The 288358-nt window shown below is 39.8% G+C and overlaps 3 protein-coding genes across 6 annotated transcripts; 1 reads left to right on the top strand and 2 right to left on the bottom strand.

Annotated features, from left to right (window-relative positions):
* Positions 1–94057: 94057 nt before the first annotated feature.
* On the top strand, positions 94058–117392 carry OPRM1 (opioid receptor mu 1). The gene is made up of 4 exons (XM_051801692.1): positions 94058–94524; positions 108912–109264; positions 110179–110699; positions 116014–117392. Exons 1-4 carry the CDS (start codon positions 94187–94189, stop codon positions 116050–116052), a joined length of 1251 nt encoding a protein of 416 aa, XP_051657652.1. The 5' UTR covers positions 94058–94186; the 3' UTR covers positions 116053–117392.
* A 13276-nt stretch (positions 117393–130668) lies between these two features.
* Positions 130669–194437, bottom strand: IPCEF1 (interaction protein for cytohesin exchange factors 1). Of its 3 annotated transcripts, XM_051801690.1 has the most exons (10): positions 194389–194437; positions 173409–173445; positions 172581–172750; positions 165241–165314; positions 163514–163585; positions 160574–160635; positions 156533–156621; positions 150407–150773; positions 139551–139741; positions 130669–136108 (listed from the first exon to the last, which is right to left on the bottom strand). In XM_051801690.1, the coding sequence occupies exons 3-10, from the start codon at positions 172737–172739 to the stop codon at positions 135908–135910; spliced, it is 1215 nt and encodes a 404-aa protein (XP_051657650.1). In that variant the 5' UTR covers positions 172740–172750; positions 173409–173445; positions 194389–194437; the 3' UTR covers positions 130669–135907. The 3 variants fall into 3 exon arrangements, with proteins under 3 accessions (XP_051657650.1, XP_051657649.1, XP_051657651.1); XM_051801689.1 differs by lacking the exons at positions 173409–173445; positions 194389–194437 and adding an exon at positions 173218–173388; XM_051801691.1 differs by lacking the exons at positions 173409–173445; positions 194389–194437 and adding an exon at positions 173334–173388.
* Positions 194438–221345: 26908 nt separating this feature from the next.
* On the bottom strand, positions 221346–283743 carry CNKSR3 (CNKSR family member 3). Of its 2 annotated transcripts, none has more exons than XM_051801680.1 (13): positions 283594–283743; positions 252654–252817; positions 245035–245237; positions 243625–243712; positions 240456–240497; positions 238508–238627; positions 236736–236795; positions 234010–234078; positions 233023–233256; positions 231317–231441; positions 228740–228948; positions 228176–228265; positions 221346–226676 (listed from the first exon to the last, which is right to left on the bottom strand). In XM_051801680.1, the coding sequence occupies exons 1-13, from the start codon at positions 283733–283735 to the stop codon at positions 226378–226380; spliced, it is 1845 nt and encodes a 614-aa protein (XP_051657640.1). In that variant the 5' UTR covers positions 283736–283743; the 3' UTR covers positions 221346–226377. The 2 variants fall into 2 exon arrangements, with proteins under 2 accessions (XP_051657640.1, XP_051657641.1); XM_051801681.1 differs by having other exon boundaries at positions 233110–233256; positions 283594–283740.
* Between the last annotated feature and the right edge of the window lie 4615 nt (positions 283744–288358).

Genomic DNA, 288358 nt, shown 5'->3' with positions numbered 1-288358 from the left:
CCACATTAAAAAAGTCATAGGAGCTACTTTTTGTGTTCCTAAAATGATGTCAGTACAAGTACTGCGGTCAGCAAATAAGTCCTATGGATGTTGTAGATTAAGGTCTCTGTTATTTCTGGGACTGATTATTTCAACTATTTATTTTGAAGTTTCATTCATTGCACTATTCAAACACTGCAGTCTATGACAGATGCTACAAGTCAGATCACATGCAGAATTTTGAGCAATGTGAAAAAACAACCCTATATATTTAACTCATTATACATTTCCTCAGCACTTTTAAATGATTGTTTCATGTTTGAAGGATCCTAAGTAGTAGTAAGTTATATGATTGAGCTGAAAGTAGCTGGAAACAAGAACTGAACTTCTCAGTAGCCAGTCCTGCAAAAAACACTTCAGGATTTTCTTTGCTTATTACTTATCTGTGTGTTCATAAATGTTAGTGGAGTAGGAACAAAAGTATTTATTAACAGTAGAGAAATTACTCCCCCAAACTACAGTCTTGTGCACAAAACCACCCATAATTTAAGCTGTGTCTCTTCTGCAGTACATTTTCTCCTCACTTTGGTTCATCACTGTTGATGAAACCCTTCAAACTGTTGTGTTTGGCCCACCAACATGAAGCAAGATTAAAGACTGGGAAATCTCTTCTACAAAGACTAAAGAGACAGAGAGACTTTGTAAAGTCACCCTGACTTTTCATCTCATGAAGAAAGACTCCCAAATAACCCAGAAAAGGCATAAGTCTATTTTTATATAAAGCCTTCCCTTGGCACAAATTGATACTAGGGAAGAGAAACCAAATAATCTTTGTTTATAAAAAGCTATCTTCAAGTTGCTTTGGGGTTTGCTTGATAGATCTTGCCCACAATTCACCTCTGACAGTCCTTTCTCTCCTAATTATGAACAAAAATTCATTGAAAGTGACCTTAAATTCTGGCAAGAAGAAAGAAGAATTCTGGAGATTTACTGTGAGGGAGTAGGGGGAGAGAAACCACAGGTTGTAGGGGTAAAACACAGAATATATCTGGAGATTTAATTGCTTTACTTTCATTATTAAAATTCTTGCCAAAATATCCCTCTGAGCTAACACTCTGCTTTGGTCCTGGCTCACATTAAGTTCCCATCAACAATAATATTACAACCATAATGACAGAAACATCTACATTCTGTGGCACACAGAGCCTGTGAGGCTCCAGTGGAAGCTGTGAACTTCACTGCCTTTTTTCAGGCACAGAAAACATGAGAGCTGACTGTGTTTTGCATCTGTTACAAATGTACCATATATTTCAAGACACTTCAGATTTTTTGTCTTACATTTTCAAAATAAACTTAAGACAAAGGTAGCATATTACAATGGAAAAAGGAATAATTCCTATATACTGCAATTGCACTTTTTCTCTGCAAAATATTCAGAAGGATTTTGGAGGAACTGAACCAGCAAACAGCTTCTAACATACCATATTACTTTGTCTTAATTTTCATTTAATTTTCCTACCCTATTCTCAAAAAACCATTATAATTTAAACCTTAGTATTACGCAAGAGTCCATATGCATAGCATGTGGACCTGCAACATTGTTTCAAAAAAGGGGGGGATTATTAGGCAGACAATTCAAAATGACAAAAGTAATAGAAACAGAATTTTGTAAAAATAAATGCTGAGCTTCTTCTAATTCAACTAGTGCAGGACCACAAGAAAGACTGCAGATTGTTTCAGCTAGGTCCTACCTAGTATAACAGAAGTATCAATAAATAAGCAGAACAGCTATATAAAGAGCTTTAAAATTGAAATAAAAAATGTTTGAGAGTATTGGGGTTTCGGTTTTTTGTTTGGTGGTTTTTTGTTTGGTTGGTTGTTTTTTTGTTTTTGTTTTTTGTTGGTTTGGTTTGGGTTGGGTTTCGGTTTCTTTGTGTTCACCTCCCATGAACATTTACAGACTTCACTTGTCAAAAGACCAGTGTTTAAGACTCTGGGACTGCCAATGAGAGAGATGGAAAGGGAAGATATTCTGACATGTCTGTGTTCGACGAAGAAAAAAGCCTCTTGCACAATACAAGCGTAACAGCTAACACCCACTCACAAGAGCATGTACTTTGACAATGAATATACCACAGTGCTAGTGAAGGTGAGCTTTGAGCAAAACTGCCATTTGCAGGGTGGTGTGCTGTGGGGAATCACAGAATCGACCAGGTTGGAAAGGACTTAACGAGATCATAAAGTCCAACCCTTCATCCAACACTGCCGTGGTTATTAGGCCATGGCACTAAGTGCCACATCCAGTCTCATCCTAAAATCCTCCAGGGATGGTGAATCTGCCACCTGGGCAGCCCATTCCAATATCTGATTACTCTCTCTGTAAAAAATTTCTTCCCAATATCCAACCTAAACCTCCCTTGGCACAGCTCAAGACCATGTCCTCTTGTCTTACTGGTGGTTGCCTTGGAGAAGAGACCGATGCCCACCTGATTACAACCTCCTTTCAGGTAGTTATAGAGAGTGATGAGGTCTCCCCTGAGCCTCCTCTTCTCCAGGCTCAACAACCCAAACTCCCTCAGCCTCTCCTCACAGGACTCATGCTCAAGTCCCTTCACCAGCCTTGTTGTCCTTCTCTGGACCTGCTCCAGCACCTCAATATCTTTCCTGAACTGAGGGGCCCAGAACTGGACACAGTACTCCAGGTGTGGCCTCACCAGCCCTGAGTACAGGGAAGAATCACTTCCCTGGTCCTGCTGGCCACACTGTTCCTGATCCAGGCCAGGATGCCATTGGCCTTCTTGGCCACCTGGGCACACTGCTGGCTCATGTTCAGCTTCCTGTCAATCCAAACTCCCAGGTCCCTTTCTGCCTGGCTGCTCTCCAGCCACTCTGTCCCCAGCCTGTAGCACTGCATGGGGTTGTTGTGGCCAAAGTGCAGGACGCAGCACTTGGCCTTGTTGAACCTCATCCCATTGGAATCAGACCATCTCTCCAGCTTGTTCAGGTCCCTCTGAAGAGCTGTTCTGCCTTCCAGCAGGAGAAGATCCAGCCCATGGGGTCACCTGGACCAGAATGTTGGGGACAGCATTCCGTCAAGCTAGAGACCTAATGCTACTACTCCTTATGTCTGCTTGTTCTACAAAGGAGGCAGTTATGGAAAATAGACACAGCCTTTTCACTGCCCCAGCCACTTCTACTGCCTCAGAAATACAGAAATATGAGGTAGGTTTTTTTCTCATAGAAAAGTAATATTATGAACACAGGACTGCCACACAGAGATGCCAATAACATTTAATCAGTTGGAAATGGATGTGAGTAACTGTATTTACATGTTGATGTCTTTCAATATCTAAAACACCTATTAGGTATTAGATTTATGTACTTAATTTTTGAATTTGAAATATTTCTTCCTGGGCCTTGTTCAGCTCCCAAGTAAGGAAAGATCATTAAAATAAAGCATTAGGTAATTTTTCATTGACTTGAAAGCAGAAAACTGAATTTTTATTAATCAGTAGTAGCACACATTCTATAAACATCACACAGTAATACCCAGGTGGTACCATACCTACAGATACTACTACTACTACTATGGTAAACCAAATCTTTCCCATTGAGTGTTTTCAAGCCCATTTCCAGCAGTGCTAGAATAAAGACCTGGTGTAAACTAATACTTGTACCCACTCAAATTGGTAAAATCCTCAGTGAGCTACTGTCTCCTTAGTAGTCCTGTCCCCGGAAAGTGTGATGAATGTTCAGGAAGATGTTAGAAATTATGATAAACATAGCAACCAAACCATTTTGCTAGGATCTTCTGATGTTAGCTCACGAGAAACTGATGGCTGATCCTTTGGGAAGGTTGGTCACTGCACTGGCTCAGTAGAGATGTCCTGAATCTGTCAGCCTTTTCTCTGGCTTGTGTGGAGGGAACCAAGCATGGTTCAGCTCAGGTAATCTCAGAACCCATAATGCAGGTCATTATGGAGCTAGCTGACCGGAAAAATAAAAAAAGAAAACCAAATAATCAAGGGATAGCAATACTTACGGTTTCTGGTAAAATTGCACTCCATGTTAATCAGAAGCATCTTTAAAATGCCAGTTCTTCTAGTAGTTGATATAATTGAGATCTTCCCCCATATTACAATCCTTAGAGATCTTTATCTTTAGAAGTCACACAGAGAAAGACATGTTGCCTTCTAGATATTAAAAACCTGAGACAGTAAAAGACTGAGAGGACAGCATGACCAAGCACTATGAGTACGATTAATCCCTTTTAAAGAACGATAAACACCACTGTGATCAAGTTTCCTACATGCTTGCCCATGCCTTTAAAGTTCCAGAGAAATCAATAGTTTTTCACTGAATGAGCTACTAAAAGGGCCAACTGCAGTGTTATGCTAGATCTAATCAGGAGCAAAAAGAGGAAGACAAAGACAAAAGGCACAGTGCTCTACAGCAGGAAGCTGCAAATATTGGAAAGAGACTGATGTTCTAAGGAGTTCACCCAACAAAGCTTCAGACGGCCCATGTTAAACACATATGTTAGCTTACTATAAGAAAACCAGAAATGTTCAGGCAGCACTAAAGTACAAGCACTATTGCAGCTTCTGTCAAGGATTCACAAGATATATTCAACAGTTTATAAGGACATAAATAGCCTGGACATAGATATGCAAAGCAAATTAATCAAATTAATAAAATAAATTTATTCTACAAGAGCAATAAAGTGTTTGAAGCAGCCATGAAAGACAGAAAAGTAGGACTCTTAATCCAAAGGAAAAAAAAAATAAAAATCAAAACACTCTGGATTTGACACATATAAAAAATTTGGATATTTGTTCCTATCTTTCATCATAAACCCATGCCTCAACAAAGAACTGTTAAATTTAAAATCCCTCTGCATTTGTATCCAGAAAGAGCTAGGTGCATTATTTGCTAATATGAATCATGTAACTGGTGATACAGTTATGAGATCAGATAGTTTGCTGATTATATATAATATGTAGATCTCCAAACAATAACAAAAACCACAAACAAATGCATAAAAATTAAATGTGAAGAAGAGTGGAGAAATTGTTAGTTTGGACAAGAAGAATGAGAAATATCCTGAAGGAATACCCCTGGAGGTATCCTGGGGTGCAGAACAAAGAGCTCAATTTATTGGGAAAATAATCACAGAAGTCACACATCTTTAACTTTCAAAGATAAAAGTCTTCCAGGGGAAGAGACACTAATGGCATAGACTGAACAGATGATCCCAGTCACTCACCCTAAGCTCTGTTTAAAGAGAAGGGAGATTCAGAGAGAAGCAGGCAGATTCAGAAGGGAATCCCAGAGGTTGTATTTATGAATGAAGCATGAACTGATGGCTCATTTACCATTTGTACACTTGTCTGTATACTCATGTACATATAACCACTTCAGATTCACTACCTTGGAAATTAATAACATAAAAGCACTAGAACTGTTATACTATTTTCTCTCTTTATGAAAATAAACAGTATATGCATGAGCATTTGTTAATGTAAACAATTTTAAACAATTCTGAACTGTATTGTCAATTATAGTTTCAATAACTGCTTCACTGTGACATTTGTTGCAATAAATATGAAATATTATCTTGAATTTCAGAATACCGGTAATAACGTATAGTGAAAATGTGTGGAATGCTTTCCTTCTATCTGCAGACTTCAAAAACCAATTTTTAAACAACTTTGTGATGAGCCAAAACCAGTTTATGATTTAACTATACTACCTCAGTGCCTAATTAAAACAGGATGAATCAGTTGGTTTGACAGGAATTGAACAAATACTTAGTTGGTGACTAAATTTGTGCTTTTACTGTCCCTTTGGCTTCCCAGCGTGAATTTTATACTCTGGGATTTTTTATAGTAAAAATGAGTTATTAACTCACAGCAAGCTATATATTAACATCACCTAACCTCTGTTCTGACACACTACTTGGATACATAACATTTTCTTCCAAGAAATTTTTGTTTCTTGAAGTAGTACAGGGCTCTTCTGTGATTTTAATACCTGGCTGAAAAGCTGAATCCAGCATCTCTGCAGCCATTTGCATTTCGCAAATGGGTTTACCCTTCCGCAGAAAAGTATCTCATAAATATTTTAGGATAGATAGCCATAATTTGATATTTGAATTCAAGCTGTGCTGGTTAATTAGGATTGATTGCATAAGTTGCAGAATATTGAAAGACTGAAAAAAAACTTGGCAAAAGAAGAGGTTCAAAGAAGCTGTAAGACTGATTTTTGAGGGAAAGTTAACAAATGAGAAACAAAGTCGCACTGCAGAACCTTACCAGCACTTTCTTTCCTGGGGAAGAGTATACCTTAACTGAGGCAGAGTTGTTGAAAAGATGAGGTTATGAAGATTACTTTTTACCTTGGTGTGCCCTTCAAGTGTTATTGTTTTACTCAATCAGCAGACTGCTGTATGAAGCTAGGAATAAATGAGCATATTTGCATTCCATTTTTCAGTAGGAGGTGGTGTAACCACAGATAATCTGTGATGTACTAATCTGGATGTATGCAAGTTGGCTGGGTTTTTTGTTATCCCAACTTTGGTGCTGTTATCACGAGTGAAAGCTGAAATCAAAATTGCCACACTCACAAAAAAAACTTTCTGCAATTCAAAGCAGTGAATGAAGCCCATTTTAGTGAAGTAAATTCTTATCACTTCTAATCAGGCCAATTTTAGCCATATCAAATAAACTAAAAGTTCAAAAGCACATTTTCTGGAGAATGACCCTGTACCTACCAAAGCATGCATTCAATCCATTATTTTCAAAAGTGCATGCACACAGTCATAGTGCTATTTAAGTAATATTTTTTTATGCAAACATTCAAGATATTTGTGCTGGTTTAAAGGTAAACTGGCAGGAGAAACGAACTCAACTCCAAAGAGATTATAAATCAGAGTTACAATTTAATAAAAATAATGCCATAAATACAATTATATGGACAAACAATTGGTTTAACCCACAAAACCCAGACGTATAACCCTGGGGCACGAACAGAGTGGTGTTCATTGGCTCCCATGCTGAGCCCCACATGGTCCCCTGAGTTCAGAGTAAAAGGAGAGGAGTCTGGTTGAAAGTGGTGGTCACAGTACAGTCAAGAGTGGTGGTTGCAGTCCAGTCGAGATTCTGGTCCTCCTCTGGATCTAACAAATGGTACCAGAAGCCCCAAGACCCCAAAATTATGTACTCAGGTTCAGGTGGGAATGCCCAGTACCTCCCCCAGGGTGGGGAGTTCCACAATGGGTGGTTGTGAATCCTGAGATTTTTTTGGAGTCCTTGGTGGCTGGTTAGCAGACATGACCCTTCAGGTTGGGTGTGGAGGTGCTAATGACTCCCTGGAGGGGAGTTAACATCACCCATAACTATAGCCTGAGGGGTCAGGTGTGCTCTGGGCAGCTGCTGCAAATGGTCTATTGTTAACAGTTCTGGGAAATGGCTTGGAGGGTGTAGAATACACAGTTTGGGTTACACCCACACAGTGATGAACTGGTCCCAGCTGTTCTAACTAGGACAATATTTAAAAATTTCTGTAAAGCTTCAAAAGAAATTCCAGAAGACATCTCAGAAATTACTGAACGTTGTTTCTTGGAAATGTTTATCTAATGACAAAAGTAACTTGATAATAGTGCTCATTGACATAAAGATTACAAAGGCAATGTCCACTGTGCTATTTCTCACAGCCCACCACAGATCCAGAGGTCAGCAAGACTGTAAATAACAGAATGTAGCTCATTGTTTGAATTGATTTGACTGTTATGATACTGTAAGGTACACATTACATCTGAAGTCTGTCACTGCTCTGCATCCTTCCAATGTAAATGATTAAGTTTTTTCCATTAAAGACTATGAACTCAAAGAAGGTCTGAGTCATTGAAAACAGAAGGGAAAGAAATATGTGACAGGAGCTCATGAAATCACAGCTTGAAGTAAATAGAAAATGACTGTTCACTATCAAAGGAAAGAAATTAGGGCTAATTCAATGATCAAGAAAGAGATGAAAAGAATCAAAAGAAAAGAGAGTTTTTCACACCATGGGATGAAAACTTCTATAACACGTTGCCATAAGCTGCATAGATGCCAAAAGTGCACAGTTTAAAAGTGATGAGGGTATCACAGAAAAATGTATAGTCAAATAAAGGTACAGATACCAGCTCTAGCTAAAACCCACTGAAACAAAGTAAACCAATAGTTATAGAATGGTTTCAAGACCATCTATTTCTAACACCCCTGCCATGGGCAGCGACACCACCTACTAGATCAGGTTGCCCAGCATCCCAAAAACACACCTTTAAACTGCAGATCTCTTCAAGCTAGGAGTTCATGTCTGGAAAACTTAGTGAAATGTTTGTCCTGCTCTTTTACTCCTTCCTGAAAACATGTTGTGGGCCACTAACACAGCATATGGAGCTAGAAAAGCCTTGATCTGGAGAAATCTAACTATTCCAATATTCCCATGAATGTCAGGTCAAAGTACCCAGTGACCAGGATAAAACAATAATAAAACTTTAAATGAAATAAAATAAAATAAAAAATTTAAATAAAAGAAAAAAAAAAAAGGGAAAAAAAAAGGAAAGAAAAGCCCGTGTGAATTTCAGTAAAATTTATAATCTCTGGTTCCTTGAAACTTACATTAATGGGCTATATATGTTAATGTATCCAATGTAGAAATAATAACCCCTTTCAGGAAGCAAATCTTTCTTACTGCTTCTCAGAAGCAATGATTACACCATGTGTCATCAATTTAATGGCAAGAGTACATTTGGCAGAAATATATTTAGGAGAAAAATGTGAGCAAAATTCATGTACAGGTATTAAGCAGATTTGACAGTAGGGTGCTAAAGGAGCATAAAATTAAGTTATGCTAAGGGGTGGTGTTTAAAATGACTGATTTCCACCAGAGCATTACAGTATTCATGTCAAATATTTTGTGCTCTCAAATGCATAACAAAGAGCATACAAGGCTCCAGAGGCAGCAGAAAATATTAATAAAGTGGAATTGCTGAAAATGGGGAGGCGAATACAATTCTGATTAAAAGACCAACCAGTTTGATAAGGTCAGCTCATGTAACTCCTTAATACATATAATAAAGTGACCCTTACTGCTAAGAGTAACAGATTGAAATTTGATCTTTGACTTGAGAAGCAGCCAGAGAGCTTGCAGCAACACCACAACATGATGACATTTAAAATTTCTTAGCCAAGTTAAAGATGATCTCCAAGATTTTAATTCTGAACATACTGTCTTCCACTCCCCTATACTATGGGGCTTTCTGCTACAATTGACATCGAGTTGTGTCAGCATCTCACACGAGAAAGAAGAATTTGGATTAACTGGCAAAGTTGGACAAGAGAGGTCACTTCCTAGTTTCCAGGGTCTTAGGACAATTCAGGCCGGAAGGAAGGTCACGGGCTCGGACAGAACAACCTCTGCTGAAATATTCCACAGATTCTAACACGTTCCCTCTGTTATTGTTACATTTCCCCATGCTCCTTTCCCATACCCAAACTACCATTTCCTTAATGTCTTTCCTGCAAAGTAGCCATGACCAATTGTCTCATATAATAGTGTATTTTTTAAATTATTAACCACTTGCATTTTGCCTGCATCCTCAAGTCACATCTGCTGTGCTGGCTCCTGGCATCAGCTCCAACAGCAGACTGACTTCATGCCAGTAGTGCTGCAGTGTCACACTTCTGTTGAAAGGGGTCCAAAAGCGGGCACATAAGCAGTTTCTACTCTGGAGGAAAACCAGGGGCCACGTCCCACAAGAGCTGTGTCAGCACTGGTACTATCCAACACATCCAAAAGTGATTCAGAAGAGAATAGTGAGCTGGCAAAGCTTATCAATAATATCAAAACTATTCAGAGTACTGAAAATGAAACCTGACTGCCAAGATTCATCAAAGGATCTTCTGATTGTCATTGCAATGACAATAAATTCATCATCAATAACTGAAAGAAACACAACCGTGGAAAACCAACATTCTGTAAATCTAAGAAGTGGTGAGCTCCAAATTAGCTGTTACATGCAGAAAGAAATGCTGCATAATGGGGGCTGTTCTCTGAAAGTGTTGGTGTTGTGCCACATAACACTAGGCAAATAAAAAAAGAAGCTAGAATTTAGTAGGAAAGGAAAAGAGGAAAACCGAATTTTGCTACTGTATAGATTATAACATGTATCATTTCATGCATCTCAGAAAAAACAACAACCAAACAAAAAAATAAAAAAATAATAATAATTAAAAAAAACCCACACAACCCAGAGAAACTGTTCAGATGACCAGATATTCAAAACAACCTCTACAACCTATGGAAGGGAGAAAAATTGGTGCAGCATGACAGAAGGCTATAAAATCTTGAATTACATGGGAATGAAATGGTGAAACATAAATAAGCTATAGTTATTCACTATTTTTCATGCCACGAAGCATAAAAGACATTCAATAAAATTACAGGCAGTAACTTTAAGTAATTAAAAAAAACCTTTTTTTTCATCACACATATAATTGAAATCCAGAATTGTTTACCTCAAGACTTTTGGCTGCTTTTTTTGGTATCTGCCTCTCCAAATGGCCAGTGACCATGTATTTCCATGGTATAGGAGCAATATGGACTGTCATTCTAGGTGCACTGCTCATTTAATGTAGCCATTATCTGTTTCAGCCTCTTTTTAATCCCCTCTCTCCAAAAACATATTTGGCTTTGTCCAACCACAAAACACGATTCAACAATGAATTTGTTAAATCTACCATTGTATAATTTAATTTTATATTTCTTTTACAAAAATACATCACTATTTTATACTGTTAAGATAATAGTCAATTATATTTATATGGGGTTTTGTTCATAATTTTTTTCCACTGGAATAATTTCTAGAATAAATGAACTCCACAAAACATACTTCATCTATATTCACTCAATGTTTTAATTGGTCCATAGATTTGATTTTGCGACACACCAGGCAAACACTTTCTGAACAAAGCAAATGAAGGTGTCAGTGCTCAATTATGCACAGAGTCAAGAGGATTTCACCAAAACAGGAGAGCAGCCAGAAAAAAAATGCTTTACATTACCATGTCTGTCTTTACAAGTAAGTAAAGATATACTCACTCTATTTCAGTCATTGGCAGCAGCTCTGAAGAGAAATAGGCAATGATGAAACAGATCCTGATTTTTTTTCTCCATTGTACTGTCTCAATAAATAGCTACATTATCCCTAGTACAGTGAAAATTATATAGGGAGAAAGAAGTTTCTCCTATCAATGGAAAATAAATCTAAATACAATGTATCTGAGACAAAGAATTATATTAGATATTGTAGTACTTCAGTGCCTAAATTCATTATATTGAAATAATCTTAAGCATGAATGAGTGATTTCAGTCTCCAGTACAGTTACTACACTGAACCTAGCTTATCTCAAATTCCCACTTTTCTAGGAAATATTTAATTTGTAGTTTTTATATGGTCTAAAAATAATGCCGTTTTTGTTGTTTTCCTTTTACTGCTGTTTGCAGATGGCAGAAAAATAAAATGAATGAACATAAATGTGTCACAAAGCTGGGCACGAATGTAGAACACAGAGCAAGAAATGTACTGAGCTAAAAGACCTACCACAGCACAATGCAATGCCCTGTAGCAACACCGGCACCTATCTGGAAGCACATTATCTTCATGCGCTATAAAAAGTATCACCCAAGGATGCTCCTGGTTATCTCAGTGAGGAGAGATACAGAAACCACTAACAGCCTCCTGATTTCCCTGCAGAGATTAGACATGCCTGTGAATTATTTACTCTGAAGAGGTAGGGCTGAACTAAGATGCTCTCGTTCAGTTTAGATTCTCTGCATCTTCTCTGGGTTCGAGTGAGGCCTCAGCTCAAACATGGGTAATCTATGTTGATCTTTCAGACTGTTGTAGGAAAGGAGCTGCTTTGCCTTTACAAAGACCTATTGAGCAGCAGCTGCTGAACCTCCACACACCAATCAGGAAATTTGCAGTCCTAGTGGAAGTAAATTAAAAGTTTTCTCATCTTTCCATACTATTTTCTCATTGCCATTTAATTTACCTCTCCTTTACTGCAATACCTTGTGAGTGGTACATAAATCTGCACTTGGTCTCAGAGCAGTCATGAGATGAATGCTATACTGAACCACCATGATGTAAACCCAGAGTGATTACATTTGGACATATGAATGCATAAAACCTGTAGCTCAGTCATAATAGACCCTTCCAAGCCTTTTCATGCACACTAGCATGTGTTTTCCACATAAGCCTTTTCTTTGTAATGTTGTTTCAATTCACAATACTAAAACTGACATTACAGAAAAAAGGAGAAATTTCAAAAGTTCTAGAATAGACTGCTTTATGGTATAACTGACATTTGCTTAACCATGGAGCTCTCAGTACTACATACTTAGGAGGGAAGGCAGTCCAGAAGATGCTTCAGTGCTTTCAACCATGGTAGAAATTAGTGTGGGTTTTTCTAAACAGGATTAACAACATATATTTCATCATGAGCTAGGTCCAGAACACTAAGAAGAGAATGACAGCAAGTATATGAACAAATTCTGTTACAACCACAACAAATTTTAGCCATAATTATCCCACAGAAGTAAATTTTTGTAATGTTGTATAGTCCTTTGCATTTGCAAATTCTAAGCCAATTTTTGGATAGTAATTAGTCTCACAACTCCCCTTATTTTCCACATATTGCTACCACTAGTTTAGAGAGAGACTTTTCTCATGAAACAGAGCAATTTGTGAAGGGACATACAATCCAATAATAAAATTCAAAAGCTAACCTCCTTGCCTCTGTTCAAATTAATTTATCATTTTCCACTTTCAGTCTGTAAACAAGGCTACAGACTGAACTAAATGGATTGTCCCCTGAGGGAATATTCTGCAAAATAAAAGAGTAGTAGAAGTCTTTCAAAATTATAAATGCTGTTCTTCACCAATTATGCCACATAAATGAGAAACACAAAAGCAATAAGGAAAGAAAACAAAGTAATATCAAAAGATTCTTTCAATGCAAATACAAAGACAATAAGAAGCATGTCAAACTAGCCTTCAACAAAGATAGCTTAAATAACATAGCACAGGCCCAACACAAAAAGGTGGTAACCAAACAGGAATTCATGCATTTCAATATTCAATACAGTGATAAAATTGGATATCCAACTCCATAAATCAAATTCACAAGGCTGCAATAAATGGTTAAACTCTCTGCCCATTTAAAGATAGCGAGCTGGAAGCGATTTTGATTTCCAGCCAGCTAAACTGTGAGATGCCTCTATTAGTCAATAGAAAATGATGAAGGGAAGTGCCTGAAATTCACCCCCGCAATCCCTTGTGCATTTAGCTGTCTGTATGCAAACATCTATGAGAAATCAGTATTCAAAACCATTCTTTTATACACTGATATGTTTTTTGTTCAAACAACTGGTCCTTTCTCTCTTTCGAAAAGCAGTTACTGATTCCCTTCTTCCCATGATAGCACAATAGTTGGGAAGCACTACAGATGGCCAGACAGCTTGGGTCCTAAGCCTTCTACAACCATACATATTTAAAACCATAGCTTATGCATCACAAGAAGAGGCCTATAATCAATCAATAAGCCCAGAATAATCAATAAGCTACAGAATAGCTGGAGGAGAATATTGCTCAGTCTCATAAAAAAGAAACATTTAATTACTCAGTAAACATGTCCAGGTACAAACCAGACAGGAAAAAAAGTGGTTCAAAATAGCAATCAACACCACTGCAAATGCGTATTTAGGACATCGGCATCTGAAAAACTGACCATAAATAATTTCCACCTTGCAATTAAAAGGATAACTTTTCAAACACAACATTTTGTAACAGCTTCCTAATAGAATGAATAAGAACAAGAAAACCTATCCAGGCTCTAGGATACAGCCTGAAAATTTTCTAGAGGTATTTTAGGAGGTGCTGGCAGGTGACTTGAGCTACTGACGCAGAGTTCCTTCCCATCCTCCATTTCTATGCTGCTTCTGCACAGCAGGCTACCAGCTATGTGGCCCCTGGCTTTTTAAGCGATTGGAAGAGCTATTGAGAATGTACATGTTAGAGCTGGGCGAGTAGATACCGCCTAATTCACAGTAAAGCATTTAAATAGACACTGAAAAATCATGCCTTGATCCCAACTATTTGACAGAAACTGCTGAGAACAAACAAACACACAATTATTGCCATGAATCTAGGAGAGTATCTGCAGGATGAACCTGCTAGTCCTAGGGGTCTACACTTCCAAGCTAAAAGAGAAACGAGCCTCAGCCAAGGCTTAAAGGAGTGAAGGCAAACATTTAAAAAACAGGGAGCTAAATTTAAACTCCTGCAATCATGTTTAGGCACCATATGGTCATATTTTCAAAAACACAATGGATGACCGCAGAGCAAAAGCCCTGCTAAAAGCCAGGGGGTCGTGGACACTTTAGAAACTGTTACCCAGTTGAGGGTGCATATTTTTGAGAATTGGGGTTTATATAACTTCACAAAATCATAGTTCTGCCAAATAACAAATACTCTCTAAACAGCTCTTGACATTCTCAAAAGCTATATTTTAACTCCTGCCGAATGGCACCACAAGGCAAAAGTGACTCATTGTTTTTGTTGTATGCCTGACTGGTAGCAGCTAACTTGCTAAAAATGTACCCTTCTGTGTTGAATGCAGATTGGTATATCACCTGTACTTTACTTTTAAAATATGATTGACCTGCAGGGTAGGCATAACCAACCACTGGTCCACCATCAGCTACCAGCAGGTAGTAAAGGCAGTCCTTCATTGGCTATAAAAGTTCTGCAGAAGCACATATTGAGATACTTCAAAAAAATGACAGTTCTGAGGTTTGGATTAGAAATTCCCATTATTTTGCATAAGAATTAAGCCCACACATGATTCAGGTGACTCAGGACCTCTAAGCTAAATTGTCCTCACCTGTGCTTTTCTGTTCAGTTAGTATTAACTCCAGTCTCATTGCACCTAGATCCAACCATTTCACCCAAACTTAACTGGCTTCCTGATTTCAAAATAAACAGCAAAACTAAAAAAAACCCAAACAAATACTGGGAACTACATGCCAGTTTTGTTTTTCTGAGAAATCTTCAAGGTATCTGTTAATTAGTAGCCACTATAAATTGTTTAGTCAATAAATTCAGCAACTGAAATTAAAAGGTTTTAAAATTCAACTTACAAAATGCTTTATTAGACATAAGAAAATATAATTAAGGCAATAAATAATTTCTTAAAAACATAATTATTCTGGCCTTAAGTATTTCTATAGTAATTCTTCATGAGTGATGGAAATGACACTCACAAAATTATACTCTCTCCCTGTCTAACAAATGCGTTTAATCAAACAAAAAAATTTATGAGCCTATTAAAATTCACAGTGGAAGAGAACAAGGAATACAAACAGAGCATTCTACTTAATTCAATCACCAATTAATTTGATTTTTTTATGTAATCTTATAAAATCCTCACAAAGCAGTTATATGGACTTAGAGAACTTTCCTTCGTATTGCTTTCATGCTTGTAATCAGCTGGGTAAGTAAGAATGATAAGTTACTAATGCTAGTAAAATTAAATTTGTGCAAAGCCTTTTTAAGCTGTATCAGAACCATGCTTTCCATACATTTTGCGGTATACATGAAAATCAAGGATTATCCAGAATTTGCTGATGCACCTAGTATATTATTGACTTATGCAATGAAAAGTTTTTAATTTAGATTCAGTTTTGCATCTCACTTGTAGGCAATATAGAAGCAATACAGAAGAATTTTTTAATTCTATACGATTCAGTAAACATCTCAGCCTTTATGGCAGAATTCATACTAATCATCACTGGGACTTCAATCTCAGCTCAAAAGTCCTTCCTTTTCCTTTGGGCATTTTAGACAGTACTTGCATTTTCAATGGCATAGACAATGTAGAGCATTAATATATGAGAAAATTAGAAAAAACTTATTTAAGCAAGCTGGAGTGCTGGTACAGAAAACACTACAGTAAAAAACAGGAAATTTAAACCCTCTTTTCACCTGCCATACACTTCTCCAGGGATACTTAATCTCACAGGTTTTCATTTTTTATGGTTATAGAAGATGGATACTCCCACCTGTTTAAAAGAAAAGTAATCAGAAATTTAATTTCTGTAAATATTGGAAGAACCTGAAAAATAATTCCATACAAGTCAATATAGGAGTTTCTTTTCTGCTTCTTGTTGAGAGGGATAAAATAGCAAACTGGAAAGTCCAAAATACTTTCTAGCTTTACAAGACAAAATAAGTAATTGTTGATGTTCTCTAAATGAACGCAGATGATGTATTTAACATGTTGAAATAGGTGCAGGATGATTTCCTATTTGAAACAGTAGGCAGCATGTTATATCTAGAAGTCAAACTGCTCTGTCATTATACTGAGAATGAGGGACAGTATAACCAATGCAAAATATCGAGTTCAGCAGTCAAATTGCATATGGGCATTTTGGTTAATGTAGCGTTTGGACAGTGATTACTCAAATTAAAAAAGAAAAAAAAAAGTGAAAATTCAACAGACAGAGCCAGCCAGTTTCTGCTGGCTGGGTACTGGAGTGGCCACAGGGTGAGCAACAGGCTGGTACACCTGGTGGGAGCAGCAGAGCTGTATGCCCTTCATGAGGAATGCTTGCAGGGTCCAGTGCCCCAGGAAGAGCTGGAGATCTGCACATATGCTGTTTTTCCCCAGCAAAGGCAGCTAGGCCCTGGAGCACCTCTTGCCCCACTGCCATCTCCGTGGCAAGAGAAAGCCTCACCCAGCTGCAGCCTTGTCTCTTTCCCCACTCTCCTCCCTGGGCAGCAGATGCTGCAAAAAGGTGACAGTGGGTTTCTCGTGGGGGGTAAGGACAGAAAGGTACCACAGGAGGGTAATGTCAAGGAAAAGCAGCAATTATAAGAAAACTAGCACACAACTCGTTGAAGTTTCTGTGAAAACAGCTTAGTGACTCCATATTTCCATACCCTTAGCCCTTGTCTCCTTCCTCACCTTCATAAATCACCACCAACCACCCCATCTACCTTTCAATGTGATCTCTTGGCCTCACTGTCTTCTCCAAGGTGTCTCACCTCCACTGGGATATCTTCCAATGTTTCTAGGAGGATAGACCAAATATTTTCCACTAAAAATAGAGGATGAGATATTCAATCAGAAAAAAATCTTTGGAGATTGTTATTCTAGTAAGAAGATAATTTTTTCTGACTGAAACTGGAAGTACTTTAAGATTTCTACTATGTCAACAACATAATAATTATTCTTAGAGCTGTTCTATGCACATCATTACAACTGTCTTTTCATGTGCTACAGGGTCTTCTTTCTCTAGACAAATGCCTAGGCTTTTCACTGGGACTGTACAAAACTTTTCACCTAAAATTAAATAGCATGTATCAATGGAATATTGTGTTTACTACAAATAGCACCATTATTCCACCACAGAGGGACATTTAGATATACCTTTCAGCTTTTTAAGTAATTCCAAGAGCACCACTGCTCACTGTCTTGGAGATGTATAATCAGATATTTTTAATGCCTCATGAATCATTACTAGAATGAGGTTTTGTTCTTTCTTTTCATAAGGAAAAAATATGAAGTTTGAATGTATTGAAAAGATAAAATCAAATTTTCCCTCCTTCCTTCACGGTAACTTCCTTTTTCCATTTATTTCCAATAACAAGATTTTTTGCCCCACTCTCGCTCCTTTTCTTCTTGTTGGCATTCACTCACCATCCTGAGCACCTGTGTGTCCCACCAGCAGGCTCCCATATTCATCAGCTCCCTGCTACTTCCTCCAGGATTTGGCTGTGAAATGGCAAATAGCTTCTCCTGAAAATGATGATGAGTTGGCTGTTTGAAGCTTTCCTACAGTCTTTCTTGTGAAGGTGAGTGCCTCAGGATGACAAAACAGCCTCAATAGAAAAGACACACAGTAGCTGTAGGCAGTTAATAAATTTTCAAGAACTCATATTTAAGTAGAGCAGTGCCTATCGCACTATGGCATCTTTTTCTTTTATTTCCAAGTATCCAATTTTCATCAGACTGAGTTATTCTTTCTCATGTTATTTTTATGCTTTATTCATTAAGTTAAAAGAGGCGAGGCCTAATAATTTCAAGCATATGTCTTTGACTCCAACACGATACCTCTGCAAGACATATGAATTCCCTTTATTCTTTAGAAAATATGCACATCTTTTTCTGGAAGATAATAAAATACGATATTATAGTAAATCATAGTCAGTTGCTAATGAGAAAATGAGGATGAAGACATGATATTTTTGTTTAATGCATCTGTTTTTCTGACTTGACTTGTATTTCACTGAAATAACTCAGAAGCATTCCCATCACAGATACACTGTGGAGTCCACTTCAGGAAGAATATTAAGCAGAATGTTTATCAATAAGAAGGTCTCAGTTCAGTGATTCCAACAAGTGTTTGAACATACATGCAGGCTGGGATTTACACCAAATTCAAATCATTATACTGCATTACCTACAGAGGGTGGAAGAGAACAAGTTATTAAAGTTCTGTCCTATGTTTGAATTAGTCAGGCACTTCATAGGACAATATTCTCATATTGGCTTAAGACACACATAAAAATACAGAAAAATTTGCAGTTTATAGTTTCAAGAAAAAATCAAAGGTGAACACTCAATTTGCCCTCTTCTGACTTTTCACTTTTTTCCCAGCAATGTGATTCTTAATGCTCTACCTTTTAACAAAATGATGGAAGTCAACTCCAGACTAGAAGTGACATCTGAATTTTTGTATTTTAGCATATTCAACATCTTTATATCACAGAACATGCCAAGTTTGAAGGGACCCACAAAGATCATCCAGTCCAACCCTTAGCACCGCACAGGACCATTCCCAAGAGTCACACCATGTGTCTGAGAGTATCATCTAAACACTTCTTGAAATTTGTCAGGCTTGGTGCTGTGACTACTTCCCTGGGGAGTCTGTTCCAGTACCCAACTACCCTCTGGGTGAAGACTATTTTTCTAGTATACACCCTAAACCTCCCCTAACACAACTTCAGGCCATTCCCTCAGATTCTGTCACTGGTCACCATAGAGAAGAGATCACTGTCTGTCCCTCCTCTTCCCCTCACGAGGAAGTTGTAGACTGCAGTGAGGTCTCCCCTGTCTCCTCTTTTCCAGGCTGAGCAGACCAAGTGACCTCGGCCACTCCTCACACAGCTTCCCCTCAAGGCCCTTCACCATCTTTGTTGCCTTCCTTTGGGCACTCTCTAATAGCTTAATATCTTTCTTATATTGTGGTGCCCAAAACTGCACACAATATTCAAGGTGAGGCCACACCAGAGCAACAAGGCTGGTGAAGGGACTCGAGCACAAGTCCTGAGAGGAGAGGCTGAGGAAGCTGGGGTCGTTCAGCCTGGAGAAGAGGAGGCTCAGGGGAGACCTCATCACTCTCTACAACTCCCTGAAAGGAGGTTGTAGCCAGATGGGCGTCAGTCTCTTCTCCAAGGCAACCAGCAGTAGGACAAGAGGATGTGGTCTTAAGCTGTGCCAGGGGAGGTTTCGGTTGGATATTAGGAAAAAATTTTTTACAGAGAGAGTAATCAGATATTGGAATGGGCTGCCTGGGGAGGTGGTGGATTCACCATCCCTGGAGGTTTTTAAGATGAGACCAGATGTGGCACTTAGTGCCATGGTCTAATAACCACGGTGGTGTTGGATGAAGGGTTGGACTTTATGATCTCGGAAGTCTTTTCCAACCTGGTCGATTCTGTGATTCTGTGATTCCAGTCCTGTGTCCAAGTCATTTATGAAGATGTTGAAGACAAAAGAGCTTAAGATGGAGCCCCGTGACAGGTATCCAATCTGATGTTATCCCATTCACTATTACCCTCTGTGCTCAACCGTGAGCCGATTACTCACCCACCACATGATGTGTTTATCCAGCTGTGTGCTGGACATTTTGTTCAGAAGTCTCCTGTGAGAAACAGTATTGAGAGTTGTACTGAAATGCAAAAAGATGACATCACGTGGCTTCCCTTGATCAACTAGGTGGGTTATCTTGTCATAAAAGGAAATTGGGTTTGATAAGTAGGACTTACCTCTCATGAAGCTGTGCTGGCTGTGACTGATGACAGTGTTGTCTTTCAGGTGCTTTTCAATACCTTCCAAAAATAATCTTCCCCATAACTTTACCTGGCACTGAAGTGAGACTGACAGGTGTGTCATTTCTGGGGTCCTCCTTCTTTCCCTTCTTGAAAATAGGGACAACATTCGCCAGCTTCCAGTCAGCTGGGACTTCTCCGGACTCCCAATACTGCTCAAAAATCATCGAGAGAGGTTTTGTGATGACAGCAGCTAGATCTTTGAGGATTCTGGGATGAATCCCATCAGGTCTCATAGATTTGTAAGGTTCTAGCTAGAGCAGCAGATGCTGCACAGTTTCAGGGTCTACTGGGAATTGATCATTCTCGCAGTCATGGTCCTCCAGCTCATGACAGGCCAGACCATGGTTGAGACCAAGCTGTGCCATAGCAGGTCACTGGCCAACACACATGTTTCTGAGCTAGCTTTTGTTCTGAAATAGACACCAAGACCTTGAAAAATGCCTGAAGATATTTCACCACTACTAGGGCATCAACCTCCTTTCTCCTTTCATTTTTAAAAAGTTGATCAGATAGCCTGTCAGTACCTGCCAGTACCAGCTCTTCTCTGCTAATAAAAGGAACTTGCAGGCTACTGCAAATTGCTCTGCATGCTATATTGCAGTAACATTGTAATATCCTCTGTCCTATCATGGGAATCTAGCGTTGGCCATCACTTTCTTAAAAGTTCAACTATGCTTGCATTCAGGGATCCAAAACTTTATCATGGGAAAGACAAACTGTATTGCACAAGCCTATGTGCCCAGTGATGGTCCCCATGATAGGCACATTTCTCTAGCATTTGGGACCCTGACTCACAGAACTCTACACAGCTTTTCTACACATTCTTCAAATTATAAATCACTTCTTTAATGTGGAGATTTCTGATTTATTACAGACTTCTTTCATAATTAGGATTTCTGCTGTGTTTGTACTTGATAAAACAGTTCAGAGCTTTTTTGATTGTGGAGAAATTAAAATAAAATGGAGAACAAAAGTTATTTTTCTCAGTGCATGCACAAAATCACCTTTAATAGCCATTTGTCCCTGTTAACACTGTACTACAAACATTTAAGTCATCCTAAATTCCCTCTGAGGAATCAATTGTGATTCAGTACTACACATTTCCTGTGAATTGGGAAAGGAGTACAAAGCTAGTGCCTGAGTCTGCTTGCATAGCCTTCCCTGTGAAAGGATAAACACTTGGTAAATTGTGTGCAAACCTCATAAATCAACATGGTTGGGCTGCTGTAAAAGATATCACTTCTGGATCTTTAGATATACTTTAGAGGAGACCATTACCATTTTGTCTTCGCCACTCAAGCAGAACGTTTCTAAACTGATAATGTCCTGTGTATTTTTTTTTTAATTTTGGTACTCTGAAAAAACTCCATCACACAGACATCAGCAAATTGACTCTGTCCTGGAAAATAAACAGTGACCCTGGGGACCTCACAAAATCTAAATTGTACCTGAATAAGGCCTTAAAAAATGTTCTCCCATATCAGATCAGGAGCAAGTAAATTCCACGTTGTATATTAATTACTTGCTAAAGATATTCTCTTACCTCTCCTATAATCTAAACCACCTAAGGGCTGAGTAAAGGGGATGTGCCTGGAGGAAAGGCACAGAGTGCTGCCAGAATTGGACCCCAAAGCTGGAGGAAAACCTTCACTCCTTTCAGTCACAAGACTTTCATGAAAGTAACAAGGGCAATTATTAAAGAGTTTTAAAAAGTGCTAAGTGTGAAAAATGAGGGAGACATCTATCCCTGAAAGAGCTCACAATTGAAATAGCCAGCAAAAATAGGCAGTTATCCGATGATGGCTAGAGGATGTGATACATCAAAGACTAGTGTTCAAGCCAAGATTAGCATGCACCATATTAGTTCCAAAATTTTGTATTCATCTTTCATCTGGGTTCTTCAATTTCGGAGATTAGAGCTTCATACAGGCAGCTTTAGAAACAGAGGTTGCTGGGAGAACAGCTGTTCAGAAATTTTCCAGTGAAAGAAAATTTCATTCCAGACATCACCAGCTTGGTAACCCTTTGATGAATGCAAATAGGATTTCATGAAAACCCTGCCCAGACTCTTAGTAGACAGAACAGCTGGATACCTTGAAGTCTTGAAAACACTGGTTGGAAAGAGGAGTCCAAGAACAGCTTGGCTTTGTGTGAGGAAAAGAGGGTGCGGAGCTTTGAATTTACAGGGTCTGTGTCCCTAGGAGTATTCATATGAAATGGTAGTCCAGATGGCACCTACCTTGAGAACGCAGTTACAGCTGCTAAGGATCTTATCTATCCGCTTTCCATAAAAATATTTCCTGTCAGCTGGTGTCTCGCTCTGTGGTTAGGAGTTATTTAACCAAGCAATTCAAAAATTCCCATCTCTGCAGCGATGTTAGGACCTGGCTGCAGGCTCAATCTTGCAGATAGTACTTGCTGAGAGAATTACTTCTGTGATAAAACACTGGCATCCATTCAACTGAAGAAAACTTATATCGGCAGTTGCTTTTATTTTTGCAATGTCTGTAATTCCAGCTTCAAAAATTAAGGAAGATAAAGAAATTACAATGTATTAGAGGCAATGCCAAGTCATTTCACATTTAACTGAATAGCTAGAGAAATTATATTTCCTTTGCTCTAAAGACCATCACAGTTTTTTTGCTCAATGACAAAAAAAAACCCAAACAAACAATCCAGATTTCACCATTATCTGCCAAAGGGCATGCTTTTAATCATGTGTCCAATCCTGAAAAATAAAAATCATGATCTACAGAGAAATGTACACAATTTATATGTGCTCTACTGTTACAGAATTAATTATATTTTGATTAAAGAAAAAAAACATTCAGAAACATCCTGTTCATTTCAGGAGTCATAGTGCTTCACATTTTAGCTTATTGAAGTATAAGCAGTAATACTTATCAAAAGCTGCAATGGATCACAGATTTGGCATGCCCTTTGCTTACAAAACTCATTAGTATGAGTTTTGTATAGCTAGTTGCATTCATCACACAGGGATAGAAAGAGAAAAATCTAAACTGGAGTCTCAGCCCTTAAGTAGGGCTGCTACAAAAGAACCATGTTTAGAAAAATTGTCTTTGCTGTAACAAATAAAAGAGATGGTACTAGAGTGAGGTTAAGAGATTTAAGATTTAGCTGAGATATAAACCTCACCCATTGCATGAGTAGTGGGATATACAAGTTAAGGCACAACACAGCCATAACACAGGAGGAGGAAAGGAGAGAGAGGGAAAGCTGTACCAAAAGGAGGAGAAAAAAAGGGAGAAAAGGCAGATCAAAGGAGATGGAAAGGAGACAAACATTTTGATGGAGATACTAGAAATGTTAAAAAGGTATCCTACTTGGAAGCATAAAGTAAAGCTTTGTTCACTTTTGATTTCATTTTTTTTCAAATCTATGAATTAAATTCTTACTCTGATTCCTAATTCATGATAAACAATCATTTGTTTAGTTTACAGGGAAGTCTGTTTGGTGCTGTAGAGCAAAGATCACCACTGTGAAACCAGCACATAAAGTATTCAACAGTTCCTCAGAGATGGTAGGTTGTACTAACACAGAGGAACTCTCACAGTGAAATAAGTTTAGGAGGCTCATGGGCTGGGGAATACCTCCTGCCAGGCTTCAAAAAATAAATATAAATGTATTGGAAGTTCCTGACTTCTAGGAATTCAGTCTACTCAAATCAGTCTTTTTTTTTGTGTTGAGTAGACATCAATAACACCCCACAGCTCCGGTCACCATCTTTCTCAAGACATCACACACATATAAGGATATTTGTATTTATATAAATATGGATATTTATATGAAGAATAGAACAACTTAGCCTGGAACAAAGATGGCTGATAAGCAAGATAGAACAGAGATCTGCAAAACCACACATACTGTGGGAAAGGTAAATAGTTACCCAAAGGAAAGTAGTACCAAAACTGGATGCCATTTACTGAAATTTCAGAAACTGTGTCCGAAACAGCCAAAGAGAGGTGATTATTCACATAATGTGCAATAACCCATAAATTTCTCACCCTAGGAAACTGTGAATGCTAAAGTTTTACATGAATTCAGAAAGTGACTGAACACAAGTAAGAAAAAATCTTTTAAGGCAACATTTCTGCATCAAGTGATAATACTCTTGCAGCCTCCTGCAGGCACTTGTCCTCATATTCTTGTTATTTACTACTTTCAGTATGGCAGTGCAGAGCTACACAGACATTTTGTCAGTCATTACAAAGACTCTCAGATTCTTTAACCAGAAAAACAAATGTTTTAATTACTCTTCACTGTCACAGGGAACTGTCACTGAGTCTTTTCTTACAATGAAAAGTTACACTATAATAAAATTAATGACTTGCTATTTACAAAGTAAAGCTTTAATACAATAATAAACAGGGCATTTTTCAGTTGTTATGGAATATTTAAACAAGCAGTTCCATCACTTGATTCAGGTAAATTATTGTAACTTTCTCATACTTAATTATTTCTTAGCAATTACAGAACTATGCATATTGTCAGGGAACCTCCTTTACTTATTCAACGCAATCTCCTGCTTATAGTGGGTCTAATAAAAGCAGGTTGTACAAGATATTCTACAGTTGCATTTTGGAAAGACTTGAGGATGGAGCATGTCACTCTTGGGGGTGGGGGGGAGATGAAAAATCCTATGTCCCAGGTTGTATCCACTGCCTCTTGCCCTTCGAATACAAACCTCCAAGAGTCTGGCTTTGTCTTCATTGCTGGCAACCCAGAAGATAGATATCTATTACTGAAAAAGAGAAGGCATTCCCCATAGGCCCTGTGATTGCTGCCAACTTGAATAGAAGGTGAAGTTGATCATTAAATACAGGAGAAAAGCAGTTCCTCTTGGATTGCAACTGTGATCAAAATCTTCATCTGGTTTTCAATTTTCTTTTTTTTTGAGATCCAGACCTCCTAACTGAAATCTCTTTAGAAGAGAACATATAGTACCTGAAGCCTACAGTCTTTATTTTAAGTCTGATTAATTTTTAAAGAACCCAGATGAAGCAGCTATGAAAAGTATTTATAGGAAATTAATCCATACACATTGTATTGCTTGTCAGATAGGAACCTTGTCTTCTTTATAACTGCATGAGTACCCTACTTCATCATTTCACTTAAAAGACAAGACTCCAGATATAAGTACGTGTAAATTTATGTCAGTCCTTACACTTGTTGAAGTGTCTTATTTACAGAAATCAATATCATGCGCACATTTTCTTTTTTTCTCTCCTTTATAAGTAGTTAAGAGGCACCAGAAATTCACAGTCCCAATGCTATTATTAATAAGTACTACTTAAGAGGAGGAAACATTAAAAGGATGGGTTTCGCAGTGAATCTAGATTAGATGTCTCAAAATGCCACCCTTTCTTCCTCTCTGAAAAGACCCGTGATCTTTTAAATGTCCTCTAAGTTCTGTCATCAGTATTGATATGCACCATTTCCTTGAGCTCTTTTCTCACTTGGCTCAGAAGCCAAATTATAAACACCCTTCATTCCTTCTCTTTGGTACTGCAGTACGCCTGCTTGCTTGCTTAATGCCCCTTGATATTTTAATTCTTGTTGGTGCAGAATTACACATTACAAGCATCCATCTCCCTTGGACACTTGGAGACCTTTGTGAGAATGCTCTGTTTATTTATCTTTGAGTTTGCATTTCTTTGATTTATCTTGTTTGTGGAAGCAGACTTTTCTTTTGGGTGATGCAGCATCCCCATGTACTCAGACATTTTCAGATCAATATGATGAAGTGTTATATATTGCTTGCTTGTTCATATTTCAGTTTTATTCCCATGCAATATAGAAGTGCAAAAGAGTGTTTTTCTTTCTTTCCAAATATGTGAGATTTTCATGGAATTGATTTTTAAACAGTTATTTATAATTGTGATTACAGTTGTAACTCAAGACAGGCTAGACTGCTCTTTCTCTAAGACTCAAAAAGCTTGACAGCATGAGTGGATCTTGGAAACAAACCCATTCTATGCTTCCTTTCACCTTTTTCCGATAAACTTTTGCTCATGACATAATGAAAGCAGACTTTACAGCTCAGTTTGATTTCTTTTGTTTACCAGTCATCCTTCTCCCAAACCTGTGTCCAGTGTGCAGTTTGTATGTGTATCCTTACAAATAAAGTGCAAAGTGAGGTGGTGTGAATGACAGTAAATATTCTGGGCCACTGGGGGTAACAGAGCACAAGGACTAAGCTGCAGTTGTTTCCATTTCTCACAGGAAGAGAGAGGGATGACAGCAAGTCACCAAGCACAAGCTTTACAGTGAGCAGACAAGCCTACATACGTACTAGTATTTTGTGAAAAGAGAAGTTAAAACTGAATCTATTTTGCATATCCACAAAGAAAACATGGCTTTCCAGTAACCTGGAAACATGCACAGTTCCTTTTAACAGGGTAAACAGGCTTCCAGAAGGTTTACTACTGTTATCATGAACCTGGAAATATTTGTCACTTGAAGATGACAGAAAGTGGCAAAATTCACCAGACCAATATACACCAGTCATACAAAAATATGATCAGCTGCAGGACTCTTCAGGCCTTTTATTCAACAGAACCTCAGGCTCAACTTTTGAACTTGCCACTGTGCTGTTGTAATGGGAGAGAAAAATGGGAGAGTGACAACACTACTGCCTGCGAGACAAGCATATTGAAAGTCCTAACAGAGAGGGTTTCCACTGCCTGCTCAACTTGTCTCCTTATTTACAGCACAGCTTATAAAAAGGAAATTCACAGGGAGCTTAACATCACAGGCATACACAGATTTGAACTCCTACTTGAAAGTAGAGACAGGACCACTGGGTCAGGGCAGTCCAGAACAAGTTGTATTCTCTCCGAACAACTGTCATTAATGATGAGAAGCTGAGTGCTAAAATGTGTTGGGATTTACATTCTACTAAAAACCAAGATCTCTTCAACTGAATGCAGCATGTCACAGCTGTAGCCCTCTGTTCTCCTCTTTCATTTATATCTGTGACCATTGAGTGCACCCAGCTTCAAGGGCCTGGATGCATGCCCCAAACTCCCTCTTATCCCATGCTTGGGCAAAATCCCACCACATTCTCCCTCCTGTACCCTCATTGCCACAGAAAGCGGGCCAGGAGAAAACTTGCTGTGGTCCCACAGATCTACAATCTGCATATAGAGGACTGCAGCCAAGGGTATCCTATAAAGCACATGCAAGCCTCAGGCTAACTATTGTAGCTCAAAACTGTCTTCTGCCTTTGTCGTGCACGAGCTGAATCCTGTATCTCTCCTGCCTAGTCTGCTTGCTAGGTTATGGCAACCACTGTGTCAAAAGCACTCCCTGACTGGATTCAAGTAATTGGGTCCTGTGGACAATACATTGGAGGATGATTGAATACTCCTATGTAGCTAGGCATAACAGTAAAAGGAAAAGCATAAACAAAAGTCAATGCTTTTAATCATCAAAAGCTAGGGAAAGGGAATTTCTCATCTCAGTCAATGAATAAAAAGACAGAAATTTTAGTAAGAGCGGGGACTAATACATAGAAATCTTCTCTCCAAAAGGAGTATGTAAGGCATGCAGTCTTCCTATACCCTGTTCCTTCTGTACTGAACAACAACATATTCCCAGAAGATTTTCAAAGGAAAGCAGATTCTGTCCTCATCCATGCCAACAGGCATGCTGCTTTCCTGAATAAAAAAGAAATGGGGTTTGACTTTTCCAGAGAAAGGTATTTTACCTTCACCTTCTGCTTCCTAGGAGATGACACTCTGAAGGAAATGGGCACCATTTCTCTTTTGAAAGGAAAGTTGCCTATGGAGGTTTGTACAGACTGTGGATCCCATGCAGGTGGAGACCTATGAAGACGCCACAGTCATCAAATGTACATGTAAGAGAACACTTCCATGCACACTCAAAGCAAGCAGGCACATTGTCTGTGAACACACAGCTGTTCTGTATCTTTACAATAACAAGCCTGAAGAATATGCCAGTGCACACACTTGCGATGCAGAGGCAGAAAATGGACTCAGAACATTGCCCTGTGTTATCAAGTACGAGTGCTACCTTTCTCTATACCTGAATCTTTCCCGTGCAGCTGAAACAAACAGCATCAAACAAACCCTAAGCTTAATGTTTCCTGATTCCACTGCCATGCTTCACATAACATACTGCACCATACCATATGTAACATAGTTATAAAAAGCCTTAGCTGAAGTAAGACTGAAGTCAAAGAAATACTGAGGTAAAGAAATTTGTCAGTGAGTCAAAGTTTACCTCACTGAGGTAAACCAGGAAGCTGGGAGTCATTAGTGCATTCCTTTAAAGTTATTCAAGAAATTTCAAACAAATAGAAAAATAAATATCTAGGTAGATAGTAAAAGAGGTTCTGATTGTTTGGTTATAGAACTGACCACTGAAATCATCAGCTAAAAAAGGGAAAGTAAGAGAAGTAAGGCAGAAATGCTGAAGAAACAGCACACACACAAAAAAAATCAGTCATAAAGAAAAGGAAATGGACTTTGGAGATAAATGAACAATGCAAAGCAAGAAATATCTTCTAGTCAATGACAGGATGATGAGGTAATTCATAGTAAGACAGAAGGAGCTTTGCAGAGGGAAAATAAAATTATTTTGAATAATGCCTGTGATGAGCAAAGATAAAAACCTGCTAACACCATTTAGCCCCTAAAGACTGAAAAAGATAGGTCCACAAAATGGCATTCCATAAAACAAATATTTCATATAAATAAGGAGATCAGGTCTTCTGATTACACAGTAATCTTTGTTGTCATTTAATCATATTGTCTTGTTCTTTATGGCAATCTTCTGTTGTGATACATGCTTCAACATCCCTTGTAAGGAAACAAAGTCTTCCAGGTTAAAAGCTAAGAAATGTGTATAGATCCCAGAACCCATTATGAACAGGTATTTAATGCTTATAGCTTACCTGCTTTCTAAGAGTAAAGTGGAACATCTGTCACATAATATTACACTTTTTTTTCCCATATATTTCTGTATTGCATATATTGCACAGACATTGAACATAAATTGTAACATCGGCTTTGATTAAGACTTCTCACACTAGGACAGCCCTCCAGAGTAAACACTCTGATCTGACTGTCCTCTGAACCCGTCATTTATGGATACATCATTTTTTTACCCAAAATATTTTCATACTTTCTTATTATATTTGAAGGCTGGCTTTTATTTCCCAGACAAGCAGATGGTGTTGGAATTTACAGAATAGAGACATTTTCTCCACTGTCAAACACAGAGTCTTTGAAACAGCTGATCATTACCCTTGAGTTACCAGAACTAAAAGTTAGTTATCCTTCAGGTCCTTGAGTTAAAAGAAGTATCTTAAGGCTTTGAAGTTTAGCTGAGCTGGGAACAGACTTAATCTTTTGAAACAAAAAAGATTAAGTAAAGTCTGAGTACTTGGATATAACATTAGGGTGTTATAGTCATTTGTGCATAAAAATTGAGATGCTGAATACCACAGCCCTACTGACTTCAATGAGATCTGCCCCTCATTTGTACTAACCAGCTATGACTTCTGGTATCAGATATAGAGTTACAGCCTCATGCACAAACATATTTTAGGTTAAGGGATAGTTGTCTGAAAAAAAAAAGGAGCAGAACTATAAAAATCTCACATTGTCTTCTGTGTTTTTATCAGGGACTTTAGAAAAAAAAATTAGAGAAGTGCACAATTCTGAGCCCATAGGCATTACTAATAGGCCTGTTCCTTTAGCAGCTTTGGTAAAGTACCTTCCCAGTTATCTCTTGGAGGTCACTGGGCACATGTTCATGTCTTCATCAGCACATAGCCTGTGCTTTTCTAGTACAAACCAATACTTCCAGGGCAGAGAGAAATGTTTAAGAGGAAATTCTGACCAAATAAATGGACTGTGCTTGGCAGTCCTGCCCTCCTCTCCCCTTTCGACCATGGGCCAACATGGTTCTTCAAAAGAAATAAAGACAGAGCAGAACAATGGACAAAGCCATAAACACTACAGCCTAATAGGTAAGAAAACAGTTATTTTGGGGAGATAAAGAATGGTTTTGAAATGGATTTGCAAAAAGAGAAGTCACATGCAAAAAGCAAAGTTTTGATCAGTAAGCAGAAAGAACAAGATGGCTAGTGACTGACAAAAAACCCCATGCAAAGGAAAGCAAAGGAAAGTTAATGAAAAGTATATTTGTAATAACAAGACTATATTTCAGTCCTGAGATCCCTCACTTTTTGCCCCGTGTCTCTGCTCAAAAATGCAACTTATTTTTCCTTGTGTGGAAGTCAAGAAGGTAATCATATAATAAAGCTAGAAAAGGTACTGACCCCAGAACACGTGACCCAGATTCAAAACAGTGACTGCTTAAGCAAATTACACAAACATGGAAGTAATACAGGATATGGATAATGGTCAGCTCCTGCAAAATTGTAATATTTTCAAGATGCAGAACTTAATCTTCAATTAACTACTTATCAGGAATGTTGCACTCTGGGGGCAAGAGGGCTTATTTTTAAGCATACATTTCGAAGTTTACTCAACTCCTCCATGTAATTGTGTGAACTGGGAAATGGTTGTTTCTGTACTAAATGTCAGATCTGCACAGTTTTGAATAAGTACATGCTGATTAACAGGACAGCTGCTGCTGCATTTTTGGCTTTGCTCTTTCAAGGCTGCTGTGTTTCTGATATGCTTTCAGCACAGTGTTTATTTGGGGATAGTCACAAATGCTACTCTCTTAGTGATCGAAGCTAAACTTTAATATTGCTCTAAGTGATGTTAATATGAAGAGGAATCTGAGCTAAAACAATTCAGTTTCCACAAAGGGATTTAAACTGCTGCAACCACCCTCATTTCAGGGAAACACCTCCTGTTTTCCAGCCGAAAGAGCTTATATTTATAGTCAGCTGACTGTGAGAAAGGGAGCCAAAACCAAGCACTCTTTCCAATTAAAAAGCAAATGCATGCAAATTCACAATGAAATGAAGAGATCCTTTTTGATCCTCCTTAGCTAATGAGACAAGAGACATTGTTGGGAGTTAAACCATAGAAAAGGAGTAGCTGAAATTTTTATTTTTTTAATTAGAGAAGTCAGACCTTATGGAAGTGTCTAAGTTTGCACAGGTGAGGTATTCTTCCTGCCTGAGCTCCAAATCTCTGTGATTAAGGTCCAGAATTGATACTTGGGAATCCATTGCTTGAATTGCAAGGGACTGCAGGTCCACAAGTTACCTCCTCAGAGACACGTGGGAGGTAAAGCACATCACACAAATATGTTTTGCATAGAATTTCTGAAAAGCTATTCTTTCTTTAAGAGGGACAGTAAAGAGTAAATAGTGAAACAGAAGTTAAAACACACCTCTGACTATTCTGCCTTTCTCTTTTCCACACACTCTAAAGACACTTCACAAGGTAAAAGTTAACTGCAGCCTCTACACGAGCTCTACTGCTTTTTTCTCTCACTGTTCCAGATAATGGGTTTACTAAAGGAGGAGGCTCTTCTATAACCTTGTCAGATTATTGCCTAATCAGCTTCATCTGGTGATCAAGGCCTTCTCATCAAGTGATAGATTGCTGAGCTTGTGGCAGCAAGACCTTGACTGACTGCTTTGGCCCGGCCAACAGCTATCATTGTTTAAGGATGTTCTGCTTATTTATCAAAGCTGGATGACCTACAGTGTCATCCTATGTATTCTGTCAGCATTTTAATGTCCATGAGTACTTGGTGTGGTGTACATTTATAAGTTACTTGCTGCATATCCATTCAGGGATGAAACTTGCTTACTATATTCTACCGATCTCACCTTGCAGACAAACCTGTCAAGAAACAGTAGTAAACTGGCACCACTGTTTCTGGTTATGGGACAACTGAGACCTCACTTTGTGTAGGTGAAAATTGCTTACACAGACATGAAGGCCTGCTTGGTCTATCTCAGCCTGCCACTGAACAGTTGTTCTGGAATTTGATGGAGGAGATGAAGCCTATCTCATGTCTCCTGTTGAGTGGACATTCATCTGCACATACAATTACATTCTGTAATTGCCTGTCAGATTCACTAGTGAGAACATTACTCTGTAGATAAGCAATATCAAGTGCTCTTTATCATGGTAATTGTCCTCTGCTCAGTTGTAAAACTCCCCCTGCCCTGTGGTGAAGCTCTAAAGACTGGCTCAACTGTGTTGACATGAGAGGCAGCCGTCATGTCTTAGAAGGTCTCATAAACCATCAAATAACCCCGAAGCACCCCCAGCCTGATCTCTGAGGCCTTCCACCAGAGGAATGAAAGCTCCACCCCCACAGGGAAGTACCAGGGCATTCTCATCTGAACCTAAGCACATCTTAACCCATCAGACTTTGTGTTTCATGGGCTTCTTCCCCCACAGCCAGTGGATCAAGACCATCACTTTGACCAACTGACAACAATCAAGTCTTGTCGTGAGATCTACAGGTGGTGATATGTTTTTACTCTTATCCTTTCACTCTCTTTCTTTCTTTTTCTTTATACATCTCCTTAGGTAATATTTTTATGCTTTCATATTGCTATATTACTATTGATAATAATAACCAAAATGGCTACATACCTGCTTTCCATTGCAACCAAGTTGTTCTACAATAAACCCTACATATATATATTTACAAACACAAATCATTCCGTGTTGTCTCACACTAATCTACCCCAAGGGATCTATTAATAAGAACCTGGGTTACCCTCGCCATCTGGGTGGTTAGTTACTTGCTTATGCCAGTAGGAGCATGTCTCTATCCCGCCGAGTGCAAATGAGCGCTGCGCTGCAAGTGACTTGCCTTCAACTCTTCTTGTAGCCAAAAGTAACTCACACAGTAAATTTTCCCTCCTGGAGGTGGGGAGCAATCTGGTAGTAACAAGCAGAGTGCAGCTTATCACCCTTGCCCCTACCCTTCCCTTGCTAACCTCAAAACACCCTTCTCACCGAGTCTGGTACCACACTGTTTTAAAGGGAGGGTAAATGAAAATAGCTCCTATATTCACCTGGGGACCACACATGCCCAAGACCATTGTCATGCAAGCCCAAGAACGTTTGTTCACTTCTTATGACATGGTACTTCTGTTAGTGAGGTTTCCATGCCAAAGTTCCTTATTCCTTCTTCTTATTCTGTTTTGAAAATTGCCCCATGCTTTTGCTGTGCAAAAGGATGCTTAATTCATAGTTTTGTTTTTGTGGGCATTGGGTTTTCTGCTGTTCAGCTCACAACATGGGCAATTTCGCATCCTTACTTTCCTATGAAATGCAGCTGAAAGATGACGTCTAGTTCTATAAAGGGAATACGTGACAAGGGAATTATAAAAATAATCTTGCCACCAAAAAGAATACACTTCTTTGCAGCAAAAACATAATTAAGTGAAGGATTTATTTCAGCATGAAGAAAGAGGATGGGGTGGTGATCAGGATGTGAACATATGCAGACTTTACAAGATAACAGCTTAATCTACTTAACTGGGAATTAAAATTAGAACTATTGAAGTCTCATAGCTGTAGTGAATTCACACACAGACAAAAAAGCTGAAATGACAAACTCTAAGTCAAACAAAGCTAAAGATAACAAAGAAATATTTATATTTGAGAGAAAGACATTCAGTCGATGTTAATGGCTACAGAAATAGAAATTATAAAACTGGCAGTTGAAGGAAAGACACAAGTATTTGACACAAATACTAGAAGACAAAGACAGTAATTTAATAGTAACTCAGTAGGACGCAAAAGCCGTGATGACTAAGAATGGGCAGAAGAGCCCATATAAGGAGCTTTGAAGTGGCAGCCAGTGAGCTTTCTCAGCCAGGAACAGGGACTTACAGTAGATTTTGAACCTTCTGGAGAACCCACAACACCAGAGATATGTGACAATTGAGGCCTCCATTTTAGAGGCTAGCTAGGCTGAGGGGAATAATTTTATGTCTTTCAAATTGATATTAGACAATTCTGACCAAAATAAATTGAATGGGTGAAACCGGACCAGCTGAATACATCAAAGGAAAGTTCTGGTTTAAGATTTGCAGGCGCTCATGGGAAAAAAAGAAGAAAATTATGGTCAAACTAATTTGACTAATCAATTCTAAAATGTGAAGTTTATTGACAAAGAGAATAGTGTCAATGCCGTAGAACACTTGAGTAAAAAGCCATCTAATTCAGGGATAAAATCTGGATGCCCTACAGGTAGGACAACCATTGCTACTTCAAAGTTAATATCTAGGTAAAGGACTGGGAAGGTAGCTTTGTATACAGGTACACATGGAACTGAACATGAACTGCCTCTCCCTCAACTTGCTTGTTCAAGAGCCACATTTCCCACAAGCTTATAATCCAAATCCTAGAGACCCAGTGCTGTCTTCAGCAGCATTTGGGCTACGCCTAAATCTTTTATTCAAAGATCAGTGCTGTCTTTAGGTGTGTAAGCTGGGAGATGTTTACTAAAAAACCCAAGGGACTGTCATCTGTGCCTGCTACCAGACAACTACGTCCATTTGAAGAAGGGTATTAACAAACAGGCAGGAAGAAAGCAAAGATAAGAAGGAAGTAATGAAATAGGTCTTAAAACATGCATTATAAGAAGACCCAGAAAACCTGAACCATTTGTCTTATCACAGAAATTACTTCATCTAAGCCTAAGTACCTCTTAAGGACAGAAATTTGACAGGGCTCTTTGTTCTGCTTTTCCTGGACTTTCTGATTTTATTTCATTGACTCTACTTGGACCACTTTTTCTTTCTCTCTTATTAAGGAATCTGATCTTGTTTTTCTTCACCACTTTCTTTTTTTCATCTTTAGTTTCCCTTCTCCCCTTCTTAGTTTGTGCTCCCTTCAATCCCTTCTTTGCCTTTCCTTCACATTTTCAGCCTTTGCCTTCTGTCACTTTTTTGTCCTGTTCATTTTTCCAATCAAATTATTTAATATGATCACATATGGAATAAGTCTTTCAGGGAACACAAATATAAGTTACTAACAACTCTCAAATAATACACAAAATGTATCCATTAGTCTAGGAAGAAGATAAAAAAATGGCTCACATTATTAACATCAAAGCACACAGAGTTGATTTATGAACATGCTGAATTGCAGCATCTTAGCTAATTGCTTCTGATTCTGACTTTGACAGCTTTGCTCTTGGTGAATTTTTTAAAATAAAAAGGCATAAATGTTGAAATCACTCTAAAGAGTCAGCAGAATGCACACATATACCTTTATCCACAAAGAGCAAGTCACAGCCAGGGGCAATCTTACTGTTCTGGAAATTCTGACAGGTGTGTCTGAAAGGCATTATTTTCTTAAGGACTCCTGTCATCCTTTCTGAGATAAGCTGATGCATTCAATTACATTCCTGGTGTGCTGCCCTAGAGTCTTGCAATTATTTATTCTCTCACAGATGCAGCAGGCTTTCAAGCCCTTCTGTCTGTTCCCTACAGGACACTATAGTCCAAATTGGTGAAACTAACTTTTATCTAGTCACTGAAACTAATCACTGGAGCAAAATGCTGCAATTTAGCTTCCAGGCAGAAAATAATTTATTTTTTTTTATATCTGACTGAGAGATTTACACAGAAGTCTGACATACTTTACTTAGTTCATTTGACCCCCACATCTTTCAGTGTATTCGTGGAACACTCCTACATTTCTCTGTGAATATATGGAATCTGGGTTTAATGGTCAAGCATGAAAAAAGTTCTCATCACAGGCAAGTTCCTCCTGAACACATCCAGATCACTTTTTTTTCACTTAGTCATGACTCATGTATTTTTCATTTTTATGCCATGCTATTTCTGTGAATAAGTCCATTCATCAAGGCTGAGTGTATACAGGGTTCACCTTTTTCTTAAAGGCAATAGATATTCTTGTTAGTTGTTAACTTTCCATTTCAGACATTGCTGTTCTATCAAAGGCAATCTATTTAAATTTATTTGCCATGAAATGTACACATTACTGCTCCTGGGGAGCCAGAATTTGGCTTTTGAATACCTGAGAAGGAGCCCAGCTGTTCAAAAGTTAAATATTCTACAAGACTTAAGACTTTGTTCACATTGCGGTGTTCAGTTCAAAAGTACAACAGTACCTCAAGGATACTAAGGAATTTGTATGAGAAACCGAAACAAATAAAAAAAAAGTTATAGATAATTATAATGAGATTGTTCCAGGAAAATATTGTAGATACAGAATATAGCCCAGGTGCCTCAGCAGAGGCTTGTTTCTTCTTTCTTTTTCTTAATAAATGAATTAATTTATTTGTATGTTTAATGTTAGCAGTTTTCTCCAAAATAAATGAGGAGAGGTAAGGAAGACACAACAGAGAGAAAATTAAGCAGATAACTGTTTGAAAGGTAGGATTAGAGACCTCAGTAGGGCAGCAAGAAAGTCACAGATCACTGACTCCCCTGCACAGAGTGGAAGGTAAAAGTGAGTCAGGAGTGAAGACGGACAGAAGTCAACTTAATAAGGTGGCAAGGAATCCATAAATGCTAATGGTGCTAATGAGTCTTGGCAAGAGGAAAACTTCCTCTGTGTTAGAGATAGCTGAACCTGGTGGGCAGTGGGAGCCAGGGCATCTCCTCCCATCTCGGCCCCATGTATGTGAGGCTGCTGCAGTTCCTTCTCCCTGGGTACAGGCAGAAGGGAGGCTGAGCATCCACTCCTGACAGCTGCATATGTGCACTCACACTACCCACCCAGCCTACCACACAGATCAACACAGAGAAAGCACTGCCTTACACATCAGGTGAACATGAAGAGCACAGATGGCCCAGTCCTGTTCCTTCTCTCGTGCTTGTCAAGACTGGAGTCTGTCTGCTAGTGCAATATAGCACACATGATATATGGACCACTGCTGCTGTTAGCCTTCTCAGTCTCTCCAGGAGCAGCCCTCGGTGCCCCTGCCATGCTCCAGTTGTTGGCATGAGCCCATGAGGTTCATGGCTCACTCTAGCTGCTATGCACCGATCTCTCATGTTCATCAGCTAGTGTGGGCTAAGGTTTGTTGGTGTTCACACATACTCATGTAGACCAGAGAGTACAGCCACAAGGCAGGCAGTCAAATTTAAGCAGAATAGAGGACAGACTGTGCTCATCAAACACAAGGCTCTGTCAGACCACCTGCTGATCTTTACACTTAGTTAACCCTTTCTTACCCTTTTCCTTCTTTTTTTCCATTTTTGTTCCTCCTCAGCCCACCTTGCCCTCTCTCTTTCTCCAGCTTTTGTCCTTTCCCCAGCTTTTTCCTTTCCCACCAACTCATCTTGACCAGTTTCACTCCAGGGTCAATCTTTCTCCTGCCCCTTGGATGGTCTTAGAGAGCAGCCGAGTTGTCCATTTCCATTGCTTAGATTATTGGGGTTCCTTTGCCTGTCATTGTTCCTCCAGTCTTCACTGGGTTTTTGAGTTTCATATGATTAGTCTTTAATCATTTTACTGAGGAGCCTTCTGCAAAGAATAACCATGCCATGAATAACAGAATAACAGAAAGAATAAACACCAGCAGAGTTATTCATCTGGGGCCAATGAAAGAAACACTCATAAAATAAGAATAATCAGCCTTAAATAAATAGGTATCATGACAGAATTGTCCCATAAGATCAGCTAAGACCGTAAAGAAGTATAGGAAAAGGTGAACAGTTTAAACCAGAGGCATAAAGAGGAAGCACAACATCTCAGGCTACCTCATCAATGAGGAATGACATACACTCCCAAGTCACACTGCATCCGGAAGGCCTCTGGCTGCACGTTCATTAAAGTACATACTAATTACCTCGCTGTTCTCCCCACAGATAAATCATCACTCTTTATGAAAGTTTCAAATGGAGTTGTGGAGAAATGTGTCCTATCATACATGGGCCAGTGCAGTTGGTGTTTGAGATCAGAGGTAAGAGGACATGAACATGGGTATTTCTGACGTGCTGGAGGGCCAGGTGGGCTGCATTTAAAATGATCATTTGACTGCATGTATCCTTGAGCCAGTACTTCATTTTCAGCTGTGCAAAACAGGACATACACTTTTAGTGCACATAAAATAAAGCAACATCTCTGTCATCCCTGCTGTCTGGAGTCATACAAGTGCAATTCACAAGAAGATTTGAAAAGCACTTGCATATGAATTCCCATCTAAAAGCAAAGGTACTACTATCTACCACCAGTTGTGTCAATATAATGACAAACACACCTAAGAGAGAGGAAGGCACTTGGTCATATGTGCTTTGGGGCAGATCCATGCGTCCCACACCAAAACCAGCACCTGAGTTTGTGACAGATAATACTCCAGGGTGATGGAACTGCATCCTCCCTGCTGTTCACAGAATCACAGAATATGCTAAGTTGGAAGGGACTCACAAGGATCATCGAGTCCAACCTTAGCCTTGTACAAGACCACCCCCAAGAGTCACACCATGTGCCTGAGACTATCATCGAAATGCTTCTTGAACTCTCTCAGGCTTGGTGCTGTGACCACTTCCCTGGGGAGCCTGTTCCAGTGCCCAACCACCCACAGAGTGAAGAACCTTTTTTTAATATCCAATCTAATCCTCCCCTGACACAATTTCAAGCCATTCCCTCAAGTTCTGTCACTGGTTGCCACAGAGAGACCAGTGCCTGCCCTTCTTCTTCCCCTCAGAAGAAACTTGTAGACTGCAATGAGGTCTCCCCTCAGACTCCTCTTCTCCAGCCTGAACACACCAAGTGACGTCAGCTGCTTCTCCTACGGCTTCCCCTCAAGGCCCTTCGCCATCTTCATTACCCTCCTTTGGACACTCTCTAAGAGCTTAATATCTTATATTGCAGTGCCCAAAACTGCACACAATATTCAAGGTGAGGCCATACCAGTGCAGAGTAGAGTGAGTATTAAATTGGTACTCTCTTACATGTTTTTAGCTATAGCTTAATTTCAGCTTTAGCTAAATAATACTTACCCACGTGATTCCTAGACCTGTTTGGGGCATAAACACTGGTCAAGGTCAACTTCCCAAATAACATTGATGTCTCCTCTGTGGTGACCAGTGACAGGACCTGAGGGAATGGCCTGAAGTTGTGACAGAGGAGGTTTAAGTTGGATATTAGAAAAAGGTTCATCCAGCAGGTGATTGGACACTGGAACAGGCTTCCCAGGGCAGTGGGCACCAAGCCTGAGAGAGTTCAAGAAGCATTTAGATGACACTCTCAGGTACATGGTGTGACTCTTGGGATGGTCTTGTACAAGGCTAAGGGTTGGACTTGATGACCCTTGCGGGTCTCTTCCAACTCATCATATTCTGTGATTTTGTGACTCTGTGACATTTTGATGTGATCACCCAGTTTGGGAGATAACAGTTTAGAGGACATGGACAAGGGCCATTTAGCACCATTTGCCTTCACACTGAGAACAGTCATTTAATATACTGCTTTAAATCTACACAGAGCTACTGTGGATGGCCATTGATCCAGTGTGGGATACAGGTGCTATACCAAACTGCTATTCTTGAAAATCCAACTGAGTTACTAGGAATTGTACTATTTCTGCAGCATTCCTGATGAGGTAAGGAGCTACACTGCATAAAGGAATACTTGGAGAAACTGAGACTAAAGCAAATATTTCACAACTCAGTTTTTTATTATGTTCTTTTCTGAGCATAAAGAGAGGTCAGCAAAAACTAGGATCAAGAGTAATGTACATTAAAGAAGAACACTTGTGATTCACAGCATCTTTCAGCACCTTTTCAAGGGACATGTAGCCTAAAATAATAGGTATTCAGAGTAGGATTTCCACAACACTGCTTTGGAAACAATGCACATTATCTTTTCAAGTGACTTTGAACTCATGAACATACTCACTAAACTTCCAAATATAACAAATATAGCAAAATGTTTCATCTTTTCCTCTAATTTAATCCGTTGGCATTTTAAAGTGCAGCTACAGTGGTATTTATGATTATCTCAAAGAAAGAATTGGATTTTCATGATACCTAATGCCACACAAAATAGCTGCAGAAATCATACAATTTCCACTACAGAGACTATGATTAAGGAACAAAATGTCTGGTTATAATCAAACAGCAGAAAGAGCAAAACAGATGCATTCAGTGTTTTCTTTTTTTTTTTTTTTATTTCAGTGTTTACTCTAAACATGAACATTTAAGGCTCTGGGGGCACCTTATTGTATCTCACAATATATAAATGGAAGTTAAAAGAAAGACCAAGAGAGACTTTTTGCCAGAGTATAAGACAAGGGATAACGCTTTTAAACTCAAAGAGGGTAGATTTAGATTAGATATAAGGAAGGAATTTTTTATAATGAGGGTGGTGAGGCACTGGATGTTGCCCAGAGCATCTGGCGATGCTCCATCCCTGGAATTGTGTCAGAACAGGTTGGATGGAGCTTTGAGCAACCTGGTCTAGTAGAAGGCCTCCTTGACCATGCTTAGGGGCTTGGAACTAGATGATCTTTAAGGTCCCTTCCAACACAAACCATTCTATGATTCCCTAACAAGTGGTTGCTGAAGCTGTAATGGTATCATGGGTTATCTACCATCTTATGGAAAAGCAGTAAAACATATCCAATTCTGTTTTCCCTCTAGAAGTGACTTCTTGGAATTTATAACTACATAAACACATGCTGAGGTTCACTCTGACCCTTCTGAGCATTAAAGTTTCAACATTTTCCCCTCAAACACTGCAAAATGTCAACAGCATATAGACAGCACATGATTATTTCAGCCCTCAGGTGCTGACTAAAGAAAGTAGCTGGGTGAGAGTGCTTGTATGTTACCAAAATACAATTGCAGTTTTTCACTTCAGCTCTTCACTGGGTCTGGATAAAAATAATTTCTGGATATTCAAGCTAAAACATATCCTGTCAAAATACTATCTTCAATTAATTAGATTCTTCTGGATATAATTTCAAATGTGTGTTGTAGTTTGTTACATTGGAACCCATGGTACCGCCTTGGCAGCATAGGACTTTTCTTTGGACAAAATATCTTTCCAGGTTATGTTTTAACCTAAGGGAGAAGGGGGCAGCTAGGTAATATTTTCTGCTATTGTCGGGTTTTTTTATTTCTTTCCATTTTTAACAAAATTATTATTTTTCCTTCTTCATTAAGACTCCTTGTAATTTTTACCTTGCCTATATTGAAGGGAGGATTAATCTTATTAGAGGTCTCACCTCCTGAATATATTGTCATTAAACCAAGACAATGTGACCCTGTGTTCAGCTAAATTCCACTTTAGGAACAAAATGCCGTATAAAATCATGCTTAGAGGCATCCTGTCCCTTGCAGTTTGTACAGAATTATTTTGTGGAGAGCTTTCACAGTAAAATTCTTCATTAAGTTTTCTCTGAACAGGCTCTTAGAACGAGACAGTAACCTCTTAAAAATAATCACACTTACTTGAGATATGGCACTCTTACCTGCCTGGTCTTTTTCTTTAGAACATCACCTAGACAACCTGATAGTGCATTTCTGAGACACTGGCATATGCATATGTTTAAGAGTATCACATTTCAAACTCCTGCTTGATATTACTGTACTTCCTTTTCAAGTCTTTCAGCTTTTCCTTCAACTTCTTTTGAAGTGCATTTGAAAGGCGCTATACAGTACTTATTTACATAATAATACTGTATAATGATACTTGCATTGTACTGCATTTGGTGTCTACTACTGCAGTGACCCACGGCTTCCATTAAGGTGATATAATGGTAGCCATTAGACTCCAAATAGATGAATCTTGAAAGTATCACGATGAGGCACAGTTGATAAATGCTAAGTGGTCTTCTAATGAAGTATTTTGTGAGATGGGAGAAAACCTTCTCAAAGACTGACAACTCTTAAGGAATAATATGAGTTCTCAAGCACTTTATCATCTTAAGGAGTAATTGTGCAGCTTACTTTATAAGAGTTAATTTCAAAAGCAATAATGAGAATATTCACAGATGTTTTCTACATGCTGCATAATAAATAGACACATCAGCAGTGATTAAGTGGCTTTCTTCCATTCCATAAGTTGTTGACATCAAGGACCCAAGCTCTTTGCTGCAAACTAAGAAAAGCACTGGCTAAGTCTTATTCTTTGTCATCTTGCTGAAAGAAGACCAGTTGCTATTCTACTGTGTAAGATTTGCAAGCCACTTAACAAACAGGTTGTTTTTTTTATAAATCCATAATTTGTTAATGGATGTTATATACTGATGTCTATCTGTATACTAATCAGTATTTCTGGGGAATTTTTTTCCCTATTTGAGAGAAAAAACAAAAACAAAGAACAATTTCTCTTGTTCAGAATCTAGTGAATGCATGAAACTTTATAAAATACTCTATCAATTGCTCCAGCTTATAGAATAATTGTCACAGGTCTGGCCAACAGGGCAGCAACAGGGCAGCAATGGATTGCAACAGCTTGGAGTGACATCTAACAGTATATTCTTAGTACTGTGCACTCTGTGGTGTATTTTACATGCTGCCTGCCAGAAAGCTAATTACATTTCTTAGAAAACTCAGCCCACAGTTATCCACACTTGATCTTCAGCACTAAGATTTCAGAGCGTGCTTGGAACAAAACCTGCTGTTAGTGAAGTCAGTGTCAATGGGGAGGATGGTCAGTAGTGTGCCGAGGTGCTCTCTCCTACCTTTGTCCACAGAACACGTGAGCACTTCCCCTGTAAAATCACTTTAGCCCCGGGAACTTAAAGGGTAGTTTCTTCACTTTATGAAGCCTGTACTGGAAACATTTGAGGTGCTTGCAGGACAAAAATAATGAGTAAGAGTAGCTACATCTTTTCCACTCATGAGCACCTGAACAACTTTTAATTTGGTCCAAGTTATTGCTTTGTATAAAACTACCAGAGGGGAAAGTAATAACTGATTTATTGTTAACTGCCATATAGATCTAGCTAAAACTCTGACCTGCAGCAGTTTTCCAGCTACTTAACCTTCTTTCATCATTGTTAAATGAGCTTCTGTTATTAACAAACTGACTCCCATATGAAGGAAGCATAGAAAAAGTTACTACTTAAATGATAACATTTTTTTTCTCTTCAGTTCTGTAAAGTTCATATTGATGCCCCACAAGGCAAAACCATTTTGCCCCACATTGCTCATAATGATATCTGGTTGATTAAGACTCTAGAGTGACTAAATTATAATGACCAATAAATCAGTTTGCAGCAAAGGACAATATTTCCATAAGTAGCTTGAAGTCTAAGAACTCTATATTTCAAATTTGATATGATCTAGGAAGCACATATCCTAAATTTCTCTACAGTCATTTTCCTTCTACTTATCTTAATTATTGTGCTTAAAGTTGTTGTCCAGAAGTCTATAAGCTTTCCTTAGAAAATGTGTTGTATACTAACATGTCTTTAGGGTTCCCCTTGATCATTTTCTTTACCTGCTGAAAGTTGCATAATCAAAAACGGATTTTTCATTCTGCTCAAGTTCTGCCCTGGGTTTCTCAGGTTGTAGACTCAAGACATGAGTTTACAGTGTGCCTTTATATGTCATAGTAAGTAGCCTTTAGGTCCTCATATCTTCTTTTAGTGAAAATATTTACACACCCCAAAGAAGAGTCACAGTTCACTGCCTTTAGCACACTGAGAACTCTCTACTATCAGGGCCATCAGAGGCATTTCCCCTGGATCTCAGAAATACATAGCCTTTTTTTTGGGTATTATTCTGCCTTCCCTCCAAATTTTCCAAGTCCTTTTTTAGTGATGACAGTAGAGTTATACTCAGTATTCCAGTCTCAATATTGGTCTATGCTAACATAAAAATCACCTCACTGCTCACCTATCTAGACACCCTAGGATAATGTCAACATTTTAATTACAGACTGCACTGACTGCTTATATTAAGTTGCTAATATTTTCAAGGTCCAAGTAATTTTCAGAGGTAGGATTTTCTGTATCTGAGTCCTTAAAATTAGATTATGACCTGTTTTTATTAAGGGATCCCTTCAAGATGAAGGTGAGGGAGTAAGATAGAGAAATTCTGAGGGGTTAGAGCAGGCCTCAAATTATGATTACATTGGGATGCAACATCATACCTCTCAAAACGTAACTTAATCTAGAAAAGTTTATAGCAACAGTTTTTCTCCATTCTCCTTATTTTTTCCTGCATCCTTTTTGTCCATTTAATAAGAGGCCATTCAATCCTTCTAATTAGTCACATTGCTTTCATTCTTTTTTTTAAATTCTGAAAGTCTTTCTTCTAATTTCATGTTCCAGAATTACTAAAAGGAAAATTTTAAAAGATTGCAGTATGCTACACTGCAGAGTGATATTGCAGATAAAGACATAGTAAACAATGGAATATGTGGGCTACTGTTTGCCTTTGTCTATAAACTGGACAAATGTTGAGTTTGCCTGTGCCTATGTGGCTTAAGTTGGTTTTTTTGTTAATTTTCCAGATAAACATTTGTTAGGAAAATCACTGACTTGCCAATTAGTGACTATGAAGGAAATATTACGGAGTATTAAATGAAAGCAAGCTCTGAGATGTTAACGTTAAGCTTGTCTTTGAACAAGGCAAGTAATGAAAATAAATTTTATGACTCTAATAACATAATAACTTAAGCAGCACAGCTTAGATGATGAATGTCAAGGATCAAAATAGATTCTTTGGGAATGACAAAAATTTAGAAAATAATTACTTTTTAATAGTCTGCAGAGAAGGTATTGAATTTGGGAAATAATTCACCTAATCAGACTTCTAAAAATGTTTTGGCCCTTCAGATCCATCAAAATAAGTGTTAACTTAGTTAAGCAGCTTAGCTCAAGAGGCATTATTTTAGTTGTGTGGTTCTATTTTCATTAGTGCATTAGAGGTTAGATCAAGCTTTACATATGGAGAATAGCTACGATGGTCCTTTATTTACATACTGCCTCTTGGCCCAACAGATCCATAAATGATTGGCATGCTAAGTTCTATGCCTGTCCTGTGAGCACAACTTCCAGTCAAGTCAATAAACAAAATAGCCAGTGAATCAGACTCCAAACAATCCCAAGCTCTCTTCCTTAATCAGAGAAAGACCACAAGCACAACCTTTCTACCCATACAACTTACTGATATTATACAATGGATATAGCATGCAAGGGAAAGCATAAGACTTTAGCCATGCAATCAAGAACTCTGAAATTTGGAGTGGACACTGGAAACAGCATTCTGTTCTTTCTTGTAAAAAAATCCCAGGGCTTCTGTAACTGCAAGTGGTTATGGCCTTCCTTTTAATGGCTCTAAGCCATACTTAGAGCGTAAATCTGCTCCCCAACAAGCAAATCCACTTGACATGAATAGCGATTCATATGGTGCTGTTGCATGCTTTTGTACAGCCTTGCCATTCTCTCCTAGTAACTGGGCAGCAGAGATAGAAGCTTGCCACTCCCTTCTGCTGAGCAGCAGATGCTTCAGTGTTCTAATGGTGTTTGCAGAAAGCTTTCATCAGCAGGTATGCAACATATATTTATTATATTCTACAAATTTCAGCTTATAATTTGCAGCAGACTGTCTACCTCAGAGTCACATAAAGCCAAAGAAGAAAAGTATGAAATCACAACACCTGAAAGCTTAATAAAACCAGAGTTGCCATGCTTTGGAAGCACTCATATAATAGGGTCTCTAGACATATGTTTGAGACCTGTTTATTTTCTTTAAAGAAAACCATTGATTTGCTGAGAGAAAATGGGCCTACCTGTAATCACTTTAGGGACAGAATTGCAGAAAATCTCAAAGATAATATTACTCTGAATCCTAATGTGTTCTTCTGCAACAGAATATTCTATCAACACTAGGAATTTTTGTGAAATTTTACTATTATGAGCTGACCTTCTCCTTGGTATGTTCATTTTTAAGGGTTTAAGACAAGACAACTTATACTTCCAGAAACTGAGAGCCTGTTGAAAGTTCATATGAAAGTAGATAGAGCAATCTTAATAGCCACTTGTGATTCAGAGCCCCTCTGCTCCTCCTTTTGGGGCTCTCATGCATAAATGATGATGTAGAATTACTCCCAATAATTATTTCCTAACCTGAGTGATATATTCAGATTTTCATGTTAATTAAATTCATATAACAAACCATAGTGATTCTTCTGAAACTGAAGACTTGAAAATATTTCACATAATATGAGAGTTCATTCATTTTCCTAGTAATGTAAAACTCTGATTTACTTCCATATGCAATTTCCTTCTGCCTGCAGCAACCTCTGTACTGCATGGTACAGAAAGACTCCTAGAAACTGGGCTTATACACGCAAACTGCATCAAGATGCTCTTTACATCTGATGCCTGGTAATCCCACTTCTCCTCCACCATCCCTAAGCACAGACTCACTGTAGGACAGGTTAGTCCATTAAATCATTAGGATTTCTCCTTTCATTGTGCCAAAGAAATGCATACGACCCACATGGGCAAGTCAAAAGTCTAACAAAACATGGTGGTTTAAGAATCTCCCATTCTTCCCCACTTTCAGGACATAAGAGATATCATACCACTAATCCAAGAGCCTTAATAGAACTCTGAGTTATCCCCTTTGCCATCTTCCAGACCACAGCCCTACAGTGATGAGTGTTCCAGTAAATCACTGCTTGCCCTGTCCAGCCTTCAGCACTACTTTTTTAATGTTTGCCACAGCTGTCTCCTTCCTAAACGAGCTACACCATAAGGGACACTTTAAGGAACACCACTTGGAGAAGCAATTAACTAGATATAGATACAGCTGATCCCTGAAATGTTATCCTGCACTGTGATAATGTGGCATCCATAAGTGAATCAACTATAGGCACCTACTAATGGTATTCCCTGCCTCCTCTCATTTTCTTAATTTTTTCCCTCTCTGATTTTTTTCCACTTGTTTGCAATATTACCAGGAACTCTGTCTTATACCAGCTTGACAAGCCCTCATTCCTCCCTCTACAGTTTCTCTCAGCCTTCCTTAGGCATAGGAGGACACTATCTGAATTGACACAGGCAAAATGTTTCCAAGTAGCCATAATGGATATAGAAAGTTCATCTTATCTCTCACAGCAGTGAAAAGCACCTCAAATTACCTGATACAGTTTATATAAATAACACTTGTTCTTCCATTCAAAACTGGGGTTTGGTGACTATGTTGAGCAATGCTGTAAAGGAGTAGCCTCCAGGCTGGCTATCTGATCCCACTGCCTTTTCTGGCAGCACCTTTCCCACTGCACCAAAATGCCTCACAATGGGTTTTGACTAATTCACTGCCTGCATGGGGTGTTTGGGCACCTCAATATCTGTGTGATGCTTGCTTTGTCTTTTTCAGGTCCTTCTGCTTTGGCCCTCACAGTAGATGGATCTGTTTTTGAGAGCACTTCTTAAAGCAGTTATCAAAATGTAAAATTACAAAATTCAAATATAATTGATAAGGCTACATTTCAATTTTGTCTTCTTTGTTCACCTAAATTACTAATTATTTCACTACACAGCGCACGATCAGAGCTAAAAATTACCATCTGTTTTGTCATTTGTTTCACTTGTTAAAAGAAAGGTAGAACAATACATCATATGTCAAAAAATAGTCTTTAGGTAAGTTACATTACTAAAATAGCTTTACTGAGAATATAGCAGAGATTCTTAGTGCACAGTACAAATAGATTAGTTTGGGGAAAAGCAACAAAAATCAGTGCTGAAAACTCCTCGACAGGTAACAGATTTCTGTGAAGCTGGAGAAGTGTGTTTTGTTGGATTCTTCATATGTTATTTCTTCTAAAACCAAAAAAGTTTCTTTAATTTCATCACGGTCTATTCACAGCTCTGATAGAAACTCTGGATTTGAACCTGTGAGGTGTTTGGCATGCTGCTACTTCCCTTCCTGCTATACCGCATAGGACTAATCCCTATTAGCCCAACTTTTAATTTCATTTACTCTCTTAAACTGTAACTAGCTGCATTTTGAAAATGGGAATGAAAGTTAGACAAGAAAGTGAAATATTGGTGTGTTTCCATAGAAACTGCAACTAGAGATCCTGTGCCTTTCCCAGCTACATCTTCACCTAAAGAGGCAGGAATCCATGCAGCTTGATTCACACAGGTAAGTGTGAAGTGTGAATAAGCTCCAAGCAATGGAGTCCATGGGGTGTATTTGTGCCCTGCAAATTCAGGTGCACTTGCTGGTAGGACAGCTCTAAGGGAAGTTCCCTTCTCCTGGGAGGTTTCATATGAGACAGGTTTTATAGGCAAGACATCGAATTCTCCAGGAGTGGCACCACCGCTTGCATGGGGTCCAAGTGGTTTCAAGCTCAGGTGATGTTAGAGGCACTCCAATCAGCTGAAAAGAGAATACCATAACCCAGATAAGAAATGGCTCTTGAGAAATAGAATTTAACTGGGTTTAATTACAGTGCTAACGTATGAGGCTTAAAATTTACTGTAGAGCGTAGACAATGCGTATCCTTGCTCATCTTGCCCTCCTTATTCTAAAAATCAGATTGGACCCATCACAAATCCAGGTTTTCTTTGTGAAGATTCCATCCTCAAAAAGCTGGGCATGCTAATAATCAGTGTATTTCTCCAAGTGGGAAAAGGAAAGAGTTCAGATTAATTTTGAATATTAGACCAGGAAAGAGTTGGGTCTATTATACAGAGCAACCAAGAAAGATAAATTTAATTTAAAAAAAATAAATAAAGTGAAACAAAGTTTGTGAAAAGAGATAACATCTTTTCTTCTACCAGCCGTTATTGTCGAAAAAAAAGAAACTGTCAAAAACAGAAGTTCTATTTCAGAAATGCATTAGAAGCAGAGAACTCAAAATATAAATACAAGTTAAGAACAGATTTTCCATATTTACCATGATAATTTTAAATTATGTAAAATCTTGCACCAAATGTGACTTATATTTTAAGAGTAGAAGAGGGTGCTGAGAAGGGAGAGGTGATAAAGTCACCAGCTCTAATGGAAAATAGAGAAACAGACAGTTATTATCTAGTTCATCTGTAATGACTCAGCCTTTCCTTGCATTTCCTGTTTTAATCTTTTCACTTCAGAATATAAAATAAGAGAGTTCAGTGTGTTTTCAGGGAATTGGCTTCTGGGTAGAAGATAATAATATGGTTTTTTTCTAATTTATTCCTTATTTTATAACTGCATTTTAATTCCATTCATTAACAAATTTTTTAAAAATATATAAATGCAAAATGTATTTTTTCTTTCAGCTCCTGTGTTTTGCACAAAATGTTATTATTTCCCCTCCAGACTGAAACATTGTTTTCCAAACATTTTTGTTCAAAGGGACAGCTTATGAAAAAGCTGTGAAAACAAATCTCATTGAGACAAATATCCTTCAAGGCATGCAAGGAATTATTACTGTTTTGTTTTGGAGGCAGAATATCCATCCATACCTGTGGAGGTCAATATTGCTTTAAATTCAGGTCCCAAGATTGCATAACAAAGGAGTTCAGTAATATTTTTATTATATACAGCTACCTAAACAGGTTTAAGCAAACAAAATTTAAGCAAAAGCATCAATTTAAATTATGTCTAAACTAGTTTTCATTAAAAAATAAGAACTTCATTTTTGTCCACACAACACTGAATGCATCCGTTTTCTCTGGAAATGACCAAATTCAGATCTATTACAGGTGCCCTCAGGCCCACACAGAGCAAGTGTTCTGTGGTAAACAAGAGTCTGAAATTACAGCATGACTACTCGAGGTTACCTGCTCATGTGTGTGCTCTGGCATGGGTGTTACTGTGAGTTAGCCCTCCTCTTAGCTGCAGCTGGTTAGCAAAAGCTGTGAGTGTGAACATGGGCAGTTACTCATCACAGTTGATAACACTGTGCATTGACACCCTGGGTTGCTACTTTAAACGTCTTCCCATAAACTTGCAGTTCCTTTATGGTATGTAGGTCTTAATCACCCCCTGGTAACATGAGTTGAAACTGTACTGGCTTCCACTGTCAAATAAAGGAAAAGACACAAAAACGCCTCTGAAACATTTTGTCCTGTGCACTTAAATCCTGGACACTTTTCCCAGTAATACAAAACTGGATAGCCTTGTGCATCTGCATTTCATCTGTAGTCAGCATGACAATATGATTTTATCCTCCCACATGCCTTTTACTGCCTTTTGGAAAAATCTGTGTGAATAGGACTCCTGTAGATATATAATGGGCTCGTACAATTAAGGGCATGTCAAGGTTCTGCCAGCACGCCTTAGACCACACAGAGAGAAAGAAATGCTATGGCCAATCAAAAACCCTAGTTGGTGCCTTCCAACAAATTGGTTTAATTTATCTTGCACCAAAACAGGCTAGAAGTGAGCATATAAGAAAATCCACAATCGAAATACACTTTAGTCATGAAGGAGGTCAGTGGTGCCAGCTGAGCCCAAGATTCAGTCTAGGAATCTAATTCATGTGCTTTCCCTCCCATATGCAAATTTAGTCAAGGTAAAAGGATATGTTTTCAGATGAAAAAAAAGCAGGCAAGTTAAGAAGGCTGATCACAGCTATACAGAAAGTGTCCTAAGTGTCAGAGATCATATTCTGCGCTGACAAAAGGCCAGAGACACAATCAACAGGATATGCAATGGAGAAAACACACATCAGAGAAGACTTGACAAGTGACAAGCCATCAACAAACAAGTAGAAGGTCTGCCCATCAGCTCAGCACAAAAATTTCAGTACAGAAATGAAACTTCTACAAAGCTTCAGAGAGACAGGTGATACAGTACGTGGCCTGTAGTGTGTTCCAACATCTTTGAGACATTGAAAACAGTGAATTTATAGGGGACACCTACTCCAGAATTTCTCAGAGAAGGTTTGTAATTCATACTCTAAGACAGATAGAAGGTCTTTCTAGCTATTATTTGAATGCAGTGGAGCACCAAATATATTAATTCATAATAATTTTCCCTCCATATCCTAATCTGTCTCACACATGTCAAAACAGCATGAGTGATTCATGCATTATTTATCTGGTGCCCAGTACTATGCCTGTCAAAGAATGCAGACTTGGATTTAAAAGATGTCTGGATTTATCAAGCAAAGTAGGAAATTATTTGGATTAGTTATTAGCATCAAAGAGCCTTCCATGTTGTGCCCACAAAACATGACCCTCCAGCTCATAATTACCCTCTACTAACTTGTTATTTGTGTGTTCATGGTGTGCAGGACAGAATACAGAACAGAAAGAGTGTGATCAAATCAGGCACTTCATTGTCATGTTGTTCTACTCATCTGCCCAATTACGATTCATTTTACTAGGTGGAGTAAATGGTTCAGGACTGAAAAACATACTGATCTCTGTTACCTCTGTATCTTCTAGACACTGTGAGCAGATCCAATATTTCCTCATTTAAGGTCCTCCTCATGGGGGATCTTTGACTTATAATAGGTCTTATTTTTCTTCAGTTTCTATATTTTTAAAAAGTAATGTGCATGGGAAAGGGGTTGGTGAAAGAAGTGCTCCATTTTAATGGTGCGCAAAGCTTTAAAATTGTCACTTTCCTGAAAGCAACATAAATATGGAATAGACTTTCCCTCACTCAAAATATTCATGGGTAGAAAGTGTAGGAACTAGTTTCAGTTCCACCCTATGAAACCCACCTTATTAATTAGGAAAATGATTCTCAAAGATTTTCACTGATAAACTAAGAGGTTATTAACGTTTTTTCCACTTTTGTATTGCTGATTTTTACTAACCTGGTTATGAATATTGGCCAATTCTTCACCAGAAGTTAAGAATCTAGATAATCTGAGGATATTTTTTTTCTCCATTTTCCATCTTTTCTTTTTGCTTGCTCCTGCAGTAAACTCAGGACCATGCACTAATGACAGTACCATCTGCTCACTGAGTTCATAGCATATTGTACCACTTAAGATTTCCTGAATCAATGCTTCTGTCTCCTATTCCCAAGGACACATACAAAAATATCAGGTTTCAAATATCCCCAGATACCAATATATATCCCCAACATATATCAAAACAAATACTGTTCAGTTGGAACAATCCCTAAAAAGCGTTGTTAGTATGGGAGAGAAGCCTCTGTTTGTTACTACATCAGCTGTTGACAGCTGAGGTCAACACATTTGCTACTGATAGGGCCACCATCTCTACAGTCCATGACCTCCTAAGAAATCCTACTCCCATATGCCCATCCCATTGTGCGATGGCTTCCATAAATAGCAGAAAACTGCCCACACTCTCCAAGTTAAAATATTCTGCAGGTGAGAGTGAGAAAAAATTGCCTTGATTTCTGACTGAAACAATCTCCAGTACCTCCTGACAGTCCTGGTTGACTCTGTAACTCAACAGCAGACCAGATCCTTTGGTTAGGGAAAACCGCCCTCATGGTCCAAGAGCCAAAGTATCGGATGTACCTGAACACTTGACACAGAGTATTCTTGAACAAGGCCAGCATCCCAAGCCACAGGATGGCTGGAGATGGGAAAGGATGAACTTTGATGTTATACTGGAAGAGAACAAAACAACACAAATCTGGAAAGCTCTGCCCTGACAGAGATCCTTCTCTCTGTAAGGAAAGGAAGGTAAACTTAGGAAGAAAGCATGACTCCAAACTTTTAGACATAAATCTAGAAGCATAATTAACATTTTTTAATAAAAAAAATTATTAGTCTGTAGTCTGGTAAAAAAGGTCAAAAGCAATTGATACTTTAGTAAGTGCATGACAGACATGAAAAAAGGGTGAGTTTGTGGAAAGGAATTGGGCTGCAAAAGCCTTGTAAGTTATGCTTAGGAAATATCTACGCCATGGGACCGAGCAGCAAGCCAAGGCTGTCAGGACTAAACTTAAACACACAACCTTCTCCCTGTGCACTGGTTTCCATGGTAAGTTGACTTTTGTACAGGCCAGGAGGCATCTTGGTCCACTCAGACTAATTCCTTGTCTGGACAGACAGTGGACTAGAACATAAGGTTGCTCCAGGTTTTTATGCCAGTCCCTGCAGGAAGGACACCCTGGAGCCATCCAGAGGCACCAGTGAATTCATCAGTGGGAACAAGACCTTCTTGATTGATTGGAATACCCTCCAGCTGCCCCCAGCATGCCCACATTACTAATGAATGAGATGAACATCATAGGTCCAGCACAAGAAAGGCCTGATCCAACTGCTAGCAGCAGCAAAAACAGAATAAAAACTTTGAAAAAAACAGGTTGTGAACAGGAATTTTCAACCGGTTTTGTTTGTTCTTTGTATTGACATTGTGGTGATACTTACACAAATCAGAAAAATTACTATTAGAGAAAAAAGAGCCAGAGACAAGAAAAGACCAGTATACATGGCAAAGTAGGCTCCAGTCTCGTCTCAGAAAGTCTTAGAGGTCCTTATCCAGTGAACCTTGCCACTGACTACAACAGGGTTGGTTTTGGATAAGAATTCATAACAAAGGAAATGGTTGCAGTGCTTGAACTTCACTTATGGTGCAACTCTTCATGTGCCCTAAGTGCCTCACTATTGCACATACCAGAACAAAAGACAGAGATGAAAAGAGAGAAGAATTAAGAAAAGACAGTAAGAAATTAGATGCAACCCACAGGTTCTATTAGTAAATCGAGTTTATTTGCATTTCCACCACCTGTCTGACAAGGCTAGATGAATTCACCTCCAGAAGATTACCTTTATTTCACCGAGCAATAAAATATCAGCAAATACATGCACACACACTAAATTTTCTTCCCTGTGTTACATCTTTCAAATCATTTCCTCATTTTCTACAATCATTTCATTTGCTGCTGTGTGGCTAAGTATTACAAGTGGGGTGCTTTTCTCTAATTTTAAATTCAGTCAAAGTCTTAAGTCATGGTAGCTGAGTGTAGCTATGAATAATGTCCCAAATCACTTCTGTTCAAGTTCCTACTGCATTTCACTCTGCTATACCTGAGCACTCAGCACCATCTCTGGCCAACTGTGTTAAGTACAAGCTAAAATTCAAATAAACAGAAATCCCCAGTACCAAATTCACAGGACTCAGGAGAGATTAAGTTGTCATGAAGATTTTTTAGACAAAAGGACCTTTGCTCATCTGGAACAAAAGGTGCCCCTGGAAGTGAAAAAAAAAGTACGAAATTGGATTTACTTCTTTCTAAAATACTCTAAAATTTTTATAAATTTCTCTATTATGCACTATGCTTTCCAGTTTTTGGTTTTGTTCTTCTTTATCTAAGAAGCATTTAGACCCCATGCTTCCTTTTGCAGAATGGCAATGTCTTCTGCCTTAAATTAATCTCACTAATTAATAGCTGCAGAATGATGGACGAGATATGGAGAAGCTGTGAGGAAGAAATCTCTGTTGACATGGGAATCCGTATTTCCTGCTTGGTCCCTTACCACAAAAAAACAAAAGAGAGATCAAAAGACTCATTATTACAAAAAAAAATATCAAATTTGAGCTTACATATGTGAACCAAGAAAAATGCCCTTCCCAACCTTCTTACCCTATGTTGAAGCCTGCATCTTTCCTTCATAAACTAAAGCATAAATATACTTGAAGGATAAAGATAATATGTGGAATCTAATTTGCACATCACTTTTGCTTTCAAATCTTGGGGAAAAAAACAAGTTTAATGTATTTAGTTGCATTAATCCTTTTTCAGAGTTGGAAGTTGAACAATATATGGAAAATATGAAATTACCATAGGTGAAAAAGTATTTCCCCAAGTTACATAAGCTGTAACTGACCTACACCCTCCCTTACCCAAACATAGATACATTTAGGGATGGAAAAACTACAGTTTTCAGTCCGTGTGGGTTAGATCAAGCCTTAATCTCTGCAAGTGGTTTTGTTCACATTTGGTTTTGTTCCCATGGTCTCAAATGCATACTTAGCAAAGCCCAAGAGGAAAACAAGTTCTTCAACTGCATTTGCATGCACATAGGACAAGGACAGTGACCTCCTGCTTTAACAGTCTATGTAAAGTGCAAGAGTATATTACAGCTACATGCTAAATTCTGATCCCTGACCCAAAATGACTCAGAAATTCACATTGAAGTAAACAATGCAAGTCCCCCTTTCCATTTTCATTCTGTGGTCTCACATTCTACAACATTTGAATGTTCTTCTTCCCGTTACATACTGACAACCACCTCATTAGTTTAAACTGTTTATCAAAAAGAGGATTGACACATATGAGAAATTTCAGGCTTCAATTCTACAAAAGCCTAAATGGCAACTTAAAATAAAAATATTAGGATAGCCTATCATAGAAAATGCTGCATCAGAAAATCTATTTTCCATCTATTTAAATTTAAATATATATCATTGGTATGCTAAGTAGCTAGGCATGAAATACCAGTGAATCAATCTATTGCACTTTCTCAGGTGTCTCAAAGACATTAAAAAATAAATGTGAATTTTCTCTCTATTTTTTAATTAGTCCCTGATAAGCATGGAAAAGGCTTTACTGAAGAATCACAAGCAGAATGTCTATTCACCAGGCATAAAAATGTCTACTCACTGAGCATTTGCTTGGATTTTTATGCTGATTGACCTCCTGCGTTTTCTTATTCCTTGCATGTTCTCTTCCTGTTAAGTTAAAAGCAAGTGACTTTCAACAGCATAATGTGGTTGTAGAAAAGAAATTTAGACACACATCTTTGAATACTTGAGGTAAGTGGATTTAAAACTCAGTCTTCAAAAGAACTACTTGGAAATTTGATTATAATCAGTTAGCTTTCATGCCATACTGTAACCTCAGTAGCCAGATGTCATTTAGGTCCCGGTCCTAGAAGATCATACTCTTTGCAGCTTCTGAAAGTTCAGCAAATGTTACATGAGCAGGGGCTCATTGATTTCCTTCATTTTGTTCCCTCAGCTCCCTGTGTGCCATCCGTCTCCCTTCTTCTGCTTCTATCTCATGCAAGGAGTTCCCCTCTTCACCCTGTTCCGTAACAGCTCATCTTCAACTCTGTGGTCCGATGTTTCCATTTGCCATATCGCCATGTAAAAGGTCTCCCCATTCCTCTTTAACACTGTCCTCTTTTCTGATGCCAGGACTTCTGTGTAACCATTCCTTCACATGCCCCACTCCTCTTGTATCTTCTTGCTAGGCAAAAGTTTTCTCCATATACTTGAACCTTTCTGTTGCCTCTTCCTTTCATCTTACCATTCCTCTGAAGTTGCTCACAGACCTAGCGCACTTTCCCTGGAAGAAGCCTGTATCAGAGTGAATTTACACTGATACTTTTGGTCTGTATTTGGTCCAGACACCTGTAAAAGTTTTGTTCTTTCCCTGCCAAGTTTTGAGAAAACAAGTACTGACAAATGGGTACCTCGTCCTTGGAGAGAGAGCTTCTTGTATAAACTGTTTTAATTGGTGTTCTGTGCTTGGCTAATTGTCCTCCAAGGTCGCTTGAAGGAGAAAGTGAAGACTATAATGATGAAGTAGCGCCCCCAGACTCATTTGGAAAAGACCCCCGAGTGCAGTACGCAGGCACAGGGAAAGCCACACATGAGCAGAAGAGATGCACTTACATAATGAAGGGGGTGGGACTGAGGGCCTCTGGCTGGGCAGTGCTGACCACTCCTGCCCAGGTTGAGGTCACTCAATTAATTGTATAAAAAGCAGATAGCTTTTTCTTGGAGGAGAGCTAGTTTCACAACAAGGACCATGTTGCCTTTTGGCAGGGACGCCTGCCAGTTTGTGAACTTACTGACTCTCCAAGGATGCAGCTTCTGCTATTGGTAATTATAGGGATTTTAGGTCGGTAAGATAACTTTATGGGCAACAGCTAGGTTACTGGGGAGGTCGTGCTGAGGGCTTATTTCTCTCCTCCTTCCTCCCTTTTGGGTTTGTTCATTTTGTTGGCCACCTCTTGGTAACAAATACTGGGGTTTTTTAAGCTTTTAACGGTGTCATGGTTTCAAGATTCAGTATGTTCGAACCCCTCCCTAATACAGAAGACCTACTTGGCTGCTGTGATAATACCAGGGAAAGGGGGAAAGCTAGGAAAGCCCTGTATTGCTTCATGGATGTAATTGTCACTTTTGCTCCTTGTATAAAACAAACAATAAGAAAAAAACAATGGGAAATAAAATTTTCTTCCATTTCTCCCCATACCTTTTCTTTTTCCTTCTTTTGTCTCAAGAACCTAGTCTGTAATTTTCTTTCATGAGGTGCAATTTTCAAAACTTTATGTTCCAGAGAAATAGTCCAATGCACCATGAAGTACGCTACAATCTTGGTTGACTCAATCAAGCAAGTCCTGATTTCAGTGGTGGGCCCTAACCCAAAACTAAATATTCTCCAGTTAGCACAGCTAAGAAAATTGCCCTTTTTGAAAGGGTACTCCAAAGAGAAAAAGATCCTTGTTAAAATAACCTGTCATTAACAGTTATTTTCCCAGCTTGAATAAAAAGAAAACAAACATGAAAGAGCTCAACTTGAGGGAGGGAGAAACTGTTGATAGAGTACGTTGCATGTCTTCATTCAGTTGGGGTTCTGTGCATCTTTATTGCAGATATGATCTTAAGCCCCCACAGGACTGGTGTAGCTACAGTACCTTTCTGAAGTGTGGTTTCAAATTGTATGCTAGAAAGAAGTTAGAAAAGAATTAGAAAAGAAAGCAGCAATTCAGTGGTCAACCTGAATTGCAAGCCTATATTAGGGAAAAAAGGCATGGTTATGAATGGAGAAATCTCAGAAGAATGTCTGCTTGCTTCTAAAAAGTTCAGCAGCACCTTCAAGGATGATGAACAAGCAGGATCCTGAAGTTTGTGCCTTATCTGTGCTTTGTATATGACAATTCTTCAAAGCAATACGATGTCTCCTAACAACATAATGGAGATCTGGTTCAGTAATAACTTTATGGCAAATATGACACCCAAATCATCAGCATCACTTACGGATGGTATATCATTCCCCTAGAGTATTTCTCAATTACAAGTAATGTAGCACCTCAAGAAAATGGCATGGTACGTGGTGTCCTTCTCATCAGCTTCTCAGTACAGCTTAAATAAAACAGTGCCATATATTAAGAGATCAGTTAGTAAATTCTTACAGTTGGGATTCAGTGTAAGCTACTTAGCTGTTATTTATTGTCATAAGTATCATGACAGTTTGTTCTATATCCCCTTACAGCTGGGTTCTTTTAATTAGCTTTAGATGTTTTGCAACAGTGAGCTTTCCTCTTAGAAAGACATCTTTGAACATGGAAGTGATTGTTGTCGATGGGACAAACTCTACTTTCATTAACAAATTTGTACAAGCCCAGACTAAATTTTACTTTGTATTTCAGACAGGTACAAATGCCTGCAGGTAAAATTGGTTCATGGCTGTTACACAAAAAATAACCAAAATAAACAGCAATGTTACCTCTTATATTGCAAAAATTCAGAATTACTTTTTGGCATTCCCAGGTTTTATCTCTTCTTCCCAGTTGTTTGATACACATCAGAGTAAGTTCCAGAAAAACAGAATCAAAATACTTACACTAATCCCAAAGTCATGTGTGATCCCTACTAAAGCCTCTTTACTCTGTCACAGAGGATAGAGACTCCACTGGTGTCTGACAGAGAGGACTGTGTGCCAAGAGTGAAATCTTAGTGAGACTGACCAGCTCTGCAGTTGTATAAATCATTAAAGCTCCAGTGGATTTCATACCTTTCTAACTGAACAAAGATGGTTTACAGCTTCAGAGAGGAGACAATCTGCAGTTGTTCTTCATGAAATATTTGTATAAAATCTTAACCTTAAATCATGAAACAATGGCAAGACACTAACTATAAGGCAGCAGAAGGAAGATTTGAAAGGATGGCGTGACAAAGCAGAGACACATATGAACAACAGATATAAGTGTTTCAGAGCTAAAAAGCAAATGCTACCCCCTTGACATTTCTTTTCTGTCAAAATATAATAAAAGAACAGCAAAAAATGTTTCAGTAATGCATGTAATTATGTCTCCAGCTGGAGACATATTTGCTTGAAGTGATAAAAATAAAGACATTCCCAGATGCTAATGGTGACTAATCAATCTTCCATTAACAGGCAACACACCTTCAAGTGAAAGAAAGGAAAAGGACATTTTCTCAAATCAGTCAGCGCATCAGTCAAGAAGTCATTCAAGAGAAATCAGGAGGGCAGAAGCATTAGATATGTACCACAGGCCCTGAATTACTGTGAATTATTAGAATTAAAAAATTATTTCTATCCAAAAAGTTAATATTCCCCCAGGTCCTGCAAGAAATGTAATACTGTCATCACATTTCTTGAAAAGCCTGATTTGAACTTCTGCATATCATTTTTCAGGAAAGAGAGAAAAATAATGAAATTTGACATGCAGAACTGTTTCCTGGTTCTTCTTTGGAGAGAGAGAAGCAAAATTTGCATCTGTTTCCTGTCTGCCTGCTCCTTTCCAAAAACACATATCTTTTCAAAACTGTAAAGACTCCAAATGGCTCAGTGGAGGGAAAATGTATTTTCATCTAAGCTGCCTGATGACATGCTGTCATCCAGATTCACATACACACACGTACACCTGCCCTTATTCTTGACAGGCCTTTACCATGGCCTGTAACTCTAAGAGGAATTCATCCAAGAACAGGTAATGGGAAAAAGAATTTCAAATACATGAATGAGTAAGTAAAAATCATGACAGACCCTGGTCCACCATTCACAGTGCACGTTGCTTTGCAAGCACTGAGGAAATGGCAAAGGCTCCACTACAGTTCTTTAGGGCAACCCCCACATCTACACCTTCCACCTTTCTCAAACCTGGAGCTGACATGACAGCTAGGGGCTCCAGAGAGACCATGCAAAAGTCAGTGCCAATTAAGAAGAGCCTGGCAAGTCTAGTGCCTGCTCCCAGGATTACTTCTGAATAATGGTTTACTACTGGGAAGCAAGTAGTAAGCTGATCAGAGTTCTCCACCTTGCAATTCACATAAATCCTGCTCTGGAAATGCAGCAACACCACAGAGTTGGCACTGAAGGGACCTTCAGGTCAGAACAGAAGGTATTAAGTAAGCCAAAGTGCTGTTTGCATTAGGGTGAAAATAGTGACCAAAGTAGATGATCCTAAGTCCTGCTTTAATTATCATAATCCTTTTCTAGATGATTTTTCTCTCTCTCTCTAGAAATCCTGCACCTAAGCAGCAGACGTGAAAATCTCCAGTTATATTGCTGGCATTATTGTATTCTTCCTCTCCTTTACATATTTCTAACTGCTCTTCCAATGGCTCCACAGCACTAGTTTCCCCATCTGTTGCAAACCCAGTGCAATGGTAGTATCAAAACATCAACCTGGCTTGTTGATCACTCAAGCAGTCCTTTTGTCCAAGGGAAAAAATACTGCTGAAGGAAAAACAGTGCATAAAATGTAAATTTTTTTTTGTTATCAAAAAAGATAGGTCAATAAGCAGGGTTTATAAACTCTGTAAACATCACTAATTTCTCTTGGGATATTTCATTAATTCCATTTTTAATTCATGTACAGGTAAAGGGTCACATTTGTGAAAACTAGTTTTTATTCGCTGTGGAACTACTATGATTCAGTGATTTTCTCACCATAAATGTAATGTTCAGGGAGTCCTTTAATGGATGCAGTTCAGCAAAGCTCTTAAACAAATGTTTACACTCCAGTGATGCTATTCATAAAGCAACATCATATATTTCTTGATTTTCCAAAATGGTTATTGGAATACTTACTTTGATAGAAAACTTTCCAACAACTGTACACCCACCACACACATGCAAAAAAAGAAAAAAATTAATAAAGGAATGTTGGATTTTCTTCTTAACAGTGAATAATCACATTGACAAACAAACTATTAAATCCTGCTTTACAACTGGAACTCCACAATGTTATTGTACATAATAGTCATAATAATAGTACAAACAACAGTCTCATCCTGGCTCTCAAAGATATGTCCTTTCACTCACAGTGACTGCTGTGGTACCCTGTCTTCACCAGGGTGAAGCTTCTTGTATGACTGTACATCAGGAAGATGAAGGAAATGCACTTCCTCAGCAAATGCACCCGAGTGCTGCTCTGCCCACCCTAAGAAAAGATTTTCAGTACTTCCCAGCACATGCACTCCCTGGGCATCACAAGGAATGCATACTGTACCATAACCAATTCCACCCTGCATCACACCAAGTGACATCTTAGTGATTTTAGCTGTAGCAAATGTTCTGGAAAGTACAGAGATGGACAGAAAAGAGTGATTTGACCTTCTACATGTTTTTAGTTAATCAAAAACATCTTGCTACATTTCTAAAAGAAAAAAAAAAAAACAGTTTAATGCCTTTGTGTTTCTTCACTGCCTTTTTTTTTTTTTGCCAGATAGCCAACTATAATAATTCAACTGTATCAATTTTTCTTAGCAAGTAATGTTTCAACATAAAAGCACAAGCAGATACAAAAAAATTGTTCATCAGGGATTTTTATGTTAAACCACTCAACACTCTTGGAAAAGGTAAAGAAATAGAAGGTAAAGAAATAGAAATACAGAATAGCGTGTTTTTTCAGGAAGTCAAAAGGCATCAGCTCTTGTCTTTCCATGTCATCTTGCTATCAATATGCTGTTGCTAGGATGTGAACGTTTCCATGGCAATGTGTGAACTCTTAGTTTTACTAACAACACTGTTCTCCACACACACACCCTTTCGTTTTCTGAGACTATTTATCTTTTCATATTTCAGGAACAAATATGGAAATGAAAACAGAACAAGACAGCCAAATCCTGCATCAGACTAAAACCTGCAAAGACCAGAAGACTTCTGTGTGACTCCAGGTAATGTCACTGAGACAAGGTCGTGGCTTTTGCCATAGTTTATGGGTGGTTTCTTTTACTTCAGATTTCTGACATGTAGCAGAGCACGGTAGCAGGCTCAGGAAATCATCTGACACCAAAAAGGCAGCAGCTTGTGCAGAGGAAGCTGCATTTTAAGGACCGGCTTTGCTGGGTGTGGAGAATTTCGGTCCCCTGTGCAGGTGCTCGGTGGAGGCGGGGGAGCGGAGCCGGGCAGCGATTGCCACCTGTTGGGGCTGGAATGGCAACTGCAGGGCCGGGAGCCCCCTTCCCGGGGCCAGCTCTGTCCGAGCCTCCCGAGCTCGCCACCGCAGCCCGGCTGCGCCCTGCCTCCTTCCCTGGGGAGGAACCATCGGGACCTCCACCTCCTCAGCGCTCAGAGGCACTTATGCTTCAGCTTGGTTCTCAGGTGCCTATTTTTGCTTGACAAATTGTTCAAGTAAGCAACATTAAACCGGTATTTACAAATCAGGTGAGAAAACCAAGCAGTGCCCTTACTTTCAGCCTGCTCCTCTCTGATTTTTACAGGAGGAAAAACACCTTGGAATGAAATTTGTTGGCTGAAAGTCTCCCTCCTTAGGCAAAGGAGACAACAGGGATAAGACCATACCTCTCATCACTGTTGCTCCTTTTGTGCTTTCTTCTTCTAGCAAAACAAAAGGAGCCAGGGAAATAAATGGCAAAGGAGGAAACTGAAGTGCCCCTTCTCAGCTTGCTGCTCCATGTCCAAAACACTCTGGGAGCAGCTGGCATACCCAGGAGCTGGGTCTAAACCCTGACATCACACTCCTACTGCTAAGAAACTCTTGGCTGGCTTGCCCTGCTACTCCTTTCAGGAGATTTGTTCATCCCATTACCGTGAGCCTGTCAGACTGGTCACCTTGGGTTCAGTTTGGATATTTTTTAAGCTAGAGGACAAAGCCAGAAGGAAAAAGAAGGTAGTAAGCGACAGAAAAATCATACAAAAAAGGTAGAAATCTGAAAGAAATTCTGATTCAGCATGCAGGAAGTTGTAGATGAGGCAATAAAAGAAATCCTGATCTGTGGTTGCTTCTTTGCCTTCATTCATCAGATGACTTTCTAGGAAACAATGTGTGACAGTAAATCCAAACAAGTATAGTCCTTGAAGTGGTGGAGTTCGAGGGCAACGGAGATAATTAACCATGGTAGAAATGAGACCCAGAAACTTATAAAATAAAAAGATCTTTGCTTTAGGGTGGACCAGATTAACGAAAAATGAGAGGCCCATTTATTTTGTTCTTAATTGACAGGGAAATAAAATTTCAGAGCCCAATTTATGAGCTCTTTAATCCTATCCCTTCTGTCTCACCAAATTTGTGCTAGACCCTCAAATACACTCAGTATTACTTTTTTTTTCTCCTTAGGAATAATACATAAATATCTCTGGCCTTAATTACCTTGTCTCTTTGTTTGCCAAGTGGTTTTGACAGCTCTCCTTGACCGTGGGACAACATTTTTCTTTAAACTGCTCCATTTTCTAGACAGCCACCTTAAGCATAGGCGGTTTCCTACAGCAAAAAAGCATATTTATGGAAGTTCATTATTAAACATTAATGCTCTGTTACTGCTTTTCATCATCTGGCTGCTCCCCCATTTTCTGCAGTCAGCTCCTCTGCTCAGCTCAGGCAACCCCATCCAGTCAGAGTCTTACCAGATTCACATAGTCTGAGGGGTAGTCAGGATCTTCAGTACCAATGAATTTATCTCCTGGCAACCACTGCCTTCCCTCACTTTGATAAATCTGCCTTTTCACTGAACATTTTTTCCAGTGGCACATTGAAAGTTAAAGTGTTTTTCAGTATTTTCTTTTGAGAGGCCAATTAATCAAAAGTAGATCAGCCTCTGACCCGTATACCTATTTGCAGCATTTATAACCCTAAAAATATTGTTCTTCAAGTTGCAATGTAGGGCCTGTAACCTCTAACTAGCAATACTGATCTTACTGGTTCACTTAACAAAATTAATTGACTTATTATAGCTACTACCTTAATAGTTACCAAAAAGATATCATTTGTAACATAAATTGCCTGAAGATGATGAGTTGTGACAGCTTGGGGTCTAATACTACAAACTTTGTAGCTCACAATGAAGCAGTTGTTGGGAGGAGTAAGTAATATCATGCACATGTTTGGCTTAGTCATGTTGCTAAAAAGCTGGATGGCGGTACTATTACTGGCCCAAACAACCCATGGGGACACATGATAAAAGCACAACACTTTCAAAATTGTGATCAGCTGTGCTAAATTAATTGGGAACGTTAAATGCATTCAGATTCTTTATACTAATTTAAAAAAATGTTGTTATTTTTCCACTCTCAAAAAATTTATTTTGATGGAAAAGTGGGTCAGCTTGAGACATGGCATAACTTATGCTCATATTTGACCATTTCTAGTGCAGTTTAAGGTAACTTATGTGGTAGAATATGGTCCCAAACCCATATGAACCAGTGGGAATCCTGCAATGGACTTCAGGGGGCTTTGGGATTCCCTTTACAATGGAATGAGAAGTACTGAAGGTAGAAAGAAGCATTGACAAAAGATAACACTTTTCAAAAGGCATAAAACAAAGGCCTACATTAAGTTCCTAAGCACCATTTCCACGAGAAACTCAAAAGGAAAAACACTGGCATGTCTGCCAGCAATCCTTTCTGCCACATAAATGATTTTCAAGGGGTATTAGGTATTTTTGCACTGCAAGACAACAATGAGAAATCCTCTCTGAATTCTGAGCCAACTTCAGATCCTGGTGTAGGAATGCTGCTGGGAAGATTGTTGGGAGAACCCAAAGCTGTCTTCCCAGGCCAGAAGTAACAAGGGAATAGCACAGTAGTTGCCCTGAACTGCTCCCATGGCTGAAGTGCTCCTATACCCAAGCTGGCTTGTTTAAAGCAAACATGATGGAGTCCTCTCCATTGTCACCCCACCTCAGGGCATAAACACATTTTGGCTTTCTATTGCAGCTGACAGTTCTCATCCTTTCTGCCTTGAATGCAGAGCTAAAACCTCTCTTTGCAAACCGGGAGAATGAGTTCACAAACTAACTTGTGGGTACAACTTACCCACCATCTTTACCCACCACCATCTGCCCCAGATCCTTACCAACATTTCTTGCCTTAATATTATCTTATAGAAAGATCATCAAGCAGAGATGAGATAAAACAGTATGAGATTTAAAAAATATTGTAGTGTAAATTAATGTAGATCAAAAAACATTAAAGTTACTCAAATGCAGTCTTGTAGATTTTGCACAATGTCTCTATGAGGAAAGTAAAGGTTTCTTCCAAAGGAGGTCATTTCAGTGACGAATGAAGAAAAAGTGAAGGCCATGTCTAAACTATTGAGTGAACAGAATGGTGGCCTTTAAACCAGGTGAGAATTTGGAAAGGTTCTGAAAGGGAATGTGACAGTTCCTAGCTCACCCAAACACATATTTTTACACATTATAATGTCTAGATTCACCTATCTAATAATGTATTCTCTTTTTTTTTTGGACAGATTAATTACAACAGACTGTAAATCAACTTAAACTGTTGAGATATGTTTCCAACTTGAACTCTACTTAAATTAAGTTTTTGCCTGTGTATGCATCAAAAGAGCTTGAACCTATTCAAAGTACTCTTACTTGGTGACAGAATTTGATGTAAACCGAGATAGGCATTTGTAAAAAAAATAAAATTGAATAATACAAAGTAAATCTACACAAAATACTTATTATACTACATAATTCTCAGTATTTACCAGTCTTTCTTTATTATTTTACTTTCTTCAGTCATGCTAGTTTACACACAATAAAATCAATGTTCTTAATACCAAGCAACCTGATGAGCAGTTATTTGTTTTCTCTATGCTTATCACTTATCTGTTTAATTTTCTTGATCTAGAGCTGTCATTGCATAAAAACTGTCCTTTTATCTGCATTCGCTGAGTTTTATGTCTTCCGTACACTCAAGAAAGCTTACTTTTCAATTTTGTTACTGCTAATAAAATTCACATTCTTTGACAGTTTTATTCTGAAAATATCTTTATTTCACCTCAGAGAAACGTAAGACAATATCTAATTTGGAGATGTGGCATATCAGGAAATCTGGATTGCAGTTTAAGTTGAACAAGAACCGGAATGTACTATGATTCAACATCTGCTAAAAGGAACAGATTTCAGCCCTGTCAGAGGTCTTCCTCACATTTGAAAGTCACATTATCAGGGATGATGGGGAGCAAAGCAGGGGGGATAATTTCTAGGAGATTCAATCTAATATTATTTTGGCGGCACTTGAGAGGTGGTCACATGCCATCAGGTCTTGGTATGGCCCACGGGAAAAGGAAAAAGTCATGAGAGGCTTGCTTGTGGCACCAAGCATCACAAGTTTTCCCTGGACCAGCCAGGTGGGCATATTGCTTACAAGCAGGAAGGGATAGCTCATCAGATGTGATGTAAGGAATTCCCTAAAGCAACAGGGCAGCAATGTATGGTCATAGCCTGGATACCTTTACCTGCTCCAGAGTCCTGGAAAGTCGGGCTGGCTTTTGATGAGGGAGAGGGACAGAGTTATTGGGGGTTAAGGAAGGTGGATTCACACTCATGCTTTATTCAATCCCCTATGCAAGAAGTTTGTCTGCCCCAGACAGTGCCTCCATCCCTTCCTGTCTCTCTTCTTGTCTGTGTTTCTCTGTGTTTTCCTCCCTATATCTCTGTCTAAGGGCAGGAGCAGCTAAGACTGAGCTCAGGTGTGTTCCCTGCTGATTTGCACTGTAATATCTTGCTTAAACCTACTCTGCAAACAAATTTAGTTACTTAGAGTTTTGGTCTGCATGGTGCAGAATCAAATGAAATATTACTTCTGACAGAATACTCAGCTCCTCCTAAGAATACAGAGCAGACATAGACTTTTTCTAGAGATCAGATCCAGTCTCCTATTAGCACCAGCAGTTATACCACAGATCCCTTTCACAAACTGATCGTGCTCCAATCCTAACACTAGTTAACATTTTAATCCCTTTACTGCTCTCAGAAAATGTTTCAAGAACTCTGTTGTTTGGAGCAGAAACCTCCTTCCCGTATTGAGGGAATAGACAAACATTTGCCAGAAGTGTATTTTGCATATTTAGTTCTGTCTTAGGACTTGAGAAGAACTTAATATGTTCCCAAGGTTTTTTCCAGCCTTAGGATTCCGTGAGGTAAATTTACTTCCCTATGTATTCAACTTTCACTTTTCACAGATCCTTATCAGTCTATTCTATCAGTCTATGGCTTTCAACAATCAGCAACTATTGCTCACTTTATGTTGGTATACCGTCTTAAATGTAGACCTTTATGATGTTTTTAGATCAAAAGTTAAGAGAAAGCACTTCCAACAGTATTAATGTATTTTCTGCAGTTAACATACAGTTAATCTAGAGTAAGATTAGCAAATATTTTTTTCACAGACTACAGTACAATACTGTATATAATAATATATCATTTCAGAGAGGCTGAACTTTTGATTCCTTTTGATGTATCACAGGTATCAGCTTGTCTACAGTTACTTGGATAGTAATTATTTTCCTCTCATAACACCTCAACAAAATAACTCATTGTATGGTGTAATTTCTCACTTTGAAAGTGATCTTATCTAGATAGTATTGGCAAGTCTGGGTATATTTTATTGTTTGTTCTGTTATTATTCTTGAAGGCAGCTCTTGCCTTTTTATCTGATTCGCTGTTGTTTACAGATTGCTTAGTGAATGTAACCTCTAGGAAAAGAATATTAACGATTAATTGGCAGCCAAAATAGAATATTAGCAAATATGACTTCATATTTTAGTAGTTTGAGCATTCAGATTAAAGTGATGAGTCTCAGATTCCCACCCTGGTTTACAGACCATTCGTGTATTCCAGTCAAAAGCTGCTTGATATAAGTGATTGTTGAAACAGGAGTCTCAAGCCATTTATATTCCAGGTGATCAGTCTAAACATGTACCTAAAGATCAGACCTTTTTCTTTATACTTTATTTCACAGCTATCTTCAATTCCTATGACCAATGCCACAACTGTAAAAGGAAAAAAAAAAGGCACAGTCTTTGTAGAAGGAAAATATGGATTCCTTTTTCCAGGGGAAAATGGAAAGTGATGGCTGGAGATGCAGAACTCTGCATACACGTTGTGATCAGGGAGCTCTTGCTTAGCAAGGGGACACCTTCTTGGAAAGAAAGCAATGGACCCTGCAGCGTCACCTGCACCTGGGCAGTGTGCTCTGTAATTGCTCACAAGATCAAACTCCTCAATCTAGACAGGTGGAGTAGCACCTTCAATGAGATCTCACATGGATTCCTTTATATTACAGTAAAATGGAAATGCCACACTGTCTGATATGGTGCATCAGCTGACAGAAAAGCTGCTAACAGCTCACAGATGGCAACTGGATGCTAATTGCCTCAGGTAGCTGTCAGTGAAGATAGCTGAAATGAACTTTAAGTCAGTGCCAAAATCCAACATTAAATCTGAATTCAGATGCCTACATTCCTTTCACAGATCTTGCCATGACCTAGCACTTCTATAATACATATACCTCCATACAATATTATCTCTCAGTCATGCATGGTGACTACCTATAGCAGTAGGGAAGTCTCCCTTTTCCCATTTTCAATATGTTGCAACCATGGAAGAAAATTGTACAGATGTTTAACAGAAATCAAGCATAAGAAAACATTCTCTTGTTCTTTAATTTATGGTACATTAAACAAATTGTAAATGTTGAATTTATGACACTCAGATTGTCACAAACATCATCTTTATTTGCACCTACCTAGAATTCAGCACCTCATTCTTGTCTTACAATAAGCCAAAAAATGGCAAAAATTATGTCCACGGAAAGCTGATTATATTCCTAACTAGCCCTCCAAGAATCTACTAGTGGCCAATACCTACATACAGTTCAGCTACTCTGCAGAGAGCAATTTGATCTCAAAGGGAAGTATTTGCACAGAAGAAATACATTGATACATTTTTTTATGTTTGTTTAAACAATGCCAGACATATGACATATATTGTTAGTTCATTTCATAAAGGGTGGGGCATGCTACCAGTGCTTGTCTTTCATGTATGAGTGAGCAGATTACAGTGTCACCATGTTCAGTTTAACTGAAATCTTCTCAAATTTTTTCCCATGTGGCAATTCCTTCCCCTTCCTTCAGAACCAGGTCCATCCTGTTCTGAAACAAACCTTGGCCTGAAATCTTTGGAAGGACTAAACTATCACCAGCACAAGTCTGGCTATTGAGTCTTCTTTTTCTTTTCCTTCTCATTCTTCTTTTAAATGTGTATTTCTGACTTTATATAACAAAACCTTTAGGCATCCAATGTGATAATTAAGAATTTGAGCCAAAAGCTGTCAAGAGATCCCACTTTCACCTCTGGTTTTGAAGAAAATTAAACTAGAAATTATGGAGGATACTACTCAGAATGACTGAATAGAGGAAAAAAAGATTAAACTAAAAATGACTGCAAAATTGGAAGGTTATCTGTTCTATGCCTTCCTAATCAGGATAAGTTGTTGATGAATGATGGGTGGGCCACTTTCCACGTTTTCAAAAGTGTGCAGTGCTGAAGATCCCATGATGTCTCTAGGTTAAGTGTTAGGTGTCCCCAAGGAAGACACTTCAGTGCAGGGCCAGAGAATTGTTCCAGGCAGCCCTGTCTTGCCTGTGACACAGCAGTCCCCAAAGCATCAGGCAGAGCAATGGGCCATTATATTGCCTCAGATCCTGGGTATGCCTCAAACAGCAGATTTACACTTTGATTACTAAGCTACTTATAGATTTTGTACTTTGAAAAGAGCTCAGCTATTACAATAAAAACATGTGCATCAAACACAAATAGCACCGTTGGAATTAAACAAAACTTCCTCCCTTAATCTTTCCTCCCTGTGTTTGACTCAAGCCCACAGATCAAGAAAGGTTCAAGAATTTCACCATGGTAAATGCAAAAAAAATTTAAATCAGTTACTCTAATTATTCAGCTCCTAAAATGATTGAGTGGTGGAGATGAATTCCAAAACCATTCTTTTCCTCTAAAAGTTGGAAGTCTACCTGAATAAAATTCAGGCACTGAGTAATACATAGACACAACCAGTAGTTATCAAATTTAGGAGAAAGAAGAGTTAATGTAATTACAGTCTTCAAAAGAATCTCTTTGCTACAGTTGTTTCTAGCTACTTGATGATGCATTGGATAGAATTTAAAATGCACATCATTGGTGGTTATGTGGTGGAAAAAATAAGTATTAAAAGTCAGAAGTTGGAGTCAGATTTAAAACTAACCCATTAAGGTACAATCTATATCACAGAATCATATCATAGAATGGTCTGGGTTGGAAGTGACCACAAAGATCATCTAGTTCCAATCCCCTCTGCCATGGGCAAGGACACTTCTCACTAGACCGAGTTGCTCAGAGCTCCATCCAACCTTCCAGGGATGGAGCATTCACAACTTCTCTAGACAACCTGTTTCAAAGTCTCATCACCCTTGCAGTAGAGAATTTTTTCCTAATATCTAATCTAAAACTACACTCTTTCAGTTTGAAACCATTCCCCATTGTCCTGCCACTACATGCTCTTGTAAAAAGTTCCTCTCCATCTTTCTTATAGGCTCCCTTCAGGTACTGGAAGGCCACAATTAGGTGTCCCCAAAGCCTTCTCCTTTCCAGGCTGAACAACCCCAGTTCTCTCAGCCTTTCCTCAGAGGAGAGGTGCTCCATCCCTCTAACTCACTTGGTGGCCTCCTCTGAACTCACTCCAACAGGTTGAGTTGATGTTCTTGCTCTGCTGTGGATATGAAGTTTAGTAAGTGCAAGTGCTGCATTCTGCACCTGGGTTGGGGCAACCCCAGATGCATATACAGGCTGAGGAACAAGAAGCTGGAGAGCAGTGTCACAGAAAGAGTTATGGGGTTTCTGGTCGATGGCAAGTTGAATATGAGCCAGCAGTGCCATGGCAGACAGGAGGGCCAATCATGTCCTGGGGTGCATTTGGCATAGAATTGTCAGCTGATCAAAGGAGGTGACTGTCCCACTCTACTCTGGGCTGATGTGGCCTCACCTCAAGTCCTGTGTGCAGTTTTGGGTGCCACAATATAAATAGGAGGGCTATAAAGCTATTAGAAAGAGTCCAACAGAGGGCCAAGAAGATGGTGAAAGGTGTAGAGGGGAAGCCTTACAGGGAGCAGCTGAGGTCACTTGGTCTGTTCAGCCTGGAGAAGAAGCTGAGCAGAGACCTCATCTCAGTCTACAACTTCCTTGTGAGAGGAAGCAGAGGGGCAGGTGCTGATCTCTTCTCTCTGATGTCCGGTGATAGCACCTCAGGGAATGGCCTGAAGCTGTATCAGGGAAGGTTTAGATCGGATATTAGGAAAGAGGTTCTTTGCTCAGAGAGTGGTCAGGCACAGGAACAGGTTCCCCAGGGAGGTGGTCACAGCACCAAGCCTGATAGAGTTCAAGAAGTGTTTGGACAACATTCTCAGTCACATGGTATGATTCTTGGGTTTGTCCTGTGCAGGACCAGGAGCTGGGCCTCAAAAATCCATGTGGATCCTTTCCAACTCAGGATATTCTATCATTCTATGAAAAGTTTGCTTAGGATCAGAAGAAAGTTTCAAGGTTTCTGGAGCATGGGGGAAACAGCATTTATATGAATTCAGTGCCGGAGGAGCATTACCTTGGCAAGGGACTATTCTTTTATTATCTTAATCACTAAGATAAAATGATCTGAATGTATATAAAGTAATTGGATATCATTTTAGCAAAATAAGGTACAATATATTGCATCCTTTGTGGTCAGGCTAGTTCTATTGTCTTTCTTTACAATGGAAATCCCTAGCTCACCTCTTTTTCTCATGTCAGTTTTCCAATCATCTGATTTTCAACAAAACTAAAGCTATGCTGACACAAACCACTTGAAACAGTTACTCATGAATGCTGGAGTGCTACTTACATATTATTCTGTCCCCAGTGGTTATCATGTGTTATTTCCTATATAATCTGACAGTAACTGCCACAGTTAGGCCATCTAGAAAAATTGGTTTAAATTCATGGAGAATACAGCTACAGAAGAATTGCATATTTTGGGTTTTTTTAGATCTAGCCCTGATGTAATTAACCTAAAACATATAATTTAAATAGGAAGTGAATGCATGAATACCTCTGTGGCTGAATTGCAAATCAGGAATTCGTAAACTAAGGTCACAGCTTGCTTAAAATTCATAACCATGCTCACAGATTTGATTTTTTTTTCTCCAAAGCGGGGAGCAATTCAAAGAACACCAAAAATTAATCCATCACTGGGTTTTTGCTCATGCAGTAAACAGCACTCTCTTCCTGAGGAGAAACCAAATTAGGTAAGACTAGCAGTCCTAAGCCAGTTTTCGTTAAGCTGTGAGGTAGGAACAAAGAAAAAGGAAAAGGAAAGAAATGCAGTGATTATTTTTCTTCCTAAAAAAAAAAAAATACTTCTTCCAGCCTCTGTAGGTCAATCTAAGCACTTTTAAGGTCCAAACAGTGCAAGTAAATACATAATCTTTGCATCTGCAGTACTGCTCCGGTATACACAAAGGTTCACAAATTCATAATTGGCACCAAATCAGTGAATAGGGAAAGACTCTTCCCTGTTTCATTCATTACAAGAAGAATGCCCTGTAGTGCCCTGTAGTACCGAAAAAAAGCTTTTCTCAGTTGCTAGAGACAGCAAAGCATGATGATGTTAGTCTCGTGCAAACAAGGGACAAATGTCAAATGCTGGCAAATGCTAGCATTGCTCCAACAATAACTATGTAAGTTCAGAATTGAGTGTCATGACATCAAATTAATCAGAAAACAAATTAGAGATCAACAAGTCACTGTTAAGAATGCATACTTAGTGGATGGCAAACAGTGGCCAAAAAAAGCAGACTATCATACAAGAAGAAATATGACCTGTTGTAGAAAATATCTGCATACCTAATATTATAGTACTATATCTTTGGAAATCACTGAACTCCATCCTTAACTGTATTGCCTACTGGCAGTCATGATGCATGGGTAGAGAAAGAGACACTGACATTTCAAAATATTACACTAAGTACACATGGATGTTAATGTCTTTCAGACAAGACAGGGCTAAATACAAAATTTCTACAGTTCAATTTTCTTGTTGTTTACAGCTGACAGTAGATTTTTGATGATGTGTAAGGATAAAGATAGGTGTAGGTGGTTCTCAGACAGCAGAAAATAGCATTAGCACATACCATACTTACTTGTCTATGAAAAAAGGCAAAGTTACAAATAGGAGCAAGGGAAAGCTCACTGACAGTTCCTTATGGATATAGCTCATTATTACAGTATTTATAGAAAAGTTCTTCCATGTAGGGAAATAGAAAAGGAAAAGGAGGGCAGGGCAGGGCAGGGCAGGGAAGGGAAGGGCAGGGAAGGGAAGGGCAGGGAAGGGGAAAATGATTGAGGAATTAGAAATCTAAGCACTCATAACTGACATTGCAACAGTGACTGAAGAGTGATTCGTCACAATTTCTTTTTGGAACATCTCAGTAGAAATGTAGCAAGTACCTGGTTCAAAATGAACAGAAGGACATATTTCTAACATAATGAATTGTTAAATCATGCACTAATGAATGCCATGGATTGTAAGAAGTTGCATAGGTTCAAAAGTTATTGGATGAATTCCAAGAAAAAAAGTAAATCATGTCATAGCAAATGCAAAGATATCCTCCCTGTTTTGAGAAGTCCCCAAGAGAAAACCTATGGAAACCAGAAGAAAATCTGAGGAAGCACTGCTCATGCTTGTCCTCCTACTATTCTGTTACCAACAGTACCTGCTATTGATCAGTAACAAGGTCAGGATTCAGGCTGACATCTTTATATTCTCACTCTGTATGTGGGGTTGTGAATCATAAATGGTATTTTGGCTTTTCCAAATAAACAAACACAGCCTTGGTCCTTCAGTGGTCTGAGTTCTGCAGAAACACGTCACCAGGTGGTATCTTAACTTCAGCATCTGTTAATACTGAGTTCAATAAAACTGCTGATATGATTCACTTTAAACAAACCCTAAGGACAGGATTCTTGTACTATCTAAGGACACCACATGGCTGTAATGACACAAGACTTTCTGAAGACACAACAGGAGACTGGATGAACACCTTATAGGATATCTTTAATGGCAATAGATGTCTATGTTCAAGGAACTGAACTTCACCCTATTTGGATTAGCCACTGAGAAAGCCCCCAGGATTGATCCCTCTAATTCAAGCTCAGCAGCTCACATTTCACAAAGCCTTTTTTTTTTTTCGTTAACCGTTAATGAACACTTAAATATTTTGCTGCCTTAGGACACAGAGAAGGTACTAATGTCTAAAAGCCAGAGGATAAGGTATGCTCTGGGTCCTGCACTGGAGAGCTAGAAGATCATTCGATGCACAGAATGGAAGGGAGTGATACAGACAAAAGGTCTTGGTATCTGAGCTGGAGATTCTGGGACTGCTAAAACCTTTCACAGAGTGCTGTTCCTGTGCTGAAAACTAATTTTGATTCAATATCTCATTTTAAAATTACAATTAGAGCTGATGAGACTAATAAAAATAAATCACAGATGAAAAAATAATGCATTGAAAGTAAAACTTTGTGTGAAATGGTTTTTCTGCAAATTCTTTCTTGGTAAATTTTAAAATGTCAGGTTTCACATATAGCTGAAATTAAAGTAATTTTTTAAAACTGTAAACTTCTCTGTGAGAATGAATTTCTACTCTGTGTGTCTCAGAGAGAGATTTTGTGTGAGCTTGAGAAATTTAGGCAGGAAGAAATAATTTCTGAAGGCAACAGAAAAAGATACAAGTGAAAGCAAATTATTGAATTTTTCACTATCAAGCAATTTAAAACTGAATTGCCCTTTAGCTGCCGGACTTTTAAATTACATATAGACCTTGCTTGGACATAAGGAGAAGATATTCTAAATTCAAGTAGCATTATGGTTGGTCAGACTGAAAAGGCAGCTTGTGCTCTCCATTTGTGGGGTCGTTTGAGACAAAGATTAGTTATATCAGAATGGGTCACTTCTTTTTTGATGCCTCCAATTTCAATCTGGAATATAGACTTCTGACTCCAGAGGGAGGTAAAGGTGTTGATCTTTTCTTTTATCTGCAGGACCATACAAAGGAAGACACATGCTGTATACATAATATGTCTCTCCACAGGTAGGCCACCTTCTCTTTTCCTCTCGCTTCTTTCACCTTTCTTCTACTCTTAAAGCTCAAATCAATAGTTAAAAATAAAAAGATATTTATAGTGAGAAGACACATCATCCACTAATACCTGGCAAGAGATATAGTGATTAATATACTTTGGTTTATTTGCTAGTGTTGCTTACAGAAAACCACAACAAAATAATGAGGAAAATGTAGACCAATATGTACCAAGTGAGGAATCAGCCCTGGCACTTCTTAAGTGTACCTGTCAAAAAGAGGCAGGTGCTTTAGTGGAAACCCAATGCAGTGAAGGCGCGGTTGGGATTTGAATGTATGTTGACAGATCCACAAGCAAGGAGCTGCCTGGAAAGGAACCAGACAGGGAATGTGCCCAGCCCCAGTTCAGAATTCAATACCTATGTGCATGCTGTAGTCTGGAATCAGAAGTCAGGATAGCAAACAATTCCTTTGATAAACGAGTTCCAACAGTTCAACTGATCTTTTCTTCCCCTACTCCTTTCTCAGATCCACAGAGATTATAAGACCCAAACCACTCCTGCTCAGTTGTTGCAGCTCACCTGCATCCCCTTCCCCTCTCTCTCCAGGACTGGGACCTCAACCACCAGAGTCTATCTCAAAGGAACAACTTGATACTTTATTATACCACAACCTTACAAAGAAAACTAACCAGAATTAATTCAGGAGAATACAGTATCAGCTGTCTTGGAAAAGGTACAAGTCCACAAGTCCTGCACGCCTACGTCAATTTACACCCAATAGAGCAAAAAAAGCCGTTCCTTCCTGTTACAATGCCATGGAAGAAAAGAAACAGATACAGATAAACTTAAGTCAAACTTCTTTTGCCTTAGTCTGAAAAACTCCATGGCTTTAGTCAAGAAAAATAATTTCTACTTATCCCAGGGTAATATAGGTCATGACATGTTCCCATGGACAAGTTATCTCATGGGAATTAAAGTCTAGATTCATTTTCATTATATTTGGGAACTTAACAGAGGCATCTGTGTTAGGGATTTTGAGGTCCAACATGGACACAGGAAACAGAGAGATGGAAGCTTCCTCAGGAAAGAGAAATCCCTCTTGCACATGATTCAATTCGCTTCCCACTCTGCCACTAACTATTACTTCTGCCACTATTACTTCTCCCCACTGTAGCTTTGTTCTCTGTCCCTCCTCTACATCCTACACAGCTGGGAGTCTTTTCATCAATTCCTGGTAGGAAGGAAATTTCATTATGGATGGGCTGGAATAATGGCAGGTGCCAAAAGAAAAGTGATACAGGAAGTTGCTACACTCTTGTAATACTCAAAAACAAAGGAAAATTTTCCTGACAGGACTTGGAAGGGAAGAAAAAACCCACTGGCTTGCTGAGTTATTTATTAGAGACATATTCTCAGCTGCAATTACCTGTTCTGTATTACAGCTGAAGGACTATATGCATTTGTTTACATTTTAGTTTGCGCTTATGCCCTAACCCCACATAGCATTTAATGGTACGATGCTCTCCTGGACACTTGCATTTAGACAGCTCCATCAGAAAGGCTACCTGACTGATCAAGTGGGCTATTGGAAAGCATGAATCATGGGGTGCTCTGAAACCAGCTTCACCACACTTGTATATAAAAAGGCTTTATTCATTCAAAGAGGGCAGACTGACTTCAGCCTTTCTTCTGTGCAAATGATTCATTCCAGGACTAATGAAACGTCAAGGTTTTGGCAACCCATCCTCCCACAATCTGCCATATCAAAGGGCAAACTTACAATGACAATCTGAACTCTAAACTAATGTTCTGATTACTATGCTAACTCGACCTTAGAAGTGGTGCAGGGACTGCAAAGATAATCATGTATGGCAGGTGAAATACACACAATGGCAGGACCATGGTTCCTGCCTCCTAGACTTCCTTTCCTTTGTTCTTATTTTCACATTGATTTCATAGGTTCTTACAAGATGTGGGACTGAGAATTTTATATAAATGAGGTCTTGAACAATGATTTGTCACTCTCCCCACAGTTGTGAGTGATTTCAACGAGCAGTCAAATCTCACACCTCCTAATGCTATATTTGGTCAGCACCACTGCACAAGTTCAAGTGGCCTGGCCTTCCAACCAAGAAAAGAACACTTAGGTAACTTGATGAAAGATAGATACACAGGAAAAATTATGCATTCAGTGGATAACAACCATTTTGTGTTCTTCTACTGTACATGTCATCTGAGGATTTCAGAACACTTCTCGAATGTTAATTGAACTTTGCAATACCCTTCTGAGACACATAAAAGAGGTAATGAATGCTTCAGCTCCTCAGTAAACTGTACTAACTTCCAAGAGAGAACCAAGAAATTATCTGATAGTATATAAACATTTCAGCAGGAAGTGAGAAATATCATCATATTACTTTGAAATAAAGCAAAGGGAATTCAGTAGCAGTTTATTCCACAAGCCTAAAACTTCCTTTTGCTTCAGATTCATTGGAACATTAATGAAAATACAAATCAGGAAATTATTTTCTCTCCTATTAGCACATTTATTGTTTATTGTACGTATTTAGTAATACAAGCGCCCCAAGCTCCTTCTGAAGTTCTGCTGCAGTAACAGTTCTTCCAAAAAGCGACATCCATTGCTTCTCTCCTCCACCTCTGGCATCATTTGCTATCCCCATATGGCAACTATATCAACTCTGGCTTTTGTACAATCTCCCAAACTTGTGGATCTGACATGGCTGCAGCATGAAGCGGTGTGGCCCCAGGAACCACCAGGTAGGTGAAGGGCTTCCTGTTGCTCTTTCCTTTCTCTTTGGCAAGCCAACTCTGTAAGACCAAGGTTCTAGAATCATAGAATCTAGAATGGTTAGTGTTGGAAGGCACCTTAAAGGTCATCTAGTTCCAACATCTCCAACATGGGCAGGGACACCTTTCAGTTGGCCAGGTTACTCAAAGTCCCATCCAGCCTAATCTTGAACACCTCCAGGGATGGGGCATCCCCAGCTTCTCTGAGCAATGTGTTCCAGTGCCTCACCACCCTCACAGTAAAGAATTTCTTCCTACTATCTAACTCAAACCAACCCTCCTTCAGCTTAAGGCCATTCCCCTTTGTCCTGTTGCAACATGCTGTTGTAAAAAGTCCCTCTCCAGCTCTCTTGCAGTCCCCTTTAGGTACTGAAAGGCTGCTATAAGGTCTCTCTCCCTGGGGTCTTCTCTTCTCCAGGCTCAACAAACCCAACACTCTCAGCATGTCTTCATAGGAGAGGCGTTCCAGCCTTCTGACCATCTTCTTGGATCTTCTATGGACTCATCCCAACAGGTCAATGTTTTTCTTGTGTTGGGAGCCACAGAGCTGGATGCAGTACTCCAGGTGGGCTCTCACAAGCACAGAGTGAGGGAAGAATCACCTCCCTTGACCTGCTGGCCATGCTGCTTTTGATGCAGCGCAGGACATAGTTGGCTTTCTGGGTTGCATGTGCACATTTCTGAATAATGTTGAGCTTTTCATTCACAAACACCCCCAAGTCCTTCTCCCTAGGGCTAGTCTTGATCCATTCTGCGCCCAGTGTCTTGCACTTGGGATTGTCTTTGCACTTGGGATTGTCCTGACCTATGTCCTGACCTATGTGCAAGACCTTGCCCTTCACCTTGTTGAGCTTCATAAGGTTTGCATAGGCCCACCTGTCAAGCCTGTCAAAGTCCCTCCAGATGCCATCCCTTCCCTCCAGCCTGTCAACTGCACCTCACAGTTGTGTGTCATTGGCAAACTTTCTGAGGGTGTGCTCAATCCTACTGTCCATGTTGTCGACAAAGATGTTAAAAAGTGCTGATCCCAATACCAACCCCCGAGGGACACCACTTGTCACTGTTTTCCACTTGGATGTTGAGACACTGACTGCAACTCTTTGGCTGTGACCATCCAGCCAATATTTTATCCACCAAGTGGTCCATCCATCAAATCCATGTCTCTGCAGTTAGAGACAAGGATGCCATGGGACAGTGTCAAATGCTTTGCACGTGTCCAGGCAGGTGATGTCAGTTGCCCTTCGCTCATCTACCACTGCTGTAACCCTATCGTAGAAGGCTGCCAAATTTGTCAGGCGTGATTTGCCTTTAGTGAAGCCATGTTGGCTGTCACAAATCACCTCCTTATTTTCCATGTGACCTCCTTTGCCATGACTCTTTGTCCTGGTGCTATACACATTTATTTTTAGCACATTTACTTATTACCCCCTCCCAGAACTTGCAGTCTAAGTAAATCAACATACCAGAAAGATTCTCTTCCCCTGGCTAACAGTAATCAATAAGTCTTTTCTCAAGTTCCTATTGCCCTATGAAGCTCCACTAATTTCAGCATGATTGTGCCTTACTTACTCCAGCAACATCAAAGCCAAATTAGTCTTATAGTTTTCTTTATGATTAAATTATTTATGGTACAAAATGATAACGGTATCCACAAAAGGAAAAGTTTTGAATGTCATGCTAAGGGTGGCATACACAAACCAGGAAAGAATAAAGCTCACACATATACTACTATTCTGTAATTTCAAGTATTTAAAATACATGAAAACATTAAAAAAATAACGGTGCAATTACAATATCCATGTATTTAGTCACCCACAGGCAACGTTCCATTTCATTCCCTATATGTGCTCTCATTTACCTCAGGCAAGAAACACACATGCCTCTTCACTCTGTTAATTCTTGCAGGCAAAGACAACATCAAAGTCACACTTCAGAGGTTACAAGAGATCTTAACCTAATAGACTACAGATATAAAGAGAGAAAAGATATTCTAAACTAGTTGAAATTATAGAAATTTCAATAAACAATCGTTTCTACAATCTAAAGGGTGGGAAGAGAAAGGACTATTTTTTCTGTCACTTCAAATGTCAGTGTACCCCAACAGAATACCTTTTATTGCCAGTGGCTTCTAGCATTCAGAATCTTAGCGACAAATTAAAGGTCATCTTCCTATATGTCATATCCTGCTACAAATTAGCTTTTGCAATCACTAATTGATGAGAAATTTCAAGTGCTTATTATACAGATAAGTGTGAAAGCTTCACTTGAAGTTGATTTCTTTTTACTATTGTAGTTATTTGGAAATGAATCATCTCCTATGCTCTCTTTTTAGTAACTGCAGAATACTTATAACTAAACAGAAAATAGAAAAGGAAGGGAGAACATAAATCGGAAAAATCAGGGAAAACATTTTCTTTCAAATTTTAGCTTTTATGTTGCTTAAAAATACATCAGTAAATACAGGACACACTTATAAACTTTCATCCCGTTATATTCCTAGACAAATGTAAAAACTATGACTCAGACATCTCACTTGTGTAGCCTGCTGATCCTATTATGCATTTGATAAAGAGGCTTAGTAACTCACTGAGCAGAGTCTACGTATGCTCGCATATATTCACAACACAACTACTGCACTCTGAATACAATAATACACCGCCATGTTCCAGTGAAATCCTATACCACATGGCACCAAAAAGGATTACTACCTGTTTGTATGTTGCCTCTTGTACTTGCTGCAAAGAAATAAGTGGAGCAAGAAAAATTTGCCACGAAAACTCTTTGCCCTCCTTTCACCAGGTTCATTGCTCAAAATGGATTAGTGTGGGAACAAGGCTACCACAGTTCACCTCTCTTCTCAGCCCATGAACTGTCAAGCCACAGGTGAAAGAAGGATCATCCCAAGATAGTTCTGCTTTCTGAGCATCAGGGTTTAACTCCAGCTGGCAACAAAGTACCACACAGCTGATTGCTCACTCCCTACCCTGGTGGAATGGGGAGAAGAATTGGAAAAAAGTAAAAACTCATGGGTTGAGGTAAGAACAGTTTAATAATTGAAACAAACTTAACAATCATCATCATCATCATCATCATCATCATCATCACTGTAATGAAATGGAGAGAGAGAGAGAGAGGAATATAATACAAGAAAATGAAGTGATGCACAATGCAATTGCTCACCACCCACTGATCAATGCTCAACCCACCCCCAAGCAGTGATCAACCCCTCCCAGCCAAATCCCCCTAGTTCATATACAGAACACGATGTTCTGTGGTATGGAATATCCCTTTAGCCCATTTGGGTCAGCTGTGCTGGCTATGCTCCCAGCAGGATGGGGAAGAGAATTGTAAGGGTAAAAGCTAGAAAGCTCACGGGTTGAGATACAGACAGTTTAATAGGGAAAGCAAAAGCTGCACACACAGGCAAAGAAAAACAAAGAATTCATTCATTGCTTCCCATGGGCAGGCAGGCCAATCATGCAGAATGGTTACTTGGGAAGACAAAAGACATCACTCCAAATGTTCCCTCCCCCCCCCCCCCCTTCCTCCTGCTTCCCTCCACTTTATATGAGGATGTCATATGGTTTGGAACATCTCTTTGGTCAGTTCAGGTCACCTGTCCTGTTTGTGTCTCCTCCCAGCTTCCCATGCACCCCCTGCCTCCTTGCCAGTGTGGCAGTAAAAGCAGAAAAGGCCTTGGCTCTGGGTAAGGCCTGCTCAGCAATAACAAAAACATCTCTATATTATCAACCTTGTGTTCAGCACAAATCCAAAACATAGCCCCATACCAGCCACTGTGAAGAACACTACCCCAGCCAAAATCAGCACACATAGCTAGAGCAAATGGACAATGATAATTCCCAGTTCAGCAATTGAGGAGATTTACTTCCTGAGGTGAACCTTAATACCAGTCCCTATTCCAGTGAACACCATAAATACAAAATATTTAGCATCTAGTAATAAGCAGAAGCCAAATAGAAATATAGAACTTTAAATTTTGGAAAGAGGCTGTGATTTAGTGAGTGAATATCTAAACCTTTTGGTCCAATTGACATTTTATGGCTAAACTGATGACTTGACCTTGACAAACTCAAGTTGAACTGTGTTGCATCCTACTACTCAATGAGGCAAAACAAGGTTCAGCCTCCTTCACTATTTGCAGGAATTTCTAGGACTGCACCTGGTGTTCTGAGAAACCAGAGTATGACATCAGACTCTTTATGGAATTCAAGTTTTTCCAGTGTGCCTTTTCCTTTCCTGTTGTTTGTCTTAGCCTTTAGCCTTATTTCTGCCTTCTTCTATTTCACCTGTTATGTGCAAGCTCTAAAGTGTAGTGCTTGGTTACAAAACCAGGCAGCCTTACAGACCTGTTTTGAAAGAAGCAAGGCATGCTGCACACAGCAAGAATGCACACAAATGCTTCAAGGAGTATTTTGAGTATTAATTGTCACAGCAGACAAATCAAGCTGGAAGCAACAATTTTTATCACAAGCTGGAAAACAGGGGATCTTATTTTATGCTAATTGATACATACTGGGATGAAAAAGAGAGATTAATTGACTTTACAGCATCACTTACTGAGGAAAGGTTTGAAGAAAAACGCCCATGGCATGCCTGTAGGTAATTGCTCCCAGTCGGATATGTTACCAGTGTCTTTTGCAAGCAATGTTGTGAGGACATTGCTTTCATGACTTATATGAGCCTCTAAAATTTTCTCCCTACAAATTACTGTAGATATGGTGTTAAAGTGTGCTTCCTCTGCATGAGGAAGAATAGAGAAACAAAGGCTGTGAGGAGGTGTGCTGAATTTTTATTTTGGTTCATTCCAGTCGTGCATCAACTATGCTTATTCTTTCATGAGGGACAAACAGGATATTTGAAGGGCACATCAACAGTTTTCTCTCTTTATTCCGATCTAATATATTTTATTCAACTTAGCCTGGGGAAAAAAAAAAGAAAATAATAGAAAAAAATCTTAAAATATATCATTTATTCTTTGTCAAAAAACATCATATTTCTTAGAAAATGTTTTTCTAGTAATTAATCTCGATAAGCCGAACTAAGAAATTCTTAGAAATTCTCTTCTCTGCTTCTCTTCATACTAATTCACAGTCTACCTAATATAATTTTTATTAGCCCTTTGAAATCTTCTGCCAACTTCATACAGTATGCACAGTTCCCCAGTGGAACACTATGAAACGCGGTTATTCCTTTAGATTTTCTGAAAGGCAGAAGCTTCTTCAAGGAAGTTTATTTTAACATTTTACATTAACGTCAAACTTTTACTTCTGTTATCAAAACAGAACGTTGGTGTATGTGAACAAATATATGTAAAATCATTTGGTATCACCACTGACCTCTTACATTAGAAGCTATCTAGTGTAAGCTATAAAGCTATTAGAAGTGCAAATTATCACTGAAGACTTTAAAAGTCAATAATTACCTGAAAAATACAAGTAACAACTCCTCACAAAACTCAGGAAAACATGTTAATTTTTCCAGTGATGCTAAGAAAAAGTGATCATAAACCTTTGATTAAGATATAAATTTAAAATACTGTCTTCAGGACTTATTTAATTTCAAAAAGACTCTTTTAGAGTCAAGACTCCCCCACACAGTAAATTTTAAAACACTGACTTAACTATTACAGCATTGACCACTGTGTCCTTAGCTAACCACCTGGTCCAGCTTTCGAATAGAAAACCCAGAGTTCAGGGGTTCTTCTTTTCTTGTGCACCAAACAAGGATATTTAGGCACTTCTAAATGAGACACACAAAATCTGCCTGCCAAGGATGTGACCCACTATGTTAGACAATACAAAATGGTAAGAATAAATGTGTGACATCCTGCCCTTCTCAGTGACTCAGATATGATGATATAAACAGGGTAACATCCTCTACTTCATCCTTCTCCCAGCCAGCCTAGGAAAGGACAGCTTTGTCTTCAAAAATAAAGCTGAAAGAGACTGATTTTAGACAACAATTAGTTAGCAATTCATCACAATCATCAGCCACAGCCAGCACAGCTTCATGAGGGAGAAGTCCTGCTTGTCGAACCTGATTTTGTTCTATGACAGGGTAACTCACCTACTTGATCAACCAAAGCCAGTAGATGTAATCTATTTGGACTTCAGCACAGTTTTTGATACCATCTCTCTCAGAATCCTTCCGGACAAAATGTCCAGCACGCAGTTGAATAACCATGTTACATGATGGGTGAGCAACTGGCTCACATGTTGGGCACAAAGAGTAATAGTGAATGGGGTGACATCAGGCTGGTGTCCAGTTCTGAGTGGGGTTCCACAGGGCTCCATCTTAGGCCTTTTTCTCTTCAACATCTTCATAAATGACTTGGACGCAGGACTCAAAGGAATACTAAGTAAGTTTGCCAACAACACTAAACTGGGAGGAACTGTCAACTCCCTCGAAGGCAGGGAGACCCCGCAGAGAGACCTCAAAAAATTAGAGAGGTGGGCAATCACCAACTGTACGAAGTTGCACAAGGGCAAGTGCCAGATTCTGCACCTGGGATGGGGCAACCTCAGTTGTGTTTACAGACTAGGGAACGAGAGGCTGAAGAAGAAAGCTCACCAAAGGCATTTGGAGGTCTTTCTAGAATATAGAGAATTACAGTCTCGCTGAATTCTCATAAAAACCAACATATCCCTTTGTGGCAGACATTACCAGGATGATCCATAAGGATGCTGAATGCCTAATATTTAAATTTAACTAACCCTTACAGTATATCGCAGCTGCAAATTAACTCCGAACAAGGAAAAGTGTAGATCTCTCTGATCCAGGCAAATCATTACACTGTGCTGTCATCTGTCAGCTTCAGCTGCATGGGTTTTTTCAGCCCTTTCATCTTGTCTCAGTGGATTCATCTCTTGTAAGCAAACAGCAGCAAAAAGGCAATAAAGTAGAAACATAATAACACAAAGATGCAACAATCCTTTTTTGTGCACCATGAATTTCACAATACATATAACATCAGGATATCACTATCAAAAAGGGAAAGAAAATATACCAAAGCCTTGCCAGTCATTAGATTTTAAGTTCTCTTCTTGAAACGTAGCAAAATATTGCTCTTCAGGGGGAAACAGTTCTTCCCATCAAAAAACAAAAATACCTTTGATATCCAGATAAAAATATCTTTGATATGGAAGTTGAAGATATAATTTTAACATGATACTTTTGGCTCATGAGGTTAAGCTGTTTTCCTTAGGGGGCTTTTTAAAGTAACTCAGCGTATATTTTTTTCTTCAATTGCATAAATTTAGGAATGGAATAACAGCTACTCTAATCTTGAACAGCACAGGAAAGAGTACTTTCCCAAGTCAGACCATTCTGAGAAGTGAGACATTAAAAATTCTCTATGAAATGGAGTGAATGACTGTGACTAAACATACTGCTGCTTACTCCTTTTCGGACTATCCTCCATGTTCCTTTTGATAAAAAAACCAACTTCACTGTTGCCTGTTAAAAGACAAGGCTGAGAATCTGACTAATCTCACTAAGAGAGGTGTCAACAAAGATAAATATGCATAATGGTATAGGGAACCTTTACAAGGGGTAAGATAATTAGCTGTTTAAATCAAATCCTATCTCCTCCTCCCTGTCCATCTTTCTATTGGCCAGGAAACATTTTCAGTTTTCCAGCCTTAGGAGTTTACAACTGGCTTTCCTGAGGGCTGAAGAGCATGACTTTGCCTTGAGAGCAAGCTGCCATATGTGCTCTACCTAAACTTCAAAAAATTGATATTCATATCGCAATACCAAGATTATCACTAGGGAAGAGAATTATTCAGACTTGGCATTCTCTTTTTCTCTGTCTAAGCTATAAAATTTTAGAAAGTCAGGAAGATATAGCTCATATTATATTTTTATTAGCTCTCTACAGTTTTGTTCCGAGCAACACAGCAATCAGGGGAGACCTGGAACATATCAGATATGAGAGTCTTTATGGCTCTAGGGATGATACCAACATGGGACCCACTTTGAGGACCAAAAATTGCTAAGAAGAGATGGGATCTACCTGCAGCTGGGCAGAGGCTCACAGGTTGGCCAGTCTGTGAGGGGACCTTTGAACTAGGAATGATGGGGAGGTGGGGAGTGGATGTCCAACAAACGAGTGAAGAAGTGATGGACTGGGGCAACAAGTAAAGTGAGCAGGATGATGTGAATAGGAGATAATAAAACAAGGAAGAAAAGGGTCCACTCCAATGACATGCACACGAACAAGCAAGTGCCTATAGGAGAGAATGGTGGGGGAAGATCTAGTGCCTGTTCTGGAAAACCCACATAGCTGAATGCCTTTCTCAAGTGCTTGTACACTAACAAGCATGGCATGGGGAGGACACAGAAGGAATTAGAAGTCTGTGTGCTGTTGCAGGTTTATAATCTCATACAGCTCACATGACTGGAGAGTTGCAATGGATGGCTACAGGCCCTTTAGGAAGGACAGGTTGGGGTAGCAAGGAGAGGACAGAGCAAATAGAATGCAGAGAGCTCTGCTTAGGGATAGATGAGCATGCAGCTGAGAGCTTATGAGTCAGTTTTATTGGGCAGACTAATGTCTTAAATGGGCAGAAGATCTGTTGACAAAGGACAAGGAAAAGGCCAAGATATTCGATTCTTTCTTCATCTCAGTTTTTACAGATAAAACTGCCATTCAGCAATCTGAGGCCCAAGCCCCTTGAGAAAGTTTGAAACAAGGAAGACTTACCCTCATGGACGGTGATCAAACTAGGAAACATTTAAACAAACGGGACATACACTGGTCCACAGGCACTGATGGGATATATCCATGAGTGCTGAGCGAGCTGGCTGATGTCATTGTGAGGTCGTTCCTGATCATCTTTAAAAGATCATGATGATTAAGGGAGATTTTGGAGGACCAGAAGAAAGCATATGTCACTCATCTCTTCAGGAAAGGCAAGAAGGATGATTTGGGTAATGACAGGCTGTTTAGCCTCAGCTCAATCCCTGGGACTGATGGAGTAAATTTTTCTGAAAACCATAGCCAGACACCTCAAGGACAAGAACGTGATCAGGAGTAGTCAGCACAGATTGTTACAAAGAGAAAATCATGCCTGACCAACCTAACAGCCTTCTACAGTGAACTGACTAGTTTGGAGAATAAAAGGATAATAGTGGATTTTGTTTATTTTCTCTCTGGCAAGGTTTTCAACACTCTCTCCCATAACATCCTCACAAACTAATGAAGTATGGGCCAGATAAGTAGACAGTGAGGTGGATTGAAAACTGACTGAATGGCTGGTCTCAAAGGGTTGTGACCAGCAACACAAAGTCTAGATAGAGAACACTCTGTAGTGCAGTGTACCCCAAATGTCAATACTGGGACCAGTGCTGATTCACATCTTCATTAATAGCCTGGACAATGGGCCAGAGTATGCACACAAGAAGTTTACAGGTGATACAAAACTGGGAGGAGTGGCTGATGCACCAGAAGTTTGTGCTGACATTTGGAGAGAGCTGAATGGGCTGGAGAAATGGGCCAAGTGGAATCTCAAGAATTTCAGCAAAAGGAAATGTTAAGTCCTGCCCCAGTATGAGCTGGGGGCTGAGTGTCTGGAAAGCACCTTGAGCAGAGGAGGCCCTTGGGGTCCTGGTGAACAGCAAGCTGACCATGAGCCTGCGGTGTATCCTCACAGCCAAGAAGATCAACAGACTCCTTGACTGCATTAGGAAGAGCATTGCCAGCACACTGAGGGAGGTGATCCTGCCACTCTGGTGAGCATGGGTGACTGTAGTGAGCTTCTGTGGCTGGTGTTTTGGAGCCGGGGAGGGGAGGGGGGGTGGGGGGTAGGTCAGGGGTGGCTTCTGCTAGAAGCTGCCAGAAGCTTCCCCTGTCCGGTGGAGCCAACGCCAGCCAGCTCCAGGACAGACTTCCTGCTGCTGGCCAAGACCGAGCCAATCAGGAGTAATAGTAATGCCTCTGTCATAACATATCTAAGAACAGAAATGTAATGCGCAGAAAGAGTTCCAGCCAGGAAGAGCAGAGTGAGAACATGGGAACAACAAAGTAGACACTGAGGTCAGTGCAGAACGAGGGGCAGGAGGTTCTCCAGGTGCTGGAGCTGTGGCCCCTGCAGCCGGTGGTGCAGACCTTGGTGGAGCAGCTGTGCCCCTGTAGCCCATGGAGGACCATTGGGGTGCAGAGACCCACCTGCAGCCCATGGAGGACCATTGGGGTGCAGAGACCCACCTGCAGCACATGGGGAAGCCCATGCTGGAGCAGGTGGATATCAAAAGGAGGCTGTGACCCCATGGGAGGCCCAGGATGGAGCAGGGTCCTTCCAAAGACCTGCAACCTGTGGAGAGAGTAGCCCGTACTGGAGCAGGTTTTTCCCAGGTAGGACTCATGGCCCCTGTGGGAGACCCATGCTGGTACAGCTCATTGGTGAAGGACTGCACCTCATGGAGGAGTGACCCACGGGACAGCAGTTTGGGAAGGACTGTTGCCTGTGGGATGGACTCATGCCAGAGAGGTCCATCAAGGGCTGTCTCCCATAGGAGGGACCCCACAGGAGCAGGGGAAGGACTCCTCTCTCTAAGCAGCAGCAGAAACAATAGCTGACCGTAACCCCCATTCCCCATTCCCCTGCACCACTGGGGGGGGGAGGAGGAAGAACATGGAAGGAAGGAGGGGTGGGGGCAAGGTGTTTTTAAGATTGTTCTATTTCTCACTCTTTGGCTCTTATCCTGTTAGTAATAAATGTAAGTAATATCCCCACTCTGAGTCTGTTTTGCCCATGAAGGTAATCAGTCACTGACTTCTCCCAGCTGTTCTCTCAACTCATGAATCCTTAGCTGTTTTTTTTCTTTCTTCTGTCCAGTTGCAGAGGGAGAGTGAGAGAGTGGCTTTAGTGGGTACCTGGCATCTGGCCAGGGTCAACATACTACAGTGACATACACCTGGGTCCAGTTCTTTGTTCTGCAGCACAAAAGAGACATGGACAATAGAGACTGGAGACAGTCAAGCAAAGGGCCACAAAGATGATTAAGGGACTGGAGCATTTGACACACAAAGAACAACTGAGATTGCTGGGACTGTTCAGCCTGGAGAAAAGGCTGCTCAGGAGGATCTTATCAATGTGTTCCTGAAGGGCAGTGTAAAGAGGATGAAGCCAGTAATGGGCACAAACTGAAATTCTATTTAAAGATAAAAAAGCTTCATTACTCTGTGTGTAGTTGAACATTGGAAGAGGCTGTCTAGAGAGGTTTTGGAGTCTCCATCTATTCAAAACCTAATAGGACAGCCCTGAGCACTCTGCTGTAGGTGTCCCTGGTCTGAGTGGGCTATTGGACTAGATGATCTCCAGAGTGGCCTCCTCACTTCAGCCATTCTCTGATGTCTACAATCCAGGACACTGGTACCATCCTAAGCATTTGCACAAGTACTGAGAGACAGGTTAGTTTTTTTCTTTGCAGTTGACCCCTATCTTCTCCCTTGTAAGGCAGCTGAAGAACAGAATTAATGAAGACACAGAGAACCAGGTGAACATGCACACTATGACTGATGATACATTCAGGTCTGAACCACTGGTGCAACAGGTGGCTGTATGAGAACCACCCTATAAACATACAATGTGAAGATCAAACTGTGCTTGGACAGCCGCTGTTGACCAAGATATGCGCTATCTTTGACATTTTAAAATTTTTATATGTAAGAATAATTAGAATTAAAATATCCATTTATTTAAAACTTCCAATTATTCCAACTTAAGGGTAGTCATATGGGAACATGAACGATGGTAATTATATCATTACAGTTACAAAGGACAGATTTCCCTACTGTAGATGAAAATGTATATCTTATCACTTATAAGGGCTGCAGAGGAAATAAGAAACAAGGAAGTATTTGAAAGAACAGGACATGAGTTTGAAGGATGGCGTAAATAATGCAGTCCTAAAAAACATCCATAAAAGATGCCTAGGAAAAAGTTTTGGAAATGTAAGCGGGTAGAGGCAATGGAATGTTACATTTGATAAACATGTCAGACAACAATATCCCCCAGTTAGGTTTATGGAAAGAATCATAAGCTCACACTTCACACAAGATCAAATGGAGGATATTTCCTCATTTGAAAATAAGTAGAGCTCATTTTCAGTTACAGATTTTAAATTCTGTAACTTTTAACTATTTCTAAAATTAACCAAAACACACATTGTAAAATTCTCAAAAACCTAGTCAACATTTTCCCTCATTTTCCCTCTCCTTTTGATTTTGAAATTAATTTATTTCTCAAAATAAAAGCATGAATAAATCAAAAAGCCAGACATCACCATGTCACTCTGCAGAGGTTTCACTAGTGTTCTTCCACTCCAAGAATCAATCTCTTTATTTTGCCACATTGCATTATTTAATTTCATTAAACAATATGGAATGCTGGGGAGGAATATCTTGGGATTGCACAAAAATGTACCATGAGATGCTAAAGCGAGGAATCGCAGGCAGGAAAAGGGAGGGATCCAGGCTAGCTACTGGGTACACTGAGTCTATGGATGATTCCAAGGGAGCCTTGGTGTGTGCCCCTGTGTGTGTGTTGGTGTGGTGCTGTGGCTTCAGGGCTTCTGTGTTCAGGTGCAAACAGCTGGGATGCAGGGAGCAACTACTGGGCAGACTGTCTGATCCCAGATGCTCACTGAAGAGAACCATACGGTGTATATGTATATATATGTTCCAACTAGCAGACTCTCATCCTGAACATCTAGAAGGGAACAGGATAAGGCTGTTGGTGCTGTTTGTGTTTCTGTTAGTGCTGAGTATCTGCCTGTGCTGATCTATGTGGCCAGCTGTGTGTATAAGTTTATATGTGGGTTCTATACAGGTGTTTGCAGGCATGACTATTGGGAATACAAGCTCAGTCTTGCTCCTAGTTGGACCAGAGGACACAGAGCCGCAGCAGTCTCCCCTCTGTTGAACTACTGGATTTGGAAAGCCTAACCAATGACCAAGAATTAAACTTGCAGAGTCAAAATATCCAAGAGTTAGAAAACATAAGATTGTATGAACTGAAGTGTTCCCCTTACCATAATGTTTAATTATATCACATGCTAACTTCCTCTAGACTCTTAGGTCATTCAGTACACTGGTAGTTTTTTAGAACACCTTTCATTCTTCTCATTCAATATGTAGCTCCCACTCAGCAAATGCAAAATTATTGCTTTCTCAAGGATAGTTCTGTTAATAAAGTCCTTAACAAAACCTAATGAATCTGCCTTGTGGCCTTGCCATATTAGGAAGTCAGTCTATATCACAGAATCATCAAGGTTGGAAGACACCTTCATCTAGTCCACCCATCAGCCTAGTCCCACTGATGCCCTTCAAACTTGTTATGCAAACACAAAAGCCATCATTCATAGCTACATTTATTAAACTTTGAAGATACATTTTATTTTTCACAAGCACAGAAGAACTCAGAGATGCTGAAGCCTGAAGTGCTTATTTTCAACTAAAGGATTTAATATTTGCCACTCTGCAGACTACCCTTACCTGCAGAGTCACTGCCAAAATTTAGCAAGGAGACACAGGTGGCCTGGATCACTAATACAGAAGTAATGCGAATTACTGAGACTTCTTTTCTGTGAAGAAGGAAAAAGCTGAATACAGAAACTTATACTTTCCACAAAGATAGTTGACTGAAGACCAGCCTCACATATGATTTATCAATTCATTATTATTATTGTTATTATTGTTGTTGTTGTTGTAATTATTATTATCCATATGCTAGAAAATAAGGCAAAAAAGTTAATATCAAATTTGTTAAAGCATTCAATTAATTTTAGGGACCCATACTGTAGCAAGCATGTCACATATTCCTAGCATCCCAGAATTCATAGCAGCCTTCCAGGCCATTCAGGCTGTTGGTGTCCCTCACTTCCAAACTCAGTTCTTACATGTCTACTATAGAGAAGAAAGAAGTTAACTCTAAACATACCACTTTAAACGATGTGCACACAGATTTCATGCCAGAAGTCAGGATAACTCTCATTTCCCCAAGTCAGCACCTGGTTCCCTCACAGCTAAACACTTCTAAGAGTGAAGGAAAAGCCCTGCTATGCTAGACCAGTGACCTGCCTCAAATGTAACCTCTCTGACACTGACTTGTACTAGACACCTAAACTGAGTTGGTTTTCCTTTGACTCCATTAGCACCTGTCCATCTCCCCTTTACTAAGGCACACCACAGTCCTACCCAAGCCTCTCAAATCCTAGAAAATACTTGTGTGGATTTTGGCAGAAGGAGCCCAAGAGGCAAATAAGAGAGCCCAGGCAAATAAGAGATTAGGGTAAATGGTGGTAGCTAATGAGAAGAAATGCAGAGGCCAATGTACGGAGTGGATATACTGGCAGCCCTGATTTTTGTACCACATCTTCCCCCTCCTTTTCACAGCCAGGCCCAGTTGTATTCAAAGGGCTAAATACTAATTGTGTCCAGGCTTACATTAAACTCTTCTTATGGCTTTGGTGCAACAAAGGGCAAGCACAGAGAGAGGCTCCTGCACACTGTGCACATACCCAGAGATGAAAGTCTTTGAGAATGGTCTAGTTTTAAAGCCTTGTTCCTCCCACTCTGTGTAGGATTAAAAATGCTATACTTCAGGTGGGGATAAAGAGACAGTGACTTTGACCATGCGAAATCTCTTGTGAGTTCTTGCTTTCATTTCCCCTTGTCCACAGTTTTTTCCAGAGACAAAATAACTCCTTTTCTAAAGCTCTTCTGAATGTGATGCTAAATGGCTCTCTCCTACCAATAAAGGATGCTGAAAATGTGCTCTCTGGCCATAAAGCAATGCATGCTATCTACTAAATGTGCCCATTAACAGCTTAGTCAATCTTCTCCTTCCATTCCACTATGGAATGAAAACAGGAATACAAATTCCCCAGATCTGTGTCCCTCTCGAAGTCCAGTGGCACCCCTTTCCCATTCCCTCTTCTTCCTCCCCACAAATGATCAGATATACATTGAAAGAGTGTGTGGTCAGCTCTGCTACTGTTACCTGCCCTGATCAGCACTGGTTCCCATTGCTTATGGCACAGGAGGACAAGAAGTCTTTAGACTAAAATGCCTGGGATTCTGCATCTTTCTGTTATGTTGCAACTTGTTTCTTCTCCACTTCTTTCATTACCACTCTTGAAGTAGCAGGGGGTGCTCTGCAAAGGCTGAGCAGATACAGTAAGTGTGCGTCCATGATGAGGCAGCAGGTGCAATCACTGCCACTCTTATCTCCTTCCTGTTCACTAGGAGGTATTTTTCCTGTGTTACTAAGGTTCTCTTCTGATTTCATTAGTGAAAATAACTAGGAGCTAAGTTCTAGTAACTAATGATCAGCAGGAAAACCTGGAGTTGCACCTCTGTACTCACTTGGAACAAACTGATCACAGAAAGGTGCTGGTGCAAACAAGCAGTATGCGAGTCAAGCACCCAGTACAATGCATGTGCAGTTGAAGTGAACGATGCTGATGTTTTCCTTATCTGTGTTATCGCACCCTATTACAATCACAATAACATCTATGGGAGAGCATCCTTGCAGCTCTGGCACAGAAAGTTCTCTGAAAATCCTGAGGATCTGTGAGATCCGAGTCACTTCCAAAAGACAATTCTATTCACAATCACCCCTCGTGTTGCCGTAAAGTTCATCACATTTTATTATACGGCTCAGTTATCTCTATAATCACTGAGGACATCGTTTTGTCAAGATCCCTGGATCACTACGTTGATCAGTAGCGTACTGATCTCCTCCCTGCACCAGCCTTTATCCCGCCAAGCCAATCTTCCCCGGGACTTTCTCTCCGGTGTTTGCCTCCGATGCCCGCGGCGCTCTTGTAGGGATCATTTTAAGCGCTTTGCCTTCAAGTGCCACCCGCAGGGAAGGGGAAGCCTGCTGGCGCGCCGCCCGCTGCCCTACGCCTGCTCCGCACCAGGTGCGCCCCGGGGAGGGCTCCGCTCGGGCGGGGCGGGGGAGCGGCCGCCACCGTTCCCCGCCGGCCTGGGAGGAGCGGCGACGGGCGGCGGGCCGGCGGCCCCACCGCTCCTGCCTCCACAGGCCCCTCCTTCCGACCCGCCCCGACCCGCCCGCCGCACACATGTGCCCGCGCCCAGCGGCGGGCGCTCCGTCGGGGCTGGCGAGTGCTGCCACCTCCCCGACACCGCGCCAGCAGCTCCGCGCCGGCACCGCGTCCCTCGGGCGCGGGGAGCAGGTGGCCGCGCCATGGCTGCCGCTTACCTGCTGGGCAACGGGTCCGCGCCGCTCCTCGCCGGCGCCCTGGAGGTCCCGTTCGCCGCCAACGCCTCCGCCTGCCGCCCTCCCGGGCCGCCCTGCACAGCCGCGCCGCCGGGCGCCTGGGGCAACACCTCGGCGGCGGCGTTGGGCTGGAACCGCTCCGAGCCCTGCGGTGGCGGCAATGGCAGCGCGGGCGGCGGCGGGCCCTGCGCGCCCGCGGGCGGCGGCCCCTCCGTGTTCACGGCCATCGCCATCATGGCCCTCTACTCCGTGGTCTGCGTCGTGGGGCTCTTCGGCAACTTCTTGGTCATGTATGTCATCGTCAGGTGAGTGCCGCCCTGCCCCGCCCCGCAGCCCACGGGCCGGAGCCCCGCCGCGGGGGATGCTGCGGTCCCCCTCCGGCAGGCAGCGCGTAAGGGGCCGCATTGGGGGTGCGAAGGCTCATCTTCCCCCTGCGGGGAAGGGAAAGGAGCCAGACCGGGTGATCAGGGAAGAGAAACTTGTGGGGCCGTGAGGGACGGCCGGTCCGTAAGAAACCGCTGCGGGTCCGGGGATGTCCTACGGACCCTCCGTGCTGCAGCACCTCTGCGAGCTGCCCTGTCCAGCGAGGCCTGAATCCCGCACCTGTCCCCTGAGGAGGGAGGATTTAAAAGGGCGCCTGTGAGCGTATACGGGTACAGTGTGGCACACGGACAGCCGACACGCATCGTCGCGCTTTTCCACCCACCTCTCCCAAATGCACGAGCAAAATGTAAATGGCACCGCGGCTAAACGCATCTCTGTGCCCGTGCTGAGAGATGCCCGTGCATCTCTGTGCCCGTCTTTAGAGATCCTTTGCCTCATGTATATTGATATACATGTACATATACATACATGGGTATACACGTGTATAATAAGTACGTATGCCATGATCACGCGTAGTTCCGGCGGTGCTGCGGCACTTCGCAACTTTCTCTCCCGCAAGCCCACCTGGCCTTCTACCGATCAGATCACGCGCGATAAATCCGTTTTCCGTAAATCGGTGGAAAACGGATGAGAGGGAGTTTAAAGGGCTTCCTTTGCCGGTTTGGGAGCGGAGCGGGCCGAGTGGCTTCTATGGGGGAACACTGCCACCTCCCGGGAACGACAGGGCGGGAGCGAGGTGGCAGGGCGCGACAGGACGGAGCTGACTGAACTGCTCTGCCTTCTTGCTATTCGTCGTTTCCAAACCAAGCATCCGCTGAGCCCTGAAAAGCTAAGCAGGGGAACGGGAGTGGCCCAGGGGCACGCTCCCTGTGGGGGCAGCTCCAGCACTTCCACTTTCCCCAGGTATAGAGCGTCCTTTCTCCGTTTGAACGGTGCCTTCCCCGAGGAGTCGGGGCCGCAGCCGTCGGGCATAAGTGCCGTGGCCGCAGGAACAGAGGCTGTGTCTCGGCATCGCTTGCAGGCCAGCGGCACCAGGTGGCTTTGTGGTGCGTGGGTGCAGCGCTGACGGCGCCAGCTGTAGAAAGCCGGGGGTAAAGGTGGCGGCCGAGGTTGAGAGCTGCGGCAGGGCGGAGGATGCTTCCTTCGGCACATATTGGGGATGTCACTGCAAAGCCTGTGCATCTCATAGACCTAGTGGGAACACAAGTAATATCTATCAGTGGTTCAGACTAGAGCAGTTCAGAAACCTTGTGGTTTTAACTACAGAGGCTGCATGCACAGAGCTGGGGAGATTCTCTTCTGTCCTGTGATTTTGGTCAGTCTGAAACTCAAGCTGTCCATGTGAAGATAGAGCTGCAGAAAGGCTTCTGAACGGGGGCATGACTGCAATCATTGGAGCAGTGTTGAATGCATTCCTCTGGGAGAAAAAGCAGATGCACAGTGTAACAGAGCCAGGAAAGCTGTCAGCAGAGAAATATGCCACAGGTTGTCCCTGGGATTATGTATTTATTATACTGGGCATAATCCATAATAGGTTCATATTTCTTACAGTAATTAATTGAATTACACTTGCACCACAAAGCCAAATCGAATGAGGCACTTGTATTTAGATTTCTATCTAAAGAGAGCATCTTTCCCTGAGATGACAGCTTAAAAACAAAAACCAGAAGCAATAGAAGACAGCAAAAATATATTTTCATTTTACAGAGGAAAACACAAATTAAATGGCTTGTCCAAAACCATCCAGGAATTCAGTAGCAAAGGCAGGACTGAACCGAGATCTCCTGTGCATGAACAGCTTTTGGTATGACAGAATTCCTTCCCAATTACTATCACACAACTGTTTAGCAATTTGGGATGAAAAAAAGAGTTTACATGTTAATGATTGAATAGGATCTGTGGTTTAAGCAACATAAAAATACATTTCCTTTCTGTGCCTCTCTGTAGGTAGAGTATATCTGGACAGCAATAGGGAACTTAGTGATTTATTTTCTGTTGCAAGCTATACCAAAATGACAGCGTTTCAAATCATACAATATGTATATGCAAAATGGTGACTATATGTGCTCACATTCTTGCACCCTTGCATTCAACTACACATAGGAGGCCAGCATTTCACTGGATTGAATTCGGCATCATATAAAACTCCCCTTCTTTATCTACCTTCCCACCTTACCTGCTAAGGAAGAACAAAACATTGAACTTCATATTAATTTTGAGAAGAATTGAGACTACTAAAAATTAAGATGTCTAAGTGATATTGGTACCTAGTTTTCTTGAAAATACTGGGAGCTGGGAGGTAGGTGCTTAGATATTTGAAAGTCTGTCCTGCTTACCTTTCAGAGTCCAGCCCTAGTGAAAGCAACAGTAACTTCATATTCACTGTGCTGCATTCTAATATCTCATGCTTGATTTCTTTAGAAATATTTTTTAAAATAATTATATTATTCTTATAAACATTATTATTCTTCAAACTTTTCTGCATGAAGCAGATCCAAGGATTTGGAGCCAGAGCTGTGCAGGTGCTGGCCTGATGAGGAACTATGATGATCACTCCACAGTGCCACTCTGTTATCCCTGCTGGGGCAAACAGAGGTCAGAAAGCAGACTTGTCCAAGAAGGAGTTAGAAATGTATTGTGATTATCGATATGAAAAGGCTCTTCATGCAAAGCAGGTCCATGGATTTCCAATATATACACGTTACTCTATAATTAATGCATTCTCATCCACCCAGATGGTTCTTGTTCAGCTGAATGCTTTCATCCTTGAATTAATATTTACACATTTTATATGTAGTATGTGAGGCTGAGCCTCATGTTACTAACACTGAGCTGTGTCTTTTGTCAAGTACCAAAAAATGTCTCTGAGTGACAGCAGTAATAGTTTAATGTTTTACTGACAGCCATGAATTTCCTGTAATCTGAAAAATCTGTTGATAATTTTTATTATCTATTTTCCTTATGTTCTTTGTGTAAGTGTATATTACTAATATGAACACAGTGTTGTTATGGCTATATCAGTAGCAAATGCTACTTCTAGCTGCTGCAGAGTACAACAAGACAGTGTACAATTAGAACCATATGGCATTGCATTAATTTACACAGTAATCTATAGGCTTTTCCAGCTTTCTCATCAAGTCGGTGGGATACTAGTCACACAATTAGAGTGGAAAGAAGAATATGCCCTGTGATTAAGGCAATATGCTAGAAAGCTGTAATAGATCCTTGGTGAAAATCTTGAGCATCACAGGTCTGGAAGAGAGGAATAGCTCACAGAGGCCCTAGTCCTCCATGATGCCAAATGCCCTGAGAGAACTGTAATTCCACCAACAGCCACTGAAGTTACTCCAGTTCAGAGTCATTCCTTATTTGATTTGCTATTAATTTTGTCACATATCATAAACAAAGGCGTCTCAGGTTCTCTGTGATCCTTTGCAAGGGAAGGAAATATCTTGTTTCATTAGAGTAAATGATTATACTGCTTTTAAAAAAAGCCAAAAAAACCCCAAAACCACAACAAGAACCAACCAAACAAACAAACACAGAGAGGAAAGAAACCCTCTCTGAAATTAAGAGAAATCTTTCTACTTTTCTCAAAACAGATCTTAACAGTGCTTTTTAAAAAAGAGCTGGGACTGAAGCATCATCTAATCTGGAAAGACTATGGAGCACTGAAAGGTCTGATTACTTCAGCTCACTGACACTGCAGGAAAACTGTTTTACTGAGTAGAACAGAATTTGGGTTGAAATTTCAATTGTAGAAAGAATTGATACGACCAGAGGAATAAATATTCTTACATGTTCACAGAAGTGGAGAGTCTGTTTAGAGAAAAATCCTGAAAATCATCACAAGCTTGAAAGTGGCTGAAGCAAAGCAAGTTTTTCTAAAAAACGGGGGTTCTTCTTTGCAAGATGACGTAGTGTTATGCAGTATGTAAGAAGACCTGTGGCATCTTTTATAGCAGCATAGCTCAGGGAACTTAGAAACCAAGAAATGCATGAAATTCCTTCTTTTCTTTCCTGTCCACAGATGCATGAACTCTGCATTTCGGTGGCATTGCTTTTGCAAGTGTGTGTCCTGCCTGTTCCACTGACTGCAAAGAAAAGGTTCCATCCCAGTGCTAAGAGCTGTTCTCTAAAGCCACAGCAGCCTTATCCAGTAATGTCAGTTATGAATTGATACAGCTCACAGCACCAGTGGAGACAGAACTAAGGGAGTCAGATTGGGTAGAAACAGCACAGGAGCTGAATCCAGTCAGCAGCATAGCAAGGGGGTGACCCTCAGCATCTTTCCTTACAGAAAGGCAGGTGTCCCTGTTTGCACACTGTTTGTGACAGAGTTTACCAACCTTTGCTAGTGGGTAAATGTTTGACTAGCAAGCAGCTCCCCTCCCTCCACCAAGATCAAGGGAAGCAGACAGATAAAATGGAATGTGTACCTCTGTATTCTCTTTTTTTTTTTTAATTATATAGTTACAGACATGGTCAAAATACATTGGGCTGAAACCTGGGGATAAACCCCATCTCAGTGAGGGAGCAGAGGCCCCTGAGGGTGAGTGAGAGCTCTGCAGCCCCACACTCATCTCCAGACCTGGTCCCAATGAGCTCTTGCAGCAGAAGAGCATGTCGGGCCCAGGTGAACAGACCCGCTGGCTCTCCTAGTGGCTACCACCAGGCACTTCTGAGCAGAAAACAACCCTTACTGACTCAATTTCTCTTGAAAAAACTGTTTGATCCCACTGTACTTTTCCTAGAGTATAATTATGTTAATAGTGTTAAATATTTCCTGATTTTTTTTAAATTTCTTTATAAAAATAAGTCAAATGTTACCACCTTTTCATGACTTCAGTAAAAGTAGAAAATATTGTAAGCAGACTGTTTATATTATGTAATTATTAGCAAGCTAATGGCTAACGAGCTATTTAGCTAACATAATCCCAAAATACTGCTTTATTTTGTTTTAACTTACAGTATATTTCCAAATCATCAAGAATAGCTTTTGCTGAACACACTTGATAAGTTTTTATAACTTTTCTAGATCAAAAGGTGACATATTTTCAAAAATCTCAAACCTAATATGATCCAAGCCCAAATGTCTCAAAATCATAGTTAAGCTTACTAGCCTGTTTTCCAGCCATAGCCAGCAGCTGGTGTTTAGCCAAAGAGTGGAAGAAAAAGAGACTACACTGTGTGACTGTCCTCCTAACAGTCTGTTAGACTGCAGAGAGACTTTCGGAGCTGCAGTTTGCATCAGCATTTGTTCGGTAGCTTTTTGTGGACATTTCTAACATGGAGCAGTACCAAAAGAAATCAGAATCAAAACTAAGATTGGAAATAATAAGTCACAAAATTTACCACTTCTAAACCAAGCTGCTTTGAAACAAGTATTTGAAGCATTTTTGAAGATTTTAAGTTGGTTATTGTTATTACCATTAGTTATTATTAGGAGTTCTAAGATGGATGTTGTAGAGATTTTCATTAGCAGATATTTTCAAAATATGGTTTATTTTCATGATGATTCCAAGTAAAAACAAGTTTTCTGTACCTGATGATTCTCTTCAAAATACGAATCCACTTATTATAACTATATTTTTAAAAAATCCAAAAGCAACTATTTTCTGAATTGCTATGGTTAGGCCAATCTCTAATGAAATTCTTTTTATAGCCATCTGTGCCTTTTTTGGTTTATACTTTGAAGTTTGGGTTTATGGTATTGAAAAGGGGAATATGATAAGTATCTTTCAAAGCCCCCTGCTCCCTTTTGGGCTTTTAATGGTATTAACTAGCAAGGAGTTCCACAGCTTAGCCCAGCTGTGATAAGATGCATTCTCATTCATCTGTTTAAAGTCAAACACTTCTAAATTTTATTTATATTTCCCTTTGAGTTTACATGATGAAAAAAGGTAGGGATGACAAACCACAGCTAGTCAAATAACTGTGAAAGATGTGAAATAGATTTTTTTCCACCTTCTTACTGAGAAGTGTTCAATTATCAGCTATAAGATCTTGTATCTCAGATCAGGAGTAAAACTTCAGAACAAATATGTCTGTGTAAAATGGAGCATCTCCTCCTCATTGTGTTGTGTGGAGCAGTTCCAACCGACTGAAGTCTCTTTCTTAAGGGGGAACAGGGAACAGCAGTCAGTACAGTGCGAATTTTCAGCCCTAGGATGTACTGCCTGTATAGAAAAATCATCTAATGAGCCAGTTACCCAAATCCTTCTCATAAGGTGATAGTCTCAGTACCTCCATCAGAGCCCCAGTTTCAGACACAATCTCATCCTTGTCATGTAGAGATCCCAGTACTTTTGATTTGGTTTTCTCACATAACATATAACTGTGCTCCTTCTTTCTGTCATGCCAGCCTCCACCATCTCCTGCTTTCCCCTTTTCTCCCTTCACAGGCAAGCCTTCCTCTGCATTTATCTCTCCCTAGTCCCTATCTCTCCCACTTCTGTCACTCCTTTCCAGATCACACTCAACAGCCTCACTAGAAGATCCCAATCTCTTGTACACAGGAGACCATACCTTGTATACTTAGCATTACTTGGATCTGTACAGTCTATGTGTGACCTGAGCAGGAGATGTTTAAAGTACAGTCCTTTTCTCAGGTGATCAATCTACAAATCAGGAGGAGGGTACCAGCACCTGGAAACCAGACAAAATAGGTGTTAACTTGTCCCCTCTAGAAAAATGTCACCACAGTTATCAAAGATGTAGTCAGTGGTTTTACTCTCAATCACACTTCCCTGAAGGCAGAGGGAAGAAAGTTAAATTGAAGGTACTAACAGTTTTCCTTTATGTGTCTTCCTAGCGAAGCAAAAACTTCAACAATAAACACCTGCTGCTGGATAATGGCAATATATTGAAGTTAGTCTTTTTAGCACCATTGATTTATTTCAGGGAGATGTGTTACAAATAACCATGAAAGCAGCAACCTTTATTAGAGACCCATATATACCTCAGCACCAGGCAAACAAAGACTCGGATAAAAGTGGTTTAACAAACAGGACAGATTAAGTTCTGAAATAACTGGCAAGTAGTTTTCTCCCCATTTACCTAGACTGGAAGGGAAATAAGTGTACCAGCAGATGACTGTTTGGGCACTGGAGCTTCCATATTACTGTCATTTGGTTTTTATCATTAAGGAGCTTTTTATGATATCTGGGAAAAGAGAAGGAAATTAGGGTAATAGGAATTACAAGACACTGCAACATCTTAAATATTTGTGTGGCAAGGGATATATCTATAAAAACCTGTTCTTGACTCGTTCTTCTCCCGTTTTTGGGAAAAACAAAGAATGCATCACATCAGCTTTATTTTGTATGGGTTTCTGCCAGGAAAATACATTGCATGTATTTTGTACATACGTGTAAAGTAAAAAGGCGCAAAAATAATAAGAGAGAAATAATAAAATAGTTGCCTGTTATGACTACTGTGGAGTTTGTGTGTACTGTCTGAAGTAATCTCCTTGCTTGTTAATTCTCTCAGTCAGACATCAAAGCAAAAGAGCAGCCTTCCTCTTGAAAATAGCTGTTTTTCCCAAGAGAAAGAATCTTGTTTTTTTTCCTCCAGGTAGGGACTAAACTCACTGGTTCAAACTAAATAGCAGAAAGAGGACCTCTATATACTGCCTTGCAGTAGCAAAAGAAAAAAAAAAGGCAAAACATAAAGACAGCAGCAAGTAATTTTTAGTCCAAAGCCCAACACAGGAAAACAGGATGAGTCAGATGTCCTCACAACTCTCTTAGACGCATTACTCCCAGAAAGACTGACACTGGAGTTTAAAGTTGACGCTGCCTAAAGGCTTTAGTTTTAGCTCACCCTCTCCCAAAGCTGAGGTCTGAGAGAAGTTGCTGATGGGTTGAGTACAGGAGAAACAGCCTTGAGCTGGTGCTGCTCCCCAAGAAGCAACGTGCCCTGCTTACTTCTATATCCTGTAACCAAATACTGCAGGATCTGCACATACCTTGGCCCTGTCCCAGCATAAGGAAAGGATAAGCTGGGAAGTCAAAGGTGCTAGCAAGATAACACGAAGTGACATTGCTGATATTCTGACTGAATTTCATTTGTGCTATGGAGGAGAATAAAGTGAAAAAGGAACTTGGCAGTGGGAAAACAAATTATTAGGGAGAAAAGAGGTAGCAACTACAATCCAGCAGTTAGCTGCCCTGTGTTCAGATCCACATTCACCAAATACATTCGAACTCCTTCGAGAAATGGGCATCCCCTTCCCAGTGAGTGAAGAGGGGAGGGGAAGGCTCCTCCAGCATAATGTATGTGAAGTATTACTGAATATGTCAAATAACTAAGCCCTTTGCTTTTAGATCTACTGCACTTCTGTACTATGTCATACCTTGAGACCTGAAGGGATACCTGATATTCATATGTTTTTCTTCTCTCTAAACCACCATCACAGGTCACAGCAGTGACCAGGTAGCGATGCGTTGGGAGTCAGGATCCAAGACTTTAACAGAAGGGAACAACCACTGCATCTGTCTTTCTTAAAGACAGTGAAAGCATCCTCACTCTCCCATTTCAGCCTTTGCCCTCAAACTCAGGGTTGGTGGAGTAAGTAAGTGACTGTGATGGAAATTGCACAGTTTCATTGCAACCAAGTGTGAATGCTTTCTGCTCTTATGTTGTAGCTGCTCGAGAGTGGGGGTTTTTTTCAATTTGTTGTTGGCTTGATTTCACTCTGGGCTTATTATTTTAAAATTACAGCCTTGTATATGATCTCTTCAGAAGAACATAAATAAAAGGATGAGTAAATTTTTAACCACAGGATGGCACCTCCAATCTGGGTGGCTTTACTGCCTAATAACCTATAAGGATTGTACCCAAATTTATGGTGCTTGTACCCAGAGCTGGAATTTAATGACTTAAGGCATAAGGATTCTAAAGTACCCATGAATAGAAAAATCAAAGACTAATTTTTCAAGCTGATTAAATCACGTACTCCCAGACAGGAAGGCTAGACTTCTCCAGAATATATATGGCTTCAAAACTTTAAGAGGTTACAGTCTACCACAGCACACATCACAACTGTGGCTGAGATACAATACATGTCCTTAACTCTGTAGAGACCCATTACCATGAGAAGAAAGAAAAAGGACAGTAAGATAGGATGGCCATCCGTCAAGTCCATTGTATGAGACCCTTTAGCTCAGAGGTACTTTCCAGAATATGGCCTATCTAAGAGACTTCATTTCAGTGTCAAATATACTAGTTGGATTGGCAGACAGAATAAATTTTTGAGGGTTTTTCCAGACCATCCTGAGTATGACATGACCTTTGTCAAAGCTTTGAGTGCTCAACAAAAATTGAAAGTACCTGTTATCTTAGGAAAATACACCAAAAAAAAAATCCCCTTTCCTACAGATTTTGAGTTGCATGTACAAGGTGCACCAGAACAGCCATGGAAAAAAAGTTCATTTAAATTGATTCAACTAGCTGTACTTCACTTGTTTTAATCTTCCCACTCAAGGTGACCTCAACTAATCTAATGTATGCACATAATGATTCTTCATTTGTGTAACAAGACATTTATACAAGAAGAACATAAATTTGAAACACTAATCTAATCTCCTCCAGCATCAATAAGGGTTACATCAGGTTGTATGCAAGACCTAACTGCTGGCTGCTTTTTCTTTCAACAGCCAAACCATTTTCAAGAATGACTGCTTTCTGCAATGAATCTCTATGATAAGCCAGTTTTTCATGTATTTTGCTCTGAACTTAAACACAGATCTTGAAGTAGTCTTTGTCTCCAAATTAGCATTCTGTAGGCAAAACCTTGAATGCCTTTGTGTTGCTGAAAGTAGTTATTACCAGTCTGTCATTGGCCAGCCCATTTCCTAAGTGCAAAAGACCATTTCTGCTTTCTTCTTAATTGATGTTACTCAGACATTAATTTGAAATTTTTTCAAATTAATTTGTAATGGTATGTATTACCCTATTCATTAAGCTAAACATGGACCACCTCTCTAGCTTCTTTGCACCAGCTCACTGGTACAAGGATGCTGTAAAACTGATCTGGTCCAGAAGGGCCAAAGGGTCTGGAGGAGGGGATAGCTCAACAATCCACATGGGTGTAAACCACTTGACCAAGGAGCAGTATGGACATGACTCTGATAGCGTACAAACTGTGTCTGTTAGGCTTAGATAAAGTGTTATGCAAACTAAAAATTTCATTAAATTTCAAGAAAATAGATGCTCTTCATGTTAGTTGGTCTCTACTCTTGAGTCATGGAAACCTAAAAGAAGTGACCCTTCAAAAGTTTTTAAAGGTGATAAGGTGGAATAAACTATTGGAGTGGACAGGCCAGAAACAGAGCTGTGGCATGTCTCTTGCAGAAAGAGAGAGAATCACAAGTGTACTCACATCTCCTGTTCCATGTCTGAGAGGTGGAAGGGAAGGTGCTTGTGGCTGCTGTTCAAGGTGCTGTTACACTTTGTGCAATGGAACAGGGGGGTCTTTCTAAGGTTAATCTGGTGAACCTTCTATTCAGTTTGCAAATTACAAGCAGCCCATGGGCAGGCAGTTGAAGAGTCCTTTTCAAGACTTTCTATTAATCCTTGAATGCTAGGAACTTGATGACTATCTGAGCAGGATTCTCATTCTTTTCTCTATTGCTTTTTCTTATTCCGAGCAAATCCCAGTTGAGTGGACCTCTGCAGCTTAGATTTTCAAACTTGAAGTGTATTTTAAAGCTTTGTTGGACTGAAGATTAAGGGGAAGGCTGTGTTTTCCCTAAAATATTAGACAGACATAAAATGTATTCTTACTTTAGTAAATCTGATCTATCATCTACTATTACCAAAAAAACAACACTTCATAAACATAAATGTTTTATGATACAAAACCTGCGCCGAGGAGTTAGGAAGGGCATACTAGTGAGTGTGCCCACTAGTGTATAATGAGCACAATTAATTTGAGTATGTATCAAGAGCAGTATTTTGCTAAATATTGAAAAAAATTGAATCAGCATGTTCTATTACTCTTTTCATTACAGAGTTGTAAAATAGAAATAATGTCACCCAAAGTGAACATCCCTCTTCATTTACAACCTTGCTCATTGTAATGCAAAATTTAATATACTTGGTGTTTTAGATGCTGAAATTTTAATGTAGTCTAAATACCAGTATCCAGATTTTCATGGGTTTGCATTTAAGATTCTTTTTTTACATATCTGTTAATTTTTAGATTCTCTAGTGGCTTTGAATGAAAATGTGAAAGTAGTATCTTTTAAAACATTGTATTTATAAACACAATAGTTTGGGTATTATGAAGTCCCTCTGAAGTATAGAAATCTCATCACGTATACATCTGTGTCTGGATGATGGAGATATTTGTGCTGCTTGTTTAAATAGGTTGACTGATACCTCAGCAAAATGTATAATAATAGCTAAAGTCAAGACTTTGAAAAGCTCCATTTTGATGGACTGTTATTTTTCATGCTGTTAGAATTACATTAATCAATTGCTTCAGTATTTATTTGTTCATGCCAAAAGGAATTCTGGGGACACTGCTAATCTACTTATTTGGAAAAATGGGTATTTTACAAAATGTACCTTTCAGAAATAAGCCCTTTATAAAATCTTGAAATATTCAGTACAGAGAAACGCCCAAATCCCATAGAATTCACTGAAAAGAATATTGTAAATTTCAGAAGGCTTTTGTTGATTAGGCAATTGTGGAGGTAAATACTTTCTATCACCACAAAAGCTATGCTTTTGTTCATTGTAAGAACAGCATGATTAGAAGTACAAAGATTACAGAGTACATCAAGCAAAACCCTTCATTAAGTCTGTAGTGGTCATTAAACAAAGTAAGTCCAAGAACCTTTAAACTGTCAATGAAAAGAAGATAGCAAAAGGGAAAAATATGTAGCATTTAAGTGGGATAAGGCCCATTCCTAGTAAAGAAACTTTATTCCATTTATTCAGACCTTTTTTCTGTGTGTCCTCTAACATGCTAAGCTGAGTCATGTGTTGATTAAAGCCATTAAAGAATGGCTTTAATTACTGATATCATTATCATCTGATGATGTGCTCTCCAGACAGAACTGTGCCAGAATCATATGTGATGGCAGCAGCACTGAGCAGTGTTCCCAGGTGTGCTTTCTTGTCCAGCCATAAAAATAAGACAATCATCTAGGACGGGCGTCTGAGCAGGGATCAGCAGCCTGGGTGAGGGCACAGACTCCTCACCACCTTTCCCTGTTTGTGCAGAGCTGAGAGCCACTGCCTCTCTGTTGCTGCTCCTGCCTGAGCAGATCAGACAGGAGCAAGCTGGATGTGTCTGCTCAGAACACAATCAAACCTCCAGGTTAGCTCTCTGGATACACCTGAATATGTCCTCAGACCTATGGAAAAGACACTCGTTTTGATAAACCACAGGGCTTAGCAGCAACATAAAAATGTTGCTGCTTTCCTTCTCCTCTGCAAAATTCCCAGGAAATACTTTCTCCTTCCTCCAAACAGTTTTTAGAGCTTCAGCTTACTGTGTATCTCTCCCACACTGCAATCCTGCACATTTTTCCTGTAAATTTTTCCAGTTTCCAGGAGAGAGAGTCATGAATGCTTGCAGCAACTGCGTCCTCTTATGTTGATATTACAATCTTGTTAGATAAATGCAGTAAGAAAAGTGTTTAGAGGACTTTCAGAATATGGGTTTTATTTAAAACTAGGAACTATCATACTCAGATCATACTTTCTCAAGACAGCAGTCAAGAAAGAGCTTGGATCTACTTGAAAATATGTTTTTAAAAACCACCCTAATTTGAGATTAGGGTTGCTAGTGGCTCCTTGTGCATAGTACTAGAAAATGAGAGAACAAATCCAGTATCAATGCTTTCAAATGTTCATCATAAAGAGCTATGTAGGTCCATTCAGCATGAAGTCTGCATTTCTGCAGATCCTACCAAAAAAAGGTCCCAAGTGTGTGTTCCCTACACAGCCCCGTCATTGGGATTTTTTTGCAACTGACTCATGTTCTGAAGAGATCTAAGAGCAATAAAAACCATGAAAGACTGTATTTTACACTTTGTCTTCCCCAGCAGGTTCCCTGACAGATCTTTTCAAATGGGCTATTCTTCTCGCAAATCATTCTATAAATTGTTGAATGTTTGATCAAACACCCTGCTTTTTAGTTTTGCAGAAACAGAAGGAAGTTTTATCAGAAGAGCAAGCTATTTGATGCTTGCTGCAAAAGCCAGGCAGCCGCAGTGCCCGGCAATCTCAGCAACAAGGAGAGCAGCGTGGCCAGGAACATTACTTAAAGTGAAACATTCATTGTACCACTGCAAATCTATAGCATCCACATAAAAAGTGGATCTCAAGTGCTGCTCAGCTGACACAATGGACTTGCAAATGTTCTTCAAAAATTTGATTAAACTAAGGAGGAATCTGGACTCTATCTTTAGCAAATACAAATTAAAATATAAAATGCCCTCCCTTCTCAGATGTGATTTGAGTGACATATTCAAAATTCAGGAAGTAGGGTTTGTGTTGTTATAATAGCACAGACTCAGAGAGAAGAGAGTGCAATGAAGGTTGAAGACCCTCCTGCCAAAATAGTCACTGCAGAGCAGAGCAGAGAGAGCATTCCTACCTCAAACAGCAGGGCTGCAGCATCCACCTGGCATGCTGGTTCTATTGATACATTCAGTGCATATGATGTTTTCTTGTTTGATTGAAGGAACATCTGTCGAACTTATATTGGACATTGAGATTAGTAGAGCAATTATTTTAGAATTCTGTGATTATAAACTAATGAGAAAGTCTAAAAGCCTGAATTTTTAGACACCATGGACTTGATAATTATGCTAATCTCTTATGTACTTCTTCCTTGAGGAATTACATCATTACTACTCCACAACCTACAAATGAATTCTCTATTTCTACAGACCATGGTTATGATATTTGGCATGACATCAGCAGGTACAGAAAATCTATCCATGTAGTACAGTGTCTGATATGTAGAAGTACAGGTTTTTTTCAGCTTCTCAGTTCTTTAGCATCTATCATATTGTTTCTTCTGTGTTTCTTCTGTGTATATCCTTTCCCTTAGCACGAGTTAAATTAATCTTTTCTTCCTTACATCCTTTAGCTAATGTCTCACTGAACTATCAACATTATATAGGTAAATCATAGCAAGGTCATTTGGTTAAAAGCAGAAAATACGATCTTTGACAGTATCTAGCACGTTATTTTACAGAAGTTTCTTATAGATGATGCACTGGACTCAATTTTATTTAACAGTGTCAGCTATGGTCATTCATGTGTTGCTGATTTTTTTTTCTAGGTACACGAAAATGAAGACTGCCACCAATATCTATATTTTCAATCTTGCCTTGGCAGATGCCCTGGCAACAAGTACTCTGCCATTCCAGAGTGTGAATTACTTGATGGGAACGTGGCCATTTGGTACCATCCTCTGTAAGATTGTTATATCCATAGACTACTACAATATGTTCACCAGTATCTTTACACTCTGCACCATGAGTGTAGATCGCTACGTAGCTGTTTGCCACCCAGTTAAGGCCCTTGATTTCCGTACCCCCAGAAATGCCAAAATTGTCAATGTCTGCAACTGGATTCTCTCTTCTGCCATTGGCCTGCCAGTTATGTTCATGGCAACTACTAAATACAGGCATGGTAAGTCTGGCTTTCATTCCAACATTTAAACTCCTTTCTGCATTGTTTTAATGTAGAGACATTGAATTAGCTTCTGCCCTCCAATCTGTATAAGGCACGTATCAGTGCAAATGGGCCCCTTCAACAATTTTGCAGCTGGCTGTGGTTGACTGGACAAGCACTATATGTCATCTGTGTTTTACAACAGGCAGCTCCAGCTCCTTCTGTGGTCTGTGCAAGTCTTGCTGCCCCACATGGTTACTGTAGTGTTTGGAAAAGCATCTGGGCCTGCCTGCCTTCTGCTGTGGGGCAGTTATACGTTGTCTTACAGCACAGAAGCCTGCACTTTATCCGGGATATTCCCACTGGGGCTGGCAGTCATAGATATGTTGCATGTAGTCTGGCAGGATGTGATACAGAGCAGAAAGCACAATTCTGGATCACTGGTGCTCAAAGACCTTCCATAAAGGGACAGTGACAGCACGTCAACATAAATCCAAACCCACCATGGTGCATAGTTGCCAGGTGACATGTCATTTTCTTCCTCGTTGCCCTGAAATGCCCAAACTCTTAGCACATATGGTAGCTAAGCCATCTTTCTTTTCACTAGGTTTTGAAAGTGAAAACGAGGCAAGGTTTGAGCATTTGTGACAATTCAGCTCTCTTTCTTTTCCAATATACATTTAATTCCAAGCAATAGAATGAAAAAGAGGACACGTTAATTTGGTTTTGTTTTTCTAACTCCATACATGTTTTGCAGCACTCTGACCTATCAATGTTTGTGTAAATGACAGCTCACAGATTGCTTCATTTTACATGTTTACTTAGTAAATCTTCACATATTTGCCTATGATATTTAATTTAAAAAAGTTTTTAAAAAAGCAAATGAAAAACTGACCGTCTTGTTCTTCTCTGATATTTTCCTTTTTCCCCAGGCTCGATTGACTGCACACTTGCATTCTCCCACCCTGCATGGTACTGGGAGAACCTCCTGAAAATCTGTGTGTTCATCTTTGCCTTCATCATGCCAGTCCTGATAATTACTGTGTGTTATGGGCTGATGATTTTACGCCTGAAGAGTGTGCGCATGTTATCCGGCTCCAAAGAGAAGGATAGGAACCTGCGGAGAATCACAAGGATGGTTCTTGTAGTGGTGGCAGTGTTTATTGTCTGCTGGACTCCCATCCACATCTATGTCATCATTAAAGCCCTGGTCAACATCCCAGAAACTACTTTCCAGACTGTCTCCTGGCACTTCTGTATTGCTCTAGGGTATACAAATAGCTGCCTTAATCCAGTCCTTTATGCATTTCTAGATGAGAATTTCAAAAGGTGTTTCAGAGAGTTCTGCGTCCCCACCTCCTCAACCATTGAGCAGCAAAACTCCACCCGAATCCGACAAAACACTCGTGACCATGCTTCCACTGCCAACACTGTGGATAGGACTAACCATCAGGTATGACTAGCAGTGGAGATGTCATCTCTGGATCCAGGCCACCTGCCTGGAGATGACATGTATTCTGAAGTTACTGTCTATACTGATTTGTAGCTACCTGAAGGTCTGAACACCTTTGAGGTTATATTTGAAACTTCTGTATGCATACACAGAGACCCCAGTCCTGCATGGTGCTAGTTATTCTCTACCCTGCTTATGTTCAGAAGTCAAGGGTTTTCAAGGTTACCTTGCCTGACTGGGTCCCACATGCATGCATGTACAAAGCACACAAAACAGCATTTCATTTGCAGGATGTTTACAACAGGTGACTGAAGGTTAATCACAGATTTCTCTGTTCATACTCCTGGTCTTCTGATAGAGACAGGAGTGCGACAAAATACAGATCTCTCTTCTTCTCCCATTGCAGCAGTGAATAAAAAGATAAAAAACTCTGTGTGTTCACTTTTGACTGATGTATAGAGAAGGCCTACCTGGCCTTGTTTTTCCTGAAAGACATGCAAGAAGTAGACAAAAGCTTGTCTACATGCAGTTCTTATATCAGATATGTGTTGACTAAGGTGGGTTTTGATATAGATAGATAAATAGATAGATAGATAGATAGATAGATATAAATATATACATACATGTTAAGGACTATTGTGCCATTTTGCCATTTTAGCTATACTAAGATACCTTTTCCATGTACAAAAAGCCTTTAAGAAGCAGACATTTTATGACACATCAGATACCAAGAGAAATAGATTTTTTTTTAATTCAGTCTTTGGTTGCTTACTTTTTCAAAGAAGCTCTTTTGTAAATGTTCAGTGTCCATGGTCCTGTAATTAGTCCAGAGAATTTCCAATCCCCATCCTTAAGTGAACATCAAACAAAACATGAAAGCAAATCTTAACATTCATGAAAGTCATTCAAGCACATCACAAGCACTAGAAGTTTGAGTTGTCTCTGTAATTCCTTAAAAAGAAGAACTAAAGGCATAAGCCTGGTTCATTCCTTGCCATATCACCTTTCAGCAATATATTTAAGGTTGCTCACACACCAGTTTCTCACTGCTGCCACTTTAGCCACAAGCTGGCTGTTTCCTTGAGGTGCAGAATTCAGTGGCTTCTTGTGAAAGCAGCTGCAGACCTGCCGCTCAGCTGCTGCCAGAAACCATAAATCTGAACATTACCATCTCCAAACAGACTAAACAGTAATTGCATCAGAAAAGAGGAGGGACCAGTCGAAAGGGAGAAGGGCTAAAGTGAGCTTTATTAAGCATCAGCAGTTGGTATTTTTGTTCACCACTGTCTGATTCATACATGCCAAACCATGGCCTGTGAAATCGGCACCTGCTCAGTCTTACACACACTTTGATGGTGGAGCAGAACTGCCAAACTTGGCACAGGCACATACATATATGTATCTATGTATATACATGTAGTATTCACTAGGTGTAGCAAATTATTAGAGAGACTCATCTGTTAATAATCTATTTGTAACCCTCGGTGGAGTCAATTTTGTGCATGTGTCCGACAACAGGATTGCGTCTCTTATGTAGTACAATTCCAACTTTCTAAAGTGTGGTGTGTATGTACCCATTTTCTAAATTTACTTATGGATCTTTATATTACTTTTAGGAGAGTTGTACACTTCTACCAACAGCAGAGATTTATGTGGCACTGGCCAGAGTCTGGTGAAATAAAGTCTATTTCCTTGAGCACTGGGCAAACACAGAATAGAATATGTTTTGCACAAAGATCTTTCAACCTACACCAACAAGGGAGACAGTCTGCAGAGGGAGGGATGAACCAAGTAGTGAGGTGAGCTTGAGAGTGACAACAAGAAGGAAGCTAGTCTCATAGTTGCATTCTTTGTTGATTAGGGATTTTTTTTTCCATTCAGGGAATAGTGATGAAGTTAGTTAAGAAGAAATAAAGTATATGTAAAGAGAAGGGAAAGGGAAGACACTGAAGGGAAAGGAAAGTGAGAGGAAGAGTGCTGGGAAGAAAGGGGAATGTCAGTAATGAGATCCAAGTGAGGCAGTAAGGATGGAAACTGAAGCAAAGAGACAACCTGCATGGAACAAAGGTGTATAGAGAGCTATAAGAAGTTGCTTGACTACTTTGGTAGCTCTTCCTAGCAACTAAGTTATCAGTTTTCCCCAGAGCCAAGGAGAAGAAGACCACACTTGGAATCTCAGGTCCTCATAGATGGGCAAATAGGTCTCTTTTCGTGAAAGAATTTGGAGTGGACAGTTTTGCTTCCCTCACCACCGTCCCTGCAGTCCCTGCTTGAGCAGCTGCTGCTGTTGCCACTGGTTTACTTCTACCAGATGTGCTCACTGAGTGATGACCTGGGCCTTCTCCCAGGACTACAGTTCAGCAGTTGTTTGGTGCAGTCTTTCCCACTCTCCACAATGTCTATAGAATACATTCACAGCAAGCCATTTTCAAAGCTTAATATTAAACTTAATTTATCTTTTTTCTCCAACAAACATTTCTGTAAGAGGTAGTTTTGTTGTTGCTTTTATCAGAATGACAGATAAGATTGTAGAACTAATCTACACTAAAATGGTTCTCTGGAGTAGTACTTAAAAGTGTAACATGTAATATTTTTATATTATTATTATTTTAAACAGAGAAAACCCTAGAGTGAATGCAGCTTTTGCTCTCAAAAAAGAAAAAAAGAAAGAAAATAAATCCCCAGACAAAACAATGTTTGCTTAGACAGTCAGATTTTGTCAATTCTATTGACAGGGTATTCTTTTCACAGGTAAGTGCCTTCTGTACAAGAAAGTCTAGCTCGTAGATCTGTATTGATCGAAGTGTACTGACAAGCTCTTTCTTGTAAAGACGAGGCCTTGGAGAGCATTTGGTATGAATTCTAGTGGCAGGGCTGTATAGTACTAGGCACATTTCACATAATTTTCTAAGAAACAGATGTTCTACAAGTTCCTTTTTTGCCAAGTGAGAATTCTTTTCTCCTGCTAAAGTTAATGAGAAATGCAAGGCTCAATCACATAAGGCCTAACACTTAAAGCACTTAAAAATAAGCATTGACTGGTGGAAGGAACAACTGCATTTTCTATCAGTTCAAAACTCCTACAGAAAAGCAGCATCTTGCAAATGCACATCTGATCTGTAACACTGATGGTGTGAACACTTATAGAAATTGTATATGCCTAGTAGACAAACACAGCTCTGAGGGATAAAAGACAGTGGCTAATCAGGCATGCAAAAAACTGGAAGTGTTGTAAGATAGGTGTTTCACATCTGTGGGGGGATGTATGCTGTGTTACACTCAACTAATTCCTGCAGTAAAATGCATAGGGTACATCTGTTCTGAAGTGAGCATAAAGGCTCAGCTCACTTTAGTTCAGGGAGGCATATGCAGTCTTATAAGTGTATTTGCATGGAGAAGGAGTGATGGAATCCTGAAAAAAACGCTCAAAGCGCAAAACTGCTTACTTTGAACTTTTTTCTGTATGACCCAGTATTGGTAGGGTAAGGTAATAAGGACCAAAGACTAGCTTTTGCAAATGGTTGAGAGTTTTTGATGTCATTGGCATTAACCTGATTCGTATAAAAGACCTTGGCAAGTATTTTGAAATAGCTCTTACTTCAGATGCTGAGACTATTTGCATTACTTTATCTCTAGGATTAAAAGAAGTTTTTTTTTTTTAATTTAAAATTAATTGATGATTACTTTTCCTGAAAACTATGTTTTCCAAATATATTAAATTTTTGCTATGTGTTAATACCAAAAAATATAAATAATCAGGAAACTCAATTATTAATAATTATTGAAATCCAAGAAATTTGTTTCCATGAATTAGTTTCTTTGTGACCTCTTTTTATAGCTGTTTTTATAGCTGTTTCACCTGAATGTATCGAAGCAACTAAGCAAATGATGTATAGGCACATCTTCAGGACTATTTAGTCATCCTGTGTAACTATATTTTGCAATTTTAGCTTCTGATGCTTTCTCCTTAACTACTGAAGTGTCTAAATGCCCTAATGGAAGCTGCAAATCCTCCTCATATGCTGAAAATGAGGCCTCAGATGTGTTCAGTAAACAAAGGCTCAGCCCTGAAAACTTTGCCCTTGTTGCTTGGATTGGCAGCCACATGTAGAAATAAAAAGGATATTGGATTCAGGAAATGCTATTTTTAAGTTGAAACAAGGAAAAATTGAAAGCTAGTTTCACTTTGATTAAATAAATGAAGAAAGTGATTTCTTACTTTTCAGTTTTCTCAGTGCTATATGAGAGATTGTAAACAAATATGGGAAACGCTGGTGAGTCCTATTGCGGAAACACAAAAAAGCTGGGCAGTTTCTGTAACTCCAAACCTTGGCAGATTCACATCTACCTGTATTAATAGAGAATGGCCTTTCTGTGTATTTTTAGAAAATTGATGTATCTCCTTTGTAAATTATACTTTGTTTCAATAATAATTTAAAGGTATTGATTTGTTAAGAAGCCCATTTCTGGTAAGATAGTGACATCAATGAAACACTTGTTGAAGTTCAATAGACCCTTAAAATCAAACTTTCTTTTGTAGCTGATTCGTACTGTCATGGGCTCTTTGTGAATCTTCAGGTTTCATCTGTGATTCTTCTGTCCATGCCATAAACCCTTGATTTGCAGTGTCTCCTACCCTGTTTTCAACAAGTTCTAGTACAGCATTTGCTGGGCAGCAAAAAGGGATTCTGGACTTTCAGGACATGCTGTGCAGTAAGCAGGTTTTCTTGATGAAAACATCTGTAGTGCTGTTGTGCCTGCATGCAAATTGAACCTAACATGGATACTGTGGACACCCAGGGCTGAGAGGTTGTTGGGTTTGTTTGCTGATGTAAGTCTGTGTCACACAGCATTTAAACTGGACTTTAACTGAAAATCCAAAAGTCAGACAGTATCCTGAAACATAGAATGTATCAGCTAAAATACCAGCTCTTCTTTAACTGCTACAGAAAGCATACAGGGAGGGAGCGATATCTTTCCATACTCGTGAAATTCTTAGAAAGTTCCACTCTAGAAAGAGAACTGGCTTGATACAAAGTATTCTAATTCTAAGTCAATTTTCAGACCTACTAATGTTTTTTTGTCTTTGAAGGCCAGACATGAAACTTTTCTGTGTTTTGTTACTTCATGGTAAAGGCATGGTCTTTATGCCTTACTCCCTATGTGTTCAGCTTTATACAGCAGGGCAGTAGATGCAAATGAGAAATAAATTCCTCTTAAAAGAAACCTGCACACATGTAGACACACACACAGACTTGTGGGTGGGAAGATACTAAGCAACTGTTCATTGTATTTGCAATTTCTTTCCTTTCAGTTGGAACTTCAAGAAGCTGAAACTACTCCACTGCCGTGACAGGGTCTCCTGCTGCATGGCTCTCAAAGCAGTTGCACACCAGTGCCACAGTGTGTCTGGGCAGTATGCTATGGGAACGTGTAGGATATACTTTCCCTCAAAAAAACACCACAGAGGAAAGCATCTGCTTTTCCAGTCTGTCACAAATTGCTTCTGCAGCACATCTACTTTGCACAGAATAGAAGCATGAAATATAACAGCAAGCAGAGCCAAGAGGTACGGGGGCTTGCCAGGCTCCAGTGTTCAAAACAGTCATGTTTACCAGGAATACATACATGAGTCTAAAACACAGCTATTGTACCTGTGGCAATCTGACATGCTCTTGATAAGTTTACAGTGGTATTAAAACAGGTTGGAAACAAAAATTCAAAGGCTGGACAACTTACTTTGAAAAATGAAAGTGAGCTTTTAATGACGGGAAATAATGTGATATGAAGTTTTAATACTGTTGGGTACACTCTATTTATTCTTAAAATTTGTAGAAGTGTTTCCTGTGCAGGTTATTTGCGTGCTGAAGTCTAACACGGTCATCTAGAACAACACATTTGCAGTTCAAGAGGTCTTCTCTTACAGGATTGCAATTTCAAAGGAAAAATATTTCTTTCAGTGATCACTTAAAAAAAAAAACCCAAAACTCCAAGCTTCACCTTCTGCTTCTGTTTCTCATGTAAGAAAAGAGTAAAATCAAAACAACAAGCTATCATTTTTTCTAAAAGAGATGAGTAAATGAAAGTATTCCATGTTATTGATTGTCAAATTATCCCCAAAACACTACATTACCATAAATTCCTTTGTGAATAGAAATGTAGCTATAAGCCTGTCAAAGTTTGCACAGGCTGATGATGTCTTCTCTTTCAAGTAGTTTCTCAAATTTCAGTTGCTCTGTCAGCAACATTTTCAATTTGTTAGCCATCAACAGCCCCTATGTGAAGTGCTTGGAGCAGTTAATGCATTAGTCCATTTTTTAAAAAACAAAAACAAAAAAAACCCCAGACAAACAAACAAAAAGGTTACATTTTGCTAGGTATCTATTTTTTCTTAACCAAACCCGTAATATCTTTGCTTTTCTAACTAGTGTAAAACAGTCTGCATCTGCATTTTGTATTAGCTGCTAAAACACATTAAGATTTCAGGAGAGAACATTGTACTGCAGTAAATGCCTCCTTAGCTGTTTTCTAGTATGAGAAATAGAAATATCCATGTAGATAATTTGTGGTGCGATGGTATTTTCTAGACATTGTTTGTTACTTGGTTTGTAAATAAATCATCAGTAGTTAACCAGGGGAAAATGTACTTTGATGAATTTAAGTGTATTCTAAAATACAGCTCTATGGAACAGGGAGGTTTTTTGTCTTTTTCTTTCTGCAGCCAAAATGTATTTCTTATTTTAATTGTTAAAATCTATGTAACAATAAGCGTTTAATGTGAAATTGTTTCTGCCATAGACTGCATAATAAATATTGAAGGCCAAATACTTGCAAGTTGTAAACTAAAGGATTATTTGAGTTTCATCACTGTGTTCCAGCTAAATGTGTAGTCTAGATATCAGAATATGAAACTAAATATAAGGGAAGTGCCTTATTTTTTTTCCCTTTCTGTTGAAAATTTCACTCTGTTGTCACATGGATTTAATGTTTAATTTTGTATTAGTTTAGCTGTATCATCTCATAGTCATCATTAAAGTTTAAAACAGAGTCATCGCCATTCTAAGAGGTTTTGCATCTAATTTTTAAACAGCATAAGACAGGCACTTGGAAGAAATTAACATATTGTTTTACACCACACAGGAGTATGATGTAAATAACAAAAACAATATAAAATACACCAGAGATGTAAATAGATTAACATCATATGACACCATTACTGTCTGATGTATTTGGAGTAATTTGACATGCTCACATACAACCACCTTACAAAATTTAAAAATATTGAATGACTATTTGAAAAGTCTGATGGATCAAAAACATGTTTGAGTAAACTTAAAATCATAGATTTATGACTAGTCAAAAGTTTATCAGCTTTAACAAAATTTACATAATTAATTGAAATCAGTATTTTTTCTCTACTTAGAATGGAATGAAGTACACAGGCAAAATATTGTGGCTTGCCAACAGACAGTCAAATATTTTTAAAGATTTTCTGATTCTGTTGTCCAACAATTAATTGAGCAAGCTGACTGTAATTATTTCTGGCAGTATTAATGTTTTAGCCTTGATGGTTTAAGGATATGAGGAAACAAATTTTATTAACAGAGTATTAGCAAAAAAATAAGAAAAAGTCGTTGTTTTTTTTTTATTTTTCCCAGAAGGCTTGATTGTTCATTGGTAGTGCTTTACAGTAAGTAGGATATTATTACATAATTTCTGTGTCTGCATTGCAAAGCTTTAATAAAAGTGTGTGTGTGTTTCTTTTATATTTGCAACATACTGTATTGAAGTATATGCTGATTAACATGTTATCCATATATTAGTAGTTTAGCTTAAAAAAATGCCATGTGATCAACCAATATGAACACAACTGCCTTGGAGATTCTCAGGTTAATTACCCACCTGCCTTAAAGAATATGTGGTAGTTTTCATTTAAAAGAGGGGAAATCCCAATAGTTCAGTATTTTAAAAATATTTTTAAAAGATTCCGGGTAGTATTTGGGTTTGTCCCTCCTGTGCTGAGAACTCGCTGTAGATACTCAGCTCCAGGAGAAGGCCAGCACGGGAGCCTATCTCTGTTAAGAGAAAGACAGGGTGAGCAGAGGAAGACTTTTCCTTTTCAGCTTCTGGCAGATGGAGGCTTCCCAGGCTCTTACCTATTAAACAGCATGGGCACATTCCCAGGCACTGAGACAAGCTTGCCTGCACTTCTAATCCCAGCGGCAGGGTACAGCCTGGCATTATTGCCTGGCTCCCTGCTGACCTGTATGCTCCTAGACAATTTTGGAGGCAAAAAGGAATTTACTAGCTTAAAGGCAAGCTGTTTTGTCCCAGTGGGTTTCAGAGTCCTGACAGTGTAACCAGGCACATTTTCTCTATTGTTCCAGAAGTATTCATAATTTTAAAAAGACTTTGTTGAATTTTTCTTTATGGGGTGACTGAAAGAATTCCTGAATCTATAAACTGATGGAAGTTGTTACCTAAAACATGCTCTAGCAAGGAGTCCCATGGTTGTGCTGAAATATTCCTGTTTTGTTTCTTCTAAAAGTTCTGCCAGATATTTTGGTTGGGCATAATCATTTCTTATATTTGGGGGGGGGTAGGGGGATGGTAAAGAGGAGAAGTGAATAATGGTCATTTAGTATGACATTTTAGCAAGATGATATCAATAGGACTATTCAGTAAAGAATAATCCTGACTATTTTTCTGCTCTTCTTCATACTGGCCATGCTTTTACAGATTTTTATTGTATAACTCCTCAGTTTTTTATTTCCTAGCATGCTGATTGGTATTTTGAACATTCTTGAGCTTGCATGTTTTAAAGGGATTACCCACAATGACTCTTAAGATCTTTTACCTGATCAATAACATCTCATTTATTACCCATGTGGTACATATGTGGTTGGGATTTTTTTTCTCCACAGGCACACATTTTTTTGTATATGTATCAACTTGGCATGCCATCTGTCACTTGATTGACCAGTCATTTAGGAGTTCTTTGTGATATATGGCCTAGCTTTTACTATATTAAATAACTATGTGTTTTTATAACCATGTTATTTCACTGCATGCCCCTCTTAACATGGGACAGCGACTTTCTGGAAAATCACTGGAAACTTCCCTTCCACTTACTATTTATTCCTACTGTTCATTTCTGACCTTTCATTCAGTTATTAATTAATGAAGGATTTGTTTTCTTTAATGTCATTATAGATTAGTTTCTTTAAAAGGCTTTGGTGAGGTACAGCGTCCAGCAGATTTTTCACAACTGGTGCACACCGTGTCTCAGCTGGTTCACTTTTTTCCACATTCTCACCTGCTCCTCCAATGACCTCTGAAATTCTTAGTCAGTTCTTCATTCTGTCATACTTGCCACCTGTCTATCCATTCTGCTCTTCCACCTACCTGGCTTACTGCAAAATCAGTCTCTTCATTTTTTTGGAAAGGCTGCCACTAATTTTGATTTGGGGTTGGGTGGCATTCTCAGATTAGGTGACAACTAACATTTGGACTAGAGTTAGGCCATGTGATGACCTTTGCTGCTTAGTCTCTGCCCACCCTAGATATTAGTGCCCTAATAGATACTTTTGTCCGTAATAGCCTTAATTTTGTGTTTCTTTCTAGATCCAGCACTACTGCAGGGTCCTCAGCCCTTAGTTACATGAGTTAGTCCTAAGTAGACAGAGACTGAATGCTTCTTCAAAGACCATAAATATTCCTCTAAGCTTTTATTGCAGTTCCAGTGTTTTACCACCCTCATTGTAAAAAATTACTTCCATATATCCAAACTAAAACCAGTCTACCATCTCTTAGTTTAAAACCATTATCCCTTGTCTTATCACAGCAGGCCCTGCTAAAAAGATTGTCCTGTCTTTCTTTTAGGCCTCCTTCAAGTACTGGATAGCTGCTATAATCCAGGCTAAACAGCTCCAGCTCTCTCAACCTGTCTTCATAGGAGTGGCACTCGAGCCCTCTGATCATTGTCATGGCTTCCTCTGGACTCTCTCCAACAGGTCAATATCTTTTCTATTCTGATGATCCCAGATCTGGATGCAGTGCTCCAGGAGGGGTCTCACAAGAGCAGAGCAGAGGGGCAGAATCATCTCCCTCGACCTCTGGCCACACTGCTTTTGATGCAGCCCAGTTGGCTCATGTCCAGCTTTTCAGCCACCAGCACCTCAAGTCTTTTTCAGCAGGGCTGCTCTCAATCCATTCATCCCCCAGTCTGATGGGTTGCCCCAACACATGTGCAGGATGTTGCACTTGGCCTTGTCGAACTTCATGAAATTCCTAGGGTCCCACGTCCCACTTCAAACTTGTCCAGATCTTTCTGGATGGCATCCCATCCTTCAGGTTGTCAGTGCACCACTCGGCTCTGTGTCCTCCACAAGCTTGCTGCAGGTGCACTCAATCCCACTGTCCATGCAGGTGATGAAAACGTTAAATAGCACAGATTCCAGTACGGACCGCTGAAGGACACCATTTGTCACTGATGTCAGCTGGACATGAAGCCTTAGACCACTAGTCTTTGGATGTGACTGTCCAACCAATTTCTCATCTACTGAGCCATCAAATCTATATCTGCTCAATGTAGAGAGAAAGATATTGTGAGTGACCATGTCGAAGGCCTTACAGAAGTCCAGATAGATGACATTTGAGTCCCTTCTCTGGTCTTGGCAACTACATCAGCCAATTTCCTACTTTCAGGAGGCTATGTGTAAGGGAAGAGGGAAGTTGGAGAGGTTTCCTGCTTAAATGTCCTCTCTGACAAGAGGTGTTTCATCCCAGAGTTGAAAATTTTCCACTGCAGATACAGACCCCATGAACTCAAATCTCAAATGTGATTTTGTCTCTCCTGAAGCGAGAATACGGCTGAGTGCAACTGCAGATGTCTTAGCAGAAGAAATCCACAGCTGAGCTGGCTTTGAGCTGGCTTATGCCGGTTCACTCAGCTAACAAACGGAGGAGTGAGCTCAACAGCTGAACTCTCTGTCTTTTTGGCTTTATTGTTATTCAAGACAAGGCAGCATGAGTAGGCTTACCTGTGCTACAGGCATATGACTCTCCTTTTGAATAATGGAAGGTTACTGTAAAAATCTACATCAGGCCTTTCCACACCTCCAAATTAACAAAAAAGTAGGGCACTAATGGCACTAATTAACACAAAGTTTTCATAAGGATTGAGGTAATCAGGAAAAACTGTGGAGATCAACTATGTGCCATCTGCAGTGGTGAAAAATATTACTTTGGTGGCCTCAGGGGGGGTCCTTGCCCCAGCATGGGTTGCCTGCAGACACAGTCCCTTGGTGTCTCTGTCCTTCTTGCTACTTATTTTTTACTGTTTTTGGTGTATTTTTTTTTTACCAAAAACAGTTTCTATATAGGGTCAGTCTTTTGCCAAATTTACACAAAAAAAATTAGCTGTGATTTTTCCAAAGACCATTCAGTAATTTTCTCCAGTGACTTACTTCTGAGATACTTAATTTTCTCAAAACTATGTTTTTTAAGATCACGTTCTCTTGAAAGCCTTTTCCTACAAACAAACTGAAAGGCCTTCTTTCAGTTTTTGCTTTCTATCAAACATTTTCTTTATCATATAGGATCAAAGTGATAACTTTTGTTGCAGGACTGTTAGCTGATCAGAAAATATATTATCTAGGAGTTGCCAGTACTGAAATCTCCAAACTAAGTGATAAAAGCAACACTTTACCTTCTACTGGTATCCAATTTCTTATTTGACCAGCTGCTGTTTCTCTTGATCTTTTTAAAATTTTCTACTGATTACATGTATTACATTTTAGAAAATAAAGTGGAGGCACAAGGCACAAGTCTTTGTACTTTCAGATATTTTTGGCTGATTTTTTACCAGACAAAGGATCACATCCTTTATTCCTTCCCTCCCCCCCCTCTATTTCTAACAAGTAGTATTTTCTTTTGAGTTTTTCGAAGATGCAATATATTTGTGAATAAGGTGCAATTTAGTTCAGGATAATCTGAATTCTCTCTCACTGCTTAACAAGTCTATGAATGTACATATTCAACCTCTAATATTAAATGTTTGCATGGTTTACTGAATAATGCAGAGATGATACAGGCTGTTCAAATTTAATTACTTTTTTTAATTACTTCATTGGAATATTTTCTTGTATCTGATGTTCCAGAGAACAGAAGACAAAAGAACAGGGAACAGGCAGGCTCAAGGCATACACCATTCATATGTAAATGGTGCATCACTTTGGTGTTTCTGCATATCAGTTTACTGTCAGAGCCTCTTTCTATAAATACCTATTTTATTTTTCTCTTGTAATGCTGTCAGTATGCAGCATCAGAATTCTTTCTTCCCAATGCATTGAGTCAGAGGGATAAATACAGCCTGGTGGATCCAAATGTGATAGTGGGTCTGGTAATGAAGGCAAGAGTCTAATAATTTCTTGCTCTGAAAGATTTACAAATCAAGATTGGTTCCATGTATCATAATGCAATTAGATAAAAAGAGAGAATGGTAGCATCATAACGCTGACTAACACAAAAGTGATCATACAATGTTCATGAGATTTTTTTTTTCAAGAGAAGGTCAGATCATATTGAAGCATCTGCTTATGATGGATCAGAAGTTCATACTTTGACATTAATTCTTGGTAATGGAGAAGATGAGTGTCATCACCAGATGAATTCTGAACAGGAGGCCTCCCATCAGTGTTGCTAATAACTATAACCTCCCTCTGTGCTGATGGTCTCTGGCTTAATGCAGTTCATTACGGAGTAACAGAAAACTTATTTTTTTAAGCATTTGATAGAGCATTTATGTTGCCTTTTATACTACCATCATTATCTCTGTAATTTGGATTTTGAATATGAGATAATTGTAAGAAAGTTTTCTTCACTCCTAAGAAAATCATGGATTAAAGGTGGCAGAGAAACCCCATGTCAATTATATGAAAGCAGGAGAAGTAGCAGCAGAATTACTTGTGGACAGTCATACCACCTGTATTTCTGTCTGTTGGTTGAGCTGAAGTAGAATCACAGAATCCTGGAATCATTTAGGTTGGAAGAGACCATTAAGATCTTGAATCCAACCATTAACCCAGAACTGCCAAGTCCATCACTAAACCATGTCTCTAAGCACCATATCTACATGTCTTTTAAATACCTCCAGGGATTGGGACTCAATCCCTGGGTGGCCTGTTCCAATGCTTGGCAACCTTTTCCATGAAGAAATTTTTCCTAATATCCAATCTAAACCTCTCCAGGTGCAACTTGAGGCCATTTCCTCTCATCCCATCACTTGTTACCTGGGAGAAGAGACCGACTCTCACATGGTTATAGCCTCCTTTCAAGTAGTTGTAGGGAGTGATAAGGTCTTCCCTGAGCCTCCTTTTCTCCAGGCTCCTCAGAAGACCTGTGCTCCAGATCCTTCACCGGCTAAAAGTTTTAGTCCCTCTAATACCAGGTAGTCTTGAAACAGAAAAAGAGTTGCAGTCAGCAGGAAGTGAAGCAATGTCCAATTCAGGTAGCTCCCTTGTGAAAATATATGTAGGAGAGACATGTTTTAGACAGAAGTATAGTGAAGGTATATAATGGGATTTCAAATTATTGAATCAAGAATACCTTCCTCTTTTCTTAAAACAAAGCATCATACATTGGGATCATATAGATTTGTAAAAGACTAGCAGAATGCTTTTGTAGGAAGTCTTAACAGAAAGCTTTATCATTTGGTTTTGGCTTTCAGATCTCTGGATTGGTGAATTTGCCTGTAAGGGACGAGCAAAACACCATCTGAAGAAACCCTTGTGGTGTTTTGGTTTAACAGTAATAATATGGGTCACTAGCAGCAGTAGATTTTAGGTAACCATGGCAAAACTTCAACAAATTTCTTACAGGCCCTAAACAAATATACCTCAATAATAAAATACAGTTTAGAAGTGAGTTAGAAGAAGAAAACAAACAGTATAAGTAAATTTATTGTGCAGGAAAATTCAGTGAGATCAGGATTACCTATACTGGAGTAAAATTTAGAGCAAATTTTGAATACCATGTAGGTGGATATTTCCACAAGCTGTTTTACTAAGGTTTCCCCTTCCCACGCACCCACCCCTTTCCCTTTAACATACTGCCTCTGCCTTGTAGTTGCTGTTTTACCTTCTGTCTGGTGTAAGTTCAGCAGAACTACTGCTGCTTCTTCTCTAACACAGCAGCAATCTTCTTTGCTGTCCTATTCTTTTCTAGAAATGATTGTTCCTTTTAAGTGCATAGTTTCTAATAATGTATTTGATGGCTGCTACTGGGCTTTTCACAGAGATATCAATAAGAGTGTGAAGAGGAGCATCACTTTTTTCGTCTAAGTTTATGATGAAAAGAACAGTGAAATAAAACGTTATATAAAAAGTGTTACAAGGAACAAAATTTTGTGTGTGTTCAATAATTTACAGGCTTTAGCACACCTTTCTTCAAGCTCAAGATGTTTTGTTGCAACCAATATCAGCACCTTAGTCTGTGAATCTGTGGGTATAAGCAAATTTATGTGTACTCCAGAAAAGACTGCTGTATTAGAAGTGATTAATTGGAGCAATACACAATAAATGTCTCTCTTTCATCTTTAGCCATACTACTTTCCTATTCCTCACTAATGTAGCACTTAGGAATTTAGCCTGATATTGCAACTACAAATTACTCCAAAACTTTCACTGAACCAACAGAGAAAAAATATATTCTGTTTCTTCAGCTAATGCAAAAGGTGAATTTGGTGCCGTGGAATTGATATGATGCAACATTAAAAATTGAATATGAGTTTGTGTATAGTTACTGTGCTGATCCTTGCTATAAAATTTGACAGAGAAAGTAGGAGTAAGAAATGGTTGCAAAGATCCTTGATCAAAGAAAGCCCTATGTCCCACCCTTAACCAAATGAATCATTTTACTGTGGGACTTTGGAAGGCTGCAGATGGCATGATGTCTCAGAGATAGCGATGTTTTGCTAGGTGGCTGTGCAGTGTCCCTGCAGCTTCCCTTGAATCATAAACAGAATTTATCACTGTTTCCTATCCAGGAGGTAGGTAGTACATCAGGGAAGGTATTAACCTGTACGGTAGGGTTTCATCTCTTTGAAACCAGCAAAATCATTGGAAGATAGAAGGCAGTAGAAACTGAATTGTGAACATTGCCAAAAGTAGCATCATGGTTCAGGCCACGCTCCAAAGTTCAGACCCAGAGTGCCAACCTGTTGCAGCTGCCTACTATGTACAAACATGTCTTTGGGAACTGAACCTACTGTGGTTTCTCTCATGTTACCTTCCCATCCTTTCTTGACACCAAGACATGTTTTACTATGTCTAGATACTCTGCTTCCCTTGCCAGGTGGTGTCTACGAAACACGTGGAACTTGGGAACTGAGGCAGTTTTGCATCACCTTTTTTCTCTCTGTGGGATCCTCTTGCCTTGTGTCATTAAGCTAGTTCCAGGTGTCAGCTGATGTGCTGCCCAGTCCTACCTGGGCTATGGCCCAACCAGGTTGCCCTGTAATTCTCCAGAGCAGCCGTGCTCCTACACCAGTAAATACCTTACTGCATCTGAACTTTATTTCCAGGGGTTACTTCACATGCCAATTTTTGTATGAGCATTGCTGTCACACAAACTCTGCCTTCATCATTCCTCTGATTCCTCATGGGACAGGCTTCCTTCCTCTCTTTAATGAGTGAAATTCCCACATCCTCTTTTCAAGACATAATTTGTGTCACTGTCTCCAAAGTGCTGAGCTTTGTGTGCTGTCTCAGTCCTAAGACTCTCATCTGCCTCTTCCAAATAATATTAACACCATAAGTCATTATTTTTCTGGTGTTAGAAAATACATTTCAGAAAAACAGTCACCCAAATTGCCTCAACTTGTCATCAGCAAGATGAATACAATAAATTATTTCACAGAAAACAAATTATGCTCATGATGAAATATCACATCTATCTGGAAAGGTAGTGTGTGTGTTCTACAACAGTATGAAATCTTATTTAGGACTCCTCCTGGCATTTGTAGAGCAAAATTTCCAAATTTCACAGGAAAGGACATCGCTGTCAGGATCATCTTCATTGCTACTGTAATTTATGAATTTAAGTGCTAGTCAACATGAACTGAATTTACTGTCTGTAATAAAAATAAGATTTAGTAAAACACACCTTAGAAACATACCTTCTATTTCAATGACAGGAATCCAAGAGCACAGGTAGGCCTGTCAATTACCAAGACATGGCTGCCATTGCAAGGGCTGAGGACATTGGAGATGCCTCTGACTTTTTAGCTCTTTTCCTGCAACACACCATGATGGTGCCTTTGGGGTTTTACCAGACTTGAGCAGAACATTTCACGAGAGACAGAAACACACTATGGTCCTTAAATGCAGCATGGGGGCATTTTCCACAAAACAATCTATGACCTTTCAGCCCTTATCTTTTAGGGTGCTCTGCAAAACAGCTTTCATAAGTTGCTGGATGAGATTTCTGGAAGTTAATTAACCAGCTACTAAAAATCATCCCCTCTGAGACTTCTCTTGTATGGCTGATTGTAGGTTTACACTGATCTCATGCCACTCATTTTTCCCATAGGCAATAATTACCCCTTCCCCACTCCCACCCCCCTCCCAAACCCTCTCTGATTTACCACCTCTCCTCTCTTGTGCCTGCCTTCCCTTGCTCTTCCTCACAGAGCATCTTTATCCCCAGACTGAGCTTGGTTTCATGTTACTGCTTCTGTTTCAGGTGTGGAGCGGTGTTGGTGTGCCAGACAGCATCTCCATTTTTCCACCTGCAGCAAATGCTGTCACCTCACTGCAAAACATGCTCAAATATGGACTGAGACCATCACACCCACAGCAGTAACACTATTACTTCCCCTCTCACATACAAACCTGTGATTTTCACCCTTGCTTGCTGTCTCACCAGCAGCCAGTAGGCTGTGCTGAGGGATCAATTTTCCCCATCAGAAACATACTGAGACATTTGCAGAAGCTGTGTTTTCCCATCGGCAGTACACGAACTTGTTTGTCTGCCCAAGACAGCCACCACTCTGCAAGAAGTGGAAAGAGGAGAGATACGTTTCACCATTAAAAATAACAGAGCAGTTTGTCACCATACACAGTATTCCATGTACTGCCACGGCTTCTGTCAGACAATTTTAAATATCCCCTACTGACAACTAGGATATTTCTTGAACACAGGAAGATAGTACAGGAACTTTCTTACTGAGAGTAGGTACTTTCCTCCAGCAGTAAGAAACAAGACACAGTAATATAAGAAGAATGACGACTGAGCCATTCCAAAATATGCAGTGATGAGATAGGATCACATGCCAGGAATCATGCCTTTGCCCTCTGTGTTGCCAGTGAACATGCTAACCCCAAGCTCATAAGGGAATGTCAGGAAGCCCAGTGAAGCTCAGCAGTGTTTTTAAGCAGACAAAAGTCAAATGTCCAAATCATGATGAGCAACTCATTTCTATTCTTATAAAACTTTGGAACCATTTATGTGTTGTACCACCACAAGAGGGTGTAAAACAAGAGGCAGCCCAACCCAAGGTGCGGTGTGATAAATGGGTGGACGTATGGTGCCCCAGCCCGCACCACTGCCTCTCTCCGGTCAGCATTCCCACAGCAAGTGTGCCAGGAAGGATCCTAAGGAAACATATCATTGGGAAGTTTGTACAGAGTTTGGCTTTCAGCTCCAGAAACAAAGTGTTTGGCCATGCATTAGGCGCAGAAAGCAATAGCACAGGCTGAGATCATATGAAAACTGCTGTCTCAGGTTGTCTTCACAATTCCCTGTGTTGTAGGGGGAAAAAGGGGAAATCTCTGCTTGGTGAAAGCAAAGGTAAAACTTTGTGGGAAATTGAGTCAGGGAAAAAGGAAAAAGTCGCCCTCTTCCCTCCCACTTACTCAGCTCTTCTTCCTTCTGCTTCTGCCTACACAATCCAGCTGCCTCCCTTATGAGGACTCTGTCAGGCATTGAACCTCTCCATAAGGCAATTTTATTCATCATCACCGCAGATGAGTATCCAGCTTGCTGTGCCTGTTCCCTGCTGCGTGACTCAGCTGAGCTGACAGAGGTGCCAAATGACAAGCAGATTAGCCCTAGGCAAGCAGTGGGAGCATGTAAGAGATTCATAGAATCATAGATTGAGGGAACAGAGAGGACAGGGACATTCTTCCTTCAAAGAAGAAAGAGCAGCTGAGCTCTTAGGACAAGCTCATTTCCTGGGAAACACATCTTCACGGTACTGCTACCTGGCTGGCCTATCCAGCTAAACTGAAAACCTTGGGAGGTCCCAAACCTCTTTTAATTGAGCTAAATTCTCTGTGAGCTAAAAATAATTCAGGAACATCCCTTCCTGTCAGAGGAGACCAACTTTTCTAAAGGGTGATTACAATAACCAATTAAAGAGAGTTAACTAATTTAACAGCAGTTTCAAAAATTGCATTGCCAACTAGTGGAAGGCATTCCTCAGTCAAATGATTCACTGACTCTTCCTGGTTCCAGATTATACAATTTAATAGTAATATTGGTTTTTTTAAGAACCAGCAAAACCTTATTTTATTATATAGCAGTAAACTCAAAAATCTGCAGTGAAAAGGAAAAAAAAGGCTGAGGAAAATATTCTCTCATTTCAGTGTTTAATTGACAAGTGCAAACATAAGGCTCTCATTCTGCAAGATGTGTGTGTTATTCCATGAAAATCAATTCGCATGTGTGGGCAACAAGCAGTAAAAAGGCAGCGCTGAGTGCAAACATTGTGCTGTGAGTTTTAAACCAGTGAAGAAAAAAAATAGCAGGTAAACTACCGAATTGGGATTCCATATACCTTCATGGTGCTGCAGGCGCTGCCCCTGCCTAACAGATATCCTTGCAGATATTCCTCTGTGCATGGCTTTTCCTCTCTACATGGAGGGTAATGGAATAGGCACACTCATACTTCCTTTCAGCCAGTTCTCATCACTGAAAGCTTTGCACAAGAGCACTGCTATTAGTATGCACATATGGCATTTCACAAGGTAATTTTGCTAAAAAGTCATAAATAAGGTGACTTACCTGAATCTTTGCTAGAGCAGTGCTAGTTTCTTTTCACATGAGAGCAAGAGATGTGTTTTCATATCCTTTTTTATTTTTGTGTGGGAGAAGGTAAAACTACCATAAGCAGCTTCAACTGTCAGAATAATTTGGGTAGGTCCTAAGGCATCTAGGACACAGGGACTGGTTACTAAGCTATGGTATGATGACACAAGCTGTTTCCTTGTAGAAATGCTGTATACCTGCATCCTCAAAATGAACCAGATGGGGTGCATAAGCCTCAGACACTGGTAGCTACAATGCTTTCCCAAAGAAATGGATTTTCTGTGTTATAGGCTGAGTCATCTAAAATCAATCATTTTGAGATCATACATCAAGGCTGCTGAACTATCAATGAATTACATGCATATGTCATTTTTAACTTACTGCCAGCTTATAAACCACTCCCTTTGCATTTTTACCAAGAGGAAATAAATTAGAAAAATATTTTTTTTCCAGAGCAGACAGGTGTTAGAACTTCTCCCATGGCAAATTTCAAGGAATCTGGTACTCTCTTCAACACCTTACCATCTTTTGTCAGTGTTGAAATGCTCAGCTTTTGGCAAGCTTAGCTCCTATTACCCTTATGCAGAGATGAGAATTTCAGCCTGATCTTAGCTCAGAGCTTTTCTATTCTACTTTTCCTTTTTTCACATCAATTTTTGTTTCAGTTCATAATGAAGCCAGTTTTTAAAAAATGCAAGAGTACTGCAGCTTGAAGCAAAACAAAATGATATAAATCTTCAAGTGTCAAGGAAATGCTCACTAACATCTTAAAATGTCTGCTGCTTTGAAATGCCACACACAAAACAGGAAATTCCACTTTGGCTCTACTACTGTAAGAAAACCACTCTAGCTTCCTGTTAACAGAAAGACATGTTTCATATAAATGAAGTAAGCCCAGGCCCTCGTTACAGTTGGTTACTTTTGTATGATTGAACAAGCAAAAGACCAAAAAAAAGCCCAAACCCCAACCACAAAACAAGGAGTTCCTCACATAGAATTATGCTTACATGGACTCCTTTGCTACTTGAAGAGTTAAAAAACCCCAAATTTTCATATTAAATCTGTAATAGACCTGTAAGCTTACAGGTTGACACAATAGGTGCAACATGCCTATAGTTTTTCCAAGTTAGAAATAATTTTAAATGCTGAATATCTAGAGAGTTTTAAATTAAATACCGCACTTTTTCTTCTCCTCCCTCTTTTGCTGTCTCAAAACAGCCTTTTCTCTCCATCCAAGAGCTTCCTCCAAAATTAAGATTATTTGCGAAAAAAAGAAAAGTAGCATATTATTTATTCCTATTTATTCCTGTTCCAGGTAAAACCTCAGTATTGATTAAATCATCAGAACTATATGCAGAAATGATTCATAATTCCTACATGAAATCTCTCCGATCATAAGAGAAAAGGAAAGGAAATATGATCCCACTTCATTCTGGTAGCTCCTGAGATCTACACCACCAAAAGAGAGAGATTCAATTTCCAAAAAAGCTACCAGAGATAGGCTGCAGAAACAGTTGCAATTAGATATTCTTATCAGTAATTCAAAACTTTGCATTGCTGGACTTAATGCACCAATACCAAAAGGCTTTACTGACAGAGAAATGATTGTGCATGTGTACACATACACACACACACACTTTCTCCCAGAAAAGTACAAAAACCAAGTCCTGTGAGGCAGATGGTTAAAGAATTCCGGACATTCACACACTAGGGATGCACAGCTCCCTACACTATGAGTCAATAGTGCAGGTCTTCCAAATCCAGCCTGACAAATACCAATTACTCCAAGCATCACTGAGCAGAGCACAGAGTAGTCCAAATTTCTCTTGTTGAGGTGGGGCCCCGCTGTTTCCACTGGCTGTAGTTGTCAGCTTGTGCACGCTTCTGTCTCCGATTGTGCCTTTCACGGTGCTGCGCAGCCCCTTGTGATGAACCCAACAATAGGTGAAAACTGTCATAATAATTAGCAATGCTAGAAAATTAATCCTGTTTTACTGTAATTTTCACTTCACGTTTTCCATGCTTTCCATTTGTTTTGGGTCTAAATAGTAGTTGGAGAGAATGGAGTTAAGCTTCCAGCACTGTACTTGCATAAAACTCATACATTTGTTTTCTTGAACACAGGAATTTGTTAAAAATAATAACTGGATTAAAGTAAGCCCATTCAAGACTTTTCTGTTCTTTTCTAAGAGGGAGATACAGCACATTCTCAGCAGTTCTCCACAACCTTAATAGTTCAACAATAAGTATCTACTGACCATCTGAAAGACAGTAATTTAAAAGCTATTTTAGGCTACGTGATCTGTCAGAACCAATAGTAGAGTTTGGGCAGTCCAAGGACATTTGTCTATCTCTGTTTGGAAAGCTGTTTTGTATATGCTTATACAAGCACAGTGTGAAAAGAGCCAACACAACATGTACAGGCCACATAATGTTTTTCCTTTGTATACTGCAAATCTACTTCAGCAAATCGAGTTGACTAGGACTGTGCTCAGAACTGCAAGGCACTGACTTGTCTGGCCCAGCTCAACAAGCCACTTGAATATGTGCTTGTTTTCTAGACCTAAGTGAAGATGCTTTGAAGAAAAATGGTGTTTACATGCTTCGTTTCATGAGAAACTCGCATGCATGATAGAAAATGTACATGTAATTTGACCTCCAATATTTATCAATTACTCAGCACCAAGTAGTTACAAATGAGATGGACCAAGCAGATTAATCCCTACACTCCTAATTTTCAGTGTGCTCTCAGCAGTTAATTGACATCATGTCACTGTGAATGGTGAAAGATTAAAACAAACAAACAAACAAAAATCAACAAAAAAACCCCAACTTTAAAATGGACACAGTATTTAAGATGCAATTACTCTAAACCAAATTGCACTAGGTATTAAGCTTGCTTAATGTCTGTCAACTTCTAGTTAGAATTAGTGAAGTGAGGAAATCACCACTCATATGACGATTTCCTGAAAACAATAGTTTTTTAACCATACAGGGTTTTGTATCTTCTTCCCATTTTAGTAATTATCACCTACTTCCAGGTCTCAGCTAACATTTATTCCCCACTAGCAGACCAATCCCAATTATTATGTCCTGACCCAATATCAGTCCTTACCCTCAAACTCCAAAACCCCTTTATCCCTGAGGCAGGGATGCTATACCAAGCATAGGCCTGCTTCTACATTCAACCCATTTCCCTGATCCTCTTCCACTAAAGCCAATATCAAAGGATTCTACAACCTTCCCTCAGTTTCCCCTTTCTTATAGTTTGCAGTCTGCTCCTCAGTTTTCACACTCAGCATAGCCCTAGCTGCCATTTTTTATGCACTGAGACATAATTCCATGTCTCTATTTTAATAGAAAAGCTAGTGAGTATTAAAAATGCAGTATCAACAATTGAACTAATCACTACACAGATGGAAAAGATTTCACGTGTTCTCACTAGCACTATTAATTTTTGTTTTCTCAGTCAAGCTGTGATAAAACATATAATGTATAAAGACAGGTGACAATGGCTGCATCTCTATAGTGTACTTTGCTTTAAAAGATAAATTGTGTTGAAAGCTAATGACAAAGAATATCTTTATAAAATAGCCAACAGAAGATTGTCACAGTTCCTGTAGTGGCATTTGAGAATGGTGGGCTGTAGCAGGTTGACCCTGGCCAGATGCCAAGAACCCACTAAAGCCACTCTCCCTCTGCAACTGGACAGAGGAGAGAGAAAAAAAAACGGCTGAGGATTCATGAGTTGAGATAACAGCTGGGAGAGGTCAGTTACTGATTACCTTCATGGGCAAAACAGACTCAAAATGGGGATAGTACTTAAATTTATTACTAACAGGATAAGAGCCAAAGAGTGAGAAATAAAACAATCTTAAAAACTCCTTCCCCCCATCCCTCTTCCTTCCATGTTCTCCCTCCTCCCCCCCCCCAGTGGTGCAGGGGAATGGGGAATGGGGATTGCAGTCAGTTGTTGTTTCTGCCACTGCTCAGAGAGAGGAGTCCTTCCCCTGCTCCCGTGGGGTCCCTCTCGCGAGAGACAGTTCTTGATGGAACTCTCCAGCGTGAGTCCATCCCACAGGCAACAGTTCTTCCCAAACTGCTGTCCTGTGCGTCACTCCTCCATGGGGTGCAGTGCTTCGTGATTGAGCTGTACCAACATGGGTCCCCCATAGGGGCCATAAGTCCTATCCGGGAAAAACCTGCTCCAGCGTGGGCTTCCCTCTCCACGGGCCGCACATCTCCTGCAGGACCCCTCTCCATCCTGGGCCTTCCACGAGGTCACAGCCTCCTTCACACATCCACCTGCTCCAGTGTGAGTTCCTCCATGGGTTGCAGATGGGTCTCTGCACCCCGATGGTCCTCCATGGGCTGCAGGGGCACAGTTGCTCCACCAAGGTCTGCACCACCGGCTGCAGGGGCCTCAGCTCCAGCACCTGGAGAACCTCCTGCTCCTTGTTCTGCACTGACCTCAGTGTCTACCTTGGTGTTCCCATGTTCTCACTCTGCTCTTCCTGGCTGGAACTCTTTCTACTCATTACATTTCTGTTCTTAAATATGTTATCACAGAGGCATTACTATTACTCCTGATTGGCTTGGCCTTGGCCAGCAGCAGGAAGCCCGTCCTGGAGCTGGCTGGCATTGGCTCTGCCAGACAGGGGAAGCTTCTGGCAGCTTCTAACAGAAGCCATCTCTGTAGCACCCCCCCTCCCCTCCCCGGCTACCAAAATCCAGCCACAGAAACCCACTACATGGGCTAATTCTAGATTTTCAAAATTCAGCACTCTGCAAAATTCCTCATACTTGTACACCTGCAAAAGGTGGGAAGAATAAAAACCTAAACCTTATACTGAGGACAATGAAGCCAAAAATATGTGATCCTGCAGCAAAACCTCTAATTTTTGTTTCCCCAAAGAGAAATCCTGAAACTTTCCAGAAAACTTCTTTTCTGGCCATAAGTTGCACATATTTTCTTCATCTAAAATTCAAAGTCAGAAAATCAGAAGAAAAAGGTTAATCAGATGTCTCAAGGTCGTCTCAGTTGTAGAGCCATTACTGTGATTTATAATGGAACAAAAAACAAAGAGGCATTTGAAGTCAACCTATACCCACTTGCATGTGGGTGGGTTTGGTCCATGCATGCCTATTTATATTAGGAAATTAAGTATATATAAATATATAAATAAAACATATATATAGTACAGTCACATTCACATAAGCCATAAAATTACATATATTTACAAAAATATTTGCAGCTTTGTTTTATACATTCAGGTACACATCAGGAATTTAGTTATTTAGCTTCTGCCTTGTGAACTTGATCACCTTCCCAAGTAAGACTCTGGGATGAACTTGTACCTTATATATTCCCAATTGTCAAAAATAAGAATGAGGAAAAGAATCTTCCAAGGAATTCTGCCAAGTTCATAAGAAAAGTTGAAACTTGTCTCACTGAAGAGTAAATTACCTGTTAGCAAAAATTAAGAGACCTTTTCTTCATGTAGAAAGACAGTGCCTTGGCCTGGACCATAAATAAATTTGAAACTCAAAGAACATCAGGCAGGGCCCAAACTGGGTGCCTGGTGGCTGTCTGTTGTATAAACTCATGCATAATTACTATTCTATTTGTCTCAGTTTAAACTGGTACAGTGATGAAAGTGAATGAATGAAGATACGAAAATGCATATATCAGGTCACCTTAGAGGGTAAAAAGGCAGAGCAGACTACATCCTGTTGGTATTGGTTTAGCTTCATTTAAAGGTAAGTCATATGGTTAAAGCAATCCCAAGGATCTCACATTTATATGGGACATATTACACAGTTCTGTGATTTCCAGGAACTGGACATCCATAATTTTCTTCTCCAAAGACTGAAAAACATTTCTTCACTGCTTCATTAGTCTTCTTAGACATGCAGCCCAGATGATTCAGGCATGCATTTTTAACTTGGGGCATTTACTCTTTTGGAATGAAATGCGTTTTGCAAGAGAAATCGAAAGTTTGGAGAAGGGGTTGTTTTTCTTCTGAAGAACACTTGCAAAAAACAAACCTTAAGATACAGCAGATTAAAGTCCCTGTACATGAAGACCCATGGAGAAAAATTTTGCCATGAACCATTGATCATATTGCACTTTCAGTGATTAGCTGTGGAGTCATCTCTTGCTCCTCACCATTCTCTGTGGACACATTCAGGATCTCCTGTTGCTGATAAATATCTTGGACCAACATGATGTTTGTGCTCCTCCATTCTCTGTACTTCAGTGCTGTCAACTTCGGGTCCTCTAGCAACTGGTTAATTGTGGCCAAGTCATGTTCCTTACACTAGGAAGAAAACGAGTGGTTATTTCCCACAGAAACTGTCAAGCTCATTGTCCATAACAAAAACAGTCTGGGAACATTAAAGAACCATGTCACAAAGAGATGGCAAATTATCCATCCTCCTGGAAGCTTGTTCTCATTTTTAAGAGCATAGGTCATCAAAGTTAAGTCTGCTGGAAAAAATCCATCCTAGTTTAAAGCAAGTTATGATTTCATCTAGATTTTTTTTATAGGATTCTTAGCAAAACTTCACAAGGGAAGATTCATGTGAAAAATCACACATTGTTATGCTGTCTCACAAGTTAGTACTCGCTAAAACTAGACACGACAACATTTATTTCTATAAGTCAAACCAATTCTCACTTTCTCAAAAAATACTCCATAGCCACATTATAAATGTCTCTTCTCTGGGAGCTAGACTGAATATAATTTTGGATATGATTTGTGCACTGGCAGTAGAGTGGCTAGAGCACATGTGGCTGCCATCTCCCACCAGCTAATAAATCTACCACCACTAATAAATCTGGTGTGTACTTTTAGGCAAGAACAGCACAGACCATATATTGCAGGTACCCTGGTTCTCTTGCAAGACATAAGCAGTCACTGATATAGGGATACAGAGACACTGTATGTCACAGAATTACAAAATGGTTGAGCTTGGAATGAACCTCTGGAACTCATTTTGTCTAACCCCCTTCCTCAAGCAGCACCACCTACAGCAGGCTGCCTAGGACCATGTCCAGATGACTTTTGAATACATCCAAAGATGGAGACTCAACAGCCTCTCTGGACAGCCTGTGTCAGTGCTTGGTCAGCCTCACAGAAAAAAGGGTTTCTTGATACCCAGAGGAAACCTCCTGTGCTTCAGTTTGAACCCATAATTTCTGGTACTGTCACTGGGCACCACTGAAAATAGCCTGGCTATGTCTTCATTACACATATTGATGTTCATTGGTGTCATCACATGCTGTGACATTATGAACCACTTTGCTTTTCCAGCCCTTTTGGCCTATCCATGCGGGACAGAGAAGCCCACAGGATAGAGAAACCCTAGTTAGCAGCTATAATTTCTTCATAAAGGCACCATGCTGCAATAACAAACCTTAACTGCTTTTTCCTGGCTCCATCCCTCCAGTCTGTGTGTGAAAGCAATGGAATAGTTCTAACCATCTTCTGTTGCCACCAGTTCATCACACCTGAGGACACTCTGTGCTGGTGGTTGCCTTGAAAACAACCTGAAAATACTTCCACACATTTATTTCACTTCCTGGTAGTAGAAATCAGCTGTTTATACATCCATATTGCACTATTGCTGTCATGAACTTTCAACTGCTCTAATCTCTGTGATGGCTTAGCTCCTTTTTAAACACAAAAGCTTGTTCAGCTGTTCAGTGCCAGCCCTTGTAAGAGGACTGCTGGCATTGATGCAGAGGAATGCTCAGTTAGCCTAAGAGAAGAAGAGTGGAGATAACGAAGGAGAAGGGAGAGAAGAGTATTTCCACTGGACAAACTTGATGGCAATAAGTCACGCCATGGAATTTTTCCTGTAGCACTAAATCTATTTCCCACATTCACTATGACTGTGATGCATTTGCACATAGCTTACAAAGTATCCAAAGCATGTTTTGTTAATGATATATTGTGGCAGCAACATTAATCTGTTGTTAAAGATGTGGAGTCAAAGGTCAAAAATTAAAATTGCAGTGAAACTTGCATAAGTCACTTTTCAAACTAATAGGGTTTTAATTTAAACAGAGTACATATGGAACAGAAGCAAAAAAAATCCTGATTTTAAATTTCCAGTAGATCATTTCCAATTATCTTATGTCTCTACTATATGTTAAGAAAATAGACTTTAAAAGCACATAATTCCATTGATGTAAAGAATATGGCACTTTCCCACAGCAGGCATTTGCCTTTCAGACAGGCTAATTTACACACTGCTGTGTACAGAACTCTGTTTGTGTCTGTGCTGCATTTTCCCGGTCAATACTCCAGTTTCTTAGTTTGAAGAAAGCAAAAAAAAAATCGACACATTTTATAGATTATGACCACTTCAAAAAGGAGTTTTCCATATTAAACACAAGTGTTAGACAAGACTCACTTTATAAGCACTATTAATCACAACTTATACATACTCCCATGCTAAATCAATGCACGGTTGTCCTCCTTGCTCATGTCTGGCAGTAAGGCTTCCATTTAACTCCGTGATGAAAGTGATTGTCTCACAAAATACAACTCCATTTTTTACTAACTGGTTCTTAGATTTATTAGTGAAGTTCCCATCAGGGAAAATTTTGCAGAATGTTTCTGTATTTAGCTTCCTATGATATAAAATAGGCATATTTTTTAACTCTCTGTTATGTGATGGGCTCACTTCATTTCTGATGCAAATGAATACTGCTGTAGTCACTGCCATACCACTGAAGACTCTCTGATACTGAGGAGAGACTTCATCAGGTCTCATATGGAACCAGGGACAATGCCTAAATTCCCAATTGCCTTTTCAATTGTGTCTTTCAGAAATTTCAACACAAGCAGAGGTGCCAAAGCCAAGCCTCCCATTGCAAGTACTAGTGAAATCAGTGATTGTGCTGCTAGGATAAGTTTTTAGAATCACAGAATCATAGGACCATTAAGGTTGGAAAAGACCTCTAAGATCATCAAGACCAACCATTTTATGTGCATTTCTCCAGCTTACAATGCTTGAAGTCAAATACATGCATGTGAAACACGATATTCAATTCCTGCTTCTAATGCATACAAAAAGAAACAAGTAAAGCATTGGGTTTGCATTCATTCAGAAGCAGGCTTTGAAATCCCTTGACGCTTGATGCTGGCGAGTAAACAGCATCATAAATCCCCATATTCCAGACAGATTTACTAGCCCTTTTATGGGACGTCTCCTGAACCCCTACACCCCTCCAGTTTGAGATATATTTCCAAATTAAAAGCAGGATGCTTTTGTTATGAAAAATATTTTAGTTACAGGAGGTCTTTTACAATAACTTTGGCACATCCTGTACATTCTCTAATAATCACATAAGGAAAACTTTTTTTGGCTCAGGGTCATTTTCATGTCCTTTATCATCAACATACTTTGTCTGCTTTTCTTTTTTTAAGGCTCCCCTGTTTAGTGCGTTCAGCTGAGCTTGCAAGTTTTCCAGCTAGCTAAGAGAAGCTTTCTCTATTAAATTTTCCAAATAGGCTGGAAATTCTGCAAGAAGAGTCCCTTCTGAACTATTGCCTCTGCTTCCAGTTCAAATTGAACAACAAAACACAGATCAGTAATCAAAAAGAAGCAGAAAAAAAAATCAAAACCCAAATTCTCTGGGGCTTTCAGTAAATATGTAATTAGAGTTTGGCTGAAGTCTATGCAGCTTCTTTTTTCAGCCAAACTGTTTCTTTCTCTTAGGTTTTTCCTTGACCAGCTCTGCAAACTCACCTTTAATGTGCTGTTCAGCATTCGAATTTTGTGGAGTTTCTCATTAATGGAGGGGTTTTTGCTGCGTTTGATAAATGACTTCCTAAGTTCCTTCTTCGTTGACAGACGACGATCACCAATGGGAGACAGGCTTGCTTGCTCTAATGACTTGTAAAGTCTCTCCATCTCATCATCATCATATTTTTCCTGGTCTGCAAAGAAAATAGTAAATTGGGTATGAGAACATGAGTGCAGCAGCAGATAGCAGAAATGTTGTATTCAGCCACCAGGAAGGCTCCTAGCCAAGTCAAAAAGTAATGGTACCAGAGTTAAAACCAAGGGCAATTTTAGGGTAATTTCTAGGGTAATAATGCATATCAGAAAGACATACTTCCAAACTCAAATGTTTTTAAGAATCAGGTAATGATCCAAACAGATATGAGACTCTATCTGCACTAATAGAGCGCTGCTTTAATGCTCTGAATATATCACAGACTTTGTACAACTGCCAGTAATTCTGCGTTTGAATGAAACCAATTTTGATAGCATCTACACCCATTTGCCCCTCCCTACATGTTACAGACAGTGCATCACATTTCTGCCTAGTGACTCACAAGCCAAATTCTATTTGGTGTGACAATTCATCGCCAGGTTTTGGTAATTACTGAAAACAGAGTTTAAAAAAAATTGAGCGATTAAATGAAACATAGGAACATTTCAGGGGCCCCAAGAGAAGGTCCTTAGGAAACAGATTAAAGCAAGAATGCTTAAGGCATTTAATGCCTAGCCCCTGAGTTTCACAGATTGCAGCAGAGAATTTGCTTGTAGTGCCTCACAACAAAACCTTGATTATCTCCACCTCAATTATTCTGATGGCTCCCAAGCTGCAGGACCATCTTCCATGACAGTGAGGACATGAAAGGAAAAGCAAGTAAAGAGCTGAGAATAAAATAAGCATAAAATAAGATGAAAATTGAAGTAAAGACATTTCTCAGAATAAGACAACTTAAAAATGAACAGACAGAGGCCAAAAATGTACCAGGCATATGTAGGGGTATTTTAGTAGAAGGCCCTTTTCAGCAACAGACTGCGCAACTCACTTCTTGTCCTTCAGTCCGCACTGCAAGATTTTCTACTTCAGTGATTGCTAAAGGAAATCTTAAAGTTATCTCTGTTTTCAGGGTACTAATGAATCCATCAAAATCCACTGGAATAACATTCGCTTTTATTTCACTGAGGGTAGTAGTGCTAGTTCTTCCCAACTGCACTTCTCCACATGCCCATTGAACTGACTGGGCACTTTTTTCTTTTAATGAAATTTTAAACATTTACTTTTCTAAATCATGTTCAGTCAGCAAATATTTTCTGAACAAAAGGAAGAAGTCTTTTTGCTCACTCATGCTGCAGCCAAAAAGACTTCTCTAACACATCAGCACACTTAGGAGGCTGCTTCTTATCTTTTCCATGTTTTATAAAGTACATCATCCTTCTACACCCCTATTCTTTCTAAACATTTAGGTTACAAAAAAGGTTTATGATAAGCTACAATATTTGCCTTCACTGTGTTGTTGGCCTATTCTTCACTACTGTGTGGTTATAAAAAGCCTACTGTAACTTGACAAGAACTAAATATAACTTCCAACACTATTACGTTGCTGAGGGAGGAAAAGGAGAACTGTTGTATATTTAACAAGCTGCAGGAAACAAAAAAAAATGGAAGTGTAAGGCATAATACACAGCAGTAGTATTTCCTGAAAACAGTCGGCTCATACCATGAGGCTCATAATTGTAACTAGTTTCCTGCCTACTTTCTTGAGATGAAGAAGCTGTTTGTTTCCTTAGCCAGCTCCTGAACAGGACTGGCTGAATTCTACTGTAGACATCACCCATCAGGACTGTACACACTAACATTTTGAGAGATAAATTGACCTTTATCAGCTATCCAAGAAAAAGTGTATAAGAGGAAAAAAAAATTGCTTCAATCCTGTCCAGCAACTTCTAAATATAGTCAATCCATAGGGACATAAGGTTCCTTCTCCAGATACTTTTTGACGTTAACTCACAACATTCCTCAGTGTCCTAAAAGGGTTACAAAGTAGCAAGCATGAGAAAACACCCTCAGTGAGCACTCTTCTGTCATGCTAAGTACTCTGATATCTTTATACACTTGTGGGTGACTGTAAGGAGGACAGTAACACTAAGTACAGGAAAAAAAATGGAGCCAAAATCAGAAAAGCCCAGCAAAAGGCTCCCAGATGATGCACTTGACCAGCAATGTGCACTCATTTCTTGCAGTCTTTCAACACTTTGAACTTAAACTCCTCTCTTATTTCTTATTCTTCCACCATTCTCATCCCCCAAAGGATTAATTAGAATCATATAATTTCAGAAGGAAAGGAATGTACCAGATTCTTCAGATCAGGTGGATAAAAGGAAGTGACAGTAAAGCAACTACATGGAATTTTAGCAAACTGTTGCACAGTGAGGGTGAGTAAAACCTAGAGGGTGTGCAGAGCCAAGTATGAGTTATACAGTACTTTTGTCTCCATCTTTGATGAACTTCAACCACAGTTAAAAAGCAACAAATGAATACTTTAATATTGTGTTTTTGCATAGAAGTAGATACTGTTGCTGTTGACAGAGTATGTCTGCCAATAAATGTCTATAAGCTGAGGCCAGACTGTCTGCTACCTATCTGAAATTTTAACTTGTGTCCCGAGTTCCCCTGAGCCAAGCTCAGAAAGCAAAAGCCCACATTTTGCAGACTTGAAGCTGCCACTGAATGCCTTAGATTGATGCTGTAAATCTGAGAGGGGGAGAGGTAATGGAGGAAGGGCAAAGGCTTTATGTTTAGTGTTCAGTCAACAAACCCAATAAAATGATTTGTAATAAGAAAATATATTTCTTCTCACTCACACAATGGTGTGTTACAGTATTTCACAAGCCTCTTAACACCACAAAAGTAAACTAAGAAAGCACTGCCTGTAGTTTGCTTGCTTGCTTTTCCCATGAGAGAAAATTAGTGTTGGATAACAGAAATAAAGCAACATGACTCAGGGATTAAGCACAGACTGGAGTTTTTCTCTAGATTCAAGTATTCCCTGCACATTTGCCCAGAACTTGGTATTGCTTGCACCTGGAGTCAGAGCACTGACCTGCGGAGGAGCAAGTCTCTAACAGAGGCACAGGCATTCACCAATTATGTATTTTTAGGCTGCAGTGACTTGGATTCTTCCTATGAAAGAAACCTGTGGTGTCTAGACCATACTACTGGATTGTTACAAAATATTTGCTTTCCGTCAGAAATTAAAAATATATGCAAAAAACACACAGTGATACAAAGTCACAGCCCTGGTGTAAAAATGAACAGATTGTCTGTGTCAGCCTAACAAAGACAAATGTACCAACCCTACTCTGAGGTTTTTTTAACTTCTGAAGGTTTATAATGATGGATCTATTCCACTGGCAAAAAAATCTTAATATTATGGACAGGTTGGGCCCCACTAGTATTGCTCTGGAATGAGTCTTTCCAGTCAGGTCACGCAGCTAACAACAGACACTTTAAAATAGCTTCAGAATAAAATACTGCAAGTTATCTCTCCCACCAGCCACGCTTCAAGCTAAGCACTTTCTGTCTCAGTCATGCAAGTTAGGAAACTGAAATGCTACTACAGCACTTCTTTATCTCATCCTATTTTAAAGATAAAATAAGTTCATTTTTCTCTCAGGACCGACTGAAGGATTAGTGGTGAGGAACAAATGTCCACATTGGAAGAATATTACGTATTGTGAGTGCTTATGATTGTGTACATGCAATCGGGGGAACACACGAACTGTGGACTTTTCCCTTGCCTTGGGCAATACTAACTATAAGTAATTCTGTTGACCAATGCCACTGGAAGGATCTGTCTTCCTGGGATCCTGCACCATGCCCTTCACTCAAGCCTCACAGCCTGCTAAATCTTCAGAGCACTTCTGGAAAAAATTCTGCAGAACTGTATATCTCTTTTAGCTTTGTCAGATTCCACAACAAGGAAAGTGGAAAAGAAAACCTGTCAACAATAAAACAGGTTGTCCTCAGGATAACTGGGCTCCTGAGCTGGTAGGCAGGGACGGGGAGCAGAATTGCACCCTTGTAATCCAGGAGGAAACAGTTAGCGGCCCGCTGAGCCACTTAGATGCCCACAAGTCTATGGAACCAGATGGGATCCATCCTAGAGTGATGAGGGAGCTGGCAGAAGAGCTCGCCAAGCCGCTCTCCATCATTTACCAACAGTCCGGGCTCACTGGGGAGGTCCCAGATGATTGGAAGTTGGTCAATGTGACACTCGTCCATAATAAGGGCCAGAAGGAAGATCTGGAAAACTACAGACCTGTCAGCCTGACCTCAGTGCCTGGAAAGGTTATGGAGCAGATCATCTTGAGTGTGATCACACAGCACCTACGGGACAGCCAGGGGATCAGACCCAGCCAGCATGGATTTAGGAGGGGCAGGTCCTGCCTGACCAACCTGATCACCTTCTATGACCAGAGGACCCCCTTGTTGGATGAGGGGAAGGCTGTGGATGTAGTTTGCCTGAACTTCAGCAAAGCCTTTGATATCATCTCCCATCATCTCCTGGAAAAGCTGGCAGCTCATGGCTTGGACAGGGGCATTATCTGCTGGTTAAGAACTGGCTGGAGGGTCGGGTCCAGAGAGTGGTGGTGAAAGGTGCTGCATCCAGTTGGCAGCCGGTCACTAGTGCTGTCTCCCAGGGATCAGTGTTGGGCCTAGTCCTGTGTAATATCTTTACTGATGATCTGGATGAGGGGATCAAGTCCACCCTTAGTAAACGGGTGGACTTAGTAAATTCGGGGGAAGTGTTGATCTGCTGGAAGGCAGGAGTGCTCTGCTGAGGGACCTGGACAGGCTGGATAGATGGGCCGAATCCAATGGGATGAGGTTCAACAAGGTCAAGTGCCGGGTCCTGCACTTTGGCCACAACAACCCCCTGCAGTTCTACAGGCTGGGGCCAGAGTGACTGGAGAGCAGCCAGGAAGAAAGGGACCTGGAAGTTTGGATTGACAGGAGGCTGAACATGAGCCAGCAGTGTGGCCAAGAAGGCCAGTGGCATCCTGGCTTGTATCAGGAATAGTATGGCCAGGAGGACCGGGAAAGTGATTCTTCCCTTGAACTCAGCACTGGTGAGGCTGTGCCTCGAGTGCTGTGTCCAGTTTTGGGCCCCTCAGTTTAGAAAGTATGCTGACGTGGTAAAGCATGTCCAGAGAAGAGCAACAAGGCTGGTGAAGGGTCTGGAGCACAAGTCCTATGAGGATTGACTAAGGGAGCTGGCATTGTTTGGCCTGGAGGAGGCCCAAGGGAGACCTTATCACTCCCTACAACTACCAGAAAGGAGGCTGTAGCCAGGTGGGGGTCGGCCTCTTCTCCCAGGCAACCAGTGATAGGATAAGAGGACATAGTCTTAAGCTGCACCAGGGGAGTTTTAGGTTGGACATTAGGAAGAAGTTCTACTCAGAAAGAGTGATTGGGCATTGGAATGGGCTGCTCAGGGAGGTAGTGGAGTCACCGTCCCTAGAGGTGTTTAAGCAAAGACTGGATGTGGCACCTAGTGTCATGGTCTAGTTGACAAGGTGGTGTTAGGTATAGGTTGGACTCGATGATCTCAGAGGTCTTTTCCAACCTGGTTGATTCTGTGATTCTATAACTGGTCCTGACCTGAGTAAAAGGGAAATTCTGCACTGAAATAGTTTCACATTCAAGAGAAAGAGGCCTTCTATATTGGGGTAGTAGTAGTATTTCAGGCAAGGCACAACTCCTGACAAATTCCGTTTCAGGGGAAGTAAAACATAATTTTGTGGCTCGATGCCACTTATCTGGAATTTCCGTCTAAATAACAGGAGATATCACAGACAAGAACAAGCTGCCAGAGGTTCAGCATGCCTGCTCTTCAGCTCCTCAATTTTCAGCTTCCATCCTCCTGTTGGCCAACTTGCTACAGGTTGGAGACATTAAGGTATTAAGACTCCCCACCTTGGAGCAGCAATACAGAAGCCTGTCTGAAATATCACCTTTAATGCTCTTTAAGCCTACAGAAGTGAAACTATCCAGAACTTTTTGAAAAGCAGCTGTGAAATATAAAGCTTACTGTTTCCCAGTGGCAAAGATACAGAAATTGGAAATGTTTGGCAGAAAGAGCATTTTTCATTGAAAACCACCTCCGAGGGAACATATCTTACTAAATCCAGGCTGAAATGTAAATATTTTTTCTCCTATTCTGTAACTGAGATCTCACAGATCCCCAGTTGTGTATTAATCCAAGGGGAAAAAAAAAATCTGCTTCTTCCTCCTGTCCTTGCTACTCTTATGAGTTTCTTGTAGCTCTGCCAGTACCTCTATTTCTGATTCTGTCAAATTTTTTTATGCCAATGGAACAACACACAACTCAGCTGAGGAGAGCAGAGGAAAAAAATTTTTTGCTCTTACCTACCTACCCACCCACCCCCTTTTGAATAGGAATATGATGTCACCTCAGGGAAATCACATTTCCCACATAACTATGAAACAGAAAATACAGGAAAAATTTTAATTAGGTGAGCATAGATTAGGCAAACTCCTCATTGGCAAATGCAGAACTAAAGATAGGAGAGACTGGAAGAAAATAACAGGAAAAGTACGTTACCACCAACAGTTAGCTGCTCTTGTCTATAACAGTATAGTGGACTCAGAAGTGAGGTATAGAATTTTAATAAATGGACTGAACTGGAAACAAAACAAATAAGTCTCTCTTTTTCAGAGAGTTCAGAAAACTATAGCACAACAGTTTTCACTGTTATTTCTAAACCTTTTTGGATGAGAAACAAAATAATTATTCAAACACAGTTGTTTCTCTACTCAGTTGTTCTCACCATAGGCATATCACTTGACTAGTCTCAGCCACGATCTAGCCATTTTCTCTAACTTTTGCAGGAGGAAAAAAAGGGCTAGAGCACACCAGAGGGTCTGTTCTGGCTATTATTGGCACAGGCAGACTCCAGAGGGAAAGAGGATGTCAGTTCTGAGAACAGAAGGAATTGAATGCATCCAGCTCCTATTTAACCCACTCCTTCCCACAAAACCAATCCAGACAAAATTCAAGTGGTATTTGTAAAGTTGTCCAGGTTTCTGAAAATATCGGCACACACTAGATCTTCTATCAGCTGCTGTGAGCTAAGGTAAAATAAACCAGAAGTGGTAAAATAAGAATTCCTTACCAAGATGTATTAACTCGATATGACCATAAAACCCACATAAAATGCAAGGAAGAAGAGTTCTTATTGCTATAGTAGTAGATTCCCGAATAAATACAAACCAACCTTCCTATTATCTTACAGTAACCTGGTTCCTGTGGCTTCCTTTCATTATCACATTTTTTGATGATAATGGTGGCAGCTCTTAGATACTTTTCATTCTGGTGACTGCCAGAAGAAATACAAAGGATAGCCTAGCAATCCCAGAGGGAGCAAGGCCAGCTTTTGGATACAGAGCCCATACGCAGTCAGACAGTTGTTTGTATTCTCAACTCTTTCTTGTTTATCTTTCAGTTTCTTTGTGTCGTCGGCAGCTTAGAATCCTTTGTCACTGCGCATGTAGCAAGCCTCAACACCAAAATATTAAATATTCCCAAAAAGTAAGTAGAACCATAATGCTGATCACATTTCAAAAGAGAAAACCTATCAACTCCCCTTCTTTGTATCTGTGTATTACTCTCTAGTATGAAAAGTCTCCCCAGTAATTGATGCTGAGAGTTAAGCCTGAGAATGTTCATAACACCACTGAGAGTGGCTGGAAAGTTTGTTAAAAATATCATGTTACAGTTCCTTGCACCAGACACCCACAGTTGCTTAGTAGAGTTCATAAAATAATTTTCGTTGAAAAAATAATCCATTATCATTTAGTTGAATCTGAGGCTTCTCTTACAGAGTTTCATCTATCTATTTCTGAAAACCTTTTCATTGTGTAACTCATCACTAAAGTTTCTTCACCATTTTTGTACTTTTTCATGGTAAGCTCTACCCATAAAACCACGGCTACTCTTTCTTCCTTCTAGGTACCAATTTTTCTTACGTTGGACTCCTTTTCTGACTTTGGCCAACGAAAGTGCTCTTCAGTTCTTGAAAACTTGCCCCTCAGCTCTAAGTTCTCATCAGCTACAACCAAAAACTCCTCATGGTGTTTTACCATGTAGAATGTGGCCAGAAAACAGAGTGTGTGACAGATTATTTTAATCTTCACAAGGAGAAGGAGAGAGTATGGACACACCTCTAGGTTCTGTGGGGAGTGGGATTAAGGACCACACAGCTGTTTCAGTGACAGCAGGGCTATCTTTACGCACAGGGAACCAGTAATTTCTGGACAAATGCTGCCAGAAAACAGACTTGTCTCCTCCTGAATGCTGCCTCATTATTCTGAAACATGTCAGAAATGCACTATTCAGATGGTCTGTAAAGCAAATAGTATGGACTGCACTGAGGTATGTCTTCTTGTTTCACAACAGATAACAAAGGTGTTCTCACCAGTTTTTGTAAATCATGAGATTTTGCAGCTACATTTTACACCACAACTTGAATTCATCTCACAGTATTTGTGCACATCCTTATCAACTAGCTGGAGTTTGGGGGGTAAGCCTTAGAACCAGAATTGTATCATTTTTGATAACTATCATTTGGAACTGAATTGCTATTTTACATTAATCTTTTTTATTCTACCTCATTCTCAAAGAGAAGTAGCTTAACCTCCTTGCAAATTCTTTCCTAAATTTTTTCAGTGGCCATTACAGGGGAGGGCTCCACGCACCAACAGTCTCCATACCCTCCCCTTAATATGCAGACTGATAAAGGAAAGAAAAACCTGTGTATGGTGTACATCTTACTTGCTCAAAAATGGGTTATGATGCAGACAATAACTAGTGAGATTATTCAGTTTCCATAGTGACTGTCTCAGTGAAATTATCTATTTCTGGAATTCTGCCAGCAATCACCAGTGTGGTTAGGATAGTTCTATGTTCTGCCATCAGGGTTGCCCATCAGCTAAGCAGTGAGCAACAGAAGAATTCATTTCCCCAGGAAAAATCTTAGGAAAATTAAACCACCTTGCCAACCGCAGAAATATTCCAAAATGTACCCTGATTTACATTTGATCCCATTTTTATTGGGTAGAATCATTAAGCCTATTAAACTATACTTCAAATTATTATGAATGTGCCATACTAATTCTATGACCATCCATAAAAGTACCTCACAATTACCTGGAAAAAGTTACCCTTACAGTTATGATGGAAAACATTAACCTACATGTTGTTGTAGGATTGCTGACAATACCAGAGTAGCATATTCTAAAGAAAAGTTTAGATTTCTGGAGGGCAACCACTGAATCTTGCTCAACAGGATCTAAAGCCACTATGCCACATGTGACCTACATTACAACAGTCTACATGAATGTCCCTAATAATGTTTTCCAAGGCATTACTTTGTCAAATTTAACCCAAAAGGTAAAATTAAAAAAAAAAAAAAAAAAAAAAAAAAAAAAAAAAAAAAGATGTATTTACTATGTCTTTGTGACATTTTCATTAGGAAACCCTTTTCTGCTAGCCCCAGCCTTTTCACAACTTGCAAAGCCAGAGGGGAATTGGATTCCCCAATAACTCTCCCAAAGCATAGTAGTCTTTTCCACCACAGAGAAATAGGACATATGCTCACTCTGGGTTTTAATTCCTGCTGATATTCACTGCTACTGAATTTTCTAGCAGAGCACCCTAGAAGGTAGATAATGAAGCTGAGCACAAAACACTTGAGTTAATTTTCATTTTTGTTAAAAGCTATACTTTGCTCAATTTCTTTTTTTTTTTTTTGTAAAATCAGAAAAACAAATGACAAAATAAAGGAGTTCTAGTTGTTGATATATATAAAACAATAGGGAGACTGACAACACAACTAATGTGGCCTATACTATCATTTTTCAAACAGTGTTATGTTCACCTACAGAGAAATACCCTGAGTTCCCAACGACTCCAGTGCTGTTTCTTTCCACCTTTGCATTACCTTCAGCCTAAGCTTTTAGATACATCTTTGTTTTGTTCTATGCTGAGGCAACCCTGCTCTTTCAGCAACAAAGTACTCATCTGAAGTCCTTACAAGGATTTGGAGTCATGGGAAGAGATGATGCACAAGAACGTTGTTTCTTCCTTATGTATTATCTCTATAAGCAGACTAATTGTATACACAGGAGAGTTATGAACAGTAACAATGGCAAAATTCTGGAACTATGCCAACTTTTTCATTTCATTTCAGTAGGAGGATACCTGTGCAGAAACCTATTTGCTTAGACAAAATCCAGTCTAATGGACTTTCTGATTCAGGATTGTAGTTGTTTTCTCTTGATTACAATGAAGCTTAATGAAACAAATTGGGAGTATTTACTTCAAGTAAATACAACTGCTTTTATTTTTAAAATTAGATTGACCTAACCACATGCTCCATTTTGCTTAGAGTGTCTGTTCTGTGACACACTTTCTTAACATTTTGATTCAATCCTAATGAATAAAAGACATCTGCATTGAAATAAAGACAGTTAATAGAACCATATCTCTGTTAGATTTATATACAGAAGCTATAAGCTAACATACAGGTAAAATTTGAGAAAAGTTGTAAAAATACCTACCAACTAGATACTAGGTTATATACTTAATGTGCAACTAAGTAAATGTTTGTTAAAAATGATGTGCCACTGGAAAACTCTTCAGTGAAGAACATAAAGGAAAGAAGGGAAAAGGAAGTTGAGGAAACCCCTGAACTCTCATATTGTTTGACTGCAGCAAAAACCTCATCTCTCATTAGCTCACCTTTGGCTAGTGATCTCTGTCCTGTTGCATCTGGCACTGCTAGACAATGTGCATCTGCACTTAAGTAAGAGTTTTGGGATCCATTGTTGGGTTGGGAAAGCTGGACTCCCTGTCTTTCTGCTGCTTCTCCACAGACTACTTCTGGCGGCTCATCGGAATGAATCTGTACGCAGAAAGTTAAAGGCTGATCACCCTCTTCTGTGGCAGAGCTGTTAACTAGGTCAAGCCAGGACTGCCTCTCGGAATAAACCACTTTGGATGCCAAGGAAGATGATGACTCTTGTGAGTTGAAAGTGCTTTCAGGAGAGGAGAGAGAACAAGATGCTTCACTTGACAGAGCTGAGGTGAAAGATGACTTCTGCTGATCCTGTTTTCCAGAAAATAAAAGCAGAGGGGGAAGAAAAAAGAAAAATTATTTACAAGTCATTCTTTTCCTTAGGTTCTACATGTTATAGGTATACAGCTGAAATGCTAAATGACCAAAAATTGATGTAATCTGATGAATTATCCATTCAAACAAGTCTGAGCCAATCTCCTACAGGGCAGTAGCTTCAGCCACTAAGCCCCAAGAAGGTCAGAGGCAAAAGAGATACAAACCTGACAATGTCTAGAAATGAAAGACCAAGGAAAAATCTTGTGTTGAATGTAGCCTTCCATGCTAGTCTCACACTCGCCTTCACTCTTTAATTTGTGTTCACTTTACTGGTCTAACCAAGAGTGCAGAAGTGAAACTCCAAATTAGCCATTGAACATGAAGTTTTCTTGAAGCATTCAACAATTTCACCAATGCAACAAGCATAGATTATTGGTACCAAACCCTGAATTACACTGAAGTACAGTAAAAACGTATTTTACCTGGTCCGCTCAAGGGATAATCATTCACCAAGGCAAGAAGGCTGATAAGTAATATGATGGCAAATTAATGATGGAAATAAAAAACAGATAGCTATGGGACAAAGGGTAGGAAATGGGGAATTGTACAAGATTTGTGTTTGCTTGTTCACCTGCTAAGATTCACCCTTCAGCACATGATCTGGAAAAGGATCCAAACTTCACAAGAAACACATCAGAAATCATTAAGACATCCTAAGGCCCTCAATACGCCCCTACTTCTTACCCTGCCTTAACAGAAACACATACAGCCAGAGAGGTCTCAGAGACATCTAACAGTCATTATTGTTAGTTAGGAGTTGAAATTCCATTTAAAGGAAGGTTGAGACAAAGAACAAAGTTTTGAGAAGTATTTAACTTCCCAGTCAAGTGATTAGGCACCCAGGTCTTTGTCTACACTAGAAGTTTGCATTGATTGATTTGTACTATTATCTGGTCACCAAAAACAACTCACACAGGAAGAACTATCACTAGGCTACTTCTTCCCCACCAAACACCACTGAAGAGACCAGCTAAGAGAGTCAAATATACAAGTAATACATATGAAACCCACAAATATACACACAAATACCCAGAACAGAATCAATTGACAGTGATAAATAAAGTAATGGAAGAGGAGGAAAGACAAAGCCTTATAGTGAAGCTCTTAGCAGAAACTATCAGAAGTTGTGATGAGATCATCATGATATGAAAGCCAGATTTCTTGCTACTGCAGAAATTTACTCCTTCTGCAAGTCATCTGCTACTGGCCAATGCTAGTATCAGAATACCAGACTTGATAGACCACAATTCTGGCAAGTTTATGTTCTCAATATATATGTAGAATAGATCTGTGCAAGGAGTAAAACAGACGATAACTAGACAAAGTATTGGAAATCACTGAGAAGGTGTTGCTAGGGAAACCTGGACAAGTTGCAAACACAATAAAGGGAGCAGTCAGGAATAGTTATTTATGACCTGGTAAACCAAAATTAAGATTTATTCAAATAAACCAAACCAAGAGTGACAATTTTTTTGATCATGATATATAAAGTTCTGCAATTCAGTGTTGTATACCGTAATGTATACTTCCTTTTTACATTAAAAACAACAGAGTAGATTTGCCTTCCTGTGTTTCTAATACAGCTGTATCATATAACTACTACTCAATTCAGAAGATGAGGAAGACCAGTATCAGATTGCGGGTACCATTTGTTTATAACAGTTTCTTCACTTTTGTAAATTTTCAAGGCCATTCATAGTATAATAGAATTGTCAAGGTTGAAGGAGACCTTTAAGATCTTCCAGTCCAACTACCAACCCAGCACTACCACTGCAATCCCTAAACCACATAACCCAGCGCCAGATCCAGGTGCCTCTTGCACTTCCAGGGATTGTGACTCCGCATCTCCCTGGGCAACCTATTCCAATGCCTGACCGCTCTAACAGTGAAAAAAAATTTTCTAGCATTTAATCTGAATTCTCCCCTGTCTCACTTTAAGGCCATTTCATCTAGTCCTCTCACTGCAGGTGCCATAGAAGAAACAGGGCCCCATGTCAGTATAACCTCCTTTCACGTAGTTGTAGAGAGCGATGAGGTTCCCCCTGAACCTCCTTCAGGCTAAACAATCCCAGCCTTCAGCTGTTCCACAGAAGTCTTAAGTTCTCTAATTCTTTCACAATTCCTCCAAGACTTTCCCAAACATGGCAGGACTCAGACATTTATGTTCCTCTTATGAGAAGTACAACATTGTGTTTCTGGTGCATTTTTGTTTTTGAAATGGAAACCTTAACATATGCATCCTAAAGCAAAGGACAGACAGAAGCCATCACAAACTATACAGGTGAGTGCTAAAAACACCCACAGGGAACACAGGTGACGTTAAGTATTTCATCTAAGAACACCTATCACAAAGACAAATTTTTTGAAGTATTTGTAAAGTCAAGTAGATCAACTGAACGGTAAAGGCTCTTGCTTATATGGTGTGAATGGTCTAATTTCAACTGTTCAAAGCCAGGAAAGGAAGATGTTAGATATCACCTCTATTTTCCTGGCATTTTTCCATGCAAAAAAAGGCTATTGGAATTAAAACTGTGCTACACTGAATGGAATATATTTTTGTTTTCATTTTCATTGTGTGTTAAATAAAAAATGTGGGTGAGAATAAATGACTGCCAGAAGGTGTTTCTTTTTCTCTACATATGTGTTGTGTTTTGTTTTTGTCTTTGGCATGACAAATGTTTACTTAACTTATTGGAGTGGTTCCTTTGGAATTTTTGCAATCATCCATATAAAAATAAATATCCATTTGGGGATATTTTAAAAAGCAGATCATAAGCATTCCACTGGAGATCAGTGAGTCTCTAGACGTTTTTTAGAGAAAAATTATGACTTAAACAACTCAACTGCTTTTTGGGGATTGCTGCAATCTATTGTCTCAACATATCTGCTGAATTTTGAACTGTAAATCCATTCACACATGGACAAATTAATGCAGGTGGTCAGTTTAACTTTTGTCCTACAGATGTTAAAATTTACTTGTTCCTCACTTGCTTTTTTCTTCCACAGTATACAAAAGTATGGATGAACATGGAAAGCTCATGATCACTACTTTTTTCAAGTTTCAAAATGGTTTGAGTCAGCAGAGAATAGAACAGCCAGTATAAACTGTATGCTAGAAGTACAGCAAAATGTTTGCTGCTCTAAAATGTAACAGAGCCTCCTCCTGAGTGTCTATTAGTTTCCAGACTAATAATTTTCAGTTTGGAGTTGATTTCAAGAAGTTTGGAGGCCTTTCTGTGTAAGACAACATTTGTTTGATTTTCCAAAATGTCCAGGCCTCCTAATTCCTATTTTGCAAAATGGCTTTGCACTCAGGAGGAAGAGGTGCAATTAAAAAAATAATAATAAAAATAAATTAACTTTAGTCAATGCCTCTGGCATTCTTGATGCTGGGTTGAGTTTCACTTCCAGTTGCAATTTGAGAAGATTAAACCAGGCCAACCAAAAGCTGTACAGAGTACAACTGTACTGTACCCACAGAGTATCAACCCAAATCCACCACATTACCATGTTTGGGACCTCACAGCTTGGTTCAAGAACTCTGCAACAAATAAACATGCAACAAGCAATATTTAACCAGCCTTCGCTGAGGTAATCATGGGCTCCACTTCTGGAATTGACTTCCTCATAGAAGCTGTGCCTTCCCAATCCTCCCAATGGTTTCCTTGCTCCAGCACTTGTCCAGAAGCGAAAGGGACATTAAATCGGGCATTTAAAAGAAGACTCTGACTAGCAGTCAAACACAACTGCATTGGTACCCAGCTGTTCCTACTCACTCTGTAAGCAAGCTGAGCACACGGCAGACCCACAGCAACTGGAGCTTGTTCCAGTGGCCAGTTCTGGGGTGAAAAGATGACAACTTTGCTCAGGAGACACTAATCTTTGTCCACAGGGAAAGGGATTTTAAGCTGGGGATTAGAAGGGACATCAGCTGGGAAAGGTAAAGGCTTGAGAGAAGATAATCTTTAAGGGAAAGCTTGAGAAAACAGGTCCCCTCAGCATTTGCACAATTGCCTGCACAATTTGCGTGTCCCCTGCTGAAATGTGGAGGCCAGCACTCAAGAGGAGCATATGGGAAGGAGAAAACCAGAGATCACCCCTTCAGCAACAGACCAACAAGGAGCAGGAAGCCAGAAAAACGGAAAACTAAAAAACAACACCTGTTTAAAACTCATCATCTGGAAAAATGTGAGCGTTCACTCGGAGGGGAGCAGACGGAAAAAACATCTACAGTCTCTTAAAAGCAAAACACTGAGGTATAAAATTCAAAATGCTTTATTATTGACCCTTGGCCCAGAATAACTGTTGGAGACATAATGCCAGAGTTCTTGTTTTCTCTGATATTTATAGCCACTCAGCCACATTTAACTTCTAGTTAATACAGGCCATAAAGAATCACGTTCTACACAGTAGTGAACACCCTGCACCCCACAAGTGCTAGACAGGTTGTTTTACAGTGATAAACATTACACAACTGTTTCAAGAGAGGAAGTGAAGACTGGCTTATCTGACTGAAACAGAGGGGGGTAAGTGGGTGACAGCGTGACATACATTCCCAGCTTTATGTGAGCTAATTAAAGATTGTCAGACAGGCAACCCTGTGTATGACATCTCCTTTTATTAATGCCTATCATCACACAAGTTTCTCTAGCTCATCTATTTCAGATTTGCTACTGCTTCATTGCCTCTGTGCCATATAGGAACCTGTACCATACTAGTGAGGCAGCAGACACTTCCCTTCCTTGAGATACAAGGAGACTATTTAGTATATTACTGCACACCTCTCGATGTTAACTTTCAGCTAGTGAAGGAAAAGGCTTGAACTCAGGATTCCTTATTTGGGCTGCATTACCACCCCAAACCAGATTTCTAGACAAAGAATTAAGTAAATCTCCCATTTTAAAGCACATATAAGAGAGCTGAGATCACTAGGAAAAGCGATGATATAGAAACAAGATGAATAGGACAATATGTGGTTAATAATTAGGTGAGTCAATTTGATTAGACACGAGGCTGCATAGTGCTTTTTCTAATTTATGAAATTAGGTGAGACAGGAAGGAATATTCTGGGCAAATATGCTACACTTAGAAAGAAAAAATGCATAGATTTTGGAAGGATGCCTATTTTCTTTTTTCATAGTCTATTTTTCAGAGGTAGAGGAAAAGAACAGATTTTATCGCTGTAAGAAGAGGCCTCTTTCCCTTCATTTCTCTTCACTGCCACAGAAGCAACTTCAAATTCAGCAGTCTTAGAAAGAGCTCACTCAAATAAATAAATACAAAGCTGTTGGATGATGCTACCAGGGGCACAAAAAGAAAGAAATTTCAGGGTGGATTTAAAAGAAAAAAAGAGAATATTATGAAAAAGTAGCTTATAGCATTGTGTTGAAAATCTGGTAAAGAAAATATAAAGTGTGTGTATGAGGTAGACACTTTCCTTTCTCCAGCAAGACAAATATGCCTGCATTGGAAGGAGCTGATCTCTTACAGTGTGAAGCTCCCTATAGTGCAGGATGTGACAGCTGTGTGCTCTGCCACAGGACAGGGGCAGTCAGTGCATCCACATTTCACAGGCACACAGGATGAACATTTCCAGACACTGTTGTAGGTTATTCTTAAAAGTGCACCACCTCAAGAGAATTTTGTTTCAACTGGCTTGCAACAAGAAACAGGCTAATTACTGGAACACTTACCAAGGGAGGAGGTGAGGGCTGGACTGTGTAGGGGGGAGGTGGCGTGTCCGTTATTTCTGGATCATCGTGTTCGCTTTCGCTGTAACATTCTGAGGCAGACATGGAAAATGAGCAAAAGAATTAGATCAAAACATTTATTCCTCACAATGCTGTGGTAACCAAAGATCACCAAGCAGGATATTCTGGACTGAGGACCACACTTTAACAAGTCAGTGTCTCCTAACCCACCTGTGGTAACGCTACATTACTTAATGGTAATACATTTTTAAAAATTTTTTTTAATTAAAAAAAAGTGTTAATTTGCTATGACAGGAAACACTACTCTAGACAGCTTGACAAGTAGGTTTGGGGTGGGGTTTTTTTCCTCTCTTTGCAGTGTTTAAAGTAAGAGTTTCATTTATAGTAGAAGTTAGGGAGAGCTGTTGCAAGTAGCAGAGGCAGTTCCTTAATCTTTGTAACCGGTAAGTTTTCCTGGAGCTAGCAACAGGTATTAGGGTTTTGGATGCAATTTTGTTGTAAACAGACTGCTCCCATCATGCATTGGAAACCACAGAGCAGCCTTGTCTTTTGTCATCACGCAGTAACCCACATAGGCATGACATACGGCATGGTAGTACATGTGCAGAGGTAAAAACAAAATACTGCAGGGCTATACAACCCATTTATCTTTTTTATCTTCCTTTTTTTGTTTTGTTTTTTGTTTTTCAACAAAAACCAAACTGAAACTCAGTATACCTCTTGATATGTAGCAGAGGCAGTCATGCTGTTATTTCTTTCACCTATCTGCGTAGCAGGTGAAAACATTTTCTCCATTTTTTTTTTTAAAGTGGATTAAATGAAGTGATAATCATTGATAAGACACAGAAAAATGGAGGCAGTATGTTGGTGGTTCCTATTCCTAGGACCTGCCTGTAAACTTTGGGCAAGATCATGGAATCATAGAATAGTTTGAGTTGGGAGGGACTTTTAAAGATCCTATAGTCCAACTGCCTTGCAATGAGCAGGGATATCTTCAACTAGATCAAGTTGCTTAGAGCCCCATCCAGCCTGACCTTAAATGTTTCCAAGAATTGGGCATCTACCATCTCTTTGGGGAACCCGTCTCAGCTTTTTGCCACTGTAAAAAATTACTTCTTTATATCTAGGCTAAATTGACCCCTTTTTAGTTTAAAACCATTACCCCTGTCCTGTTGCAAAAGGCCCCACCAAAAAGTTTGTCCCCATCTTTCTTACAGGCTGCCTTTAAGTACTGAAAGGCCGCAAAGATGGGTTTCCTTTGCTAAATCTCCCAGCACGTGTGCAACCTTTACAGGAGCAAGTGCTGACACCGCATGCGCAGTGACTGCACCCATCCCCACCTGACTGAGCTGGGGACACCAGAGTTTGCCAAGACAAAGCCAGAGCTTAATGAGGACAACATGAGTGAGCACCGAGGGTTACCAGAACAGAGGCTGCCCTTGCGGTCTCCCCAGGATCCAGCACTCTGCACTGCCGCTCCCTCCCTTTGCCGGCAGCAGCTTCTGCTGTCCAGGAGCAGCTAACAGCAACCGTCCAGCTCTTTGCCTCAGGGGGCAGGGGTTGCTTATGTTCTGGGAGTACTTTGTCAGAGCTGTGCTTCAGGGGTTCACACTACTAGAAGGAAGTGTGTTAGCACGGTCTCTGGGCAATCACCTGTGATTAGCTCATCTTGTAGTTAAATTAATACCCACGCACTTTATTTTTATGCATGTCATTTAGGGGTTTTAATAAGCACAAAGTGAGGGGAATAAAGTTGTAAGAGAGAAGAATTTTATACATGAGAGAGAACTTTCTAACACTGATAGCAAAGAGACTGATTACCTTTTCTCCCTATACTGTTGGCAGAACTATAGGGATTTTGAACAGCATAGCTGCTATTCTGTTTACTGGAAATATGTGCTGGCACATCTAAGCATAAAGAACTGAGACTGGCTGCCGTAAGGGCTATATCAAATTCTAAGACTCTATTAATGCCTTTTTTAGTAACTCCTAGTAAAAAGATTATTGTTTTTACGGCTCCCCTTTTAGGCACATAGAAGAACTCAAAAAGAATCAACAGCTGTTTCTGATACTCTAAATAAGCAAATGAGGTTGGCGGGGTGGTGTTAAAATGGATAAAAAGTACATGAATACACAAGAAATGTCATAACAAGCGACAAGACTTCTGAAGAATTATGGGGTGTGATACAGAAGGGAAACCCAGATCAGCAGGAGCAGAAGTGACTGTGGGTACTGACAGTGCTTTTCTGAAGCACCGCGATGCCTCTGCAAGGGCACATCCACCCAGGCACATCAGTGGGTGCTGCACCCACACTCAAGACAGCTGCTTGATCACCTGTGACAAAACATGCATGAAAAGACAAGGAGGTGTTTGACAACAGAATCAGAAGGCCTTTTTCTGAAGGGGAGTTGGGCCACTAGCTTTAAAAGCTGAAGAAATCTTGGCTATGTTATGTTATTGAAGGGTAATCAAACAACTAGCTGCAGAGGTTATTGAGTGGGTTATTTTGTATCTTTTGGTCATATTTTTTTAATTAAGATTAGTGGACTGACTAATTTTATATTGTTTTATTATTCTCAATTCAGCCAATACAACAAATACTACAATTTTTGAAGCTTAAAAAAAATTGGTTTCATGTATAAAATTTTGGCCATTCTCATTCTCCATCAAACCCTTCCTTTGTGAAAACATGGACAACATATTTGCACACTTCCTCACTGAGTACAATTACCTTGCAGTTCTCGCTACACAGCCTAATACTGAATATAGCCCTTTATCCTAAACTGATTTGATACAAAACTGGGCTCAAAGAGGACATAGGCATTTAAGAGGAATTAGACAGTGTGGGAATTAACCAATTTCCTGACAAGAAATAACTGTGAACTGAAAAAAAATAAGTTGATGAGACACGCTGAGTCAGTGGTATCTGTGTTTACCAGCCCCAAAGCTCCTTTAATGGTACAGTATAAATGGAGCCAGAGTATAAACAAAGCCAGATCAAACTAATCAATAATGGAATTACATGTCCCAAGCATGGGCATAAACCACAATCTTGAATTCTGGGAAAAAGCAGAAGGGACATAAAGAGGAACATTTCAGTGCTTAGACAAAACAGGCTGCATTACCTAAGTGTTCATACTACTGCAAAAAACAGCTTTTTCTTCATAATGACAGGTCCTTCACAACCTGAACAGTTCTAAAAAGGGCATTGAGTACCAATACTCTAAAAATGGAGGGTCAAAAGCCCAAATGATGGCACATATTCCTCATGTTAGAGTCCATCCCTGGTTTGGTAACATAATACTACACAAAACACTTCTCTTTCTAAATCTGCTCCCAGCACATGTGTCCCCATGAGCAGCTTTTCCAACTGCCCTGACAGGTGACTTGCTTTGTCCTCTGCCCAGATTTGTGATTTGAACACAGGTATACTCCCATCAAAGAGTTCTGTTAGGCCAATGTGCAAATTAAGGCAGTAAATAAATTTCTTGGGAACTTTTAAAGTTACTCATTTCCTGATGAACTCCTGGGCCTGGCTCTGAAGGAAATTGTAGGCTTCAGAATAGTGCTACCATCCCCTTGTTCCCCTACACTGATCTTGTTGAAACGTCCAGGAATGGACGAGACATTAGGGACGAGTCTACAGTGCACATGTTGTTCCCAAGCCTGCAAGCTCCTATGCTGTTGCACAGCTCCTGCAATATAAGTCACCAGCTCAAAACCCTGAGCAGCACAGCTGTTTCTCTTCACACTTGGTAGGCTTAGCAAGACAGCAAACTGCCAGAAAGTAGTTATACACTTCTCACAAGATCACAGTGTCTCCCTCAGTCACACTGTTTCTCACCATTTTTTCTTTTTCTGTGATTACTTTGTGCCAGGTCACTGCGGTTTCTCTGAGCTCAGACAGCAGACAGACTCAAGATGACAGTTTAAAAGAAAGAAAATAGCTGACAAAAATTTGGTCAAACAAAAACTGTGAAGAACACAATGTAGTTACACACTGAAACCAGTTAGGAGCATACCTTCCTCATTCTTCCCGTTTGGTGCCTGAGGGTCTACAGCCATCCCCAGCTTACTTAGCCACCTGTGTTTGAAACAGAGGGAATATAGTCAGGGGTACTTGCATGCTCCTCAGACAGACAGAGTTTTGCTCCTTGCAGTTGTGTTCTACATCACCACATCTATTTTCATTAGTCTGAAGACTAAATGTCAAATTTTCTATTTCTTAGATCCTCTTCTAGAAAGACACCAGTTACCTGAATACTAATATTCCCTGTGGTGACCAGGATTAATTGCCTTGGGCATCTTCTTTACCTGATCCTGGAAAAAAAGCACTACTGATGACCAAGGAGTTGCATTTGTGGAAGCTAAAGGAAAAGTATTTGGCTATATCACCATGTCAGTGATTTAGTCCAGCAATTGAGGGGTCACCTTTCACCTCAGATGAAGCAAAGGCATGGGAGCCGTAGAAGATGATGTCAGATGGCCTGGCCAAAACTATTGCAGCACCATCTAAGAATCTGAGTCATTTAAAACCAGACTTTTTGACCATAATATTCTGTTCTTCAACTTCCTATGTCCTTTCAGGTTTAGTAAGTCTTACTTCTTGTGTTGCTTTAAGCTACTAGTAATGGGGTTTTTTAATTTCTCTTTTTAGGTGGCTGCATTTTTCTAGAGCTAGAAACATCCCCTAGATATACTTTTTGTGTATTGTGTTTGTCTGTATATCATTCAGATCTATCCACGTTTTAAGAAACTAACGGCTGAAAAAGCTCAAGCCTTTCAGATTAAAACTCAAACCTGAATAGGGAATGTATGAGGGACAGGAATTAAAATTCACTACTAGGTGGGGGGGGAAACCCAAATCCATTTTGTTTTATCTTGGTTCTAATAAAGCTATAGAAAATTTGCTAGCAAGATCAAAGTAACTACAGTTTTAGACTACAGTATGAACAATAGAGCCACCTAACAATTCAGAAAAAGTCATTTCTGTAAGAGTGGTTTATTGACTCTTTTCTGACAGTTAATTATAACAGAATGATTTTTTAAATGAAAACCCACCTTAACAAAAGAAAAGATTTGCTAAAAAAATTCTAGGACTTCATTAATGACAACAGAAGAGAAGTCACTAATAACTATGAACAACTGGCCAGCTAAATGCATGCAGCTAGTCAGCATGCCTTTACTTTTCATGTGTGCATGAAAATAGCAAGTATATGCTAAATTAATGAAGCAAATGATTGTATTAATAAATCCACTGTTGATTTAATAGATATACATGTAGGTATATGCACATATAGATACACGCATGAAGAGTTGCAAAAGGTCGTGATCCATCAAGCACTGACGTGTGCCAGTAACTCACACACAAATGCTCCAGTGAGTTCAGTGGAGCCACTCACATATGTATTTGCAGGACTGGAGCCAAGAGAACAGACGTCTTTTAGTCTGTTTTGACATATGCGTGAGTATGTGTGTACTTTATCTATTAAATGCATGTATTTTATACTTTGCAAAGGAAAACATCATCAGCTGCAACAGTGAGAAATTAGTGCAGCATAGTGCAAGCTGCTTTAACACTAGGTGAAATAGTTCTAAGCCAAAATGAAATTTACACAAAAAGTGGAGTTTGAAGAAAATCATTCTGGGGGTATAAGAGCGGGGACATCTGTGTAGGTTTCAATCACTGACTCCCATGAGACTAAACATGTCTCACATGAGAATTTCCAGCTGGGCTACGAACTGGCTGTTAACACTCACTAACGTCCTCCATTAGCTCTAATTTTCCTTCTCCAAACATCCTTCCATCTCTTAGCTCTCAACCAGGGTTACTCTCTCTATAGAAAGACTCCTGTCCAGCAGTCCCTCATTCTCAGTCATCCTCACCCTATCTGCCTCAAGAACTGTCACTCCATTCAGGAGCTCTGGTAGGAAATGCAGGAATACGGAAATGGATGGTTATCTCTCCACCAGAATGCTCCATGCTTCTCCACGTTTCAAAGGGCAATGCATTCTTTCCTTCTATATTAACCTGCATACATCTATAGAGTACAGATTTATATCTATGCACATACACTACTGTAGTATTGTACATTTCTGAATCTATAGGCCTTTCAGGAGGTCACACTCATTCTCTCAAACTCTCTCCTTTTCTATTGTAGTAAATATGCATGAGGTCTCCTGTTTATAGAGGGAAAGAATAGTCAATGACCTATGAAGAATCTCACAAAGATCACCAGCAGAGCCATGATTAAAATCCTGAGCTGACTACCATAGGATCTCCCTTCCTATTTAAATTGTACCACTTTGTGTCCAGTATTTGGCCATTTAATGCAATAGCATTGTGAATAGACTGCAATTTGAAGTAAAGAAGACAAAGAAGATATGAGATATGTCTGAATCAGTCAAAATTGGACCAGTATAAAATAATATCTTTCTGATAGCTCTGTGACTTCCAAAATGGCAGTATTCATATCCATTTTTACTTCTTGCATTAATAGAATAAGTATCTGGTTGTTCTTCTGCTGGGCATTTGTGGAAAGCAAATTTCTGATCTGTCACGAGGATTGTTCAACTGCAACAGTTTCTCATTACTCTGAAACCAGACACTGCTATATTCTAGTCCTGGTTCACTTCTGGGACAAAACTATATTAAGCCCTCACTTCTCCCAAGGTGATGAACTTACTATCAAATCTTAGCACCTCTCTATCAAAAGGAATTTTACCAGCAAATGTTGGGAAGATTAGTGTCAAAATTGGGTTAATTATATGATTCTGATTTCAAGTATCATTAGGGAACAAATTTCTTCAGTTTCCTTCCATTCAGCGATCAGAAAACAAATCAGACTCAGTAATTCCCCAAATAGCTTTGTCAATAACCACTTGACAGTGAAAGAATGAACTTTCAAAGGGTGTTCTCATGCATAAGACAGGATGAAACATGACCAGTCACTCCTACTTACGTGTTCATTTCCAGAACATTTTCTGCCGCAAAATAAAATGTCTTGATCTGTGGGTGGCTGATCTTAATAGCACTTTAGGAAAAGAAAAATATAAGAGATAAAAAGAAAACTAGTTTATATAAGAAAGAAAAAATAATAGCTGAATGAATTATTTAAAATATGTATTCACTCCACTGTATTAGTCCAGATTAACTTGTCCATCCATATAGCTCTTCCCTTAAAACTCTAATCTATTTTTAGCTCACTTCCTTGGCCACACATTATTCAGAGAGTATAAACCACAGGAACTAAAAAGGAAGGAATAAAGAATAAAAAAAAAAAGACTTCCATTGTTTCATTACATAATTCTGTTGCATTCCCAAACCTCAAATACTGTGTGCAGTTTTGCTTCCTCCAGCTCTAAAATTAAAGCAAGCCTGAAAAAGTTCAGAGGAAGTACCAGCAGTGACCCAAGGCATTGAACAGCTTCCATGAGTGATTAATCAGGCTAAGACCCCACAGCATGGAAAACTGATGGCTGCCGGAAGGGACATGTGACACAGTAAAGTCACAAGTGGCACACAGTTGGCAAACAGTGACCGACTCTTCAATGACTTTTCCAAGACAAGTTTTAGGGGGGATTAAAGAGGCAAATAGATGGCAGGTGTGAAACAAACAAAATGGAGTTAGTCCCCTGGCTACCTCCAATAGTTAATCTGTCGGTCTCAGCCCCAAACTATGCTTTAGTTGAATATCCACCACTAAGAGTTTTCAGTGCCTTTTTTTACCTAAAACATAGTGTCCAAGCCTGAGACTGTGTATCTTTGCTCTTCTGTACCTCATTAGGTGACTGTCCCATGGAAGCACACACACATAGTTGGCTGGGCCCTAGCTGACCCAGCAGTACTGGTTTTCCTAACTTATCCAAACAAGTGATGAGAACATTTCCCTCCCAGCCAACAGCCACCGAAGCGAAAGACATTTTCTCATGGTTCTGTACTATGTGACTCAACCTCTCCTCTGAGAAAACAAAATGGAGTGCCCCATATTCAAAATAGCTGCCCCCTTTTCTTGGAGGAGTCCAGCCCACAGTTAACCTCAAGAACACCTACAGCAATTGCAGCATGAGACCCGAACAGAAGAATGAAGGCTTTCTCTTGAGGGAGACACAATAAAAATCATGCTGAGCTTTATAACTTCGAACAACAGCAACACCCCTCTAAACCTTTGAAGTGTGCTCAGAAGCAGCTGGAAGTCAGTGCTGCATAGGGAGTTTGGAAACAATATTTTCAAATATGCACCCTGCTAAACAAAGGTTTTAATCCCTGCACAACCAAAGGCTTCAAGTACAGCCCAAGCTCTGTTGCACCACAGAAGCCTAAAGAACAGTCTCATCTTGGAGGGAAGTGGCACTACTTGCACCACTGCTGACCTCCTCAACTAAGAGGAGCTATCTGAGACAGACTACAAGCTTACTCATAATCACTGTACGAAAAGAAGGAAGAAAAAAAAAAGCATTTGGCACACTGATCTATTTTTTTTTATTTGTAGTTCTAGCAAAGCACATCTGGCAGAGATTTTTCAAAAATATTTTTGCAATATGGTTTCCTTTCAGTAGCTCAATTAATATCTCATTATTTATACAACACAAAAGAACTCCCCACAGCTTTGTTGTCAAAGACTACTGAGATTCATTCCTTGCAATGTTGTAAAAATCATGCAAAACTGGGAACAAGAGATAAACTTACTGCTTTTTTTTGCATTCAATTGCTCGATCCACACTGAAGTCTGGAAGTCTGATAAATCCTTCTGCTTTTTCAGCCTTCAAAAAAAAAAATTAAATATCACCACATCGACCAATTAGCAAGCTGGCAAACTCCAATGCTGAATAATATTTAGCATGCAAGTTCTTGTTTTTGACAGCTTTTTATACTGTAAAAATACATGCTCATCACCATGGGGACAGATCAACACCAAAGAAATATTCCTCTGTGATCTATATTTGTGCAAACCCTGGATGCTAGAAAGCCACCACTCTTGTTGGTGCAAGTGTTGGTTGGCAGAGTGTGAGCATAGGTTTTGTTGATTAATAAGGATGAATAAGGGTTATATCATCCTTTCAGGTCTTGGTGTTACATACAATCATAAAGAAGCATTTGTTCCACGATGAAGCATGTATGTGTGTTACACAGATGTGTAACAGCACCACATATAATGATCCATATATAGCTGAAAAATACAATTCAAAAGTGACACAAAATGATTCTAAGCAGAAATGGAGGAGGGTGTCCCCTGCATAATTGTAGCATGGACCATTTTGCAGGATCACCTACATATGTCTGTACATGAGCAAGGCAGAGGCAATACAGGTTACTCCCACCCCACAAAGTGAAACAGTGCAAGGGGATGATCCCACACAGCTGAGCTCTGTTGTTAAACACTGTAAACCAGCCTCAGGTGGCTTTGGCCACCCAGTTACCACTCCCCCCAGAAATTTTCTGGCATGGTACAAGAGGTAACAAAAGCCAGGCAGACATTTACAGTACACTGTTTATATCCAGTCAGTCCTTTCTGGATGCAAGAAGGTTTACTGAGCAGTGACATCTCTGTTCTAGGTGACCAGGACCCTCTGTTAGAGAGTTGCTCCAGCAAAACTGAGGTGACCAGTAAGCCTCAAATTCCTGTTCTTGCTGCCTGAAACTGAAACATCTGAAGTGGAAACATCTTCCTTTATGTCATCTATCTACATACACCTGGTCATCTGCAATGAGACTAGGACTCTTCCTAAGATGAGCAATATATAATATAGACAAAAGTCTCTAGCATGTAATGTCCGGAAAAAATGTACTTTCCAAGACATAGAAAATGTTCATTCCTAAATCCCATTTTTGCTGCACCCAGCCACTATCCCTAGGCACATTAAGATTCTGAAAATGAACACTGAGCTAAAGCAGGTAAAATATACACAACAATTACAAAGGCAGAGGATAAATGAAGATGACTGACAGTATCTCAGGTCTCATTATGCATAAATATGATGTGACTATAAAAAGATGTTCATCAAGACAAGTCTTTGAGCTTTAATTCTTGGAAGTATGAACCTCCAAGAATGGAAACACAGATACAGAATGGATATTTCAGTGGGTGGCTTCCCCGCAGCTCTGCATATCTGTTCTTTGGTATACAATAAACCATGGCATAACCATCATTCCTGTCATTTACATGTATTAAACATTCAGAAGGGAGGTTTATATTTTTTGCATCATTGCGAGTTGCTGCTCCATGACACACACACATATACACATAGAAAAAAAAGCAGCAGTGGAAGGGCTTTTCGTTATTTTCTTTAGGTGTAGGAGAAACAATGATGTTTTTCCACATCTGGGCCGAAAATATCTTGATTTTGCAATGTTTGTATAAAAAAGTACTTATTTGCTATTGTGGGCTTTTAACTCTCTCTGATTGTATTTGTATCTGTAAAAATCAGTTCGAGGCTGGCTTGAGGAGCTTTTGTTTACATTCCACAGGTTGGTATTTCATGAGACTAAACTCACTGAGATAAAATAACAAAAAAATAATTGACAAGATTTCGTAAAAGTCTTTCTTTTTTTTTTTTTTTCCATAATGTGTATGTCAATCACTTAGACCTTAAGCAAGTATTACCATTCCAGATCCATAGTATACTAAGTATATAGGGATCAGCCAATGAGTAGGAGTGAGTAAAGAAGGAGCTCTATTCATGGGCTGCATTGTACTAAAGACAGAGAATGCATTACCTGCATTTCTGTACCAGAAAGAGTGGTCACTTACTGGATTGGGTCAGCAAGAAAACTGAAAATCCTGTTTCATTCCCAAGACTACTCTAAGAACACCAGAGACCAATCTCAAAAAAGCAGTCCCTGAGGTATCAAAGTCACTATTGCACGCATTGCTGGATGAAAGATTTATACAATGCCAGTTGTTTCTCTGCAGTATGAATCAATAAACCCAGTTTAAGAGCAAGACCCTGTGTGAAGGAATACACTCTCATGCACAGCAGTAAATCAGTGGCCTGAGCTGGATAAGCCATCAGATGGGTGAGTGGGTGACTTGGGTCTGGGGCAGGTTGGCCTTTCTTATATGTTATAAATGAAGAGGATAATGGTGTGAACTTTTTAATGCACTACTTGTACACACCTGAAACGTGCCATCTATGTAACAGAAAAGAGGAATTTGATGGGTATGTAGTTCCATAATTGTCAAGAAAAAAAAAAAGGAAGGAAAAAAAGGAAGTCACAACATTAAAACCTTATGAGTGTTATTATAGTCAGCAAATAGAATTCCAAATAAACCGTAGGAACAGAACATGTGGAAGTCATCTTTTTGGTCATTCTTGGGGGAAAAAATAATTTTAAAACATTACAAGTGTCTAGAAATCATAAATGCTTTCTTTCTTCAAAATGTTATCTTTAACATGACTTTAGCACGCTGTTGTTTGACTCATTTCACTCAAGCATCCTTGAGATTTTGATGCAAAGCTGTAAAATAGCCCTAAAAAATTCAGGTAAAAAGAACCTCGAACTGTTTTCTGCTTGATCAAGTTGTTTAAAAGAATAAGATTTTATCTCTTGTGGTTTTTATGAAGGCTAGCCTAACACAAAAATCTGTACTTTTGCTACACTAAGTTGTAGAAAAATAATTTCAGTAATAACAACGGTCTCTGCAAATGCTTGGGGCAAAAAAAAAGTGACCATTTTTTCACAGAAAAAGCTTTGCACTCCAAAAAGAATTTATTTATGAAACATAATGCATGAATCCAATGAAAGAGGCTAATGTCTTTTTCAGCTTGCCTCAATATGTTATCTAAATGTTGTGGCTCTAGGAGATTTAGTAAGTCATTTAAAGTGAGTGTAATGTTACAGAAAGATTTTTAAAAATAGTGCTGTAACATGAAATATCTTATTATTGTGGAACAGCTCCGGTCTGCAAATCAGGGTACTCCTCATGGCTTCATCAGTGTTTCAGCACTGCCCACAGAATACCTTGTGGATGTTGGAGGATCACTTCAGTCCTCAAACCTTTTCAGTCTTTTTTCTCTCTGCCAAGTACATGAATGAGGCCACTCATAGAACTGTGAATAATTTGTGTAAGATACTGGACCAGAGGTCCCCAAAGCTCTCAGCACAATCAACCGACATCAATGACTTTTTCTTGCCCATGTGAGCGGCAACTACAACTCAAAGGTAAAAGATTTTTGTTTTAAAAGATTGTAATTATACAGCTTCCAGAAAAGCTGCTAGAGTGAGGACCAATTTAAATGCAGTAAATCGGAAAAACCCCACAACCAAACACAAAGATAAATAGTGACAGTAGATCACAGCCTGCAACCCTTTAATTTTATATCTTTTTTTTTCAGCGTAATCCCCATGACAACCATCTTTAACACATTCTGCAAAACTCTATTTCAGGTGTACTTGGAAAACCTGTCAAGCTATCCTAAAGACCCACCAGAGAGAGGGATTTAGTCTTTTGTCCCATTCCAGCCAATACTATCCAACACAGTCAAAACAAGCACAAAGAGCTGGGAACCTGGGTTTATATGTGATGATTCTCACCCTCCCCACCCCCCTCTTCCTATAGGAGTACTGATTCCCTCTGGGGTTTCAGTATGAGAGCTGAAATTGCTAAAGTATTAGACAGGATCTCACACTGTCCTCTTTAAACGCTTGTCTTCAAGGCAGCTGCCTGCAGACAGCAGTGCTCAAAAAAAGGAATCAAACACTAATGAAAAGCAGTTGTCCAAGGAGTCTGGTGTTCCTGTACGCACCCAGAAAGTCTGACTGCTCAGATCCATTTTCTGACATTTTCTGTGTTACCATTGCAAAGCCAACCCTTCTGTTTCCTCTTAGTTCAAACAGCTTCCCTCCCGAGATTATGAGTGCATCCATGCTGCAAACAGAAATTTACCTGCCTCATATTTTATAAAGAGGAAGGGTGTTGAGGAGAGATTCCAGGGCAGCCTATCCAAGCCTAACTAGACCACTGGGCCCTAACTTCACTGCTTGCAGTACCTCAGATAGTTCATCAAAGGCTTATATGGATTTACGTGTGTTCTCTAGTTTGCTTTCAATGAAGAAGCTTGACTCTCAGGGTGTCTGATCTGCTATTGCTGATCTGTCTCAGAATTTTATTATTTTTTTCTCTTTTGAGCTGTGGCATTCACAAAGTATCTTATGTTAAATTGAAGAAAATATCATACAAATGTCACGAGTGTCCTATATCGCGTCCCCCTATCTGTCTCACATGAAAGACCCAGAACCAGAGTAGCTTGAAGGCAAATTAAACCAGAGTAACAGAAACATCCAGAGCTTCAGAGGCACCTGAATACAGACTTCACCAAGAACATAATGTCAGCTGAGGTTATCTATCCAAATCCAGGATGATGCACGTTCCTGTACAAATTCCACCCACTCCCTATTTTCCTCTTCTCCATTAGAAAAATAGGTCCAGCACCCTGTTGCTATGCTACAGTTACCAGTGATTGGTTTTCACACAGCCACAAACAAAACACACTCGTTTCTCACAAGAACAAAACTGGTCAGGCAGAGCTACAGGCAAACAGTGTGCCATGGTTCCTTTAACCTCAGCCCCACTCTTTCACCACCACCTTTTGCTTCAGCCTCTGTAAGAGGGCCAATAACAGGAAGCCTCAGACACGTGGTAAGCAGGACTCCTCTTTCAACAGAACCCCAAACTTTAGATTGCCATCTTGTATGATCCACTGGAACTGAGGATTAACTTTACTGAAGACAGGGGCAGAGAGGTAGTACTATTGCCAGGCCAGAGACTTAAAAGAAATATCAAGAAAGCAAGTGAATATGTCACTGCTATTTCTCCTTCATCAGTCTAGAGGTGAAAACATTTGTGAAAATGCATCAGGTCTAATTGATCTCAGATCTCTGAGCATGTCTCTGGTCTCACAAATTTAAGAAAGCAGGTCTTAGCAAAGGACACCTTCTGTCCTTTCCAAACCCTGTAGTTACTGACATTCTGCAAACATTACCTGAATCTAGTTACATAGAGGCTGCACTGTAAGTTGTCCAAAGAAACCTGGAGTTTTCAATACAAAATAGCACGTGAGAGTTGGCAGAAGTTGAAAGCAAAGAGGCACTACCAGCTAGCATGTTAAAGGAACAGCTGTGATAGGTGAGAACTCAGGACTGACACAAGCCGACAGTATTTTGAAGCTCTATGAACTCTTTGGAGCAAATAAAATAAATTGGAATGAGGCTGACACTTGTTCATTTGGGGGCAGTCAGTGACAGTCAGAAAGGCATGGACTGCAGGATGAGTGCTGTCTAGAGCACTGGGACCATCATGATCATGGTTTCTCTGGATCCCAAGAGCAGCATTTAGCCAGGCCACAACAACTGAAGGAAGTGGAGGGCTTTGCACCTCTCCCCCACCACCCTTCTCTTCCCAGAAGGCAAACTTTGCCTGGTTGTGCCTTTTTATATTTCCTCCCAGCTTGATTACTCCTCAGAATTACTCCTTTCTGATACTTCCCATGTCTAAAGGACACATCAGCCAGCCAGCTCACCTTTCTCAAAACTGCTTGCCCAGAAGTACACAGATTTCTAACAGCTGATATTAATAAGTGTTTGCAAGGTATTAATGCTGCTGGGGAGTATATCTACCAGGCCATATCTTTCAAGCAAAGATATTGTAAGCATTGGGGGGAAAAAGGGCTTTTAAATATTTTTTTTCTTTCCTAATTTTCCTATTCTTTTCCTTTCTCTCATGCATGTATCTGATTTAGTCTTGAAGGAAATCTATATCAGACTACCACAACATCATAAAAAAACAACAGCCCAAGACCAGCAGAGTTGCTTTCACTTGTCCCCAGAAAGGAATAGCTAATACCATCTTTAAGTACCAGTCAAAACTTTTATTCTGATTTAAAATAAACAAACAAAAAATTAAATAAATCAATCAAACAAACAAAAAACCACCCTAAAAAAACACCACAAAAAACAATAACACTATACCCACAACTAAAGGGAGAATGTGGAATACTCTGCACAGGAGTTAAGCTTTTTTTAATGGTTTAAACTATTTTATTTGTTCCCTGAAGCAGTTAGCAAGATTTTTAATGGGGATTACTGCAACAGAAATAAAAAAGTGGAAACAATCCAGATAGCCTTTGATTTTTTTTTTAAATGCTCTAAGAATTAATAAGGGTTTCTTTAAACTTTCATCTTTTGCTGGGCCTGGGAAATGCTGATTTTCAAAGAAGCTCATTTGTATTTAGGGAACCTGATGTCCATCCACAATTCCACACTGAAAGCTACTGAGTTTCAACCTATGTTTTTGCTGGCATCCCCCAATCCTCTGCATACCCTAATTCTGGACTCTGCCACTTCATCATTTGATTGTGATAGGAGCTTTTTAGAGGTAGTAGTGCAAGAGAGAAAAGAGAAGGGAATAATTCTGTCTGAATCTTCCTAGAATGGGCAAGACATCCTCTCTGCCCAATCGAACCAGCCTGAAGTAAAGCCAGCTATTCTCTAGCACTTGAAATGAAAAAAAAAAAAAAAAAAAAAGAAGAAAGAAAAAAATTAAGAAAGGAAAAAAAAAAAATAGAAGAAAAAAGATAAACCAGTCAGACAAATAAACAGAATATTCTCCATGTGGAAGGGGATGGAGAGAAAAACAGGAGAGACACTTCTGAAAATTAAATTTATCAGAAGTGAAGAAGAATTCTTGTTTCGAGTCTTGATAGCAAGTGTCTGCAAACTGCTCAACCCAGGAAAATCTTTTCCAAATTCAAAGACCACTAGTGACTTCAAAGAACAGCTTTTTACAGGGCAGAACAGACAGCAAAGTTAACATTTCACAAGTACTTGCTGAACTAGAAAAAGCAGTTTTCTGCATATGTCACATTCACATATACACTTCCCAGATCACAGGAAATGTCAGGACTGAGAAATAAACCCCATTATTTGTACTCCTCCAGGGTGCATCTATACTGTAACCACAGCTGCCCTTGTCTCAGTCCCAGCAGATGCTGTTTGTCTGGCACCCGGAGCTGGATGTACACTGTACTCACCAGCTGACTGCTGTACCAATACAGTGATGACTCCTTTAGCACACACCAGAACTTTTTCCATTTGTTGCCAATGAAAGCTCCTTTTTCCTTCTTTTTGTAGAGCCATCCTTGGCAATCGGCCTGTCCCAGCTCTTTGCACGATATCCTCCGTCGGCTCATTACAAAGAATCCTGTGCCATTAAAAATACAGTGTTCTGCTTTCTTAAAAGTGCATTACCAGGAAAGATGTTGCTGCCAATTAAAGATGTCAACCTTATTTAGCAATCTCAGAAAATCATCCAAGCATATCTTAAAATATACTTAGAAGTCGTTCAGTTTTATAATGGCTGTGACAGTAACACACATTCTTTTGAAAGGCATGCTGATGTTCAGAAACAAAATAGTAAGCTATAGATAATGCAGACACTAATTAATTGTAAGATACACAAGATGTAGTAAATTAAAAATACATCCTTTGATCCTTTTAAGAGAAGCATGCATATATTTTCCTTCACACAGCTGCACTGAAAAGAATACATCTATTTAAGTCAGCTAGAGAAAACTATTATGCCAAGTACATGAAAACCGCTAGTGTGTATCTCTATGCAGGCAGCTGATTCTAGCTCACTGATTACCAGCTTTGATTCAATTAACATACCACAAGGATTTAGTCCAAAGGAACAGCCCGTTGTCATTTTTCTCAGAATCAGTTCAAGAATCAGTGGAGTTAAAAAGCAGCCTTCCACCAGCTGAGTAGCAGTACAAAATCCTCACCCTCTCAAGAATAAGACACACTAAGAAAATAACAGAGGAATCCGTGAGAGAAAAGAAAAAACAATCTCTCATTACCTTGACTTTTCTTTTTTGCCTTCTGACGCAAAGGAACCTGTAAGAAATGCAGGAAGGAAAGAAAAGAGGAAATTTCAGATTGTGTTGCAACATTTGTGTAGAAAGGGGAGGGGGAAGATAGAGAAGGACGTGGTGGTGATGCTGGTGGTATATGCAGGATGGAAACACATAACCCACTCACTGCTGAAGGGACGTTAGTAGCTGAAGCATAAAATATGTTAATTAAAATTGATGTACATCTAGTTGAGCAAGAGCAAACATAATTCTATTACATGTGTCTGTCTACTAGTGCTTCCTGTTCTGCACCCACAGGCAGCTTCTACTTTGCTGTGTTTGCCTGAATTGTATTCTGCATTTTGAAGTTAAAACTCCAGCATTTTAATGCTTCATTATGCTCCATAAACCAGATTTACAAACATGGAAACACTGAAATACATGCCAGGTGACTGATAGTCATTTAGCTCATTCTAAGAAACCCTGAAAAAGAGAAAAAATTTTTTCCTTTTTTCTTTTTTTTATTTTAGTGTAAAGCATGTGTTTTTTCCTCTGTAAGAGTTTCATAATATTTCTTAACAAAAAAAAAAATCACACAACATATATGGACATTTAAAAATAACAAAATTGAATCATATTTACTCATTTGCAGTCTATATATTTCATCCTGCATAAACACATGGAAAATGAAACTAAAACAGAAGACCACAGACCAAAAAAGGAGGTCATTGAAAATGGAAGGTCTGGTTTTTGGAGTAAATTCTCCCCAGACAGGCTGGTCAGTTGTGTGATTGTGGACGAAACACTTGACTTCTCCTTGCCTCAACCTTTCCATCTCTAGTGTGGCAACTAAAGCATTCACCTTTTTCTATTTTTAGGAAGGTTTTGAAGCCTCTGGATGACAAATGCTGGATAAAATGACATATGATTTAATATGCTGGCCACAACGTTGCTATGCAAAGCTGGTAGCTACCTGATCCGCTGCAGAGCTACGCTATGAACATCCCTAATGTAGCTCCTTTGCCTTTCCAGCTTCTCAGGAAAACAAAACCCGATTTCATATCATTCTTGAAAAATTTGATGGTTCTTCTCATAGGCAAATTAAAGGTGAGTAAAGCTAGACTGTCTGCAAATAGTAGTAGAAGAGATCCCTGCCGCCAGTGTTTACAAGAGCTACAACTTTCCCTAAGCAGTGATCTTTGCAGCATGTATCACACAGCGCAGAATGCGTATTGCCATGGTGTGCTTATTTGGTGCCTATTTGAGACAACCTGAACAACCTGCTTGTGGGAAGCTTCACCAGGAATGAATAATCCCAGACTCCTGCTTAACCATTGCATATTCTTTTTTCCTTTTTTTCCTTTTTTTTTTTAATTCTACCACTGCCTTTTTCTCTCTCAGACTATTCTCCATGACAACACACAAAGAAAAGCAATAAGAAAACACATCAGCTCTGTAAGAGTCTCTGTCATTTCCCCATCCTGTGCAGGCCACCCTTTGTGCCATTCCAAAGAAAGTAATGCCCTGGTAAGGACACATGGAAATAATATATGACCTCAGGGAATCAGTGGGTCACACAGACAAACTAATTACTTTCCTTTAGAGAAACCCAAAATGATATTAAGAAAATTAAATATAAATCAGCTCACCTTGCACAAAAACTAAGTAGTAAAGGCAACATCACATCTTTGCCATGATACTGTAGTCAGGTCATTTCATCTTTAACCAACATAAAGTTGTACAAGACCTGAGACAGGATGTGGCTCTCTCTACACAAGTGAGGAAAAAGCAATCTTTCCACTAACCTTGTTGATGATCTAAAGCAAAATAACATGGTCTATAGGTCACCTGTCAAGAAAGAGTTAAATACCCATATTATGTAAATCATCTGTTAGAGCCCCATTTATATCAGACTGAGGAAAAAACTGATTACCTAGTAAGAACTTGGGCTTGGTAAAAGAATTTACAAATATGCATTTATTATTCAGTGGTAATGATGATATCGTGCTGCAAGTGGATAGGGGTGATGAACCCACTTTTCTTCATATTTTGTGGGAAGATTTGGGAAATTAATGGTGGAAGAAAGGGAATTTTCTTCAGCCAGCACTGTATTTAGTTTGTCTTAATAAAATTAGTAATAAATCTGTAACAAAATCACTATTGAATGAAAATTTTTGAATGAAGATACATTTCCAGTTGTCTTTCCCAATATTCCTGAAAACTGAAGTAAATATTCAACAAATTAATACTAAACCTGGAATTCAGCAATTTTTAAATGTGTCTTAGTGTTGTTCAGAAACCCTGCTTCATCCTATAAAAAATAGCTGTTTTGCTCTGCACAAGAGAAAGCTTTTATCCCCAACTGCAGTAATAAAATCTGGCACGATTCACAAAATTGCCTTCCCAAATGTTGTTGATTTATAAACAAATAAAAACAACCTCTTTCTCCAAAGTACAGTGTTTGGAGTCAGATAGATATTTTATGAAATAAACAAACAGTTTTAACTGTTTAACTATTTTCATCTCAAACCAATAGGAAACCTGCATTTAAATGAATCTACCACAAAATTCATAAAATGCCTCACCAGTAGAGTTTGGATTCAATTTTTCACGAGAATACAACACATTAGCAAGTCTCCAGTGGCAAACCTTTCCTCAAGAAGTAAATTAAAGTTTTCCTTCTCTGAAAATGGGTTTATAAAAGTTAATAATCTTCCGGGTTGAATATTGATTAAGAGATACTTTTAAGTTTCACTCTTACAGACATTCTTACCAGTGCAGAACAGAGAGAAAACTGTTTATGGCAGAGTTACTACCAATAAAACCAGTGGTACCAGGGGCATAACAGCTGTTTTAGATATGAATGTACTCTAAGTGGCAGACATAGTCACTGGAACAATCTGAAACTAATGGTTTTGCTTCTGACAGTGGTAGATGTTTTTCTATAAAGCTCAAAATGGGAAATTATTTATTTCATTACCACAGGTTCAACTGAAAACAAACCAAGAACAACAGATCTATTTCTATCTTTTCTAGTTACCAGGGGAAATCTAAGAGCAATAATTCTCAGAAAGCTCTTGAATAATTGAAAAACATACGTTTTTGTGCAAGACTGGCAGTAGAGAACAGGTTTAATCTTTTTTGGTAGGTTTGGGTTTACTGAGGGCTGAACAGGATGGGATAGTGATCCTGCAGAACAAGAGAGACTTAAGCTTGCTATCCATTACTCCTCCACTTGGCAAATACACCCATGAGCCAATTACAAAGGAACCTGTATGACTGCATATTATTCACAGCCACTTCTGTGCCAGGTAGGCTCCAGTGATGAGCAAAAGCATGAGAAAAGATGACAACTTCAGCAAAGACTTCTGTCAGTTTAGAAGTCTTATTTTTCCACAGAATCACAGTATGATTGAGCTTGAATGGACTTCAGGAGGTTATCTAAGTTCATCCCACACCTACAACTGGTTTTCCAGGACCATGTCCAGACAGCTTTTGTATATCACCAAAGGTGGAGACTCCACAGTCTCTCTTGACAACCTGTGACAGTGCTCAATCGTCCTCACAGTAAAGAACTGTTCAGAGGAGACCTCCTGTGTTTCAGTTTGTGCCCATCACTTCTAGTCCTGTCACTGGGCACCACTGAAAAGAATGATAGAATTCTTAAGGTTGGAAAAGACATTTCAGATCATCAAGTCCAACTGTCAACCTGGCATTACCGCCATGTCCTTTTCTTCGCACTCTCCCTTCAAGTATTTACACACTGATAAGATCCCCCTGAGCCTGTTCTCCAAGATAACAGTCCCAGCTCACTCAATCTTCCCTTGTACTGTAGATGCTACAGTCCCTTAATTGTCCTTGGGCCTCACTGGTACATCCATGTCTCTCTTGAACTGAGAAGTCCAGAAATGGACACAGCATTCCAGGGGCAGCCTCGCCAGCACAAAATAAATTATCACCTCCCTTTACCTGCTGGCAATACTTTGTCTAATGCAGCCAAAGATACCATTTGCCTTCATTGCAGCATGGGCACGTTTCTGGCTCATATTCAACATGATGTTCACCAAGACTCCCTGGTCCTTTTCTGCAAAGCTACTTTTCAGCTCTATGGCCCCCAGCATGTACTGGTTTCCACTCGCAGTATCGCTTGTGCTCAAATGGAATAACAATATGGGATAGAAGTCAAAGGGTTGGATGGGCTTTGTCAGTCTCTCCACAAGATCCTGGATCCTGGCCCCCACCAGGCAGCAAACCTCTAGATGGTTGGTCAGGGCCTACAGAGGGATGCCTCTGTCTCTAACAGCAGGGACTCCCCCATTGCAGTGTCTCACCATTTCTTCTTGGAAGCCTTGCATGGTTTACAGTTAGGTAAACTAGGTCCCTTGCTAGTAGGCACATCTGGCTTCACTTCAATTATGAGGGCAGTCAACGTATTTTGCAGTTGCAAGTTCTTAGGAGGGGTAGGAGCCTTTGTCTTGATACAAGAAATAACCAACTTCCATCCTTCCCCTTCTGCAGAAGTTTTGCTTACGTTGACAATGGGGGTGGATAGTGCCTACTTCTCAATTGCAGGTGGGGACTGATGGTCGTCAAGCTATTTTGTCTCAGAGAAGACCCTATCTCTCTCCATTTCATTTACTGTGATGCTGCACAGTCTGCACACTTTGTCTCCTTCACTTGCCAGCACAGCTCCCCCAAGATGGTACAGCTCCCGCAAGACAGAGGGCCATCTCTCCTGGCCTCAAGGAGAGGTCCTGACACCTCCTGCAATCTGGGACTTGGAGGGCGGCAAATCCCCTCAAAAAAAACAGTCTGTGTGGAAGCCTCTGCCCCAGGAGGGACAGCTGTTCCTACATCTACCAGGGGAAGCTGCCCTGTTACCACCATGCCTGAATGCAGCACAGTTTCAATTGAGCCCCCCTTATTTCGCTCCTTCTTCATGCCCCACTGCACAGACTGATGGGTCTGTTGGCTGCAATCAGGGTAGGTTCCTCCCCACCACCAGTTAAAGGATAATTGACCCTTCCTAATCATGGAGAGCTGTGTCAAAGGCTGTAGGTGTCTTGGATCTGGGGGCAGCTGCCAGGAACAGCCAAGGATCACACCAAGGGATGCATCTGCCTGGAGACTGAAGGGCTTGCAACATGCAAAGTCCCCAGGAGAAAAAATGGGGTGAAATATGTATACGAAGCTGTTTCAGAGGAAACAAAAAAAGTTGGTTCTACAAGGAAAAACAGGGGCATTGGGCTAACAGTGAACACCATGTCACATGAAATTCAACTCACAGTGCATGAATCTGAGAAGGCACCAAAGGCAGCTGGGATCTACAGTTATATTCTACAGAGCTATACTTTTCTTGAGCTTCCTAGGGGCTAGACAGATGTGTGGCTAAGAAAATCCTTTGCTAAGCTCGCATCTTATGTTAATGTTTTCTCATCCATTGAAGGGTAGGACTTGGAAGTGAGGGCACCCCTGGCATCAGGCACATGCAGTAGATTTAATTTCATCCTTAGAGCAGAACTGGGGTAACCTCACCACTTGGCCTGGCCTAGCAGCAAGATCTTGTTTGGATACTGATGCTGTTCACATATGCTATTCTGTTATGCTGCTCATAGTCCTCTATGATTACAAGGATACAATCCCAAGATATGACCTCTTCAGCTGATCAATAACTCTGACATAACTTCAATTATACTTACGAGAACATTGCCATCAGCTTCCATGAATGGCTTCAAAGCTTAATGGAAGAGCTGTAAAAAGAGAAAGTTTTGTGTACTTCAGCTTTGTGTTATATTTTCATATAATGTAAATCTTGGTAGTAGAGTAAAAAAAAATATTTTAATACATTTTGTTCTGCCAACTCTATCCTCCAACCCCAAAAAACCCACTTTTCCAAAGATAAGGCTATGTTATGTGAACTGATTTTGCTGATTTAGAAGTCAACAAATGGTAAGTAACACTAACTCAAAGCTATCCAATGTCTTCTATGAAATAAATAGAATAAAACTCATGGGTGTGGCTGGGGGGTTGCTTTTTGCTTGGTTGCAATGGTTTTTGGAGTTGGGTGGGGTTGGGTTTTTTAGGGTAAATGCAGAGAGAATAAATAATATTGGGGATGAAGTATTTTTGTTCATTTTGGTTTTTAATCTTAAAGAAATCTATAGGATTTTGATTGCTGTTTTGGTTGAGTTATTCCAAGTGTTTTCTGGGAATGCAAATTAGGAGACCTTCTGGTTCTCCTGAATGGGATGAGACCTCATAATGGATTGTAATTTTCCTTCCTGTAGACCAAAATCTGTGTAGTCCAACAGTAGACACTAGAGTTTATCTTCCAAAGACATACCAAGTTAGTGGTTATCCATTTAGGTGAGATCAGGTGATTTAATTTTGTTAACACAAGCACTAGACAACTCTCTACATGATTTTCCTTTGGTTGGTAGAATGGACAGATGATGAATTGGTGCAGTGTACAAGATGAAGGAAAACATACCAATGTTTTGGTGCCAGCAAAGTTCCTATAAAACTCACCCCTCTGCATGTGAAAGAATCATTGAGGGAAATGGAAGAGGATACAAGACTCTGCTGAAGCAAGCAAGAAAGGATTTCCAGAAATAGAGCCACACTTCAGAAGAATTTCTAACAAGAACTTTTTCCTTTTACTAGAACCGATTATTTATGTGCCACTCCTCATACATAACATTTGGTTTAGTTTGAAAATAAAGTCTTCCTACATAAAATAAAAACCCACCTACTGGCTTCCAGCAATTTCAAACCAAAAATAGAAAGGCAAACAAATACATATTTTTCTGGCTCTCTGTCATTTCTGTTCAAAAATAGAAAGAAGTACTTTCCATAAGTGGCTCAAGTTGAAGTAATATCATTATGAGGAGAGATGTTATGGCCAATAATTTCAAGGATGTTTAGAAATCATATCTAGTATAAACAAGCAGAGGAAACACCTTTCGTTATACAAGCACATTAACACTGAATCTCAAACACAGAGCCAGAAAGCAAGGGAATAACAGATCATATTATTGTAATTATTGAGACATGTGGCCTTTTCCCTGTCGTTTCTTCATTTCATGTGTGCCTTGGGTTTGGGGAGGAATTGCACAGCTTTGAATCAGACACAGTACCAGGAGCAAGAGGAGAAGCACTAGTTAACTGGCAAGGAAACATTTCCGCCTGCGTGCTTTGTGCCAGAGGACCTGAAATGGATTTCAGCAATCTCTTCTCAGTGACTTTAACTCAAACTTTTGTTTAGTTTCCAGAAACTGGACAAGCAGTCTTTGAGCCAGAATCCAGTTTTCAAAGGAAGCACTGACTTCTGTCTCATTATTATTCCCTGTATAATGAAAGATATTTTAAAAATTACATGTTCACTACAGAAATAACTCTCAAACATTTAATCTGAATTTATTTCTCCTAAATAAACCCAACCTGAGTGAGACCAGTTACACTGTGTAATGGCCTCAGGATTTTTATATTCACTCAACTATACTCAATTGTTGCAAAACTAACATGTCAGAAAGGCATAACCTGTTTATCTCCACACTACATTAAAACAAGTCATCTCTTTCAATTTTATGCAGGTGCACAATGGAAAAACTATATATCCTTTCTAAACAGTCAGGTAAACTAGGAGAAGGAGCTGGATAAATGTGGCCACTCAAATAGAGCTAGTTGATACCTGCCTTACTGGATGGTCCATCATGAATCTGTAGGGGCTGTCTCTATGAACCATAATCCCCCACCCCCAGTAATCTCCTCACACAGGCTGCAGTTGGCATCCCCTGATGAGCAATGCATCTCACTTTCCCTCTGCGCAGCAGTAGGTGGTCACACTGTGTCAGCCCAGAAGCATGCTCAGGGTTGGCAGTTTTGCCAGCAGAAAGGTTTCCCACCCCACAAAAGCTACACCTGAGCTCAAGACCTTTGCAAGCCAGTGAGAGGTTGGTAAGCGACAACACTTGAGTTCATACCATCAGGAGGGTGTCCTAACTGGAGTAGCTGCAGCAGGAGAAGACTTGGGCCAGATCACCACATTTCACAGAACTCATAGTGCTGTATTACAGACTGGAGACACACGTGTGTATCCTTGCCTTGACTCAGGTGGACACTGAAACTGAAGTGGGGTATTACCCCCAGAGGTGAGTGTGAGATTCTAGCTGTCTTCTAAACCCCTTCATTTGCAACAAGACAAATTCTAGGAACAGAAGGAAAGGAAAACCCTCCAGCCTATAGATTAAGGCACCCACATGGAAAACATGCAACAGGATTGCAGTCTGCTGTAATGAATGTTCAATTTGCTAAAACTGAGAAGTGGAACAAACCAAAGAGAGAAAATAAAACAAGGCACAGTAAAACCTCTCCCACTTCAAAGGACTTCATAAACAATAAACCAGACTTGTATTTCTCACTTTCTGGAAGACAAAACACAATGGATGTACTGGATAAAAGTAAAGGGGATGGATTTACATTATCAGTTTGTAAACCATACCTACATTCCTTTGGCTTTTGTTACAGGTGCCCAATATAACTTATTTAATTTCCATCTAAATTGAATACATTATGTCAAATGTGGTTTCAGCTAAAAGATTTCTAAATCAAGTTTTTGAGTGCTTTTTTGTTTTGATTTAACAACTGAATAAATTATCACTGTGTATAGCTTTATTAGTCTCACTTCTCTCCTGCTCTTCCAAGAAGAGTAGTAAACAAGTAGGTACATGAGTAATGGCTGACACAACAAATGTGGAAACACAGCAAGTGTCTTACCAGAAATATCTTGCAATCATAGATAGTCAAATTGACTTCATCATCTCTTTGGAAATATATAGAAATATCTCTGTAAAGATCAAAGGTAATTTGAAAGGGTGGAAAAAAGGAAAGAGATAAAAAAGGAAAACAGCGAGGTTCCAATGATTCTAGTTGCAAAAATCTATCTTACTTCATTAGTAATATTCCTCTTGGGGAAGTCAAAATCCACAAGGCCTGATGCTGTCTCTTACCAATTACAAGCTACAGCGAGTACATCAATATGCAATGATAGTGGTATAAGCCTGCCAGACATGCCTTCCAGGCATCCAACAGATGACATCCAGAGTGGACAAACACCTTTGTGCTTCTGATCAAAATATTTGAGACACGCAACCTGACTCAAACTATTTGTGTTGCTGAAGCACCTTACTTGTGTGTAGCTAAGCTCCTATTCTGATGGCATTGACATAGACTACTCAAAAAGAAAATTTCTGCTTTACCAAGCACCAAGCCAGGGCTGTAGATAACCTGGAAAAAGAGCTTTAAACCTTCTGTTTACATTTCTCACACTGGTCACCAGCTTTAACTTCTATGCTTGTTTTCTGTTTATTTGGCTGCCTGCCACAATCTGCACTTCAATGGGCAATGAATTGACAGGCAATATGAAACTAATGACAGCATTACAGAAGTTTCCCCCAAAAAAATCAATTATTACTTAATCACATATCTCACCAGACATTAGGAATTGCATTGCCCCAATTTATAGCAGCGCTTGAAGCACTGTCCTGTGGCAAGGAGACAGCCTTACATAATAGTCCTAAATTATCGCATTACCTCTAACTGGGGTTCTTGTAACAATGCAGGGGGAAAATAATCAGAGTGATTGCAAGCTCATAATTGTCCTTTGGCTTACTAGAGATCAATTTAGTCTGACAGAACCTTACCATTAACCACTAATTAGTCAGATCTAGTCAATTACTTAACCAGTTAATCAGCTGTCTAAATCAGCTGTCTAAATCAGCTGTCTAACTTGTACCAGGAGTTTCTAATCTGCAGATTTTCTCTCTCTTACTGGCTCACCAGGGAAGATGGATATTAAGCTTTGTGCTTTGCCTCAGGGCAGTGACAAACAGACGTTAAGGCACTTTTCACAAAAGTTCATGGACCATCCCATCCTGGACAATGTATCCCATCCACCCTGGTCCACATGACTCTGTGTTTCCAAATTGTGGATGAAACTACAGATTCACCATTAGCATCAGAAAGAGCAAGTCCATTAAAGATTAGTCATAAGACATAGTTGTCGAAGTATACCTTCAGCGTTGGCCACAATGGATAAATTCAAGCTTGTTGAACAAATGTTACACTTGGAAAAGACAAAAGGGTTCTTTTCACAGGCTTAACAGCAAGAAACTGCATTTTTCATATCTAATGCCATTATATTTTAGAATACCATTGGTTATAACCTTATTTTCAAATGCATTTCCTCAACTGCAAACAATTCAAAAAGATAACTTCTGACTCTGTTTGGGAGAAGGCCAGGGAAAACTGGAACAAAAATCACTGCTCCTGTGTTGGAGACAGAAAGGGTCTGGAGACATCACCCTGCTTGGATCATAGCCAGATCCTGTCAGTCCAGCTGGGAAGCCCAAGAGCAGCAGGTTACACATGCTGACACCTCTGAACAAGCAGTTGTAGGAGTCAAACCTCACTGCCTTCTGGAGGAGAGGGGCTGGAGAGAATGAAGAGGTTCAACAGAAGATATGTGCTCCAGCTGCCTCAGTGGCCTCATAGACCAAAATGAGAAATCAAAATGACATGCTTTACAAAGTGTGTCTGCCCCAAACTCCTTGAAGTGTTGAGCTGTTTCCTACTGCTGCTGTGTTTGAAGGCCAAGGAAGAGTTTGCAGAAACACTGAGTGCAACACTGCAATTCTTACTGTCTTCTAGTTGTCTTTTTGTGTGTGTGTGGTATGCAATAAAAGCAGGTAAAGTTAAGTTGGTTGCAGAAATGGATGAAGAGTTAGTGCAGTTAGGGTGTAAGTAAACACTTCAGGACTAGAGAAGCACTTCCCTGGTGTTCTGCTCTCTTCCAAAAATGCACAGATTTCTGCTGCCTCAGAAGATGAAACACAGAAGGGAGGCAGGAAAAAAAAGTACAAAGCCTATAGCCCCTCCTGAGACAACCATCTAAGGGGTTTCTCAAAGCAAATCCCTTGCAAAAAAATACAGATGAGGGGAGAAGGACCGTCATTCCCTCCTCTGTTTTTTCAGAACAGTTTTTCAGCAAAGACAGTTTTGAGGGAACACTGCAATGCCCACCATGTAAAGAAAGAACAAGGGCACGTTTAGCCGCAGCACAAAGGTACAGAACTGCTGCACTACTTGCAAACATGGATTTTCGCAGTGACAAGCACCTGGGACATACTCATTGGAAGGCAGTTCTGACAAACGTTTGCTGTCATGGCATTGCTGAAGGTTTATGAATCCAATGGAAGTTAAAAATTGAAAAAATTGTGAGTTTGGAGGACAAGATTCAGAAGAAAAAAAGAAAGAGAAAAGATATTGTTATCAAAATGAATCAGATTTCCTAAAATAAGACTAATAAAAAAAGTTTCTACCAGATAGAGCTGACATAGGTAGGTTGCCTGGCACACCCCAGATTTCAGCTCTGCCCTGTACCATTTCAAGAATACACTGACTTTAGGGTCCTTTGCCCAGCAGAACACAATGACATTTTCCTTTTGGAGAATTTTTACTTTTTCCCATCCAGTCGTCATTGTGATGAAAACCCTCCTGGGGAGGTAGGACTCCTCGAGGTGGGGAATGGCCTCCCTACAGCCTCACAGCACTACCAGGCTGCCCCAGGAGGGGATCAGTCCCCACCCACACATTGCCAAAGGCATCTTCTGAGTGGGGATAATTTGATTTCAGGCAGCAAAGCTAAGGCTAGAGCAGAAGCTTTAGCTCTTCCTGCGTTTACAGGTGTTCTCCAGGGCACTGTGGATGGTGGTTTCTCCTCTGTCCAAAAAACCTGGTTACCTGAGCAATATTTCCTGAGCTGCCACCCTGTTGAGTGATGTAACAAGGAAATCCAGTCCCATTACAACTGACACAACTGCACTGTAATATATCAGTATAACAGGAGCATGCTTTTGACTTCTGCATTTGAGACCAAAAGGCTGGCAAAAATTGCTACTGTTTGCACTCTCTGAAGCTTAGAGAAGAGTCTTCTTTCTCCCACTCAGGCACAGTTCATTTTACCAACAGTACTATACGAAAGGCCAGCATTCACACTTCCAGGGAAGTGCCAAGAAAACAAGTTTTAAAAAATAAAGCAAAATCATTGTGTTGATGATTATGAGGATGAAATGGGAAAGAAATAGCTGGGGCGCTTGCTGCTTCTTCCATCAAAGGCTTCCCCTTCACATTCACAAAGTTCTCAAGAAACTGAAGTCTTCAGAGTTGTGTTTGGTTCCTTATCAAAAAGTCAGGAGCATTGAAGAGTTTGTCTTCTTCCCACCCACCGCAGCACACAAAGTACATGCACTCAAACATCACCTCTGCAAGAGAGCAATCTCAGTGGGGAGAGATATAGCAATGACAAACTGCCCTGGCACGTTTCACCAGAGGAGGGCAGAACTGCTTCTGCACTACGATGCAGTCCGGTCAGCCATACAGATTTGCATGTGGTCTTCTTTTCCCCATAGCTGAAAGGCATTTCCCCAGGAACAAGAGAATGGAGAAAACTTGACTGCTGACATCATAGCTTCTCCAGAGAAATTTAACCAGCGCCCATTCCTCAATCAATATCCAGGTCCACATGATCTTATATAATACAGAATTTCTCCAAGGTCCAGGCCAGGCAGGCCACCAAGCTGGACAGGCAACTGAGAGCCCAGTGCTGTTCTCATATGTCTGAGTTAGAGCAGATATGGACTTTTGAGAGGCCAAAAAAAAAAAAAATCTAGGATGAAAGCTCAGTGATATGATGAAAATTGTTCTTAGAAGTACGTTGCCCTGGAATCCAGTTTAATTATCAGTGGCTTGCTTTTCAGCAGTAGATATGGTTTCCTTTTAAGCAGATTAATTCTCATTTTAAATTGCTACCAGACATATTTACTTTGACTTATGTCTGCAATAAGCAAGAGAAGAAAGCCTGCTTCACCACACAAAAAGAGCATAGTAAGAAATACCTGCTAGAAGGTATTTCCCCTCACCAGTGTGAAAAGGGGGTCTTGTCCAAGGTGGGTAACATAACAAGTTGGTTGGCCCTGAGAGCTGCAATAAAACTTAAAAAAACCCCAATGACTGGTTGCAAATGATTGCTGCAGTACTTATCTTCAGTCTTCAATGCCTCTAGGCATTCAAGATTTACTATAATTCTTGCTTCTTAAACCCTATAGCCTTTGCCAGAACATCTGCACAAAGAAATAAAACATTAGAGATGACTATTTGTTATTCCTGCAAAGGCAGATCTGACTACATCAGACACTAGTTTCTTGAATCTTATAGAAATGAACACTTTTCTGTACTTCTTTTTCTGTGGTGTTGCCCTCACTGTAGTTAAATCTGAAACGAAAACAGTGAGCCTTTTCTGAAAGGAAAAATCAATATGGCTATTTACATAGAACTAAAATCTGAACTTGTTCTTCCACAGGAACAATTTCCCAGAAGATCTGGATTTTTTTATGTCATAGGCTGTATTTCACCAAACTTTTGCCCTTAAATTCCACCATATTATGGTTGTCACAGCACTCCACACAAAGTTAATATGTGTCTGTCTTTCATTTTTCTTCTGAGGAGAGACTTCCTCTCTTCTGTTTTTCTTCTAAAATGTTCCCAGCTGTTTATTTCCTTTTATATTTATATAAGTGTATTCCAACATAGAGCATCTCCATTTTTTAAAGTAATTGTTATATGCATATTTTTCCAGTTTTATATAAGAAAAGCAAATAGTCAAAATAAAGTTTAGGCTTCTCAGTGATAAAAAAATAGTAATCAATACAAATTAAGTTTAGTATTATCACCTATTTAATGGCAATGTATATCTCATAGTAACTGCAGCCTCAGCAGTTACTTTCACTTTTATTATCCTCTTTAAATAAATTATTTTAACTTGTTACTTCAGTTTGCCCTCTCATGCCATCTGCAATTTGGCAACAGAACCCCCACAGCAGTAAAAATAATTAATGAGAGGTAAATGCTTGGAGAAAATCAACCCCACGCTTGGTATTTCCCATTGCAGCAGAGCTCTAATTTATACCAGTTAAAGAGTCTGAGGCTACCAGAAGGATTAGAAATGCCTTTAATTTAAATTGTCCTGGTTTAAATCAACTCACTTGAAGGCACAACTTTCAAGACTTTTTCTGACACTGGAAGAAATGCTGTATTTGTCTTCCCAGCTGATCTCTCAGGCTTTACTCAAATAAGCGCCAAAATGCATCCTGTTTCTGTTGTTCTCATACCTTCTGACCAGATATTATAAATTAGCACATCTTTTTTGCAAGAATTCTCAAGCACAACAAGGTTATAATACTCCTGTCTTGTTAATGTCTTAGAAAAGATTGGAAAGATTGAAAGAGCATTGACAAATTTGGATACAACTCCTCTAGGCACATCACTGGCAGAACACAACTGAATTTCCACCTCATGCTGGGTGGTGGTGCCTTTTAGACATGCAGGCATGACCAAAAACATCTCAGTGAGAACATAGAGGTCCAAGGGGACCATCTGAATACAGAAGTCCCACTCAATACCAGTAAGCATTTCGCTTTTCTGGGAAAGAGCTATTACTGCCCACCCTCATTGTTTTTTTCAGGGATGAATAAAAAACTTGAGGTAAGTCTAAACGTGAACAGGATAAGCATCATGCTTAGATGCCATTAACATGCCAGTATGACAACCTTATATCCCATCACCTAATGTGAGATACATTACACTAAGTTGTTAACACCATAACCACGACCACAGATTTCTCAACTTCAGGTTATCATTAGTTCTCCTTTGTACTTGTCTTCGGAAAATCTCAGACAAACCAATTTTTTCATTAAAAAAAAATTGCTTTCCACAGAGATTTTATAATAGAATACATAACGAAATTTTTTAGAAACTATGAAGTTTTGAAATCTTGTTTTCTTACCATGAAAGAAAATCAAAGGACATTTTTTAAAATGAAAATGTAAATTAGATAAACTGTCTAACAGTTAAATGTTTATTTAGACATAAATACTTCTTCCTGTTTTATTTCTTTACAATATTAATTCCTTCCTTGCATTAATATTTATTTTTGCTGAAACCTATAGCCCAACATAGGATGACAAAAACATAAAATGGAATCAAGCCACAATATCATCTGGCTTGACAGAAAGTTTAATATCATGGTATGACATAAAGTTTATTATGCCCTGATTTTAAATATTTATTTTTAAAATCATATTACAGTCCTTAAATTTCAATTTTATAACTTAAATTCAATTAAGCAATAATATAAAATTCACCCAACTTCATAAGAAGGTTGGCACAAGAAACCCACTTCTCATGAAGTGGACAGACTTTTGACCATCAATCTGTGATTTATTGAGATAAATGAGGGAGAAAAAAATCCATGCTAATCCAAACCACGCCAGAATACTCACTCTCAATATGCTTGTGTTGTTGGTTTTTATTAAATGTCTGCCAATCCAGCGTTTAAGCCCCAGTTCTTAGCAGAAGAAAGTGAGCTGACCGCAGTAATAGGATAAAAGTATGCTGAAATGTTGAATTCAAGGTAGCCAAGGCTGAAACTCCACAGAGCTTTAGAAGTCAGGCCAGAAGGTTGAACAGCTGTTCAACTGGTTGTCAATCAAGTTTTCAGCATATTTCATAATGTGTTGCATGTGCAACCAATATGTTCCTACTGTGACACATCATTAAAAGTGGAAGCAGGGGAAGCAGAAGCAGAGGAAAGGTATGGCCTCTAACTGAGAACCCAGTGTCCTTGCACATCTACAGGCAGCAATATAGGACCCAAATATAATAACATGTGATATAGTATGAAGTTATATTATGGCCCAAAAATAGGAGCAAAATAGCTCAACATGCTAAGTAGCTGTCTCTAAAACTGTACTAAGGCTTCTGTCAGGACACAAACAGGCTAGAACGCAACCACCATCTGAAAGTTTATCTCATCAGAAATCATCAAAGTGGAGGAACTGGAAAAAGCCCTAAGGACTCAGCAATTAACCAGTACAAGACCAAGATGTCTGTTCTGTGGTTTCAGGAACCCAAGACCAGAGCTGAATAGCTGTGATTCACCATATTTCTAAGATTTTATCTTCACAATGTATCTTTGCTGGAAACGCAGTTTATGCTGGGTGCAGACAACACATTCAGAAGACAGAAAACTGCTGGAGGATCTTGCTTACTCCTGCAGTGGCATGTACTGCACAGCAATTCAGAATACAGATTCAATCTTCATCTCAACAGGAAGAAAAGTGCTCTAAGTGTTCTGGTAGTACACTTGGGTGCAACCCACAAGACTCCAGATAGAGAAAACACACAGAAATCACAGCTGAAAAGAACCATTCCATGTCAGGGTTCACAGCAAGCCTGTCAGCAGCCTGGCATTTATCGATGAAGCAGTGGACATAAACCGGATAACAGTATACCCCTGAAAGGAGGAGAACACAGCATGCAGAAGAATGTGGGCAACTTTCAGACAGGAAGAAGATGGAAGACAGAAATGGACTTCCTGTACTTTTTACAAGTCAGGATGCCTCGACAAAAACTGTGTTTACTATTTTGCAACCAATCCTGGTGTGTGTATACATAAAAGTACCAATGGCTGGTTGACATGTGGATGACCTGATGGCCTGATCTATGTGTACCAATAGCAGGATGACATGTGTATGGCCTGATATATGTTTACATGAAAGGCAACAATAGAAAGTTGACATGTGTGATATGTGAGAAGTATAAATGTTTGCAACCTGTTACAATAAAGTGATTACAGCCTTCTTGTAATCCTGTCCCTGCTTTGGAAGAAGATCCTATGTCGCATTGGCCGTCCTCGACATTAACAGTGACAATTCCAGTGCACTAAATTCTAGCAAATAAATAAAGAAATAAAGATAATTTTTGTTTCTCCATTCCAGCCCCCTTCCCTTCCCTTCCAATTTCCTATTTTGCTCTTATATAAAGGGATGTTAAACAACCAATGTGGGAAATGCTGCTTCTTATTAAGTACAAACATCTTCACACTGTTGCTTTCTAAGAAAATTTGACTATTTCACACCATCTCCTTTCCCCTTGCACTTTGTAAGATCCACACAAATCATTTAAAGACTGTATTAGGGAGCTACAGAAAACTCAAACACATAAGCAAATTACTGAGTGTCAGCTGAAACACATTAAGTACAAAAGACCTGTAAGGTGAACTGAATTGCCTAGCAATTGCTTTTGCTTTAGATTAAGAGAAAATAAGCACAGTTAATATGACTCAGTTGGTACGATATTTTGATGGTGCTTGTACCCAGAAGCTGCTCCTGGAAGAACTTTATAGACTTAAATGCACCACAAAATAAGAGCATGAGTTCTCTTGAGACCTTGCAAGGAACAAGGATAAAAAAGAGCTACAGAATGTAGCAAAGCAAGGAAATATGCAAAGCGATTTACAGCATTACCACTCAGAATATTGTTGAAGAAACTTTTCTGAAGTATTAGCAACAGGGATTGCAGTGTGCTTATTTCCATTATAATGGGCTGTGTGTCAGGTACTGTTGTAACAGGGAAGAAAAGATACCTGGTCCTGGCAGGTTCCAATATAAGACAGGATACAACAGTAGGATGTAGACAGGAAGCAGACAGACTCCAGGATAACAACGAGACAACAACCAGTAGGATCATATATTGGGTCTCAGCATGCTTGAGGACAGACATTATCAAGGTGTGCATTAGTCCTATAGCAAATGGCTTTGAAAAATAATGAAAGAGAATACATTCAAATGCTTGTAAAACTAAGAGAGGGATGTCAGGGAGGGAAGGATCCCAGAGAGTTGAAAATGAGAATTAAGGCTTAGTGTGTTTAATGCTACTCAGAAGTGTAAATAAATAAGATGGGAGATTCATCAAAGAACCAAAGCAAGAAAATTAATCTTGCAGCAAGTTTCTGAATTGATATGAGGTGGTAGAATTTCTTTTGTTAATGCCAGAGAATAGGAGATATCAGTAAAAGATGAGATAATGACAACTTGGATAACAGTATATTTCTGTGTATGGAGAGTGAAGATATTTGAAAGTTTGTTCAAAATTTAAACAATAGTTTGCAAATGAGGACACAGAACTGCTGAGACCACGATGTCATTGTCAGTAATGAGCAAGTATGACTTAGGAAAGGCTGATGTTGATCATGCTGGCTGGATCCAATTAAAGGCTGAGCCATGACATATCAGAGAGACAGGTCAAACTCTACATTTGGTTAAAAAAAAAGACACCTCTGTGTTTAGGAGTAGATCTGTCCTTCATAGGAGGATAAGCCATGCTGGTGTTTGTGAATAAAATTACTTGGACAAAAGGTGCAGAAGAGAAATGGATCAGAGGACAGTATCATTTATTAGACCATAAAAAGTATTTTGAGGTATATCACAACCTTCTGAAAGGCATTTTGTAAGTGTTCTGGGAAAACAGGTGGAGAACCATTGGCAGACAGAACTATAGACAGTAAGGTTTTGAGAGGAGATTTTCAGATAAAATTGAAGGTAAGTGCCAGAATAAAATTATGGCAGACCAGAGAGGGTTTTGTCCACTGATTGTATTTAACAGAAGAAATAAAAACACACTAGCTGAGAAAAAGAGAAAAACTGGAGGAGGCTCTGGAGAAAAGCAAGGTAGGCAAGTCAAAGGAAGATGAGCTCTATCCAGATGAGGAAGCCATATCTACAGGAGGAGCAGTTAAAGAAGTATTAGGTGAGACAAAGCTATGTTATTATGCTGATTAGTTTTTTTCTTCCCTCTTGGAAGCAATCCACAAGACCTGTTTGGAGAGAAAGGTGACAAGAACATGGAGAAAACCGAAAGCATATGCACACAGAAAGCGTGACTCAGCTAAGCCAGAGGCAGGGTACAGAGTTAGAGGAGGACAGACACAGTCTATTCACAGGACTCATGCCATAGATGCCCCACAGCAAATGCAAAAGAAACAGACACTGGAGGACAGCCAGACTGTAACTTGATGATAGGAAAGAGAAGTGAGCAATTAAAGAGTAGAGGAGGCTGCAAAAGGGAAATATTTTTAAAAATATATGTCACTAAAGCATAAACACAGTGCACACACTTTGATGAGCTATGTCTTTAGTTTCATGTACTGTTTTTCAGAGAAATTCTTAAGGGAAAAATGTGGCTTTGCTCCAGTTGAGAAGGAAACTGCAGTGCAGAAAGGGGTAATAGGTATAGTTTCACATGCAACATTACCTCAGTGCCCATCTCCCTGTCTAGCAATTGTGTAACATGCAGCATGATTTTATCAGCATTAAGTGACGCATCAGGAAGGACATTTTCTGCTTCATCTTTATCCAAACTGGTCCTCATCTTACCACGTCATTATTAGTTTAAGTAGATCATGAGGGAGTGTGTAAGTGATGGATTTGGGGGACAAACAGAAACATCTAGAATTAACAAGGACAAAACAGAGCATCTTAAAAAATGAGGAAGCCTTTAATCTGTGTTGGCTCAATGCCTTCCACGGTCACCTTTCAGGGACTACACAGAGCTGGTGGAGAGGATGCCATGCTGAGCATTCAGCCCCCAGCTACCTATTCAAGGAAACACACTCAAAGAAGTGAGATGCAAATGCTGCGTTCTGGCTACCAGACAGCTCTGCAAGAAATCACGTCTCCCAGTATGCATGGGAACAAGTAGCAAAAAACTTGCACCAAAATTGAACATGAACATTAATAGCCTGGCATTAATGGCCCTTGCCATTTGTGAAGTGAAACAGAGCTTTCCATCACCCTGAGATAGAAAAGAGGCAGCAGTGAGGCAGCATGCTGGGCAAATGCATCAAGGCAATGCAGCATCTGAAAGCAGAGAGCTTCAGCATCCCTGACCCAAGGCACACAGCCTCCTGTGGGAATCTCCTTCCCAGAGAGGTAGTTTTTGCCCCCAGACAGTTTTATCACAAGGGGAGTACAGAAAGGCCATTCCGTAAGAAGTTACAAAATAGTTTCTCTCTCCCTTTTTGAGTTATTGAATGTTGGCATAACTGGTAGACAGGAAAATCTTGCCAAACTGAACTGAAGTTCCCGTGCATAGACAATAAACCTTCTAAGATATCCAATTCATACAACTAAGCTCAGTAAAGAAAGATATCACCCTACGCTCCAAAAAGAACTTGCTGAAAGTAAGTAGGTAAGTGAATGATTATACAAGCTGCTAATCTCTGTTTTCCCTAAAGGCACATTTTGTTGAGGAAAACTTGAATCCAGAGCTAAAAAGCCAGGGGTCTGGGTTTCCTGTTTCAGTGCAAAGGACAGGAAATTTTAATTCCAGCTGTCCTTTTGTTCACAGTATTTGTAAGCCCATTCACATAGTACTTTTACCACATGTTTACTCATTCAATTTCATGTGTATGAGAGAAACATTAAAATTAATGAATTCTAAAATTCTTTTTACATTGAAAACAGAAATAATTCTGCTCAGTGCTGTCACCACAGCACATTACAGTCTATTCCCATATTGCACCTTAAATTCTCATTACATGACACTAGATTTTCATTTTTTTTCTAGAAACCTAAAATCAATATAGGAATTGCTTCAATTTCCATATTAAATATTTGTCTTCACAAATATCTGATTTATACAAAACAGTCATGACTAGACTGTCACCATGTCCTTTGATGGATCTTAAAACATAACTATATTGAACTTGTCCAGAAGAGAATCATTCATATACATGTTGTCCTTTGTCCTCACTCAACAAACAAACTTCATTATTTCTAATTATTTCATTATTTTTTAGTGATCCATTTGCATTTTTTAGCCAAAGTGGAAGGCAGGGAGAGGGGGAAACGTGAGATCTTTTACACAGGCCTTTAAAAACAGGCAATTACTTGCCAGAGTTATATCAAGTGAGCCTTGTTTCTCATCAGCTAAAATTATATTGTCTTTTTTAAAGAAAAAGAAAATAGATTTGACTAGACAGACATAACTAACACCCGTCACTCAAGCAAAAAGAAAGAAGCCACAGCCTTACCAGCGAGGAATTCTGAAGAACAGCTGCACTTGTTCCGTCAGCTCCATATACCTTGACAAGCAGAGAGGAAACACTTACAGAAAGCAGTTGCAATGTTGCAATTGCCCAAGAGGAAACTGATGCCTCTTTTACAAACCATGACTACACAAACCACAAGTTAGGCTTCAAAGCAGGTGCTAAAAGCCATGCCTGCCAGAACTGTTAATGCTAGAACCAAGCCATATAAAAATGGGGTAGAGGATGGTAATAAAATATTAGAAATATTCCCAGATAGCTAGTTTTAATATTTTTTTATGTTTGCTTCACAAATGAAAAATTGGTTTAAAAAATGTTCCTGAGAAGAGGCTGACAGTGCATTGTGGGAGACAGAAGAAAGCATACTATAGGTACCCTATAACAAATGGCACTCTCCAAGCCTCAGTGAAGCCCCTGTTGCTAGCACATTCCTCAGAGCACCCCTCCAGTCACAGTCTCCTGGGAGCCCCCAGAGTTCAATCCTGGACCCCAAGGTGTGGGAGAACTGATGTTACCTGAACCCAGCAACACCAAGGCCAGGGAGCCCTTTGGACAAAAGGAAGGACAGGGCATTAAGTGCTGCCAGTTTGGTTTTTTCTTGGTCACCTGCAAGGTATGTCCCAGGAAACCCCATCCAAGCATGGATGACAGTAAAATTTGCAGACAAGCACCTGGGTCTAATGGCTTCAAATGAACCATCTTTAGTTCCCACATTTCCTTTTTGACTAACTGATGCAGTGGTAAGCCATAATTAATAACCCTATTAAAAATATGAGACAGATGCTTCTGTAAGTCACATTTTTGCTAGGCTTGGGGACCAAACAAAATTAGAAGTCATGGCCTTGCAGTTTTGGGTACTTTTCTGGCTTGTGTATTCAACAGCTTCAGCCACAGGTATGTGGACTTCAAGAAGGAATAAATATCTAACTATAGCACAAACATCTAAATAACTTTTCATTGCTTTGTCCACACAGCTCTTTACTTATTTTACATATCACATTAGTTTATAAAGACAGAGCAGGCAGTCTATTACATTTCATCCTTCTTCAAAGTGATAGGCATTGCTAAAAATAAGGCAGGTCATTGCATGCTTTGAAGTGAATTTTTCCTTTTTGACTCACTGGAATATTATAGACTAGTTTCCTCAAAGGAGAATGGAGAGATTCTGCTGCCTAGGGATTCTCCTGCATTTCTTCAGATCTGTCTCCCAGCAAAATTCCAGGATACAAAGTCGAATAAAGGAGACATCCAGAGATCTCAATGCTTTACTATTCATGATACTGAAATTACAGTGCCACCTGTAGGACACCCAGAAAAAAATTCAATTTGGGCCTTGGTGGTGCCATGAATGCCAGTTGTTATAATTATAGGGCTTTCTAGTTGTCTTGGCAGAACTGTAGGAACATAAAAGCCAGATGATTCATGTCAGACTCCAGGGAGTAACTTGAAAACTTTGTTTTAAATATGCATTGTTTTAAGTACCTCAGGACATCCAGAAGTGGATGTTTTGCTACAAAGATGAATCTTTTGTGGAAAGAGGATGTGCCAGTACAATGCATTCATAGTCCATCCACCTCAGAGCTTGTGCCAGTGTAGGCAGGAGAGATTTGCCACATCCTTAAACACTTCCAACTAAGAACAGCTGAATCTAAGGAAAGTTTCCATTGTAGTTGCACACTTTCTTCTTTTTTTTTTTTAACTTTTCTATTCTCAATTTAATTTTTAGCTATGGATCATGTATGATCCATATATGGCACATCACTGACTGGTATTTGCATTGCATGCATATGGTACTTTGCACCAACGCTGGGAAGCACTCTTGTATCCTTCAGAATATACCAATAAGCTTACTTTATGTTGCTTTATCTTTTGTTTTCCTTTTTACCAAGAGAGTAATTTTCCACTTTTCTTAGTGGAAAATAGCAAATGCAATATCTGTAAAAATTTCTCTCCAATGTATCGTTTCAAGATGCACAGTAAAACAAAAGTAAGTATATGCACCTTAGTTGCTAAATTTTCATTAATAACATTTAAAGTGGAAAGTACCCAACTGATTTACTTAATAACTCTGTTGCTGCAAATGAACTTAAAAAGAAGAGGTGCACAACATGTGCAAAGGCAGCTTCTGCTTAATGTTCAGCTGTGGTCAAAAACAGAACAAAATGTTCAGACAAACAAGGAAAGGAATAGTGAATAATATAATGGATTTAAGAATCCTTTTGTTTAGATCAATGGCAGTTTTGTGTGGGATACTATGTAACAAAACCATCACCAACAAACAATAGAAAGAATCTGGAAGACTAAAGAGCGAAGAGTGAAAAGAATGGTCAAGAATTGCCAGGGGAAAAAAAGGTCTTGTAGGAAGATGGATTTTAATACAAACATGGATTTTAATACAAACATGGATTTTAATACAAACAATGCTTTGTAGTGTGGCATAACTGATAAGGGATTCAACATAAATATTTTAGATTATGATGTATATAGGGAAAACACAACTCTTTCTCAGTCATGTAAAACAAAAAGGGAAGGAACAAACAATGAAAGATAGTAAAATTAAGAGAAGGAAGTGGGTTCAAGTACACTATTTGGAACTCACTGCTTCAGTGAACTGAGAGTGGAAGTTGGTGCAGAATTGAAAATATTACTCTGTCAAACAGGGCAAATACTATATGCAGAAAGCAGTAAATGAGGTACTTTCCAATAACATTAGGTTGAAATATTCATGGCAAATTTCACAGCATAAGAAAATTATTCTCTTAGCTTTACTAGTTTCTTATGGCCACAGCAGTGGCAAAGAGTAAGAGACCTCCACTAACTTTTGAGGTAGATGCTGCACAGCACGGGAATAAAAATTGCAATAAGATAAATGATGCAGAGAGTTAAAAAATTTATTTATATAATTGTGCAAATACAGGCTGCAGAAATCACTAGGCTTCCACCCAGAGAGGTATGGGAGGCTGGAGCAGAAGAGAGATATCTGAAGGGACTTCCTGCCAACATGGCTACAAGGACGCAAGAAAACTTTGGGGGGGGAAGGCAGTGGTGGGGAGGAACCAAAAACATTTATGAATTTCCAATTCCCATTTATCTGGTAAGGTCTCTGTGAGGAAGTAAAGGATTGTTGAAAGCAAAATAACCAAAACAAACAAAAAAAAACACACAAAAAAAATCAACCAGTTCACAGTTTATTTGCAATAAAATCCAATTAGACAGTCTTTTTTATTCAGAAATGGTCTGTCAGTGTTTGTTTCTTCAGACAGAGAAGTAAGGTATCATCTGAACTTTCATTTGCCTACTCAGCCAACTAAATAACCGATGAATGTACCAAAAGGTATGGGAAAGCCACTGAAAGCAGATAACATATCACTTACCAACAAACCCTATTGGTTGCATGACTCCTGCCACAGGCTATAGAGACCACAAGTAGGATGAGATGAGTCTCTGTCAACTAGTATGATTCATACTTGCCAAACCCATCTGTTACATGCAAACCAGTTGTTGCTGGCACTTAATATTTATGATTGAAAGTTACTTACTTCCACTACCATAAAGTTTTCCTTCTAAGTAGTAAAGATATTCCAGCTTCCTCTGTGAAGTTTCTTTTCTATTTTAACTTGTTTCTCTTAATGAAGTGTATTTGAAACTGAGAGCTTTAACCAGTCCTTGAACACTCTGAGGGAACAGTGGGGTTTTATACACAGCACTTCAGTTTTGTATTTCTCTCTCCTTAGATCAAGTCAACCTTGTGGGAGCATTATAGGTAAGGGGAGAAAATCAGCTGTACATTTACCTCTACCACTTGGCTAAATCTGAGTGTCAGACTTTGAGAATAAAATGCTGATGGACAGCGTAGGACTGGCAGCCTTTGAGCAGGGAATGAGTATTCAGAGGCTCCAGCTCTGACTCTGGCACTGACTTACCACTTGACTTTGAACCCACCTCTTCCACAGCTTTACCTCTGTACTTTCAAAAAGAGGTATACAGCGATTACCAATACTGTAGGAATTTTATGAATATTTAATAATTAATTCCTCCAAAGTGTTCAGAATTTCAGAGATTAACTGCTTCACAGGAGGGACACGTATGAGCTACCCTTATAAGAACAGAATTATCAGAAAAGAAAAACACCTTTAAAGTGGCCAGAAAATTGTTTAAACATCTTGAAAACAAACAGTTGCCAAAGGTAAGCATTAGAAACTAGTTTTATTGCAGCACTATATAATCAAGGACTTTAAATCTGTACAGAATCCTAAATCCCACCCTTTGCTTCAAAGTAATTTACTAAACAGCCTTATGCCACTGCTTTCCTTTCATGTTTAATAAAAAGCCTTCAGCAGTTCCTGTCACATTAACACTACTGCTCCTTGTTGGGGCTGTATATGTTTAAAATGATTGCCAGAGAGCCTACAACAGCTTCCCATTGTAAATGTTGACATGGACAATTTCATCGGTAACCCAGTGACAGAAACTGGGTGTTCCACATGCACTGGGTGTGTGGTTGGCTTGCAAGATGGCCAGCAGGCTATATAGACAGAAGCACTGCCAGGAGATCAAGGGACACAACTTCATTCATATATTTCATTTATTGTGTCAAGTCATCCAAACTGAAAGTTTTTTAAATATATTTTTTCACACACAGAAAAAGGGATAAGGCCTTTATCCAACTATTTGATGTTTAAAAAATTATTCAAGAAAAGAGGAGAGTTTCTGGATGTAACACTTTCCTTCAGAAGAAAAAATTTAAGCAGGAAAAATAAACCAACAGCATGTCCATGTTTTGCATTCTCACTCAACCATTTCTATTTCAAATGTAGAGTCATTTAGGCTAAGCAAAAATTACGAAGGAAAAAAAACTATTATATTTCTTGAAAATGAAAATATCTTAAAGTGCTTGCAAGTCTTTTAAAAAAAAAAAACAAACTTGTCACATATCTCAAGTTTATTTTTTCAAATATTTCTGGGGTTGTGCTCTAAAATTGCTAAGGCTAGCCCATCTACTTGCTTATAAAGAACCCAAAAGATGGATGCCCCATTCCAGCTGTAAGATAAATAGATAAAAAGCCAATGCAGCCATTGACTTACAGTATCAGATTCAACAATTCATGAGCAATTCATTGATAAACTTTAAGCACTTTGTATAAAAGTCACTGAGAGTGGATGAATTAAATTATGCTTTAGGGTCACATGAGTTCCATTTAAATTCAAACACTGTCATGATACAGCTGTCTGAAATGCAGAGCCTTCAAAAATGTGTAACTTGCAAAAGGTCAATTTTTTAAACATTGGTAAGATAAGGCCTGGCATACTATGTTTCAGTTGCTTGGGGTTTTTTGCCGTTTGCACATCTATTTGTCAAATAATGGCTTTTCAAATTACACTATCATTAGGTATATGCACATAATCTGTATTCATTTGGATTAATTGAATTTGCCCAAACAAGTTCTCTCTCAGCTTATTTCCTTTGTGGGCAACTTTGGGCTGAGGGGAGCTGACTGCTGAGCTCTCACACCTCCAAGGGCCAAAGGAGGTCATCAAGTAACGCCAACACGTTTACAAGGAAGAGCACCAGCCTCAGCTGCGTGTTTGCCAGTTCTCATCAGCATTTTCTGCTGAGATTGCAAAGCATCCATGATTGCTACTTCCTCTTTCTCTCTCTTCCTCCCCCGCAGCATTTGTCCCAGGCACAGCAACAAACCTATCAGGGTGAGGAGGTTGAAGGCTGCTCTTCAGTCATCCTTTCTGCTCAGCTATGATTTTTACCCTTATTCCACTTCCCTGGCTTATTTGCATTTTTCATCCTTGGCAATCAGTCATAATAAGGTGAGACAAGGGAATAAAAACATTTTGTGATACATCTCAGTAAATGTTTGAGTCACTGTGGTCTAGTGGTTAAAATCTCTGTTTTGAGTAGGCTCTTATGTTAGTACCTAAGCACTAGGCTTCAAGAAATGCATTTGGGACTCTCTGTTCCTTTTTCACCAAGTCATTTTTTTTCTAGGTTCACATGTGCCTCAACAGCGCACTTCGCCTCAATAAAAACTTAAGTTGGGAAATCTCCAAACATCATAAGGAAGACAGCTCAGTCTTAAGCTCATTGTATACATGAGGAACATGAAAATGTTATGACAAGATTGCACTCTGACTAAACGAAACCATACAAACCCCTAAGAACTTGTGTGACACATCTACCAACACTTCTACATTGTTAGTGACAGCAATTCTGTGTAAAAGGTGCTGAAACTTCTCATGCAGGCACACTGAGGATATCCCACAGGGCTCCTCTTTGTTGGAAAGAGCGATTGCTTAACCAGCTCTCAGGGAGCATTCCAAATAATCCTTGGTTAAAAAGACAATGTTATCAACTCTATTGTCAATTCTAATTTTCAGGCTCATCATCACAAGCAGAAATTTATTTTCCTTGTATACCAGAGCTGAACAATCTTTGGTCAAGCACCTCTGCAAGCACCCTGGCTGAACAGGGCTCAGGGTAAAAAAAGAGAGTTTATGACCTTTGGAAGAAGGGGCAGACAATCCAGAAAGAGTACAGGGATGTCTTTAGGTCATGTAGAGAGAAAATCAGAAAGGCAAAAGGTCAGCTAGAACTCAATCTGGACACTGCTGTGAAAGATAATAAAAAGGGTTTTTATAAATACATTAACAACAGAAGGAGGGCCAAAGAAAATATCCATCCTTTATTGGACACAGAAAGGAACATTGTCACCAAGGATGATGAAAAGGCTGAGATACTTACTGTCTTCTTTTCTTCAGCCTTTAACAGAAAGACCAGTTATCCTCAGGGCAACCAGATCTCCTAAGCTGGTAGACAAGAATGAGGAGCAGAAAAAACAGCCTGAAGTCCAGAAGGAAGTAGTTAGTGACCTGTTGAGCCACTTAGACACAAGTGTATGGAGCCAGAGGGGATTCACCCAAGGGTACTGAGGGAGTTGGTAGAAGGAGTCACCAAGCCACTCTCCATCATTTATCATCAGTCATGGTTAACCAGGTCCCACATGACTGCAGGTTAACAAATGTGATGCCTGTCTGCAAGAAGGGTTGGAAGAAGGATCCAGGGAACTACAGGCTTGTCAGCCCGATCTTGGTACCAGGGTAGGTCATAGAACAGATCATCTTGAGTACAAAAACAAGACACGTACAGGACAACCAGGGGATCAGGCCCAGCCAGCACAGGTTTAGTGAAAGGCAGGTCCTGCTTGACCAACCTGATCTCCTTTTATAGCCAGGTGAATCAAGTAGGGCATCAGGGAAAGGCTCTTAACTTCAGTAAAGCCTTTGATATTGTCTCCCAGAGTATTCTCCTGGAGAAACTGGCAGCCCACGGCTTGGATAGGTGCAGTGTTTACTGGGTTAAAAACTGTCTGGATGGCAGGGCCCAGAGACTGGTAGTGAATGGAGTTACATCCAGCTGCAGCTGGTCACAGGTGGGATTCCCCAAGGCCCAGTCCTGTTTAATATCTTTACTGACAATCTAGATGAGGGGATCAAGTGTACCCTCAGTCAGTTCACAGGCTACACTAAGTAGGGCAGGAGTGTTGACCTTTTGGAGGGTAAGAAGGCTCTGCAGAGGGTTTTGGACAAGCCAGATCAATGAGCTGAGGGCAACAGGATGGGGTTCAATAAGGTGCAGTGCTGGGTCTTGCACTTGGGTCACAGCAACCCCATGCAGTGCAACAGGCCTGGGGAAGGGTGGCAGCCCAGTGGAAAAGGAGCTGGGAGTGCAGGTCAACTGGCTGAACATGAGTCAGCAGTGTGCCCAGGTGGCCAAGAAGACCAATGGCATCCTGGCTTGTATCAAAAACACTGTGGCCAGCAGGACTAGGGAAATCCCTCTGTACTCAGCACTGGTGAGGCCACATCTCGAGTACTGTGTTCAGTTTTGGTCTCTTCAAGAAAGACGAGGTGCTAGAGCATGTCCAGAGAAGAGCAATGGAGCTGGTTAAGGGTCTAGAGCATGAGTCTTGCGACGAGCAGCTAAGGGACCTGGGGTTGTTTAGCCTGGAGAGAAGGAGGCTCGGGGAGATCTTATCACTCTCTAAAACTACCTGAAAGGAGGTTGCAGCAAGGTGCAGGTTGGCCTTTTCTCCTAGGGAACTAGCAACAGGACAAGACAAAATGGCCTCAACCTCTGCCAGGGGAGGGTCAGGTTGGACATCAGGAAGAATTTCTTTACTGAAGCTTTAGAACAGACTGCCTAGGGATACTGTGGAGTCACTGACCCTGAAGATGTTCAAGAAGGAACTGGACATGGCACTTAGTGCTTTGGTTTAGTTGACATGATGATGTTTGCTCAAAAGTTGGATTCAATGACCTTGGAGGTCTTTTTCTACTTAAATGACTTTATCATTTTATTCTATGAAAGCACCAAGGTTCAAGCTGTTGGAAACAAAGCAGATGAGAACCCCTTCCACTCTCCTCCACCCTTGTGGCCAGCATGACTCAGTAATATTATCACACACATCCTTTGACACTTCAAGCAGGGCTCTGAGCTCTCCAATCCCACTGCTACTCCTACGCATTTGTTCCACCACTATAAACACCTGCTGAAACCCAAGCAACTTGTTATGTAAGGCTTTGGACTTCGTAGCACTGCAACAATTTCTTCACATTCATGTATTGTAAGTTCCAACAGTGCCCATTATAGAGGAATTCCTTGTCTGTTCAAAAAAGAGATGGAGGGGAACAAAGGCAAACAGTTACAGGAAGAGTGAAAAAGGGGAAGTGAGAAGACAAGAGACAAGCCAGTGGTACAGATTCCTGCTTTGCTACACATGTTTTCTTCAAAAGCCTGCACCAGTTCCGTACTGCAAAGTTCAAAGGACCTTTGAAACTTAGAAGAGCACCATATATTTTAATGAGCCCTCCAGAGTTTCCTGACTGGTCTCTGCTTACCAGGACACCCATCCACCTGGTCTTCCAATTTCAGCTCTCTAAGGATCTCTACATGTTTTCTCCAGAGTCACCAGTTTAAAGAAGTTCCCTTTCCACGCTACAGCCTACTACACCATCTATAACCACAGCTGTAACATTCCTGGTGTTACCACAGTCAGAAACTATGAAGGTACCCTTTGGGTGTTCTTGCTTGTCTTACTCCTTGGAACAGCACCCCTCCACCTGCCCTGTGCCACTTCCCCGCTACCTCTGAGCTTTGTGCCAAATACCCAGGTCAACATTGTTCCTGAGGTTGACACAGACACACTATGAGGAAGTCACTTCCCACAGCTGGAAACTAGAGTAAGACTCTGCAAGCAAGGTTGCAGGTGGTGCACAAGGCTGAGAGGCCCTGTGCAAACCTTCACAGCACCAGTAGGATCTCCAGAATTAAAGCAAGCTCTCTTGGATATTGCAAGACAATGCAACATTTTTAGAGAATAACAAGTGTGCCAATTTCATCCCTGACACTTCCTAGAGAGCTCAAAACAAGGCTGCCATGTAATAACAAATATGAATAATCTGAGTGTTCCAAGGGGATTTAGAGATGAAGTACCTGTATCTTCAATAACCAGCTGAAGAAAATTGATCTCATGGATTATTATTTTTTCCTAATAACTTAATTACATGCCAGATTTTGAAAGAAAATAAAAGTGGCGTTTTTATTCAGTGCTCCAAACTATATCAGAGTAAAGGTAAAGTGGCCAACAGCAAATACTGAAACAAAGCACAGGAACAGAGACAATGTGAAGTGAGGCCTCCATAAGGAATTCTGCTATTCCAGAGTCTGAGCAACTCCTGAAGGAAAATTAGCAGAGCTTCATTGTAGGCAACATTTCTCAACAACCAGTCCTTCCACAAACTTTTCTCTTTACTTTTTGATCCCATTTATACATTCAGCAAAATGAAATCCACACTAACTCACAGAATTTAATTGTGCAGTATGTGAAAAAGTACTTCCTTTTAGTTTAAATTTACTGTCATTTTTGCTGGGGTTTTTTTTTGGTTGAGTTTTTTTGGGCTTTGGTTTTTGGTTGGGTTTTTTTTTGTTTTAACAAATGATACATACTAGTATTCCTGTGAGAAAAATAGGCATTCCGTGTCATCTTGTAACCATCTCTGTGCCAGTCATAACTTTTCCATTACATCTCAATCCTCTTTTTTGCACTGAAACTCTAGTTCCCCTTTTCTATATCTTGTTTCTGACCTCCACTTCCCATCATTTAATTAGCTGTTAACCCACAAAAGACCTATAGCTGCCTAGCTGTCACAAGCCTTTAGAAATAGCCCTGTCTAAAGTTTTCTGGAAATCCAAGTTCACTGCACTGATACAGGCATGGGCAAGCAGTGCAGTAAGCCCACAACAACAAATTTGTAGAGCAAAATGTGCAGTGCCAAGGATCTGACACGCACGCAAGTATTGGAAATGAGTATAGGTAGCCCAGTCTCATGGACTGATTAGCAGTGCACTTCTGGAACACACTTGGTTAATTTAATTCAAAGGACTCATTTTGTGTAAGAATCATGGCAAGATCAATCTGCCATGTGAACTACAGCAAGATAAGTGGGGATAATGTTGAAATTTGCTTCAGAAGTGCACTCCTTACTTGAATTAACACACCCATGGCACAACATCCCCTATCAACTGGATGTACCTTCAGACCAGGGGAACTCATAAATCCAAAGAATGCTGGGTTTCTGAAGTGTCATCTTTACCCCCCAAAAAACAAAGTCGGTATTAGTCTCTCTTAATACCTGTGAATTCACTTGGTTATTAATTTGTCTCTTCTTATTCCTTTGGTACCCTATAACTAATTCAGCTAATAAATTAGATGCCATAGTATCTACTTTAGCATTTCCTTTTCCCAGTTGCTTCAGAATTCTCCACAAACATTGTCAGGTGCTGATGATCTACAAGCTTTTTTTTTACTTGTCTTAAAATACATTCTTGTAGTAGTTCACTTTGAGACAGTTCTTTAGATGTCCTCCAGCAAAAAAAGGCTCTCATCTAGAAACATTTGGTCCAAGGGCTCATTTAATACTGTTTCTTATGGTCTTGTCATTTTTTTCCTTCTTTTACCACTCAAACAGTATCAAAATCTTTCTCTGGTTTCTGTTTCTAGTGATCTGAAAGGATTTCGGTGCGACCCCCTCCCCAGTCCACTTTTTATGATTTCAGCAATCAAATGAAAAAGACTAGCTATTTATCAGAACTTGCAGCATTTTCCATATTACTCTATTTTATATGACTTCCATTTTCTGACAAGCATCATCTTATTTCTAATAGACTGTTGTAATTTGATGTTTACATATATCATTTTTTCATTGTACTTCTGGTACTTTTTAAATCTTCCTTGACAGGTGATAAACATTTATTCTTAGTTTCTACTAATGGCAGAATTAAACAGCCTTAATGCCATTTCAAATAACTTATCTTTTTAGCTGCTCCTCTTATTTTCCTCTCAACACACATTCTCACATCATTTAAGTCCACTTTTTAAAGTTGCTATATTTGATTTCTTAACTACCACATTGATGCTGAATTTCACAGAATATACTAAATTGGAAGGAATTCACACGGATCATCCAGTCCAACCCTTTGCCCTGCACAGGACCATCCCCAAGAGTCACACCATGTGCCTGAGAGTATGATCCAAACACTTCTTGAATTCTCTCAGGCTTGATGCTGAGCACTTCCCTGGGGAGCCTGTTCCAGTATCCAACTACCCTCTGGGTGAAGAACATTTTTCTAATATTCAACCTAAAACTCCTCTGACACAGCTTCAGGCAATTCCCTCGAGTTCTGTCACTGGTCACCACAGAGAAGAGATCAGTGCCTGCCCCTGCTCTTCCCCTCATGAGGAAGTTGTAGACTGCAATGAGGTCTCCCCTCAGTCTCCTCCAGCTGAACAAACCAAGTGACCTCAGCTGCTCCTCATCTGGCTTCCCCTCAAGGCCCTTCACCATCTTTGTTGTCCTCCTTTGGACACTCTCTAACAGCTTAATATCTTTCTTATATTGTGGTGCCCAAAACTGCACACAATATTCGAGGTGAGGCCACACCAGGGCAGACTAGAGAGGGAAATTTGAAGTCACTGTAGTTTCCTATACTTATTTAACTTAATCAAAATGAAAGATACAATGCTTTCTTTGTTGTTCTCCCTAACCTCTGACAGATGGAATGAAAATTGTATCCAGGATGTTTTCTTTTTGACAAACACTTCCCACTAAACAATCTTTGTAACTAAAAAGTTTTTGTCCATCCTCAGAAGGAAAAGCCCTAGAGATTAAGTAACTATGACATTAGCTTTCACAGAAATCCTGAGCTGAAAGATTAACAGTAATAAGAAAAGTAGCAATAACAATTTCACCCCAAAGCCAGGCAGGGGCCAGGGAAGCTGCAGGGAGTAACAGGACACTGCTGTCCCATGCTCTGGGGCTGGTGACACCTGGCAGGAGAGGACAGGGGTCAAACTGCTGGGAGCAGCACTATGTCCTAAACATATACAGAACAGCTGCTTGTCTCTCCTGCCAAGAAAACCCACTTGCTTAACAAATACTAGGTATGCATGCACACGTTAAACATACAGCAGCGAATTTACAAAAGCCTTTCTTTCCCACCCCTTAGGCTGTCTGCCAGAAGCACTCAACTGTAGCAGTCCGAGGTTTCCCTATAGACCAACTCCACATAAAAGTATCTGAACTAGAGTGTGACCCAGCCTCCACAGCTCACAGAGTGTTTAACTGTTAACTACTCATTGAACCACAGCAGATTTTTATTAGCAGCATTCTTTCTTGTCCAGCCACTGTGCTAGGGTTAGATGAAGTGCTGGTTTAAGGAGCAGAACATGACAGCTGGAGTGCTCTCCTCCAGCAGAGGTAAGCAGGGATCTAGGCTTGCATGCGGGACTCAGGTTTCAGTGAGAGGCTCCCTTGGACTTCTTATCCTCTGAGACAAGAAAAGGAGAGTCTAATAAGACATCTAGTTTCTGTGCATGACTCCATGAGCTCTATATAACCAAATCACAGCAAAAGTTGGTTATGCTGGAACAGAATTCATTTGAGTAAAATGTTAGAGAGTACAGTTATACAAGGTATTCAAGAAAGCACTAGTTATAACCAATTTTTACTCCCACAAATAGTAGGCAAATAAATATTTAAGTGTCCTTTACCAATCCTGACTTATCACATATTTCTCTCCTTTTGGAGAAATCCAAAAGGAACATATAGCTAAAAAGCTTTTGGGAACTATGAAGGAAGATATTTTAGAAGAACTGCCACATATAAATCTGACTCTACCAAAATCTGTAGGAGATGACAGCTTAATTTCAATGACCACACTCACCAGAGGCTCCTCCTCCTGCAGCTATCTGCTCAGCCTTCTGCTGCAGAAGGTGACAACAGTACAGGTATCTTGTCCCCAAAGAAACCATGCTTTGTATGCACACAATGGAGCGGGCAGTGGAAACACCCCAAAACGCAAACCCTAAGCCTCTCTTTACACAACTTTCCCATATCACAGCTCAAACCATTTCCTTCCCCTTCTCTAGTGAAGAAAACTGCACATATTAATTCAGAAGAATTCAACAAATAAGATTTAGACACTGACCATTTCTGTTACCATGAAAAGAAAGTGGAATCACTCCAAACAGATCAGAGTCATGATTAAAAATCTTAAAAAGAAAATTTAAAGTCATTCTGATCAGAGAAATATCCAACTGGATGTTTTTCTCAGGGCCAGTTTGCAGGCAATTTTTTCATGTTCTTCACTAAATACAGTTCAGTTGAGTCTGTTGCAGGCACAGGAACCCCATCAAGCAGAGGTCATTTCAAAGACTGAATAACTGGTAGCGACCACTGCCATGTACTACAGAGCTGTCTACAGCCACTGAATAGTTAGGAGATTGACAGCAGGAAAAATCGACCAGCTGCAGAAGAGCACTTGCTTACAATTCAAGGGCTTTCCATTCCCCTATTTGTTTAGCAGTGCTGAGCAAGCTTGGTTTACCTCTGTCTTCATTCCTCATATCACCCAAGGAAAGCAATGGCTGTCCTCTCCTGCAGATGGAAGTGTTGTGAAGAGCAGATGTAAATTCACAAAACACTAGGGAACTTTGCTCCCCAGATGTGGGGATTGTTCAACCCAGGTATCCAAAATCAGTAGTGGTTATTAAATGCCAATTGAGATCAATCTATCCCATTAACAGCAGTAGTTGGCCTTTCAACCAGAGGAAATAAAAGTATGTGAAGACTGCAAATTTCTGACCAAGCTCTCATAATTTTGAGTTAACAGAGCTGATGACAATGCCATAGTTACAATGACACGAAAGTCAGCTCTTGGAGCAAGAACAGGAAATACTCTCCCACAGAAACACCTCTGGTCCAGGTGCTACCAATTCTCCAACATTAGTGCCGATGTATTCTTGACAGTCATTTTCCTTAGGATTATATGAAGCATCCGCTTATGACCTGACAGCAGAGCCTAAGGACAGAACTAAACTTTGTAAACCTACCCATCTCGGTCCCATAGAAAGAGAGTTTCCTACACCAAGCCTCCATTACAGAATAACTTCCTCATATTTTTCTTTGCAGAGAAACCATGTGACAGAGCTGAACCTGCGTGTTCAATTCTAGTTTCACAACATGCAGTCTCAAGCAAACTCTTCCTTTTATCCCCGCTATGTAAAAGTTTCAGACATCGATAGATAGTAAGGAAGTTTCCTCAACTTACATAATGCTTTCCCTTCTCCTCTTCTTCCCTTACATACTCCAAGTTGACCAAGCACAGGACGTGGGCAGAGCTCCAAGAAGTCTGCATTAGGAAGAGCAGCAATTCTTGCTACCTTCTCACCAGTTGTGCTACAGACCTCCCAGACTTGAGCAGATGAGGTGAGTGCCAGACTTTCTCTACCACGTGGGGATGCTCCACATGACAGCCAATTACACCTCTACTCAGTGAGTCTCTTCAGAGAGACAGAAAGGACAACTCCAGATAAACATATATAGTCTCTTTGCTTTCTCTCTTCAGACCTAGTGACACCCTCTTTTCTTACTATGCAGTTCCAAGGATTGCATTTTACCTGCTATGCTTACTCCAGTTCCAGGAACATCTGGGTCTGAGAAGCAGCCAATCATTCAGGGTAGCTACTTTTTCCAAGCCTCCATTAGCTCAGCTGCAGCAGTCTGAATTGTAAGTGTGACAACTGAGTGGGGAGAGAAGCTCTGGGAGCTTGCTGTGGCGTAGGCTAAGGGTGGGAGGACTGGAAGAGGAGTGACGTAACAATGCCTGTATAAGGCCTTGTGACAACTAGCAGTTGTCTCAGTGGTTTTACAAGTATCAGTTGTATTTACTCAAGCTGAAGTGTTGCTGTCTGAAATAGAAATTCAGGTTTCCTATGGCTGCTTCTCAATTCAACATTCATGAAACAGCCAACACCCTTGGTCAGGATCAAGGGCTCATCATGGTAGATACTAGGTAGATAAAGAATATGACATCATCCCATCCCAAAGACTTGGCAGAGATAAAGAGGGAGTAAGATGATGACAATGTACTTGGAAAGGGAAAAAACAAATCCAACCATGCCCCCTCTTGGCCTCTATCAAAATAATGATTATGTGTAAAGCCCTGATTGTATGCATACACGTAAATAAAATTCAAGACTCATACTCAGCACCAGGAAGTTGTTTAGCTGAAGTCTGCAAGCTCCTGCCTGTAATAACCTTCCTGCCTTCTGATTAGAGCCAAGAAAAGAGTTTAGTATGGTTCCTCTTCTCTAATCTAATATTATTTGTAAATGTGTTTTTCCTCTCTCCTATCTTTCCAGTTGGTTTTACTTATGTAGACATGCCAATGTGGTAAATTTCAGGCCTATAATTTGTGGCTTCCTGACTTAGGGATGATTCTGAAGTAGTTCTTATGTGGCTGTTCCTCCAGCTAAATATTTACACACATATGCACCATGCATAGCTTTTACTTATGTGCATGAGCAAGGGCTCTGCAGGCATCACATAACTTTTCAGGGTCTACATGTGTTTCTTATCATGACAACACTCTGAAAATATGCGCCTACAAAACACATTTTAAATGTATTTATACAAAACCGTATGTGCTTACCCTTGAGGTGTTTTCTATATATAGAAAAGTTGACGATTAGGCTTCCTGTTCTCATTTTTTCTCTTCAAGTTCTTCCCTTGTTATTCACTGTATCCAGTTTTCCTTCACAACTCAGCTATACATTATTTTTCACTGGTATGGAATCAATCAAACCTGAATTTTGATAATACACATGCGCATGATAAAGCATGAGGCTGTCGCCTAAGGAGATAATTGGACTTTCACATTTCAGTCAGTTCAACAACAATGATGGCGTAAGAATGAGCATCATGCTCCTGCTCAGTGTCTGCTGAGAGACCACAGCTTACAAGCCTTCAAGGTATAAAAGAGGAGTATAGTTATAAAACATTATCAATGCTCCTTGTCATCATATTGAACATATGCATGCTTTAAGTCTCTTTTCTTAAAAAAAAAAAAAAAGGCAATTAATTAAAAAAATCTTTTTTTTCCACCAGAATGATTTTTAACAGTGATTTAGTTGCAAAAACCTTTTTATTTGGTTGTTCTAGCTTGTGAATGAGGCCAAACAAGCCATTCTAAGTTTTATTCCTGATGGCAAACTCAAAAGCATTTATAAGAAATTTTGCACCCAAACCTTGTCATAAGCTACATCCAGTATAAAAAGTCAGTCACCCTGTGGACCCGAAACAGGAAACACAAAGAGCCACAGCTAGTTCTTCATTGCCTCACACTTCTGAAAGTATTCACTCTTACAAGACTTTACAATATTAAACATTACTTTCTGCACCATGACCTTCCTTTTCCTAAGGCCGAGATGCAAGAAGGTAGGCAGGCTGCAGCAGCCCTGGGACCTGCACTCACAATTTGCCAGTTCCCAGTCAACTGCTACTCACCTCTGGGATGGCCTTCCCCTGCCTAGGAAATACAAAATACATATGACCACAGCCTGAAGATGGTTACATATTAAACTAGATGAGATTTCACAAAATGACTCTGTGTGTTCCATAGTCTTTGGAGTAATCTTATAAACTTGAGCAGTCCTAAAAGTCAACAGTGCTACATAAATGTATTCACACACTGAAAAATGCTTGCAGGACCAGGGCCTAAATTAAATAGATTCTACAGATCTCACTATTGTCTGGATTTACAGCAAATGATCCATTTGACTTATGTATGTTCTTTTTTCATCATCATTATCTTGAAGTATTTTTATTTATATGCATGACTGGACAATCTGTGTTTTGTATGAATACTGGCATTCACCTACAGAGGACAATAAAACATCTTTTTCCCACTGCAAAAGCTTGTCAGGGAGCAGACACACACACAGCTCAGCCAGGCAGTCAAATATCATTAAAAAACCCAAATAGGAAACCATGGAAGCAAATATTTTTTAAATGCCAGGCTGTTATACATTATCTGCTTGTTGCAGTGTTACAAACAAGTCAATTTATACCATTTGGAATATTTTTGCAATCTATCTGAGATAAGAAAAAAGAGGGGGTGGAGCAGACTAGAAAATCCAACCAGCGTTAGTCATCACTGACAACACCTCAGCAGCCCAGCTAGCTGAGTAGTTACTGTGGTGTCCTCCTACACAGAGTCATAGAGACAAAAGCCTGATAACCCCACCAGTCAGACTGCAAGCGCCAGCTGCTTACACAGTACTGGAAAAAAAGGTTAAATAATACAGCAACACAACATTGTTAGAAATTCCAGATGAGGGCTAGCCTTTTGCATGGATCCATTTGAAATAAATCTAGAGAACGTGAAACGAGAATATGCTACATAAATAATACATATTTTGGTAGTTGCCATCTGCATGCTCACACAGAAGTACCCATCTTGGCCAAAACCAACAGAGACTGGCATAGGATCTGTCAGGGTTTCCAATAGGAGATGCTGCAGTTTGCAGAAAAGCACCAGACCTCTCCAGTTGTACCGCTCACATCCCCATATGCTCTGTGGAGGGGAAAGGGTAAGGAGGCTCTATCAGGCACATAGCAAGCAGTATTGCATCCGAGAAAAAGACCTTTCCCATATAGACCTTCTGACCAGTGCCACAGATGAAAATGCCGCTGGGCACCAACGCTGGGAATTCACTTGGTACCAATCTTGGAGGAGGGAGGTTCAGTGGTGGTACCACACTGTGCCTGCTTTCACCTCACACGACGATAGTGCTGTGTGGATGGACCCTGCAGACATCAAACTTTCTCTGGTTCAGGCTATCTTTCTCTTTCCTGTGAACTACAATCCTCTGGTATTACAAATTCAATTCAGAAAAATCCACTTTTTCTGTTCATTCTGATGATAGTTTCTCAGGAGAATAGATGGATCCTTATTAGAAAAGGAATTGAAATAAAACATTTTTTAAGAAGGTTAAGTGGCATCTGATAGTCTACAATCTGTCAAGTTAAGCAAACAAAGAGAGGGGGAGACTCTATCTTGTAAATAAGGCAATTACAAATCTAGTTTCTACACTCTGGAACGAGGCCAGGATCTAAGTGTGAAGGATTGAGAAGAAAATCTGTTGTAAATTCCTTCAAGTGAAAGTCTCTAAAAGGCAGAGAATACCAGTTTTAGAAAGGTCATGAAGTCACTGCAGTTTTTTTTCAAAGCACAACTCTAAATGTTAATTTGACCTCTTTCTAGAAAGGCAGACACAGACACAGCCGAACTCAGAGTGCAGCTTACACTACAAGAGAACAGCAATGATCAACGATAGGTTTTGCACTGAACTTTGTGTAGACAGACATGAAAAGAATTAAATACTTACTCAACAGGCATCATAACTTCAATGACTGTGAAAATTTATTGTTGTATATTCTCAGTTTAAAGAAAAAAAAAGCAAGAGAAATATATGTCTTCTATAAGCATAAAGTGACAAGTTACACACAAGCTGCATCACTAAAGCTTTCACTTGTGCCTGGTTTTATCTGCTTAGTAAGGGGACTTGCTGTGTGGACAGGGAAATATGGCAACAGCAGACTCGTGTGCCTTGACTAGAGTTTTTAAGTCTAATCTCTTTGAGAAAGTTTTCAGCAAAGGTAAAAGATTGACTCTGAAAGACAGAGCTGACAAGCTGTGTCATTACATCTCTGATAAATATTATATGAGTAGTTTAAACAGAATTTAATACATGGGTATATGCATATCCTCAGACATATACACATGTAAATACTTACATACTTTTATAAAGCTCAGGCAAATTCTACTGAAACTAGGAAATCAGACTGGAAAATCCAGTTACATTACAATTTTGCATTTTATTCATCAATTAAAAAGACTGTGGGTGTTGTGACTAACTGGTAGATAGTAAGGTTTACCATGGGGTAAACTGTTGCTTCTCCTGATTTTTAATTGGAGGTAAACTTTGGCACACTCCACTATAAACAAGTCCTGGCACTAAAAACAAAGAGACAAGGAATTGTTTCATGGATGTATTCCCATAGTCCATCAAACATCCACCACTTACATCGCCCAAATATATTGTCAAGGTGATAAACACACATATCAATAACAATAGTCTGATATTCTGCTCCATTCCTCATCACAGAGGCACCCAATCCTGCTTTCCAAGGTAAGCAACAGTGTAGTGTGCAACTGCATTCAAAAACACAAAAGATCTGGCTATAATTCTCAAAAGCCTTCCTAAACAAATATAGCATAACACTGTACCTTAATCCTGGCCTCCATTTCTATTCACCTTACACATAATGGCACATACATACAAAAGTGACTATGAAGTAGATACAGAATGACCTCGCAACACTTCACACACCTCCTACAAGACACCAGAAGGCCTCATGGCCTTACTGCAAGAAGGAAAGGTCCTTGTAGAACACTGATGACAAATTCTACAGCAAAGCTACTATAGTCCCATAGGATATGCAGGTAGACTCTAAAAGGGACAACTGGAAAGGCTGCCACATTTCAGGTAGTACATATTTAAGCATCTCCAGCTTACTCAAAATTGTACTGTGGTTCAAGCAGACGTGAAGAGACACAAACATCTCATTTGTAGCTTTCTGCATACTTTGAAAAACGTAGGTTATAAGTGATTGGTTTTTTGCTTATCAGGCTGCTACTCTCTTGCATTAGTACTTTGCTTTTTATGTATATTATTCTCCCCAAAAAAATTAAAACACAACACCCTTAATCACAGGTTGTTCTCACTAATAAATTACCTATTTAATGTTTATATAGGCTCTTTTCCACAGTACGAGTCATGTTGAAAATGCCCTAATTAAAATATTTCCATTTATTTGCATGACTAATCAGTACTTATCAGTAATGTGGCACTTTATATCTTCAAAGCACTGTAACTGCATATAAATGGATTATCTGAAAACTCGCCAAGAATATATTTTGAAATCTGATGCTATTGCTTCCTAAAATAACTACTGGCTTTACATGTGCACTGAATTGTAGTGAGGGCAATAGTGACAGGTCCAAAGAAGCATATGTGTTACTTATGGAAAGAATAAATAGTCCACAGAAGAGATAAGACAGCAGACCAGACACTGTTTCGTGATGACATGGAAAAGCAGATGGCTCAGTCCTTTGAGTGGTAGAAGAGATACAGTCTATCCCACTTCCCACCCTGTTTTTTGTTGAAGAGAGCTGTCACACTCATGTGCAAACGAAGTCCCACATCCCCAAAACTGCTCGCAAGAGACTTGCCACCATTCTTTCACTTCCTCCTCTTTGGAGATTTCAACAGACTTGAATGCCAAAATATTCAGGGCATCTGGTGCTGCTTTCTGGAGACTGGCCACTGACAAATCACACTCTGTGAGAAATTAACTTCTCGGTATAATTCACTCTGTGTGCCTTTCCAAAGTTCATATCCCTGGGACACCCACTGATTGAAAGAAGATGAAGGTGGGTACTCTTCTGCTTCACAGTTTAACAGGGAACTTATGTACACAAACAAGATACTTCCAAAAGCACAGAACTTACCTGTCTGTCCGCAAGTTACTTTCCTTTTTAAAAATTAAGGATTATATTAGAAATGGCAAGGGTATGGGAATGTGTCTTTCAACTCTATCATCTCAAAGGAAGCAGTATAAAAGAGCAGATTTTATAAATCTGTTGTTTTCATTTTCAAAGGCTAAACTATCTTTTAGATCTATCAAAGTGCTTTCCCTTAAAACTCAGAAGTGTAGTGGCATCCCTAACACTTTCCTTTTATTAAGGGAAAAAACCCCATAGTTCTTCAAAATAAATAGCTATGTTTTTCCAGTGTTCTGCAAGTACCTCACCTGAAGGAATGACAATCATAATTGAAGAAGATGAGGATTTTATTCTAGATAACTACAAAACCGCAAAATTAATAATTCTGTATGTTACTGCTCCCTATCCTTTTTTCCTGTGTGGTGTCACTGAACTGAATCTTTTCATGCATTCATTTGATTGCTTCAATCTCCTTTACACATCAAAACTTCACTACAGTTATGGTGAAGTGTGTATAGTGACTTTTATCCAGAAGGGCCTGAAAGTTCTTGATGAACTCTACCAGGATGCACTTACATACAGCCTACTCACATCTCTGCAAATTCATGAGATTGTAGAGACATCAAGAGATCACTAAGTCTGCTCCTCCCAGCAGGATCAATTATACTCAGGCTATTATACAGAGGCTGCTTAACCTGTTCTCAAAGACATCAAATAATGGAGGTTCCACAGCTCCCTTCAGTATCTTAAGCCAGCGCTTAACTCTCCTTGACATTAGTTTTTTTGACCAAATTCAATCTCTCTGCTGTAATTTAAGCCTATTGTCTCTTGTCCTATAAAAACTGGTCCTATAAATTTCTTACATAAATCTTTAATGTTTGTTCTTAAGACACCAATGCAGTCACCTTTTCGTAAGACTGTGCAACATAATTTGATTTAATATTTCCTCAAAGGCCAATGTTTTCTAAGCAAGGGGGCTATTTCCCCCTAATTAGAACTACCTGTACTTCAGGTTATTGCAGGCATTGCCAGTCCTAAAGCGACACTCACCAAAAGGAATGGAAGTGCCCCCCTAGTAGAGTCAATGAGAAGCTCTCTTGAAGAATCTGCTGAGAACAAGAGCCCTGACCCTTTTTTTTTCCTCTGTTCTGTGTTGGTTAGAAATACAAGTAATTTGCCATCAGTTCCCAGGCAGTTCATTTCTCTTTCAATCACAGAGTTTGGTATAGATTCAAAAGAAGATTTGAATGCCTGCTGGTTGTGTTCCTCTTCAGCTTTAGGGAAAAAAAAAAAACAACCACAAAGAAAGAAAAGTCAGGCTAATGAGATCTGAGTAAAGCCTCTCTGCATTGCTTTTTCCATTCTGCTGCTCTCAGACCCTTCAAACTGTACTATTAAATACAATAGAGGTCAATTAAGTCCCTGACCCAGCATGCTCAGGAAGTTACAACTGCAAGATGTGGTTTGGTACAAAAAAATTTTTCTTACAATCTAAATAGGTAAGACAGACTGTTATAAAGGGGTAGATCATAAAAAACCTACTTCTTCACCAGTGTCAATATAAAGAAAATATCCCAAAGAAAAATAGATACATCCTATATGTGGAAAACTAAAGATGTAGATGCAGGGATTATGTGTGGGGGTGTCTGCAAAACTATTGTTCCCCCCCAGCTCTGTCACCTGTCTGTCTCAGACAGACTCCCAACTCATTAGCTGGGAGTTTTTCCAGCATTAAACAGCCCTTCACTACTATTGAGCTTCAGTAGGTAAACATGTAAATTGGGTATTAAAAAGTTTACAACAGGGGCAGCACGAGAGATAAATTGAGTTACCATTTTTTGGCTGCTGACTGAGGCATCAAATCTCACAGTTCACCTCCTGATTTCAAGAGGGGAGCAGAAGGAAAAGAAGCCATCCAGTCTGAACAATCCCCAGCTCTAGCACAACTCCCATGTCTTGCCCATGAAACACTGCTTCAAATATAACAAGCAAATCATGCTTAAAAAATGTATAAAGCATTATTACTTTAAAATAAAACACTTTATAACACAATTGCAACATATATTGCCTCTTCATTTCTCTAAATATAGTTTTAACTTACCACAAATTTAGAGATCTCTCAGGAAAATCATAAAGTTTGCACATATGAACCAATAGGTCTCCCCCCCACAGAGACTCCTGTCTTCCTTTTCCTCCCCCACCCAAGCCCCAAATACAGGAAGAGAGATCACCAGCTGCCTGCTGAAGAAAACAACTACTGAATAGTGTGCATCATTCAGATGGCTTGGATGATTCAGCTTTTCCATGTGAACTTTACTAAGTGGCACACAAATGGCACTTTGTGCATTTCTGAAACAAATGTGTATTTAATAGTCCAAGTACATAACCCAATTTCTATTCGAAGAACAACTTTTCATCTTAAATAAAGCAGTGTATCTGTTACCTTACAATGGCTCCAGTTCTCAAACCTGTATAGTTACATCTCCCAGTGCTTATGTATTGCAGCACCTGCAGCCTTTAAAAATCCATTTTATATTGTTCTCAAAAGTTGCACCAAACAGGACAATGAAAAGAGGATCTAGTGACAAGCTCATAATTTTGAAAGCCACCTGACTTGATGTGCACTGGTTTTAGAGTGGGAGGGCTGGGAAGGAACAGAAAAGCCAAATGTTGCAAGAAGTCTGCTCTTCCAGAATACAACAGCACAATAAGGAACAGCTTGATCATAAGTTTCCCACAGTTACCTGCAGCTCATTGTCTGGAAACTTGTAGGAGAATAATCTTAAGAGTTTCCAGAGAGTAGGCTGAGATAAAAAACTCACACAAATGCAAAACACATACACATTTACTCGGTGTATTTTATGTTTAACACTGCTCAAAGATAAAGAATTAGTGCCTGGTTTTACTTCTCTAATTTCCTTGGCCTTTACTCATTTGTTCAAATGTTCACTTGAGTCCTCTTCATCAACAAGATCCTATTTTCATTTCACCCCTTCAGTCATAAATCAGAAACAGCTCTTAGTAAACTAACCAGATTTGACACAAAAAGTAGAAAGAAGGATCAGACTTAGTGCTGCAGACTTCTTCTGCTAAGCCCTGTTAACTTAGCAGAAGAAATGTTTATTTATACTCAAGTATAAAAGCAGCACAAGCACGTTGAACACAACACTGCCTTCTGCATGCACACAAGTGTGACAGTGCAGAAACTGCTCTAAGGTGCTCAGCAAGGGCACCTTGAGCAAAAGGAAAAGGTGGCAACAGACTGAATGGACTGGTCATCACTGGAAGTCACTCAAGACATACAGGAAAATTAACAGAAACACTGCTTGGCCTGGTGCTTTGAACAACAAAGGGGGTCACCTAGTGTGCCACTTTTCATTAGGGCACCACCTGGGACTTTGTCTTAGAGGTGCAAGCTAGGCAAGAATACTGGAAAGCAACAGAAAACCATGTTTTGGCAGCATCTCTTCTTCTACTAATGGTTTTTGTACGTTTTTTGTGATTTTATAACTGACTTTCACACTTCCTGTTAAGATGTAGATCTGTTACACACATCCAACCTGAAAAACTTGTATCAAACTAATCCACTTGATGCAGCTCTCACCTCACAGCTCCTGCCCTGAGTCAACACTACCAGAGCTGGCCACCCTTGCCAAGATGTCTCCTCTCACAGCCAGCTATGTGAGCAGTAAACAGTGAGACCAAAGGGTGCCCGAAATCATGTACATTTTGAAAACATCAAATATTTCATTGCAAACTAGACCAAAGATTCCCATTTGCAGGAGTGACCCATGGGAGATGTCATGTGCTTTGGTTACCGTGGGTGGTTCAGGCTTTCTGAACTTCAAATTTCTGGTGATATATGTTTTCAATCCCTGCCATTTCTTAATAGCAACAGGAGTACATCTCACGACAGCTCCCCATCACGCCCCCTGCTCTTTGGTCAACCACTGGGAAAATGAGTCATGATACCAAAACCTGAGCCTCTTCTACATTCTGCTAGAGGCCTTATTTCCCACACAGAGACCACATCCATTCCAAGGACAGCAGCCAGCCCCAGGCAGTAGCATGTCAAACACATTTCTTGTGGCCAGATTCACCAGGGAGTGAGCACCTTGGGGTGTCTGCCTCACTGCCTGTCTCCGATAGGCCCAGCTTACTGGTCCACTTCACCTTAATAAAAGCCCCTCTGTGCAGCACCAGGTGAAACTTGCCTGTGCCATACCTGGAGCTCATGTTCTGCCAAGCCTTTTTGGTTTTTAAACAACGGCTCCCTCACATTACCTCTGCAGTAACACTGTGCAACACATTCATCCCTCCACAATGTTCTCACACTTCCAGAAGAAAACAAAGTTTGCAAATCAAAGAACAACTCATGTATCTTGTCACATTAGCCTTTTATTCGGGTGGGGTTCTGTTTGTTTGTTTGTTTTTTAGTTTTCCAGTCCCAGATTCATTTGCTATTCAAGTATACCCTTAAGCTAGTTCTGACCTACAACTCATTGGGACCACAGCCACAGCAATCAAGTACAGCTTATCGACCACAAGAAATGAGAACCAGGTGTATGAGCTAACACACCACACCAGGCTCTCCTCTCTCCCTACTAATGGGAAGAGAGTCTCACCTGGCTCCCAGCTCACAAAAAAGCCACACTGGGAGAGGAAGGAAATCCCATACTTAACTACAAGGCAGCAGAAAGCTGTCAGTAAAAAATCCAGCCCATCCCTGAAAAAAAGCTACAGAGCTGCCCGAGTGACAGCAGGAGAGGGCGCCATGGAGCCTGCTGCTTCAAGGGTTAATGCCCAGCCCCACGCAGCAGCATCCCGAGGGAAACAATTATGTCCACTTGATCGTAAACATTCGTATTTCCTGTCTTTATTACTTCTAAAAACATACCTGAACAATTACTCATCTCCTCTGTAACCAAAACCAAAACCTTTCTAAACATGTTTTGAGAGGTGAATCAGAGGCCTGCCACTCATCTCCTAAGCAGGAAGAAGGGAAGAGAGGGGCTGCTACTTTAGCTTCTGGATTCCTCCTTGCCTTCTTGTCCCTCCATCCTGCCTAGCCACTGCACAGACAGCAGGAGAGGCCAGGCAGGGAAAGACAGAAGACCTCTGTGGTAGGTCTGCATCCATCTCTCCAATGTGACCTGCAAATCCAGAGTTAAAAAACTCCAAGCAAGGAAAAAACACAGACCTTTCTTCCTGTCCAGCGATAAGCCAATGTGTTTGGACCTAAAAGGCCAAGGACTGCTTGGGGTGGTCTAAGCAGCTTCAAAGCAGAGTATAAGCCAACAGTTTACTAAGCAGAGAGGAATTCTTAAAAGAATCAAGAGCTTGGAAATACTGTCTTGTGGGCTGTGCTATTTTTACTGGAAAGCTCTGGCCAAAACTATCTCAGACATCAAAACAAACTAGATTATGCTATAAATATTAAAGGGATTTATAGCTCTTTGTTTGTGCAATAAATTCCTGGAAAGTCCCTTGGCCTTAGTATAAGGAGGAGAATGTCAAAGAGGAAGAAGAACATACAGAAAGGGAAATAATTAATTTTGGACATCATGTATTTTCTTCTCATCCTACTCACTTATAGCAACTTATATCAACTTCTCACCAGACACAAATGGTCAAGAACTATGTCAGATGATATTAAGACTTCTGCATATTCAATGGGACATTCAGTGGGCTTGGGGAAGACAGTCTTATGAGAAGCTGCATTACACCTAAGAAAGCCTTTGGTCAGGTTCTGTGGAGACACATTTAAACACCTTGCTCTGCAAGAATCTACAATACCTGAACTACAGGCCTCACTTCCTACTATCATGTAATAAAATCAAACAAATCACCCAAGATGCAGCCACTAAAGTCTGGCTGATCTTTCACCTGAGTAAAAATCCTTAGTTTCATTATTATTCATCAAGTTGTGATTCACAAGGTAGAAAAAGTGTTTCTTCTTGTGTTTTGGTTTTGAGGTTTTGTTTGGTTGGGGGTTTTTTGTTTGTTTTTGTTTTTTACAGTTTAAAATATTACAGTCCATTTGTGACTACTTGGAATTATTAACATTTACACTGGAAATATGGGAGGATTTCCTGAGAAAGATTTGTACTGAAAACAGCTAATGGGGGATGGAAGAGGAAAACCCATTATTAGGTAACATTGAGACACATGATTACTTGGGGAAAGAACATTAAATACATATATCAGTTTAGACTGTGGCATTTTCTACACCTCTCAGTAAATATTACCTGAACAAAAAAGTCCCTAAGCAAAAGTCACAACGTCTGAGGCTCATTACCTGCAAAGGCATTCCCAGAGCAAATCTAAACACATGGCAGCTTGGCCTCATCAGCAAGCACAGCCCACTGCTTCATCAGGATCTTCTTGTGTTCGCTCCACAGGTACATTTCAACAGTTCCTACTTTGGCCCATTTTTACTGAAGGAGGGCTACACTTATGGAGACAGGGGAAGGGAAACAAGCAACCAACCAAAAAATCAAAACCAAAGAAGCCCAAACAACTAACCCACTTTGCTGAAGATGGCACAGTAAATTGGACTGGGCTGTTCTCTGATTCCTTGGCTGCTGCCTAGCTGCCAAACTGTAACCCTGCATAGATGCACAGTGAACCATTCATCCTCACCAGAGCCCAGGGAACAAACAGGAACCAGAGTCTTAAACTGATCCCAAGGGTTCTCCCAATAAATCAGCACTCTCCAGCACTAGTTTTATGCTTAATTCCTCTGTCTCCATACCCAGTTAATCAATCATGTATTTGTCTAAGAAAAGGTATCTTTGTCCTCTCCCAAAAAAATATATTGGGCTAACTCTATAACCACTTAAGGGAGAAAGTCAGTGGCTTACATTATCCTGAACAACTGAGGTGGCCACACAGAGAGGTTTAAAAAGAAATGTTTACATCTATTCTATGTCATGCTAAAACAAACACATTTCTCACACTGGCAAGAACTGGAGGACACCCAAAGATCTGGAGTTTTTACCTCCACTGAATATGTAATCCTTATTTTTCCTCCTTCTGGCAAAGTACGTGCAACAGACAGCTCCTCCCTGTTTCATATTTAGTATGTATAAAAAAGAAATCCCAACTCAAAGTAATAGTGGTTCAGTAATACTGTTTTTAAATTTGACCTTCCACTTTTGGACTAAGTCCAGAAAAACCCAAACTAAGCTTTCGGATCACTGCATGAGGCCCCATGGGAATGACACAATCTCACCACTATCACAAAAGAAGACAAAACTGATGTTTAGGGACTTGCCAGAGCTGGGTCTGCATTGTGCAGGCAACAGGATAAAGAGGGCATACTATTTTAAACCGATGCAGCAGCAGTGTGGGCAGTAGAATTTGGTGAAGTTACATATTGACAGCAGTTCTTGACTGCTTTTGTTATACGTATTACAGCTCAAGTACCATGTGTGGAACTATATATAACTACTTTGAATGACTGTTTCATATTCTAGCATCATACAAATGCAGCAGAAGTACATGCGTGCTGCACTTGTGTGAGCTGCTTTCTTTGAGAGTTACTGCCATGCAGCTGAAACAGCGTTCAACACAACACCGACCAATATATGTAGCTTAGCCTGGCCCATCTTTCTTCATTCTACAAGCTGAGTCCTTTTGGAATGCTCTTTCTGTATTTTAGTGTAAGTCAATGGCTTTCTTGAGAGTTCTTGTCCATTGTAAAAAAATTACATTCTGCAAGGTGACAGAAGCATTCATATGTGATTGCCTCAAAAAGCACATGCTCCATCACCACAGCATGTGCAAAGAAAAACTCGGGTTACATAGAAAAAAGAAGCTACAGCTGTACAGCAGGACAAAGTCAGAGTACTCCAAAGGACCTAACACTTGTTTCCAATTGTACATGAGTATTTCTAACTCACACTCTGAGGTGGTGCACTAGGACCTAGAGTGGAAGCTAGGAGAAGTAGCACTTATTTAAGTGCAGAAAACACAAGCAACACAAACAACTAACACCTTCCTTCAAGATACCAATCCTGCTGGCAAAGGCATTTCTGCATATGCATGCACAAAAGAGCCCTGCTGTCCATCATGTGTAAGATATTCCCAAAATTGACTGATGAATGCAGAAAAACTCCCAGGGAAGCAAAAAAAGGTTTGAGCTCAAAGTCTAAGTTGAAGCCTGATGAGGTGTTTAACTTGGTTTATTCAGGATGTGGCTGCAGGTATAGAGCAGTTTGTGAAGGCTGTCTGCTGGCAATGTAATAAAATAGGACATAAGATTTGGACAAAAAAAATATGCAAGAAGAAAATTCTTTATCCTCTCCAACTATAAAACTAGTCTTCATCATCTGTTTCCTCGTTTGGCTAAGTTTTAGATTTTTATTTTTTCCTCTCTTTCTGTTCAATGAGCACACACCTTATGGAATATGTTGTTTTTAAAACAAGCCCTGCTTATGAGGAAGAAAAGGTTATCAGTTAATTGATTAGTATAAAATTACTATAATACAGTAGTCTGTTCACCTCTTTTGGTCATCCAGAATTCAAACACTGATTAATTTAATTATCCATAATAATAGAGGAAACACATTGCTTGAAGAATTGCCCTGAACTCTATCTCTACAAGCCATTAGTATTCATATTTATGTCTTATTTCCTCTTGCACATTACTATCTAAAATAGTATTTTCTTGCAACAGTTATGTAAGGGAACATTCAAGGTACTGCCTTGCAAATACTCTACAGACTAAAATAGAAGCCTGCTCTCTATTTCTGAAGTACACCTTCCTCACTATACATATATGCAGGAGTACTAAATATTCTTTTTCATTTTCATGGGATTTATGATCTTTTCCATTTAACTGTGTTGTTTTGCCGCTGTGACAGAGTATTCAGAGTAGTGTGGACTGCTGTACCATGACAGGATATCTGGATATGTATGTTGTACTAATTAGGGAAGTCAGCTTAGGCATAGTTTTTGATAGAATAGATACATGTACCTTTGATACCAAGAGATAAGCCAGGTTTCTGCATAATAGCAGTTTCTAACTTGTTACCTACATTTTTCTCAGGTTATGCCAGAAAGATATTGACTGTGATTTATTCCTAGATCTGTGGGACTTTTTTTTACCCCTAAACTATAGAGCACTCTTAAACTGTGGAAAACAGGACACTGGAGATGAGCAAAATTTCCATTTTAATAGTCTTGTTTAGACAACATCTTTGATCTAGTAACTGTGATTTACTTTAAAACAGTTCAGTCAATTTGAGGTTGGACTATACTACATCACAGTGCCCACAACATGGCAGTTTCAGCCTTCTTCTTGGAGGCAGAACCAAACCATTCTAGGGTTCGACTGCATTGCAGCAGTGTTTGGTCACATCTCTAGCACAGATTGCCATCTCGGGCAGTGGAGAAGAGTGCCACAAGATGGACATATTATAATCTGCTTTGATTAGAAAGGTCCAAACCAGCCCCCACCTAAATCACCACTCACAATCAAACATAATTAATTGAGAACTGAAACACCCTGTCTCTCTCTGCGGGGCTGTAGCACAACTTCATAAGCTTGTTGCAACAGAATGGTCACATGTTCACAGTCAGATTATAGTGTTTTTAACACTCATGTTGTCGCATGTGATTCCTGCCCCAGTCCAAAGTGAAAACTAGTACTTAACTCCCCTCTTTACCCACCAATTATTAAATACAAATCCTTCTTTTCAGCAAGACCAAAGGAGTAAAGGCTGTTGGCAATGTATCATCTACAAAAATAGCTAGTCTTATAACTAGCAGGGAACACAAAAACTTTTCATTTGACTAAGCTGTGCCCAGTGCTGCAATACAGGAAGGTACAAACAGTATCTGCTTAAGTGTAAAAAATATATACAACTATATTTAACACTTAAATTACTTTAAACTTTTTTTATGTTTGCATACTAGCAGTCCTATGTACATTCTGTTTTGAACAATACCTCTTTAATATCACCCTCTTTTGTTAAACAAGTTTTATTTTCCTCCCAAAATACCCAATGCTATTTCAAAATTCTGGAGGTGTAAAGATTTGAGCTATATAGAAAATAGCAGATGTCTTACAATTGTAGTGTATGATAGCACATATTTTTCATAAAAACAACACATCATTCAAAAACTGAACCATTGTAAAAGTTCTCATAAGTCCAACAGGACTGTCTTTAAAAGGTTACTTTGGTTAACAGCAAATCATTCTTAAACAATTAAGGAAAAAAATATATATTCTTTTACCACCTCTACAGATGCATTTCCTTGGTATGTTGCAGCAATCCATATACCTTTACAGACAAGCACTGCAGTTGTTCAGTGCACTTTATTTCTACTGTGATTTCAATAAAATAGTTTATATATCAGGTTGGATTGATTTATAATTAAATTAGTCCAATTTCCTAAAATCTCTGAATGAGAGAACTCTCTTCCTAAGCCTTCATAGAATTTCTGGTATCAGAGAAAGAACAGCAACACTATTACTGCTTCCTCACAAGGTTGATCTCACGCAGTATTTGCAACAGCATCAGTAAGTTGCACAAAACCACTGTTTCTCTGCTTATCCTTCCTGGTCAGGAGAGTAATGCAACGCAACTTGTGCTGAGCTCTGCATACTCTGACACCCAGCCAATCACACCAGTCTCTGAGCATTCAGACAACTAAAGTGCCACTGGACTTCACAGTAACACAATTCTTTCTTCTGAGTCACTATGCACATTCCAGGTCATGTGTGGCCTCTATCTCACTGAATTCTACTTATTTCCATGGGAATAAACGCCTTCAGCTTTTGGCCAGGAAGAGGAACTTGATCTTTATCTTTTTTCCCCTCCTTGCACTATGACACCCTCTGATCTGTCAAAAGTCACAAAAAGGCAAAAATGTAAGGTTCTCCAGGAAAAGAACACTGCATTAGTCACTATGCGTCAGTTAAGCTGAAAAGTAGAGAAGTCTGATCGATGAGCAAAGGCACTTGGTAACAGTACTGTGGACAATAGTCAGTGAGTCAACAATTTCAGTCTTGTGATCCAACTGACCAGCAGCGAGGGTTCTGCAGAGGAGTGTTTTGTGGATGATGTAACCGACGATTTTTTAGCACCTTCCTCTTGAAAAGGAATCGTTGCGCTGTTGTGGAGGTCTGTATTCATAAAACACCTGCTGCCTCGAATATAATCCGTTCCCTTCACTAACTGCTTGTCGGACACTGGTCTGGAGAGGGGGTACTGCGTGGAGGGGCTTTCTTCAATGATTGGGGGTATCCTTTCATTACTGAAGTACCTGCAGAGGACATCTTCACCTGTACAAACAGGAGAAGGAAAGACAATTATTAATAACTTCAAACCCCTCCATTAACACTTTCTATTTTTATAAAAAATATTCTGGTTACACTTCAAATTCCCTAGATTTTGGTTATTTTTCATAACTCACCTCAACATAAGCAGCTATCAATAGATTTATAGCTGTTTGCTTCTTTAATATTTTTTTTTAAGTAACACAAATAACAAGAAAATAAATCCATATACAGAGAAGATACCATTTGACTGTTAAATTCCAGATTCACACACACCAAAAATGCTAGTTCAGACTACCATCATGCAAATCATTATCATGGGTGAGACCTAGCAAACTGTCTTGTAACATGTTATTCAAAATGCTGAAGAGACCAGAGTTGAATCCATATTTTTCTCAATGTAACTCATGAGTAACTTAAAAGATACAAATATTACTCTGGACAAAAGAAATTAATTTTGATAATTGGTTTTGACCAGTGATTTGTGATGCTTTCTCTGTTTTTACTCTTCCTTAGACAGCTGATCGTGGCAGTTGTTGCTAGAGGCATCCTACTGGACTAGACAGGCCTTTGGATGTGATTCAGTACAGCTTACATACAAGCCTTCGGCACTTAGGTACATTTCAAGTATTAAAAAAAGTCAACAAAAAACCAAAAGCAAAACTAAACAAAAAAACATACATACAAAAACCAGCCCTGCCACCTGGTGATTGCTCTGTTAGACTTGTTACTTAGCTTGCTTCTAATATCCCTCCAGGTTTATACTGCTTATGGACTCCTATTTTTGCATTACAATAATAGAATTCAGCATCTATTTTACGCAGAATTACGCATTAGTCTTCATAACCCATTTCAAGAAGAAACTACTCATCTTTATTTCCCACTCTAATAGTACTCAAATAGCCCTTCAGATGCAAAAGGGGATGGGAAGAGAAGGACAGTGTAGCAAGTAAAACAAGCCACCCAACCTAACACCCAGTGTTATGAGCTTCTGTCTCTCCCATTCAGTGATGTCTGCAGAATATGTTGTTTTCTAACAGGAGTCACAGTAAAAAGCAACTTCTAAAAGGCCCTACATTTTACATTTAGAGAACAAGCCTGCTTGTACAACAGCCTCCACAGTGAGCTAAAGAATCAGAAAGATTTATTAAAAAAGTAGTTTTACAATCAATATTAAATTCAGAAGAAAGGGAAAGAGATTTGCGTAAAAACAATACTTGTCTATAAAGAGACAAGTACAGATCTGCCCTAGTCATTCTAGCTTACTTTTAACGCTCACAAGAATTCTAAGACAGGAAAAAGTTTGAGTCCCAGCACTGAATAGCCTCACAAATTTCACAACTACCATCTGGCATTCCTGCTAAAACCAACAACTGTCACCTTGGATCAGCTCAGCAATATGCAAACCATAGTCCTCCGTTCCTAATTTAAACACTTTCATGCAGTTGACCCCAAGGAAATTTTGGAGAGGAAGGGAAGAGGAGGGATGACACCTAAAACCTTGCCTTTTCTCCCTAATCCTCGTGGCCTAGAGAAGCGTTCTGCAGCTCCTATCCAACTTCCATCAGCAGGCATTGACAATGGACGAGGTTTTCCTATTGGCAACATAAAAGGTAATGAGGAATTACAAAAGGTTAAGGAAAACAATTTTTAAATTGATACTTTTCACAATTAAACAAAGGGAGAGATATAGCAATAAGGAGTTCAAATTGCAGAAAAAAAATATTTGAAGATACTTCCACTGGTGGTATCAATAATAAGAGATCAATGTGCTGAGATTGAACAGCTTTGATTGAACACACTTGCTCATTTACAGCAGAGGACATAATGTTATAACCAAAACACACATGGAAATGGTCATCTGTAGCAGCAGAGCCCAGCTGAACGACACTCATTACAGAAATAACGGTATTTAAGTGAAATTATTTCAGATGTGTAATTTCAATTACTATTTGAGAAGTAGAGAAGGCCCACCCATCAAGTCTAATGAACAGTTTTCTAACACAAATCACTTCAAACTGACCAAAGCACTTATCATAACAGTGATAATGAGAGAGGAATAAACTCACCATAGGACTGTGTTTTTTCCCTCATCTTGGCTGGTAGGATATTTACTTCCAGAGGATACCCAGGCAACTGATCTGAATCAGCAATAGTAAACCTTCGTCTTCGACTCTCCTGATCCAGAAAAGAATTGGGAGACTCGGCCCCCTTGGACCCAGCTAATGGTTGACTGTGTTTGTTGCCTCCTCCATACACAAAACTCCCCTTTTCATCTCTGAAAGGACATGTCACATCAGTTAGTAACTTAAGAGTTTAACATTACAGACATGACTAGGTTGGAAATACACTTCTAAACAAGCTGGAAAAGAAAAAAAGCAAGTCAGAAGAGAAAGCTACCTGCCTTATGCCATATTCACCGTTAACGAGCCAGGAATTTAACACACAGAGAAGTTTAGAGGTTCCACTCATGCAAAAGATTTTGATAAATGAGATCTTTCTGACCTGAGGGCATCAAAGCCCCTGATTCACTGCCTGCTCAGTATGCAGCTGTGAATCAGGAGTCCTACACAAATTTATCCATCTCTGTGTCATGGCAACACCTCTGAGGGACTATGGTTTTCAGTCACTGTAGGAGACAAATAACTGTCACTGAATATTTACCACTTTCTCTCTCCCTCCTTGAGAGTTCCAATAATAGATTCATAGTGTATATATATATACACATATATACATACATGTGCATATATATATACCTACACACATACATACATATATATGCATATATGATTTTGATTAAATTCTGCAGGAACTCCCTTCCCAGAGCAATCTCTCATTCCCAAGGCCAGGAACAGCAATTTTTAGAACATGTCCCTGCAAGTACTTTTGCAAGAGAAGCTACCCTCCAACTTAAGATTTGCCTGTTTGTTTTTTTTTCCTTTCCCTGTACATGCTACAATCCTATTGCTTGAAGCAACCATTAGCCCAGTCAGGTATCAAAGTACACAGCTGGCTGCCTAAGCACATATATACCCCAGTATTCACAGCAGCCCCCAGCCAGCACATACCACTCTTCCAGCCCTCCACTAATGGGAAGGAGCTATTTATGGAAATTCAGAGACTGCAAATTGGACTCAAATGTTACATCACAACTGTATGTCTATGGAGAGCTCTCCTACACCACCACCACGTGGAGACTGTGCCATAGGGAGGGAAACCAAACACTGCTCTCTGCCTCCCAGCGTGGACCAGAGAAGATCCACACCAGGAAGGGAAGGGAACAGGATGATGGTGAGGGGAGGAGAGGGGGAAAGCAACCACCACACAAATGCACCACCATTTCAAGAAAAAAATCAAAACATGCAGAGGTCAAAATAAATAGCCAAACAGAAAGCAAAAGAATTGCCCTTTTTCTCCTCTTCCTGCCTGCCACAACTTCCCACATTTGCTTTCTTTAAAAGTCAAAGTTAAGCCCCCTTTCCATGCATCATCCAGGATAAGTTTTACAGCTCACACTATTATTTCCTTCCTTGTCAACAGAGATTCAGCTCTAAAGGCATCTGAAGCTCAATATAATTTTGTGCCTCTTTAGGAAAGATAAACATGCATGTAACTCACCAATGTGCTTGAAATTTAACGAAAAGACTAAGACATTCATCTGCTAAATCTATATGCTTGTTATTATGCCAAAAGATTTGAGGTTTTGGGTTTTTTTAAAAGAACTGAACATGCGTAACCATAAAACCAGGGAGAGAGCATGTCAAGGTGTATCCAACTTCAGTAGAGACCCTACCTTGGAGAAACTCTCCTCCCAGTCCTGCCCCAAAGACTGCAGTAATAGAACCTCTGTCTCTGTCACAGCCCTTATGTGACAGGAGGCAAGTGCCCTCCCACAAGTCCTGCAGCAAAAGGTCAGAGTTCCTGTGTTGGGCTGTCTACATGTAACCTAAAGTGTTGGCATGGGTCAGAAAGCATGCCTGCCTTTCATGTCTTGCCTGAAAACTTTTTTTTCCATCACCTTCCAAGATCAGCTGGCAGGGTTCTGGCATGAGTCAACATGGACTTGAGAACAAACAACAGTTAGCCTTACCATACGCACCACCCCCCGCCTGCTGGGTACACAGGTCTGCAGTTTTATAGCTTACACCACAGCATAAAAAAATAAAAGTTGATGTATTGACTCTCCCTTCCCTTCAGTGGGAACATTCCTGTTTTAAACAACTTGCAAGTTTAACAATTTAATGTTATACGCATCTTAACGTGACATTCTTTTCTATCCTAACTCCCACAACAGTTACCTAACCTGCTAGAAAAAATATTCAACAGTGAAAAAAGTTACAGATAAAATTTACTTCTTGCTGCGGTGGATTTAAACAGAACCTGAGGTGACATCTGTTCGTGTTTTGGGAACAACTCTGATCTATGTGGCACACAATAATCTTCTAGCAATAAAACCTATTACAGTCCTGGTAGTGTATGCATTTAAGCATAAGTTTAAGCAATACAATTCATTCAGGCAACTAGAAGAAAGTCTGAGATTTACAGTTTCATCAAGCTAATCTGCACAGAGTTGTAATAGCAAGCCAGCTCAGAAACAAGTGTAATGAAGGAGTTTTTTGTTCAGTAGTGCATGTTTATTTGCATACCGAGGAGAATATGGAACAGCTGGTGGAGGGGGTATGTACAGATCCAAAATGGCTGGCTTCTCTTTCTTCAGTGAGGTATCCACGGTGCTTTCTGGTGACTGAGTTGAAGTTGGTGGAGGACTGGTCTGAAATGTTAGAGAGCTATCAGACATCTGAGCATTTATTTATCATTCGCAAAAAGATAATTTAATAATCAATAGTACCATTTTCATCCCCTAGTGAACTGTTATCTCCATGCTGTATGAACACATTAAAAACTCCTAGAAGTTACATTTTCCTTCACCCCCAGTTTTGGATAGCTTTGCAGTCCCTCCTGCAGAAGTCCTATCCTGGGTAATCCACTGCTCAAGAATATTTTGCTGTTTCCAGTTATATTTTTCCTGTAAATTCCAAAAAAAGCAACTGAGACAAAACCCCTTCTTCTATTTTTAAATGCATTAAAAGAACATAATTTATTTTAAAAATATGTGATTGGCAAACCTTGCAAAGCCAGCCCACGCTACCTTTATCCCATACAGTCCAAAGCCTGAGGTATAAACAGGAATATGGTAAAGTTCACCATAAACTGGATCAACAGATATAACTACAGTCAGGGAAGCAAAGAAAAAATAGATTTGGCATTGCTCATCTTTGTGGCTCACTTATATATTCTCAGTATCTTGCCAGGCTCCTGTCTGTCTCCAGGAGAGAAAAGGCTTCAAAGACCCTTTCACCTTTGTCAGGCAAGGGAACTCTCCCTTTTTTGTAAGGACGTGTCCAGGTTTTCACTCTGTCCACTTAGTTAACAGCACCCCTGCACAAGCACCCGCCTTTTACTGGTCAGTGTGCAGAACCCCAACAGGCTTCTCCAATCTCTCATTCCCCTAAGGAAACACCGCTTGGTGTAGCCTACAGCCAGCCCACCTCAGCTCTTCACACTGGTAGCACATGTCAGGCATGATGCCACAAAAACAAGACACAGGCATTGGTGAAAGGAAGGATGAGAAAAGTAGTCAAGTACGCATCTTCTACTCAGTTTGAGAGAAATCTGCCTTCATCAAGACTTGTCATAGCCACTGGTATTTCATAGGTTGATAAATTACCCTCACAGCTGTAGGGAGACCTGTATCGCAACAGGAGTAGGAATGAGAACTCTCCCTGATTTTATTCATTTCACGTAATCACTTTAAATTCATTTCAGTTGTTTCCTTCTATAAGCATTAAACCTTAAGTTTCCTAATGCAACAAGCCATTCCTCAACATGGTTATTTAATAATTATTAACACACTTTCTTTGTCTGCTCAGTAGCCAATCTGGGAATCTCCCAATGACCTAATCTTATTTAAACACGTAGTTTAAATGACTTCTTGACAAACACTCCCATCTAAAAAGAGGGCAAATATATGGAATAATCTAAGTTATTTCGGTAAAAACTTATTACTGTGCTAAATAGAGAAAGCCTTTATTGCTCCATGCTGATGAATTCCATACATATCAGCAGTTTCAGCAGTTTCTCCTCAGATAAGTTCTCCCAGTGACACGTAGACTGATTAAAATGTTCAGCACACCTAGTCCGTTTGTGTACCAAGAGGGCATTATCTGTTTTTAAGGAAAAGAGAGGAAAAAATAAAAAAGCAAAAGGTAAGAACATTTTCCTTTTATCTAGGAATCAGAAAAGGACAGCCATTTCACCTAACCTTCCTTGATCTGTAGTTAAACTTGAGTACCTGGGAGCATTTCTGGGATTTCTCTTTTTTGAGCTGCAACCAAGGCATTCCCATCCTGAGATCAGAGTGGAGCTGGCAGCCTCTCACCTGCACCAAGGGTGGTTTCCAGCGCAGGTTCTTTAATGGAGCAGGAGTAAAATGGAAAGAGCCAGTAGGACGTTTTTTAAGCAGCAGTCTAACTCCAGCAGGATTCTCTCTCAACTTTGCCACCAGATTTTTTAGCTGCCATCCAACCTGGAAGAGAATAAAGACATATTTTATTTGGCATTTCTTCTCTGAAAGTAAACAAACAAGAAAAACCCAAATTCCCCAAGTCAAACTGTTTTAATATGAACCTGGAAGATATACAAGGCATCAAAAAGAGTCAAAATTAAGAAAAAAAAAAAAAGGAAAGCTTCCTTTTTGCACGGTTCTTCATTTTTGTTTCCAAGAAAGTTCTCTACTTAAGCTGTAAACTAAACTGAGGTATCAAGCAATGCTCTTTATACCTCAGTTCTGGTCCTAGAAGGATGCATGGATATGCTCAAATTGACTAACACAGGGATTCACAGTGAACTATTTTTGCCATATTTCTTTCTCCCATTGAAAGGCATTGCTTACCTGTGCGAAGCAAAAATGTAATCATTATATCCAAGTTCCCAAATACAAATGATTTGAGAATCATTTGCAAATGACTGGGAGTTTTTTTAGCTGGTTTTATCTGCATTTCAGTGGATTCTAAGGAAGATTTTAAAACTGGTCTTAAATACAACATGAAGGATTTTAATATGATGCATACAGCATTTAAACATGAAATATTGCATATTTACTTTATCAAAATATTCCAAAGAATAAAATCTGTCTGGAAAACAAAACATTAAAAAGCCTCAGATATTTCATAAGGAAAACACCAGAACCGCCTCCTGATCCCATCCCCTCAGCACCTGTGGAGAGCAAGCCTTGCAGAGCAAGGATATGAGAAGGTTGGTAACATTGTTAGTTACTAACCACAGTTTGCCGATTAACTTGGATCACTTCATCGCCAGCATGAATCTTCTGAGAGCGATCAGCAGGGGACTACAAAGAGGAAAACAAGAGTCATGTCCTTCAGCGCTTTTCATCCCTCCCATAACAACCCCCACCATGCTAAGTCAAAGGTTGCATTAGCAATGCTCTTCAGTATAGATAATTTTCACATCTGCTGATGACTTCAAAAATGCAAATTAATTCATCAAATTATTTATTTGAGAAAGAAGGCATAGTAGCCTACATCTGTTACAGGCCAAATGGTACTTAAGTCATGGGACAGTCTCTACTGTCCTTTTGCCTCTAGTTTGTACCTTAGTTTTAGACAGTAGTGAGAGAGGACTGAAGAGGTTTTCTGCCCTAATACAGCAACTATCCTAAACAGCTTTCAAATAAATGTACACTGATCTAAAAAAAAATACATTAAGACTTTGAATGTACAGAACAAAGGACCAAAAACCGTCCAATCCACAAGACAGATCCATTGCACTTTTCCTTTCTGTTTCCTAATGTAAATAAAAGCTTCCAACTTTAATGTCAAACTGCCTGCCAGCATCAAGGTCAACAGATAAAAATATATGTTTGCACACATCCAGTGTGCATAGACAAGTATTTTTCAAATAATAATACACCTTAAAATACGTTTCCTGGAACAAAACCTAAGCTCTGGGGAACCATCAGCAAGGAAGAGATAAATGTGTCAATATTTACATTTATCAAGAGCTAGTGTAATGCACCAGCTATTGCTGCAGTTATTAAAAACAGTCTCACTGCTATAACACACCAACTCTGATCAGCCTTGACAACACCCAAAGCACAAAGGGTACCAAAGCACAAACCTTGGTATGTACTGCACCCCTGTCACAGGACAAATCCTCCACCCATTCCCCCCACCCCATGACTAACCACCTGTCAGCAGTCCAGCTCTTCCTAGTGACTCCAGCACTAAGCACTGAGATTAAGGACTTATCACACCTTTAGAGCTCCAATAACTTTCTTATGAGAAAGAACTAAGAATAAACAGTGCAACAAGGGAAGAAAATGTGTGGGAATTTATGGGAGGTTCCAGTTATCATGAGTAACCCCATTTCTTAATTGTCTTCTTGCTTCCTCTGAAAGGAAATGCCTCTGTGGAAAGCTGCATATATACGAGTCAACCAAGATCATGAAAAAATGATGGGCCAAAATCAAGTTTAGGAAAAAATAAAGCTCATTTCAAATTGTCCTTTGGGTGACTAACAGCTCATCTGAGGGAGGGTGGGGGACCCTTGAACAGAGAACTCTTACAACAAGTGGCAGGTCAAAGCACAGACACTTGGATCACATGTGAAAACAGAGGAAAGAACAAAGTTCAGATCTAGGTCAATGTGACACAGGAAGTCACACGTAAGATGGCACAAACCAGGAATAATCTTGGGTGACTGGTACCAAACAGACCTCCCCAGTCCTTCCACTGTTCAGTACTGTCAGTTTAGGGATGCAATTCCACTGCATTCCCATACACCAGCTTCTGGGAATAGCTACTAAGATACCATTCCAAACCTATGAAGAAAACTGAGCTAAGACCCAGCCTGGGTCATCTAAACAATACCATGCCACCATAAAGACATCAGTTGTTTGCAGATCTCAGTCACTTCAAGTTCTGTTGCTCCAAAGGAAGAATCAGTGTTGATAAAAAAAGCAGACATTTAAGTCAACACTCAAAGCTACAGAAGAAATACAGCCCCCAAAATAAGATCCACATGCAGAGGCAGCTTGTCAGCAGTCATCATGACATTCTTTCACATTCATCGGATGTTGAAATTGCTGTCAAAGTGGGCCTGGTCTTTGTGGCAGATTCTATACAGAGTTATGCCATGACAGTAGCATAAAAGCTATAAAAGCTTTCACTCTGCACTCTGAACTGCAAGCACAGATTTCCACGCTCTCCTCCTGGTCCCTGGACTTGGCAGGGGTAACAACTAGAACCACTGGTTCTTTCCTATTCACAAAAAAAAAGCATTGCTGCAAAAGCCAAGTTTCTCTGCTCTTCTTTCTTTCAGTCACTGCTCCCGTACAGCAGCATATTTGACTGATGCTGTGATCCACAACATCACTTGCCAGCCTCAGCTTCTGGCTAGAGGTCCACTCCTTCCATGGTTACCCAGAAGCCTTCAATGAAGTCTCTGCTACAAAGGACTCACAGTGTACAAACAGAAGAAGAAAAAACTAATTGCCTACCCTACCAACTATTTCCTTCCAGCTGACCACTCTTAAAAGTCTTACTTGTTCATAGTCTTTCTACTCTGCAAGGTAATGTTGTGCCGGGACAGCTCATTAATTTCATTACTTATTACTGAATTTAGCACATTACCATCTAAATGCTCCCATTAGGGAAGATTGTCTTTGCCAGCAGAGAGCAAACACATCCAAGACTGTTAAGCAAGATACCATAAGGGCTCGGAACAGCAGATACAATATCTTATGAAAGTAATTATTTTAATGCCAAGCATTTGAACTAACTCATGTAACTTGCAGAAGCTGGTTTAATTTGACTAACACTGAAACATGCAGACACAAAATATTTACAAATTATGGATAAACAAACAAAGCATCACACAGTATTAGAAGCAGTAATACCATACAAGTCATATGTAAAACAACAAAAACTAAGTCAAACTAACTCAGCAAAGCTACTGCCTGAGTTAATCTACATTTACTTCACTTACATTTTCTGTAGTTCCAGTAATCACATGCAATCCATCATAAGTTGATTTTATGTACATTCCCTAAATATAAAGAAAAAATGAAAAACAAGTTTAAAGGCAACATAAACCACATAACTTATCTGATTAAACAACTCCTGGCAATAGACTCAAAACATTATTAAAACCAGTTAACAATTCATATATTTTCCCTAAAAAAGTGTGTGGTCTAATTTTACATTAAACTTCTTCACAGATCACTTTTACTATAATTAATTATAATATTTATTATAAATTAAAACACCAAATATATGGAATGTGTCTTAGAAACACTGTTTGGTTGGTAATACCAAACACTGCTCGTTTTGCTGCCTTGTCAGTCTTTGGTCTCAAAATAACCTTTATTTTCTTACTACCCAGTCTGCACTAGAGAATTACAGGTTTTACTAGGTAGCCACTGGTTCTCCCCATACAAACCTCACTTACACAGATGGGCTACAAATATTGCAGACATATTCTTTTCCAGCTTCTCTTGGCAAGTCAATACACAGATTACCCCGTAACCACAATGCTGACATAAGCAATAAAAGCTCCAGCAGAGTGTCTGTGGCTTGGTATGTTAACACTGAGTGTGAATACGAGGACAAACTCAGATGAAGTGGGTGTTGACCATAAGAACACCAAATTAAAAATCACAAGCCGGCTATTAACTAATAGTTACATAGATTTCCCCACAAGAGGTGACCAGTACATTGGTTCCATCATTTATGAACAAATACATACCTACTTTTCCTATCTACATCTGTTGTTAAAAGCACTCATGCTGAGCAGTATAGAATTGGATGTTATTCTGGAGCTGAAAGTAGTTTAGCTTAAAAGTACAAGGAAAAATAGAAGATTTTTTTGATCCTTCCTATCCAGCCAATTCCTTCCCTGTTTGTCTGTCAGTTTCCAATTGTGTGCACCTACCTCTTCATTTCTTACTTAGTCCAAGCTAGACTGACTTCGCTTTGTTGCAGCTTGCACTTTAACAGAGGTCCTCATAATTTCAAGAATGCATGACTAATTCAGTCAAATCCATTGGTGTAGGTAAAACTATATAGCATAGTAAGACTGTGCAGCTTTCTCTGTAAGTGTTCATCTCTTCTGCCTTCAGGGCCAGGGGGTGAACACAAATGCACTTAAGAATTTAAATTCCCTCCAACTAATTCTAACACATCTGTTTGCTAGACAGAAAAGCCACTAAGATTTCAAACTAAGTTTCTCATAACCAGCACTCAGCTAAGCAGAATCCACTGAATGAACAAGAGTCAGTCACTGAACATTTAAAAAGTTTTCATATTCCTGTTAAAGGTAAACCTCAAAAATTCTCATTTTCTTCTCAGTCTTGCTACAAAAACAAATAAAACCACATCTTTCAAAACGCAAACATAATTTCTCATTACCTTCTCCCTCCCCCAGCCCTACGAGAAAAACAACTAGATAGAGTAACCTGCAAAAATAAAACTACTAATTTCACAAGCATTTGTAAATTCTCCAATATCCTCATTAAGACAAAAATCTTCAACAACTTATCATTAAAAATTATATTTGGGATCAAACCTATTAACATGCATACCTGTCTCTGGCAGCCACTCCAGCACACCACCTGACCTTTAGAGTTCCTCCCCATGCCTCTTTCTTTTCTCCATAGGTTATTATTGGTCTTGAAATAACTTACTATACATAAACACTTGCATTGGCTCACAAGACTACTTTATAAAACACTAGGGACATCAGGAGACTCCAGTTCTTACCAGGCCTTCCCCAGGTTTAATGTTGGTTAAGTGAACCTCCTCCAGACAGGCACACTGGCTCATCAATGGATCTGTAGTTGATCGAATGGCTTTATCACAAATGCCATTTAAAGTCTTGGCCTACAATGAGAACCCACAAAAAACAGTTAGGAAAATTCTCCCCTGGCTTCTTCCTCTTCCAGTTCTCAAAAGATGTAAAGGAAATGAGTTTTAAAACCACTGAAATAGCAGATTCATTTGTACAAATCTATTTTACAGTATGTTTATATTCTTACTGTGACACAGTAAAAACAACTTGTTTCCATTAGTGCCACCTCCCCATCGCTAAACAACAAACACTGAAAATATAGCAAAAAATTGCATAGGGGTTTATTTGCTTTAACCAAAATACAACCCACTAAAATATTGAAACATTTTGATGATTCTTTGTGGGAACAACTGACAGTTTTTCATGTTGTTCTTTATTTCTGCTATGAGAATAAAATTGGCCATGTGCTACAAAAAGTGATGTGCTGGCCACTGACTTAACTGCACAAAGCTTTACAGTATAAGGTAGGACACCTAGAACTTAAGTGTTTCAGCAGTACTTCTTTCCACTGTGCCTCTGAACTGACCTCTTCTGGAATGCTTACGCAGGCAAGGTTCACATTTCCTTTTGACTGAAACATAACTGATCCTAAGCCAACATTATAACTAAAGGCTAATTCTGACCTTGGTGTGTGTGTGTCAGTATAGTTAGAGGCAGAATGGCTTTGCCTTGTAGAACATTTAACTATTAGAAGGGCTAATTAAACATGAGGGGGAAAAAAAAGTCAAAAAATCTGTGCCCTCTCTACACTCACAAATTTCATTACTTCCCACAGTGTTTTCCATCTTGACATTAACTGAAGGAATGCTGAAACTCAAAGTCAGTTGCAAAAGCTAAAAGAGGAAGGGAGAGAGGATTAGTACAGTATAGTAGTTAGTTATAAACAGTTTGGGAACCAGCAAGTCACCTTTCACAAGGGGTTTGAATCCTCCAGTCAAAGTAGACACATGTAATTACAGGATGAGGGGAGTTGTGTCATAGGAAGACAGTGGTTTTGATTACAATGGTCCCTGGAAACAATAGTTCCAATGTTTTCTGTTTTGTTTTACGTCAGATTTATAGAGCAGCAATAAAATAAATCAAAACAATGTTTAAGTGTGAATGCGAGGAACTGCTCAAACAAGGAGATTCCAAACAACAATACCTACTTCCAGAGTGGGTGTGCACAAATGGAAAAAGAAAGATGCAGAAAACTCCCTTTTACGTGGTCTCAGTATTTATGGACAAAATTATTTTTAGTTATTTTGCTGCTAAATTCCTAAGCATCTATGAGCTACCGGAAGGCCTTATCAAAGAGCACAGCCTGGTTCATGTCAAAAGCAGGAAGCGATGATTAACTGTTACAAAATATAAAAAGCATTCCATTACACTCCGCGTTTGGTCACAAGGCTGCTTCGAACAACCCTGAAAGCTCAAGTTCAAGTACAAACAGAAACAGAACTTCAGCTCTGTGGCAGGGCAGTTCTTCAACACGAAGAAGTGTAATAAGGCATAGTGTCTGCTTATTAAGGTACTAACTGCACTTCACAGGCATAACTGGTTTATTTAGCCTATGAACATCCTACAGTACTACTCCTCCCTTGAAAATTTGAGGCCTAAATCCTCTTGGAAAAATAGCTGTGGAATGAAATTTGAAGGAATACTTGACTCCATGCTATTACACACACCACCCATCTGTTCCAATTTCATTGATTTCCTTTACAGTGAAGAATATTCACAAAACAACCCACAGTAATGTTTACTTGCATGATATGCTTGTACATTTGGGACTGAAAAGCTGTTGTCAGTACAGTCAGAATAGGAGCAACTGAAATAAATGTGAATGCAAACAGCTGAGTTTCAACAGAAACATAAACTTACCACAGTCTGGACTTTATCTTCCATGTCAGCCACAGTGCAATCCTAAAAACAAAACAAGAACAAAAGCCCTGCATTAACCAATAAACATGTAAACAAACCATCTCTGAAAACGCTGCAAAACTGCCATTTTTACCTTGAATAGAAATAGTTATTCATGCTGCAGGGATTAATCAGATTAGTTTCACCCAGTAGGGCTCAAATAGTTATTAAGCAACTATTTTCTGGCCCCGGTAGAAAGCAATAATAAACCTTGAAAACTAAGAGAATGTGGGATTCAATTACAGCAGCTGACTTTTCCAGAGAAGTAGAACCCTGCAGAACCATGCAAAATAAAGTATTCTCACAAGGCCAGGCATATGAGTTTGCCTTACACTGGTAAAGGCACTCCTCTGTCCCAGGCATCAAAATGTATATAAAACATATTGTTGAAAACAGAATGGAAAGTGATTTTTTTTAAATATGCTATTGATTACATTCCTGAAGAGCAGAGGACTGCACACAAGGCATTGTTTACACAGCCCAGGTACAAAAGTCTTTGAACTGAAACAAGTTCATGTAAGAAACCACAGAAATTATCACTGTTTTCTGCAAGAAGAGCTGAACTGCGGAATAATATTGTGCTCAGATTAAAAAGTTAATACAGCAGATAAATAACAAAACAAGATTTATAGGATCTATAAGGAGAAAACCCCCAAACCCCAAGCATTTTAACAAGGTTAAATTCCAGGATATTTGCCTTTGACATTTGTATTGGGTTTGCATGTCAAGATTTTGGTAACAGGGATGCAACAAGTGTGGCTTCTAAAGGAGCTACTAGAAGCTTCCCCTGTGAAGCTTCCCCATGAAGCCAGTGCCAACAACCTCCAAGATGGACCTGTCACTAGCCAAGGCTGACCCCATCAGCGATAGTGGCAGCACCTCTGGCATAACAGATTTAGGAAGTGGGGGAAAAAAGCCCTGTGTAACTGCAGCCAGAGAGAGGGGTGAGAATATGCGAGAGAAACAACTCTCCAAATACCAAGGTCATTGAAGGAGGAGGGGCAGGAGGTGCTCCAGGCACCAGTGCAGAGATTCCCCTGCAGCCCATGGTGAGGCAGGGTGTCCCCCTGCAACCCATGGAGGTCTGCAGTGGAGCAGAGATCCACCTGCAGCCTGTTGAAGATCCCATACTGGAGCAGGTGGATGCCCAAAGGAGGCTGTGACACCATGGGAAGCCCATGCTGGAGCAGGTTTGCTGGCACAACTTGTGACCCCATGGGGGACCCACCCTGAAGCAGTTTGTTCCTGAAGGACTGCACCCTGTGGGAGGGACCCAGGTTGGTGCAGTTTGCCAAGAAGTGCAGCTCGTGGGAAGGAGTCATGTTGGAGAAGTTTGTGGAGGACTGTCTTCTGCCTTTCTCGGTTAAATACATCTGCATGACTCAAGAGGAAATGTCACCTATCCTGCAGCTCAGTTTCTCAATATTGCAAAGTCCTACTGCTCCTACTCATTCAACCTTAAAGTTTGCCACAGAACTTTAAGTGGAGTAAGCTCTGGTCCTTGAGTCTTTATAGCTATCATTAAAATCAACTAGAATCTCCTTGCATTCCTGCCTTGCTTCATTATTCACCCACTTTTATACATCATTTATGATTATGCAGAGCACCATTGGTTTCATGAGAGCCATCCTGGTCTCTTCTCCACTATTAGAACTGACCATTTGTTCCTATAGTTTATACTCCAATAAGAAATACTTTTGAAATCTAAAAGCCCTCCTAAAAATTTTTCGATTGTGTCTCTCTTTTTCACATCAGTGGACTCCTTGAGACCATTCTAACATATCTGCAGTGTCCCAGTACAAAACAGTGTTGGTTCTTCCCCCATTAATGTTTATTCTTGCCTGTACCAATCCCATTCTTTATTATAGCTCCTATCAAATTGGCAGAGAAGTAGTTTGATGCCTTTTAAAAGGCTAGGGTGTAGTATTCACCAACTTCCATTCCTCTGCCAACAAAGGCTGACTTAACCAAAAGATTAGACACCATTTTTAGCAGTTTAATATATTCAGCAATCTCATATTTCAGTTCCTGTAGCACTTTTGGGTGAACACCATCTGCTGCTAGAAACACTTATTGTTCTACTGCACAATCTGCAAATCTGTAGCTTTAAATCACAGATTTTGTGCATTTGCAAACACAGTGCTCAAGCAAGAAGGGTATCAAGCAGCAGGACAAACCTATGCACCTTAGAATTTACAGTACCCAGACACTATCCTTTGACAATGATACAACTGACATAATTGGGTGTCATCATAGCTTGACAACTCATAGGATGTTTCTGTCCTTTGACACCATCCCCTCAACATGGGGAGAGAATCACACATGTCACAGGACATGGTCCTTCAGAGTTTGAAGAATATATGGCCATGGAGTAATGGTTATGAGCAAGTTTGGCAGTAACTGAAGTGTGCACACAGTGCTTCATGGTCAAAGCAGTGGTATGCTCTCAGAACAGCTTTGAAGACAGGCAGTATTATTCAGAGAGCAAAAAAATGTCATTTGCCAAGATGTTACGTATTGCTACATGTCCTTTCAGCTATTATCTGTACAAGTACTCCTCACACAGCTGATAAATTAAAGTTTTGAAAAATACTGTGGTGTTGGAGTACTGGCAGAAGCAGCCTGGTTAGTGCAATTTGTATTGTAAAGGTGGCAACTCCTTCCATTACATGCAGCATTTCCCATCTGATGGCTAAACCACTCTGTTATGGGACCAGACCTATGAAGCCTGCGAGCACAGATGTAAAAATCAATGGAGCCATATTTTTGTTTAGAGTTAGCACTGATAACTGTTTATGAACATGTTGTTTGGAATGTGAAGATCTTCAAATGCAGATCAACTATTTCAAAAACTAACCCTCTTTCTCATAAAGCTCAAGGAAATATAAGTAGCCTTTAAACTGCAGTCACTTCAGGTATAACCAGCAATGAAATTGGGGTAGGAACAACAAACAACTCCCACCACTCAGAAAAACAAACAACTGAAACTGACCTTCATGGACCTTTGAAGTTTAAGTAAGCTCTCATTCCCAGATCTGCCTTTCATGAGCACTCAGCACACAGCAAGCACATTACTTCCCCAAACACCCCCTTCCCCTCCCTTTTGGAAAGCAAAAAGAAATAAGCTGACCTTCTGAACAGTAGTAGTGAGATCCAAGCAGAGCTGAATGATTCTGTTCTTCATTGATGAAAAGTCAGCAATACCTGTAAATGGGGTCCTGCAACAAGAGAAAATTCCCCTTAGATCAAAGGGACCAGCCTTTTCCAATCCTATCCTATCAGTGACAAAGAGCATATGAGAGTACACCCTGAAACTCTGACACTCACATGGGTATGAGGATACAGTTTTACAACATAAGTATTCCTGACTGCACCAAAACTGGAAAATGTCTATCCCTGTGGTAAGCAAGTTCAAAAAACAGAACCAGAAGAAATGGTCAGTTTTCCAAACTACAGTTCTCTCTACTTGCAAGCTCAAGTCACGCTGTGTTGTAAAAATCATACACTTGGCTTTGCCAGTAAGTAGATCTCTAATTTTCTGACTGGACAAAGAAAAAAAAAATTCCCTAAAAGAAGAAAAATGGATTTTCACATTTTACACACAGAGATACAGTGAGACTTAAGAAGAATCATTACAGGTAGGGCAGCTTTACAGCCTGTAGAGTACTACCTCAGATCCTCCAGACAGTCACAAAAGCTAGAAGAGGGGTTGAGAAGTAACAACAGTAGGTTTGGACATGGACAAGCCAGCAACTTTCCTGATGGTGATTTACAGAAAAAATCTAGGGTGAGCTGCCAGCAACATAGTGAAAGAAGAGGACCAGGTGACAGGTACAAGTTGTTAACGTCACTGCCTGGACACAGACCAATTCCTTGCTTGAGAGCAGGGATACTGAAGGATAAAAGTGCTTCTTGCTGTCAGCCCCTGCGCAGTTCTCCTCCTTCTCAGGAAAGCTAGCAAGGGGATTGAGAATTTATGTTCATCTGTTATCATGTACTGCATCCCTGCCAGCACTTGACCTGCTATAGCTGCCACAAAACAACTCTGGTTCCTTCCAGACAAAAAAAGAATTAAATAAGTAAAAAAAAAAAAAAAAAAGAAGAAAAAAAACCAGAAAACAAAACAGGCATAAGGAGAATCTCTCCCACTGCTCAGTTTTCAAATAACACAGCTAAGGCCATGATTTTAGCAGAACATTAAAAATTCTCTTAGATAGGGACTTGCCAATGGCAAGTAATTTATAAGGCGGAAGGGGAAAAGAGAAGAAGTCACATGCATGAGAAATGACCTAAAAGGGAAGACTCCTACTTTTATAAATACCAGTTTGTGTGCAATATAATAGTTTTGTTGGTTTTAGCAAGAGTGGAAGTGCAAGAGTAGATTACCCCAGATTAAATTTGTTAGCTAGAGGCCTTCTGGCAACATGAAAAAAGGAGTGACTGAGATGGAGATCTTTACACCCAGACATCTAGGAACTGCCCTACAAGGAGAAGCAATTCATTAGAGTAGCAAACTAAAACATAATGATTTTATCCTTACCTGTCCAACCACGCAAGCAAGGCTTTAGCAGCACCAATAAGCTCTACCACAGAAGTAAGGAATTCATTGGGGGGCTTGCGAGAGGTATTTCCATCATAATTTGAGCTTTTCCTACGGCTGCTGATGTAATTTTGCAGGTTGTTGGATGACGCTCGCAGCTTGAGAACCAGATTCTTCATGTTGTCTGTTTCAAGGCCATAGTTCTGCAAGCAGTATTATTAAGCATCATAAATAACCTCACTGAGTTCTCCTGTTTATTTATACAATAAGTTGCAAGCTCGTATGGGACGAAAAGTCTGAAGATTCACACAGTTTTCTTCTGGTTTTTTTGGCAAAAGTACCTTCTAAGATTTGTTCTACACTATAGCCACTAAAGAATACTTTTGGCAATACCACCCCCAGTTTCTGACATTGAGATTTGAGGACACAATCAGAATGAAGTGCCACTGTCCTAACACATGTCATTTACCTGTTAATAACAGGACTGTGTTGTTTTTATTTTTGTTAAAGGAAAGCCAACACTGTTTTTTTCTTAAGATGTTTTCTATACTGTGGTACATAAACACTGAACTAACATTTCATTCACAACTAAAGATAAGTTAAATCTGGTAGGAGATAAAAACATCAACAGGAAGCAAATGTAATTTTGCAATCAAAATCTTAAGTAAATATTTGGATCACAAGTTTTCAGGAACTGTGCTTTTTTACTACAACAGTGCAATTATTTGCAAGTTTGAGGACTCCATTAAGACTACACATACTAATTAAAACCATTTTTAGACATTTTTCATTCAACAGCATCTTTACAAAAATTTACAAAACCTAAAAAATTCTCTAAGTCTTGCCTGTAACTTCAACTTTATAAATTCAAATACAACTAAGCCACATTCCATAGGACTAAACCCCAATTGTTTTAAGTAACGCATTGATCATCTCATTCCAAACATGTCAGAAATGCTTCTCTCTTCTGAAGGCAACTCAGTTTTGTAATCAAGAATTTCTTTTCACTGTTAGTGTGCAAAGGTATGAATTATGTAGCAATATGTATTTATCTGTGCTTCTGTGTTATTCTACCTTGTAAAACTTCTGTGTAGGTCTCAGGTAAAGCTTAGCTCTTTTAGAATGAAAATTCTTTCTTTTCTTGAGAAAAGGCAGGGAAAAAAAACTAAAAAAAAAAAAAAAAACAAAAACAAAAACAAAAAAAAACATAAAAGCAAAAAGACACTCCTACCAGAACAAAACAAACACCCAAAAATACAAAAAAAAGTCCTGCCTTTCTCTGTTCTTTTGCTGCTGCAGATTCTTGCAAACAACCTCCAAGTTCCATAGTTTAGTCAGCTGTACTATCTACTCTTTTCCCCTTCCCACTCAAAAACATAAAACAACTAAAGAAAATTTTAATTCCATTCAACACCTAGTTTCCAGGGGTTCCCAATATGCAGGCTGAAGGGTAGCTCTGGAGGTTTCAGACCAACCTCTTGCTCACAGCAGGCTCAGTTGCGAGTTCAGAGCAGCTTGTTCAGGATTTCATCCTGTCAGATCTTGAAAACCTCCAAGGACAAAGACTGTACAACCTTTTTGGGCAACTTGATCGACCATCTGACTGTCCTGAGAGTAAGCAAATGTTCCCTTATATCCAGCCTGAACCTCATTTCAACTTCTGCCCAAAGTCTCTCATCTTCCTGCCATGTAAGCCCAGATCTGTCATCCTGCCAGCTGTGTTTCACACCATGGTAGGTGCTGGGGATCTGCTGTTGGGCCTCCCTGGAACTGTCTCTTCCCCAGGCTGAAGAAGTCCCAGTCCCTCAGACTCTCCTAATGGGCAAGTACTCCAGCCCTGACCAACCTGATAGCCCTCCACTGAGCTTGCTCTGGTTTCTCTATATCTTTCCTGTACTTAGGGCAGGGGGCATATTCAGACTAATGAATGACTAGTACAGGGTGATAATCACTTCCCTCCCTCTCCTGTTAAGCGTTAATGCAGAGCAGGATGCTGCTAATGCACACTGTTGGCTTGAGGCTCCATCCCCTCCACAGTCAAGCATCCATAAAAGAGTCTGGAATATTTTAGATTTAAGTAATTTACAAAAGAGGAGACTGAATCTTTGACCCAAAGAAACACACCAGTGTATGGAGAGGTTTCAGCTACACGGCTACCTTTAAAATGCCTGCTATGGATAAGATCCTAGTGGGTGTAAGTTACACAAGTGCCTCCCTCCTCCACCTCAGGGCTCTTGGCAAGGAAGTACCCTAAAGTGCAGCCAGGAGTAGGGGTTGAAAGGATATGTCCAATTCAAAAAAATACCACTGTTGCAACAGCAAAGGATATCCTTAAATTTTCCAGGATCACAGAAAGGGAAATATCCGTATTACTGAACAACGTTAAAGTACTTGCACACTGTCATGTGTGAACTTATCACCTTTTAATTTTAACAACAACAGCAAAAGAAGAAAATGCCACAAGAGCATCATTCTAATGCATTTCTTGTAGTCAGGTTTCTCCTCCTCACAGAACATTACATATTAGTCTATCATTGAAGAAATACTTTTTCACAAACAGGCCTGGATGTGGGGCAAGTTCCTATGACCACAAGAAAGTAGTCACACATCAGAAAATCCCCTCTTAAATTAGGGATTTGGAGGACACTGATCCCCTCCTTCCTTAAAGGGACAGAAAATACAAAATACCTTTTCTGTGCAGAGGTACAACCACCTAATAACTCTGATCAGAACTTGACTCTTCATATAATTATCTCCAGGACTTTCTGTCATTCGGATGCAGGAATTATGCCAACCATCTCTAGGTATTTGAGATTAGAGATGGCACCACCATTTAAGAAGACACATGTTGATATACCAGGTAAGATTTTGGGTTTGGCCCTAAAACATTCACATACTCCTTATCACACCTCTTATTCAAATTCCTTATTTACACAGCATTTGAGTCTGGTGTAACTTTTCCAGATGAGGTAGTTCTTAAATAAATCTCTCTACCTCAGTTTTGAGGTAGACTTCATCAACCCAAGTGTTGCCTCTAGAGATGCAGGGGCTGCAGCTCATAATTGCAACTGGTCTACCCAACAGACTATCAAGAGCACATCAAAGCCAAGCTCTAACAGTCACCCCTCTAAGTTCTTCTACAACTTCCCCCAAAGAGTCTACAGAGTGCACCAGAGATATGTAAAACAGCAGCTTGTGCTCTAGGAAAGGTCCTGACTAAGCACTATGCCTATCCAGCACAACAGGGAGCGTGCAGCTCTTCAGTATCAGGAAACCAAATTATCCAACTGTTGATCAGCCCTGATGGATGAACTCCCCCAGAACAACACATCATCACAACCCAAGCCACCTCTGCTCCAGGGGCAAGGCAGTCTCCTCACTTATCTGCTCTAATAAACAGAAAGCATTCTGCCTCTTCATCATATAGCAATGCTTCTATCCAAGCTGACGCTGTCTTGAACACCTCACACATCACCAACTATTTCTGTTCTTTTTTTGCTTCTTCACTTGCAGTGTCCAGTCTGTTGGGAGGGCTGGTCTAGGGATCTAAACCACTCAAAGGAATCTAATCCCTTTTTACCTTTTTACTGGTTTAGCTTCCTGAAGTAGCTCACTTCAGGGTCAGGTGAGTGCAAGCACAGATCACTAATCAGAGGACAGGAGGTGGTGGAGGCAGTAGGTGATTTGGATTAATTTAACTTTTCGTGGAACTGTAGCCTCGACTCAGTACAGATAGGAATGTTGATATCGTGGCAGCACACCAAACAGCCTTCACAGTGACACACAGTCAAAGCGCAAAGCTCAGCAGGCTTTTCTTGAAATACTTCTACAGGACTGAGGCTGCAATAGTTAGCAAATTATTATTTAAGCAACTAAAAGGTTTTCGATGTTGCCCACGAACAAAAGAAACAGGTTACATTTTCCTATCACTCCTGATTTAAAACATCAAAGTTGTTTTAATCAAAACACAGGCTGAAGCCAGCAGTCAAGAGCACCCAATGTCAAACATTCCCAGGTTATTACTCATTAACCTGGGGAGCCACATGCAGGGTTGGAGCGAGAGGCAGCACCCACACGTGCACCAGAGAGCACATGCACACAAGAGCATGCTCTAAGTTCCACCACATTTAATGAGAAAAAGTAATCTGATCAAATAATTGCTCAAGGTCAGGCAGCTAGCATAAAGTAAATAAAAAATGTAGCTAACTGAAGTCAAAGGAGCACAGCAGTTGTGTCAGAGCTGATTTGGGCTGATACAGAGCCCTGTCACTGCCCAGGGACAGCATCTCCTGCCCTTTTACAGCCATGTTCATATCCCACAATGTGATGAGCTGGATCTGCTGGCTGATCCAACTGAAAGCCTGTTCTGGGAAAAAGATGAATAAAACCAGACTGAATGCCTGCTCAGAAGCTGATCCAAGTCACTTCATGCCTATATAAACACTAGAGTTAATGCAAGGTAATGTCACAGTCACTCATTCTTGCTCTTGTCCTTTTAACAAAAATGCATCCTAAAGAATCCTTTGGAGTAACAAATCTCCTAATAAACAGCACTCAATTTGAAACCTCTAGAAAATTGAAATCTCATGAGGCAGGGCACAGATATCCTTTAACAAGGATAAGTCATCATGTATGCATGTTTTATGTCGTGATGTTATATTTTGTTACAGTGCAAATATGCTGGCAGAACATTACTATGAGTGAAATTATCAAAGGCAGAACTATGCTCTTTTTTGTTTATGAGGTTTCTAGTGGGTTTTTTTAATTGCATAAAGCTAGTATCTCTTAATTCTAACCTCAAGAAAAATCCACTGCTTTTTTGCTTTGAAACTCTCACATCACATAGTGTAGGTAAAGATTCAAAAATCAAATCCAAAGAACACATTAAAAGTGAAAATATTTGCATAGTTTCCTGTTAACAAATATAAAATAATGCAAGCATTAAGCCCCAAAAAGTTTGTTTTCTGGATTACCCTCCCTGTTTTTGTGGTTTGAAAAGCACAGTTATGTATGTTTGCTCCCCCCTTCCCCAAATACTTCGGAGTCAACTCAGAAATGTCTTTCTTCCATCCCTTGACCCCCCCCAAGCAAATACTGTTGACAAAAAGACAGAGGCACTCAAGTTGATGGGTTTTTTCTCCCTCTGGAGAATTCAGATCCTTTGATACATCCTCTAAATTCCTCAAATATGTCTTCAATATCTGTTCAGAAAACTCTGTCAAACCAGCTGGAGAGCAACAGAAATGTGTGCTCAGAAGAAACCTTCACTTTTTAATCCTAGCCCACACTCTCCTGCCACTTCTTCAGGATGTTGTGCATATGGCCACTGCTATGAGGAGATGAGGGAACACTGTTTCATCACCAAAGCAGCAGAGAAAGATGAATTAATTTCTCTTTCACACCATAACTTCCAGACACATGTTCACCTTACCACTGACAAATAATATTCAAACCCCATAAAAACTAAATTAAAAAAACAGGTGTATTTGGTGTCCTTCCTCAAGGAAAGGACTACCTTCATACTTCATGTATTTTTGTGACTGATCTACTGAGGCTGAAACAGAGGTCTGTAAGGTGAATGCTTGAAAAGAATTCAACAGGAGAAAGATGTTCCAAATAAGCTGGTAGCTTTAGAGCCACGTGTTCTTGTGGTGTGAGGGAACCAAAGCACTGATCTGAAGGAAATTCATTTGGAAAACTGCCAAGGCAAAACTAGATAAAAAGGGAAATTCTTCTTGAGAACGCCAGGTCTGGGGAACTACCAAACCCCCCTCTCAGCCCTTCTCTGCCAAGAACAACAACTTTTGAAAGTGTGACCTCCGACTGGCTCAGCCAATGCCACGTTTCCAGAGTGTGAGCTAATACCACAGTGGGGGTGCTGGGGGACAAAAAAGAAAAAGAAAAAAAGATAAAATCCAAAAATAGTTCCTTTACTTTCAAGACCCCAGAAGTCACGGAAATATCATGATATGTACTCACACCATACACTAAATAACACACATTCCCACTTTCAAAGAACTAACACAGGTGGAATCCAGAAACCTTTATTCACACACAAAAACAAGAGAGAACAAAATAAAAAACTGGTTGTCACTAGAAATTTAGCGTCCCCTTGGAAAGAAAATCAACAGTGATTTTATACAATTCCAAAAATTCAAGGGAAGGGACATCAATAAGATGGCAAAGGGCATACCTAAAACATGGGAATTCTTTCTCCACCTCTGAAAAAGGGAACAAGGATGTTTCAGCTGTAATATGCAATAGCTGTCTAATGCATTAACTTGAGTTGCATTTCACAAAGGATTTCCAGAAATGGGTCTGAGGTCAAAACTTTTGTCTACAAAGGAAATTAGAAGGAAATTGTAGGAGATAAAACACAGCTTTAAATTCTGGCAGTTGTCCAGCTTTGTTCACTTTATTCTAATTTTTTAAAAGAAAAAAGTGCCTTCAGGAACTGCCACATAGATTACTTCAGTCAGGACTGTATACAACCCACAGTACATTTATTAACTCACTGGACCCCTTCACTTGCCCAACAGACTATCCCTTCCCACACCATAAACTGCATTTCAGCCTAATTATGTTCTTCAATTAGATTTTCAAGTAGATGTTAATTTTTGACAGATCAAATATGTAAAGGAAATAAAATGTTTTTCAAATATAAGAGCAACTCTTTGCAAAACAAGCAGATTGTATGAAGAGATCTCATTAAATATACTTCTTTCAGTACAAGCTATCCAATTTGTTCCTGGTCACAGAGTAGGAATGATCCTTATGGCACCTCTGCAGCAAATAAAGTATATCACACAGGTAATAAAGACCCTCCATTTTAAGAAGAGTATGCTCAGTGCAGCAAGCCTTGCCTAACAAAGTGAAGACGAGCCAGTGCTGGCCAAGGAATCATTGGGTAGGCCTTCCCACCCTCCTCCTTGATGTAATTATATATATACCTCTGGTGCTCACTGACAGGATTACATCAAATATGCCTTCAAGACTGTGTCAAAACTATGGCTTTTAAATAAAGCCTGAACTAGCGAGACAATCCAAAATATATTTATCCTCTACAGAGTGTTTGTTTTAAAAGTATCTGCAGTGATATATCAGGACTAAGACAAAGGAACAGCTTAAGTTCTGAATCCAATGAGTGTTCAACTAGACTGTAACTGAGGTAGCAAAACATCCCTCATTTCAAGAATTAATTTTTCTTCCCTTCATATGTTTTCTACAGAATTGCCCTAAACCTATTTCAACTGATGTGAGGAACTTCTGGCTTCTGTTCAACAATATGCCATCTATCTTCTAAGACAAACTCACTCTAGCAATTTTAATCACTCTGTTCACTAACAGGAGCCATAAGACCTAACAATGCCACTTGGACAACTTCATTCATTGGAAGTGCAACCAAATGAATTAAAGTTCCCTCTTATTAGGAAAAAGTTAAACAGCTATTAATACAAAACTTGCAACAATTAAACAAACTCTTACTGCTTCCTTTTATTGTGATTTGTAACAGAAACCAGGGAACAAAGGTATTCTGGTTTTATCAGTCTCGCCTTGGTTATTCACCCAAAAAAGCACTGGAAGAAATACTTTACATGTCAGTTCACCACTTAACTAACCAGTGCACACAGGAGATCCACAGCCTCTAGAACCAGTTCCTGATGTCCAATCCGTGAGATACCCAACTCTTCAAGGTCCTGGTGAGAAATCTGTAGGAGTTGTTCACCATTAATCTTTTCTCGTTCAAATTTATGGACATATTGCTGCAGGCAATCATCCAGGCCTACCAAAACACAAAAGAGAGAGAAAGGGACATCAAAACCAATCAAACAAACAAAACAAAAAGAGAGAAAAAAAAACCCCACCACCCTATAAAAGGCAGAAATCGCAAGTTCATACAATATACAATGCGAAATTATGAAAGAATCTTGCACTGCACCTAAGGGTGTTGCATAGAAGGGGCATACAAACTGAGCGTATAAGTGATGTGGAACTTTGGGTCACCTAAGTCAATGCACAACCTTCCTGCTCCTTGTGGATCAAACTCAGCAGTTAAGAATATGCCTCTGGTGTCTGCACAAGCAAAGTGACCAAAGGACATACATAGAGTCAGGTACCAGGGTAACCAAAAAACCTGAAGGGCATCCAAAGCAACAACAACAAAAAATAACAAGTGACCAAAAAAAAAAAAATCCAAGTCAAGGCAAGAACAAAGATCTTATCCAAAGCCTAGTTAAACAAGCAAAGCAACAAAAGCACAAAATGATGAGAAAGAAAATGAAAAAAATCAAAGGCAAAGCAATCAAAATGATGTTTGGCTCAAATCTCATTATTCTCTTGATTCATGAGACCCTGCAGCTCCCTGAAGCAGCCATTCCTTCCCCTTGCTAAGGATCAACAACACGTACAAACAAGAAATCTAATTCATTTTTCTATCTAGAAGTATTTTTAAAACAGCTTAGAGTATTTTGTCCCAGCAACATCCCCCAAATCCCCACTTTAAAATGTGATTCTATAATCCCGTTCTCCGCAGTAGGTTTTCCCCAGTGATTACAGAAAGGGTTTCTGGTTTTCATCTTATTTAACTAAACTTCATGTGTTAATTCTGTTTTCATGGGTATTCTGCTCATTTCCTCTGTTGTTAAAGATCCTGTGAGTAGCAACAATCTGGGAGGAAAATCTGGATGGATGTGTTACTTTAAAGATGATGCAGTGCTCTTGATGCTCTGTTCCTTTCAACATATTGGCTAGAGCAAAAGGAACAGACCCAAATAGATCTGTTTTAAAGAAATACACCATGTTCATTGAAAACAGTTGACTTGAGCAAAAATTCAAATAACACATTTGACATCTACTTTGTATCATCCACAATAGCTACATTGTTTCACCATTCCATTAAAAAAAAAAGGTACAACATTTAGCTGTATAAAGGATGTTTATCCATTATGCTTGTTCAAAAGGAAACCACTGAGATGGACAGGATATCGAACGCAGCAGATGAGAAACACAAACAGCATCCTGAACTACAAAGAAATGAGAGCCAAAAGAGAAGCACTCAGTTCCACTCATGAAGTTGCAGTGGCAGTCTGGAAAACAAGTACTCCCAGCACACTCTACCACCAAAAAAACATTTGATGCAGATCACAGGGGGGATTCAGAGCCACATGAAATATATTCACTTCATAACAGCAGCATGAGCAGTCACTGCCACCTTGCAGTGCCTAGTCACAGCAGACCCGCAGACGATGGACTCCAAAAAGCATGGGCTGACTTAACGTACATCACTTGCCTTTCAAGCGCTCACCCAGAAGTTAATAAGGACAGATGCCTCTTTACACGTCTTGGGCAAGCTTAATTATCACAGTAAATCAACATCTGGCTTGGTGAGCTTGACTCTTTGCCATGCAGAGCTACCAGTGCACACAGCTTGATTTTTAAGTATAATTATGAATGGGAAAACCCGCATGCAAGATAAGCAGGGTCTCCCAGGGCTACAGTTGTTTGGGGACACTCTTGTTTCTTCCCATCTGTCTTGGCAAAGCTGCATAACTTCTGAAAACTGAGTCCACTGTTCTCTTTCCCACAGGCACCAAATTCTGCCTCCATCTATACAAACTCTTTTCCCAGGACAAATAATAAAAAATATCTGGCCTTCATTGTTTAACAATTTATTTTTTCAAAACAAATTCTCAACCAAGGCTACACACAGTTCACATATTTGGCATTCCTAATTTTTATTGCTGCCTTGCAGACCACTGTTTCCCATCATTTGCCCTTGTAAGCCCATGGTTTCCATCACAAATTACACAAACACCTAAAATAAAACACTTCATTCAGCATTCAGTGTAGTTTTTATTTTTTAAGTTTTTTTGATGCCTACTATCCTTTGTGTGTTGACTCAACTTTCTAGAACCTCATTCTCTGCTAAAACATGAGACTGAAATGTATGTATCCTCCTGAAGAAATACAGCTATGGCTTTCAGCTTGCCTGTACTTCTTTAATTCATGCTTGCCTATGCCTGAAGGCCTATTAAGACTTGAAGAGCTACCTCTAAATTTTTTTTTTAAATAAGAGTCCTTAAAAACAAGACTGACACTATAGGACTATATTTTGCAATATAAAATATTACAAAATTGCACAAATGTTGACTCAAAACAGCCAACACAGTGGCACAGCTGCTCAGCTAGACATTTTTTTAAGTGACCAAAACTATGCAAAGCAGTAAGTGAAGACAGACCCACAAACTCATGTTCACTGATGGTTTAAGATGAGCTTACTAACATTAGCGCTATTATGTTTACTAAGGAACATATGGTAAAATATTAAACATTTTAATTGAGATTGCAAGCACGCTTATAGCCTATTGTTTAATTTTCCATCATATGAATGAAATGTTTAAATACCATACACAAACAAAACTTCAAAAAGGGAAGGGAGGAGGGAGGAAAAAGGACTCATAACCCAGTTCAAGAAATTTTAATAATATTTAAATAAAGTTTTAAAAGTCAGCATTCAAATGTCACTAGTAATCTAAATGAATTGCTCATTTTTTCCTTCTTCCAAACATCTATGTTCTTTCCATGTATTTTCTTCATGAACTTTGGAACCTCATGGAAATTTGGTATTGCCCATTAGCACTGTCTGGATATTTTTGAGAAACTTAGATGAATTAAAGACTATAAAAAGCAAGTCTACATTACTTAGACACTTTCTTACATGACAGATCATTTTCAACAGTGCAATATTAGCAGGTTCAAGCAAGAAAGTAGTTTTCTCTATTTCCAAAAAAAATACAATTAAGACTGACATTGGAAAAGGTATCTATATTTATCTCCTTTACTCACTGACAAGCCCTTCTGAAAGCTAAACTTCATTTTATGCTCAAAGTGTGTTTAAAAAGCACTTGGTTTAACTGCATGTGCAAACTCTTTATATTATTTCTTGCACATACATCAAAACCATGCATGAAAGAAGGTCCTTGCTACCTACGTAATTGCTAGAGAATGAGGAAAGGTGGAAACAGAAATAGCAATTGCTGAATGTTACTCAGGTTTTACAACACTAGTAAGCAGTGATTTTTTTGGGAGGCAGAGCGAGTGAGAGAGAGATTAGTCTAGGTAGTGTTATTCATACTGTGAAAATTCTTCCAAGGAACCACAGTGCAACTTGAACAAAACCCCCTCCCAAATTTTGGGAAGTGTAGAGATGTCCAATAGATCCTAAGAACTGTCTAGACTTTTCTGTCTAAAATAACCATCATGCGAAGCACCCCAGAAGACATTCAATACGTTGCATTCATGCAAAAACATTAGGACAGAGCTTACACTTACAGATCTGTACTGATACCAATCTCAGTCTGTTTCCAAGATTAAGAAAGTTATTTTGGGTAAGAATTGAGAGCAACTTTGAGGGAGTTAAGGGGGAAGTTTGGGCCTAAGCCGTAACTATAAGTTTACTATTCAGAGAGAATTAGCATTTCTATTGTTGAGAGATGTCAGCCATTCGACATATCTTGCACCCTAAGAACTAGAGAAGTGTGTTTTATGAGTAGACTTGTTAAGCAGTTTCACACCTTTTGCTCTACTTGTGTTGGACACTACCAAAGAATTTACCTACCGTAAAGCAACAGTTAACTAATGTCTTACAGCCACAGGTCAAAAACCAGCTGACTCACCATTTCTTTTTCACTCCCACCATCCCACTCTTCCTCATTCTTTTCTCTTGTGATACCAGAGAGTCTACACAGAGTCTATATACTCCAACATGGTGGGGGCAGAGGAGGCAGAGAGTAAGGAAGATAGATAGGGCAAGAAACTGAGGAAAGACTGACTAGGGAAAACTAGAATGGCACAGGATTACTTTCTATTTGTTCAGGAACTTGAACAGATTCTCAGGATAGCTCATAAAATGTCAGAATCTGACACGAGGAAGCAGGAGCACAAGCCACTTGAAGAGAGGAAGAACTCATAAGTACAAGACCTTTTCCTTCACGTAGCACTATCATAGGAATCATTGCTCAGTGTCAAAGATAATAAAGCCTTATTATTATGATCATGTTGGGTAATTCTAACAGACAGCACCTGGCATCTCAGTGTAAAACTGAGGTTCAACTACAGCTCTCATCCCACTGAGGGGCTCCCTTGGACCTTGGATAGCTGGTTAAGTAGGACTGCCAAAGCCTTTTTTGCCTCATCACCTTAAAACTGGCCTTCCCACCTAAGTTCACTCTTATTCTGGTCTCCAGGGTCTATTCAGTTGCCACTTTTAGTATTCCAAGGTTCCTTGCACACATCAGCTTCAATCCATCCTTCCCAAGCTTCAAAAGATCATCAGTTCTATGAGAATCTTTGACACACCTCACTGTACGTGCCATTATACTATCATTTATATTCCACATTATTTTATAACGGTTATTGTAATAGCTTCCTCCCATCATTTTCAAGAAAAAGCAGAAGGGAGTCAAGGCAGCAAATGAACACTAGCAAGAGAAAATAGCTACTTCATAAGCAGATGAATCAACCCCTGAGAAGGCAAATGAAAGTAAGGAGGGTCTGCAAGACAGCTCTGAAAAGCTGAAGTAGCTCAGTAGGACAGCTACAGGGTGAAAGGAAATATATTAAAAAATTCAAGAAGAAAACAAATATAACTTTATTTAATATAGAATGCAGTGGGAAGGTCATTACACTGTAACATCATAGATGCCATTCTCCTCCTGCAATATTACAAACAGAACCAGAGATGACTTTAACAAAGGAATTCAAAGGTTCTTTAAAAGGATGGTAAAAAAATAACTCTAGAGCAGTCAGTGGAAACTTATTTCAGTAATAATTTGAGCCTAGGTAAGAACTGACTTTCTAGGATCCACATGCTTGATTGTTTCTTACCTATCATGCTTCTTAGCAATTATCTGTACAAAAGTTTCTAAAACAAAAGTTTAGTTATCAATTGGTGTGAACCACTTTTAGGGGCCAGAAGAGAGTTCAAAGGTCTTAAGCTTGCGAAGCAAACAAAAGCCTTCAAGAGAACTTCGCATTATCATCCAGTACAAAGGTAAAAAAATCTTCCTCATCCCATTTTTTTACTCCTGAGTAATTTCACAGATGCTCATAACACTGCCACCACGTGAAGTATCAATTACTGTCAAAAAAAAAAAGAATTCAAGAGCAAGAGCTGCTTCTTATCAGCATCAAAAAATGTCTCCTATACAAACCAGATTGTTTATAAAGTAAGTTCTCATGTCAGCAGTAAGCAACTCCTCTACCTTTTTGTCTAAGCATCTGCACCCTAATTAAGTAGGCACAACCTGTTGCCTCACCAGGCACTAAGTACAGCTTTGCTGAGGACAGGCATTGCCTAGAATAGCCAGAATAGTAGCGAAGTTTCTTATCTGTCTCCCACATCACACTGGGATGGTACCAGACAAATTGCTGGGCTCTGCCTGCCAGCAGGGATGCAAAGGGCAGCTCTCACTAAGGTCACAGCAGGACAGAGGGAAATAGTGAAGCCTTCAACCTTGATAATGAGTGCTTTACTGTCCCCTCTGTAATCCCTCTGACTGACAGTTGCACAGAAAGGCTTTTGCAACATGTTTCTATTTTCAGTATTTCCAACTAATATATTTAGCCTGGAAAAACAGACTACATACACATGCATTCACGTTGCCTCAAAATAAATCCATTCATTCCATTCAAATCCATCCATAAATCCCTTAGCTTTTTTTTTTTTTAACACAAAACTGAAAGCTTTGCCTTGTAATAAAAGAACTGCAGGTGAATCTGTGTTGTAAACTATCCTGACCAGAAGGGCTACAAAGACTCTGTTTAACCTTTAGTCGCTCCGTGTAGATACAATCTCAGACTGACAGGCCTTGTGTTATGCTACACTTTTTATCAGTCCTCCCTACAAAGCCACTGATTGAGACCATTCTGGCAGTACTCATTATCATGGTCCAGACAGTAAATCTGAGAACAACTGTAAACTTTAGCACTTTACAATCATGAAGTATGATCAGGAAGAGTCAAAATAGCTTGCCGAATCCTTCCAATACTCCAAAAGTTTTATAAAGCAAGACCTCTCCCTACAAAAACCAGAAAAACCTACTCGTATTTTTCCTCACAAAATATTTTCAGGAAACTTAGCAGACATGGGGTACATATAAGAGAAGAAAATATTTTGTGGAGAAGGACACGATAAAGGCCTATAAAGTCAGAAGTGGCATAGAAAAAAACAGAAAGAATACTGTATATTGTCTCTTGCAATACAGGAATTAGGGAGAGCCAATGAAGCGAGCATGTAACAGGTCCAAACAAGCAATAAAGGAGTGATTCTTCACCCAGCAGTATGTAATGAATGCTCAGCATCCATACAAGTTCAGGGAAAGGTGAACAGGTTCATGAAAGAAAGTGCCACCAAAGTCATGTCTAACACTGAAAGACTCAAATAAAAATGCCTGAAGGCTTGAGGAAGCCTACAGAAGGAAACACAATGTATCATCTTTCCTATGAGACTGCTTACCTTACCCCTTATTGCAAACATTCAGGATAGAACACTTAGCTAATTGGCACAGAACAAAGAACTTCTACAGCTTTGCCACACATAGCACCATAATGTACATGGCAGTTTCCCTTTTAGTTACTTTTAGAATCATAAAATGGTTTCAGTTCGAAGGGACCTTAGAGGTCATCTATTTCCACAGCCTTCCTTGCCCCCTCACTGCCATCGGCACAGACCCCTTCCACTAAATCAGGCTGCCTGAAGCCCCACAAGCTGGCCTGGAACATTTCCTGGAACGGGGCATCCACAGCTTCTCTGGGCAGCCTGTCCCAGTGCCTCATCACTCTCACAGTAAGGGTGAGATCTTATCCAAGGACTTAAGAAAACTGTTATCTCTTTGCTAGTGAAAGCTGCTATCGGTTTTACTGTAATTACTGTTTATTTACTGCAATAGTGACACAAGATTTTCAAAAAAAAAATACAAAACTCTATATAGAGTAATTAGAGTTGGAGGGGCAGTAGGAAAGAAGAAAAAGCTATACACTGATATTGAACTGTGGTATCAATTTCAGCCAAAGACACAACCAAAGCTTTTGCAGACTGGTTAAAAAAATACAACAAAAAATAGACTCTAGTAATACTAGGAAATAGATCACAGTGAATCACACAGCTGCTCCCATGAGTTTAGTAATCCATCTTGAGGTATTAACATCAAACGGAAAAATTGTAAGAGTAAATTAACTTAGAAATTGTACCTTCAGCTGATAATGAGTGAACTTGCATCAGAACTCCAAAAATACGTTTAACAAAAATGAATAGTAGCATACAATAAACTGGGATGAAAGCTATTCTGTAATAGCTGAAAAGTTAATGGTATTTAATTTGAAATTTTCAGCTAAAACTCAAATTTGAAATTTCTTTCTTTTTAATAGCTCTTTTTCTGGGAATTCGTGAAAAAAATGGGGTGGGGAAGAGAAATCCATTTCTACCATTTTCCATAGGAGAGCTCTTATTATGACATAGCTCTAAGGCTTCAAATTAAAGGCAAAATAAAAATGTAAAGATAAAGAAAAGCAAGTCGTGATGGCATCTCATGTATCTAGGAAAAAAAAAAAAGGAAAAAATAATCAGGACACAGCATAATAACATACACGTTTAACCAGAAAAATCTCCCCTTATAAAGGAAACACAAGCATGAAGACAGTAAGTCAAAATCACTTCACTACACTGAAAAGTAGACCACTGTGCCAGAACCAAACAGAAAGAAACGAAAGCCTTGTCCAATTGTACAGGGCATTCCCCCTAGACATGAAAAGTAAAGTATACCAGGAAACAAAAAAACCTATTTCATTATATTCCCGATTTTTAGGCAGGTGTCAGAACACAAATGCAGTCACGTTTTTCACGAGCAGAACTGGACTGGACATCTGTGTAAAGCTATGGGGCCCTGCTGCACTCCCTAGGCCATAATCCCATGTGGCTTTGCTGCCATCACTCTCACTGGTATCACCCACTTCCCTGAGAGAACACAACAGACTCCTCTTGGGAATATTCAGACTATTAAGTATCATTTGGCTTCTAAGGTTGAAATTTTGACTCACCTGGGAAAAAGAGGGAAGACATGAGACATCCCCTTGTTCAGGAATTACCACTCAGCCCCAGGCAGCCAGACTCCACAGTGGTACCCCAAATACTCATCAGAAGAAAAAATGGGTTTCCAAGAAGGAAGAATTGGAACCACAAACAGGGGCTCATATTCAAGGCCTCAAACACCTGGCAGCATGATATCTTGCTGGTAGAATTTCAGCTATAACTCTGCTAATCCCAGCTACCACCATAACAAGACTGCTGACTGCAAAAAGATTAAGGACGAAAAAAGAAGAAAACTGATGCACATCATTTTTTCCTGCTGGCTTTGGTGTACATTCTCTGCATCAAGGATTAAGTTCCACGTGACGAAGTAGCTTCACACAATGCAACACTCAGGCTTTGGTTTTCTCTTTTAAGAATCATCTCAATTGACCAGCTATGCTTTGCAAAACCAATCTTTCCATGCTTTAACAGATTTTGTTTGGCAAACTAAATGAATGAGATGGAAGTAAAGCATATCCATATGTTCTGTGCAGACAGACCTGGCACTCTTAAATTTCAACAGAATATGCGATGAAAGTCAACATTCAGCAAATGCGTGCAAACACATTTATTAGAATAGAGAACACACCTGCTGCAGGCAGACAAACCCAAATAGCTTCCTAGCCAATACCACAGGATGTCTTCAGGGACGCTTCTGACAACATCCTCCCTGACTTCACAGTAAAAACAATATCCTACTTGTGGCAAGGTGCAACTTGTGTTTCTCTGCTGGGTGCTGAATAAGCAAGGAAATATGAACCAAATAAAATGGCAGTATGTTGTAGCTGTAATGAGGCACTTTTGTTTAGTCAACACTTATTGCTCCAGTGTCACTTAAGAACTACTATAAACTCCAAACTGAAACAAGAAAACATCTCTTTGCCCAATACACTAATATGTGCAAAGGTGTGCTTATTTACGTGTTGGTTGCATTTAAAATACTGGTAATTAAATGGGTTTAGAATGGCTCTCAACTGACACAGCAGTGCTTCAGCAAGCAAGCATGACTCAGATCTTATTATTCTTTCTCGCCCTAATTTTTTACTATTAAATCTAGCAATCAACTTATCCCACCAAAAAAATTATTTTAAACCCACAGAGCTTGGCACAGCATATTGTAGTAGACTACTGCATTGGCAGTAAAAAAAATGCACATTTTTTAATAATTTTTTTAAAATAAAGATCGTTCTTGAACTAATTCATGCAAATTCTTTTGACAGTCATCATGTCCAGTGAACATAGCCTAATGTTTGTCACAACCTAATAAAATCATTTTGGTAGTGAAGACATAACTGACAGGGTCAGCAAATACAGAGCTTTTAGCACAGTAATAATCACTCAGTGTGACTTTAAAGTCACATATATGCATTATAGGAGGCAAGAAAGACAACTAAATGGTTGTGCTGAGAGACAGATGCAACAGGACTTAAAAGGTCTAGAAGCACTGCCAGCTTCTTCCTACACCCTAAAAAATTCTCTTCTTTAGTGACTTGCAACTGATAACATGACTAATCCAAAGATGTTTAAACAGGGCGTCAACAAAAGTTAGTTACTTTAGTACACCAGCGTAGAGTGGCTTCATTAATTCCACCCAAGCAATGAGTGCACAATGGTTCCACATCCATCAGGATATATTAACATATCCTACAGGCTATTAGCAACATAATGCATCATCCTCATGTACTGTGTCAAAATTCTGACAATGAAACTTTCACCAAAGTTCCAACGTGGGGAATCTGTTCCACTCTGGCCTTGAAAACCACACTCCTCTTGGATGCTCACACGTTGTTTCCCAACAGCTCGAAGAACCACAAAATCTTTCTCCAGCAGAAATAAAAGCAAGTGGTAAAATCAAAACCAAAAAGTGGAGAAAACCAGATGATTCCAGTATTCGTTTTTCTTTACACTAAGTACACTTTAAGACCTCCTGGTCAATACATTTTAAATTGTACTCAAACAGGAATTAGCAACTTCTGAGTCACGATAGGTCTGCTCACTGAAAAATTGTTTGTTTCATTAATGTAAATAACAGCTTTGCCTAGGCACAGCAGGGTTTTGGCAGGAATGAAAGCACAGTGGTATCCAGCTACTGAAAGTTGCAGTTGAGAAGAATCTACACACTAGACCTTTGTCCCTCCCTCCATACAGTGCTAGGCTTTGTAGGGAATCCATCCACTTCACGTGCTCTCTCCAGTACAGAGCACATGGGATGACTACTTCAGAACAAACCACCAAATGCATACCACAGCATTTGTCTCTTCGGCAGCTAGGTGGCAACAGGAACTGAGGTGGGAGAACAGTCACCATTTCATCTTCAGGTTGATCCAGCAGCCTGACTCACTGTGTTAGTAAACAGGCCACATGTAAGAGGACAACATAACCTCAAAACATTCACTTCATTGGATCCCAGATGGTACAAGGAGATGCATAGTTGGTTACTGGAAACTTACTTTTTTTACCCAAAACTGAGGTAGAGTTAGCCCACACAAGAAATTTGTTCCAATCACCTCATATCAACATCTTTACAGTAGAAGGCAAGCCACACAGATGCCCCTGTGCCTCCACCACTGCAATAGGACCTTTAGAAGCTCAACTTCAGCAGCAGCTTCAGTTAGTAAAATGGGCTGTAAATTGCAAAAATATGTAGGAGGACACAAACCAGTCTGCCACCTCTGTTGTGGAATTACTGCAGACAGAAGACAAGGGCAGAAAGATGCAGGGAATGGGGGATAAACAGCAGAAAATGGCATAACTATGGCCAGGAGAGCTCCTCTGTCTGAGACCTGACTTGTACCTCGTGAGACCCCACACAGAGTTTCAGTTAGTTTGGCTGCAGACCCCACTTGGAGACATGTATTTCCTCACATTCATTAATAGCTCCAAAGAGAAGCCCAAAAGAAATCTTATTGCTGCTACCAACAGATACAGATGTTTTCCCTACACTAATGCAACCGCAGAGGAAATGCATTTCCCAGAATTTTCCAACTCACACAACCATGCTGAATTTGTCGTGTGGTTTCTTTTTTTATACAACTATTCTAACACACACATTTCACAGGAAAACTTTTACTCAAAACAAGCCTTTAAAACACTTTACCATTTTGCTTTCAGAAGTATAAATAGCACTGAACATAAAATAGTCCCAATGCTAGCTCTGGAGTCATTCACAAGATTACAAGAACCAGATTTTTTTTTTAAGGGAAACAATTTGTTTTATTGTTCAAGTGAAATACCTAATGTAGTTTAATCCATAGCAGGACTATGAAATTGTTTCAGTCCCCAGAGGTAAAAACTCTGGAAGCTGTGGAAATTATGGAATTTGGACAATCTGTAAATCATGACGTATAGCTGAAGACCACCTCTTTAGTCTCACTCTTCCCACTATCCACTTCACTTTTCTCTCCTGACCCTTATCTCCTTCTTACTCACCTCAGAATCACAGAATGGGTAAGGCTGAGAGGGACCACAGCAAAGTCTTCTAGTCCAACCTGCCTGCACCTCGCCAGAAAACATTCCAGGTCCTCAACAAAAGTGGTGACAAAGCAAAAGAGAGCAAAACTACAGGTGGAGAGGGGGCCCCATCATGTGCTCTGGTTGTGTCTGAGCATATTCTGGGAGGCATGTCAGTGCACCAGAGAAACACTGTAACTAGCAGGCTGGACAAGCTCCATATTGTGGGCCAGCCATACACCTTCCTTGGCACACTCGTGTACCCCATGGCATCAAATGACAGCCTGCAAGGCACAGGTTTGGGCATAGGTTTTGGGATATGTATCAGAGATGCTCTATAGGAGGAACCAGTCAAAGGACTGTATTTGGCACCAGGGACTTCATGAATATAAGAGGGCACTTTAATGACTGATGGGACATTGGTCAAAAGACAACACATGGAGGACAGAGAGGAATACAGTGTGGTGTGGGACAGAGGGTTGCACAGATAGCATGTTAATACATGGCCCTACATGCACAGGTTAGCTGAACAATCCCATTTGACCCCCTAAATATTTGTTTGGAAGGGACGACACACAATGTAGATGAAGAAAGTCTCTGCAGTGTCAACACTTGACATTAACAAGACAGTCCTTCCTGCATAACACTGCACTTGCCATTTCCCCTGATACAAAATATTCAAGACATCAAGTGCATTTACTGCTTGAGTGTTCAAAACTGGCTATGCCGTGCCACCTCAGTATCCCAGGTTGCTGGTCAGATTGGTCTTCTGGGACCCAGATGTTATTACCATCATTTTGGATAATATGTGACATAATATGTGTAAAGTGTGAAAAAACATTTCACTTCTTACCAAGGGGTATGTCCTTCAGCATGTTCCACTCCAACCCTCACATCTCCTTGCTCCAGTTTTCTAAGTAGCAGACATATGAAGTTAAACTTTCCAAGAGGCAGATCCCTACCACTGTACTTTTCCGTTTTCCTAACTTCATTATTACTATACTTTAAAGTAATTCACAACCAAATTTAAACAATTTTCACAACAGCACTAGACATGGGAGCACTCGTGGACAACTCAATGAGCCATTTCACTTATAGAGTCTTGGTATTTCAATTGTAATTTTACTGCATTCACAGTAACACACAGTTTATACCAGCATCATCACAAGATGAAATTTCAAGGTGTCAAAAATTCAAAGTTGTCTGAAGAGGAAGTGTTTCTGTTTCACAGAGAGTTAACCTGAGTAGAATAGTCACCTCTATTTCCACCTATGTTATCTTGCCTACTGACACTTCAAAGTAATGCTTCTTCAGCTCATTATTTTCATGCATTTAACTATTCTCTTTGTCTACATGGCATCACTGATTTCTTAGGAATAATCAATTTTTCCTTGTACTGAGATTTTTCTATGCCCCTATACAGTTGGGTGGGGTTTTTTTGTTTGGTTGGTATGAATTTTTATGGGTTTTAGTTGGGTTTTTTTTTGTTTTGTTTTAAGAAAAATGTTACTTTTAAAGCTTGTTTTAGCAAAATATCTTATTTTCTTTATGTTGATTTTTTTTATTAGGGTTGGCTTTCATACCAAACAAATTGATAAATTAAAAAAAAAAAACAAACCACCATTCCCATCCTTGTCTCAGTTAACACAAATTCAATAGCTGAAAGGATGAGAACTGGTAGATAAAGGAAACCCTTAGAACAGGCACAACCTGGCAGATACCTTCTAAAACCCGACAAGCTGTTCATGCAGAAAAAGTGTTAACCCAACAGTTAATCCATCTTGTAAGCACTATATTTCTCCTGCATCCCCAAAACTACTTGAATTCTCTGTTTCAGTTTGTCAAACTTCACACCAGTCAACCAACAGCTGTACAGTAACCACAGGGAAAGAGTCTCTAAATTGGATTTTAAGTAAGACTAAATGGATAACTTTTGTGAAAGTGGTACATAAGCACTTAACAGTCCCAATTCTAAGAGAGTATTAAGTGAACTATCTCCTCTTAAGGCTTTGAGTTCTGTATTTGCAAAACAGATGCACGAAGGGACAAAAATCCCATAAATGGTTTGCATTCTTAATGGCTGACACAATTTAGTCCTTTGGGAGCACATTACATGTGTACGTGCCTGTGGGAGACTGCATGCAATTTTTTACAATAAGGCCCTGATCCTGAACCGTAACATTACTTTAAACACCAAAATTAACCTACTGTCCTGCTGTTGCATTAAAAGCAGTGACCAAAATGTCACTTATTAACTTTTGCATCACTCATAGCTTCCTAGCAAATCCAGTTGTTCTTCCTCACTCTTCTTAGTTGCTTTCTTTATAAATAAATAAATAAATAAACAAACCCCACCTATACTTCTTGTACACTTATGTTGATGCTTCAGACGATATCAAAGTTTCCTGAATGTAGAACCTGCTCTAGCTGCCCCAAGAACTTAATCACAAGGATATTTCTATTTAGTTGAACACCAGTAACAGAAGATAACTCTTCAATGCAATGTCCCTTGTCTAGGTTATGAAGGCATATGAGAGAAAGTGCAAGAGCGGGGAAGGTATGTCAGAAGTCTCTGAAACACGTGAAAAACAGGCTAGAAACAGATGGATGCAAATGCTGTCCTAAAAACAATGGGTACAATAATTTTTACACCCTTTTTTAAACCTAATATGCTCTACTTCCCAATTTCTATTTCTACGGTCACCTAGAAATTAATTTCTTATTTTTCTTCTACTTGCTGCTCCACTACTTACATTTCAAATAGCACTAAGTTTAAAAAAAAAACCAAACCTCAGATATCCTCTTAGTGTTCAGATTTTTTTTTTGCAAATCAGTACCAAGACTATAAGTAATGAGAAGCAGTAAATACAAGGTTTTGTGTGAAACTGCGTGCTTTATATATCTCTGTGACTAACATTATACTTGAAGAATGGGCTAGAAAGAAGAATTAAGTTATATTTCATCAGCATTGTAAAATTTTCAAAGCCTTGCCTGTCCTTGAAATACTGAATATTGGAAGAAACCTAGCCTCTTTATCCTAATATTTGCATTATTTTTTTAAAATGTCATCTGATGGGCATAAAGGCTGTTTGAAACTGAAGGGCATGGAAGCTTAGAAGCAGCAGTTTGCCCACTAATAAAAAGATATTACATCAAAAGAAGAAATATCATCAGTTTTATTTAAATGCAGTTATTTGTTTGTTTTGACCAACCTAAAGTTGCCTGAGCAGCCTCTCTCCTGGATGAATACTGTATCTCAGGTATTATTGCACCTTATTTCCAAGCTACCTAAAGAGATCAAATAACTTCTTTGAGTCCACAGCTTGGACTTCTGCAAGTTGATCTGCCTCATGATTAGTACTGTGAGGCAAACTCCAGTCAATGATCAAATTTTCAAACTTCCAAACCATAAGAAATTGTTCACTGTGCCCAAAGTATGTATTTGGAAACAAATTCAGAAGTAATGCATTAGCGTGATACTTTGTAAGAGAAGAGAGAACATGCAACCAGGTTGATCCTCTTTAACCTCTGAGACTATCCCTATTTGTTAACTGTCCAGAGATGGACTTTTAAGGTGGTGATTTATGGAAGCTTATTTGATCACTCTTCATCTTTATTCTTCTCTTACAGGCACTGTAGTGACCTTATTTACACCCAAGTTAATCATTAGGTCTTACAGAGGGTAGGGAATGGTGAGTGAAGGGAAGGGGTGGGGAGGAGAAAGAGGGAAGGTTTCTTTTCTAAATTAAAGGCATTAGTGATACTTCGAACTTACTGAAAGAGCAAAGAAAGTGACTCAGACAGATAATCTCTCTTTACCCAGAACTGGTTTCACAACCCCAAACAGAGACCACTACTGAGAGAATAACACCTTCCCCATGTTCTCTCCACTAAAACTTCCTGAAAATGCACCAACTCTAGCAGTGCTCTCTGCACAAGTAATGGAGAGTCATAAGAAGAAAACTGTGAAGTAACAACTTATCTACCAGCCTGCAGAAGAGGAGGCTCAGAGGAGACCTCATCACTCTCTACAACTACCTGAAGGGAGGTTGTAGCCAGGTGGGGGTTGGTCTCTTCTCCCAGGCAGCTCTCAGTAAGACAAGAGGGCATGGTCTTAAGCTCTGCCAGGGGAGGTTTAGAATGGATATTAGGAAGAAATTCTTTACAGAGAGGGTAATCAGGCATTGGAATGGGCTGCCCAGGGAAGTGGTGGATTCACTGTCCCTGGAGGTTTTTAAGATGAGACTGGATGCAGCATTTAGTGCCATGGTCTAGTAACCACGGTGGTAGTGGATCAAGGGTTGGACTTGATGATCTCGGAGGTCTTTTCCAACCCAGCTGATTCTATGATTCTATTTGCTTATTGTCACCACAGAAGCCACCAGGCACTCCTGTCTTCTGTTTACCATTAGCTGGAAAAGAATGAGGGCTCCCCACACAAGGGCTAATGCCATTAAAAAAAAAATTAAAAAAAAAATTAAAAAAAGTTTAAAAAATTTTAAAAATGTTTTAAAAAATTGAAAAAAAAAAGCTTGCTGCTCTTTGTCACTTCTATAAGCATGTTCTTCTTTACTGAGGGAAAAAAGTCCAAAACTCTCTGAAAACTTATAAAACAGCCATGAGACAGTGAGACTACTCCTACCTAAGACCGGTGTGACAGAATACCACCTGGCAAAGATCACATTAACAGGAAAATACTAGGAATAAAGGGAAATGCAGCCATGAGAGGAAAGACTATGAGATAATACTATTGAAAGTTTTCACTGGAGACATTCACCCAACAGAGACCATTTAACTGACCTTTAAACAGTCATGCTGCTTCAACCGCAGCAAGCAGAAAATTTTTTTTGCATTATTTTCCTCTCTTACCATTTATTTCAAATTGACAGAAGTAGCAGTATCTCAAAAGCAAGCAATCCACAGAAGGGCATTATGAGTATATAATAAACAGGGCAACACAGAAGTCGTCTTATTCTGAAGGTACTTTCTCTAGACATCCCATCCCATTTCACTCGTGAAATACTACAACATTTATTTTACTCCCAATGTTTTCAATTCAGACAAATATAAAACTGTCATCAACCTCTTGGTCTGCAGACACTAAACTTCAACTACTGTTTCCCTCTCTCAAGCACACACACTAATCCTGCTGAAAAGATGCTGGAATGAGAGCCACAGATACCAAAACCATGTATTTACTTGCAGACCAGAGCTGACAGCAACAGCTCAATCCCTCTTCCTAGAGGGGGAAACTGGTCAGGCCTGGAGAGCTTATGGACAGAGGGGTCAGCCAGATCCCCACCCACCTCGATGCTGAAACCTCCAGCAAGGGAAGCCTTTAGAGACAACTGCACAGTAAAACTTCCTGACAAAGCAAAACTCAAAAAACAATCAACCCATCCCAATTGGAGACAAAAAGTAAACCTTCAACCCATTTTATTTAGAGCTGGATCTTCCATTAGTCCATACATCTCATTACCAAACCTCTGCCCATCTGCTTTACTGTTGAGAAGAACTTCACAGCAGCATAGATAATTACTCTTCCAAAGGAATAAAATGGAAGTAAGTATGAGCACAAAATTTAATCACATGCAATATTAATATTATTATTAATCACAGTATTCACACAATGACTACAGGCAACACAAAAGCACTATCCCCTTCAAAACATGCCTCCTAAGGTGACTGCCTCCATGGCTTGTCAACTGTAATAGGTTATGGCTCTTCCAGGAGGAATATAGGTCAACATTTTTGCAGCAAGAGTAATTTTTATACTCATTATCAGCCTTTGCTGGCCCTGAAACAAATACCATCCTTCAACAGGTCAAGCACAAAGTTACTTAATTTTCCAAAAGCAGTAACAGTACACTCTATATTACTTGTGTGTCTAGTACGTGAAGCCTGTGTGCCTGATAACTTTATGTGCTTAATACAAAGTAACAACCCCTTGCCCAAGGCCAACATGTAATTAAGAGCTTGCCTTTTAGAAGTTAAAAGGTTTTTGTGGTTGAAGGAGTAGTTCATTAGTCACAAGAACTTCTTTTCTTGAACTCCAGCAATTAACACTCTGTTGCCTGTTCCCACAGTAGAAGAAGAAGAAACATTGCAAAACTGCCTGCCTCTTGGCTCCCAAGGAGAAATGGGGTGATACCTTTAATCTGGTTTGGCTGCCTTCTCGCACCACCATGTGGAACTGTTTTGGCTGATTGCAGCAAGGTCCATTACTCACAGCTGCTTCTCCTTTGTGTATGCACCCTTGCAAACTCTGTGATTACTGCTACACCCATGAGCTAGTCAGGGAAGAGTCTGCTGTAGCGCAACAGCTGATGTAGCTGCCAGATAGCCAACCATTTGGATGACAACCTCCTACACTGTTATGAAACACGGATGTCTAGCATCTTACAGTCCAACAGTCATCAGGGAGGAATACATAGAGGCATATGAGAATTGCCAGCCATCAGCACCTGCTAATGACATTAATATGTCACAGCAAGCTGAATGACATTAACAGAAAAATGCTGATGGTGCATACATCTTTCTATCATGGACAGAGTCACTACTGGATTCTCCTAGGAGACACTACTGGATTCTCCTAGGAGACACTACTGGATTCTCCTAGGAGACACTACTGGATTCTCCTAGGAGACACTACTGGATTCTCCTAGGAGACACTACTGGATTCTCCTAGGAGACACTGCCATTACTTGGAGAATACATTACTTCACATTAGAAAGCCCCACAACATTTGCATCAGGAATTTTTATATAGCAATGAAAGTCCTTTCCAATGTGCTAGGATGTAAAAGGAGCCTCAAGACCAAATAACAGAAATCCCAACTCTTGTCCAAAAGGAGCTCAAAACAAAGAGAGAGGAACATAAGACAGATAATGACACTCAAACCCATTGGACAGGCAACCATTTCACTGCACCAGCCATTGCCCTTCACCTGCAAAGGGCTATAGAGACTGATGCCACCACAGCTGACAGCTCTGGAGAGCTTCACAGCAATATGAAAAGGATTAAGCTTAAAGGTGTTCCACTAAAGTAGCCCTTGGGTTCCCAATAACAGGTGAGGGAAGATGTGCCGGGCAAGGCTAGGAGAAGGCCTAGTCACAAAGATCTCTGAGAGCAAAAGCAGCCAGCATACATTTGAGGCAATCAAGGTGGCAGCAGAGAGGGGGGAAGAAAACACTGATAAGATTAACATACCTAGCTAGGAAAACAAAACACGCTGATAATGTTGTCCCAGCGACAGGAGAGACCTGCCTTGAGGCACCCAATACAACAGGCATTTTAAAGCACATCACGACTGAGACAAAAAACAAGGTTTGTCAACTGAGCAGTCAAGCACCAAATCTTTCAACTTCTCCATAATTTTATTATCACTTTAAACATCTAAAGCAATTGCTTCAAACAATTACCTGCCTGACGCATTTTCATTATTCCACATTGCCTTTCAGCCCTAGCTATGAATCTACTTCCTAAAATAGCAGAGATCTCATCAGAGTTCAAGTGCAACACCCCGACCATAATAAAGGCATCTTAAGATCATCAGAGGCAAAGCTGACCAAGGGCTCTGTCTGAATCACACATAAGTCCGAAATATCATCAACCTGACCAGGAGCCCTACCTTCTTCCTAGACGTAAAGAACAGAGGAGGGCAGAGAAGAGCCCTATACATACTCCAGCCACTCCATCTGACATCTTCATTTTTTTCTGATGGTGAAAAGGCAAGAGTGTAAGCAGACAATCTACCCTCCTCATAGGGTGGCATCAAGATATTTCTGACCCTCTGCTAAGCTCCAAGCAAGTCTCCCTGATACTTTTAGCCACAGCAAAGCACCATCAGATATTTGTAGGGAAGTCAATCAGTTTGACTGATGGATATTTGATGCTTTCTCACAGCTAAACTGGGTTTGGTTTTGGCCTTTTTTTCTTTTTTTTTTCCAAGATCTGTTACAGAATACATTTTTTTGGTGCAGCTTCCAGACAGTGCATAATTTCTAGGTGCCAGAAGCATTCCTAGGTGCTATGTATACATGGCTAACAAAGCTGCCAGGGGGATGCTGCAGGCAGAACGAAAATAGTTTAAATAGTTTAAATCTTAACAGAAAACTAGTTTTCAGAAGTTAACGTATTTTTGAGAACACCCAATGATAGGAAGGAATATTAAAAAGAAAAATATATTTCAGTAAAGCCACAAGAGAGAATTAACTAAGTTTCCAGATATTATTTCAACACTCTCTTAACCCTTGGAAAACTGAGGATGATATTGGACAATAAATTATATGCATTATGCTCAATTATACATATTCTAGAAACCACACAGTCCATTCAGTATTCTGCAACAACCAAGACATATTAATTTGAGCAAACCTGTAAGTGTACATACAACTTGACAATCTTGGAAATTATTAGTTCTGTGAATGACAGCTCAACAAAAGTCTCCAGGCATGCCTAGCATAGGACCACCATGATGTGGTCTAAGAAGGTAAAATATTAAACAGCTTCCCAAAATATACAAGACTAGTTACTTCACCAAAGGTTTGCAGCAACATCAGTGGAAAACATAATTTTCCATTTCATTTCCCACCATGAGTAGCACTCTAAGATAGGGGGGGTTTCTGTTGTAAAAAGATCCAAAGTAGCCCCAGAAGACTGCACCAAGTGTTTATAAATATACCATAAAGATCTAAAAAGTATCAGCTACCCCCAATTCTACTATAATTGTCAGATGCCTCCTTTTCATGCAGTAATATGTGTTGCTGCTCATCCTTCTACGTAGCATTACAAGGTGGCCCACTGATTGAAGACAATGCAAACTAGAAAGGCCAGAAGTCATCAGTTATTATCACACTGGCATCTGCTATAACTCTCATGCAATTTTTTAAGAACTATGTGTTAAAATATACCAAATTTTTCATCAGATGATGACCAGCACAAGATGTAGTTACAGCTCTGCAACATACAGATTACACTGATTACATTCAACAACTCTTGTATATCAGATGCTTGTTGACTAATAGTATTCCAACAACGTTAAATGCAGCAATACTCTTTTTTTCTCAAGCAAGCATACACGTAATTTTTAATGAACCCTTGCACCCCAGCAGTTCTCAGGTGACTGTTGGAGAAAGGAGAATCCAGTCAATACAACACTGAACCAGGACCCACAGGTTTTCTTCCTCTGCTGCAGATGTCATGGGATGGACCCAGTTGGCAACTGCCATGCTTGAAGTCCCAGGATACTCAATAGAGACCTACTCAGCACTCAGTGGAGCCCAGAGGATGATTCAACTCCCCCTGAAACAGACACTGAATACAAGATCTGCTGAGCCATTCTCTAAGCTCCAGTGACTATAACAGGAGCACAGACATCTAAATTAATCATGTCTTAATCCCCATTTGAATGTCATCCACTGTATGACCAGTGGCAAATCACTTTCTTTTACCACAAGCCCCACAATGCAGAGCCATAAGTGGACTCTTGAAATAGCCCAAACAGACGTTTTGGGACTTTATAAGCAACGCAAGTGCATTAGGAGCCGAAAACAGCCAATACAATCACACTGATACAGTTTCTACTACATAGATAACCAACTTCAGGTTAGTTGGGCCTGTACTATGTAAGGTAGGTACATCCCAAATTTCTCACAAATCTTTATTTTTAAAATAACAGCAAATTCCTACTGAGAGATGTGCTGAAAGAATAAAGACTCTAACACCAGGGACTCTGTGATGATGCGTTAAGTTTAAATCAAGACAAGAATTACATAAGGCACCAAAAGAACATTTCATCAACTTCCAGAAGCTTTGTTTCTCAAGGCTCTGCTCCAGTCACCTTGTCCTGATATTTTAAAACCTTAATACAAGTACAACTAATCAGAATCCTACCAGTCAGCATCACTCTGGTACACATAGTCTCATAAAGCAGTAAGGAACAAAACATTTAATAAGCATGAAACTATCAAAAGAGCAAGCACAAAAACAGATCCCCCCACTACTCAGAGTACCTACTGCCAGCAAGAACCTGCCAAGTAAGCACAGCATCCATCTCAGTCCATTTTAATGATCCAGCTTTGGCACTGCATCATCAAACCCACACCTACCTTTACAAATAAGCAATGAAAACTCACTCCCAGTCAAATACCAATATCACATGTTCCTCCAAGATTATCTTTAAATTATAAACATAACAGAGGGCAAAATATGCTCTTAACTATTTTTAATGTGGTGATGCCTAACATTATGATGGGGTAAAACATAAACCAGCAAGAAATAAAAATGTTATTGGCAGGTTTGATTTCCAAGTTCTTCTTTCAATCACACATAGATTTGTTTATCTAGTGTTGTTGCCTAAAATAGCGTGAGTTAAGAGAAAAGATGAAGGATTCTTTCAAAATACAAGGAAAGATGACAATATTTTTATGTTGACATAGGGATTATATTTCACAAGAGGTGAAATATACACCCTCTGGTAAATACAGCCCAAGTCCAAATACTACATGAAATACTACAAACTTTGAAGAAAAAAATACAAACACACAGAATTTATAGCCTAGTTATCTTTGGTCTCTTCTTTCTTCCACAGCTTGCCTGAGGAATGCCAACAATTTAGTAAAATCTAATGTTTTGCCATAATACTTCTAAAATTCTGTTTGGTGAAACTAACAGAATATGAACAGAATCCTACACTTTGCAAAGGATGGGTGAGTGAAGCATATCATGACTAGAATACATATCATGACTAGAATAATCGGGGGAGGAAAACAAAAATAAAATAAAAATTTCACTAGGTTCCCACCTTTCCTCTGCAATACTTTCTGGGCACAACTCCATCCCCTGGTCCCTAGACGTTTTCAGGACACAATCTTCAGGCATGTCTGAACTTGTTTTCAAGAGCCCTCCTTACTCAGGGCAAGTCCTACATACTAGGGCTGGGGAGAGGAAAAAAAGTCTTCATCCCTTATTTTTCCCTTCCCCCTTCCCCTCCCCATGGCCAAGCACACATCTTCTCATCAGTGCAGTGCTAAGATACCTGTCCAGGTACAGCGTTCTGCCTCCTGCAGCAGTGGGATAGCAGCCAACTCTAAATTAAATTTTCAAGGCACTGAAGTTATGATACTGCTGTCCCAATGAAACAAACTGATAGATTTTCATTCTTTTATTTACATGTGTACTTGTCACCAAAGGGTTGCCTTTTGGCCATCACAGCAAGGACAGAGCTCTTCCACGATGCTAGCTCAGGAGGAGGAAAAAAGTACTGCCAAGACCCACAGCTCAGAACAAAACATCTTTGGCACAGGCAATAGCAGTAATATCACAACAGAAGGCAGAAATACTCTCTTATTAGATAGGGTCTTTTACAAGCTACAGAAGCTAGAAAGCCCAACAGAAGCCCTTAAACCAGTCTGCCTCACTGGCCCACTAGACTTGTAATATATCCAAAGGAATCAAGACCTTGAGCCCTGTCTTTCTCTTCTGGCTTGGAAATCACCTGTATCAGATGAGGTATCTTTTATTTAATGACAAAATGGGCATATTGCAGACCTTTTCATAAAGCATTCACCCAACGAACTTCATTTCAAATGAACAAGACTCTGTGAGATAAAGAAAGATAATGATAAAAGGATGGCAACCTAAGCAACATTCATTTTGCACACACAAGACAGAGGCATCAGGATGATTAGCCTAGAAGCATGTACCAACACTTGCTTTAGCAGAAGCCTTAGCTCTTAATGAGCACTAATTAAGTTCTTCCCTTTGATCAAAGAGCAAGATAAGATCACACTTATGCCACAGAGCTTTGATTGCAACAGCACACCATACACCTTGCTTACCTACACCTAACTACTAGTATAAGAAACAGTCAAAAAAAAAAGATTGTCATTACAGTGATAAAAAATATTCTTCATATAAAAGGGTATTTCAGAGAAACACATGTAAGAAACTACTTTAACACAACAGGGATGCAGTATTATAACAGAATTCAGACAGATGCTGAATGCATGACTTTAGACCAAAGTTGAAGGTCAGTGACTTGATCTCACCAAATTAAAAACAGATGCTTGGTTTTGTCCGGCGTGTGTGATATTTATGGTATTATGAAATGCAGTTAATTTTCATCAAATATCTATTTTAATAGGTAGTGAATGTTTAAAGCCAGTGAAACAGATCAGGCTGATTCAAAGTACCTCCCGCAGATCCTCCAAGCTGTAAAATGTTATTGCTTGTACTCTGAAAAGTTGGAGGCGGGCATATGGAAACCTACAGGCAATTTCCTCATGCAGAGGAAGCATGGCCCAGGGATCTGAATGAAAGGCTAAGACTCCAAAGCCATCTCAATCATGTAATGAGAGCTCAAATGACAGAAGGATTGTCTACTATGCCTAACATCAGTCAGAGATACACGGTCAAACAGCATTTTTATTTTAATCTCCTATCTCTTACTGATTTTAGTGTGTTGTCTTGGGCAATCTCACGACAACAAGCAACTGGGTGCTGAAGAACTACCATAAGTATGTGAGAGGTTGCTGTAGAGGCCCCAGTTCTATTAACTCCTCAACTGTGCCTTGCAATCATCAGTGCTCCACTAACTCCTCCTTTTGACAGCACTTATATATTTTGGGTATGTGGAAGACAAGGCACCATTGTGTGTCACCATGGTGTGACACCATTAGGAAAACCACTATCATCACTTCTATGGAAAAAAATACAACTATAATCAACTTTTTCAACTTAATTCACAGAGGTACTGTTTAGACTTATTCATGAACACACCTTCTGTGTGAAGCTTCCCTATCAGTGAAAATGTTGTTCTAAGTTGATACAGCAAACCGAAGACTGAGCAGTTTTGCCACCTCTTCTGCAATTTCCTGCCACTAGTCATCATCTGTCTGACATCCATAGAAGTAGCTCTATTACTTAAATCAAGCAATCCAAAAATTTAGATTTAAGAAATCAAAAGGAACAAACAAACACTACCCAAAAAAACCCACATACTTCTGAATACTTGAAAACAGGCTATAGACATACATCACTCATAATTGCAAATCATTGAGTACCACGTGTTGGGTAACAGCTTTTTGCTTAGGTCTTTTACTTAAGAAAACAAAACATCATTACAAATTTCAACATAGTTTTCATCCAGTGTCCTGCACTTTGCCTTTCCTTAGCTCTTGCAGTGTGCTAAACAGCAAAAAAACGGGAAGGTATGATTTGCTTTCAAGAAGATTTACATGCTGAAAACATGGGGTCCCAGGTGGAAGTACAAGGAATGAACACATAACAAGAGTTCTGAAAATCTGGAGCAATATTTCATCAAACATGAGGCTTTTTCTACAGAAATCTCCAACAACAGATACAAATTACTTCCTGTCCCTCAAGGAAAGGTTTTAAAGAAAGAGGGAAAAAAGTAACCTACCCACTGGCCAATCTCTGCACCTTTGGATAAGCAGTTAGAAGAAATGTCTCTTCATGAGCATACCATTTTACAGCTTTTGTTGGTTAATCCTGAGCAGGCATCTCTGCTCTGAACACTGCATACCTAAAATTTATTATCAGTTTCACTACATTCTTCTATAAAGTTGCAATCAATTTTCCACTAATGCCCATTGTGATTTTAGCATTTAAAATGTTGCTTTTCCAGATATTATCCTGACAGCATTCAACTTTTAGACTTTCTGATGTTTAGTTAAAGTAGTTTGAACAGCAACTTAATGGCAAATAAACAGAGCTGACTGTGAACATGAAAAGATCAAGGGGGGGGGAAAAAAAAATCACAACCCACAAGCAGCTCAAGAAAGTGCAACACAGCAAAAACCACGAAATCATGATCTAAACACGTGAACACAGCGGCCAACTTTGATTTATTTTTTCATATGCATTCACTGATCTTAACAACAACGCAAGAATAATTTTAAGACTGCAGTAATACAAGCTTGTTGTGCAAGTTTTTACTTTGTTTCAGCCCACAAATAAGTATAAATAGATGTATGTAGTATATTCACCTTCTGCTAGTAGAACATTATGGGCCAGCTAGATTCAGAATTTCAGCTCAGATCTGCAAAGAGTGGTTATTCAATACTATTTTCTGTTCTATTTAACAAACACTCATATAGAGTATTTTTTGAGTAACCAAGAAAACAGATGAAAGGGATTCTTCTGTTGCCCCAGTTATGGGCAGCTCTCCCTGCTGTTCCCCACTGAAAGGAAAATACTCCTGTATTAAAAAATAACCAGGAGGTTTCTTAGTGTTAGATTTTCCCAAATAATTTTAACCCCATAGCATTAATTTGAGAGTGCCTAAAAAAAAAAAAAAAAAAAAAAAGGCTAAAAAAATAACTCCAATCCTAAGCATCACCCATAGCTGTTTCTAAAATCCACCTATGGTTTGCAGCTCCCAGCCCACACAGTTAACACAACTGACCTTGCTGAAATCTCCCTGGATAAGCAAGATGGCTCTAAAAAAAGAACACCAGACCCTCACGATTAATTGCTAACTATTAATAAATTAGCATATTTTTCCCTCTTCTCCCAGGCATACCTATAAGTGTAGTTGTCCAACAGCTTTACCAGGAATGGAAATCTGAGCATTTCATGACATAACAGATGCAGGAATAAGTAATGTTCCTGAACTACTAAGAAAGGGAATAACTGAACCTGGAGTGCAATAAGGAGGCCAAAGCAGACGCGTGATCCCCAGCCAGCCGAGACTACAGCTACAGCGACAAAGGCCAGAGTGTAATGGAGCCTCACAACAACAGAGGCTTCTAAACCACAAGCGCGTCAAACTGTTCTTACCGTGTAAAATTTGGCTTGAAGTTACAACTCACATAAGTATGTGAGGCTTGAGAGTAGGGGGAAGAGACAGATCAGGCTACAGCAAACAAAGAGGAGGCACAGTGATGTTCCCTAGCAAGGGTGACATTTCTCACACAGGAGCCTCTATGCCAAATGCAGCTTTCGTCTTCCTCACATCTTTTGAGGGATGATTGTAGCTGAGGGGTTTCCAGCAGCCAGGGGACTCTGAGGCCTGAAAAAGTTTCTCCGCATCATCAGATCCCTCTGTCTCCTTCAAATTGCTGCTGCACCAGTAAAACTAAGTCACTTTTGTGCAGTGTACTACAGATGTCCTACAACTTCCATGGCCACTCACCTGCTCCACAACCACCTGAATAACTCCTGGAATACCTCTAGAGGAGTTCTGGAGGAATTCAGGCTTGTGGGCACTCAAGGGAGTGCTGCAAGATACAGGTGAGGGCTTTGAGCCCCCAGGCATCTTAGACTGCACAGAAGCAAGACCACAGGTCAACTGCAACACCATCCAGATGTTAGCTTATACCTCAACAAGAACCACCAACTCAAAAAAAAAAAAAATCAAGACCCAAACACATCTTCTCAGTATAGTCAGGAAAACAGTGCAGACAATATTGTTTAAAGAGCATAAATCCAGCCAGAAGTAAATCATCACAGCATCCTAGCCAAATATGTACCTTTTCAAGGCTAAATATGACCTCTAAATACTATCTGAATTTGTTGCACTGGAAGAGAAACCTAAAACTACGTCATCACTCCTTCCAGACAGAAATTGAGGTGGTGTTTAAGAAAAAAAAAAAATCAGGTATAGTTTTCAAACATTGATGCTGTAGCTAAAAAGTTATGACATCCTTGGTCAAAGCTTGATAAATGCTTCATGTACAAAGAAAATTGCTAGCAATAAAAGCACAACTCTTCCTCTGCAGCTTCAATTTAACTAGACCAGTTGCACAGCCCACTAGTGACAATACAGTGCACCGTGCCAGAAAAAACACCCTTGTTCACAAAAAATAGCAGCACTCTAGTCTGAGTTAGCAAGAGAAAACAAGCAACTGTGTTTTGTATCAGTTCTTGTTGGTAGCAATGAACAGAGCACTTTTTATTTTAAACCTGACTACAAATATATACTTATGTTCTGCTTACTAACTTTTGATAGGTTCTATTTTAAATTCTACATAAATGCTATTTACAGTATTTACCAAGGAGTGAACAGCTCAAAATCACAGAGCAAAACTCATCAGAATAAGAATTACCTTGTTAAAAAAAAAGTTAGTTCCAAATGACTAAACAAAAAAAAAAAAAAAAGGTAAGTTGACCAAGAGCAAATAAGCTGTCCAGAAGTAGTTATACAGCCTACTTTAGGATTTTACTTTCAGGGATTTGTTTTATGAACAGGGGGAAATTTCCATACTTTTTCTGGTTTGGAAAAGTTATTAAAAATAATTTATCAAAGTTTGACTGTAAAAAGATTTGGAAGGGAGGGAAAAAACAGGTCCTAGACAAATATTCTCAGTTTCACGATGAACATTAAAACAGATTGAGACCACTAATTTTCACCACTCTCTATATTTCTCCAAGATATTTTTATCATTGTATGATAAGCAAGAATCATTATCTGCAAAACCAATCTCCCTACTGAGAGCTGGCATATCCCACCACAGTTATTTACGTCATGCCCCTAAAAAAGATCTCCATGGTACCACAGCACTAACTACTGGTAGTGGATATCACCAGCCAAATACCTTACCCTAGAGTTTGACCAGTTCAGTGAAGATCACGGTATCACTCTTCAGAGATGATATGTGCAAGAAAGCAAATGGCATAAGCTCCCCTCCAACCGCTTGTTTTATAAAACCAACCTTCAGAATTAAATGTAGTATTCATAAGGTAAAATACAGAATATTGGTCTTGGTCAAACATGAAATCCAGTGGTTGTGAACTACATAGTAAAAAGCTATTTCAGATTAAAAATAAACTATGAAACATTGTGCTAATAAGGCTGTTAGTTAACTATTAAAGTGTCTATTTTAATGTGCAGAGATGAAAGCAGAACCATAAAGAAAAACTTTCCACATCTCATTTCTTTATTACAGTCTTGTCATGCAGGGAGTGACATAAAATGACTCTGTGCACCAAAGAGGTCGAAAGCTTACCCAGAAACTGAAAAACAACAGCACAAACAAAAGTCATCAGCAGTCTTCAATTTATTTCTTTACATTTCAAAGGACACGTGTTTCCATTAGTCAGAAGACCCACCTCCCAACTACGGCCAGCCCTCAAATCATTTTCCATAACACTAATTTAGGGTCCAGCTAAAGAGTTACCTGTTCAAGGAACCTGCGGAGTAAAATAAATTATGCAAGAAAGGAAGCCAAGCATGCTTAAGTATAATAAAGGCTTTTAAAATGATTAGCAGGTTTACTCTTTGATCTGGCAAGCTAACCAACTTTCAGCACCCAAGAGAAAAAAATACAATGAGGGAAAAGCTTTATATAAATATTGCACATACCAAAGCAAAAGGCTTATTACATTGGAACAATGCACTCCTGTTTAAACCAATACCAAGCATAAAGGAAAAAGGAGAGAGATCTTTCTCTGGAAGTTATTTATATGTTAACGCATAACTTCACAGCACGTTTGTGTGGAATTCTCTCCTCACAAAGGCTACTTGGAAGGTCCCTCACTGGCACCGGCTCCTTCACGCACATGTTCACGTTCTCAGGAGGGCTGGGAGTATCCATCTCTCTCTGTCTGAAGACATGAGTCTGCTTTCCAAATTTGCCTCAGTTTTGAGCCGCACTACTGCCAAGTGCTGACCACAGGCATGCACTCCAATCAGCATTATGGTCCTGAGACAGAGCAGTAATGGCTGCTGTAAGTAAATGCCGCTTCTTATGCGAGGAAACTTTCACCTCTGAAAACATTCCTAACTTCTCATCAACTTCAACTCCAACGACGCCTGTGAAAATACTTTGTGTAACATAAGAGGATCACGCTAAATCTAGTCCTACAAGAAAAGGAGACGTACACTTCAGAAGTCATAAATCCCTCACCTAATTCATAGCTTTATTTCCCTTTTGGTTCATTCCCAGTAGAGCGGGAACTGCAACAGCAATACCCCAATCGTCATTCGGAAAGCACTAGCAGGGTCCAACCAGAACTGACAGCAGGAGGATTAATCTGCCTTCAAAGAGGGACCCGATAACACCCAACGCTGCCGAAATCCCCACGGCAGGAGCGAGGACCCCCGGCCCCGCCGCCTCCGTCCCACCAGAGACCCCGGGGCCCGGGCGCAGGGGCGGGCAGGCTCCACACCTCGGTCTCGCTGAGGCTTTCGCAGCTACGTCAACACTGTGAACAAACCTCGAAGCAGAGGAGGAAGTTTTAGTAGGCGGGGGAGGGAGAGACACAAGCATACATGCGAGAGATGAGGGGTGGAAAGGATGGACGGGCGGACAAACGGACGAAGGGGCCGCTATTTAACTCTCCGAGCGGGAGTCTAGCGTTTCAATCCCATCACCGTTAAACAGTATTAAGAGTCCTCGCTTCCTTGAGCTACTTTATAAACTTTTAACTTAACTTGCAAACCTGAAAGTTTTTTCGAACCGTGAATGGGTTTTGCTTAAGAAGCTGAAAGCTGACTTACGTGGGGCTTTTCAGACCTAAACGCCTCTACGATTCCGCGATTTTACCTGCCTGAAGGAGCACAGTTCCCCCCTGTCTATGCGAGCAGGCTGGCCAGCATAAGCACAGGAGAAGGGGACCGAGCCATGAGTTAGGGCCCCAGCGTATATACGCGTACCTCGAGTCAGCCATCCTCCTTGCAAAACTCGCTTCAAAACCTTCCCCTTTTCCCATGTAAAAAACAAAACCAAAACTAAACAACAACAAAACCACAAGGCGAAGCAGGCACAAGCGCACGAACAGGTAGGGAGCCAAGGCAGGAGGGCGCGGAAAGCCGCCGACTCCCGAGCGCCACGCCGGGCAGTCCCGGGGCTCAGCCGGGGGCGCGGCCGCGCAGCCGGGGCTGGGGCTGGGGCTAGCGCTGGCCAAGGCCCCGCTGGCCCCGCTGGCCCCGCCGGGCAGAGCAGCCGCGGCGGCACCGGGGCACCCCCGAGCCCACCGCCGGAAAGTTCCCCCGGCGCCCAGGGCCGGCGCCCTCTTACCCTTAGTCCAGTCCACCACTTGCTTCGGGCTCCACCTGGTCACCGGCTCCATGGCGGGCTCAGCCCCTCCAGCAGCAGCCCCCACGACCGACCCGCAGCCAGGCTCCTCCGGCCGCGGACTCGCCCCCCGCCACTCTCCCATCCCGGCGGCGCCGCTCCGGGCCGCCCCCTCCCCGGTCCGCCTCCTCCCGCCGGCCCGGGCCGGGCCCGCCCCGCTGCCGCTCCGCCCCCAAGTGCTGTGACCCGCCCGCCCCGAGCCGGCTCTGTGCTTGGGAAAGTGCCGAGGAGAAACTTCCTGGGCTTCCCGCTCCAACAGGTCCGGAGGAGCGGCGGTTCGGAAGTTTCCCAGCATCCTGCCCCGGGAGCGGCGGCCGACCCGTGTGGTGGAGCGGCGGCCGGGCGCTTCACCCCGCCTCAGTGGTGGCTCTGAGTCACAACCTTGTGGCAAGCTTAGCAGCAACTGAGGACTGCCTTCAACCACGCTTGTCCCAGTGTTGGCATTTGGGGTTTTTATTTCTGAATCCCTCTCTTAAAGCGTCTTTGGGTATGGAGGCCGTTTCACCGTAAGAGGTTACTTCTATCATGCTGCTCTTGGCTGGGAGCTGTATTAAGCCATCAGCTGTATCTCAGGCTCGCTTTCCTCAAGGGAAATGTGTCACTGTGTCCTGTCTGCCTCCTGAAGCCCATGTAAGCCTCCACTGAAAGCCAGCCCCTGCTCAGAGATTAAAGGGCTGACTTCCAAACTGTGTGCCCAGCACACCAACCTCCACCGTTCTGTACCACTGAGCATGTAACTCTGCCTACAACCACTTTTCCATTAACAAAGCAGCGACAGGAGACGTGGAGAAACCAGTTTTTATTGGGTCTATCACAATACTATCTGGTTCAGCAGCAAATTCCAGCCTGAAGCCCTTTTGTAACATGCACGAAGGTCTTACTGCTCCTCTTCCTCAGTGGGAAAAAACAGAGTAAACTCTGCTGTGACAATAAGACTGTGAAATTTTAACTTGGCAATATTAGAGACCGAGGAAGCAGCTGGGATTTCAGCCTTTCCAGTATCCCATTGTTTTCATCATTTCTCATCTCTATCCATCTGTTATCCCTACTCATGTACTTGAAATGTAAGCTCTTTGGGACAGCAGCTGTCAGTTTTGTGCATGGCTGTGCAGCACCCAGAGGTGCAGCACCCAGCTTTCCCACCATGGCACAAACAGCTGCCTTCTGACACACACTGCTGCAGGCTCCTGCATGGAATCAGGAAGAGTTTTAATTCTAGTTCTAGTTTTGGGAATCAGTAGTTTAAAAAAAATTATCTCTTTGCATGTATATCTAAAAAATAATAATTTGTTCATTCTTTTTGTTACATAGTGATTGAAAGTGTAGGTTTAGTTCTTTATTATAAGGTCAACTCATTTTAGCTGATTTATTTATTTACTTTTTAGTTTGTGAAGTATAAAGCCTATCAGCTAACCTCTCTGCCTACTTGAAAGATTAAAATGCAATTCCTCACAGCTTTAATATTGGTACAACAACCAGAAGTTTCCTAATTCCTCATTGAACTGTGTGCCGTTCATGCTTAAAGAACACCCGAAAAGCAACTCTCCCCCCTCTTAGAGGCCTGAGTAAACAGATGGACCTTGCTATGTGCCCTGCTAATGGTTTCACAAGGGTTAATGTAACAACGCTTCAGTCTTAACTACACATGACACTTCCCAACAGTGCGGGCTGGAAAGCAAATGTCTCTCCCGGTTGGTGTTTGGAGCAGTCATCTGCTGTCATCCTTCTCTGTCACACATCTTGGGCCAGTCCCTCTGCCTGATTTGGATCAGATAAGTACCATATTTAGTGAGTAAGGCATGCTGAGATGGTCACTTGCTAGCAAATTGCCAATCCAACAATTCCATTATTAATTCTTAATATTTTTTGTAATTTTCTAAATGACAAATCCATTTATTTTTTTAAGCAAGACAACATTGCAGTGACTCTCTGTTCTTTTATTACATGATATCCTCCCATACCAACTGCTTTACAGCCTGCTCTGGACACATAAAATGGGACTGACTGGGGAAGGCAGTGTGTCAATGGTTACTCAAAGGGATTTGCAGCCATATTGCTTACCTGTGCTACTTTTTCCAAACCCAGATTGCAACTGCCTTTGAGTTGATTTTTCTCGTGATTTCTTCATCTCAAACTTGTCTATTTGAGATGAGATTAACTAGTAGTCAATTGGAATGATGCAATTAGAAGTTCTGTTTACAGAATAAGGTATTTTTGTTAAAAAAAATACTCATTGACAAAAGCAATAATAATAAAAAAAAACCTCTGTCTGATTTCTAGCAACGCCAAATCAAAAAATAACACTGCTCCTTTGCAAGTCTTTAGATGCTCTGTGAGTTAGTTTTTCTTTTGTTACAATTTTATAGTGATAAAAGTGATTTGATAAGGAGATTCAGACCAATTGTTTGTTGATTCCCTATTTTGGTTTTTTTCCTTCTCTTTATTTCCTCTTTCAGGTCAGGTTTTCAAAGGGCTATCAGGCTAGTTTGCACGGGCAACCTGACAACACAGAGCTCACCATGGACCAGGATCATGGTTTCAGAGTCATAGATGCAGCACCCTGCACTTTCCCATCACCCCAGCAGAATGACAAAGTGTTCATAAATCCACAGCCATACCCTGTCAGGCTGGTAGAGGAAGTTACACAGTGTTTGTCACCTTCAGGTTTCTATCCTGGCAGCTGATTAACAAAAGGAGGTCAGGTGATTCTTTATAACAGAAAGTCTGCTGGCATAAATTATCCTTTCAAGAAAAAAAAATTTAAAAAGTGTATTTGAATCATTGGAAAGACTTAGATTCATTTCAGCAGCTGGATTGACTCTAGTCTGGCTTAACACTGCATTTACCATTTTATTTAAACACAGTCTTGTTGACCCCTTTTCTTAGACCTTAGATTTCAATATCACCAGCTCATCGCATAGATCCAAATTTCGCTTGATAGATAGATGGTCACATTCTTGACAAAGTAACCAAAGTGGACAACAAATTTTAAACTAGCATGAGGGTGAGAGATTATGGTTGATCTAGCCCAAAACCTGCTGATACAGAGCGAACACACCAAAATTCCTTGAACAGTTTAGAGTTTAGTGAGTTTGGACTGGATTATCTCTTCACATCCATTGCTGCATGTGTCTCCTGGCTACTGCATTGCAGTCTGCCTGTTGCCAGACTTACTACCACCCACCAGAGCTATGGCCCAGGTCCCATGGCATTGTACATATTTGCACAGGCAGCAGCAGCACTGCACAGCTGCAGAGCTCCCTGCCTGCATGAACGCAGGTTTGAGTCTTAAGCCTCTTTCTCTGAGAGGTAACTGCTGTTACTCATCTCTAGAGGGATGAATAAACAAGTGTTTAGCCAAAGGTCACATACCAAGTTCAAAAAGTGTGGTTTCTGTTCAGGGCCACAAAAAGTTATTTTTATTACTGAATCAATTTTTTTAGAGGGGTCAGCATATTGCAGTTCATATTTTTGAGTGGAAGGGATGATTATGCTGTTTGGCAAAACATGGTCTAAGAAAGTTTTACATTACATTACATTTTCATTACATCATTCATGAAAGGCTTAAGATTTATTATTTAATATTAGCAGATGAAAGCTGTAAAAATTGACAAATTTAAAGTACCAGGAACAAAAGCCAGTATATGCTTGAAAATCCACCGTTTAACTCTATTGACAATCCACAGATGAACAGTTAGGCCATCATCCCTGCCTTTTTGTAACTAACCATTCTTCAGAGTCCATCAGTACTACTTTCATTACAAAAGAATTTAAGATTTACATATGAATTTCCAAGCATTACTTTAGTCACACACACAGGGCACAGAAGTCAATAGGACGTTTTAGACAATAGCAAGAGAATTTTACCCCACATAACTAACTGAAAGCTTCCCAGTAAGGTCAGTGAGTACTAAAGTTCTTTTGGAAATTGCAACAGGTAACTTAACTGAGTCAGGGTGAGTCAGGTTCAGAACAGGGTTTGGTTCTATCAGCATGTAATTAAAAAATTCACACTAATGAAAAACTTTTGTTGCACAAGAATCAACACCCTACTTCTCTCCTTGATACCGGTATTGTTAGTGATGGATCCCTTCAATATATGACAGCGTGGGAGATCTTGATGTAGCCTGATGTGAGAAATAGGTCTGCCTAGTCCTATTTTGAATACAATGTATTCAAAGGGAGTATTTTTCAGTGGATTGGGTAAGGAGAATAGCTGAGGGGGTTCTTCCTGGCTTGAGCACTTACTTTGGTAAAACAGTGTACTGGCCATTGCTTCCAACTGTGTGCTAGAGAGAATAGACTGACCAAGGTGTAGTGTCATTTGATGTAATACTCTAATGAATTCAGGATGATTTTGATAAAACAATTAAATTTCCCCTTCAGTAAAACAAAAACAGTAATTTCAGATCGGACTAAGTATATAAAAAGTCTTGCCCTAGATGAAATACTGGTTGCCAAGAAAAGGAAACATGAGAAAGGTATAAATTCAGGCCCCAGTGTTTGTGCTAGTTCCCTTGGTGACCTGGATCAAATATTTTAATCTCTGTATTTTCATCTCTTCACCAGACAAAGCTTAATAATCTTACATTGGTGACAAATACCCTACTTTTATTTACCCAATATATCTATCCTTTTGAAATAACTGAAATAGCTATAGCAATAAAAATAAATTGCCAGCTCAAGTTACTGAAAATACTTCTAAGCC

The sequence above is a fragment of the Manacus candei genome, unplaced genomic scaffold (assembly GCF_025592945.1).
Source record: "Manacus candei isolate 608988 ecotype Guabito, Panama unplaced genomic scaffold, ASM2559294v1 h1tg000052l, whole genome shotgun sequence".
Lineage (NCBI taxonomy): Eukaryota > Metazoa > Chordata > Aves > Passeriformes > Pipridae > Manacus > Manacus candei.
This window is presented reverse-complemented; position numbering and strand designations above follow the sequence as displayed.

Bases quoted from the DNA above. Each gene is read 5' to 3' on its own strand.
- OPRM1 (XM_051801692.1), top strand. From the start codon at position 94,187: ATGGCTGCCGCTTACCTGCTGGGCAACGGGTCCGCGCCGCTCCTCGCC. The intron at 94,525-108,911 runs GTGAGTGCCGCC...TTTTTTTTCTAG, and splicing joins GTCATGTATGTCATCGTCAG to GTACACGAAAATGAAGACTG. The intron at 110,700-116,013 runs GTATGACTAGCA...CTTTCCTTTCAG, and splicing joins TGGATAGGACTAACCATCAG to TTGGAACTTCAAGAAGCTGA.
- IPCEF1 (XM_051801689.1), bottom strand. From the start codon at position 173,254: ATGACAACGGGCTGTTCCTTTGGACTAAATCCTTGTG. The intron at 172,751-173,217 runs GTATGTTAATTG...TTAATGGCACAG, and splicing joins CTTTGGACTAAATCCTTGTG to GATTCTTTGTAATGAGCCGA. The intron at 160,636-163,513 runs GTAAGTAGGAGT...TTTCAAACACAG, and splicing joins AATGTTCTGGAAATGAACAC to GTGGCTAAGTAAGCTGGGGA.
- CNKSR3 (XM_051801680.1), bottom strand. From the start codon at position 283,735: ATGGGAGAGTGGCGGGGGGCGAGTCCGCGGCCGGAGGAGCCTGGCTGC. The intron at 252,818-283,593 runs GTAAGAGGGCGC...GTGTTTTGGTAG, and splicing joins AGTGGTGGACTGGACTAAGG to GCCTGGATGATTGCCTGCAG. The intron at 233,257-234,009 runs GTTAGTAACTAA...ATTCTCTTCCAG, and splicing joins AAGTTAATCGGCAAACTGTG to GTTGGATGGCAGCTAAAAAA.